The sequence below is a fragment of the Micropterus salmoides genome, unplaced genomic scaffold, assembly GCF_014851395.1.
Source record: "Micropterus salmoides isolate LMB-PRFRI ecotype aquatic unplaced genomic scaffold, ASM1485139v1 Ms_hic_scaffold_3, whole genome shotgun sequence".
In the NCBI taxonomy this organism is placed as follows: Eukaryota; Metazoa; Chordata; class Actinopteri; order Centrarchiformes; family Centrarchidae; genus Micropterus; species Micropterus salmoides.
In genome coordinates this window covers 29,901,342-30,145,134 of record NW_024042261.1, presented here as the reverse complement: position 1 = coordinate 30,145,134, position 243,793 = coordinate 29,901,342, and the positions used below count along the sequence as shown (strand labels likewise).

Genomic DNA, 243,793 nt, shown 5'->3' with positions numbered 1-243,793 from the left:
ATAAGATGAGTACTGTATTCACTCTCTTATGTAACCTCATTGAAGCCTCCTTACGCCTAATTGGTTGCAAATTGAATATAATCCCTTCACTGTTGGTTTTAGCTTCCCTCTATGGTTCCAAATGCCTTTACTGAATGACATGGGATGGTGATATTGTGAGTAATGGAGAACATTAATGGAATTGGCATTAGGTGATACATTATTTGAATAGCTACTGTACAGAACAGAAATAGCTGTTAAGCCTCTTAGACAAGGATATTGATAGTTCCCTCCTTGACGGTGTTGTTGAACTACATTGTGTCCTTTCGGGTGAAGCCAGCTCAGATGATTTCAAATTAGAATGCAATAGATGCAGTGACATTGAGCTTTAGTATGATGCTTTTTAATTATAGCTATAATAAATGTGTCAATAAAATACATTTATTACTTTTACGAGTTCTCCAAAATTGTTAGTGTTATATGTGTACTTTATACATTTGGTTAATAATAAGTTAAATCATTAGAACTTGAAGATGTTTTTCTAAATGTTAAGGATGATAAGGCCGCTATTTTTTCCACATGAAAAGACAAAAATGCCTATAGCCAAAGCCAGATATAGCTTAAACACCACCATTGCTCCATCAATTAGCCACACTGTAATGTGCAGCATGTTCTTTTATTACCATGACCACAGGTGACACTGAAGTTTATTTTGAGTCAATCCCACGTTCAATGTGTGGGGCCAGATGTACACAATGCATATATACGACAACCATGAATACGCTGTTTCCCCCACATAGTTTATTTTTTTGGTGTCCTTTTCAAAATGAGTAGCAATATTATATTAATTATAATATTATTTTAATGATGATCAACAATAGTGATGGGCCCCAATAGTAATAGTTGCACATGAAAGCTTCTGTTGTAGAGCCTTGCCGATGCGACACAATCTGCAAATTGCACTACTAACTTGTCATTCTTTAAATTAACTGGTCTAAAGCTTGGCAGAGCAGGCAGCAGTATTGACATACAAACTGGACGTGGACACCTTAATTAGGATATACATTTATATCCATTTATGGTATGGCTAACTGGGCATCCCAGTTTCCCTATTATTGATATATGACAAACAGCTAAGTATTTTAAAAATGTGTATCCATATGAGAGACTTTTAATCAACCCAAAGACCTTTGTGCTGTAAATACTAGCCATCGCTAGTATATATTGTTCTATTTACTGCTCTTTACTGCTCTGGATATTAAAACAAAACTTTATTTTTGTGACCTGTTTTTAACGATTTATGTCTTTAGTAGGAATGAATTGGCTTAGGGCTGAGTGTCTTCCTGAGACCCCCTGAGAGTCTCTGTGTTAGCTACAGGGCAGAATGTCCTCAGGATAAACGAACAATTGTGGGAAGAATTGACACTTGCTTAATCAAAAATACTGCACACAGCACTGAGGATTCCCTCATATTGTATTTGTTGTTGTAGCAGCAAAGGAAAATGTTGAATAACACCTGCCTTATCCTTTACAAAGAATATTAATAAATGACCAAAGAAACATGTATAGTTTGAACCTTTTTATTCATCTTTTTTTAGTTCTTTTTACTTTTTTGCTTTACGAAACAAATGTTTGCAGATGTCCTATGAATAAACAACAGCACCCTTTCTCCTTAAAAACCGGGGTCCATCACCCCTGTCTTATTAAGAAAAGAGACTCTTCTTGTCCAATTACAACCTCTCCAGATTCCCAAAGTGACTCTTATTTCCTGTATTTGACATTCGTTTAAGTGCATTAGTAGACAACATAACCATTTCGATTAGTGTGCAATAGCTGAGTTTATGGTCAATGCGAAAAGATATTTACATTGCAGCTATGACTCACATTAACTGTCTTTTCTATCACTTGAGCAAGCGTCAGAACTGGAGAGGGAGACAATCACAACGCAAGGAGTCTCCTTTCAAGCACAGCCTTCGTAAACAGCAACCTTTACCTACATTATCGTCATCATCATCATCAGGATTAACTAGACTCTTGTCATTCCTGTTTTCCTCCAGTAAGACAAAAAGGTTAATAGATAGAATGGTTTAAAATAAAGTTTAGTGATTGTGCTTTTAAAACCAAAGTAAAACAAATACAAACATTGACAACAACACGAAACATAACAGTGCATTACAAAAAAAACCAAAAAAAAACTGAAAAAAATCCCGAAGTGGCACTTTCTTGGGGCAGCTAAATAATATAGCAATTTACAACATGGATGGAAGTGATAAAATAATAATTATATTTACTGGCATAATAAAATTAAAATTCGCAAAATAAAACAAGGAAGACAAATTTGAGGTACCACAATGGGTAAAACAAGAGGACATCATGTATACAAGTATATTTACAGACAGTCCACCCCTCTCTGCTTGCAGCTATTTTATTACAGTAACATGTGACTGACGGCTCACAAAGTTCTTGTCGAGGCAAGCCAAGTCATGTCAATGTCTGGAGTAGGATTTCACTCCATATTGCATTGGAATTAAACATAAATATACTACTGCGTAATTTGTTTTGAATGCACCATTCTTTTATCTTCAGACACTCTTTCCTTTTTTTTTTTTTAATGGACATAGAAAATGATAGTTAGAAAAAAAACATTGGTCTGTTTTCCAGATGTAAAGAAACACTACTGATGTAGAGTATGATGGCAGCCAACATGATGGTGAAATACTGAGATATTTAAAATTGTAAGAGAAACAATGGTGCTCCACTCTTGGAAAAATCAGGACAGTTCCTTGTTTTCCTCCTCTGTTCTTCAGCTTTCTACCATCTGGGTAATAAAACAAAAACAAACATTTTAGTCAGCATCCATCTTTAAAACTAATAACTAACTTGTATACAATGATAACTTGGCTGATCTTAGCTTATTGCAGGTATCTCAGTACATTTCACCCAATTAGTACCATTGAATAACAGTACAGAAATACTAAACAAGGTGTGAGGTAATTTAGAAACAATGGGCCTCACAACAAACACAAATGTGCTTAAACCGTGCATATGAATGTTTTACACACAAATCTGTGATTCAACAATTTCTACCTACCTACCTCAGATGCACAAATGAACTGTCTTAGAAATTGTAAAAAGTATATTAAAACCTCATTCATTAAAAAGGCTTCAATAGACAACAATATTTAAAACTGTTATTTTACTAATAAACTGAACAAATGCATTAAATAAACATGAAATTGACACATTTTCTTCATCAATTATTATCGTAATCAAAATTTTCAACTTTAAAAACTGAGTGTCCCAATCATAGCTTATAACGCAGTGTATGATATTAATCACATTCTGTACCTCTAGCTCTTCATCTCCTGGTTGGAAGGCGCCCGTGGTGTTGAGGCCCATGTCTGCAGGGTTCCTGCGGCCTCCTTCTCCTCTCCGTCGGCCCCCTGAGCCCCTGGAGGACATGGAGCTGGAGGAGCTTGGGTCTCGGGGGCTGTTGACTGTGGGGAATTGTGGTCGGCTATAGGGCAGAATGTCCTCTGAACCTAAGGACAAAGAACAATTGAAGGAGATTTGCATAATCAAATACTGCACACGGCATTAAGGGATCCCTTCACATTGTTTTTGTTATAGTACCTGCGTGTTGGCGTGCCTTGTTGGCGGTGCTACCCTCGTGTTTGTTCCCTTTACCACCATGAGCAGTCTTTTGTCTCTCCTGAGCGTCTTTGCGTTCAGACGAGCTGGTTCTGGGGTCCGAGCCCTCTCTTGGCCGATAGCTCCCCGTTCCTCCTCTCTTGTCTCGACCCTCACCTGCTTTGGGGGAAATCACTCCTCTCCCTTCCAGGACTGTCTTGGAAGGGTGTGTAGGCGACTTAAGCACAGCGGGAGGTGGGATGGGTGGAGGTGGGAGATCTGAAGGATAAACACAGGAAGTAAGAGAACATTAACGACCAACATCAATAGCTAGGGTTTAGGTAATAATACACAAGACTGAGGAACAAGAATCTGTGTACTCTTGAAACTTTACTGTGTATCATCTGTCACTCAGTTGTCTCACACCTGCAAGGTGATACAGAAACACAGCTGCAGTTTGTGTACATAACACTCAGAACTGTACACATGGCTATGCTGAGTGGAAACTCCTCTGTACAGACAGTAAACAGAGCAGATGACATTAGAGAGGCGGAATCTGGCTAGAGAGTTATGAGATTTGAGCGAGAGGATGAAAAGACGTGACGGTCAGCAGCTGGCTCTCTGACCTGCTCGACTTCCCCTGTCGATGAATCAATGCAGCTTGTCCTTGAGCCATTATTCATATGCGACCAGCCAGTAGGCCGCCTAGCCTCTCACACATCACACAGCCATCTAAACAAAACCCAGAGTGAAAAGCCTTGTCTGCCTGCGATCGATGGCTTTTCATCTTCTAATCAGCTTCCAACCTGAACGATGGTTTTGTCGGTGGCAAGACCCATAATCCACATAGGATTAGTGAGTTAATAAACGTAGCAAGTGCCAACGCTTACACCATTCTTGCATCCCGAAGGCTACCTTACACTCTTAAGTTGGTGGAACACTAAACTTTGTGGAGAATCAAAGATTTTATTTCCTTTTTTACACACAAAAGGGTAATGGGGCAGGTGATGTCTTTGCTGTGTCTTGTTGGCGGAATCAGGCAGCTTCACTACACTCTTCTGATTATCCTCCACCTCCATCCACTCCTCCTGAATACAAAAGGGGGCCAGTCAATATCATACAGCATAGAGGCGTCTGCAGTTTTTTAATATCTCTTGCCTCCTGAGTCCTGCCTAAGTCAGAGTGCGATCAATGCCACCCGTCTGTGAGATATAGCTCACTATACAGGAGGAGCAGAGGGCCTGTTAGATTTATGAGGAAATATCGCAGAAGACAGAGCTCAAGTCTGAAAAGTGTCTCTGGGCTTGCTGAGGAAGGTCTATTGGAGCAGCCTGGTGGTTAATTAGGCAGACAAGGTTAAGAAAGATGGACACAGAAAGGGTTAAGTTCAAGATGGAGGCATTCAAGTCAAATGCAGTATGAATCCACCTCCACTGTGCAAACAAGAGTGAAATGAGCAGGTCAAAGGAGGGTATGGGAGGCTGCTGGGATGCAGGGGGTTGCTTCCCTTTCTGGTTCACTTGTTTTTCTGCCCTTTTTTTTTTTTTTACTGCTGCCAAAAAGGAAGGACACAAACTATATGTATTGTATGTGTGTAGCAAGCATTGTGGATGTTCTCTGTCCTTTTCAAATTTCATAAAATCAATTTCCCTCACCTCAGCACCAGTCTTCCAGACCACAGACAGGGTATGTAGGATGGGGGTTGAAGGGGAGACGGGGAGACTGAGAGGGGAGGGGGGGCGGGGCAGGGGAGGCAATAACCTCCAAATGAAAAACAATCCATTCAGATCAAATGCAATCAGCAGGAGGGCTGATGGACAGACAGAGCTGCAGATCTGTCAGTCCGCCCCCTTGCTGCTCAAACAAAGACGGAGGAGAGTGGAACATGGGAGAAGAGGAGAGAGTGGAGAGGGATGGAGAGATCATTCTAAAGGGAGGGGCAGCGGATGGGGAAGAAGCCAGGATATAAGGATGATGCAGGAGGCAGAGGTTTGGGGTGTGGAGGGGGTGGATTTTCTGCAGCGATATAGCTGGTCTGGCTCCCAGTGAGCTGGATATTAAATCTCCCTGCCAAGTGCTTCCAACACTCAAGGACACCTGACACTAAGAGGAGAGCCAGCTTTGGGACAGCACATACTGTACACAGCAGAGTGAGCATGTGCACACACTCACATACATTTAGAAAAAATATCTTTCCACAACATCAAAGCATAGAGGAAACAGCCAGAAAAAAAATTGGCTTTTCACTCGATGGCAATGTTTTGTAAAGAATGATACTGTAAAATGTCATTTCCTCTTTTACTTAACAAGGTTAAAGCTTTTCCTTCTGTGTACAGCTGCTCCTGTATTTAGCCCCCACTTGGTTTATGTTTGGCCCCTGCCGAGTGGAAGGTGGCACTTCAGTATGAGCCAGAGCACCTGGATCAATTTCATTAGTGGCTAGAGTGGAGAGACATCCCAGTGTCAGCACAGCCAAGCTGGGCAGAGCTCCCCCGAGACAACCCCCCTCTCTCCCTTTCCACCATGGCCCTGGCCTCCAGCCCACCACTCGCCCGATCTGTTCAGTACCATCACAGATTAGGAGTGATGCCATGTATGCATGTGCATAAACACATGAGAGAAGATGATTAAAACTCTGGCTCATGGCACACCCATGCTCAGTCATTTATGGACGACATCACAGTAAACTGCACTTTTCCCTTCCATATCTGTAGAGGGAGAGCAATTGATACAAACTGGCCATCTGTGTACTTGTGGGATTCAGCTAACACACTACTGCTGCTACTTGTCTATCTCTCTATCAGTCAGTTGGCTGTATTAAGTCATTAATACCTTTTTACATACAATCATGTACATAGCTGGCAATTTAGTTTCTAAAATAATTTCTAATTTTTTTTAGTAAAATATTTAATTTTGATGTTCAGACCAATATTGTTATTGAGATGGTAAGTGTGACTATTGTTTTTAAATGAAACGCCAGGCATAAATTTAAGGTCTACAGTACATAGTAAAGGCTTGTTTGTACCAAACATAATCACTTACTTACATACTTTCTACATTAAACAAAAATTATACAGTTGTTCTTTGTTGTCAACATTATCTAGTATCGCACTTTTTATACTACTGAAATGTAATCATATGTGTACCTTCATTATAGGCTTCACGTCGCTGGTTCCCTGCATGGCCTGTAAGATGCTGTTTCTGCTTCTTAGGAGGCCTCCTGTGTACAGCTGCCATACTCATGTTACTGTCTGTAGACACCGGGCTGCCAGGACGGTGGCCTGATGGGTTTATTTGGTATTTTCGTGCTGAGAAAAGAAACAGAGGAACAGTTTGCATTTACCATTCCACAAAATGGTTACAATAACATTGTTTGTGGTTGTGGCTGATGATGGAAAACCTACCTGAAGCTCCTCCGATGTCGTGGCCCTGTGTGTTGGGATATTTGGCCACCCTGAGGCCTGAATATTCTGCAGCTGCGGCAACTGCTTGAGCAAAGTCAGCATCGGTGAAGAAGGATCCATCTGATGAGCTGACAGCGCTGGACCTCCCTGAAGAGACATTATCCTCTTCAGAAGCTGACCCCCATCCGTTTATCATGGAGCCGGTCACAGAGCTCTCCAGGTCGCCCATGCTGGACGCAGGTGTCTGTTCAAGCCCTCGAAGCAGCAACCTTCGTGGATGCATCTGGGGATGGTGAGGGTGGGGGTGGGTGTGGTGATAGTGCATCTTGGCCACCTCTGCATCTGTCTCATCACCCTCCTCCTCCTCTTCCTCCAGTATATCCTCCTCCTCCATACCATCAGTGTCCATGGCCAACGGGCTAGAGATGTACCCATATGTGTGTGAAGGCGAGAGGGGCCTTGGAGGCGTTGGGGGGCTCACCGCATGGCGCCTGCAAGGTGAGAAACACTCATCAGAATGCCATCAATTCTTCCAGTCTGCTAATTATCATGGGCAATTAACTGATCTAGCATATTTTTAGTCAAGTAACTATGAATCACATGTACTTTACATTAATGCTGATGATTTTCTGAGGTACACCTAAGGTCATTAAAGTTTGGGTTTATGGCTAAGTCCAAAATTTGGACCCAGGAAATAAGAAAGCATAAATGCCAACTCTAATGTGAATTTGACAGTTTCTTATTTTGGCTTCTGTCATTTCTTGGTACACTAACAAGGAAGTCTTTTTCAAAATTATCCCTGCTCATAGCTGGATTACTTTACCACAAAAAGTAAAATGGATACAATTTAGACTGTGATGTATTACTTATTGCTGCAAGTAGATTTTTATGCTGTACTGAAATTAACTGAAACAAATGGCTCCCTAGAAGGTAAGAAATCAATCTAAAAGCTAAGATATGCTTTTGAAAAATGGCCAACAGTGCTCTACAATATACAGCATTTGGAGTTAATGGGCTCAAACATGGAAACACTTCTGAATTTCAAATACTTGGGAGATTTCTCTATGAGGGTTTACAGAATAGATATATTCCTCAACATCAGGCTGGCCACTGTTTTGCCACTTGTTACACTTCTACCCTAGAAGAAGTTTCACATCATGCAGGTTGTACCTGCGTTCATGGATGTCATGTGCGTCCTGTAGCATCGGCTGCATCTCCTCCTGGGGTGAGGGGGTGAGAGTGGCTGTGGACTGGTGACTGTAAGATACAGCAGCAGGGGAAGAGGCTGCCCCTCGGATAGGAGGAGTGGGTCCCCTCTCCATCTCCTCTTCCTCCTCCAGCTCATCAGGCTGCAGGTACATGTGAGAGGGCGGCATGGGGCACTGTATGTCTGGGTCACAGCTGCCAACAGAGAGAAAGCAAGCCTCATTACCTTCATATCACTCACAAAAACATCAATGTTTTCATATACTGAAGCCAGGAAAACATGCACTAAATATTCATGCTATCCTTCTACATGAGCCTAGCACTAATAGATAGAAACCCCTGGGGCACATGCTTGCAATGAATGCAAGAAAAAGGAGAAAAGGCAGGAAGAATGTACTAGTATTTAAATACAGTGTGTGTGTGCCTGTCAGATTGTCTGTCCCACCTTTCTTCCATCAGAGAGTACTCCTCTGTGCTCCGACATGGGGGTGGGTTTGCAGGGGGAGGAGGCAGAAGGTCAGCCCAATTCATTGTGCTCTGTTTGGGTAGTTTGGGGGTACGTACTCCCTTCTTTTGACCCTGACTCCCTGCTCAAAAATGGGGGAGAAAAAGCACTCCATCAGTCACAAGACACCTACAGACACATAGACTTAAATTTGCTCTGTCTCTGAAAAACACAGCGATTACTGATGTTGAAGAAATCGCAAGGTAATGAGTAAGGAATTGACAGCAGATAAAATGCATTAACAAGGCTGGCTGAAAAAGAAAAGATAATTTTACACGTGAGAGTGCAAAGGCTAATGCAACCCACCATTTTATGCAAGTGTGCACACATACCCCTCAGCTATTAAATGATGGGAAATACTATAAAACAGTCATTTCGCTACAGTAGTATTAGCCAGTACCAAGAGAAAAGGTAAGAAGAAAATGGTCCAATTAATACCAAACTATTAGAATGTGAACCAATGAGCTGTGAGGTGCAGTGAGCATTCAAGGATTGTCCTTAATGGCTTGAACTTCAAATGCAATATCAGAATGGATATATGGCATTAAGGTGGTAGTGTTGCATGCCGTCTGCAATGTCTTATCATCTGTCCTTGTCCGCAGACAGACATTGAGGCCCTGATGAAATTAGGCAACTCCGTACTGGAATAAAAGTAAGGCAATTAATGGAAGCAATGCAGACTATGCAAGGACAAACAGAGAAATGAAATAGAAAGCAGGAAAAAACAACAACAAAAAAAGAACGTATCTAATTTGCTTTAACCATCCCTTGAATGACATTGCACCCAGAAAACAAAAGGCATGGTGCTCATGCCTTTTGTTTGTAGGCATTGTTGTCAAGTTTCTTCTTTTTTTTTTAAATTTTCCACTTTTTGAAAGCATCTCCCTTTCAATTTCTCTTCAAGATAGGCTGACATGGAAATTAATCAAATTACCATTTTAAAGAATGTATTATTAGTTTCTCAAAGTGATTTATTGCTTTAGAGTAAAACTCAGATTTTCCAGTAGAGCGGGGGTGTATGGGATTATATGGTTCACAACAATAATGTGCTTGTAAAATACTTTGGCAGTTAAATTAAAAAGAAAACAACTTTGAGACATAAAGAGTTTTAAGAACTGCTTTCTACTACCTTCCCCAACCCTCTTACCGGAGGTACTACTGCTGCCTCGGTCGGAGCTGTTGTAGGAGCCTCCAGTGTGGCTGTCATGGGTCTGGTTGTAGGGGATGGTGGCTGGCATAGGGCTGTCACCTCCTCTATAACGGTCTGATGGTGGAGAGAATGGAGTGTATGGTTAGTGTGGCCCCAGAGAGACATCTTGCCAACTCAAAGACTTTCAAACAAATCAACCACATCGTAATGAACAAGGAAATGAAGGACAGCAATGTATCAGTAGTACAAAACCACTGCACAATGGAAAGTATGTATACATTGAGCACAGTGTTACACATGGCAAGAGGCATGCAGTCCGTGTTTTATAATTTTCAGGTGAATATATGAGCACATGCGGCATCTGCACAAAAATCTCAAAACTATCACACCAGATGTGGTTCCTTTCTGCAGGTACAACAAGGTGATGATAGCTTTGTTCAAAGCATCTAAAGATCCAATAGTTATCTTTGTCTTTTCTTTTGAAATCTGACACCAAAGATAAACCCTCACACCTGCCTTCATCACAAAAAGACAACCCAGATACTGTTCAATGACAGCAATTCAGGCCCTGGCCCACATTTAGCGGCAAAGATTGTACATGATTGCATGGAGGGTGATGAGGGGTTACATGGATGACATACAGACAGGCAGAAAGTGTGATGACGCCTATGTTGACTGAAAAGGAGCGAGACAGAACCAAGGAGAATATGAGCATGAAACTCTTCTACAGGCTTCCACAGTGAGGCTGAAAGAGTCGGAGAGTAGAGAACAGAGGGGGAAAATCAAGGGGATGAAGATCATGGCTCGGAGATGACCCCTTTAACCAAGGCTGCTGGGTATTCCGCACACTCACCCTTGTTCAGCTTGTTTTGCTCCATGATGTTGTACTGCAGCTGGGAGCCCATTTCCTGTTTCTGCTGCTGGATAGAGGTGGGCTTCCAGCAGTGTTTTTCATTCACCTCCCCTCCAACCCCGAGTCCTCCTCCACTCCCTCCAGTTCCTCTGTCTGAGTTCATGTTGTTGCCCATGATGGAGGACTGGATGAGCTGGGTGGTGGCGTACGGTGTCGGCTGGCCCCCTGGACCCACAAAGCGGCCTTCTTTCAAGTTTGGGCTGTTGAAGGTCTTCATCTCATTGATCTTGTTGGACAAGTCTACATCTCCATAGACTCCTGACTCTGGCACAATGAGGTTGGTCTGCTTGTTTTCCATCTGGTTGTTATAATTGGCGATGCAGTCGGCTGGAGAACATGAGGAGGGTATTTAATCAATCTTGTCTACTGCTGATCAGCTTAGCTGTAGTATGCCAGTTCGGCGAAAGCTTTTAAACAATAGGGCATCATTTGATCTACTGCAGAGCTGAAAGAATTTATTTGAGAAAAGCGAAAGACATTTACAGATTATTTTCAAGCTTTTGAAAGATCAGTATGCCCACCAGGGAGACATTTCTATTTCCATTTAAAGTCTCAGTTTTGTTTGCCAAATGATGATCTACTTTAGGTGAGTGACACTGGTGGTATTACACCTTTCTCACTCAGCCTCTTCTCAGTCACACCCATGACTCAATGTGGGTGTCATCTCTGTTCTGTTCCATCTGACGGTTGGAGCGTCTTTGCTCATTGAGAGGGACAGAGAGACACGTCTGTATCAAAGACCAGGAATGAGGCATGCAGTAAAAGCACAGCTCTACTGACAGATCCAATTTTCCCTGGCTCATAAAATATTCAAATCCTCCAGCAGATCTGAGAGCCAGCCTTGCGGTAAATACCAAGGACGGCCATAGGTGCATGCTGCTCGTGCCATGCGTCTCACATTTCAACAGCACGGAACAGCTCGACACTTCAAAGGTTGATCTGTGAAAGCGCCCCTATGGCTGAGATAAAGGGACATTAACTCCTGTTTCTTTGCTCTGACACCTAGTCAGTGATCCTCTTAATGTTCACAGAGTTTAGGTTTGGCACACACACAAAGCATGCGTCTGGCAAGCTCCTTAGTGTCATACAACTGGGTGTCATGCGAAGAGTGAGGTCTGCCTTTAGCCTGTTATTGCCTGTTAAACATCTCACACCACTGTTACGGTAGAGTTAAATGCTTCAACCTCAGAACGGTGATTAGCACAAAGAAAAAACTAAACTTGATGACTATAAAGACTACAAAATGAATTATTAATCCTCACTGGGAAAGGTTTGAAGTAAGTGAAACTACTGCATGGCTGGATGGATATTAGGCCAAACATCTGCAAAGGAATTACGGGCTGCTCTTAAAGGCATCGTCCCAAGGTGGATAATTTAGAACATAAACATTTCATTGCAGTTCAAGTTTCTGAGGATACGGCTGTTTAAGACCACGGTCACAACTCAAGATTAATAACATGAAGTCTTGTGTCATCCAGGCTAAAGCTTTTGGCCACAAGTTTTACTTTGCTCTCGTGTGTGTGTTTATGGTATTAGTATATAAGATTTTGAGGCCAAAATTGCTCCCTTTTGTTGACAACTGTACTAGTGCTGAATAAACTAAAAGGCCACCTGGTGGTGTTCTGTAAATCCCTTTCCCTTTTTTCTTCTCCATCTAACCTACTTTACGTTATCTCATTCATGCTCTCTACCTCCGCTCATACATTTCAGTGTATGTTTTAGCATTTACGTATTCTTCATCACTCCTTTCTCCCCCCTTCCACCTGGTGTTCCAGGTGCACCTTTCCCCCTCTATCACTCTCCCTTCCTTTGCTTCTAGCCATCGTCTGCAGTCCAGCCTTGACCTCTTTGCCCGCTGCACATTTCTTAAATAACTGAGCACTTAGGGGAAATTACATTACCGGCTATAACAACAGTATGGAAATCAGCAGAGCAATTCGATTAGCAACAGAGTAGGGCCATAAGCCCTTCTCAGTATGCTCCTTTTATTTCCTTCGTAAAACAGCTCTACTTTAACCTCAGATAAATAAAACACACAGCCTCTCTTAATCCTAATATTTCTTCAGGTTTTACTTGTGGAGACCTACAGAAAGGAGAGAGATACACAGAACAACTCTCCAGGGAGCTAACCCAGATATATGATAGTACTTCCTTTTGCACTGCAGATTCCCCCAGCTCCTACATTTCTTATCTCTACAGTTATTTTGTCAAGGACTACATCATTGCGTTTGAGAGGAGTGTTTATTTTGGTGGTTGCCTTGGTATGGAAGTGTTGACACTACGTACCTGGGCGGCTGTATGTTGCCAAGTTGCTGTCGCTGTTGCCATTGCCTGCAGTGCAGCAGTTGATGCTGCAGTCATTGTGGTTGGAGCAGGAGTTGGGCCATGTGTCAGCCAGCCAAGGCTGAGTGGCAGATTCCCCAATGTTCAGCAAACCAGGCCTGTTATAAAAAAATAAAAAAAGGTGGGGGGAATGAACCAAATGGTTAACAATAGTAAGAATCTAAGCCAACATTCATTCATTTAGCGCCAATTCATAACAGAAGTTATCACCAAGTTATCACTGCACTTGTACAAGATCACTTGTTCAACAGGATTCTACAGTACAACCTGACCTCACACCAACAACTGAGTGTTAAAAAAGCTGAGAATACATAGCCTCCTCTTGCTCATGAAATGAATCAATCTAGCATACAAAGAGAATGCAGGCTACTTTACCAGAGCATACATTGTTTCAGTATTCAAATCTGCACAGAACAACTCCCAGTTTGCATATCCCAACACTGAATTAGCATTGAATTGCGTTTCCTCATGCCCTCTCAAATGGCTCATTTCTTGGATTCATTTTGGGTAATGAACACATTTGTCTTGTACAGCCAAATACAATCTCACAATAGCTCCTCAATCACCCTGGCAGTTGTGTGTTGATATTGAATGGCCATTGTCTTTGTGCAGAACTAACACAGCCATGCTCCATATGTGATTCAATCATAGAACTGGATAATGTAATGAATATGGATTCACTGCTGATTGCTCCAAGCTAACTATTCATTAACACATGAACAGCACACAAATGTACACTTACAGTCAGTATTGTGTACATTCTGTACTCTAAGTAAAGAGAGGGCAACAACTGAATACATATTATGCTTTTTTTGTTGTTGTCTGCGTACTACATTTTTATCATTTCCCAGCTGTATGAAGACATGCCCAATGGCATCCAGTGGATATACAAATGAGTGTTAGCAAGTTGATGGAGTGTTTACCAAGCTTAATTCTGTACAGTTTCACTGTTTGGGCACAATGCACCATTCCATAACATCAAGAGGTGTGTCGTTACTGTTTTATGTGTGCGAGTATTTCCATTAATATTTTGGGGTGAAGCTATGGCACAGCCTTGTGGTTGGATGTGGCTCTCCACCATATAGAATGAGGATGGGCTTCTGGCAGACTACATGGGGCTTTGTTCCTGTTATCATAACATAGTTAGTGCACCTCCTTACCCCTCCTCGGTCGCTCGCTGCTGCTTAAGAAAGTCACAGCACTCCCCCTAGTGTTAGTTGTAGAAAAGTACACTTGCCCAACACTACTCATCTATTCGGGGGGTTGAACATCCATGCAATAGGATGCTAAACCCATGTTATTTAAATCTAATAATTTTTCAATTTTCCCCAAATGTGTTTAATATTTAAAATATCATACAAACTTTCTAAAAACAATAAACCAACCCTTACCTTCCAGCGCTGCTTACACCTTCTCCGCCTCTCTGATATGCCACTGAAAAGAGAGAAAATAATGAGTTTCCTACATGATTTCACCACTGTTACTACTGTCTTCTGGGGTGGTGATGGTGCAGTGGATAAGACACACGCCTTTGGTGTCAGAGACCCAGGTTCAGTTCTCACTGTGACCCATCCACCATTGTGTCCCCGAGCAAGACACTTAACCCATCGTTGTTCCAGAGGTGTGCAAACTCCAACATGTATAGCAATTGTAAGTTGCTTTAGATAAAAGCATCAGCTAAATGAATAAATCTAAATGTAATGTCTTCACATCATCATCTTTACAATTGTCATACAAAGTCAACACAAAATTATTTATTTCACAGTTTTGCGAGCCATGATGACAGTGTGTCTGTGCTTGTATCAGTTCAAGTGAACATGTGAATGAATGTGTGTGGCATAATTTTGGCTGAGTCACGCACACAGCAACAGGAGCAGGAGGAGGATATGTAAGAGGCTTATAGAGAACAGAGATGCAGAGCTCTTTGGTTTTCTGGCTCGGGTTCAGTGTGTTTGAAGCTCCGCATGCTGCAAGTTGGGCTCTTTCAAGGAGTTCTAAGCTGCTGGTGTGTGAAGGAGAGATAAACTTCCAACTTTAATTACAATCTCTACCCTGAGAGGAGAGACGGTGGAAGAAGGGTAGGTAGGGCCTTAGACATGTCAACTCCGTGTCTCTTTTTCAAAACAGGAAGTGTGGTTTTGGCCACTGCATGTAGCCAGAGGGGCTCTTAGAGTAGCTCTCTCTAATCCAAACGAAAGTATCACAATCTGGTTCTAGATTTAAATCAGCATAATGCACTGTAACACGTTGGTTTTACACTGGGTACCACGGCAAGAATGGTCTTCTTAAAGAGACAGAAACCTAACCACACAGGCAAGGAGTGTGTTTCACCTGAAGGATTTCTAGCAGATCATGAAACAAGCTTGCAATTGCAAAATGATTCTACCTGATTGCAAGCCTCAAGGCAGACAGAAACAACACTGCTACTGTTTAGATATGACATCTGCACAGACAGGAGCAGCCAGTGTAACCACAAACACATACTTTATAGTACTGCCTCTCCTCACTCTCCTCTCATTTTTACTTCCTCTCACCCATTCATTGCAAAATGGCCATTGTACTAAGCACTGCCATCACCCCTTATACACCTCTAGGGAACAAAGAATGTAAGACGGATGAAAGTCCACAAATGAAAGAAAATGGGGAGAGTACTGTAAATACAAACTCACAGGGAGAGCTTTTCTTTTATCTATTTTGCGCTGTGTCACTTAAATTCACAGATAACCTCCTTAGCTCCTCTGCCGCTTGCCTATCTAATTGGTGTGTTGGAGTGCTGGTGGTGTGTCATTCTCTTAAATCCCAGCTGAGTTTGCCAGCAGCCCTTTGATCAAGTTACCACTAGTTTTCACAGATCCCCAGTATTGTGGCCTGCTTCTCTTGAAGCATAATGTTCTGACACGACCCAAACATGTAGTGGAACATGTATTTCTTCATGGATCTTTAAACTGTGCCAGTGATTGGCGCCTTCTATTGGTACACAGTGAGTTTCCCTCGCTGACTTCTCTACAGTCAATTGCTGTCATCTCTTAGGATTGTGGCTTTTCTGGCTATAAAAGAAAGTGTTTCACAAATATAGTGGCAAGTGGTGCTCATGTACTGTACGGTGGAGGAGTGAAAATTAAAAGAAAAAATCTGAGTACTTACCTGTTGGTGTGAAAGTAAAGGATGGCACTGTTGAGACAGAACAAAAAAAAATATTGCATTAATGTTCATAATTATTGTGGAATATTTTCTATCCTTCATCACCACATAATTTCTGTTAAAGTACACAAATCCACATAAAGTATCTTAGCCTGTATTCACACCCTACTCTCTATCCCCTAGTCTTTGATGCCTGCAGACATCCCTGGACCCCAACTGGGGGAAAGTGAGTGTTGAGCCAGCTGTTGGTTCAAATCCTGGCCCAGACTGTCAAGCCTGCTGGGTGGGGGTCACACACTAGGGAGATATCTATTGCTATCTCTAATACTCATATCATCACCCACACAGCTCAATTACTCACACTTGGCGTGGAAGGGGCCCTTGTGCAAAACATCAACCTACTGTACCAGACAGATTTAGATTCTGTAATGGCTGGTGTTGTCTGTGGGTATCTTCTATAAAATGTTATTTGTTGTTGCTGTATTTGAAGAATTGAAGTTGATGCAATGTTGCTCCATGCTGGTTTCCATCCAGTGCACTGACTTAAATACATGGATTCTAGACATGCTGTCTGCCTTCAACCTACAGTTTAAGCATATGAGAGGGACATCAAAGAAGATAGATATTTGTGTTGTCATATTTTCATTTCCTCAAACAATTAATCCATACAGTACCTGTGCAAACAAATATCCTCTAAATGCCACAATCACCTTATCATGTTTGAATCTCTTGATTCTCAAGATATGAGCGGTTGGAGGCTTTTATCTGTTTGATGAATTCCTTTGAAGAGGAGACAGGGTAACATTCGGTAGGCAAAACAGTCAAAACAAATGTAAATGTGATGATGAAATGCATAAATCAGGTTTCTATTCTGACACAAGAACTGTCCCAGACATTTCAGTCCCAGGATAGATGAAGCTGCAACTGAGCTATGACTCTTTAAGAAATTATTTGGTTGCTGCAATCTCAGTGTTCTTTTGCTGATTTGTTTGAATTATTTCAGTTACAATTTTTTTTGGAGGATTTCTGCAGCATGGCAGAATACAATTTGTACTGCACATTTTTTGAGTTTACAAATTCAAATATGTTATCTATTAGAGGCAACACTAGCATACACTGTAGCACACAGATGCACACATACACAAGTCTCAATTCAACCTATTTCACTCTGAGTGCAGATTGTTGCTTCATGTGGTTGCAATTATTCTCTATTCAAAACATTCTTGGTTACCGGTTCCTACAAAGACTGTGGGCTGTTGTGGTCTGGGTGTATGAGGAGGTGAAGGAAGAGCATGTCTGCCAACTGAAGAGTCGTAGATCATTACTGCACTCAAAGTCTACAAAGTTATTATTCTGTATGAACATAAAATATAAAAACCTTGGTTTATAAGTTGCTATGATTAAAAAACTTAGAATTATTTAATTTTGTGGAAGAGGCTGTTTACTTGGACAGTCACACTTCTAATCATTATAGAACACATAGGTAAGTGTGAAAGACAACAGAGCTTTAGGAAAAGCCTAGCTGATGTGTGTCTCACTTTCACATGACTCACAGTTCCCACTATTGGCACGACTGCAGTGGATTCAGAACATAGATAGCCTGTGTTTTCTATCTGACAGCCACAGATTAGCAACAGGCAGTCAGTCTATTGTCTGTGTGTGTCTCTAGGTTGAAGGGTGGATCTCCTCTAACCCTTGCAATCAGCTCTAAACCTGAGCCCAGTGGTGGCGACGGCGCAGGTAGAGCTCACAGGCAGCAGCTGCACAGCCCAAGGCCACGCATTAAGCCAGCCCACACATAAATGAGACTCAGAAAGAAAGGCTAATAGCTGTCTTTATACTCTAACTATTGTGGGCAGAGGCTGGGCATGTCATGAACCCTGTCACTTTGACTCAAGTCAGGTAATAACCAATTGGGTTATGCTGTGGCTACTCCAAAGATTGAAATGTAGCCCAAACACAGGCAGGTATTCAACAATTCTCACCTCCCTCATATCTAAATGCCCCTCTCTAAAAGAAAAGCAAGAGTACTTTAGGCATGTGAAAATGTCAGTATGTCCTTGATAAAGGGGGATTATGGCATGACATTCTCTCTTTCCCAGCAAAGTCAGAAGGGAGTTGCTAAAAGGGGAGTTGTTGGACCTCAACTTGTACTTTACAGAAAACACTCTTCACACACCCTTGCAGAATCAGTGTGACAGAAGTATGAAAGAGAAATAAAGACATCTTCATGCAGCACTCTCAGTGGGGGCTCACTACACATCTACTCTCCAGTAGAGTACTTTCAGTTAGATGTCACCTAGAGCACTCTACAAAGACATCTTTCAGAGATGTGAGGTAGGTTGGCAGCATTTGGAACGAAGAAGGTGGAGGGGACTGTCTTGAAACAGAAATAAACACTGGTTCACACTAATAAATAGTGCACTGCATTTTCTCACTGAGTTTTGTAAGTGAGAAAACCTTCAGACTTCAAACCAGCACTTCAAATAACAAATTCAAGTTGATATTCCAGGTAGTGTTAAAAAAATGTGTACTGATGCACTCATGTACTGACCCTTCCGTATGCCTGCATAGCTGGTGGAGAGGCCATTCCTCTTCTTTCGGTGTCTGTACAACCAGATGCTGAAGACCATGAGGATGATCCAGCAAGCAGCTCCTATGCCTGCTATAAAGGCCGGCTGCTTCACCACATCTGAGATCTGCTGGGACAGGGGGTTCTCCTGGCTCTCAGTCTCTGTCATGCGCCCAGATGCATCTGAGGATGGGGATTTTAGGGAATGATTAGAGATGAAGATAAGATAGCAGGATTAGAAAGGATAAAGGTACATTTGTGGTGCAAATTTGGATAGCAGGCATCTAATAAAGGCAGTGAGAAACACGAAAACAAGAGAAGAGGAAAAGAAATATTTAAAGTCTAAAACTTGAATCAAGGGGAAATAGGGAAAATACATTTAAAATAAATGGAGTCAGCACAGTACATAAATATGAACATTCCTCTTCCGCCCGGTGCACAAAAAGATTCTTCATCTCAGCAGGTGTGTATGAGGAAATGGAGTCGTTTCTCTGTATTATTCAAAAGGCTTTCATCACAAATCCCAGTCAACAATGGCAGGTGAGCAGACAAAAGCAACGAAAGATATTCAAACTGAGTCTGTGCACCACACAAGCCTGATGGAACCGGATAGGAAAACACAGAGAGGCATCATTTACACTGAGCAGGGGCGGTTTTATAATCATATAAATAAATCCAATGAGATCATGCCCAAATACAGACACCACGGTAATTAGCAAACTGAGGCACATCTGTGAAAAGCTGAGGTGTGAATGCCTTGAAGCTGTTTCTACTGTGAAATGCACTGTAAAGGCACCGTCTGTATGACTGCTTACAACAACCAGCTCTCAGCCTGTTTTTCTCATCTGTCTATTCTCTCTGTGCTTCTCCCTCATGCGTGATACATGAAAGACTTCTCCGAGTTGTCCCACCCCCCTGCCATTCTGAAATTTCTTCATGTTCGGGTTACTTTGTCTTCATCTCTTTTTCTCAAGTCTTTCATGTTGTAGCCACTCTCTCATTCTCTACCAACTTTCTAAGCCAGAGGCAAAAAACACTTCCCCAGTGAAACTAGCTCCCTGCCATTACCCCTCCATATCCTTCTATCTGTCTAAGTCTCAGTCACTGAGTCTATGTCTCCTTCCGATGGTTGTCTTCTCACTTCTCTGTCTTCTCAATTTGTGGATCTGTCTGGCCGAGCGAACAGAGCATGCCAATGTGACTAAGCAGCCCACAAGGGACTGTACAGGTATCTATGCTGGGATGACGCATACAAGCTCAGAGTGTGACAAATGCATTTGGGTGAAGCGCTGGTCCCCAAGGCACATTGTTCCACTCTAGTGTTGGAACATGGCAACAATCACCACAGGAACTCTTCAAGGGAGAGAAATTGTATCAGTCACAGCCGATGCTTCTTCATGCCCATCCCAGCCCACTCAATCACACATTTAAAACCAGATGGAGTTCTCTCTCTTACGCTGCCTCATCCTGCTATTCATGTGTTTTCCATCCCTCTCCTGAGTAGGCCAGCTCAGAGCTTTGGGGAATAAAAAACTGACAAAACATCTCAAAATATCAGTCCATCTAGACTAAAAAGGACAAAAAACAAGAAATAAATTATAACAACTAGCCCCAATACATTCAGCACTGTTTCTTAGCATTAATAACATGTCATGCCTGAGCCCAGAGTGCAGGATTCATTATTGTCTAGAACACATTGCATCCTTGACTGAAGAGCGGAGCAGGGTGGGGCAGCCAGCTCGACAGCTCTGCCACACAGGAATTTAATGTGCCAGTGTTGAGCACACTGCCAGCTAGTGTAGCTAAAAGACATTTCAGAGTGCACAGAAACTGTAAAAGTCCCTGTCATTCAAATTCATCATACTCTTCCGTGGACAGTGTGATAATGTTTGTATAACAGTAATCACTTCAGTTACAGTTTTTAAGGATCACTTTTGATGATGAAAGGAAAAACAGGGAGAAGCTTGAACATGTCCGTCACTCCAAAGATAGGAATTACATAATTGTCTGTTTACTTGGCAGAAATTCATATTACTGAAAAGCTCTTGATTTGAGATGTCTGAATTAATGCCATAATTATTTGTCAGATGATTGGGTTTCATTCTGTGTGCAAGGATTGCCAGAGGACAAACACATTGAAATTGAGAAAATGTATCGGTTAGGAGAAAAACAAAATAACTATATGACCTCCTCTTAGAGAGAACTAAAGGTTGTTTCTACCCACCAAGCTGGAAGAAGGCGATATCGCTCTTGACCCCGGGACCCGCCCCGGTGCTGGCTGCTACCTCCACGCTGTAGCGGATCCCTGGGGCCAGACTGGGAATCAGCACGGATAAGGTTGAGCCGTCAACTGTACGGTTGATGTGGTACCTACTCTCATTCCCCAAGCACCAAATCTGCCATAACAGAAACAAAGTAGAGATTGAGGCAATGTTATGATGGCTTTGTGACAACATTCAGTTTGGTAGCTGCCACCAATCTGTGTTGTTATAATTGGTTGGTGCTGCTATTGCAACATTTTTGCTCACCGTGGGTATTGTGTTACATCTCTGAGGTAGGGAAACATTTTACAGCATGGCTTTATGTTTTACAAGCTGTACTCAACACACGGTCAGTATTAGCTGAGGTAGCCATAACACGTCTCAGTGTAGCCTTAAGCCCATGAAAACCAAATGGGGATCAGCAATAACCCCCATAACCCAATTTCAGCAGAAGCTAAGTGCTGTCATTCCCAGGAAGGAGAGCAGTCTTGAAGGCTGACTCAAACCAGGGTCACAAAGAGGAGTACACATTCACCTCAGCATGAGGCTTGGAGACCTCCACATCCTGAACCCCAGACATTCTCATTTATTTACTCCCACACCAGTTAACCAGGTTAACATACACACATCACTGGGTGTGTACTATACATGTGTGTGTGTTTGCACTCCTGTGATGGAACTACAAAGTCCTGAAATTTTCTGTGTATCTTAAAAATTGCTGTGAGTTGAAGTGCCACTAGGGACTGGGCTCGGTAATGAGCAGGGAACGCTCTCAAGCTGGACTTAAAAACCATGAAATTACTCTAAAGCCTATCACCAGAAAACATTTACCTGGAAAATTAACAGTGGCTTAACTTTTTACTTGCTCTCCCTCATCTCCACTTCCGCCACTAACCTATTTTCCCTGTGACACAAAAAGGCTTTCCAATTAAAATACAGGACTTCCACAGCATAATGCATGAGAGGACAGCGCTGTCTAAAATGAGGCCATTACAAAAAGAGCATACATTATCATGTAAGGAGGAGGAAAGGGGGACTTGGAGAGAGGTGCTATAGGTTGAGGGATGCATTAGCACAGCCCCACAACAAAGACATGACTGGAATTATACTGTATACTCATTACCTGCCTTTACATGGATATCATGGAGTATAGTTAAGTTTTGTGTAGATTGTGCTCTTTAAATGTTATTAATGTTGTTTATTAGTTATTTAAATTTGTATTTGTCATGGAAAATGCCATGGAAGGCCAAATAATAATATCTACACTAAACACACAATGATCTGTGATCACCAGTTAAGGCCTAGCTACTATTACAGGGAAAAAGAAACCTACCAATAAGTATGACATAAATTGCTCATCACTACTATTCACCTTTGGATCACAATATGTGTGAGTCTACCATCTCCACCAGATGGCACTGTTTCACAACAGTTTCCACCATCAGTTTTGACTCCTTTCCTCTCCTGAGCTCTGACGAGTGTACAAAGGTGTGCCTCAACCAGGAATTCATTACCTTTCTATGTCTGTGCATAGTCTCTTTCTCTGTTATCTGCTCTGTCTGCATCCTTATTTGTGTCACCTTTGTGTGTCTATGCAATACTAGTCCCACTTGCCCAGACCAGAGGTAGCTGCTAGTTTTTTTTTTTTTTTTTTTTTGTTACCTTGTACTCCTGGACCACCCCGTTCTGCTCCTCTTCTGGAGGGGGTTGCCAGGAGACCACGATGGCGGTCCCATTGTCCCCACTCTCCGCCACTGTAACCTCACGAGGAGGGGCACTGGGGGCTGAGGAGGGTAGACAAAAGAGAGAGAAAAAAAAATACACCTTCATACATGAGGCAGATTTTTTTTCATAACTGCATGTACTCTCTCCCTGTCTCCCCTCATCCCATTTAGCTGTCAGAATTTGTCCTTTATCTCTGCGTGAGACTAAAGCTGAGATAAGAACAAAGGACTAATAATCAAAATTCCAATGCTTTTATCTGAAAAGGGAGTTTGTTTAATGCAAGTGCTTTTGTGGGTAAATAAAAGCAAATAACTGTTTACTCAAAACAGACAGGGAGTTATGATGGTGTGGTGTATGGCGTGTGTCAACGCCAACCTGTGGTCCAACGGTAATTAAACTAAAATAATTATGAATGTAACATAAAAGACGTAATCACAGCGGGAGTGAATTTTATAAAAACAGCCATTACTCTGCTTACGGGAGAACAAACATTATGTTTAGAGCTCAGAAAACAATTATCAACAAAATTGGGAACAAAGGAGAATCCAGCAGAAAAAGATCAAAACACTCCCACACATACAACACACACACACACACACACACACACTCTCTAGTAAACACTCACTCAGCACTCACATTTCTCTCAACTGTTTTCTACAGATTACAATTTGCAGTTGGGTCTCAACCAAACCTCATAAGACTGCCACAACCACACCCTATGAGAAGTATTAGTACAACACTTGCGCTGGAGTTTTGTATATGGGTTTCCATAGGGCCTTTTAAAGAGCTGAACATCCACCCTAGCATGCTTGAATACACCGCATTTGAACATAACATAATCCTACCCTCACTGCCTGCTGTGAACAGCTGTTGTATGCTCTCACACATGCAAGCTGTGCATATAAAATTGTGTAAACATGAAAACATGCGTGCACACATGCGAGTAGACCTGCACACATTCACATCCCCCCACCTTCCTCCAGCGTCTTGCCAATTTTGACATCACTGTCTGTTCCCTGGAATTCATTGAAGAAGGGGCGGACTTTGAATTCATATGTCACTCCCTTCCGAAGCTGCGGCACAACAGCGCTGTCCTCTCCAGGGGTGCGCACCTCGAACACAGCCCATTCGGTCCTCTGTGGTCCCTCCGGTGAAGGCCTGTACATCACCTTGTAGCCCTGGATGTACTGTGACTGCTGCTCCACCTAGTGAATGGCACAGGATCACAGACAAAGACATCAGCTTGACTTGATTAGCTGCTTCACAGTGGAAAATGATACAGCAATGTAATAGATTGTAGCGTCACTGGACAGCGACAGATTCGTGAAACTGATACACCAGGCGCTGCATAAAATGAGGTGCTAACTCTTCACATCACCCCTCAGTTTATCCCTCGACATCTACGTCTCTCTTTTTGACTGTCTATGCGCCATTTGGAACAGCATTGATTTGTGCAAACCGCAGTATGAGGTCATTGGCAAGAGGTTCCTCTAAGTCTGGAGCTGGTTAAATAGGACCAGGCTCCCAGAACAGCCTGTCTCATCCTGTCCTGCTCTCCAGTGTACTGACTAGCTGCTAAAGTCAAGAGGTGAATAGTGGAACTTTATACGGAGTACCAGAAGGTAAACTGCATCTGATGTAGCTAAATAAAGACAATAAATGTAATTGAGGGGAGTTGTCTGTTAGTTTAATCTAAGGACAACTGATGTTGCTTTGTGATCGAGCATGGTTGGAGAAAATAATAACCGCCAACCACTATGCTAATACCCCTACGAGTCCCTGTGGAAGGCAAGCAGCACTGGCTTGTAAAGATTTTAGTGATTTCTTTATCCCTCCTCTGTAAAAAATGCTGCCGGCTCAGGTGGTCTTCATTAGCCTGAAAACTGTGCAACCATTTACCACAACACAAAGGAAAATGTAAAACCAAGAAACTCCACATTGGGAATAGATTTAACCCCCAGAAAACAAGGAAACTGTGGCACTTAACTGTAATGTCAGTCTCCTTCATGTCATATGTTTTTCTGGAACATTCCAAGTAGACAGGGTAACTGGGCAGTAATGTTTTAAATCAGTCTTGACATGTCAGTATCCTTTTCACGTTTCCTCAGTCCCATTCATCACTCACTATGGCACTTCATAATACCTGGGAATGTAGCGGTGGCCTTATGTCAAAAGGCAAAACAGGGACTGTTCTTCCCCTTCATTGAGTCATCCCACAGCGTAATATCTACTGTATAAGCTGGCCAGCCATAATGTTTAGTTGCATTGTCTCATAATCTAAAAAAAAAATACACTGACTTGATCAATTGCAGGTGAAAATAAGTACTTCATATTCAGCTTGTACCAGCAAAGAAACACCAACATAAGCTCCCACAACTACTTCTACTTCTTCCTCTGCTACCTATCCGTTTTAACATCTGTAAGCCATTTCCACTTAAGAGCATGAGTTGGCCGCCTCGTCCTTCTCACTTGTATTATTTTAACAGCCGTCAAGTGTTTTCAATCTGAGAGGGCACAGACTGGCACGCCACACATTGCTATAAGGAACTACATGGCCAGCAGAAGGCTGGGCCCTGTAGTTTGTCTTCTGGGCGGTTGAGTGGTCCACTCTGGGCAAAGCTGCAGAATTTTGGTCTCCGGCCAGTTGCCCAGTTCAGGCTCATTCCAGATGGACACTAAGAACACTTGGACAGTGTTCCAGGCTACACTCTGCAGTGTCCTTCCTCTGCAGGGTGCTAGGACGTTAGCACATTAGCTCGGCTGAGTGGCCTGACAAATTGACCGCAGCCATATCACTAAACTAACCGTGGAGCTTTGGTGACCAGCTATACCAATGATCCATATGACAATCTGTAGCTGGCTGCAGCTGTCTTAAGAAAAAGAAGTGACAATAGTGCATTCATGGAGAAAATTATACTCACTGTCCACTGCACCCTGACAGATGAGGAGGAGAGAATGGTGGGGTTGTGCAGGTGGATAACCACTTCTCCCAACTCCCTTTGGATCTGACGATGGTCCACACCCTGACTAGTGGGAGGGATATCTAGTACGCAGAAGCACAGACATAAAAAATGAATTATTCTGTAAATTTCAGAAAAATCTAAACACTGCTGTACTGTATATCAAATCAGTAAGAAGGCAGTTCTCACCTTGTGTTTTCACAGCATCAGTGATAGGACTGGGATCACTTAACCCATAGGCATTGGCTGCCCGTACTAAGAAGAGGTAGACTGCGCTGGGCTTCAAGCCCTTCAGTACAAATGACTCAGTTTTCACATGCTCTGCCAAGGTCTGCCAGCTGCTCCCTGATGCATGACTGTGGACACACAACAGAGAGAATAAAGGTTTAAATAGCTTTATTAAAGCCATGCAATTATTTTGTTTACTGATCGACAAGCTGATTAGTTTTACCTGAATGCCTCTATTATATAGGATGTGGGTGTGGCTCCAGCATTAAGGTTAGGTTTCCATGAAAGGGTGACAGAGGTGCGGGTAACGTCAGTGACCTCAGGTTTGGAAGGGGCACTGGGGATCAGGTTTGGGTCAGTAGGTCTGTTTGGCTGAACTGGGACTCCAAACTCTTAATGTAGAAAAGACAGAAGGAAAGAAAATGGCTAGAATGTAGTATTGCCATTTCCCAGTAAGCAAATATATGCTAAACAACAATATTACCTCTCCTTTAACTTGTTCCTTCACAAAGCAGAATAAGAATATTAAAATATATAAAGATATTAAAAAATACACTAAACCTCACTATTGGTTTGGCTTACCATGGACTTCTAAGTAGGCTTTCCATGAGGCCTCTCCGCTGGGTGTGGAGGCGATGCAGGTGTAGGTGCCAGTGTCACCAAGCTGGAGAAGAAGAGGTGTAGATATTTTGTTATATGGAAATTATTTAAATGTTTGCCACAGTTTCCTGAACTAGTAGTAGTTTCTTTCCCTCTCTCCCTCTTCCTATCTCTCCCCCACAATCACTGCTCTGCTTATTGATATTCTGGTGAAGGCTGTAGCAGGCAGCTGTCATTGCCTGATAATCTCAGTATCGTCTCTTTCATAGCAGAAACTGGGGGAAAGCAGCTGGAAAGGCCAAGTGGCAGACCATTTCTAGTCAAATGGAAAAGATTTTCACAGGATCATTGACTAATTGGAGACCATTTTCTCTCTCCGCCCCCCTCCTCCAGAGAACCAAACATGGAAGCGACTGCTCTATGCAACAGATGTAGTGACAATCTTAACTGAGGATATATGGTTAAACCCTAGTTCTATGCTTTTTGATATAAATTTGTTGAAGAAAGTGGGGTTATTTGACATTTTAGAGTCCATTATGCATTAGTGAACTATGGTGTAGTGTTTGTAGTTTTGTTATATTTTAGTTCAGGAACTAAAACTACCAAGGTTTGTTTGTTTGTTATTTCAATGGCAAATGTAATCTGCATTGCATGTGCCAGATTTTCATACAACATGCAGTAGTTCATGAGAAAACAGAGCTGAAAAAAAAACACTCTGGATACAAAATTCAGGTCCATATCCAATACTTTTGTGAGAGAACACAAAATTATTGGACCTGCACCTGGATTTTGTATCCAGATCTAAAATAAATCATAAGGTTTTTTTTGGCTCATGGTCAAAATTTCTTCCAAATTAAATCTATTTAGTTTTTTTTCATATTCTGCTAGCTAACAGGCAAATAAACAAAACACAAAACATAACCCTGTTGACAAAGGTATGTGCCATATTTTTACACCAATGCATTTTTAAAGATGTCTACTCTGTCAACCCCAGTCAAAGGTAGGTAAGACAAATAATTCTGTTGTGGTTTGTTGGTGATGCATAGTACGCTAAAGGCTACTGTGTTGGTGTGTAAGCAAAATAAAGAGCGAAAAAGAGAAAGAGATGAATTGCTTGAATAACTGAGTGTGAACATATCCTGCCAAGGCCCCCGAGGTGTGTATTTTTTTGTCTGGCAGATAAGAAAATGTAGAAAAACTCAATAACACTCATGCAACCACATTTATAAACTAAATTACCTCACGCATCAAAAACATCTTCATTAAAATATTGTCAGGGAGAAATGACAAGTTCATTAATGTAAAGTGCCTGCGGAGTTTACTCAGCTACAGCAGGAGAGGGGTTCAGACACATCCCCTCCTGCCTGCCTTGCACTGGCGGCCCAATCACACCGCAATCTTGTCACCACAAGACATGCCAGCATTCATCAGAACACCGCAAACTGACGTGAACTCTGACTCCGTGACGCCTCCATCTGGAAGACACGTCAGCACCCTCTCCTTGTCTCTCCCTAAGAGTGTGTTCAGCATCACACGGCTTGCCATCACACACACACACACACATACGCGCACACGCAAAATTACACACAAAACCCACTGTGCATGCTGATGGACAGGAACTACAGACTGTTCGACTTCACAGACTCCATTTCAAACCCGCGACAACTGACTGACAGCCCACTGAGGTTTGGCTGCTGGCAGGGAACACATGCTTTATTTACCAACCAGCAGGGTGTTGCCCAGCACATTATGGATGTGATATGGACAACTTTGAAGTGTATTTGAATGGATTTAGACATTAAAGGCAGACTAATAGAAAATCATGATTAAAAACAAAATTTTGCATCTGTATAAACATAGAAATGCAAGGTAAGCTTATCCATTCTTAGAGAAATTACAAACTCCAAATGCCACAGAATACTGCAGTTGTGTTTTACATTTTTCCTTGCTTTATGTAAAAAAGGGATCTGAGCATTTTTATACATGTGCGCAGGTGTTACCTTTGCATAGCGTATCTGCAATGCGCCCGTGTCCAGCTGTTTGACCCTGGAGTCATGTGTGGACACCAAGACGCCATCCTTCCTCCACAAGATGGTGGGGATGGGGTTCCCTGATGCCACACAGTTGAGTACCACTGTACCGTCCACAGCTACTGTCTGATTGGTTGGGCCCTGTCGGATAACTGGTGGTGGGCGGTCTGACACAACTGTGGAAGGAGCAGAATGAGCAATTATGTGGAGAGATGGAAGAAGAAAAACTGTGAAGATGTGCAGGGACAGAAGGAACAGCTGATTCTGACAATTATATCCATCATGTATTAGAAAACACACAAAAAGCAGGGAATGGTGAGCATCTGACAAACAGCATGCAGTCATGTAAGCATGTGAAAACTGCAAGGATGGTGGGAAGGGATTTAGATCCACTTTTAAGAACTGGAAACAATTTTCTAATCATTCAGCAGCAGGAGTCGAACTTAGCCAAATAAAAGCAGCGTAATTAAAATGAAACAGCCTAAGATACTTCAGTCTTTTTGCTGCAGCTCTACCAGACGCCTGGCACAACCAATATGAACACTCGCGGCCAACAATCTCCTAGCCCATCCCCCAGCCATAAAACACAAAACAAGGGAGAAAAAGCTTAAAAAACATCTAGCCAGTACAGACTCTGTTACTAGCACAAGGACATTTAAACTCCTCCTCCCTCCTTTCCAGCCTGTGAACCCTGGATGTACAACCAGTAGACACAGACAACAAAGACAGAGAGAGAAAGCATGTATTTGACAGAAAAAGGATTAGAAGAAAGAGAAAGAGAAAGAGAAAGGTTATAATGTAGAGAAAATAGGGGAAGAGGAGGTAAAGGGAGAAGATGTAACAGAGACTTTAATTACGTGAACCCGAAAATCCTTTAATTTTATTTTGTGGTTCATCATGGTCCTGCTGCCTGCCTCCCTCTGATTATTATTATCATTCATAGCCCTATTGATGACCATTGCTGTCAGCCCCGCTGATTTACTAGTGCGTTACATTCAGTGAGGGGCAATCAAATTAATACCTAACACAGTGTAAAGGCAACACATAATGATGAATATATGTGTGCACAGATCCTCAGAACCATGCTGCGGTGTAATCTCTGGTCCGCTTTGTCTTTGCTTTTGTGCCAGAGATGGTGCAATTACTAAAACATTGTCAGCATGACCTGTAATTACCAGATCTGCCTGCGGAGAAGTGGTGGCCTCCGAGTGGCCTGCTCACTTTAATAACTGTTATTATTATCCAGAGAGCATGACAGAATAGGAGAAAGAAGAGGAGAGAGAGATGGAGCATACCATTGTAGGCCTAAAATGAAGAAGGGCATTTGGTAAATGAAGGGATGAATCTAGGTGTGTCGTGGACAAAAATAATAGCTGCCCAGATCTCTGTGGGAATGGTGAAAATGAAGCCAAGGTTAGTCCACCAGGCTGACAGGGGATTGGCTAGCAGAGTAATTAAAGGACCCAATCCAGACCTCACCACACAGCCACAGTCTTCCAATGGTAGACAGCAGCAAGCCAGCCATGGAATACCATAGGAGACATTAGCCAGTGTGAAGCCAGCAAAGCCAAATACTGAGCCATGGTCTGGGTGCACAGGCACCAGTGAGTCTCTATCTCTGACAGGAACACATTCAACAGGCCAGACCAAACCTCGCAAACCTCAATTTGGATATTAATATGCTCTACAGCATGACCACAGCATTTCAGATGGACAGCATTATCCTCATGAGCCAAAGATCATCTGAAATCCCAATATTTATCCACTCAAGTTTTCTTTCAGTGTTTCTCTAATTCCCTCTGAGGCTTAGCTGTATGCAGAAACTATGTTTAAAGGACGGTTGCTTACCATCAGTAACCTCTAGTAGTGCCTTGGTGATGACACTGCCAGCAATGTTGAGGGCCTGGCAGCTGTAGTATCCCATGTCTGCGCGTTCAGCATCAGTGATGGTTAAGTCCCCAGTCTGAGATACAGAAAATCGGCTGGAGGGTTGGGGAGGTTGATAGGAGAAGAGCAGGTTCTGTGGGGAATGAAAACAGATCTCATACAGTCAGACTTTTATTAACAGCTATTTGGCTATAAGTTAGTAGAATATTTCACTCTGAAATTGCACAGGCATGCAAGCATCTTTCTTAAGATATTTGCTATCAAGTGAGCTATGTCAATAAAAACTGATCTTTGGATGAGTATGCTAGTATGGTCACTAAATGGATAAAGAGTGTTTTGAAATGAAACTCTTTATTGTAGTTTATTTTGTTTACCTGACTGCCTTCCCGCTGCCAGAAAATGGCTGGCTGTGGGTTTCCAGTGGCCTCACACTGGAAGGTGACAGTTCTGCCAACCCCAACCACCTGGTTCCTTGGTTTCACCACAAATGCCGGGGGCACTGGAGGACAGCCATGACAATGGTTAGCCATTGAATAGACAAACACGCCATAGTATATTTTTATAGTATAATATATAAATATTAAAGTTACATGTGTTCTAGGTTATTTGAACGAAAGACAGAAGAATTTTGAATATTGCTATAGGGCCTGCATTCAAATCTGTTCTTAAGGATCCAGGCTCTCTTTCAAAACTTTGCACGGTATGTGCACACCAGATTAAACAGTACGCTGATCAAATTCAAAATGCAGGCATATTATAGATGTAATGAATAGAAAAAAACAAGGGTTACTCCCATGCCACCTCATTTGCATGGGCAAGGGCATGGACCATTAAAATTTACATGGAAATGGGGAATAAATTTGAGCCATCTGTCCCTGCTGACACCCTCCAATAGCGCAGGCCTCAACCAGGATGCAGTATCCATGCATCTTAATGACAAATTCCATCTCAGACTAAGTGTGGTGTCATAGCCCAATGTCATCCACCCAGCTCTACAGTGACACTAGACCTTGCTGGTCTAATAGGCCATCTATGTGAGGAGACACACTCTGAACGTAGCGAGAGAGCTGCTAGTTTACACCTTCACTTCAAAAGGACTTCAGATATGTCCTCAAATATCTGCTAACATTTTAATTATTTTTATACAGATGTTGTGTTATACATAAAGTAAAGCAATCTGGAAGCTGTCGTTTGAAATAAAGACATAATCTATCCATGAATAAGATGGGGTGCTTGGTAATGCATAAAAGGCAAAAATAATAGAATGAAATGATGCGGCTTTACCTTGGGAGGCCCAAGCTGAGCATATTTTTACCCATTAATATCCTTTTGTCACTGTTGCCCATGGCAACAGAAACATGAGTGCTGATTGGAGGGTGGAGAAGTGATGGGAGGAGGATGGAGGGGGGATGTGACAGCTTCCTGTCTCTGTCAGGACGGTGAATAGGTGACGGGTGACATTTCAACTTACCAGACACGACTAAAAAGGAAACAAAAACACAACAACAAAAATCCAAAGATGAATAAATAAATAATAAACAGCATGATCTAAAGAGGACAGATAAGGGAAATAACAATGTGATGTCCATGGGTACAAATAATCATGTTATTATTATTCAATGAACAAAAGACATGTCATCTTTGATTCAAACCCTAGGGACCACATGATACACACAGAAAAGAAAAATTACCATGAGATGTCAGGAAAGCATTTAAATGCACACACATATTGTAACGTGTACCTTTTTGAAACACAAGACAGATATTTTATGCTTAGGAACATACTGCTAAGTTTATTTTTCCTCTCATTATAGGTGTTGTGTGAAGGTGATCGTCCCTGTACCCTTAATGAGGTTTAGAGCACCCCGAGGAGCAGCCAGATCACAGTCCTTCAAACACAGCCTTGCAAATGTCGGCCCGGTTCATAAAACCACAAGGTGAATGTTAACTGTCACTGTTTGGCCATAAATCTCCCCCAGCCAATCACTCACCTTATCTAATCTGTCTGCTTCAACGGCTCCCACGGAAACATAAACGCTGTCCGTCAGAGTAATGACTAACCCCTCCCTCCTCCCCCTGCTGGCCTTTAAAATGCAGATAAGACTTACATCAAACACTCCCAGAAGAAGACGCTCATCACTATCCATGTGTGAGAGGCTCTAGATACACAATCATGAGAACATACACGCCCACAAATACACAATCCCCCCTAAAACACCTACACACATCCATTCATGTGTGTCTAAGCCCTTAATTAGGTAACTCTACCTCTCCCATGCTGCTGTGATCACAGTTGTGGACCTGGAGGGAGAGGTGAGCCTTAAATCTGACCGGGTAACTTTGTCCTGGGCTTTCCGCTAGCTTACAGCACAGAGGGGAATCTCTATCAATAAGCTGATCAGAGTGGCTGAAAAAACACACTGAGCTTTGTGGCCTCCAGCCCAATAGGAGGCAGGCTATTTACCAAAGACCACAGCAGAGATATTAATGGGGATTTGAGCAGTGCTGCTGTTCAGTGGGCCTGACATCAACAAAAGAGCAGGACTACATGCAGAGGATTTAGCATGATTAATCGTAGCTCCCTAATAGCAATAGGAGGTCTGCAGCATGCTTTAAATGTTTTTTCCCTCTCTGAGAGTTTGTATACTGTATGTCAACATTGTGAGAAAGTAAGAAAAACCCAATGATGGTCTTTTTGACATTTGATGTCAAATGGCAGCCAACCAGGTTTTGGTATTTATCATCACTGTAATAGCACACATCCTGCTGACAAGGAAGTTCCTCTCATTCACTCTCTTGGCACCAGTTGCAGTCTCCTTCCAGACCCTTTACATGGGTTATTGGCAACGCTGCTCTGGGGACAACCATTCCATTCAAGACCTTTCTATACATAAATTACTGCTAACGGCAAACTTAACAAGTCGAGAACTAATAACACACTGATTTTCTGAATTCAGTCCAATACAGTCTGAAACAATGTATTTACATTCCTATGGTCTAGTCTACTGGTGAGGTTTAATTTACAACATGCAGAATAAACATTATCTAACCACAGCACACCCAGATCAAAATGACTTTGTGTGATTCGTAAATCTTTAAAAACACACACTGACATATGTATGCACCTAATAGCTGAACAGCCCATCTCACTACTACATTCTCATGTGGCTTAGATTAATGATTTTACGATGAAACTATATGGCTGGTGACTTGGCCAATTATGCGTTTCTTTCATCAATCAATGAAATATTTTACTTGACATATTTATAAGTGAGAAGGAGGTGTAGTAGACTGACAAACGCATGTAAGACAATAATTTACTTATTAAGTTCGTTAACGAGAGTAGAGCACATTGAAAGAAAAATAGCCCAAGGCACCACTTCCATAATGTCAACATTGTTCACTGACAATCTGACCATGGAAAGTGTGAAAATCCCCCTCTGTCCACACAGAGCTAGATTCTTTTCATAAACTGCCCAGCTCTTAAAAGTGAACTGCTTTGTAGAACACAGTCTTCAATAATGTGTGTTGCTATATTTTTTAAAATCATCTGCAAATGCCATATTGGAATGATAGGCAAACTCAATGAGAATGCAGAGAATGACTTTGATATTTTTAAAAAAATCTAAATTTAATTCAATTGGTTTTATCATTCATTTACACATCACAGATTTAGCAGAAAATTTGGTTCATATTACATATATATATATATTTACATTAAATCCACTTCTGCCTTAAATATCGGATTACCCATTTTGTGGTGTAGTTCCCTCTGCCAGTAGCTCACTACCACTGAAATTGTATTATTCAGCTGCTCAGTTATTGTTATTCAGTGGTTCAGAAATTGTGCCATACTTTGACTCTTGATGTAGGGCAACAGCATTGCCCACTAAACCCACAGATTAAACTCCTGCCCCCCACATTACTGTTGTCTTCACTACTACAGCGACAGCTTACTACCTATACATCGTTTCTGCTACTTTGGCCTGTTTAGACCTAAAATTACCCGGCTTTTCTTTCCTTTCCTATGCCCACATCTGTAATTACAAGCATGTCATTTCCGGGCGTGGGACTGTGGCATGCTTGTCTTTAATTAGCTGGACTACTCAGTGCCCACAGCCTCCCTGGCCTCCTCATGTGAAGGTCTGGATGAAGCTCAGGGATCTGAAGAGTAGATGGAAATGGTTCTAGTAACTTTGAAAGCTTGGAGGTTCAGGCATCAGTCCAATCTAATCATGAGAGTAGAACAAGGATGTTTTGCCTTTCACTTGATCTTGCACTCTAAGAAAGCATCAACATTGGTCCTCTAAATCTATGGCAGAGGTTATTCTTTGCTGAAGTGTAATCAATTTAAGTGCTTTAACTTCAGTTTTCATGCCTTTCTAACTTATAACTGGGGGTGAAAGGTATAATTTAAGTACTGCCTTGCTTCTGCATGCAGAATGGATGCAACATGGATTTGGTCTGAGTTTAACACATTTAATTTTTACTGAAAACAAGGGCGGTTTTAGCATTTCAAATATGATTCTAAGCCAGAAGAACAGCTTATTGAACCAGAGCATCAATGCCGTTTCCTTTCATTAAAGTAAGATTTCATTAGGGAGAGGGAAAGGCAAGAAAAGGCAATAAGAGAAGTAGATATATTGACGGGTATATTGTCAGGTGTGCCTAATCTTGCTCTTCAAACTAATCTAAACAACGGTTGCTGTCTTGTGGAGAAAATTAAGAAATAATTGCAAAGGGTAGCCATGTGAAGATGAAGTATCTGTGTTTGCGGGTGGGGGTTGGCAGAGGAATATAATTGCCTTGTCTCTTTATATCTCTGCTGTTGTCTGCTGAGAGTGACATTAATATGACTGACCTCACCACAGAAACCTCTCTATCCTCTCCTCTATCCTCTTTACCACATTCGCCCCCAGCCCCGATTCCCAACCCGTTCTGCGTCAGTAGTGAGCTGCCACTAAGACCAACATACTCACTGTCCTTCCATCCAATCCCCATCTACCTGGCACTGAGCCTCCTTTTCCTTCCCTTCCTTCTTCTCTCACCCGACTTCCAACATTCCCATTAGTTTGGCGTTAAATGGCCCCTGTGTTCCTCTGATTCTCAGGAGGGTTTGGGGGTGATCCCAGCCCCCAGTTCTTCTGAATGGTTTCTTTCTGAATGTTCACACTCTGTAACTCGCTGCTTTTAGATTCCAACTGTGTTAATAAGACGTCCAATGGAGAGGGCCACAGGAGACACACAGATATTCTATAGGTTCACAAATAATATTGTATGTCTTAAAACATGAAGGAAGACAGGCCTCAGGAGAAATGCCACTTGTATAAGGCAAATGCAATCGATTGCTGTTGAGCTCCCATGCGCACAACTCTACAGCTGTTATAGATTTTTTATTTCTTTTTATTAGAAATCAATCAGCTAATTGAGAGAGAATAGTTGAAAGTGATGACCATGTAGTACTAAAGCTAGAGGCTATTATTGCAATGTGGCTGGGCTAAATTGCATTTGAATCAAGCTGCACAGTAACCCAAAATGGAAATGAATTTTGAATAGCTGTCCAAGGGGCTATAAATGAAAAGCTGGCTAACTGAACAGTGTGAAACAGACTTGTAACAGTAATCGCTCTTACCGTGGACGGTGAGTGTGGCCGATGCCTCTGCTTTGCCCACCATGTTCTCTGCCACGCAGGTGTAGGAGCCCACATCAGCAGAGGTCAGACGACGGATCTTCAGGGTGTGGTCCTCACGAATCTCATATCTGGATTAAAACAGGTGTTCATGCATCAAATGCTGTCAAACACTTGACTCACTAAACGCAACATGTGTCAGCTAACGACACAGACAGAGGCAAGCAGTGGATCAAACAACAAGTGGGTGAGGGAGGAAGGTACTGTGTGATGAAAGTGGACCAGTTGATGAGTCATACCTTCCTTTGGGCAGGTCACCATCATCTTTCCTCCAGCGCACAGTGGGAACTGGGTCGCCACGGGCCTCACACCTGAACTCTACACTTTGGTCCACTAACACCACCTGGCTGCCAGGGCGACGAACAAAGCTGGGACGCTCTGCATCGATGTAAACAAATTAAAAATCACAGAGCACAGAACATTAGTGGAACAGTGTTTTAATTAAGTAAAAGTTGCTTTAATTCCCTCAAAAAAATCTTGGTTTTGTGCTTTACAGTCAGAATTTATTTTAAATTGAATAAAACCAAGTGAAAAAAAGCCATGTTAGAGAAGCTTAGTTCAATCAATCATTTACTTTTAAGTCCTATGAGGTGTCTTGGAATGAAATTAATGAAATAATGTGGAACAATCTAATTGAGTTTGTACAGAGACACAATATGACAAGGTAATTGTTTATGGTTAACACATTAAATAAGACAATCAAGTTGAAACTAGACAGTAGATACAGTCAAAGACAAAACTAAGTACAGGAAACAGTTACTACTTTGTGGTATATGGCAAGACTAAATTAATTAAAGACATTAAATAAGACTTGACACAGAAAATCTAACCCCTCCTGTCATCCTGTTAACCCCATCACCCCCAAAGTCAAGATCTGATTTGCTCTGGGTACCAAATTCCAACAGGTCACCACAGCACTTTCTATGTTTATTTTCTATATTCTCTAGCGTTAAAAAAAATGCTTCCAGTGGCTCTGAATACTTTCCATCAGACTTGGTCCCAAAAACTAACCAGGGTGGTTTACAATTAACCAGTTTCTGGGTTATGATACTCACTCCAATGGACAAAACACAAAAGCCAGGAGCTGGCCTCGTCAAACAGTATTATTTAAGTGTATTTATTTACAAAGCCATCTTTCTTGTTGTTCCTTCTGACAGATAAGAGGTCTCTGAGGAGATGAGGTGGAGGAGGTAAAAAAGCTGGCGATAAAATCAGGAGTCTGGACATGCTCTCTGCTTTGGACACAGGAGAGTATCAGGGTCAGAGGTCACTCAAGGTTAAATAGGGTGCAGCTGGTCATAGGAGAGAAGCTGCTGGGGCCAGCATGGGATTCATAGTTAAGTGTGAGATTGGAGGTCATCTCACACTCTATCTGATAAAGGTCAGCGACACCATTTAGTTCCCTGGGAGATAGACAATCAGAGCTTAATATGTGGATTCTGTTTCTCACTGCAGACAAACAGAAAAAAAAAATGTGTCTAAAATGTGTCAATGTGTGTGTGTGTGTGCATGTTTGTATGTGGACAGATAGTAAAACTGAAAACAGATTGACATACTCTAATGGAGAAAAAGGATTAATTACCAAGCACTGTAAGTTCAGCTATTTCACTTTCACGTTCTCCAACCATGTTTGTGCCGACGCAAACATACTTCCCAGCATCACTCTTCCTGGCATTTGTGATCATCAGCTTCCCTCCGCGTATCTGAGGGAATAGAAGAGGAATGAGAGGCTAAACATGGGCAGGAAACAGCAATATTGGAGTCATGAGAGACATTTGGGGCCTGTGGTTGACACAGTAAAAAAAGAGAAAACAGCATAGCTCAAACATTACTAAACGTTTCTTGATTGTATTACAAATGCCTGTGAGCATTTACTTACCAAAATGCAATTACAACACAATGATGCAATGTACTCACAAAAACATAATGGTTTGGTACTTTACTGGGTTTTTGCTCTCAGCTTATAGAGAGAGAGACCAACTGGGCTACTCTAGCCACTTTTTGCTGTTCCCACTCAGTTTCCACTTGAAGTCTAAATCACTATCAGTCTGCCTTTTCCTCCTCAGGGTAAGCTGAGCCAAAGAACACTTTCCCAATCCAACACAACCGCAGGTCCCTGTGGGAACACCTGAGGCACTGCAGGACTGCGAGCACTTTTCCAGTCGCCTCAAAGAGCTTCAGGACAATTTTGTCTTATTATTGTGGGGAATGTTTTAAAGAATAGGTTTCTTGGATTTTTTTTTTGTGTGCATACAACTACAAGTGAGAGCAAGTGAACACACATTCAAGCAAACACACACACACCCAGCAGTGAATGTGTGTTTGTCCAGGTGAATGTCATGTCTGTTATTTCCCAGGGCTTTGATTACAGGCCAGAGGAGGTGCTTTGTTCTCAGGCAGTCAGAAAGGCAGCCCTGGCCTCAGCACAGTCTCCTCAGCTCACAACCATGCCAGTCAGCGCAGAGACAGACAATAGTATAGTGCACCAATGATCTCTGTGCCTTGATGGGGCTTAAGGTTTTAAATGCACACATCAGCCTACAAGCCCAGGACCACCACCTGCAAGCATGTCATTGATACCCTCATTAGAGAACCACTGACAGAGAACATGACACGCAATATTGCAAAAATCGGCTTCCCTTGTGACTACCACGTAAATCTCAAGCACACACAATGTGTATATCAATTTTAGTTTTTATAAAGTAGCGGCAAGTCTTAGATTCTAGAGGGACAACTTTGCAACTACACACATTTTTCTGGTTCTGAAGCATTCCTCGACCCTTCACCCCTGTTTAGTATTCATGGTAAAGCAGAAAGGCAGGAGGAAGAGGGACTTGAAGAGGCTATGGAAAGCTGGCTTATTTAGGGCACCCCGTGGTGCTTGAGGGGTTTGAAGTATCATTATGTTACTGTTTGTTTGAGAAAAGGCTTAACAGCTAAAACACTGTGACACTCACAAAAGGCCCAAGGTCAGGGCAGACCATACAGCATAGAAAGAGGTGGGTGTACTGTTGGGTCCACAAGGCTTTGACATGAGGATCCACTTAAGGCCCCATCCACTATATCCATATTCTTACCTCTGTGTGTCTGTGGCAGTTTCCCATTCTCCATAGGCATATTTGGAGTGCCAGAGCAGCAGGGACTAAAGTAAATGAATGCAGCAGCAGCCCTCTTTTTCTCTACATGCATATCCGCTCCACACAACACAGCAAAGCACACAGGCTGCTGAAACCCCCAACAATCTGACCATTATCCCTGCATTACAGGGAAATGGCTCTATCCTGTTGCCTTTTGTCTCATGTCATTTGGCAATGCTGATAATGAAAAAGCTCCCATTCAGCATGTAGTCTGTTGGTATTCACACAGCAGTTCATTTTGCAGACTGATAATTGGCCTATTGCACAAAAGGAGGGAGACAATGTGCTGCATTTTGGCCATTGACAATGTTGCCGACACTCTTGCTCTGAGCAGACAATAGTCTAGGCTTAAATACTGGCATGCTTCCTGTTTTTGTTTATTTACGTTTTACTCATTGTTCCTGAAAGACTGGTATGACAGAGTCTAGAGGAATTCAGCCAGCTGCTTTTTTTGTGGCACAGCAGCATTACAGGGTAATAGACCTACCTCATTTTTTTTTGGCTCAGTGGGAAACTTTTCAAAAGAGCCCCACATGAGGTCATGAATATATGAGAGATGGCACACAGATGCCATTGGTGTTTACACACAGCTGACTAAAATAGATAGAAAACAGAAGGGTTCCTTGTGATGTGTCTGCCTCTCTGAAGTTCACTCCCTCCTCTTTATGTTACAGCCACCAAAGCCAAGCCAACCTATCCCAGTAAAGTGCAGTACAGAGAGAAAATCCGCACTGCAGATGGTTTGGGACCTTGCTCTGATCACCAGTGATCACCAAGGAGACTGCACGTCCCAGCATGTTGCATGGTGGGAGGAATGGACTGAACCAAACACAACAATGCAGGCTGGATGAGGGGGCCCTTTGACGAGCTCAGCTGTTCATCACATTATAAAGATTCCATCCATGCTTCCTTCTCTACAGTCCTATATTCACTCACACCAAATTTACTATACCATAAACAAACTCTGGACATCTCTCCTTTTCTAATACAACTGTTAACATGGCCGTCTACAGGACACCGTCCAGACTCCCATCTTTCACCACACATACTTAACGCTACTTTAAAAGTGGTCATTTGGGAACACTCTGTCTGTGAGGTTTTGTGCTTGACAGGAAGTTTACGGTGAGCAACACCAGCTGCTCCATGCAGCACTGTTAAATCTACCAGCCGCTTTTCCAGTTCCACAGAAGGCCCAACATTGCTGCAGGCTACAAAGACTCAACTCTGAATCATTTAGCTTGTGTTACAGCAGCCATGTTCACAACATTTACTCTACTGATTTCAGCCATCAGTGCACAAAATCACAGCAAGAATAAGTCCTCATTTCCACCTTACAGAGGATAGGTGGGATGGATGTTATTGCACAAATGAGTTATAAACAACTGAAATGAGTGCGTGCGTGCGTGTTGTATTTAGTGGGGCTAAAATATAATTATGAGAAAGGCTCTGTGCATGAGAGCCATGCACAATACTGAGTTCAAATAGGGCTGCTTTGTCCTCAAAGTACCTCGCCATTAGGTGATGAACAAAACTGAAAAGATAAATGATGACCCTCTACAGTGCAACAGTGGGCACAAATAGGTAGTGAAGTGTGCATAGGGTAAATACATGATACGTGCATAATCCAAATGTGTAGACAGACAGTAAATTCAAAGGCCACAACAACATCATGTGGTGTAGAGTTTGCGTACTTATCTCTAACTACTGACTTAACTCCGGCACAGATGTGATTTGATTCTTATTAAACTAGATTATGTGCTTGTTTCTTTCAATTATGCTGCTCTTGTGCTGCCAGACATCAACTCTTAATCTTCTGCTTGTGAAGCTTTGAAAAAAAACAGAGAGAAAGAATACTCATACTGTTTAGGAGTTTGAATCCTCAAGCTCAATTGTCCCTCACTGAGCAAAACTGTGCTTAGTCATGTACAGTCCTCCACTGAAGACAGCCAACAGTGATAAATCACAGCTTACCCAGTAATGAAAATATATTGAGCACAATTAGCCCATGCTGGATTTCAGCACTATGCTACATGCATACAGAGTGGAGCATCTTTATTAGTACTTTATATTTATTATCTGGGTAAGATTATCTTTTCCATGACTGTACTGTGAACTTAGCCATCGTCAGCACACCAGGGGCCAAACTATTGCTGCTCAACAACTGCATTGTGTGCAGCAAGAACCTTAAAACCCCACCAGTCAGACTGTGAAAATGGGATCCAGAACCACTTACTACCTCCTCATTGCTTGCGTTAGCTGAGTGCTGAGTCAGCTGAGTTACTTCCCTAAAGCACACATCCAATCAGTATAATCAAACAACTAAAAATCCCTTCCTTCTTAAGGAAAACGACTATGGACACAAAGTCTTGTTTGATGGAAACAGTTTGAGTTAGGATTATTGAAGACAGGCCTTTGGTAAGCAAGCATGTATAGCTGATTGGCACTGCAACGCTGGCTGCACTGTTATTTAATTAAAGCTGAATAATTGGTGGTTTGGTTGTAAATCAAATGTAGAGGGTTGTTGGAATTCTGCAGGTGCTGCGACTGCTGAGTAAAACTTTCTCCTGTTTGACTCCGGTCAGCTCATTTCTCTCTCCTGATCTACGCTTCTTCTAGTTGATTTCATCAGCAGGCCATTCCTAATCAATGCACTGCTGCTGACTGATGGAGCAAGACAGATCCTATCTACCTTGGTGGTTGTAGCCACCAAAATTGGCTGCTTTGGGTTGGGTAATTGCTATATGTGAATAATGAGCCAAACAAATCAATCATCAAATCAACAAACACTGAAGTGGTGGTAATGACTTGACCTGCATCACTGGGTCTCACACATTTAAAAACATCATCCTTATATTTGAAGCAGTCTTTAGGCAACAATAGATTAGTCTGTGTGTCAGCAATAACAATGTTAAAGTCACTGCAGCATATAGGAACAAAAAAGGCTCACAGTGATTCTCTCATCTCGGTCGTCAATGTTTATTCCATCTTTTTTCCATGATATGGTGGGTTCAGGATGTCCACGTGGAGGCTGACACTCCAGGACCGCCGGCTCTCCTGCTGCTACGATCACATCTGCTGGGTTTTGTCTGAAGTCATCACGTAAAACTGCAAGAAAACAGAAAGAGGAAGAAAAGGAAAAGATGAACAAAATATGACTATATCCTCCATGAGAAAAAAAACACATTAAATGAACAGTTAAAGAAGCAGATAATTAAAAATTTATATTTATGAAGCTGAAAGGCAGCTAGTATAACAGCAGTCGAGGTGTTAAACACATAATTACTTCTGCACAGATGACAATATGTAAGGCACACATCACTATTGATTTACTGCACATAGCACATGCAAACTGTAACAATTTCACCAACAGTTCTTCACAGCATACAGTAATGACTAAATAGAAAACAGGTATGTATGGTGTAGGCTACATATACTTGATACTTTTAATGGCCTACATTCTCCCATATAACCTTACTGCTTCACAACAGCGATGATGAACGCATATCTGAGCCCATCAACATCTCCAATAGCAATGACATTCCTTTTTGTTGATCGAACCACACAGACCTCCATCATCGCTTCTTCATCTCTCCTTAACAGTGCATATTTACATCCCCTGTGCCCATACACCTATCTTAATATAGATGAAAATCTACATTAGAACCAATCCACAATTGCTGCCTTGCTAAAGATGGTGGTAGGATATGATTCTTTTTTGCATTGATTTTCCCTTAGAGGTACTGCAAAAAGATGACAGAGCCATTGATTTTCATTATTCGGGCATAAAGGCCCACACCTTCTCATTCCCAGTTCAAATTTGATACTGAATAGATAAAATGGTTTAAATGAACTGAACAATTGCGATTTGGGACTAAAATGATCTATTATCTATTTTATGAGGGGTAGAGAAACAACATATCTCTGGACACTGTTATTAAACTGGAGGTTTATTGAGAGGGGAAAAAATCATGAAAAAGCAACAAGTTCCCTTCTGCATACAGTGTGCCAGTAATCATTTTCCCAGCTTCTCTGCATATATGTAAAAAAAACATATGAAAACAGTGCTTGTAAATTTCAGGCTGAAATTTAGGCCACACACAAAGTATGCAAGGTCAACGCAGTCTATGCATGTGTATTGCTATCCCTTTGTATGTATGGTAAAGTAATGTGACTGTATGCTTTTATGTGTTTTGGGGATAAAACCAGGCTTTTGCTGTCCATTGTCTCACGCTCCTCAGCTTGCTCTAAAGTCACCTCAGTCACAGATCAAAGTCAGGCTCACCCCAGGAACCCTCACCTACTGACAGCCAACAAATTCCTGACTAAACCCTTTTAGCACTTAATTGGTCATTGCCGAGCACAAATACTGCTCTCTGCTTCTTGTAATGTGGAATGGGAACCCAATCCAACAATAGGAACCCGATTTTGTAAAATGGGTGATAATAGCTTCCTTAGTCCTTTGCTGCATAATCACACCCACACCTCCTTGTATACAACTGTAACATTACCTAGCCTCAATTCTTACACATAGGAACAGTATCTATTAAACGTATTTTGTGATTCATGCTGTTGCCCCCCTATGAGAGCGAGACATTTTTCCACAGATATATGCACAGGGTGCTGTATACAGGTGAATAATGATTATGTGTGTGACCCCCTAAATTTTCTACGCTAATTCTGATCTAACTCAGACTCAGCAGTGCAGCTGCATTGTGAGTGAGCTCATTTGGTGTGGTTAAAAGTAGATACAGTCATCCAGGAATGCAAACGTAAACACTAAACATCCGATCCATTAGAGTACAAGGTCCATCTGAAGAAACACGTCCTCTATTTGCATCAGCAGAGCTAGCCTGTTCTGAAGAGCATTATTGTAAAATTCAGTCTTGAGTATCCAGGTGAGTCAAACATCGAAGATACTGTGGCCAGACTTGGCTCAAATAAAATACAAAGGTTTTTAATTTTTTGTTTTTTAATTTTTATGATATTATGCTATTTCCTGTTTTTGTTAAGTGAGTTAAAAAGTGTAAACATATTTCATCAGCTGATGACAATGACTGAGCTATATCCTGTTGATCAAATGTATGTTAAGAAATTCAAAATAAAGAGAAAATTCATGTTTTTCCTGCATGGCTATTTCCGAGCATGTAAGAAATGCTTGGTTGAGTAAGTCAGTAACTTTAACTGTGACATAAAGTTCACATCGTCTCCTCTCAGTGGGTCTCTACCTCCCCTGCTGGCCTCACAGTAACTCTTTCAGCTAACATGCAGATGTATCTGTCCCTCTGGAAAAGGATGTGTGGGGAGGAAAAAAGGAAAAAAAGGTATGCTGTACTGACTAGTTGGAGGCCAGAGGGAGAGCTGGCATCATCCAGTGTTTATACCAACAGTGCAGTGACCTCCACCCCTCCTTAACAGCACTCACTCCCCCACCTTGTTGCCGTCTCTCCTCCTACAAACCAACACCTCTTTGTTATATACACAGCTGAGTGCTGCACAGCAGACAGCCCCGAACATCTGCGTAGTGAAAAACAAAATCCTCTGGGATGTAGGCAGAGTGAGCCAGACAGTCTGTCAGACAGATAGACAGACAGACCCAGATCTGGATGGGGTACAAAGCCCCAACTCTTCCGCCAGAAGCCCTGTCCGATCCAGAGCTGTGGTGGAATTGGTTGCCTCTGGCCCCCCTGGTTTAAATAAGACATTCAGCGTCCCTGCTTCCTGCATACATACTGCATAAGGCCTTGCACGTCTGCATCCCTGGCTATTCCTTTTGTAGGATCCAGAAGTGGTTAAAAAAAATGGGATAGAGAGGCTCTCACGCTGTGTGCTGTCCTGAAAGTGTGTATGTGTGCGGTGGAGTCCGTGTCTGTGTTTGGGATAATGAGCCTACTCTACCATTCTGTCTCTCTAGTGAGCCTGCAGCTGTCCCCTAGCAGATAATATTTCCTGTGCTATTAACAGGGAGGGCAAACTCACTGTGTGTGTGTGTGTGTGTGTGTGTGTGTGTGTGTGTGTGTGTGTGTGTGTACAGAGAGATTTTCAGTTTGTGGCTTAATATGTGGAAATGGGCCAAAGTCAGGGGTCCCAGCATGAAGACGTCTTTGTCCATCCTGGATTTTTCAAATATGCTGATGACGGGATGAAACAGAGAGAATATCCGGACCTGGACAGATACCAATTTGATTTGTCAAGGTAAAGGGATCTATTCTGCATTGTATTTCCTCTTTTCAGTGGGCTAAGAACAAAACACGTCTTATCTCATCTGGCTGACATGCCTTGCTGCAATACAAACAGCTGACTGTGCATAAAACAACCGTATCTATCAAAGCAAAGGTTTAGTCTGCCGTGGCAAACATCTGCTGGGCCCTGTCAAGCCCAGTCTAACCACACACTACTGTACTGTATGATAAATCGCTCTCCGGGTCCACAGTAGCAAATTGGAGCTGTGCTGAGGCTAATGCAATTAGCTGCCATCATTTCTTACATCCAAACCCTCCTTTAAAAGGTCAGCTGAGATGGCTGCTCTCATCTCTGAAAACTCCCAGGTTCACCACCCCACCAAACTATCCCCTGTCCACCCACACACTTGCACATAGGCGCACACACGTGCACATGCGCGCACACGCTCACACGCTCACACACACACACACACACACACACACACACACACACTGTCTTTTCCTCAGGAAATTGAAAACAGATGTTTAAATGTCAAATTAAAATGAGATTCCTGTGCTGCCCCTCCAACATTAATGAAAATGAAGACTTAATGCCACACACAAGTCTGGGTGGGAAGATCAGATGAGCTTTGTTCTGAGGAAATTAAACCAAGTACAACAAGCTTCCCCACAAATCTTTGGAAAGATACAAAAACAGACCCACCAGGGAATTAAAGATTTATCAGATGGCACCCAGAGTCAATCCTGCAGATATACAGAGCACAGCATGGGTCTTGCCTTTGGCTTTGACTTTTCCTTGAAACAGAATGGGCATGGCTAGTCTCTCAAGGGAAGCAAAATTAATGATTACAGCAAGGACAGGGAACTAAAGAGAGGAGAAACTGTAGAATCAAAAGAAAAAGAAAGATCTTGCTCCATATAATGAAAGCTAAACTATCTCTCCTCCTTGTGGTCTCTCCTCCTGGTTTCCTGAAGGTAGTTCTGCTTCTTTTAAACTGAACAAATGTACTCTATTTGCTTCAGAATCTGCCACAGTGTCAAGCTATCAGGGCTCAAACACCATCAAATATTACCTGAGGACATAACAAACACTAAGAAAATATCAAATGGCTAAGCAGCCCCATATGTTCATGGTTATATGTGACAGCTTAAAGCCTCAGCTGCAGCAGAATTGCTCTTTCTTTCCCACTGATTTACTGTCAAGTCTCTCTATGATGCAGTAACGAGAAAGTCAATGTCTAAATAACAGTGATATATAAATGTACATATAAGAAAAAGGCCAACGCATGAATGCCACAATAAAAATGTTCACATGTAAAGTGTTAAAAAGTAGCTACAGAACATTCAAATCTGCCCCATTCATTCAACAAATGTGTGTATTAAAACAGGGCTTACATTGACTGAGCGCCTCTCCAATCCAGTTCTACTAACTGTACAACATAATTCCTCTGCCCCTTCAACTTTGTTTATGCCATGAGCAAAAATCTGCCTTATTCACAGTACAGCTACGTTGCGTACTAAGCCCTTCCACATTGATGCTTTTCACCTCGCCTCCAGCTCTGTCCTGTGGGACAAACACCTCTCATTCTCTCCCTCCATGTATCTCCCACTTTGTCTCTAAATTTCTCTCTCCCCTCTCAGCATTTGACCCCCTTATCTTACCTCTCTCTCAGCGCACACACACACCAAGCAGCTTACATCAAAGACAGCCTCATACCAATGGTGTGTTAACCCATGGCACTCTATTGCAAAGGCTGTTGCAGGTAGGTAATTTGCCAGCGGCGTGTGTGTGTGTGTGTGTGTGTGTGTGTGTGTGCACTGCAGAAATCTGTATTTTTGCTGGTGGGTGTGAAGATATAACAGGACTCCTACTGTACTCGGGAGAATCACTGCCTCCTTCCTCTCCCTCCTCCTACTCCTTCCCTTGTTCCCCCCTGATCCGACCACGAGGGAGATGAGATTGGAAATGGCAGAATCCCCTCTCTTCTCAATCTGGCTCTCGTTCCTCTGTTCTGAGCTCATGCCTACCCTGTAAACACCATCAGCACGCAAGCTGCAGGATGCCCGTATTACTGTCTGGGATGGATGATTATAGATATAAACTTCACAGCTATGTACACATACACAAATAAAGAGATAAAACTGACATGAAGGGAAGTTGTAAATAATAGTGAAAATCACAATAAAGCAATACACTTTACTCTCCTAAATGTTTTGTTCTTTCAGAATTGAATTTATGGATTTCACATTTATTTCCAAATGCCCTATAGACAAATAATTTAGAAAACAATAGCACCTTACTAGACAACCATGACATTCAAAATGAGGTCACATCTGCAGAGTCACATTGGTTAAAAAATGCTTGACAGCCTAAGTGCCTGGTTGAATGCAAGACACCTTGTGGACACCCGTAAATATGTCAACAAGAGCATACAGACTGTTACCCAACTGGCCTTTAGGGTTTGCACCTGCACAACCCCGAATGCCATGAGGTCATCCTCCAGACTCAGCTCAGCTGTGATGTCATGTCACTGAACAGAGACAGGATGACCCTATTAGCTCTTAAAAAACAGAGAGTCTGAACAATAAACTATTTTAAACTATATCTCTAACTATACACAAAGCAGGCATACATGTGCTGGTCTTACTTGCTTTGTATAAAAATAGGACCAAATGGAAAAACATTATGTTTGAAAATCATTTGAGACATCTCTCGCCCATTGCAGATCAGATGAGACTGTGACACTGCGTTTTGATCAGCATCCATAAAATGAACAGCACATGTGCTACTGACTGAAGACATAAACAGATACAAATGTAAACCACGCCATGTAGGGAAATGAATCAGGCTGGCCCTGCTGGTGTGTGGATTGAAGCAGGGGTAAGGCGAGGGAGGTAAAGGCATTTACAATGTGCTGCGCCAGGTGATTATGGTCTATACCTGGCACTAGCAGCAAGGGCAGATGGCTTTGCAGACCTTTCAGTGGCACAGCAGAGTGCATGTCTGCACTCGCTGTGGTCTAGTGAGGCTGTAGAGTGTAGAGGGTTAAATCTCAGCGTTTCTCCCTCTAGGCATACATTACGTTACACACTTTAAGAAACACATGTAGACCCCATGTGCATTAAGATCCAACAGCAATTATGTCTGTACATAAAGAAACACAAACATCTGCACACACATGGGCGCACACGCATACACCACATAAAGGAAACCTTACCCCATAGCTGCACAGACACAGAGGCCATTGAGTGCCTGTGTTTGCTTAAATGGTTATAAGTCTTCTCGTCAGGCTTGGAGAGAGAAATGGCGTTTGGCGAACATGGCGAAAGGCACAGAGGGCAGCGGGGAGGCAGGTTTATGTGAGTGACTGAGTGAGTGAGTGACTTGGCACCTCATAGTTCAATAAACAGTGCCTGTTTGATTGGAGTGCTGGGTGAGCAGGAGTTGGACTAAAATAAAGAGTGTTTCGAGTGCTGGGACTGCCTAGGCAGGAATGTCGGAGAAAAAAAAAAAACACAGCTCGAGAACTACTCTCTATCTGTCCAAAAATGTTATAAAAAGGAAAAAATACAAATCCTATAAAATCCCGATAGGAACACCCACAGCCACACTGCCAACTGTGTAATAAACATGTGTATGGGATTATCACATTTAAATTTAATGATTAAAAAACATAGACAAGCCATTAGTGGATTTGTCAGCTTCTAACAGAACAGACTGCACACCGCATATGAAAGTCATATCATGGTTACTAAATGCACTGAGACATGTACAGTATAGTCTTCTCACTGGGGTAGGCCACGCTAACTAAAACATTCCGTTTACGCAGCATAGAACTGATGCCAATGGTATTCATTCTCGAATACTTTTTTATGAGTTTCACAACGCAGTAAAATAATAATGTGGCAGTAAAGGTGAGATTCAGGTTAATCAACATTTTTTAAAGTAAAGAATTACCTTCATTTGCTCCACCCTTACAACATAAGACAACTGTGAGCCAGAGCAACACTGTGGCAGTCAACTGCCAGTACTTAAAGAAGCATGTTTATGATACGTCCTCATTCATAGGTGGAACTCAACTGCTTATTCCCCGAGGACGAAGAGGAATTGAGAACCCCAGTAACCATAGCTCTCATCACTCACTCTGCTGTCTTGAGCCTGAAGCTCCCTACATAGAGATACAATGGAGCAGATGTAACACTATAGTACACACACACGTACACCTGTACTACAGTATGCTCTCTCATTATCTGTCTCTTTCTCCCTCTCCCTCTCACACACACACACACACACACACACACGACTGAGGCAATGGGGCTCTGATCTGCCCCCGTGAAATGTATCATGGGAATAAACTCCTTCCTGCATACACGTATGTATACAATGTGCGCACAATGAAATGTGGGTGTTGCATCCAAGCAAATACTGAAGGCAGGCAAAGAATCTTTTCATCAATGTAATTTGCAGCTAGTATCTGATAAATATCCACATTCTAAACAATTTTCATATGAGCCACAATATAAATGTTTTAAACAGCATGTCTGTGTGTCTGTTATTATAACTATGTGATTGACGCACCTCAGAGTAAGTCTATCTTTTTAAAGACCTTGCTGTAAATGTTTCCATTGCAGCTACTTTCTACTGAAGGACCAGTTCCTATGAAAACTGTTGACAGTGTGTTCTGTGGATTATCCAGAGTAATGGGGACATTGATTCTGGAAAGAGCTGTTGCTATAAAATCTTTTAAAATGTAATTCTTCAATGCTGTGAGCAAAATAAACAAAATGTACATCTCAGAGAGGATTACCTCAAAACTTGGCCAAATAAAACCAGCTATCTGCATGGGTAGATACTACTTGGAAAAACATGTTTGTTACAATTTGGGTCAACCGACACTTTATGAACTCTTTCCTCTTGCCTCTAAATGTTTCACTGTTTTCTCACTGCTATTCTCTCTTCTCTGCCCGTGTTTAGCTTTACTAGACTGTGGTAGTCTGTCTGAGTCTTCACAGTGTAATAGGATTTTACACAACACAGAACTGGTGAGTATATGCAGATCGCACATTTGTCACCATAGACTGCTCATTACAGTAAATCCCTTTACCTCCAGAAAAGCAGGCGTAAACCCGCCAAGAGCCATGGAATATCTTTATCCACTTGTGCCTAAATCCCACTATGTGTTTTACACAGCTCAGTTCCCATTGTCAGTTATGTTTGCTGACAATATCCCACTGTGAGCTGCCCTCCCATCTGTGTGGCCTCACCAGCTAACCCTCTCCCAGCATCTGCAAAGATGAGGGCCTTATTAAAACAATCTTCCCAATTAACATTCCTTGCCCCTGGAGCCCTACCAGCACTCCCCGTGGACCTCCTATACTGCTTCTCCAAATTTGACCCCTCAATACAATGACAAGGAAGCTGTGTAGGACCCAGATAAACCACGGGACCCTTGAATATGAATGGACTGAGCGGGGGATGTGAGGCAACTTGTTTTTCTTTTTTGTGTGTTTGTGTGTTCATCTGTGTACCGTGTGTGTGAGAGGGGAAAAGAGAATGAGGGAAAAAGATGCATGATGCAGGATCGGATAAATGATTTAGCACCAGTCAGGGCAGCACAGTCATCACAAATGCTCCTAATTTGATGTGACATGCATTGACATGGGCTCATTTCCACAGGGTGGATAGCTCATGATCCCAGACAGGAAGGAGTACTGTAAGATGAGCCTGTCAGCTAGTTAACTCACACCATCAGAAAAATTACATCCATAAACACAGCCTGCTTTCCTGCAGAGTGCCATTTGACCTGCTGCTTACCCTCATCTGAGCATTTTGAAACATCTGCTGCAGATCCTTTCACCTCTCTATTAGCCTGAGATCTCAAGCCCAGATTACAGGATGCTCTCCAGTCTCTTGCTCATCTTCCCAAAACAAAGATATATTATCGACAAACAGTGAAGACTGATACAGTGTTATTCTATAGTGCTGCTGTGAAAACAGGACCAGGCAGGGGGATGAGATCCTGGTGTGGAGCTAGAGATGAGACCTCTTACAATGACTGCGGGTCTGGCTTTGCTTCATATCAGAGATAATGTAAATCACAAACATTATACAGCCCCTTGCCTCAACTCAGCTGGACCTTCCAGTGGTTCATGTACAACAATGTCCACTGCTACAGCATAGTACGGCAGAGTTTAGTATGCTTGTGGGAGCAGGCAGGTGTGTTTGCTTGTGTTTTAGTTCTCCCTACTGACTATGCTGCCAGTCTGTTTGGGCTAGACTTTATTAATGTGCGCTTAATGAGAGCTAGCGGCCATGCGGTGTGCGGATGTTCTCTCTGTAGTATATGTCAAACAGACTAATTCAAAGCAGAAAAAGTTAGAAATCTCCCTTTCATCTTAAATAAGTGTAATGGAAATTTTAGCCTAATACACTTAGTTTCTGGTGAAAGTCTAATTTAATAGAGGTTTAGGAAACAGTAGGAGTGAGCGATTGTTGTGGAGAACAGAGTGTCTTGGTCGGGACAAGACCATAAACTAGGATTACATCAGCGGCTGTTACGGAGGTGACTGGGGAAGAGTAATATGATAGCGGTTGTGTGGAGGGAAACAGGCAGGCACAGAGGAAAATGGTGAAGGAAAAAACACAAGGGGATCCAATGTAATGTTACAGCAGATCCCTCAGCCTTTCGTCATGGCCACTTTCATTTCCACCATGCTGATCCCTCTCCAATCACTTTACCAGGCACAGGGGAGACAGGGAGAGAAGGAAAGAAGGAGGAAGAGCGACACAGAGAGGAAAAGGTTGTAGAGGTTAAGTAAAAGTGTGGAGGTGGGGGGCCTCCAGAGATAGAAGGCACAGGAATGTTAAAGAGGGTGAGACAAAGCAAATAAGGGTACTGGGATCCAAACATGTGCTGCAGCTCCAGAGGGGCACATCTTTCTCTGATCAGCTGCCGTCCCCTTTTCAATGGTTTCCACATGGACCCTAAACTCTCACAGATGGACCCCGGGAAGATGAAAAGATGTCCGTATCCCTATCTAAGAGGGGATCTGTTACAGTGGGAAGAGATACCAAAAGGAACGGAGCGAGGGAATGCTGTCAGAGATAGTGTGCCAGAAAGAAATAAGAGAGTTGAAATTTCATCTTTTGCACTTGCCTACCACGTGAGTGTGTATGCCTATGTGATCTTTGCCAAACACTTTGGTGCTATAGCTTTTCACTACATTTGTCAAGTTGTCCAACATTCAATATCATCATAGCTGATGCCAAGGAGAAAGTTTTGTAAGTGTGCCAGAAATTACCCTGATCCCTGTGAAATTGACGCTATGTAAGGTTTCAAGAGTGATGTTAAGCCCTGGATTTTCCATCTTTACATTTTCATTAGACGAAGCACAGACAAAAGAAAAGTGCCTTCTTGGGTTTTTCTCCTTTGCTTTATTGTATATTTTGCTACTGTTAACATGGCTAAAACATCCTGGTGAGCTGATTTACAATCCCTCTCCCTGTGGTACAGAGCCAAGCCCAGCAGCAGGGGAAATTTAAGGCTACTGCACCAACTCTACTGAGAGATGACTCTAAAATATCTGCCAGATTTATTGAAGTGGGAGAGAAATCTTTTCCTCCTCTGAGGTACTGCGTTCCTCTTGCTACTAATTCAAACATGGCAGCCAGAGATTGGCCAGATGAAGAGGGAGGAGTGTCAAGGTGTGTTCTGTCTAAATATATTGTTGTGTGTGGTGATTTTTGACTTGGCCTGCCCTTTCAAAGTCTTCCCCATTTTTTATAGTTACCAATGCTTTCACAAAGCTCAGCTTTCAAAAACCGCAACAGGAAATTTCCCCCATTATGTTTTTTTTTTCTCATACCGCTGTCCATTAAAGTTACATTCACATTAGTACTGTAATGTTAAGATTTCTGTATAATGTAGAACAACATACTATTGAAAAAAAATGCTAAAAGATGACAGACAACAGCTGGCTTTGCTGGGTGACATTAAAAGAGAATATTCAATACTGGTGTCATATCTTTTCAATCCCATCCCCAGCTGGCTCTCTTTGTAATACAGTTAGCGATGGGTCTTCAAAAGATTGACATCTGAAATATTTAAATACACACCTAATCACAATGAAGAGGCTTCCTCAAGGCAATTAGTCCTCTTGGTAAGAAGACCAACCCTGGTATGGTATAAAACCTCATCAAATATACAATATAATGAACTTATTAAAGATCAGCCGTTTGGCATCTTTCAATTTTCTTTTAATAAAAGCAACCCATCCTCCTGGTTCTACTTTGTATTTTATTTTCTCTTTTTTATTTCTCTGTTGCACAGCCTGTTGTGGCTTTAAGTAGGAAGGCAACTTTTCACAGGTTCTTTATTGAAAATTGTCATGCAAAGATCTACAATGAACAAGCTTTAAACCCTGACCCTGAAGTCTTATCTCTTCCCCTCTCCTCCTCCTCTACACTGTTTTGCTGAACAGGTGTCTGCAGGGACAACCACCGGAAGCAGCAACCTCTAGTTCACCCCTTCATAAAAAACTCCTACTCAGCACGGATGCCATTCCCAACATCCAAGGGCATGTGGTCTGCCCAAAGCCCCCGTGCACTGTAGAGAGATTACTCTGAGAGGAACAGAGGAGCCCATCTGGAAAGAACTGGTTAGATGATATTGAGGATGAGGGAATGCAGGACAGATATTTTTTTTGGGGGGGGGGGCTGGACTGCCAGAGCACCAAATTGTGTGCTGTATAAATCAGGCTACGAGAGAGGCAAGACTAGATGAAATAAGAGCTCATGTTAAGGCCAATTTAAACCTCGTCAGTCTAGATTATTTAAGAGAAAAAAACCCACTGAATTACAAGTGAAATATAATCTAATAAGAGCTTCATTATGACGCCACATATGCAGAACTTGGCTACTGGATGCCTGGCTGATAGCTGTGTGTGTTAGCCTCAAGGTTCCACATAAGGGTTTAAAGGCGTGACAGGTTCACTGTGTTTGAGGTCAGTGGCTATGTGTACACACAGCAGTGTGTTAAGAGCTGCTGGGTTGGGTGGTCAGTCTCATTAGCACCTGCTGACCCAACCGGTTCACCGTGCTGACAGAGCAGCAGAGCTGGGGCGTATAGCAAGCAAGCGTGGAAGCAAACATTAAACACTCCTCTATGGCAGCAAACAAACTGTCCCCTGGCAGGAAGAGAGAGAAGGAGTATGAGGTCAACAAGCAGGGGAAGAAGCCCCCACAACAATCATCCTCTCCCTCAGTATCTCTTCAACAAACTGAACGTCATCAGCACAGAGAGGTCAGGACTCAGCGAACAGATAAACTCTCCCTGCTCTCCTGAGATAAGACATGCCTAACGTGCCTCACATGGGGAGACAATTTACTACAAAATGCTACCACCGGGTCCCCTCTGAGCGAATCATCAAATAAATCCATGTTTAGTTTCTGCCAGGCTCAAATATGCCAACAAAGCCATGATAAGAGTGCGTGCAGCTAAAAAGCTACATTGTGCTCAACAAAGGGGATAAAGCAAATCAGGGAGAGGATGTGATGGGGCTTGTTGCCCTCTGGAGCAGCAGATGAGGGTGTTCAGTTTGTTGTGGAGAAGAGCAAAATAAAACAGAGCAATTCACGTTATGCGGGTGAGACCTGCCTGGGAGCACAGGCCATATGGGTGACATCAATAACATGTTCCTCCACTATCAATTGAGCATAGTGTTATATTCGGTGGATTGCAAAGTAAGTCTTCTCTGCTGATTAATGCAAGAATAGAGTAGGTATGCTATCTACTGCAAAATATTACACAGATAGCCACTCACTAGGCTATTTTAGACTCCATTCCACCTGATTTGCATCTTTTTGGAATGTGGGATGAAACTGGCACACCTGGGTCACATTATGTTGGACGGAAAACTAAACATATTTCGACTTCCCCTGCAACCAATTCAATCTGCCCGCAAAGCTGAGCACTGATTACTAACATCCCCCCCCTGCAGTACCAGAGTACATATGCCATCTATTGTATGAGTCCCCACCATGTTGTCTGTATCTGGGAGAGATAACATCTCAGCAAGCCCTCTCTCTGTGGACCTCTGTGGCTTTCTGAGACGTTAAGAGCCTGTGGGAGGCAGCACACCTGCACAACAGACAATAGAAATGAGTCCTATAGATTCTGCTGTTCTTTGAAGTGGCGATGGATGTGAGCTCAATACCCCAAGCTCTGTGGTTTCAGCACACAGCCTTTGTGATGAGATATGGCTTTAAGATGAGTCGACCAGAGCTTTTAAGGACATTTAAGTGTTTGGTTGACCAACCATTCCACATCAGACAAGGTGTTCACATGAGACGTACACAAAGCAAAAATTACAAGGATATCTGAAGGAGGTACATACTACGGTACTCGTCCACTGCTGTCTGATCTATCCAAATTTTCATAGCACAGTTAATTGGCATGGGGTAAAGTATCAAAACAGAGACAGTGAAAATATACATGTGGGGGAGAGACAAATCATAAACGATGACCGGAGAGCTACAGTATGTTTGGGTTGGGGAGCGAAAACATCACACAGACAGAACTTTAAATTCCACACCAGGAGTATCATAGCCACATCTAATATCTCTTCCTTCAGTCTGTGGTGTACCCTATTGTCTAACGGGCCTCTTAAGCATAAACTAGCTGTGAAATATGACATCATAAAAAGCAGTGGGTTTTTCGATTATGAAGAATCTATGAATTATTCAGAGGCAACTAATGGCAATATTCTTCTCTCAATCTTGCTGCTTCCATCCCTGTCTCATAGGTCTGTTTTTTCTCTCTTACGGCCTTTCTCTTTAGCTTTTTCTCCATATATCTTTTTTTTTTTTATCTCATCTCTTCATCCCTGTCCCTCTCTCATTTCCATCCTGTGGGAGGTGTCGCACTATTGTTGAGGGAAGATCTGAGAGAAGAAAAATAGGACCGGCGTCTAGAAAACAAGGGAATTTAACACTGTGACTGACTGGTGCTAAAGTGGACACCTCACCTCTTAAAAGGGCTACAGCAAAGTCAAGGGAGTGGAAAAATTGACTACTAAACAGAAACATCCCAAGCATGCCAGACACTGTTTCAGTGTCAACTCTGTCATCGTGTGGCTAAAAACCCGGTGTCTGACCCTCTATCTGTCACTATCCATTTTACCATCCCTTCTTAACTACACACATTCAGCACACCTTTATTACATTTACTCATTTGGCAGACGCTTTTATCCAAAGCGACTTACATTTGAGGAACAACATACAAGCATCAACGGAGCATTAAATACAGATCTACAACTGACAATACATACTAGGAAGAGCAGCAATAAATACTAGTAAGAGCTCATAGTACATATCACATCAATGGGGTAAATACCTAGGGAAGGAAGTAAGAGTTAACAAAAAGTGCAATCAAAACAAAAAAGTGCAATCAAGATACAAGATAATTGTAGGGGATAGAAGAAGAAGAGCACATGAAGTGCATGTTAGAGGTTAGGCGTTAGATGTGTTATAAGAGGAAGTGTTCTCCGAAGAGATGAGTTTTCAAGAGCTTCTTGAAGTTAGAGAATGACGCCCCTGCTCTGATGGTGTGTGGTAGCTCGTTCCACCATCGTGGTGTCACAGATGAGAACAGCCGAGACTGGGATTGCTTTGTGTGAAGGGATGGCAGAGCCAGGTGGCATTCGTTGGAGGAGCGTAGCGGGTGAGAAGGAGAGTAAGTCTGTATTATGGAGTTTAGGTAGATGGGTGCGGACCCAGTAGTCACTCTGTATGCAAGCATTAGTGACAGTGGAGGTCACTGAGTAATGGAGTGACAGGGGTCCTTTTGGGCTGATCAAAAACCAGACGCGCTGCTGCGTTCTGAACCATTTACCTTATGTAGCCTTATATAGAATAATAACTCTTTTACAGTACACCACAGTGGTTAACTTTGCTTGCTTAAGCGTGGTACTGTAGGAGCCACTAGGGGAATGAACCAGTCACAGAAATGCATCTTCCCTCAGTGGTGACAGACAAGGCCATATAGTATGTCCCTGCATAGTGATGAGTAATGATCTCTCTGGGGTTCTTTGTCTTGCCACATCTCATGTACGTCCTGCTTTCTAGCCATACAATTCTCCACAAAGAAACAAAAGCAGACAGTACCTGTTAATGATCCCTCTACATGACCTACTGTTTGTGTAAGTACTCAAAACCATACAATGTCTACAGTACCACAAAATGTTTCAGTTAAGGGATGCTTAGGGTAAGGGTCATGTTTTAGACTGACTCTTGCCCAAATTTAGACATTAGGGCTACATTATCTGTTCCCAGTGACTCGTGCTGGTTATCAGTGGTGCACTGTTTACATTTCAAGCAAAATGGCTGGGAAAAATTGTGTAAGATGTGTATTGAATCTCTCAATACACATCTTACATGCTTGAATACTGTTGAATATGTACAACAGGATAATGTTTGGCTTCAAACTTCTCAAAGGGAAGTTAAGTGCACAAACTTTTCTTCATTTTAAGCCAGTGTTCAATCTGACAAAGCCTACGCAGCAGCTTCAGCTTCAGACAGAAATGAGTAAACATTTACTCGGCCCACTTCCAGCTACACACTGTGGGCTGTAATTTAGATCGGCAAGGTAATGTGCATTATATGTTTAGCAATCATTTGTGTTTCCAAGTTTTCCCTGTGTACTCCCTAATATGCATATTAGGGAGTACATAGGGAAAACTTGGCCCTGGCCCTGGCCAGATGCTGGTTATCACTAGTTAGCTAGTTACAAGTTATGAAGCACACACAAGGATATGATTCTGTGCAAGTCATTTGACCTGAGTTGTCCTCTACTTTAACTTTACTTTATGTGTTTTTTCTGATTCACAAAAACATGATTGTGGTGTGCCAGTCCAATACACACAGACACAGGGCCAGCCACAGAGGAGGATACAATCCATGAAAACTTAATTTCCTGATCCAAAGCACATTTTTTTCTTTTTTTCTATAATCCAGTAATGAGAAAGAAAATGAAATAACGTCTTGGAATATGTGAAGCATGACATCCATTCATCAACTTGGCCACATGCTCCGATTCTCCCCCTGTTTCATTCAGGTCTTAACATCCACATGTAAGCATACAAGTGTCACACAGGTGTAAGCAGGACACTGGGTGCACTGCTGCATAAATACTATTGCGCCTGTCACTAATGTACTCCAAATTATGTGCTTCAAATGAGTCACTACCACTAACAAAAAGCCATTGTTTAGAATGGCTGAAGTAAGGACTGGCAGTGATCAACCTGAATTGTGTAGTAAGAGCAATCCATGGCCACTCCACATGAGATACAAGAGCAATGCCCAGGCTGATGAGGCCCTCCACCTTCTCATCTGTCCAATAAAAGCCCTCTGTCACTGCTTCATGCATGCATCCTCATCCACCCACGCCCTGTATCAGCCCATAATGAGCCCTGGGCTAATGCATAGAACAACATTATTAAAGCCAAAATGGACAACTCCCCACTCCAGTCAAGGCATCAGCATGCAAGAGAGCACTCACTGGGCTGATGTTAGTGTGTCCTACGATATGAGCTTGACCACTTGTGCAAGTCTATTGTGTGTGTCTGTGTGTTTTCTCTAAGGAACAGAAGAGAGTTGACGGCTCTAGCCAGTAGGCCTTTGACCTGTAGCCTAAGGGACTAGCATAAGACGGCAGTGCTGGTTTGCAGTAAGTTCCTCCCTCTGGCACAGAATCCTTGGCACAGAATCCTTGGCAGGTCACCATGAAACACAAAGGCCACAGACACATGGACCTGGTCCAGGATGCCACGCTTGGTTTGAACTCTTTTTCTTGACAAAGAAGAAAAAATAATTTCCCTCTAGAAAATTATGGAAGAAAGGGAACTGAGAAACAGTTCAGCAGTGCGCTGCACTGTAGTCAAAGAAATCTAAATCAGATTTCTGTTCCAACAGGCCAACCTCATCTCACAATAATAGTTTCACAGAAGCAATATTTGCTTCCAACTATTCTGTATGTGACTTAAATCGGATCCACAATGGCTCATTTGTTATGGCCCTGATATATTTGTCTTCTGTCTCTTTTTCTTTGGGCCAAGAAGAAAATCATTCTTGGTTTCTATGATGCCTTGCCTTTCCCCAGTTCTGTCACAGCTATTATTTCATGAAATCTGACTCCTGGTATTGTTCCTTTTCAATTTCCTTTTCAGCAAAGCCCAAGCGTTCCCTCCTCCCATGTTAACCACCTCTTAGTGCACAGCACAGTGAGCCAAAAATATCTCTGTACCAAGAAACAACCTTAAAACTACAGTAAAACATTCAATTAAATTTGCCATTCCATTTCAAAATAGAAGGAACAAGCTTTGCTTTTTCACAAAAATACTAAAACCAGTCATCCTCGGATTTCAGTCTGCCTTTGTTCTATATCCCTGTCAGTCTGTTTATTTACTTATCTGAGTGTTGGAGCACTTGTTTTGGACATACGGCATGAGTCCTTGGCAACCCTCCCATGATTTCCTTTCCCAAAAGATAATATACAATCTAATGTAGATGAAGAAAGATGCTAATTGACCTGAAATCAAAGCTAATTGGCTTCTATTTAGCCTCTTCCTGTCCTAGAGCAGTATAGATACTGGGAATATATTCCCGGGCCCAATTCACAGAATACCACCAACAAATAAGCAGTAATCAGTAGTGGGAAGTGCGATACTGGATTGTATCTATCTGCAGGGAGTGGTGAGCCTCTGGCTGACCTACTGGTACAGACAACCTGACCTGTGTTTGCCTGCACACTGCTGGCTTGGCTGATAGATGGCTCCCTCTCTGGCAGTTCCCACCATAAGTCTCCTTCAAACTGCCATACTGTGACCTGCCCCCAGCTCCCAATGGATCATTTTCTACATTTCTTTCCGGCATGATGTTGTAACACTTCCTCTGTCTGTGTGTATGTGTGTGTTTGTGACTGTGTACGTGTGACTGAGGGCGAGTGCTCAATAATTTTAGAAATAATAGCTAATTACAATTACTTTGACGGATAATGCGATATGATTTGAATATTAGAGGGAAGGGTAATTTGTACATAATTCTCATTTTGATTGGGTTAGGGTACATGATTATGGTGTGATTTTTACAGGGATCTGTACAAAAAAATGTTTTCAGTAGAATATGACGTGTAAGCCAGTTTCAGTAGAATATGATGTGTAGGCCAGGACATCTCTGCAGCACAACAATTTTTAAAAAGGTCTTTTGACACACATTTGGCACATTTGTGCGTCCTGCGATTTGAAAATTGCAGAAGGCCATATTGTGATTCTGACTGATTGTTCAGGGGATAATCATAATTTACACTGGTGGAAAGAGGAATATCCCCACTCACTTTTAAAAATACTATTTTTGTCCTTGAACTTTGGCTGTTTCAATTCGACTTACTCACTTCACTAGCAAGGACCACAATCAACAGATACCATTAAATGATTTATTCATAAACAAACAGAAGATTTATGATGATTGCAGTAGCTGAATAGACATTCAAAAGCGTTGTGGTGAAGCTACGATAGGGAAATCCGACATAGCGCCCGGGCACGACGGACCCTCATATAACCCTAAGTAGAGGAAGGAGATGAGGAGAGAGACCGGACAGAGAAAGGGGTGGGCGGGAGTGAAGAAGAGGAAGTGCGTTGTGTGGGTATTTATGGAAAGCCGGTAGTGACGTCATTGATGTGTGGTCCCGCTCCTGAAACTCTGCTGGTAGCCCCACTTCACTAGCAAGGACCACAATCAACAGATACGATTAAATGATTTATTGATAAACAAGCAGAAGATGTATGATGCTTGCTCTAGCTGAATAGAGATTTGAAAGTGTTGTGGGGAAGTTACGATAGAGAAATCCGCCGTAGTGCCCGGGCATGACGGACCCCCAAAAGCTTCCAGTTATTTGAGAGAACATTGGGTCATCTGGGATCTTGAGACCTGAAGTGTAGTGACGGTACGCTTGGTAAGACCAGCAGCGCATGATCTGTATCGGCGTTTGAGGAATGACTGAATTGCAGGCATGAAGCTGAAGGTCAAGCAAAGAGGAGATCCAGTGAAATGAAACTGAAGAGAGCGAGTGTGGACGTAGCATCTAAGGTTCAAATCTGAGGGATGCTATAACCAGCGCAGATGGTGTGGATGCAGATGGATGGCGAGTGTGCTGTAAGAGGAAGGCTGCAGGGGTCTTGAAAGGTCTCTGGACTTTGAAGACCTCTAAGAAGTTGGGTTATCTGAGAATACTTTTGGAAGTTTGGAAGAGAAGCTAAGATGGACTTCCGTGGAGTGTGTTTTGTAGCCACTGTGGGCGTGCTGATGAAATAAGACATGGTGAAGAGATCGAATGACGGGGAGGGCATGTTGTGCTAGTTGTGACAGTGGCTGAGTTTTTCGAAGCTGGCCTGTAACCTGTGAGAGGCTATGCTGTTGGTAGTAGGGTTTCGGGGACCATTCTGCTGCGATTAGTCTTCTTTGTAGAACCCCCAAAAACCTGCAGAAAATGTGGCAGCGGTGTATGATTGGTATCTTGGGGTGTCACAGTTGTTCGTCATAGAAAAAGTTGAACCCAGTCCCATTGATGCAGATTGAGCCAAAGCAGAGGAATTGGGAAATGAGTTTTCAATCCAGATTGCAGTGTGAAACGGATTGTTTTGAGAGTGAATCCTAGAATCTATGGTCATGAGAAGACTTGTTTCTCTGCAGACCTTGGAATCCGGAGGTTGGGGAAAACCGGAGAGCTTGGCACAGCAGCAATGGAGCCGGAAAGCAGGATGAGACCGGGTACCACTTGGGGGGCATATTAGGGTTGCGTGGTCGAGTGGGCCCTGATTACACCAGTGATGCAAGCTGTGGCTTGTAAGCAGTGTGGAAGTGGATTTTTGGTCAAACCAAAGTGTCCAGCTGGGGCGCTGGAGTCCCGGTGCCGAAGGCCCCTAATGAATGAAAGTTTGCTGTATTGTCTGTTCTCTAAATCGGAATTATTACATTTTTAACCGTTTTCTGAAGAGTGGCTATAGTTCGTGTCTTGATTGTTTGTGAAGACCCGGGTCCTTGCTGGCCTGTGGAAACGCTGTGAGCGGATGTTTGATGAGAGGCGGAGGATTCTTTGGGTGCAATGTTTCTGATTGTTGAGGAGAGTGTACCGTGGAAGGCGCATGGCATTAAGGCTGGACTCACCTGCTCCCTGGCTGACTTTAGGATTGTAGAAAGCAGGGCCTCAAGCATGGATACGGAGGAGAGAATTCCGCTTCTTGTGCTGGGTCTGCTGACGTGAATGTAGAAGATGTTGCGAGTCCGTCCGAATAATTCAGCGTCCGATGGGGATAGTGATGTGCTGACCCTTCTCATGAGGTAAGTGGGTGGAAGTAGCTTGTAATAATTTGCATTAATGGATGTTAGTGTAGCGAGCTCGACACGCTATCTCATGGTCTCAGTTCGTCTGCGGAATTCGAGAGTGAAGAGGAAGTGCGTTGTGTGGGTATTTATGGAAAGCCGGGAGTGACGTCAATGACGTGTGGTACCGCTCCTGAAACTCTGCTGGTAGCCCCACTAAAATCTCTCTCTCCATAAAAATGTTGAGATGTTCTTCTAGTTGCTTTCAGTTATCACTGCAACAGGAATACTGTTTTGTTCATAACAGTAAGTTGACTTTATACTTATTTTGATGCCCTGGGTTTTGCCTCTCAGGCTTTATAAAGGCTGCCCTAACTATAAACTACTGCAGCATCTTTGTTTGAATTATAGATTTAAAATTTAAGGCAGTAAAGGGGACTGAACTTTTTATTTAATGACTCAAATATAACATTATAATTGAATATCGTGAATTAATTAATAAGCCTGCATGTGATTTTAGAGGATTGGTATTTCTAATATATTTGTTTGCCTATCATTATTGCACCATTATTGTGGACCAATTCTATTCTGTCATATCTTAGATTTATAGATGTTATATTATATAGTTTCAGTCTTTGGTTTAATGCTTTTCTTTTTCTTATCTTTCTTTCGTTTTGTTAACAAATCCATTAGTTAATTTGCCGCCCCCACTTCTAAAAGCAATCTTATGCTCTATTTGTGTGACTGTTTAGTGAATAATGTGTGTACAGCCTAGAGAGAGAAGTTGATTTGATTTTATCTAAGCTCCGTGGGTGCAGTGAAATATAAGGAAAAGTGGAGCAAGATACTCAATTTGATCTATGAGATGCAAAGGCAGAAAATTCACATAGTACACAAAGATGGGTAATAAAACAAATGAAGCAAAACTCAAATGCTGCTTGCACCACTGTGGCTACATGACCTACATCTGTAGAGTGGAGGAATGCTGATCCTTATTTAATGTAGGATATGGCCTGAGGACAAGACAAGTCATCTTGGCACACAAACCTCTGTTATTCACTGTAATCTTCTCTTTCAGTGTTTTCAGCTACAATAGGGATCTTCAGAGTTGGTGAGTGTGCCGCTATAATTGATACAGCAACAGAGTTTGATTCATGTTACATTCTACTAGGAGAGCCATGAAGTATCCGATGAGAGCCCAGGCGGAGTAACATTAAAGGCATTCCCGTGAACCCTCAGCACTCCACAGCACAGGATCCTCGTCTCCGTTTCTCCCTTCCAGACAGATGCCAAAGTCATTGTTTTTCCAAGCCTGCTTTTCAGAGAGAAAACCTGATACTACTGGCTGCCAGTGTCACCAGTGGCCCCCCGTCCTCCCTTGTCATTCAATCCCATCTCTCCTCCTTTCAGGAATGCACTTCAGTCACTCTTTCTCATTCTCCCTCCCTCTTTTCTCTGGACCATGGTGCCCTAGGCAGTCTAGGGGCAGTGTGTGTTTGGTTGTCCCAGATCTATTCATCCTCTCCGGTGAAACCGGATACAGTGACCTCCTCTGTGTCCGGTGGTCTCCATCCCAGGCTCCTGTCTGGTAAGTGTCAGAGATCGAGAACCTGTGAGGGGGACGGGAAGGTAACTCAATGGCTGGTCAGGAGACAAGCCAAGAACACAATCCTGCTGGGCTCTACAGTGAGACGATACTAGATCTGAGTGAAGGGACCAGCAGGAATGTTTTGCATTGGGTTAACGTTAAATGAACCACAACACTTTTCATCTTTTAAAGTGTGCTGTCATTGTTTTACTCCCTCAAACAGGACTCCCTCAAACAATGCAAGTGGATGTGGCAGAGTATATTCAGGATGTAAACCATAACTAATAAACAATGAAGATTGGTGAAACATGTCATACTGTATCTCAGCAGGTGATATGCACATAATTATGTCCATGTCTATGCTTTTTAACACATTGTGTGCTGCTCCAAGCAAACCTCTCACTTCCCATTAGTGTAAAAAAACTAGGGGCAATTACAGAAAGGGTTCCTCCATTTTAAAAGCTGAATATATGACACCCTCTACCTCATGAGACATCCTCTCTGCACCTAACATTAGCATAATGTACATTTACAACGTGAGCTGAAATTTGTCTGGAAAATCGTTCCCCCCACAGGTTTATTATTAAGAGTGTGTCCATTAAAAACAACTGAATTACCATCTCAATGGCCTCACCATAAGGTACAGTGTTGGCAGTCTTTGAAAGAGTAATTGGATCCATTAAGGCAGGAAAAAAATGAGAGACTGTAAGATGCATGTTCTTTTGTTCATGCATGGTTTGTGTGTACGTGTGTGTCAGTAGATGTCTGTTTCTCCCTCAAACGAGACGACCAGACAATTTCTGCTGTAGTAGCAGAAAAACAGTAAATTGGGACCAATTAAGATGCAGTTTCATAATTTAATTTAGTTTTTTTACAGCACAAAGGCAGCAAGTCATATAAATGACAATTATTGACTAGACAGTGGTAGCACTGAACAGACATTTGAATTTGGCTCTGTCAGTCACATGAATGTTCCTAGTGTGAAGTGCCAGACAGATGAATTTCTGTGATTTGTATGCAAAATTACAACATAATAAAATGTCAGAACAATCATACATGCTACTGAAATTTTTTGTTATCTGCTAGTTTCCAGAGAAAACAGGAGCTGGCTAAAATGAACCATTGGTATCCATGGACTGGTCACCTGTGTATAGCAGCTTAGTGATGTGTATCCATTTACAGTTTAGCCTTAATAAAAGTCCCTTTAACTTTCAGCTTGGACACCCCATCTAGCTAATGTTAACAAGACAAACAGTAGTTTGATGTGATAAATCGATGTGATAAATCTGACCACAGTCAGAAAAAAGCTCCTCCAAAAAGCCCTTCCCTTATGATGAATGAACAAGCCTGAGAGTCCTTGAAACATGGGGGTTACTAGGCAATGCCACAAACCTATCTGTCTCAATTGTGTTCAATGGCCTATGATTTCTATGGGTCCATGCAGGAATGTGTGTCCCTGTGTGTATATCCTAAAAATAATGAATGCTGTAAAGCCATTACCTGTCTGAAATGGTGGCCCAATTATGACAGTCTCCTTCAGCGTGCAGGCTTGCAAAACCAAACTCCATGAAATTGATTACCCGCACACCTGGACCTCATTTGTGTCTCTATTTTTTTATTCTAGCCCTCCCCTAACACTGACTCTCTGCTGGGCCCTGTTCATTTCCTACCTACAGAAAATAAATGCTTTAAAGATGCATGCATATAAAGTATTGGAATATTAAATCCCAGACACCAAGGCAACAAGTGTGTTGGGAGACAAAAATGCGAGGAGAGAATACATTTTTGCTGAGATGTGACAAAAATCCAACAATGGCTTTTTCAGATCTATTTGAGACAAAGAGAGAGAATGAGAGGGTAAGGAAGAGAGATTGAGAAAACCATACAAGAAAGAAGGAAAGGCTGAGATGAATTTCTAGATAATGAATAATCACCTGGCTCCCAGGGCCGTCCTCCTTCCCGCTATCATTAGCAATCCTGAGTCTTTTATTCCCTCATTCTATTTTGTATTTCTCCTTTAAAAGACTCCCCCCTGTGCTTCAGATTGACCTCCTTCATTAGACTCAAGGTTACTGGGGCGGGCACAAGGACATTCCTTTGAGAGAAACAGCAACGCTTGGCTGCCACTAAATACATAGAGATGTTTTATGGGGGCTGGTGACAGTAAAACTGTATGAGATGACAAATCTGCCAGTTGGGTTATCCTGAATACACACAGGGGAAAAATATTTTATTGCTGAAACATGGATGAACACTGAAAGGTTTTACAATAGTTAATCATCAAAATATACCATTGTATCTTGATTTGTATTCATTTAGAGATAGGGAATGGTTGAAACATCAGCCTAACAGTTACAAGACATACATTTACCATTAAAGACATAAAGAATATGATGAAAGTGATGTCCCAGCTTTTCCCTGTCTAGAACCTCTACTGTTCTTCTCTGTGGCGTGTTATAATGAGCTCTCAGTTCTTAGTGACTGATCAGGCAGGGAGGTGGGGGTTCGAGGGATGGAGAAGGGACCATCCTCTTACTCCCTCACATCTCCCGGAAAAAAAAATCCTATTTCTGTTCTGCTGCTGACCTCCGTCTCTCAGTGGGAAAGTCTCTGGGGACTCCCTTCTGCCTGTCCATTCCTCCCTTCATCGCTGACTCCCCGGTAGATATGCATATCTGCTGATAATGTTACAAGGCCTTTGCCTCACCGGGATACCTTACAGGGAGGCGGGATGACAACACAGTCAAGTCAAATTGCATACAGATGGCTTTTATCATTGGCTGTTTTCTAGTAAGCACAAATGCGGAGTTATTTTTCTCTGGGTCCAAGTTCTTGGTCTGATCTCAGTTTTTTTCTTAAATGTCCTCCAGGGACTGTCTGAACTCCTACTCACTGAGCTCAAATGCAAAATGCCCATTGTGCAATGGGTATGTTACACTTTAGGAAATAAAGCACTGTTAGTAACAGAACAAAAACTCAAGTATTGCAGCCAGTAGAGTAGGCATATACTATAATGGGGGGCAAATAACTACAATACAAAACTTAGGTAGGGAATATGTAAGATGTCTATGGCTATGTGTGTGTGTGAGGTAAGACAAGTAGTCACACGGTGGTGGGTCCCACATAGCAGTAGCTGGTGAGTAAGGCTGGTGTATGGCTGACTGCGAGGCGACCTCTCCTGTCTCTCCTGACTGTTGTTTTGCATTCTTCATAATTAGAAGCGCCCAAGCATGCCAGGCATTCCTAATAGAGGTGTTTTACACTAGCGGCTAACACCATCACTCAATCTGAAGCCAATGGTCCTTTCCCAAAGGTCAACAGCTCAGCCTTGTCCTTCTTCGAGGTGCCTCCTTCCCAGAGATGGGGGGGGACCACTCGTCAATGTGACACATCCACACACCTCCTTCTTTTGTTTCCTCCCTCCTGCCCTACCTCTGTAAACCCCGACAACCAACACTAGGACTGGGTACTAGGTAAACCAAGGTTCCCTATAGTGACGGATGACTCCTCTGCTCCCTATACCAATAAAGACAGATGCTAAGTATGAATTATTAAGGGCCAGAGCAGAGCAGAATATTTTGATATTGAACCCCTTATGAATAATTCCAGCAGGGCTACCCCAAAACGAATTACCTTGTTCTTCATGTACTGCAGAAGGCGATGTGGCCTGTGGAAGAGGGAGAAGTTGGATGCAATATACTGGACATAAGAATTTATCTCATACTGGTATTTGGTATTGTGAGCAAGGCGAGAACAGCCTGAGCCATGATGTGTCTGGACAGTGCACGATTGTATATTCCCTTTGATCCAGTGGTCAAAGTCGGGTCCATTGAGAGACTCACACTGGGATAAGAAGTGTGTGGAATACAGAGGAGGCTGGAGAGAGCCAATGATTGGGATGCGAGGGTTGGGGTAGCATGTCCAATTATCTAACAGGCAAGGAAAGAGGGGAGCTGGCCAATTAGAGGAAAACGGGTGAGACCTCTATAGACCTAGTATACTCCCCCAGAGAGAGACAGACAGGCAACCAGACAGAAACATAGCCTATAGAGACACAAGCAGAATGAGAAACTGAAACAAAAAGGTAAAAATCAAGAAAGATATATATTTCTCTAATACTTTCTTGAGAGGTGAAAGGGAGTAGTGTTCCTTCTTGTACATGATCTCAGTGGTAACTTTATAATGTTTTACATATAGATTTATGACTAATTCTGCTAAAAAATATCTTTATATTTGAATGATTTGGCTGAAGCTGGGTAAAATGAAACATTTCACCCGTTTGTCATTACCTGGCAACATTTCATGACTTTGCTGTGTGGGTTCATTTTTTTATTATTTATATATTTTTTATTCTATATAGGGAACATTGGAATATGTCTGTATCTCTGTTAAGAGTCATCTCAATATTTTTTTTATTATAACCTTAGAGAAACTGCAGCCAGCCAAATCCTTGACTGAATAACACTTAATAGAGTTATTACTTAATATAAAATGTCATCATCCACCTCTACAAAAGCTCTTTGTGCTGCTGCCAGTGTTCATGAAATTTACTATAATTTACAGTGAGGTTGACTGTAATTACCCTCTCTCTTAAAGAAACGTGTCAAAGTGACTGGGGATTAAATCCAGGGGTAAACAAAGTCTGCTTTTTACTAATACAATGCCATCCTGTCTTTCTCTAGATATTTAATTCTCTGTCAAGTGGAAAGATGTTGTTGCAACGCGAGCTCTATAGCACATCTGGAACAAAGATAAATGGAACAATTAAGAATCATCCATTATCTTGTTAATTAATTTTAATTAAGGGGGGCAATGACTTACTGACTTTCAGAACATAACCAATTGCTCAGGTTAACAGTACTTAAACTATTTGAAGGTCTTCTAATTTAAGATCATTTGATTTGTTTCTTGTAAGGAGATTCAGTGGTTGGAGATTTTGTTTCAAAGCCCATACTGAGTGGGATGACATATGTTTTTAAAGATATGCACAGACAAAGCCATGGGAAGTGGAATCAAGTATTTGCTCAACTAACTTAGTCATTCACCCACAACAATCATGACTGAAATCACCTAAAAACCCCAACAGTTATAATACCCTCAGTTCTAGGAAAACTTCAAATTCCAGTAAACACTATCAATATTTGTGGTAACCTATAAACCTGTGGTCTACCTTCACCATCCCTCAGTTATTTGATTACGCTCCTCTATCATTTCTATGCCCTGACAATACAGAGTGATTGCTCACTCGCTTCAGGAATGTCTGGTGACTTCTCAATGTCTCATTTAAGTCTAAGCAAATTGAGGGGTTTTGAGCTAAACAGTACTGCACTCTGTGGCCAAGTCAAGTCCAAACAGAGGATTTTGTCGTTTCAGACCAACTGTGTAATTTCTGACACCACAGGAATGGAGCCACACTCTAAACTGAGACAATGCTCACTCGCTTTGAAAGAAGACTAACGCTGTCCTGAAGTCTGACTGCCATCCTACTATCATACGTTATGATAACGGGAAATGGTCTTCACCACAATCAAGTGTGTGGCATTCTCTCTCTAGGCACGTGCAGTGCAGATTATCATCTGCTTTCAAGACTGGAGGACAAGCCCAACCATCATCAAAGCTGTAGCCGCCATTTCTGTCCGCCAGAAATGCTCCTCTTGGATACAGAGAAACATTTAGGGGTTACAAACCGGATATTAAAGACCATAGTCCTCTTGTCTTACAGCTGGCTCCCAGTACAAAGGCTCTCGCAAGCCAATAATTAGCCACAGGTCTACTTCACACGCTTGCCTTGACCCCTGACCTTTTTTACTCACCACTACTTCCTGTGAGCGTATTTATGGTCCTGTTGTAAATGGCCCTTTGATGACGGGGCAGCACAGATGTTTAATACATGCAAAGCCATTAGTAGTCCTTTGTGCCTTAATACATCATAATTTGGAGTTAAGCAGACAAAGGTCAAGAGGGCACTCTGGCCTGATCTGGGAAGGCCCTTGGCGCTTGATCAGAGGTTAGTCTTTCACAAGCTTCTTCAAGGAGAGCTAGCGTGCCGGCTAAGAGAGGGGTGGCACGGGGATGCTTGGCGATGTGCGAAGCAATACAATTTACTTCACATCAAAAAAAAAGATTAATAGTAAATGGGTAAACGACAGGGTCATCAGTCTTTTAGCCCTTAAGCCCACTCCCCCTTCTTGCATAGCCACCTCCACGGCTGCTTGTGTATAATTGTGAATATTTTCAGAAAATGAGCAGAAATGAAGCATGTTGTGTGAAAGAAGAAAATGTCCAGGGGTGGTGGGAAATGAGTGTTGAGGAAATGTGAATTTGTTCTGAATACTTTTGGGGAGACTTTCTGGAATGTGCTCTACTTATCAACTGTAACCACAGCCAAAATGTTTAATCTTTTTGTTCTTGTCTCAATTCTACTCACATTTTGTCAGTCTACTTCCTCTACTCTATTTCTTGGCCTTCTGCCTCACTCTCTATCTATCTCTAATTCTATGTTGTGGCTCTTAGAACCAAATTAATGTTATTTTACACACTAAATCCTATAGTATGGGATATTTCTTTATTATAAAGGGAATATTGTAATAAAAAGGGCACATAATGGGCCCTTTTCATTTCAGGTCACACAAATAAAGAGTTGAATTATTGCAGGCACACAGATGGGTGTAATTCATCCAGTGTAAATCATCAGAGGAGCAGCAGTTTGTTCAATGTGCTGATGTGGATATCAAATGAAGACATCAATAAAAATGAGTACAAAGTATGAAAGCACATTATGAACTATGCTTTAAATAAATCAATCTATTGCTATGCTGTGGCATTACAAAACTGCATGGAGCATTCACGCAGAGTCATTCATCATCAAATGCTATGATTTATGCAGAACCAAATAGCTCTAATAATTCCAGCCCCTTCCCTGGCACTCGAAGGACACTATAAAAACTTGACACAGATTAAACAAGATGTATTAGCACAGTACATGGAATGGGAAAGGAAGATTGGGAAGATTGCAGGGTGGCATCTGGACAGATTAAGATTCAGCAATTTTACAGCCCAGCATCTGTCTTTTGTGTCCTCAAGCTTAAAGAAGACCTCGGACTGTGTATCTTTCTGATTGTAATCTGCAGATGACCGCAATCAATGAAGGCCTGTGTTTGCCAGATCAATGGAGGACAACAGTAGGTGATATGAATTTATCATGCTGGAGTGGTTTTAGATGAGTGGGTGTGAATGTGTGTGTGTGTGTTACATAATCACAATGCATCCTTACATACTATAACAGCAAAACAACAGCCCCACCATCGCTGCCCAGAAAAAAATTAAGGATGATTGGCAATCGTCCCTCTTACTAATCATACCCCAAGAGCTACATATATAGGCAAGAATGAACATTCATACACAGAAAAGCTCAATTAAAAAAAAACCAAAACAAACAAACACACAGTTTAGAATGTAACTGTATGATTTAAAATGTGATATGCTGATCTGGTGTATTTATGTATTTTGTGTTTTAAGAAAAATCATGCATCAATACATTTGTATGTGCAGGCATTTACTAAAATCAATTTCAACCCTCAAATACCCGGAGTTACAAGTATTTTAAGTTATTGTACAGAAGAATACCCAAAATGATTGGAGGGTAGGAGCAATGAAGGGAGCCGTGTCCATCCATAAAAGGCTGGCCCTGAAGAGATGAGGGGAGAGAATGTAGGTTACTAATCCTCCCAAATTAAAGGCATAAAAGAGATTATGTCTACCAAAGCTCTCACTTCTAGGCCAGTGCACTGCTATCTTCTCTACTCTGGTTACTTACTTTTCATTTACTCAAACAATTTTTCCATCCCACTTAAGTTTTAGCAAGCAGACGTGTGTCATGGAAACAGTAATGAAAGACAAAGAAGTCATAGTTCATAGGAATATAAACACATAACTATATACAAACACATGTGCACACACTGACACATATGCACCAACATGTGTGTACAAACATTATGCACACTCACCTAACACCAAAATTAGCATAATAAACTGTGCGGAACGTGCCGTAGGAAAGACACTGTTGATGATTTACCAAGGGAATATAGACCATGGAACATGATTAGTTCACTGGAAGATGTGTATAAACACTGCTTAGAAGCACTTACATCCCTTCTAACACCTGTCTACACACAGCAAAATATTCAAATGGCTGTTCTTGCTCAAGCGTAATGTCTCTGACCTTGCTTTCATCCTTGGGAGAATTTTAAAATAGAAAACCTCATCCAGCTTGTGCATATGTTTAGTACATATGCATATTGACCTAGCTTCAAAGGCAAGCATGTTTCAGAACCAGCTATTAAGAGGAGCTTTAGTGTCAAAGTGTGGAAAAGAACACCCCACACTGACCTGACTATTTTAAGTCATGAACTCTCACCTCAACGACAAGGACATGTCAAACTTTGAACAAACCAAAAACTAACTCGCCAAGCCTCTTTTAACAGCAAACTTCAAAAGTAGGACACGTTATCCAACTTGCAATTACATTAAAAATGTAATTAAATGCACATTACATTTGACTGATCAGTAAGTTAGCTAAGCATTGCTTTATACTATGTATACACGATTTAAGTGAGCAAGAGAATGCCCTTCCAGTCTGCAGAGCATTGGCTGCTCCTTTTCACGTAATGAGGCTATGCAATTCAAAAGCTCATAGTGAACAGCACACCGATGAGTGTAAATACCATTCACTTCCAGAGCTGTGTCTGTTCGCCTCACTGAAGGAGCAGTGGAGAGAAAAGAGAACGCTAACAAAAACCAGAGAGCAGATAACCTAAAGTACTGCTCTTCTAGCATGACGTTTATTTGCATGTGGGGCAAATAGAAAAGGAAGGAAGGGAAACTACAGAGTGCAAAACACACCATAAACCCACCTCCATCCCAGGTAATGATAGAGCAGAGCTTCAAAATGAGTAGGTGCGGAGAAACATGTGGAAAGACAAGTGAGTTAAATAGGGAGAGAGAGAAGGAAGGAAAAACTCACAGACGTATGTAGTTGTGAATTGCTTTTCTGACTTTGTATCTCAAGAGGAAAAGTTACCCAAAGTTCCCCATGAAAGAAAATGTTCAAAAGAAGGAGGGTACCGTCATATGTCTGGTGCTCTTTTATTGGAAACCTAATTATCAGTAACATATCTGTCAGAGAATGAAGTCTCAAAGAAGTGTTTTGTCAGGGAAAATATATAAAAGATGCAAAGAACGGGGACAAGAAGAAATATTCACTTTGAAGATAACACATTTATGCTAGTTGTGGACGTCTCTCCCCGTGTTATATTTTCATTGCCCTCCCTCATGTTTGGTAAGATTTTAAGGTCTTCTGGAATCTCCCAAATCTCTGTCGGCAGGAGTGCTGCTTTGAGAGCAACCACATCCCAAAGGAAACATATGATGGGAATGCTTTCATCCTTCAGAAAATTATCTCTCTCTCTGTGTGAAGTTTATCATAACACCGTTGCCTTGTATACACAAAGAGATTCTGGCCCTTAAGAGTTCCATTGTATATAAAAGAGGTTCTGACCCTGAAGAGTTGTCAGAATTCAGACGCATCACAACAAATGGATCAGTTGGTTTCCACGAGGTGACCGTTTACAGGTACAGCAGCTGTGCTGTGAAGTCATAGATAAAAGCCTTTTTTTCTGTTAAAGTCATTACTTCTGATGATAGCACAGGGCTCATTAACAGCAACACTATCATCTTGTGTGATCATCTCTGCCCGTCTCATCCCTCACCCTCTCCTCCCAGGTTTTCTGAAAGGTTAAGAGGGAGGTGATCTGTTATAAAGAGAGGATTAATCCAGCTGTCTAACTACCACTTGGCTGCGGGACTGTACTGATAACAGGTGCCTTTGCGCACAGGGTTGACATTGACAAATTAACAGTATCTACATCCATTTATCTGATAGAAAGGTTGGAGAAAAGCAATGCCACACACATTTATCTCATTTGAGTCTGCTTATTTGTTAAAATCTAAAATGAAGATTCACGTTCCAAAGAAAACAGACATGTAACTACATACATGTATAAACATGGTCTGTCACATGTGAACAGTCAACCACAAACACCAAACATGTGTTCATGCAATACACAGACATAGCCAACTACACCACTGATATACCTGTCCTGCCACATAACGCTACTCACAGCTCACAAACTATGACATGGAATCCCTTCATATGATAATTCACCACGTTTCACATGCTGGAACCTAGATAAGCCAAGTCAGGCTGAGAAGATAAATGTGACAGGGTCTGCAGGGGACCGCTGCTAACATATATGGAGTTTATTTGGGGACAGTCTGGCGTGAAAGTGAGGATATGGCTCAGTGATCTTTCCTTGTTCCAGGTGAGTGCTTTGGCTATTACATTTAGTTTCATTACAGCAGCAGCTGACATCCATGCACAGGGAGCTACAGCAAATATCAGAAGCATCGTCACACAAGTGATGGGGAGTGAACAGCACTTGAGTCTTTGATTTGATGTATTAGAATAATTTCACAACCCAAGAACCTTTGTTTATCTAGTGAAAGTTGACTGGGCACACATGATCATGTTGAGGAACACAATGCTTCACATTCACACCTGGGACCTGCCAACAGTCTGTGACTATTGGCCACTAACCAGCTCCACTAGTGTAGCTGGAAGTTAATCACACCACAACAGCGGCTGTTGATAAAATGTAGAGCATGAAGGAGACAATGTAGTGGAAACAAAATCAAAACTGGCATGCTTACAAAAGCAATGCAAAATGCTGCACGTTCCTTTTGAAAACGGAAAGATTTAGGAGAATAACCTTGGTAAAGGGAACCGGTGACACATTCTTTTTCTGATGATGATGGGTCAGCAATTGTCACTTATCCTCTGGTAGCGAATCCTGCCAATGTAATATATGTAACTGAAACTATACAGCAGATCACCTACTGTAGCAAGTGAATTATAACTCATTATGGATACCTGATCCTCATATACCGCAATAGTAAAGATAGCTCAGGTCACAAGGCCAACCATGGTGTGTATTTTTTCTTGCCCAGGGAGACTTTGTGACTTTACTGAAGGTAAGACATTATACTCAGTAATAATAGCACGAGTACAGGCAGGCAGGGAAGCTCAAGGATGTTCTGCTGATAGATGAAGATACTGTCAAGTGCTGTGGAACATTGCTGATATGCAGCTAACTGCAACCAAGGGGGACCAATTAGTTATTAGGAACTACAATCAGTCAAACTTACCTGAAGATAGTGATGAAGTATCTTTCAGCACTCCCAGTTTTATCTAGGAGTGTGTGTGTGGTGGAGGGGAGTGCATGAGTGAGAGATATAGAGGGAGGGGGAGAGGTTGCACACACATCCCATCAGACTTTGATGTATGGTGATGAAGTGTGGTAAACAGACCTTATTAACACAGAGTAAAGCTTTGAGGCCCTGCTCGCCCCATCTCCACCTAAACACAACAAAACAAACAGGGTGACCCTGCCTTAACCCCGGCTCTGTCCATCCATCACCCAGCAGCACACACACACACACACAAACAGCACTGAAGCCCATATCTCTCTGCATTGTGGACATTATACCTACCCTGTGGAGAGATTCATGCTGCTTCACTCCATTAACAGTTCCAACTCACACACAGTTCACACCATGAGCAATCTAACAATGTGCTCCCATATCTGAAGAGGTTCATATGATTTCTATCATTTCAGAGTAAATAAATGTTTGTAAATTGACAGCAAACCGGTCAAATTAGAGAATAGTTTTTAAGGCATTTCACCTGCTTGTTAACAGAGTTGGAATGGTAAACACGTGCCGAGCTTAAAAAGTTCCACAAGAAATTTTCCTTATTTTCTGGAACATGATGGGTGACATGAGTTCCAAAATTTGACTGTGAAAATGCTCTTTTCAACATTTACTGGGTCGTTCTCCTAAAGAGGAGGTGAGAAAGCTATAAAAGGCCTATCTTTTGAAACCAGTGTTACTGCCAATATTCTCTTTGCCCTCTTTGACTTTGTTTCTCAGTCTCTGTTTATTATATTTCTAAACTATGGGTATCAAGTAGGGTAGTTAGATGGTACTTACATTCCTCAAGACATGAGGCAGACAGATAAAAGATAAGGGCTTAGACAGTCAGACGTGGTCAGTAAGGCAGAGGAAATCCCTATCATTTGTCTAAGGCCCTGTAGACGTATGTTCAAGCTCAAGTCTCAACCCCCCATCTCTCTCTTCGCTTGTCTCTCACTAAGTTAAGGTTCATGTGGAGGTGAGGGATCCTACCTCCCCTCCGTTTCAAGTGACCCCTTGCTCCCTATATGTCTCAGTAGAACAGACCCCTCGGGGATTGACCTCTTTCCCCTACAAACTAAAAACACACACACATACACACGTGCTGCTTTTATGTGCTCTGCAGGTGTTGCAACACACTGTCAAGCAAACAAATGCCCAGCTCATGCACACAAACACACTGAGAACACCAACAAACGGCCACAGACCAGGATGATGGTACGGGCATTGTTGTTTTTTTTTCAAGAACCGGGATAGGAGCTCTCATTTCTCTTGCTGTGCATGTTTTTCAAGCTGTTAAGACCTCATTTGAATACCTACTGAGCATGGTTGAAAAATACCCCTTCTTCCCCATACCTATTAATTTCAATAGCAGGTACTGTATTGTTCACAAGTGGATTTAGAGGATTTACACACTGCCGATGTGCCAAAAACTTTCAGAGGATGTAATTATTGTAATTTGATCTTGAATGGTGCAACAACAGAAGAAGAACATGTATTGTTGCTTGGTGGGAGGGTTTTTCATGGCAAGGGGCAGACAGACCTGGGATGACCCTGTGATGCATAGAGAGAACTATCAGTCAAAATGCCAGAGTGACTTTAAATCACCAAACACTTCACCGCTGCGCCTGTCTCCTAACATATGTGATGAAGGCTATTTCACAGTGTGAGTTGCTGTCCAGGTCATGTGTGTATTCCCACTTACCTCTCACCCATCTCCCCTGCACATATATCCTGGTTTTCTGGACTTTTGGACCGTTTCAACCAAATAGTCCCAGTAAATAAAGTGCTCTGGAAAAACAAACTCAGCAATGTTTTGCATCGTGGAGGGAACCGACCGTCACTACCACTGATGGCCTAATAAATGTGTGTATCAAACAGCTGGTCATGACCAACCAGTCCCGCAATATAATTCACTATGTTACGCCACAGCTGCACAGGAATGAACAGGTACTTGCATGCAAACAGAGAAGCTCAATCAATTGTCATCATCCATGATCAATAACAGACAGCATTAAGTTTGCTGAAGGGTGATGTGTGCTTTTTAACCATATACTTGGGTGTCATAGCAAGCAGAAAAAGGATTGTGCCCTGACCCAGCTGCTTCACCTCTCAAGTGCCCTGGTTGTACCCCTGGGCCTGTAGTGGTAATGAGAGGGCAAGGGGAAACGCAGCCTTGCTTCACCCATGGAGCAGGGGGAGAGGGGGCAGGCAAGAGAGGCCAAAAGGATATGCAGACCTGTGTTGCATACTAAAAAGACATCAATTACAAATTCCATTGCCAGCATTCTTTGTCAGTCCCATCACAGCTAATAAAATTGCCCTTTGATCCAAAAACCCTGCTGAGTTCAGAAAATCTAGAGGAAGACTTCTGCATATCTTAATACCTCCGTCAAAGGCAGCACATCTCAACATTAAGCGTTCTTGTCACCTTTATTGGGGAAAGGTTGATAGGAGGAAATTTCTTTCCATCACGGACAAGTGGCAAAGGAGAGATGAGCAGAAAACATACCCCTCATTTAAATATTTTAACATATAACAATGAATTAAAAACTATATTTATATTTAACCTTAACATACGGATGTTTGAGATGGCAAGAAACAGAGTGTGTGCTGTGTCCTTTACTCCTGCAACTGCAATTCATTTCCCCACAGTACTGTGGGTTAAGTGACAGCTTGGGCCCATCACTAAGATGAATGGTTCTGTCTTACACAAGGCCTTTTAATTAGCTCCACAAGCTGCCTTTTATAAAGAGCACACACATAGAAACACACCCGCACACACATGGTATTGTGCACATGTGTTCATAAACATGTGCCCACAAGCAAATGCAAAGAAAAATATATCAAAATACAGATTTTAAGGTTTCGGGGAAGTTTGAATGGATAAACATTTTTGTGAAAAACTACATTTGTCAAAGTGTATTTCAAACATGTATACACAACAACAACAAACAACAAATACATTTGATAAACCCCAGCCCCCATCTAAGTATAACCAAAATATGTGGGCGTTAAAAAGTCATTTCCGCTGGATGAGATCAATCCATCATCATTTTAGTGGTAGAAAAGGGGGATGGGTAGCAGTGGTGGACTGGGGGAGGCACTGGAGGGGTGAGCAGCCTGGAAACCAGACGGGTACCATCAAGACCGGGACAGGAAGCAAGAGATCACACTCCTCCTCCTCCTCTGGCTCCTTTTCATTCCCTCCCTTTTCCCTTCTTCTCCTCCTCCAAGAATCTTCCTCCACACATGGTTGGGAATGGACAGCCCCATCCACCATTAGAGAGTGGGTGGGGTTATAACAGGGCCTGGGAAGGCTACAACAAACCACCAGGGCCGTTCCAATTACAGAGTGACTGATACCAGATGATGAAGCTTGCGGCATCTCACATTAACATCCACCATATCCGCAGCATCTGCCCAGATGAAGGGCTATGGAGGGACGCTGAGCTGCACACACATACAGTACCATCCAATTAGTGGGGCTGCCAGCTATCCAGCATCATGTTGGTGGGTGGAAAAAAGGAAGACTGCCTGAGCGGGCCTGTGTCAAACCTGAGCCACCGAGCAAAGAAGCTGTAATTGTGCTACACGCTCTCATTAGCAAAAGGTCGTTTGTTGGGCTGCAGCATACTGGTGTGTGTGTGTAGGTGTGTGTGTTTAGGTGTAGGTGTGTGTGTGCAGGGTGTGTGTGTGTTCAATTATGTGAGATAGAAAGGTATAGTGAGAGTCGTAAAGAAAAAGAGAGACATTTTTTTTTGATTTGATAAAGCCAAAGACGGTCAGTGAAGTGAACATAATGGCTTGATCTGCCAAGCTCTTCCTCTGGAATGTTCCCCCTGTCTTCCTCCTTAGCATACTTGTTCAACCACTCAGACACACATGCGCGCACACTCTCATACACACACACACAAAATACACAGACAATAAAAGCAGCAATGGGGCTTACAGTACATCTGTCACACTGCTGGAGCAAACACTGTAGCCTCACAAGACACTACCAGCTGTTATGGAGCCTGAGTCGAGGTTTGTTTATAGTCCATTGTTTTCTCTGCCCTGTCTTTCGCTCCTCAATTTCAATTTACTCAGATACACGCTAACACAAAGGAGGGCAGTGTGTCAACGCCCACAGGCCTTTGAAGTGCAGGCTGAATGTTAGTTTAGACATCTGAGAGCAGGTTTTGTAGTGAACATGCTCTCCCCTCTGTCTGCTTCTGCACCCATTTTGCACCCATTTGGCAAGATATAGGACACTCAGAGTACGACGAAGGGATGGAAAAAACTCCACAGCTTGCTTCCCACTATCAGACGACCCTGGCAGTATCATTCCTGCAGATACAAAGGTACAACAAAAACTGTCTGATGGGGAGAAAAAAAAAGTCCAAATAAATGAAGCACTAAAATATGATATATATGTAACACCTTAGACTGGTGTGTGTTTCTACCAGTCATTTCCTAACATGCTCCCCATGGAAATAAAGTGGTTCTCTATCAGATCTACTTTAAATACTGACAGTCCTACAAATCTGTCAGGTGCATTGTGAGTAATGCATTCCATTCACTCAATCCTGACATTCTCTGTCTGCATGGAAAATGGTCATAGCTGCCGGGCAAGTCAAACAGATTTGATTTCACTCATATCTAGTAACAGTACATTTTTCTTTCTCCTGCGCTGGCTGCAACAGAATATGCCTTGTTTCCCTTGGCCTCGGGAGAAATCTTCTGCCTAGCAGAGCTAGAGATGGTCGGAGAGAACCCTGACTGAGTGTGGCTGGGTCTGTGGGGAGCGGGCTCATCAGCAGTCTATTGGAGAAGGAAAGAGGGATAGATGGATAGAGGGGAGGGGGAAGGGAGGTAGGGTAGGGGTAAATCAATAAACTGGCCAAGGGTATCCTTTTTCTGCTATGAGCTGGTCCAGATTTCTCTTTTCTCCCCTTTGCAAAAAGGAATGGTCCACAGCACTCCAATCACAGAAACCTGTCTGGATCTATATCTAGAGACCGATATTACTGAAAATCTTGGGGAGGACAAATAATGCAATCATACCACTACCCAGACAACTTTCTCAGTTTTACAGCAAACATCTTGTCCTAACTTATTATTGTGAGAGGTTTTAGTGCCAGATATATCTAGAGCTGCAAAAATATATCAAAACCAATGTTATTGAAAGAGCCAGAGGTGTGCTTCGAACACATCCATATACAGTATTCTCCTAAGGGGAATTTATTCATTTCAATAAATGTACAGATTTTCTCTATGTTCTTTTGTTTCTTCACATTGGCATTTCTTGCCAGGGTGAGTCAGTAAGCATCTAATCCCTCTGTCTCTGAGTTCTCCATATGCGGAAAACATAAAGTCCTGATTATGTAGAAACATGGACTCCTGGGGGATGATGGTAAAAGACAGGCTCCACTGTCAGTGCCCTGACACCTCTTTGGAGACAACTCAGGAAATCAGATACAAGAAAGAAACTCCTTTTCCATCTGAAGAAGTTATTATACCTTTTAAGCTGGAGGCAAAATATATCAAGCAGCAGTACACCCATGTCTGACAAATTCTGGAGTGTAATCCCACTTGTTAGTCATGTGTTCAAAGGGCATCTCTGTTACCACCGTCATTAAGCGAGAATGCATTAGTCAAGCATTAGGACACTTAACCTCTACCCACGGAGTCAGCAAACGGCTTAATCGATTCCTTCAGATCAGTAAAGAATGGCAAACAATGGCCAACAATCACTGTGAGCCTGGTGCTGAGGGCAAGGCCGAAAGCCTCTCCCACAAGGTCAATATTGGAGCCATTCTACCCTGATAAGGAACCAATGGGTGATAAAGAGAGGGCAGAGGCAGTGAAGAGTTGACACTGGGGTCTTTCCAGTCACCCTGATTAATAAAGCAGATGACCTCATAACCTGTTTATTATTGTCCATTTAGCTGGGTTTAGTCCTGGGATAGGGAATTTGATAGATTGTTCGACTCAGGCTGATAGAACTTTGATTTCTATTTGATACAACATTGAGGGGATCTTGCCTAATACAACCTATATCTTCAAAGTAGCAGCTAAAATCATTCATCCTGACTCTTGTCAACAAAGCCATGTCACTGTTATTCAGGCCTCATCTATCTGAAAGGGCCATGTTTGATGAAAGGACAGCTGTCATAGTGGGGGACCGGTATAAGTAGTATGATGACTGAGAGAAAAGGAGGTCATGTAGCTGAGAGGCACTTAGAAGCCTGACCAAGGAGGCCAGGATATTGTTCGTCAACACGACTGACCCCACGGGGCTCACACAAAACCGACTGGCTCTCATTTAGCCTGTCCTTGTCTCTCCAATTGGAACTACAGTACAACAAACATACCAGCACCAGATTTACTGATATGCTGTAGGTTTTTCATTCCTTATATAATCATTAGGTCAAGAACATCTTGATTGCAACTGAATGATTCACACATTATGTTCAGAATATATAACTTACACATCAATAACAAGATGAAACTGGTCTCCATTCAGATATTAGCTAATATGTGTGTGTTTATACTGAAATTGGATTTGTTTTGGAGTACCAATTGCTTAAATAGCAACACCTGCTTAAAGACAACACATTGTGTGAGTCTAATAGAACTATTCTGTAATAACAGAAGAGTTCGCCATTCCAGCTAAGACCCTGTAAATACAGTCTGTTTATCACAGTAAAACATTATCTGCTTATGAAAAGTGAGTAACAGAAACACAAACAGTTTTTTTAAAAATCAGAAGCCTCGAGTAGTCCATCCAAAAAGAGCTACACTCACCAGATACAGTAATCCACCAGACTGGCTGAGCTGTTAAACATAAGCATGCTATCTACAGTTCACTGACATTTTCCTGGCAATATTTCTAGGAAGATATGTTTCAATTTTCCAGTTTTTACTCACTGCTATTTGAAGCCACCAATGTGTGTGTTTGTGCGCATTACCAAAACTCAAACAGCGGCAGAGATAAAATGACAATAAAAAAGGTTGATCACAAAATAAATGAACAGATAAATGAATAAATCCACTGGCCTTGGGTGCAATTAGCCCTTAATTACTGCACACTATGTACCCTGAGAGATAGATTCATTAAAAGAGGATAACTGAACGCAACAAAGGAGGCTTTGTGCGAAGAAAAAAAAAAAAAAAAAGGAAAGGAAATGTTGAACAAGCCAAGACATTAAAATTAAACCTAGACAGTAGCAGAAGAAAATGCAGCAAACACTAGCATGTGTCTTGTTGGTGTAGAGTAACATGCAATCAACTTGTTTTCTCCTATTCATCTTTTTTTTCCTGACATGGGCCTGCAAACAAAACCGCCTCGTTCAAACAATAGAGCCATGATTGTTGTGGGCATAAAGTGAAATTTATCTGTCATGTACCCTTCTTACAGTATGCAGCACTGAAGCCTTGAGAAAGAAAAGAAAAGCCAAAAAACGTCCCTCTGGTACAATGGCTGCCTTTGTCAAACTGCAGGCTGATACATAGCAAACAAAATGTTAAATGTCTGAGCAATGAAACCGAATCCATGTTCATTGCTCAAAGCAAGGCCTAACCTGCTCCGTTTTTTGGCAGGCTCTTTATGTGTCTTGGGAGAGGAGAGGAAAGAAAAGGAAAGTAGTGGAACATACAAAAAGCATTTTCACAGCTTTTCAAAATATCTAGCTATTATGAATATAAACCCTTTCTCCCTCTTTAGATGGAGGAATTGCCTGTAGCATGCATTGTTGTTTTGTTTTTTTACTGCTAACCAGTTGAACTTACAGCATTTCCACATTTGGTCCTCTGGTGACAAACCTTTGTTTGACTTTTTGGTTAAGGTCATGTGCTCTATTTGGATTTGGGCCTCTGATCTCAGACTGCCAACATGTACAGTTCAAATTCATAAGTCATTCAGCTGGCCACTGTAGGACCCAATCCACGGTGTGAGTGAGAAAATACTGAGATGATAGAGGCATTGCCCAGGGTAGTGATGGAGCAGTGGATAAGACACATGCCATTGGTGTGATGGACCCGGGTTTGATTCCACACAGTGACATCCACCACTATGTCCATGTGCAAGACACTTAGTTGCTCCAGAGGCGTGCAACCTCTGACATATATAGCAATTGTAAGTCACTTTGGATAAAAGCGTCAGCTAAATGAATAAATGTAATATAATGCATAGCACCGATAATGACTACTTTTTCTTTGGTTGTAGAATTTGTCTAAAGGTCTTTCAGATTTAGTTGCCTTCCGACATGAATGGACTTTGATATTTACATGAGGAAAGCCAGGCCATTCCTCCAATCTCAGGGGACAATGATTTGGTACCAGTCTTTGACATACTTGACCAGATTCAGAGCCGTGGCCGTGTTCACTCATGCACTGACAATATCCAGATTTATCCTTTCACAAAATCTCAGGCAAGGATACAAATTACATGTGACATCACATTGTAAAGACATTGACCAGAACTGCAGCATGGAAGGAGGCATGGACAGGAGGAAGGAAAAGATGAAAGGAGGCACCAGGATGTCACAGTGAGTCTATTGTAGATTTTTTCAAGACTCAACGTGCCCTATTGTAAAGGGAAATCAACCGTGCCTTCCTGTGCATGTCTGGTAATGAGGGTGTCCAACCAAGCTAACAACTACCACCCAAACAGACCAACACACACACACACACAGCCAAACACATGCAAAGAAACATTGTCAAGACATTTTCACTACTGATAGCAGCTTTGCTTAGTCTACCTATTCACATTGTATAGCCATAAATAGATATGGCCAAATGGTACAACATAAACTTAAGACGGAGTTGTGTCCCTCAGCAGCATCTGCCACAGAGTAAATCTGCCCACAGCCTGCAGCTGTCAACAGGAAGCCCAGAATGACCTCCACACACACACAGTCAAACACACAGACACACACACCAGTCTATCATCTGTCCATGATTGGCCCAAATCCAGTGCTATATATCTTTTCCAGTCTCTTGTAACAAAAGTTAATATTTTGTTTTTTTCAGCACCACTCTGGGTTATTATTACGGGAAAATGGAATTAGTGAAATAAATGTAGTGAACTGTTGGAAATGAGTAAATACAAAAGTGCTATTGGATGTTTTAAAACATATACTATATTTAACTGCAGTCCGCATAAACGGTAGAGTACGGACAAATGCACGTTCTCGTAGGAGCGAAGGGATTCTGGTTTTTGTCAGTGCAATAGCTTCTAGCACCTTAAGTGCTATGTCTAGATTGTCAGTTTGCTCATATTTTCCCCCCGCCTGTTGGCGGAAAATTTACACAAACCTTTTTAACAGTTTGTTAGTTCATGGGCTGGCAATGTCAGTTTTGCTGAGAGCGTAGTAAATGTCTTTTAGGACCTCTGATAATAAGGGGGGCAACATGCACTTCAGAAAGTGGAGTACATGAACGTAGCAGTTTCCATTAATTTATCGTGGAGAGACAGAGAGAAAGTAGTAAAGTAATTGGTGTGTGAACATGTGTATAACAGGCCCCTCTTCAGATTATCACAAAGCATCATGTCATGTTTCATAATTTTTGTGTCAGTATTTACTGTACAGGTGGATTTTAGAAAAATTGTTGTAAGTGGCAGCTGAAGCAATTGCCCTGTACGAATCGCATCTCTCATCAGTCTTCATTAAATACACAACTGAACAGAGTCAACACCCCTGATGAGACAACAGGACCAGAAAACATTTACACATACACACACGCACACACTCATGTGCACTCAACACAAACGAGTGTAGTCAAGACAGACCAATACTGATCCATTAACAGTAATGAGCATACTAGTCAGGGCATCTCAGTCTGACAGTGGTAGAAAGACAGGGGGGAGGGAGGCGCACCCTGTTTCAGTGCCAACCTGCCATCTGCGCCCAGCACTGGCTGAGTTAATGAGGGGATTAGGCCCCCATGCACAGCCCTGGGACAAGGCCCCTACTCTGCCACCAGCAGCAGCCCACCACACACCATCACTTTAATATGAAAAACATGACAGAGGCAAGGTGGGCTACTGCACACATGCTGAGCAGAAACCCCACTGACTGTCAATGTGCAAGGGCATGTGAGTTGTCTGTCTGGCCATTCCTTTACGGATGAGATTGTGTGTTTCTGTGTGTACCTGTGTGTGCGAGATGCATGTGTGCATTTGTGTGAGGATGTACTAATAAAGGACTAAAATTCTGAACATGACGCAAGTTACAATGAAACACTCGGCACAGGAAACCGGGGGAATCACAGGGACTCTCTCATCTGGCACAGGCAAAAGAGCTGCTTGATTGAAGCAACAAAAATCTGTCCACCTAGAAAAGATTAATGTGAGGATAAAGGGACAATCTAAGCAGGAATATGTTAGCAGCTCTGTTAGGCAGTGACCCCAGCCAGCACTGGAACCACACACACATATTATGTTTACACCCAATACACCATAAGCACACACAAACTACCTCTAGAGACTGCATGTCCAGCTCCTTTACATCAGCCCACAACAAACACAAGGCCCCCCAGGCCTTCCCGGCTAGTAGCTATGCCTGTATGTGTCATTGGCTTCCTCTTAGCAGCAATCACCTACTCCGCTCAATATACAAGGCTAAGGTAGTATTCGGTTGCAGAGGAGGTGAGGAGAGGATGGCTACAGCCAAGGACTCTACTGCCAAACAGCGGCAGAGATAAAATGACAATAAAAAAGGTTGATCACAAAATAAATGAACAGATAAATGAATAAATCCACTGGCCTTGGGTGCAATTAGCCCTTAATTACTGCACACTATGTACCCTGAGAGATAGATTCATTAAAAGAGGATAACGGAAAGCAACAACGGAGGCTTTGTGCGAAAATACCTGCCAGCAAAGAAGATCCACCACAAGCATCCAACATGAAGATATTTGTGTGAAGAATGCTGTGTATCTATATTGTATGTCAGTATGGAGTTGATGCGCTAGGAAAAGATATAAACATAAAACATGAGAAAAAAAGAGTAGGTGGCACTGTAAACCAACGCTCAAACCTCATGAAGCTCACAATTTATTATTATGGGTTTGGGAAGTAATGAAATGTGAAATCACAAAAAATACTAATATGCCACTGAAAATGCATACCATTATAGGTATTATCCGCAAACATCTACCAGCACTCATGCTGGACATTTTAATTCAAACCTTTCATGCCCAATATTGCCTCCTGACCACAGCGAGGAAACTTTAACAACTAGTCAAATTGTATCTTGGCAAAAATGTTATTTTGCCCTGTTCCCCTTTTACTCTGTCTGTGTCTGAGCTTGTTTCTATTCACAAACTGCTGCTGGTTCTGCTCCCACAACAAAGATGGACGTTCTTTCCTCCTTCTTTTCTTGACGGCTGTGGAAACCATCATTATCCTGCCCACCACCCACGCTACAGCACTCCTCTGAGGTTGAGAGCAGAGACAAAATCCAGTCCGTATTTGACCACAGTCTTTCTTCTTCCCTTTATGCCGTGTGAAGCTACTGCAGTCTTAAGGATTAAGTGCCAGCCTTCCCATGAAACCAAAGAACAATTATGTATATATCTTGACCATCCCTTTCTCCTCCCCCTGGCCCCTTTGGTCTGCCTGTCTCTCCACACTGGCTGATCAAGGCCCTGGGAGCCCTGTAATAAGAGTCTGTTTAGACACTCATCACTGATTGTCAATTAGAGCTTCTGTCTCTGTGACCCCCAACACAGAGACTTTAAGGAGCCGTTGACAGGCTCAGTTGTCCCTACCTGGTTAGTCTCTGTACTATTTACGTCACCTCAAAACATCCCCAAACTGCTGAGTGTCGCCAGAGCTGCTGAGACAAATGGCCACACAAGCAATGTTATTAGGCAACCAATAGACAGTAATGTACAAAGCCAAAGCCTAATGGCTAAATACAGTATGTATAAAATAATAAAATCAAATCACTGGCACTCTCCAATATGGAATGAGTCATCACAAAACCTAATAAAGAAAAACAGAACCCAGAATGCACTGAAATGGAATGAATGGCATGGCCTTTCTGTGCCTTATATACAACCTATCAGACCACTGGCAGAGCTGACGGAACATTGTCCAGCAGTTGTGTTTTATTGGAGGCTTGTATTTGTTAATGTGTCTAGGCTACTGCGCTGTTGAGAGAGAAAGCCTAACAGAGAGGCTGTTGTGCATGGGTCTGGCTGAGCTCCACTGTCCCCTCCAGCCAAACGACCATATTCACAGTTTTTTATTTAAGTCTTATGAACTGGGGGCACTTAGTGTGGGTGAATAGTCACTCTACCTCTTCACACACACAGTACTTTTTTTAGGGTTCACAGTGTCCGCTGGGCTGAGAGCAATTGTTCCAATGAGAGTGCTTTTGCTTTATTTCTATCACTTTTTCTTGTCCAACCTTCCTCTGTGTCTTTCCGGGCTGCTGAATAGCTGCCTACAACCTCTCTTTCATGGTGCCCTCACTGTTGCTGGAACAGTGACGCCTAGGGTGGACCTGGGTCTTAAATAAGGGCTTGAGGCCTGACACATGTGGCCTGTGAACTGACAGCAGCTTTGTGAGGCGAGGGTGGTGGGAGTTGGAGGCCAGGGGCCAGGGACACTCAGGGAGTACAGACAAGCTGAAGGAGCCCCTTGAGAAACAGCCTGGGCCAACAACCACAACAACACCTCAACAAGGGCTCCAGTCATCCAGCGGAGTTGAGCTGGAAGGAAAGGAAGAAATGGTACCACTGCTAGATGCCAACAGGAATCAAGACACCCTACGTCAGAGAGAGAAGAGGAACACTAGGGCAGAGGAAACCCTAAAAGGGGATTAGACAGATGATGGACATAGGGTTTGATAAAGGGAGAAAGAAGGTGAGGGGAGAATAAAAGAAGGGACTGTATTGGTGAGCTAATAGCTCTAAAGAAACTCCCTGGAGTTTCAGCTGGAATAAATTCTCAGGAAAACAACCTGGGTAAAGTCTGAGTAAAAGGGAGGTGGTGAAGAAATATGAACAGACAGGTGAGAGAGGAGAAAAGAGCAGCTTGAAAGTGTGTTGTGTGTCAAAACACATTGCTGCATAATACACTCTGGTATATGTGAAAAGGCCAGCAGGTAGATAAACAACTCCAGAAGACACAATAAAAAAGCAGCCAGAAATAGTTCAATGTGACAGCAGGGAGATAACAAAGATAACAACAAATTAAAGTGAAACTGCATAGGAGAGTCAAGTTTTTAGAATTAGATAGGGATCAGCAAAATGTCTGAGCAACAAAAAAGTATTAAAGATGTATTATCAGTAATTACCTATAGGATTTCAGCAAAAGCTGAAAGAGCTTCAGTGGGAGGGAAAAAGAAAAGGCAAGGAGGAGGAGTGGGTGGTTTTCCAGGACAGCAGACAAAGAGAAAGACAATTACAGAGGCTCTAAAAATCTATTCAGTGCATTTTGCTGAGAACCGTTCCTCCTCCATCTCTCTCTCGCCTTGTCTCCCTGAGTCACTGTGCACTCCTCTGGCCCAATCCCAGCCTAATCCTCCACTTTACCTCCATCTCAGATGATTTCACAGTTGTCACTGAACGCTGAATTTCCTCTTTCTTCCCACAAATGTTAACTGGGGGACATGCCAAGATGGCGCCTGAGATAGTAAACTGGCTAGAGGCAGGAAATGTGTTTCTCAAACTGGCAAATGTTTCCCTCATGGTTGTTAGCATTCTTCACAAAAGCAAGTTAAAACACTTGGCTAACAATGTCATTTGAAAACATCCAGGCTGGAGCTGCTGTCCTTCAGAGAGACTGAAGAGCGGTAACACCAGCTAATGTCCTTCACTTAACATTAGAACCGTCAACATTTCACTAGCGAGACAAGAAACCCTCTATGAAGCCACAGATCCAAGTCAAATGACTCCTCAGAAAGGCGCACACACACCCACACACACTCATTCACACAAGAGGTCATGATGACATCCCCACCTGTCTCCAACCGATCAACTAATGTCCACACATTATGATAGAGGTCATGTCTGTGGCTAATCTTGAAGGGACTGTGCTGGAGCAGTCTCTCTGTCTAATTACAGTAAGAGAGGTCACTGTCCTTGCTGCAGATAATGTGGATTTACTGACACTAAATCCAGCCTTAACAAGCCATGGAATTTATCTGACAGAAAAAAACAACAACACACAGCTGTGCAACATGGATAGTTTGGGTAACAAGACAAGAGACGGTAGCTAATGGTTTAAAATGCTGCTGAACATTAAATCCCCTCTGTCATGTCCACAATTGTGCCCATTGATATCCTCCTACAGCTGCAACACTGTTTTGTTTCCTATACTTCAGATCTCTTGAGCTTTATGCCATGAAGCTATGCCACTGGCATGTGACAGTGGAGTGAATTAGGTTTGAAATGGGGTCAGAATAACTACGCTGGGGCAATGTTCTCTTGGCATTGACAGCACCATGTGTTACCCGGCTGGTTACCACTACACACAGAGGAGTGAGGTGTGGTAACAGTAAACAGCCCAGACACAGGAATGCACAGGGCAGTAAAATGCTATACAGCACCATTCATCACAGCACCCAGAGCTCAGCAGGGGCACGAATATCAACGTTTCCCCCACACCCTATTCCACAAACAGATTTCAGCTTACTTTTAGTCTCCCACTGACTATAATTCTCCTCCATGTGCCTTACTGTCTATAACTGACTGTCTGGCCTTCTTGCTGTCTGTCACTGATGAGCTTGTCAGTGAAGTTTTTATTAATAGCTCTGTGAGTAAATAATTTGAGGTTTAGTGTAATGCCACATAGGCCGTGACGGTGGATGCCAGAGAGGTCACCCTGGGCGGTAGAACAGCTGAGGATTGAAAGTCTAATACACGAGGATGGAAAACAAAACAAGGGCAAGAACAGGACAAAATCACATCACTTTAAATGACACTGCAATAAATGGTACTGCATTGATCGGCAATGATGATAATTTATGAGTCAACATTTGTATAGACTCACCTGTTAGATTCAATAAAAAGCAAGTGTCTGTGACCAATGAGCAGAGGTACAGTCCATATACACCGCTATGGATCATTTAGTCCACCATCAACAGAGTAGGGCAGCAGAGCTAAAGCATGTGTAACATTCAGGGACTGGAGGTGTCTCTGCGTGTGTGTGTTACGTGTGCGTGCATACCCGAGAGTGCAAGCTTCTCCAAAGCCTTTGGTGATAAATCCAAACATTTCTGGCCGACTTAAACACAACATAAATCTGTCCTCAGAGCCAGTCAGCAACAAACAGCCTCAGGGACAGATGTGTAGAGAAAGAAAGCAAAGAGTGACAGCCAGCAATCTATTTTCTGCTCAATGTGTCTCTCCTTAAGGCGACTGTTCACTGTTTATCTCACTAAAGGTTTTAAACTTTAAGTCCCCACTTTCCCTGATTTCCTAGATGTCACAGTATGGCAAAAAACAAAACAAAACAAAAAACATGTGTGAGATCCAGACACTCATAATATGTAGCCACGTGTACTGTGCTGTTTCTATTCTTTCAGAGATTCCCAAGGATATTGGATAGGCAAATGATTTAACAAAGAGCTGGGATTAGAACAGCGTGGAACAAGGTGCTTGAAGCAAAACAAAAAAGGAAACAATGAGCTATAAGGAAGACTGCGCGGGGAAGATAATTAATGAATAGCAACGTCAAATAATACAAGCTGTAACAGTGGGACCTCTTGTCCTACTTCTGCTGCATATTACACACACACACACACGCACACACGCACACACAGGGGAGGAGGAAGAATTAAGAAGTGGTTCCAAAAGGAATTTGATAGTGATTTACCAACAGACTTTCCCATAAAATGTCTTAAGGAAATAAAATATGAAACAGCAGGGTCATTGAGAAATACAATGAAAACAGAGAAAAGCTGGCAGACAGGGACATTCTTACATTACTGATGGGGGGCCACACTGCATTTAAAAAAAAATATTGGTTAAGTAAAACACAAATCTTAAGGTGATGTGGGGTCATGGGGGTTCAGGGATTTTGTCCTGCAGAGGGGTTTTGGAATTCACTTGTATTTGTTAAAAAACAGAGGAGACAGAGCCAAACGGTCTGAATGGTCTTTTTTACATGGAAATCCTGACACTGTGTTTGCACTGAGTCAGACTAAGAAACCGGTTTCCAGAGGTGCATATTTACTATAAGATGTGATTTGTAAATTAATATTCAAATACATTCAGTTCATGGGTCCTGCCTTGAATTATGATAGGTAGTTTTTCCATTGTCGAGAAAGTGCCTTATTTCTGTGGCAGGTAATTGAGAGCAGTGATGTGAATAGTGTGTCGGATATGGTGAAGGCCTGACTCTCCCCTCAGCGTCAATGTCTCTCTGAGGCCCAGGAAAGAACCATTGTTCCATCAAGGGACACAAAAAAGGGATTAATTTGAATTTGGTTTACAATGCCATGCCTTTCAAGTTAATCCATCTGGCCTGTGCCCCGGAGTTGCCGGCTACTCCCTCCATTCCCCATTCACTCTGCCAGCTCTCTTTGTCTACACAAGGGGTAAATGTCAACTCTACCACTGCTTGGACAGAGAAAGTCCTGAGAGATACTGAGAAAGAAAGAGAAAATGAAGACAGAAAGAAAATAGCCCGTATTTACATAAAAATAATGCTGTTTTTTAATTCTTTAAAAACTAATAATTTACTAATAAATATAAGTTTCACTCCCATTTTGTGCTTCATATTTATGAATATTCTATACCCACTAAAATAATAATATAATAAAATGAACATCTCTCTGAATGCAGAGGAATTAAGCACAGCACTGCTGCAATTTGGATTTAAAAGATACAGAGCGGGCATTCAGATTTTGTAAAAAAAAAAAAAAACAGGCTGTGTAACAAAAAAAAAAAGAGTCATGTCCTTCCTTCCTGCGTAGTTACTAAGTGGCCCGCATTATCTGGCACCCCTGCTGAGAGTGTTGATGATGAGTCCCACAGTACATCCATCATGTCTCTTTTCTCCCCTTCCCCCCCAAAATCCAGATTCTACCAAGTTACTGTAATGGGTCGCTGAGGGACATTCAGTTGTGTTTGTCTGTTTCTTTACTTTCATTATTATTTTTTTTTAAATATATATTTTCTGTCATTTAAACTCTCTCTGTACTGTGGCATTAAATATTTAAAACATGGATGTGGTAAATTGTGCCTCTAAAGAACAGGGCTACAATACTTCATGCTGTCATTTCTAAAGTCTTTGCTCACACATTGTGGTGCGTTCAAGAGAAGAATCCAGAAGTATTTATATTTCCCTGGTATACAGTTTTCAGGAAGCTGCAATGACACGAAATCAAAAAGTCTTATTTTAATGCAGAGAGAACGGAGTGAGAGGGTGACTGTTAGGCAGCAATGGGAGAAGCATCTACAGGGAAAAAGTATGGAGGTACAGCGCACAAAATGAAAGACCATTTCCGTACCATCACTGATTAAGACAATAGCACTGCCTCTCCTTCACTCTCTCCCTTATCCTATGGCTGCTGCCAAAGGGACGGTCAGACTACTGGCCTGTGTTTTTGCTGCACAACTCCCAATACACGCCTGAAGGACACACATCAACAGATCAACGGAGGACAAAACTGAACAGTTGCAGCCGACATCTGCACGGCAAATGTGATGTGGAGAAACAACTGAGGGATACAGATGGGGTTTTTGAAGTCCCCTGGCTGTTACCTAGTTAACATGCCTTTCAATTAGCAAGCATGGCAATCTTCAGCAACAAATATCACTAAACACAGAAAAATGGTTCATTTGGAGCTGAACTTAATTAATGCAATTTATCTTGCTCCCAAGAGAGCTAAGTAAAATACGCATAATATGTACAAAGAACAATGGAGAGGAAACACAGATTTTAATTAGAGATGTTTTATCAAACAACTCTACCATCTCAGCTGATGTCCTCCTGGCGCCACTTTAATAATCCTCTACATTAATCAGGCAGCTCACTGTAGAGAAGATTATGCATAGAAGATGTCAGTATAACTCTCCACAGATTCTAAAATATGGCACCAATTCTCTCCTTTTTCTTGACTTAACTTCAGCTCCAATAACTTCTTACTTTGGCTTTATTACCGGGAAGTTTTTTTTTAAAAGTAGCTGGCCAAACCAATAAGAAATAAAGATGAACAATGTCTGTTCTGATATTTTATTTATTCTGTGCATAGGGATTTTCAAATGCTAGGACCTATTGATGCCAATGATCTCTGAACATTTTTAGATTTATCCAACTAAAAACTCAAAACAATGCAATTCAAAAAATAAAAATCATCTTCAAAAGGCATTTAAAACCCAAGCACAGCTATGTGGTTGTTCCCTGAGAAAGACCTCAGATGAAGAAAAAGAAGAAAAAAGTTTGATAACCTAATTAAATTAATATAAATACAATAGTAGCAGGCCAACTGTAATGCCTAAGGGGAACACTGTACTCCAATTACAGATTTGGGTTTTTTTTTTAGGTCAAATCTCAGTAGTATGGCGAGGATTTAACTAATATTCAATTACACAGTGGCTTAGTTCTAATATAAGCCAGCAGATTTATCTGTCAGTCAGAGTTTGACAGCATGCAGCATGTAAAAGAATAAATGGACACAGTGTTGTGGCCATGACAGATGTGTTTAACCTACAAAGATCCTGCATCCTGCTTGTGCTTCCTGATACACAAGCATGCTGTCAACATTGTTTACCAGAGATCTTTTTTACAGCCCTAAATCGTCCGTTTTCTGGCCAGTGTCAAAAGTGAGATTCATACTGCATGCTGCACAAACTGCCCTGTGATTTCCAGAATGGTGCTATTCTTCGGTGCTAAACCCAAAACTGTATTTAGCCAGAAGTACAAAACATTGTGAGGCTGAGAATTGGAGAAATGCAGTGTGCGCAGCCCCCCTCACAGTATAGAGGTGTATTGAGGTAGACAGCTCACACCACCCCCCTCATACACCATTAGTCCTGGCTATGTGTTGCACATTCCAGCCCCTCTGACTGTGTCGGGAAATGGGGCCCCTCCACTGTGGATCCATCTATAGAGTACTAATCCACTGCTAGGCAATGCAAAACAGGGGACGACCAAACATAAATAAATACGAATGAGTTGAATCTCTGTCTACTTTTCCCATTTCATTAAAGTGCTGGGATGGAAACCAGACGGCACGGTCACATTCAGGGGTCAGTCCAGGCTCAATTAGAAAGCCCCTCACTGAAAACAGCGTTAAGCCCTTAAAGTGTCTCTCCCTGCTGGCTGAGAAGTAGGGAAGTGGGGCTCAAGAAGATAAAAAAAGTCCCCCCCCCCCCCCCCCCCCCCCCCCCCCCCAAACCACCTTTCTCCCAGCTGTCAAAATGTATAAAGTTTATAAACAGAGACAGACAGGATTAAAGGTGCAAGGAGGGAGGTCAAAGAGAAGGGAAAGGGTGATTGAGGACCCCCAACTCTCTCACTGACAGATACCAGTCACCAGCAAGCGCCAAGCTGAGGCTGATTACTAAGACCAAACTGCAGCGAGAATACATACTCAGGACTGCACGACCAGTAATGTCTGGAAACTAAAACCCACTTTATTTATTCTTATCACTTGTTTAAGCATTCAGTTATGTGCCAGTATGTGCAGTATAATGATAGGCACCACACTGAGGAAAAAGAGTGGAATACACGGTAGTGTTAGTGGTTTATATAGCCAGGAAGCATTATCATGTAAATGGTAGTTACTGTACAGTAAAAACCCTCCTTTAAAAATGACAGCAACTGGGCCTCAGAGAGGGGGGATGTATCCTGAACATAAGTGCTCTTCAGGGACACTATCCCTGCTTTTTGTCTACTACATCAAAGAGATGGAGCTCAAGAGGTTCCATTTCCATTGGTGAACACTATGTACTTTGTCTATGAAACTTCCATATCACTTTCTCCCTGACAGTATCCATGTGGCATGTATGACAGGTGCACAGGTTTGTGAAAATGAATGATCATATACCTGGTCATGTCATGTTTCCTATCAAGTCCTTCTCAGCACGTATTTGGTTCCATAAATGACTGAAGAGTCTTGTAAAGCAGTGCTCTATTTGTGTACCGGGGATCACTCTGAGTATTTCATTAAAACTCTGCTTGATAGCACAGCTCATTTGATTACCTTGATGACATCCAGCTAGTTTTATGATCTACAGCTGTATACTATTAGAACACTAACTCTATCTACTTTCACTCATCACCCAATGTGTAATTCCACCCTGAGCAATATGCATGGGCACAACAAAATTTCATTATCTCAATGCCAATCCCTGTAATTGGGGCAAATAAGGTGATGACAATTCTTTGGATAAGGAACAAAGTAATAAAATGAGTAAGAAAAGGACAGCTGGGGGCAATTGTATGTATCAAATGTAGTTCAGCGATGCACCATGCATGGTGGACGAATGTGGTCCAAGAGTATTTTTCTTTTTTTTCCAAGTTAACCACTGCTCACCGTCTATGTCTCAATGTGTTCCTTGACCAAACAACTCATACTGTGGCACTGGCCTTATAGTAACTAGTAGTAACTAGTAACTAAGTAAAATCTTGTATTGGACCAGGCCAGAGACATTTAACTGTCAGCCAATTACAGGCCAATGCTGTCAGCAGGACAGAGTGATGTTGAAAGCTCCCTGATGAATACAGGCATGTCGAGGATATAAATCGGTTTCATCTGGTGTCCGACCATACATCCACATACAAGCGCACATACAAGTACGCCCATATGCACACTTCCAAACTTCCACATCCACACAAACACACATCCCTGCTAAAAGATTTTCCCATGGGTCTCATCTGTCTCACTTTGCTCCATAAACTCACTTGTGATCATTTGCAGAAAAAACCTTAGTGAGCATCTGTTTAACTTCTACAGGAGTGCACCCAAACAGTCTTTTAACTTGACATCAAAGCTGACTGATGAATATAGTCCCTACAGTACTCAGCAACTATGAGGACTCGCTATAGATCAAATGGAGATATGGTACTAAGGGGAACTATGATTTCTGTGTGGAAAAACCAATACGGAAAATAAGGCACTGCATTGTGCACCTTGTGACCAGGTTCCCACCATGGCTTGGATTTAAAATTCCATGACTTTTCATAACTAGGATGAAGAAGTGGTATCAACCACAACAGTACTCTGTCCTGTTTTGAAATGGTTGAGCTCAGAAAAGCTCTAAAGTGATTAACAGTCTCATTCTGCAACATCGGGGCTTGCTGAGGAAAAAAACATCTTCAAACTATTATCTTACTTGTGTGAAAAAGTTGAAAAAACTGAAATATTCAATTATAATTATACATTGGAAAAAACTGATAATCCTTGACTTGTCCAGGAAGTTTATCAAATCCCTTGACATTCCCGGTCTCCTTAAAGATATTCCTTAAAACCCCATGACCAATGGGAAACCTGTTAAGATAAAAATATTTTCCAATTACTTCTCTGGATTCCTCAGAAAGACCAAATAGCCAAGGTGAGAAAGGTGCCTATAAAATATCTAGTCAACCATTTCCATCCAGCAAACCTTTTGTCTACAAGGCAGATAGATGCTCATTCTCAATCTGTAGCTGAGAGGATTAACGGACGGGCTAAGGGAGAGTCTTATCTCACCTTGCAGAGATAAATCAGACAGGGATACGGCGCTGCTCGCACACTGCTCTGGAGAGCAGCAGAGAGGAAGACAGAGGCATCTGAACAGAAAAGCCACACACAGCCTCCTCACCAGACTGTTTGTTTAAAACCTGCTTTAAGGGTTTATGTTCTGCTCTGCCCACCCTCAGGAATTGGGAATGAGTGGCCAATGGCCATGGGCCCCAGGGTTGTTTGGAAGGGCAAAATGGTCACCTTGATCTCTTCTCCTGTGACAGTTTCCAGACAACAAGAGACAAAAAGGCTGTCTGCCGAGAACTTGGCCTAGTTTCTTTTCTACCTTTGACCAGACTCTCTGATTTTTCACCTCTCTTGGGAGTATCCTGACACCCTCTCATGTATTCTTGTTTTGTGGTATAAATACAATCAAAAGTCCCACTGTTTTCACCAAGGTGGAAAACAACAATCTGACCTGTGAGCCCTAAGAATCAAATTCTCACATAAATGAAAGAAAATACTGAATTTACAAAGTAATTTGTGGCAGGCAACCAAAAGTCCAACAAAACTGTGACATCTAACTAACATCCACACTGTTACTCAATACTACATTACATGTGAATCTGGACCTTTCCCTTGTGTCCTACATCATAAGCTTCTAAGAGTGGTCAAGATGAATAACAGTTGATGTTCCAATTTAATATATTTATAGTTATATAAGGACAGCTATAATAATGTCTATGTGTTTGGAGGACAACACTGGCTTTCTGTGGCTTTGCCCAAGGGGAAATAGTTGGAATTTTGTGCGGGATGAAAGAAAACCATATTTAAAAGATACAATTCAAGCTTAAAAGCAGTGCAGCAGAAATTATTTTTGTAGCAATGTTTATCTCAAAAGAGCTTAAGTAGCATGTGATCTAGTCATTGTGAAGGATTTGTTCTTGCAGCATTTCTTGTTCTTGCCCACAGTCATTGTTGAGACTTATCATTTATGCTATTTTTCAGAAAATAACTTTTAGGAAGGACATATACTGAACATATGCCTCAATAACAGGAGGAGACACTAAATATAATCTTAGAGCTAACTGTTGAAAAATTAAACTATACAAGCATAACAAACCCATAAAGAAACCTTCCTTTTTATACACAATTTCCATTAAGGGGTGGGGGGTGTGAACCACCCCAAGCAATTAGAAATTATTGATCTGCAGAATTGTCTCAACAATTGCTAATTACATAGAGCTTCAGTCTAAATGATTACCCGATGACATGCACATTTCAGAGAGAATAAGCCAACAGGAATCTTGATAGAGTCCATGTGATTAAATGATGAAATATGTGCGGCTGATGGGCTGAAGGTAAGTGCAATTATAGTCTTGGAGGGATATTCAGTGTCATTATGGGATTACTTTAACAGCTGATTAGATCAAGAATACACTCCCATTATCGTGATTCATATGTAGTGGAAGCTATAGCTTATAATCAAGAATAATATGTATAGAGAAAGGTGTAGAGTGAACACAGATGGTGGTGGTGAAGAGAGCTCTTTCATCTTAAAACACTGTCATTTATTTTTGCATATGAAGAAGCCCCCCCTCTCCCAATCATAGTCAAGGTGACCTCTGGCGCATGAAACATCAATGGATCAGGTGCAGACCAACTGTTCCATTGAAGGTGGGAAGCTGAAAGGAATCATAGCACTTCAAAGAAACCATTGGCAAAACACAGAGAAAAAAGAGAGTTCTTATAACAGTTGACATCAATCAATAAATGTCCAGGAAATGGATTCCCATTCTGTTGACCAAAAGCAGTACTGGAGCGGAATCTTTATTCTAAGCCTCCAGTAGAGCGCAATGGCTGTGAAAAGTTTAAGAGCATGAATTACATTTAAGAGCAACTTGCATTGTGAACAAACTCTGCAGCGCCTGGGGATAAAAGCCAGCTGTCAGGCCACAGTGGCAACTGAGTGCTTCACCACTGAGGACAGAGTATGTTTGCCAACAGCAAATAACCGCCTCTGGCCCATTTAGTACCATCTCTTTTTCTTTTCTGCAAACAAAAGCAGTCTGCCACACAGATGACACGAGCTCTTCTCAGTGGCTACCACTACACCGCCCGATCAAACACAGAGCCGTATGTGGAACGAGCCCAAAGCCAACACAGTAAAGAACTCTGAACTAACCATAGTACATGAACACTACATACTGCCAGGCCAACATGGAGGAATTTTAAGTCCCTTCTGTTTTGGCTCATTTGTTATCCCGTCATCTGCTTTGCATGTGCAAGTGTTCATTGGTCATGAATTGAATTTGAACTTAATACAAATTAATACCTATATGATTTTTTTAGACTAGGAAATGTACAGTATTCATTTATTACCAGTTTTAAAGTGATACAATATTCAATACAATATGTAGACCTGCAGTCACGACTGGTTTTAACATCAGTCAACAGAGGCCAAAGTCCAAAGTCAAATAAAAAGGCAGGGAGGTAGGTGAGTAGCTATAGAAAATAAAAATCAGACTGAGTAACATGAACAGACCACACCTTAAGTCTATAGTGGGTTAGAACAGGAATCAGCCTGCTTGGTTATCACACATTATTGCTACGGCCCTAACACAGAGGAAGAAAAATATTATAGTGGAACAGACTGGTATAAAATGGCCCGATGCCATGGGCTGCAAGCGAGTAGAAAAAAGAACAAGGAAACTATTAAAAAAGTCTAGGTATGAGAGTTGAGACTGACTTTAGGGAGATATCTCAGCTGGCAAGCACTCAAACAACCACCAAAAGCGACCACATGTAACTATAAACACACATGCACTCACAAACAAATGTCACACAAACATGAATATCACACTCTCAGAGACATGCACACATACATTCTATGGCAGCATGCTCATAGCAAGAGAGTTGCCAGCTGTCAGAGATCTTTGAGAGAACAGAACACCACCTGTCCCCTTATCTTCCCCTCATGAGCCAAGAGAGACTCTCTGTCCAAATGGAGCCACCTCCATCTACTCTCTCATCCAATGCTTAATGGCAGCTTGTCTGCTATTTTCTCTTCGACAATTTATCCTCGTCTTTGTTGTTCCTTCCCATCTCTCCTTCTGCGCATTTGATCTCAAAGCACCGGATTCCATGCAGTTATTTTAATAACTGACGAGAGAGTAAATGTTGTACCTGGAGTCCTGGTGGTGATGAGACCTGATGACGTTTAGATTGAAGTTAAGGTGGACAGTTTTGCCAGATGTTGCTCCTGTTGTTGCCAGATAGGAATTTGGCCATCAGGTCAGTGATAGTGCATGTATGTGTGTGTGTATGATGGGGTGCAAGGTCAGCATGTCTCTGTCTCTGTGTTTACATTATCTCACTCATCCACCTCTTTCCTATGTGTGCCATTGTTTTGCTTTTAGTTAGCCAAGTGTTTGGTTGCAGACAGATTGATAAAAGCCAGGCTGAAACATGGGCAAACTCCAACCACAGCTAAACCCATTTTTCTCTGCTTTCTGTGTAAACATAAGCCAATATGATACCCTTACAGACCCTTGAGAGTGAGCATTGTGGGCGGCAGGTTTTGGTCCTAAATAATAACACAACCAGTCCTGACACACACACACACACACACACACACACACACACACACACACACACACACACACACACACACACACACACCCCTTCCTGCTCATACTGTACGCACATGTACACACTCAACAGGAGCACTTTAGCTTGGGAAAGACTAGTAGAAGAAATGAGTGATGGCCCAACCAGCTGTCTAGGAGTTATGGTCTGAATTGTAGAGGCCAGGCTGATGTTTTTCAGACAACCCGAGTAGCGCTATAGCAGATGGAGGTCACCACAGTGTAGCATAGCTAAAATTAACCCAACAGCTTTGCATGAATTAAGCCGGGCCCCTGGGCAGGGAGCCTGCATCCCACAGGACTGAGGCGGGTACCGAGCAGGGTGAACCAAGCCGGCAGGGACCAGACCGCAGCTGAGGAAAGGTTTCACAAAATCAGCAGGGTCCCCCTCTGTCTCAGATCAGTCACTCCAACTCCTCTGAGGTTGAAAGTGAATTTACATGGCAGTGGTGAACCTTGGGTAATGTGATTAAATCCTGGCAACACACTGAGCGATGATTAACTTATTCTCTACCCTCTCTGTGCCCTTCCATGCTGCATCTTGCATCTTTGTCAAGCAATCAATAAGCCATTATAGCTCCAAACAGTGGGGCAAATTAACTTACGGGCTCCACCTGCAGAGTCGGCACTCACCACTAATCCTATTGGCAGGGAAAAATGAGACTGGAAGCAAAAGCTAGGTTCCGAGATCATCTGCTACCACACCATGATGATGCTCACACAAAGCAAAACAGGTTCTGAGGTCCAAGCATGGTACTAGCAGTAACATTTTAAGGATGTAAGGAAGTAGGGGGGGTTATACGGTGCCTCTTATCAGTGAATGCATTAAATGCACTACAAGTACAAGAAAGGTATAATAGTTAAATATGTGTTGAAAACTGGCATGGTGTCAAATTCTAAGCTATTTTTAGTGAAGTGACGGGAAAAGCTTCATGCCGCCCAGTCACTGAAGGGCTTTCTATCCCATCCATCAGATGGGAGCCAATCAGCTAAATAGAGCTGAGGCACCACTGACAGATTAGAATCTGATACTAGTGGAAGAGAGACAGAGAGAGAGAGAGAGAGAGGGGTCTGGAAGGAAGAATAGAAATGTCACCCCCGAGCCTTACAGCAGCACTATGGTCATACAATACCGGGCCTCACTGAGTCAGATGTCAGCTATTTCAAACTTACCCACAGCAACTGACTACTGTTTGAATTTTGAATGGATCCTCTCTACTTTTCTCCTTTTACACATGACGTCCCCCTGTCTGTCTTTTATCCGACTCTTTGCAGTGTATGGTTACATGGAGATCCTTTTGTGTCCTTGCCACACCCAGTGTAGAAAGGTCAGGCAGGAACAAAGAAGAGGTGAGAGTGTATCTGTTCTATTCATCGCTCAGTCAAGCCAGCCTTCTACTTATGGTCCTAATTAGACTATTGTCTATGTTTACATACACTCCATTGAAGATGATTATGTTCACCGCACATTTAGTTAAGCCTAAGGTGGGTAAACAACATTCTTTAAGTTAATACAATGACATAGATCTTTAAACAAGTCAAACAAAATCTTTCAGACATGACCTGCATGCTTTCAGTTACATTCAGTGTTCATCCATTTCTTTTCACGTCGTTTGTCATTAGTGCATCATTCCTATGGCAATGGAGTCAATACCTTAATGTGTAAGGTGAGACCTAGTGTGCTGAATATTTGGGGCTTAGAAATGAACTGCTAGCATTACAGAAAGGTCAGGATAACAGAAAGCTTGCATAAGAACTACACCGTGATAATGAGCCACAACTCTCATTCATACCGGTCCTATTTTAGGACACACTCTTGTATTCATGACACGACAAGGATAAACAAATTTTCTCGCAATTGTTACTTTAATGATCAGATTAGCTACCACAGCAACCAAGGACAATTAGATGACAACTGAATGCCATCATGTATCCCCTGTTTGCGTTTGTCATTGACTGATGGCAGGGCTGTGACGATCTGTAGTCAGCAGCAAGTAGACTGCATTTCATTTGTAGCCAGATAGCACAAGGCAGATCATTATCAGTGTTTTGGTCTACTGCTTAGCTCACCAGCTCTTCCTGCCTGCATTGCTCCAGGCTCAGCTACATGCTACAAAATATGCCCCCCGCCTTTCCCGTCCCTTCAAAAGGGTCTTGGGAGTAAACCCCACCTCCTTGCCTCAATCTTTTTTCTCTCTCTCAGTTCACAGGAGACAGAGTGAGGCAAAGCAACACAGTGGGGAAAAGGTAGAGGGAGAAATAGAATAAGAGAGGAGAGGAAAAGAGGAGATTCCGTGTTGGAAAGGGAAGACATATCAGATCAAGGCTGATATAGCACAAGTCTGGAACAGACACTGTTCCCTGTGTTATCAGTCCACTGAACCGCAGAATCAGCCTGTCTTCCTATGGCTACTGAAACTCACCTGTATTTTTGAGAAAGCTTGTCAAGTGTGTGCCCGACATTTCCCTGGTCTTCCTTTGTACCCTTGCTGTACTTAACCAAGGGTTCACAGCTAGATGTCTGCACTGTGCTGGGAGTTGGTTAAGAGTTAGAGGATAGCTGAAAAACTATGGATAGGTGACAAATTGGTGGTTTGTCTCCTAGGAGTAAACAGTAAAGACAAGGGGAAAAAAACATGCCAGCTCAAGGGCCACGCAGGATCACCTTGTGTGTGCAGAGTGTGCCCCATGAGCAAATTTTTCTAACTTTGCCAAAATGTTGGCTGAAAATCCCTGAAGTTCCAGTCTCCAAACCCCTTAATCCTCCCTAACTCCATCGTCTCGGATCGAGGAGCATGATAGAAGGTTTCAAGTGAGGGCTTAACCCAGGTTTAATAACCAGAGCGTGTCCGCAGAGCACAACACCTCGTCATATGACCAGACACCAGAATGCAAGAATGTAGGCATGCACAAACCTCACACACACATAAACACACATATGCACAGCCTCTCTGGCCACAGGAGAGGCTCAAATCAAGAGGAGATTACACCTCACAACAAGAGTAATACCCAGTCTTCTTCAGAAGAAGTGGAGATTAGAGTCAGCGGCATGCATTCATCTGGTTCTCACAACCACTGACACACAGCTTACCACCAAAAGCATTTATCACATGTGGAGCAGAGCCAAAGACATACCTCAAACAAATATGGAAACATGTTGATAAAAGATGCACACTGAAACATGCACACACATTAACAACATAGATGGAGAGGAAGTAAATGTACTCTGCTATCAGTGGTCCTCCTGAGTGATAGTACAAGACCAATGGACTCAAGAGCTCACATACTGTATCTTATCTGCTCGAGACTAGCACTTCATGATGTTAATATCATACTTGACTATCCTGGGACCCTGCACCCATCCCACTCAGTACTGTACTATTGCCTGAGGCAAGGATTACATAGATAAATAAGCAGTCACTGTGGAGACAAAGGAGAAAAGCTCCGACACACAAGAGTTTAGAGGCATCCAGACAGAAGGCTGTATAGTAACTCTACATCCTGAGATGTGTGGGCAATGTAATCGTGTGTAAACTGATGGACTGCAAAAAGCTCCTCAAAAACAGAGGAAAGTGGACTCCATAAGTCAGCGTTCCCTTCCTTGTTAACAGAAACAAACCAATTTCCTACATGAATGCACACTAATGGCGCTTTTCCATTAACAGTAGCAGCTCAACTCGCCTCGCCCATGATCCGTTTTCCATTGCAGATAGCACCCAGAGATAGTATCCCTCTATGTAGCTGGTCGTCATTGCGACGCAACATACAACTCAGCAAGGTTCAATGCGACATGTGCGACACACACACCAGCGATCCACACAGCTTTCTCTTTATTTAGGTTAAAACGTTTCATTACTCAGAATTTAAAGATAGATAAGCGGTATGAAAACCTTACAGCTGTGTTTTCCTCTGTCGTTGTTGCTGCAGCGGTATCTGTGACGGTGGGAGCAGAGGGCTCTGTGAGCGGGCGGCTGGCCTTGTGGAGCTCCTCAACTCCCAAAACTTTCAAGAATATTTTTTTACCGCCGTAACTTTTCGTAAAACTGTTAATATTCGAAATCTACATAGTTGATTTCTCACCTCACCTCAGAAGTGGATTTAGTGATGAAATTACATACGAAAACTGTAAAATATAAAATTTCCGTTGCTGGCCTCTGTCTGGCACGCGCAATGATGATGCAGTGAATAGTGACGATTCTCTCTGACCAATCAGTAGTCTGCTGTGTTTTCACGTGACATTTTAGTATCGCCCGTATCGCCTCAGCTCGCTTGGAACCTCGATGGAGGTAATACGAAAAAAAGTACCTGGAAGCAGGTAACGTTAGTGTTCACACAAAGGCGTTTTAAGCGAATAAACACAGCCCGCGGATACTACAGCTATATCAGGATCAGAATTACTTTTGATCCCCGAGGGGAAATTGTTTTGTCACAATTGCACACTTGACAAGGTAGATAGATAAAGACTATATAAATATGAGTATAAATATAAAATATAAAGACAAATATAAAGGAGTGTGGGTATGTACAATATTTACATTATTAAGAATTATTATGGTGAACCATAAAGTACTAGTGAATAAATAGCAGCAGAGAATATTGCACATTAATTATTAAACAGGTAATACCGCACAGAAAATACATAATAAATATATGAACCCAAAGTAAACCCATTGCTCCGATTTAATTTTAAAAAGCAATAAACGGATCAAACTGATGCCGAAATAACTACAATATGATGCCGTTTTGTTAGACATATGAATTCATACTCTGTCAGTTCTGTCGGCAAGTCAGCAGGACGACAACTTTAAAAATACGTGTTTTCTGAATGGAGTTCCGATCGATCAGGGCATATGCTATGCTAACCTGTTCACAGTAAAGTACAACGATAGCTGGAATAAAGTTACAGACACACATTTTCTAAACTCACCAGGTAGTTCAACTTCCTCGCTTTCTTTTCTCCAAGTAATGTCCAGCTTTGTCCGGTTTTTATATAAAAATGAAGTAGCAGTCCAGCAGAACTCTGGTGCCATCCGACGCGAACAACAACAGTCGAACCGGATGTGCACGGAAGCTAGCTGCCGAGAAGCGCAAGTGAAGATAAATCAAGTTGTAATTCCAAAAACTAAAGTAAAAAGCTAATTTAATAAAACCAGTTAACTCTGACCTCCTCCCGTGAGCAAACGGCGTAGCTGTCAGAGCAGAATCCATACAGACTATAGGTGTTTATTTCTCCGAAAGCTGCAGCACTGCTCCCTGTACACTTCACCTTCTTTAGCAGCTCCCCGTCGGCCTGCGGATTGTCATTACACCGCTCGGCAGGTCCTCTGGAAACAACACTCCAAAGTCGCCCAAGTTGAAAAATTTGAACTCGCGCGAACCAGCGAATGTCGCGACAAACGCCCGGAGCGAATTCGCGTCTTTGCATTGACTTTGTATGTAATAAAGCTGCCCAAAACGCTGGATTCGCTTTCGGTGTGAACGCACCTTTACAGGTACAACTTTTCCACAATGGAAAAACAAAGGCGAGCAGAGTCGAGCTGGTACTATGCAGTGGGGAAAAGGGGCTTAAGAGGAGACCCGGAATGCAAAAACAAAGGGGATGTCAGAGTAAAACAGCTGTGTTTAGCACATCTAATGCGTTTATTTCTCTCTCTTTATATAGAGAGAGATCAAACAGGCAAATATCTATCACACCAAAGTACCTCATTCACCAAGCCTCTGTATTTATTGGTTTATTGACAATCAGTGACAATCTGATAATTGAGATGATAAGAGGGAAATCACAGGGAACCACATGAAATAACTTCTTCCTCGTTAATTTGGAATTTCCTTTTTTTAAAGTTTCAAACTGTTCCTAGCTTTTTCTTTCTTCTTTGTTTTCTATAGGAAGAAAAGACACAGAAGGATGGATGAAGGGGGTTCTGGTGTACTTTCGGAGGCCCTCCCCTGTCTTCCTTGGCCCAGTAGGCTGTCAGAGACGGATAGAGCATGGATTGATTGATGGGACTTTGGCCAGGCTCCTTTACCCATGTCTGTACACCTGCCCCTTTAGCTCATGTACAGACTCCTTCATACAACACTCTGCTAGACATTGTTCACTAGACCAGTTTAGACACACTGACAGATTGATGGAATCAAACACAGACATACACACGAATTCCCCAAACACAGCAAGTCTTGCGTCACCCAATCTTGTTTTATCGAAAGCTTCATTCTTATATAAACCAATCCATTCATACTATGCTCACACTGCAGGATGTGTGTTCTCTTTAGGTTTGGTGCCAGTGTTAGCTGTGAAATGACATAAAGCACCTAAAACTTCCCTGTTCTAGCTATAATTCGCTGCTACACTGCTCTCTTTCCGATGGTGAGCATTTTTAGTGCTTGGCCTGGCAACTAGCTAGCAGTATTTGTGTTGGTGGGGGAGGGTTATCCTTGTGTGTTCGTGAAAACCATGATCTAAAAATCCCCAAATCAGTGTGGCATTTGATATCTTTTTACATTTCTGAAAGAGACATGAGCCTCATGTTTCTCTTTACTTCAGGCTGCGGTCAGCACAGGGAGTGACTTCTGCATTTTGGGTCAGTTTTGTCAAGCCAATATCTGCCAGGATGTGTCAACGAGGTCACGGTTTTAAGGTACATATCCAGGTCACTGACAAGCACAGTATGCTATCAGAGACAGCACACATTCTTGTAATGCTGGCCTCGTTGTGTATTGCAGATATTCACAACTCAAAATGGCATTTAGGTATCTACCAAACACAGCAAATAGATACTGCAGGTTTAATTACATGGATTGCATTGATTTATGCAAACACCCTGAAGAGCTAAATATGCAAGGGTCAACAGACCACATGCAACATGCATGATAATAATCACACTCTGCATATATGGATTAATAGAAGACTAATTTGAATGCACATGTGGAAGATATATTCCTTGCAGAGGTTTCACAAAGACTGACCTGACAGTTATTTGGTGGTGTCCACTGTCCATTGCTTCAGCACCTCTTTCACACACTCAACTTTTGGTGATTGTGTGGTAGCCAGTTGTTTACAATCAAGATTAAAAGCATAGGACTGAAATAGCCTCAGATAAGAGCACACATCCAGCATCCAGTATTCAAAGTAAGATCAACTTAAATTCCCATAACACAAATTTTCAGGTTCATACTTGTATTTAGGGTTGCTACAAGAAAATGTTTACATGCTTAAATGTTCAAAAAGCACAATATTTGTCTCATACTGTCCATTGCTTCAGCACTCCTTTCACACACTTATCTTTTGGTGATTTACTAAAGTTACCATTTACTTTAGCCGCTAACTACTGCCAACAGCAGCTGCTGCTAGCTACTCAGTTAGCCGTGCAGCCTGTCGTCCTATTGCTGATTCTCCCTGGACTGGAAGCTTGCGCCCCGGGAGTGTGTTGGTATTTACACCTCTAACAACAGTACAGAAGCTTTGGACCACTGGTTCAGATCCAGCTGATAACACCAGCTCTAGCTCTATGGAATGGCCGCTTCTCTGGAACATGGGCTGGTGCATGTAAATTTTGGGCGTGTAAATATTAATGAGCCAAGATGTTACATCACATATAGTGCTCTTTGGCATTCGCCCATTTTTCTGGGGTCTTTTGAATGTGCGAAATTTACATATGATGGAGGAAACAGTGTTGATTGAAGCTCACGTTATGTCAGTTCCATGTACTGAACTCTTCTTATTCAACTAAGCCAAGGTAAATACAGTATTCCACTCTACGGCACTTTTAAAACATAATACATTAAATGAATAAACATGGATTTATTTTGAAGCCAACAGCATGCATACAAAACTTTTTTACACTGGCATGAAACAGTGAATTTTCTTAGAGAGGCAGAGTACAGCTTCAACAGCCACACACACACACACACACACACACAGATTGTGTAAGGGGTCTGCATTCAAACATAAAACAGATTGGAGTGGAGGCCAAGGAGAGTCTGTGGTGGAGCCCACGCCTCAGCTGCATGTTGACTCATGAAGCAGACCCTGGCTGTGCCGTTTGCACCAATTTGCTCTGAACCTCCCTGAGACAAATAACTGCCACAGAGCTGTAACACACTCTGCCTCCAGTCTCCTGGCAGATTGCCAGCACACTCACTACTGCTTCTACTGGGGTTAGCTGTCCTGCTTTTTTCTCCTTTTGCTCTTGCTCTCTCATTATTTGTGTTTCTTTATCTCTACCTAGCTCACTTTTTCTCCCTCTTTACCTCATAGACTAATTTTATGTTTGGAACTTAATATTTGCTGAGCAGGATAGATTAAAAAGGAGTCCAGAGGATACCCCATAATAACAAAAACAGAGAGAGTGATGTGAGCAAGTCAATGGAATTCAAAAACAGAGAGCTGCTGCACTATACTGCCACTCTTGTAATAAGTTAATGAAAGGCAAAAACCATGACAAATAAATAATTACTGTACCACCAGATAGTGAAAGAAGCTGTTTCAGTCATAGGGCTTCGTCCATTTCATTGGGTAGCAGTACAGAAATAATGAGGAGTAACTAGGAGATATGGGTGAGAGCAGGGGAGAAGTAAATGTGCGATTAGAGTAAATTCAGATGTTATGTGTCAAGAGGAGGGGGAAGGAGTTGTGCTGAATGGGACAGCATAAAGAGCAAAGGGTCTTTGAGAGCCAAAAGATGTACAACAAGGGATTTCCTGCAAGAGTTAGATGCGAGTCCTCAGATCAGTGAGAGGTGGCAATGCTAGCTTCAGACTGGCGCATGCCAGCCAACTGTCCTCCACTCTGCAGATGACCCTTGTCAGGATGAAATCTGCCTCTAACACATCTGAAGCTCCGACCTTCCCCAACTAATCAGAGTGTCCGCGCAAAGCCAGCTGGCTGCACATGGTGACAAGAGTTTTCACAGAAGCATCAAGATCAATGAGATTCTGAGATAAACTTGGCTGAATAGAGTTATATGCAATGGACCAAATTCAAGTAAACATCCCTTCGCTTCTGTTGTTAGTGGCTGTAAAAAGTAAACCCTGCCTCTGGAGAGAAGAGTTTGTGTGTGGATATAAGGCCTACAGCCAACCCTGTGCGGTCAGCACTACGCAGTCAGCCAGGCCACTAGACAGCAAGCCCTGAGGTTATCGCCTGCTCAAGTGGAGCAGTGTGCCGTCCATTACCTCACTTTACTATCTTCTCATCCAGGAAAAGGGAAACAAGCTATTCATAGAGCCTCTCAGGGCTTCACGGATAGCGCTGGGTAAAGGAAATTACTGTGACATATCACATACACTATACTGCACACATATTGTAGTGTGTCTGTCAGTAATTGCTAAATAAGATGTGATGAAATCGTCGATTAAATCGTCTTGCTGATTTGTAGCATTTTGCTTGGTCAGTGTAAATGTCAAAATGAATGGCATATAAAGATGCACAGGATATAGAAACTTAACTGCAATGTTTCAAATACTTTTTAGTAAAAATTAAGTCTGACCTTAATCTTAGTTCTTTATCACTTGGCAGCTGTTTAGCACAAAGGAAGTTCATTATTTGACGTCAACATCTCTAATACAAAGAAAACAATAATATAATAGGAAAAGAATCCTATCTTAAGCTTGTTTGAATACACGAGGCAAACAGGATTCATGGTAAATGCATTAGCTATGGCTTGGGGTTAAGAGGCTGAGATAGACAGATTGTGGGCTGTACTGTACATGTGGTTAATGATAAACCAAACAAACTGGGTTAGCTCTCCTAGCCTGACAAAACAGGACTTGTTGAAACTTGGATTATGTTAACAATCGCTGGTGAGTAAAGGGAAACTGTAAAAGCCAGGCTGTTAAAATAACATCTCCAAAAGGTTGAGTTTTTAGCTTTTAAAGTGAAAATGTTACAGGGGGGAGCTAGGCAACGTAAACAAAATTAAAACCACAACTTCCTTCTTTAGAGTTTCATTAGAAATGAAATGTTAAGCTCATAACAGTTATGAGTATGGTATGACAAACATCTTGACATAATGACAACATAAATTCCAAAATGCTCTAAACTGTTCTTATATGCCTTCATGAGTCAGATTTATGCCTTATCGTTTCTTCACTCTGGAGTTTAAATGAAGCCTTGTAAAGACATTTCAGTGTTCCTGGGCCTTTTCTTTTTCTACTGACTGTCTTTCCGCAGGTTTCCATCCCGGTTGCTCCGACAACATAATTATATGTAGTTAAGCATGGGCTGCAGAGAGGGGAGTGAGAGACACCAACTAAGCGAGAAGGAGAGAGAGGGCTGGAGCACCGTGGCTTGTCATTATGGGTCTGTTTGAACCTTATACAGAATAAGCAGACCAAACTTGAGACTGAGCCAATTGTACTCTGTACTCTGGTCCTTGCGAGTCCCGCCAAGCGTCTTGTTTTTCTACATGAAAAACCCACCCCTGAAATAAACACTATATATCATCTACTACTAGGTTAAATATTTTTAGCATTCTGTGGAAAATTGTAACATTTCCAAACGCATATTTTTCTTGTATTTGTATTTCATGTAATAATTTGTATCTAAAGTTGTTTGGATAATTGAATTTAAATTGCACAGAATTCAAATTTTCATGTTGACAAACTTGGCTGGTGTTAGATACTGCAACTGTCCAACTGGACAACCACTCCATACTGCATTTCTGGAGCTAATCTCCTCTCTGATCATTTGAAGGAAGACTGTTACTCTCAATTTCATAGCAGAGCTCAAGTAATACACTATAAAATGTATATGTGTATGATCAAGAAGCCTTTAAAAGGTCCCTGATGCTCATTATTTACTACATTTTACTTAAGCTGACAATGAAAATGGAAAATATAAAAAAATAGCATTAAAAGTAGAGCAGTGCATCTGTATACTCCAGAGATCCCACTAATGCATCTTAAATCCAAAAATACACAGCAAGCAGTCCCACTCTATCTAGTCGACACCTCATACCCACAACCATTACCCTCAAAAAGCCAAGAACCTATGCCCAGCCCCACAAACACCACCCCATACTTCACACACATGCAATTCTTTCTTTCCCCATCTTGATTAGATTACAGTGAGCGGGTTGGTGACAGCCTCTGGGCATGCTAGAAAAGTGGTTGATATCTGAGCTCTTCTCTTCAGGCTTCACTCTCAACCAGTCAAGAGAGAAAAGAGATAATGTGTTTGAGGAACTGACCTCACCAACGAAAGCGGCCTTTAAATAATCATGGGAACAAATTTGTCAACACAGGTCACCATACGCAAAAAGACTAAATGTTTTAGAAAGATTATTTTCTCTTCCTACATTGAATATCCACTGACCAAATATACTAATATGTCTCAGAGCCTGCTTGTTGACCCTAGAGATGCTTAAATCCACTTTACATCAAAGCTAGCATGTCTTTGAATGCGTGTAGCAGACAATAAAATCAAGCTCTGGTGCTTCCTTGAAATAAGCGGGAAATTGCTTCATTAAAAGATGACTAAACACAGATGCAACGATTGCATTCCTTTCTATATAAAACCTCATATCTATCTCTCTGACAAAGAGCAGAAGTAGGGCCAAAACAGAAAGGACTTTGTTCTCATTGTAGCTCCTGACCACCTACCAAGGGCCCTTTAGAGAAGCACTCACCCTGGAATGATCAGGCCACTTCTCCCCCAAGGTTCCGCAGGCCTAAGGAGACCGCTGGGCCAAACACATCCTGCCCATCTCCTAAGAGATTATCCAACTCAATGAACACATTGAGCACAGAAACACTGGAGGAAACTGGAACCTGCTATTCAGCTGTATCTAAACCCAAACTCTTCCATTCACACCCACACTAGAGGTGAAGAAGAAATAGGAAGACATGCTGCACTTACTGGCTACTTCCAGTGAGGCGTTGTGGCTCACTGCCTCTCCCAGGTAGTTGCGGGCAACACAGACATAGGAACCTTCATCCGGTTTGCTCCGTCGTCCATGGACGATGCGTAGAAAGAAGAGGGAACCACTGGGTAGCAGCATGCGCTGAGAACGAGGATTGTCCCTGTCTGTTTCCACCCGCTCTCCATCCTTGTACCACTCCACTGTCGGGGTTGGCCGCCCCTCTGCTTTACAGTTGAGAGTGGCGGGCTCCCCTTTGGAAACAATCAGGTCAGATGGGTGCTCCACAATCCGGGGTGGGGTGTCTTCTTGGCGCAGACGGGATCCTGAGAATTTACAAAAACGAAAGTTTACATCTGCAGGGATTTATACCCTTTGAATGGATTTTCAAGTCCTCATTTAACTCTGTTATAATAAAATATGGTACACCGGGCCTACAGGCCTGTTGCTGGCGACTTCACCTTGCTCTGAGATATACTGTATGTCATTAGCAACTGATAGTAGGCATCTTTGAAATACCTAGCAGAAATCGCCTTACCATACAGGGTTAGTTTTCCAGTTTTCTAGTTACAGTTTGTGCTTTATGATCAGTTCCAGGAAAACAATCCTGAACTTGTTAGGATGAATAAGGTACTATATAAATTTATGACTATTGATGTTCCACAAGTATGTGTATTCACTACTTCACAAAATATACTGATGTATATGATGATATCACATTTACACATAGACAATATAATGTGTAGTGGAACATATTTTTAAGGTGCAATAATCGCTAGTGCTGATGTAAGCCATAAAGACCAAATAAGCTACCAATCTGTGAGCAAAGTCACACTCTAATTACAGTAACAGCTCCTTTAGAAAATCTTAGCACTGTTCGAGCGATGTAACTCTGTCATGTCTCAGATCAAAGAGCAACAAAGAATAAAAAAAGGCAACAGTAAACAAGAATATGCCCCACCTTTAAGGTAAAAGGAAATTAAGAGATAAAAAATAAGATATAGATGCACTGCATAGCTTAGAAACAAAGAAGGAGCAGGAGCAGAGGTTACACTATTGAAGAAAGACAACCGTGCAGCCAACAGCAGTGCCAACAGCAGTGCCAAGGGGGTGAACTCCCCAGTGCTATCTCAGGCCATTACTATTGCTCTCTTGGACCAGTCAGCTGTGGCTATCAAACCTGCTTTGCATGCAAATTAGCTTCCTGTTGTTAATTCCTGAAGGGTGGGACTTGTTCATTGTGAATGCATTGTGTGCCTTCACACAATCGTACACGCATGTGTCTGTGTAAGGCGGAGAGAGAAAGAGAGATAGAGTTTTTCCCCACTCACCATATCTCCCAGCATAGGACCTTTGGAGCCCATTCTGCACCAATTAAAGAGAGTTGGTTTAATTGGAGGCACAGGCCTGCAATTAATTTACGCAGCATCCCATGAACTTGTCACACTGCCTCATTTTTGCGCCCTCTGCCCATCCCCCCCATTATCCTAGAAATCCGGTGCCGAGGATGGATCCTGTGCTCGCCATACATTTTAGGTAAAGTCAGCATAGTAAGTGACAGCTCTGTGGAAAGATTAATCACTTCAACGCAAACGTGGTCAATGAAATATAATTAATCCAGTACCTGAACGAAGGACATCATGATCATGAGTCCTTTCAAGTATTTGCTAAACGTTTGTGTTTCAGAACAACTGGTCACAACCTGCAGTGGTTGTGTATGGCTGCAATGATATTGGGAAAAAATTACTATAATAGCCAATGAGCTACTCTTAATAAGCAATATTAGGCAAGGCTATAGGTATATCTTCACACAAGCATTTATTTCTGGATAGACTATAGTTTAAAATAATCAAATGAGATCCTGCGCTTAAGGTGGTCTAAAAACAGATGCATTTATGGATGTTTTGCTACAGACCACTCAATCCAAAATTTGCCAATAGCAACTATTCTATATGGAGCAATTAGACTAAAGCAAATCCACTGATTTGATTGATTAATTATTCAGTGGCAACAAGACAAAGTCTCACATAGACATCCATGTAATTCTACAACAATTTTGGTCCTGTAAGTCATTCTATACTCTGGGTATGAAAAACATATCTGTAGAGATGAAAGCATTTCTGAGAGACAGACAGAAACAGATTTAGAGAGAGCGGAATATAAAGCCTTCAGCAAGAATGAATTAGTTTGCTATCTGACGCTGAATACAGTGTATAAAAAATTCATATCTGTTCTTTCTGGCTATTGGTGCTGCCAGAACCACTACTAGACTAATTAACCCCCATTTGCAACTACTCCTGTCACAAGCTTTTGAATCTACAGACCATATGCTAATGAGGCCCAGTCCTTTGGACACTCAGCATACTGGAGCACAGAGTGAGCTAACACTCCTCGCTTTGCTAGCATACACAGGCCCATTACCACCATAGCATATGCACCACCACCACCCCCTTCACCAGACAAGGCAGGCTAATATGTTTTATTAAAGAGAACTTTGAAGAGCTCCGCTGCTATCTGCTCTGCCCGTTCCCTTCCTGATTTAGATAGCTCCTCTCTAATTTGAAATGGTCTGAAGTTTGGGGTTTTATGGGGGAACCATTAACTATTTAGATGTTGCCCACTGTGAGAAGAGCTGTGCAGCAGGCTGTGCTGTGTTTGATCAGTAGCTGTTTACTGTAGATGAGTACACCAGATCTTCATGATTAAGATGCAGACTGAGAATAGGGTACAGTATGTTGTTACAGGGAAGCTGGTGAGAATAAGCTGTTAAATAAATATTCAGCCGTTCATACAGAGCTCTCATAAGTTTTTTGTGTGTGATTTCTGAAAGGGTGTGTGTTTTGAGCAGTGAGTAGGTGCAAGTATGTATCAGTTACACCGTGCTATTATGCTTTCCTTGTCCCTGATTGAATTAATTGTGTATGTGTGTGTGTGTTGTGTGTATATGCTTTGCTGATCCCCTCAGACACTTTGAGTGACCCCAGTTACTTCAGCTCCATTACCCCTCACCAGGGGAAAAAGACACAGGCTGCGTAAAGGATTATTCTGTCATGACACAAACACTCCCATGACCCCCTCTACAGGTGCATGCTTTTAGAGGATGGCCAACAAGCTAACTTCACTCCTTCCCTACAGCATACACTGAAGACCATGTCTTAGACAGAAACAAGAGAGGAGCCGAGCGCACACTTTACTACTGAACCAAGCTGTTCAGTGTCTCCTTCTCACTTCGCTTTGAGTAGTCTAAACCTCCCTATATCAAAGCACTGCCCTTTCTTCTCCTCTGCTGCTTTCAGCTGCCCTCTCTCCTATTTTCTAGCCCCCCCCTTCTGCTTCCAGACAGAAAATGTGAGATGAGCTAATGCAATACACAGCCTCACCAAAGGGAAGCTGGGACTTCTACTGCAAGGATCTGATTGATCCGTGCCTGAGGCAAGATTCTCCCCCTCCCTTAACCCTCACACTTGCTGGAGCGCTGTGTTTCTTATTTCTCATTTACACACACACACACACACACACACACACACACACAAAGTTAAACTATGCTTGAGGGAGACTTTGCTTGCTGTAGAGGTAATTAAAAAAACCTACAATTCTCTGTGACTTTTCTCTCACTGCTAAAAGCAGTCTCAGTAATGAACAACAAACCGCAAGAGCCCAATAGCAAGCACACTGAATTGAACAGCCTCAGACCCATCCATACAACCACCACAAGGGTCCAGACCCAGACACTGACCTATACTCACACAGTGTCTGTATACATCCTAGGATTCATGAAGACCTCCGGGGTATTTTCCTATTCTGTTATGTGGGCTCTTGCCCCCATCCAATCATTAATAGACATGGCATGATCATGAGATTTGTGATGGTTCTCAATAATCCAAGGTCATCCGGCTGTCCATTAGATCACTTGGCATAGATTGTATATTACATTATGACTACCAGCTTCATATTGATTCATCTGTGTCTTGGGGCTAAACTTGATTTTGGCCCTGTAAATGTGATGTACTGTGAATCTATATTCCACTAGATAAGCCTGCTCTTTCAATCTGATAAAAAAAAATACTGCTACCTATCATGCAAATATATCATAACATAATGTGACCTACTGAGCAGGGCACTCATACTGCACTAGACTTCATTGAGGTGATCAAGGATGATGGGAGTCAATCAGATTGGATCTGATATCATGTCATACTAAATACATTCATGTTTTTGTAGTTAATAGTTAATTAATTAGTTAATTAATAACAGTTTTTGAATTTTTTACAGATGGGAAAGAGCGCTATTTGTCTAAGCAGCGACAGGCAAGAACACAGAACTAATCCATGACAACTGCAAGACGCGAAAGAGGTAGTTAGACTGGAGTCTGGACTTGAGTGAGAGATGTAACCCATGGTCATGTTATGGTAGTTTACAAAAATGCAACTCAGTGAGAACACAGCCATTTTATACAGGAGACAAGTATAAAATGTGGATACTGCTCATTCAACCCATGCTGGACCGTTCATATGAGACAGTTGTCAGTTGTTTGTCCCTGTTAGCAAAGACACTAGTCTGTGGTGTACTTCACTGATGAATCTGATAATTATAGAGTAACAATAGCGCAATGATCAAAGAAATTTTCTGTTTCACATCTCCATTTCTTTCCATATGCACACTCCTTCTCTCGCTTGTCCATATGTGCACTCTTCTCTGTCTCACTCTCTCTTACTGCAAGTCTGAATTGCAAGAAATAGAATAATGGATTAATATATATTATCATATGGATAAAAAAATAAAGTAAATACTCCTCCCTGCCACAAATACTTACTACACATTTAGCCAAGGGGAAATGTTATATAAGTTTAAACTTTTCTATTAACTTAGCAATACTATTGGTATGTCAAGAGCTACACTATTCATTGTGTATAACTGCATAATCACTCCCACAGTTTGTAATGGAAGATTTTCACTGAGAGCATTTATTGTCAGAGTAAATTTTTTTTTTTATTTTAACTACAAGAAAATGCTGTAAAATTTTGTTTGTGGAGCCACAAAGCTTATGTGTTTAGGAAACAGCAATCGATCTAACTACTTTGACTGATGTTATAAGGGACAACCCTGGACAACAACTTAAGACTCTGAGCAGCCTCAGGACAAGAAAAAGCCAGACAGGGTCAGCTCTATCAGAGCCAGGGTCATTTCTTAAACACAGCACTTTCGCCCTTTGCAATTAAAAGTGTATGTGTATGTACATCATGTGTACTATATTTCTATTACTAATCATTCTTAGCATAATGGATGGAGAGAGGCAGAAAGGCAGGCATAAAATCAGACAAAACAATCACCTTGCACAAATTTCAAGTTCAGGTCCAGTGATTTCCCTAATTTACCAATTTAATGTGCCTCTGTCTCTCACAGCTCTTTTCCATGGCTCCTATCTTCGCAGAGTGTGAGGAGGAGGACAGGAGCCTAGCACCTGCCCTTTACCCCAGAGCACTCACAGTGAGGCAGTTTAGTTCTTTGTCACTGTGGTCCCCAGATGTAGGGAAACAAGATAACTTGTTGACTTTCTGGAATGATAAAACAACTTTCCAATGTTTTGTCATTCAGTACATTTCTCGCCATAGAACAATGTTCCCAGCCTAGGATTGCATGTGGTTATATGAGCAATATTGTGGTAAAGTTTAATTTCCCTCATAAAGATGCTCAAGGTCACAGAAACACATAAAGACAGATGGTAAAATTGAGAGGTGTTTGAGCCATATCATCACATCCCATATCAGATGTCCAGCTGAGCAATGGCAGAGATATGGAATATGGGTCTGTGATAAGAAAGGCCAAGCACAGTAGGGCACTCCCTATCTACAGTCCCATTAATCTGTGATTAGGGGATTTAAGAGGGATTAATGGCAGAGATAAGAGCAGAGGGCGTCCCTTGGGGTAGCCAGGCAGGGAATGGAGCCACGCCTGCTGGGGACGGTGCCGGCCAATAAAGGACTGAAAGCACAAGAAAAGGCACCCTTTTCTGTTGAATTAGCGAAGATAGCAGAGAGAGAGAGGGCAGTGATAAGAGGGAGAGACGGAATCAGAGAGAAAAGGCAAGGTACCATACTCCTGCTGATCATATGACATTAGCAGGAAAGTGAAACTGAATCTTTTACCATTTCCACATCAGGAACCCACCCTATAATGCACTGCATGAATGACTTTGCCAGTTGCATCCGATCAGACCTGTTTTTAATGCTACACAAGGCTATCACTTACACTCCTAAGAGGCAGGATTAGAGCCCTGTGTGTGAGTGCCTATGGGGACCCAGAGGTGGGGAGATGGAGGGGGATGATGGATATCTTTATGGCCTCTTTCTTTCCTCATCTCTTTGTCTCCATTTTCCAAACAGAACGGGGTACGGTTACCTCGCTGATACTACGGCAGCACTTGAGAACAGATAGAAGTTTCCAAAAAACATTAACATTGTCCAAATGTGTGCTTTTTTAATCAGAGCAAACCTGAAACACACTACCTGAGAGTTTATACATAATACTGCAACCCAACACTACACTGTTTTACTGTTTATCTGTATTTGCTGTTATAGAAAGGTCTACACACTCACAGATGATTACAATGCTCCTATTAATATTTGAGTGTAATTCAAACATGATATAAAGCTCCTTTGTTACCATTAAGGCCAAGGCATTGAACAAGGTTATGGAAGTAATCAGAAAAATGTCTATAGGCTGTGGTAACTCTACAAGGTTTCAAAAACAATGTATTTATTTAATTTCAAACATTAATACGGTATGATACACAGGAAATGTATTTGGTAAGTAAGACCAATGACTCGTAAGCCACAAAATCTGATGCAGTTTTCCATAGTTTTGATAACGAGGACTAATAACAGTCTAACAATAAACTGGATAAGACTGTCAGCATCACATTGATCATCCTTATACTCACTTGTCATACAATAAACTGGTGACGAATTTGCTGACGATACCATCAGCAAGCAGCACTCACTCCTTTGCTTAGGGCTACGGGTTACCAACATAAGCTCTAGGGCTCTGGCATAATCACTGTTGCTCATCAGCATGGGATCCAACAAAGGCCTTCTAGGCCTGGAGCACCAGCCCCAGCTCCTGTCTGTGTCAGCTGGGAAACACATCCCTGGCTCTCTCCTGGCAATGCAGGCCAGGCCAGGAGTGAGACAGCCCCAGCAAAGTGCTCCTTTGGGAGGCTGGGGTCCATCCTGCACTGGGGCCCCCCATCTGGAGTTATGACAATAGCAGCAGTATTTCTATTTGTGCTCCAGGCTTTTCCCAAACATGCCTGACACATTTGGGAAACACCAGTCATGATCGCAAGTATGATAAAGGAGTGTTGATGCTCATAAAACACCTCTTAAGTCAACTGAAGACAACAGTGAATTCTTTGTTTTGTCTTTTGTCTTCATGGTGCATTCATTAATAACACAAATAAAGCTTGCCTCCCTCATTATCCATAGTAAACCCACATTGACTGTCAGCAACATAACATGAGACAAAAACTGTGAAAAGACACAATAAGGGAGGAAAATATACTACACAACAATGAATTTCCAATAGAAACCCAAGGGACACAATTGCCAAGCTCTTCCAGTGAGCATCATTAGACACAAATAAAAGTTGTCAAGACTCTGCAGAAGGCCATGAGGGCAGAACTTAGTCCTGCAGGATAAATGCATTTCCTATGCTTTATTATGTCCATTCACTGAGACAAGGAGGAAATCTGTAGTGGAATGCTTGTTAGGAAGCTGCCTGTCAAATTTTCTCTGGAGACCATGCAGGCTGATGGGCAGAGTAGGGCATATGTATGAATGTATGTCAGTCTGTCTAGTATCTATCTATCAATCTATTCACAATGTGCATGTGCTTGAATTTGAGCAGACTCGTAGACTCCTCAAGTTGACCACTGCATATTCACAGAGATGACCTAAGAAGAAAACCCGGTCCGGACTTCTCACGAAAGAACTCCGAACACCGGTGTCAAGGATGCTATTCCTTCAGCAGAGCAGAGACACCAAGAAAAGAGCTGCAATTAATATGTGCCAGGCTTTAATCCTTTATTAGGAAGCTTCTGTATGCAGCACAGTCAAGGTTTGGAGCATGGGGATTACAGAAAAAAGAAGCACAAGAGAGCACGAATGGGCAATTACTTCTTGTTTTTGTTTTTCCAGCATTGCTAGTTTTTAATGAGGTTTGACCAGTGCGTTCTCAGTGATACATGAAAGCAGCCTGCAACAGCAGGATAGGAGAAGCAGGGGTAATTGAATATGCTGGTACATTGATTTCCCAACATGGGACAGCGAGTATCTCATTGCTAACGTCTTCTTCCATGAGACTTGAAATCCTCAAGACATTAATAAATGTATTTGAACAAATCAATCTGTTTAGTATTTTGAAAAACAAATATATAGTTAAAAGCAGGGATTATAAACATGCTTTTAACATGAGTAAATGGGTACGGCTCAATTTCACACTATATTATGCAATGATTGCAGAGGAATGGAAACAGAACAGCAGGGTTAATGTAAACAAAACAGTATGCTTAATTTAATTTAAAATCTGCTGTCTGCTCAGGTTTGTGTGTCCATAACAATATGAAGCAGTGATGATGCATTCCAAGGTCACTCTCTGGACTTCTGTTCCTGTGACCAGCCATGATGGACCTGGGGTAGGTGGCAGGGAGTTGAGGAAAGTCAGGGGAGGGGCTGGTGAGCAGTGAGGAGGAAGAAGGACCAGCACACTCAGCTGGCACAGCCCAGCCACAGTGAGTATGGCATTTAGGCTCGGTGCCAAGAAAAAGAACAGCTCTGAAGCGATGCCAAAGTGAAACGGGGCAGGCATGGCCAAAAAGCACCTAATGCTTTTTAAATGTTATTTAGCTGATGGCAGTGGCTGATACAGGCGTACTGGACTCGTGTTATGTTACAGTCCCTGAGAGCAGAACCGATGACCTTATGTAGGCTATTCTAAATGTTCAGCCAAACACATTCTAAAGCAAATCTCAGACAGCTGGGTGTTGAAAGGGAATTCCAGCTAAAGCATTCAGACGAGGGTACAACGGTAATGTCTGAGTGCAGAATCTTGGCACATTTGTTTCTGGTACCCTTTAGGTTGAAAGGGTAAGCGCAGAGCACATTGCATTGGACTGTCAATGTGTGAAAGCTTTTGCATGTGTATGCATATATGTGACAGTGGTACATACACAGTAGCTGTGCATATGCGGTATTATTAAAGTGGAACGTGGCTCCCAGAGGCACAGCGTAGGTTAAGACTCAGCGGAGCCAGTTTCTCATGTGGCAAGATCTCAGAGACACCAGCATGGGCCTGCTGAGTGGGGCATGGCCTAGGTCCAGCCAAATGGAACACAAATCGCCCCAAACTGTTCAAAACCTGGCCTGGAAAAACGAGAGCATGCCATTCGATGCACAGTAAATATTTGGTCAAAATTAATGAAGGGGTGAAATCTGCCAAGAAGCCTTTTTCTAGACATCCACAGAGGGGAGACTGTGCCCAGTCTGGCATTAAAATTAAATTTCCTTCTGCAGACAACTGCTCACTGGCCTGTCTGCTTTCCAGCACCCACTTAACCACGTCCTCTCCTCAAAACACACACCAACCTTCCAGGTACACAGTGTATCTAACCAAATACTGTTTTCTTTTTATGCTATAACCAAGTTTGGAGTTGGGCTCATCATAAATGTATACCATTTCCCATCTGTCAATTTTCTACACCTGACAGTAGAAATACTGACAGTAGAAATACTGTCAGACATCTGAATAAAATTAAAAAACTGTTTTCCTCCAGAGCTGGAACAGAGGGGGAATCAGATCTGCAGAAGACAGCTGTGATGACAAATGCAAGAGATGAAATATCCCTATCACCAACAGCCTTTCAAACTGTTTTGTAAGTGGAAATAACCATCCTGAGGATATGTCTTTTTTCCACTGACACTGAATTGATGTTCCCAACTTCTCCCTTAAAAAGTGATCATTGAGTCCCCCAAATCCATCATTTGCGCTTAAATAATACTAAAAACAAATAGAACAAGAGTGCAAATAAAATATACAGCCCATGTATGCGATGGGTGTCTGAATAAAAAGCAAATGTGAAGAAAGGAGGCTTAAGCTCAGCTCAAGTCAAAAGGTAAAGAAAATGCTTGGAATAATTTTGGCTTTGGATACCCAAAAAGAGGAAGTTAAATGCACTTCCAGAGGGTGAAAGGTGGAGACAAAAGTGAATAGTATGCTCTGAGTGAAGGATAAACACCAGCTGTCAAGACTGAATGCCAGAAAGAATCCCAACAGTCAAGTAGGACAGATATTATTACAGAGCACCTTCACACATTTTGCAACAATGTGTTCTGAGCCAAAAACTGTGAGATACTGAAGCCAAGTGCATGTTGGGAAGGTGGAGGTGAGACTTTATAATAGCAATAATTTCAACAATGAAGCTTCCGATTAAGACTTGGTGACAGACATGCAGCCAAATACAAAAGCAATCTTGTACTGAAGAACCTATCTCTCACCCAGTGACTACAATTGTTATTCAATTAGAGCTTTCATTGTACAAAGCGAGGCGAAGGGACATGGGAGGGAGAGAGAGTGACTGCAGAAGTGGGAGGATTGTACAGTGGAAGGGGACTGAAATGGTGAATGGGAGGACTGATAAACAGCCCTGGAAGTCTTTCAAAATTGAAAAGTATAGTTTAAAAGCTTTTTGAAAAGGTGAAAACCCCAAGGCTTCAGTATGTCAAGTCAAAAGGGTCACTCCTGTTAAAAGGGTTCAATAATGTTTGCAACTTTTTACACACAGAAAGTGGCACCATACACATATCTACAGTAAAAAAAAATCATTTGGATTATTGTGTTCATTTCAATGGTCACATCAGATTTAAGAAAAAATGTCACCAATTTGCAGAAAGTAGGTAAGCCTGATAATAGATCAGGATTAGAGTTAATCTCCCAACTCAAAGCGACTGTGCATTTACATGTTGGAAATTCACCCAGTTATTTGAATCCTCCTCACCATGGTTACAACTGAATGGTGGGAGCGACTCCAAAAGCAGTCCTATAATAGGGAATTTCAAGGTCACCTTCTCATTAATTATGTTTTCCAGGACTTCCTCTTAAATAGAGCGCACCCCTCCTACTTTTATCACTGTCTTTATGTGACAGAATTAGGCCCCAGGAACTCAAACATAATGTTACTGATGTAGCTCTGGATAAGAGTGGCTTATAAACATGAATCTTCCGATGCATCAACTGCACTGTGTGGATTAAAGAAATAAGTTTAAAAATTTTAAATAAACAGGAAATAATGTTTGATAGGGAGGGAGAGCCGTGCCACCACAAGGAATTTTATAGCTAAGAGGAGGAGGAAACAAAGACATTAATCAACTAATTAGCAGTCTCTCTTTTTACTGCTAATTTAATCTATTCCTCTCAGCCTCTTTAATGGTATTTTCCCCTGTCAGTTATAACGAAAGAGAGGTTTAGCATTTCAAAAGTGTATCCAAGCCTTGCCATGACAGGGTAATAGAATGGTCACACAGGCTGGGAGGAGGCCTGAGCTCAGGGAGTGAGAAAGAAAAGAAGGATCCTGGGGAAAGGCTGTCCTTAATGCCAGTCTCCACAGAAAATGAAAGGGAGAGAGCTCTGAGCCTTTTTAAAATGCACAAGGCAGAGCACCCCATGATAGCATGGATTCTCCACCGCAGCAAATGCCAGGGCCAGGGCAAGCCTTCTGGGAGTACCTTAGCATGCAGAATTTAGACACATGGGGGATGTTGTCCGTACTAAACCAAACCAAACCCTCAGTGACACACTGCTTTGTACCTGCATTATTTATTAACTCAGCACTTAAAAAAAAAAAAAAAATAATCAACCTCACCTCTCCCCACATGTCCTTGCCTCACTATTTTCCACCACTATCATCCTAATCAGCACATTCTCTGCCATGAGGGACTAGTAAGAATATGCAATGTGAGCACAGTGAGCCAGATCAAGAGTATTCCCAGTGCTAGTGTATCATGGCATGTTTGACTGCTCCGTCCTCCCCTTCGTCCTCCGTTCTTCCGCCTCCATCCCCCTTCTACACCCTGGGGTAGCCTTTGTGTAGCCACACTCCCCCCACTGCACTCCCCCCGCTACTCCCAACACACTCCTCACACACCCTCAGTCCCTCATGAACCATTCTCTTCCCCTCCTCCATCCCTTACAATCACCCTGTTAAGGGGGCACAATGCGGCCTCCCCATCCCCACAGGCTTTTTATGCGTGTCGGACCTGCTTTATTTAAGAAAGGCTCTGCAATGACCAGCCACAAAAAAGGCAAGTCTTAAAAAATTGGGCCAAAACAAAAAATGCGGGGGATGGGTAAGAGGATGAAGAGATTCCTTAAGCTCCCTTTCGCCACCCCACACATACACAAACACACTCCCCACCTCTCTGCCTTTCCTTCTCACTCACATCTGTATTAGTGGAGTAATTGGGAAACTTTTCCAAGGTGAAGCTAGTTCAAGTGAACATGCGTATACACAATGCATTACTCTGTCTGCAATGTAAACTTCTTGCATTTTTCATAACTTTAATAAATAATTCTTAGTGCCATTTGTGAATTGAGACAGAAACCAGACAACACCTTTCATCCTATAAGGACACACCATTTATAATTTCCGCATAGACTGGCAACAGGGAATGTTTGCCCTCCACATCAACTGTCAGAACAAGATGCATTTCCTGTACTGACAGACCCATGAGTCTAATATCCTGGACACGCCTGTTGCTTTCTAGTATCAGCCAGCTCCAGACTAAAATGCTTAATATGAAGTTATGTTTTGAGCATTCTTAGTGTAGACAGCTTAACTTTGTCTGGCTGTACGTTTTTAGAGCTTAGACTGACAGACAACTTGACAGACAGAAGTGACACTTGCTAAATAAGTCATAACAACATTATTACCAAGCCATGAGCATAACTTTCCTCAGTCTGAACCGTCTAAACTGAAGCCCGGTGAGAGATAGCAGTTAATTCCTGAGGGATTTGAAATACCAAGAGGTTGACACACAGAGCATTGGGATGTATCCTCAGACTTATAAAGTTATCTGAATCCTTGGATTCTCCGTGCAGACATGCGTATCATTCAAGCTGCAGCCAAGGCAAATTACAAACTATTGACGTCAGATGGATTTGTTAATTAATCCAATTAAGCAGCGCCTTTAGGTCATTAAGGGAAGAGCAGTTGGAGGAAAGCAGATCATTAGGAGTCACCGCCTAATTATCTACCCTCAAACAAACTGCTTTGAAATGTTTATATAGTCAGTCATTAATGACTTGGCCACAATTCTCATGAACAGGAAGACGACACGGGTTGCCCTCCCACATTCCTCTATGTGGTTTCACTAAGCCAAAGTCTGCCTAATCCTGGTTCTTAGGGTGTTAAACTCTCTGCTTGATTTGGATTAGGATCAGATTAATATGAATTAGTGGAAGTTATAGAGATATAGCTTTATGGACACTGTCACCTCACACAGGTGTTAGATTTTTCAACTCAGGGAAAGAGGTGACACAGAACACCTAAGACTTTTTCACACTACGTTTCTCAAGACACTTACTGCTCTCACACAACATCTGTTCAGAGGGTTAAAATATAAAAACAACAGCATGATTGTAGGGCTATTTGGAATAAAAGGCAACTATTAAAAAAAAACTGATTTAAAAAGTGGGCTGTGAGAGATGGTGAAGGGAAGAGGCTAGCTTTAATGAGAATGTTTTCAGGCAAGACGACAGAGATGGGTGTCACCTGTGGTCTCTGGTCATTAATTGGCTCAGGTGCCTGCTGTGTCTTGTCATATCATCATGATGTAGGAGGTGGAAGCACTCTGCAATTTATCAGCACTTACAAGTCAATTTGTCAAGATCTCAGCGGCTAGGTGCTGCCGAGGCTGGGTCTGATTACCAGGACACCACTCCCACAGCCCATATTTTTCAGCACTAGTACATACTCACACTTATGCACATTATGCATACAGTCACCCAAAGAGATTCCAACATGTAAATATTTAAAAAGAAGATATTTGCTTTAAAATGATATCCTGCCTGTTAATATGTATTGTTCTATCAGCCCTTACTTCCTCAAAGTAATCCGCAGTGTCATTTTGAGTGTGAGAAGTATAGCAAACTCTTGTCCTCATCTGAATGGTACCTCTGAGGTGAGTATAATTTCTGACGAGCACTTGGAGGAGAGATAACAACCATTTAGTGTATAGCAGGAAGACAGATCGCCTGATAACAGGGTGAGACATGAAAGATGGAGGCATCAATTTACAACCTTCAGACAGGGCAAGGCGGCAATAAGTAAGTCACCATGAGTTTGACAAGGGCAAAGGTCATCACATCTGTCTCCCTCTATTTCACACATACAAGAAGTATGAAAATACTTTCTTACAACCGGGCTAGCAATGTGAAAATCATCTTGATATTATCTGCAGAGATATTTAAACAACATTAAGAATACCTTCCCTACACTAAAATGAAGTTGTTAACCCTCCAATTAGCAGCAAATATGAAGTCTTTTCCTGGCAAGTGGCGTGTAATCCAATTTTCCTGACACTAGTGTCTAATCCAAGACCAATCCTTTGAGTATCTGCTGTCCAGTCCATCTCTATTAGGCAGGCCCTATTCTCACGCCTCTCCCCAGAAAACATCCTCAGACATCCCCACAGCTAGGAGTAATTGGAAACCTTGGTGTCTGATGGTCTTTCTCACAGGTCAGAACCATTAGTGGCTCAGCCCAGGCTCAGGATCTGGCTGAGGGTGGAGCAGATGGAGCCACCACCTACCTCTAAACTCTCACCTCTCACCCTACTTCCTGTTTAGGTGATACAGTGTTTCCTCAAAGGCCTGTATAACATACTTTCCCAAAGTAAACAAAGACCCAATTCAAGAAACCAATCAGGAAGCACAAATAACATTTGAATATGGATGAAGAAATTCTGATGAAAGACACTGATTCAAAAAGTGGACGAACATGTCCGCCAGACAGAATTTATACCTTTCCGTTTGAGCTGAGATCACTAACATTTATACTCATGTAGAAATACTTCACTTTTAGGGACATCTGGAAACTTGAACTATTACTTAGATTATTATATACACGTTGGAGCCATAAGAAACAGCAGTAAAAGGGCCCAGATGTCACTTTACTCTGGTACAGTAGGTTTATATGTAAGAGTATAACATAAATAAATAAACTTTATTCCTTATAAATGTTTTTTTGTCTTACACGGTTTTATTTTATTTATTTATTTTTTGTTATTACAGATTTTGTAGTTCTTTGAATAAAATGCCCCTCTAGCTCCCATTCAGGATGCACTTTTCCTAATGTCTTATAATGGGGTGGCAGGCATTTCCTTCTCCTCATAACTCAGAAGCAACTGACCTGGAAAACCCCAGCTATCATGGTCCAGGAGTTCTATGAAGACATCCATGTGATGTGTGAATAATGTGTAACATAATTAGGAACAATACGAATGCAATAAAAAGCGGCATCAGAGGACAAAGATGGCTAAAACCAAGCTGTTGTAGCTCCACATAAGCTGTACAAAGACAAACAGTGAGTGAAAAGAAGACAACTGAAAATGAAGAATGTATGTAGCCTAATTTGAGATGCCATGGGTTTTCATTTAAAAAAAACAAAACATAAACAAAATGTTGCACTCAGCAGTCATCCATGAGCAGCATTGCTACATACATGGAAACATGGTCTCCATAGGGGCTCATGCTGTCTACATGAAGGATGAAAGCTGCTCTCTCCACTGATCCCACATGGCTTCAGCACTTTATGTGTTCTCAGCTCTTAAAAAAGTTTGACAACCCCTTACACAGTATAACAGAAAAACACAGTCAATGTTTGACAAAAGTCCAATGTTCAAAAAAGTATTTTCTTATGGTTGGGGAAGTTTGTGCTTACATTTGCCCTGCAGCAACCATTATTTACTGAGAAAGCATATATTTTAGTGATACATTTTCAACTGTTTTGTTCTGCATGTACTGTATAAGGCCTGTAGCATCACAAAAAATAAAGAGATAAATTGAGTTTTGTTGTCCTCCTGCTGCTCTTTTTCAAACCCAACTTGTAAAACCCAAATAAAAGACTATATCTACTAGATTACTTGAAAATAATTACCACTGACTTACCTGAGCACACATGGAGAATTCCTAAGAGAAATACAAATCCAATAGAAGTTGGAGACATCATTCAACGTCTCTCTTATGAGAAATGTTCTTGTGTAATCCAAATTATTCAAAAAACAATTTAGACAACAACTCCTTCATGTCAAACTGCAAAACAAAATCTTAGAATCCAGAGTTTGAAAATGTAAACGCGCAGATTTTGGTTTTTGAGTCACCTCGAACAAATATATAACAGTTCCAAGAGCAGTTTATTAAGAGCTTGCTTTGGCTGCTTGCTATGGATGGGATAAGGGTTAAAAAGATAGGGGGGAAATAATACAAAAACAGCGCAACGCCGAAATGTCACCACATGTTCTGTTTCAGTAGGCTAGTTCAATTGAACAGAATGACGGCATGTGTTAAAAGTATATCTGAACAGATAAGTAGAAGAGCTCTAGCCTTTCTTTGAATTCATGCCGTTACTGCCGTGCGCTCAAAGCAGTGAAGCGATCTCATTCAAATCATTTATTTCCTTTGTGCAAAAAAGGACAAAATAATAAATCCACTGTAACTGAAAGTTCCGTCAAAAGTGAGTATAATAACGCGAGCGCTCGCTGTAGTCCACGCTATAAGGCTCCTTGATGTCACATTATTTCAGTCCAGTTTTGAATATGTCACTTGAGTTCGGAAACTTTGCGAGTTAGTCCTGTCCTCCCTCATCCACCAGATCCAGACACAAGATCAGTGCAACTTTTCCATCACTTTTCCCCCGTTTCTCCTCTGCTGCAACTCCGATTGATAACCGTGTGCGTCGCAGACACCGAACCTCAGGCTTGACAGGAGACGTAAGGATTCATATTCACAGCATTTCATTCAAGGAAAGCAGAGTGCCTCGTCAATTGGTATGCGCCTTTCAACCCCCTCCATAGACCCGACAATGTTTCCCAGAGAAGAAATTTAACCTCTTCCCGCCTGGATCAAACTGAGCAGCGCAGTTACCCAGCCCAAATTGGCAGGCTACTGGATTTTAACTATGTCCAACAACATGAGAAACCATATAAAACTATCTGGACATCATTCTTTCTGTGGTTCATAACTAAAAACAAATTTAACAGCCTATTCAAATGATATTCCTAAAGGGACTTTAGTGTGTTTTTAGAACTCAATAGTTATTATAGAATGGTTAGAAAAATACTTTTTATTTTCATTTTTCATCCTGTGGTTTCATAGTGCAATAAAATATCGATATATATGACTATTACAAACTATATTAGCTATAATATGCTATGAAATTTATTTCAGATACAAATATCTGTCATCAAAATGTTAAACATGATATTTTGTATGATGTGTTGTGTAGATAAATTTAACATTTTCCCCAAAGTGACGCAAACTTGGGGCTTACCCACATAAAAATGTGTTTCTGTGTTTCTTTATTTTTCCATTTCAGACATTAATGAATCAGGGTTTCTCTACAATGGTGGGATCAGTTTAGCCTTTGCCTGCTATTTCTTTGACCCTCTGACTCTAACCAACTTTAGACACAGAGTAGCTCTTTTATATCTGCCAAATATAATTTATAACTGTGCAAGTTATCTTGCATTAAAATATCTCAAATGTGGGGATATCGTCAATGAATAAAATGAACAGCTGAAAGACTTTCATATTTCCACAGCTCAGCGCATCTATGTCGGCTCCACTGAACATTTGCTACCAAACAGCGCCCTCTAGTGAAGGTTGCTTGAACTAATCTAAGATTTCCACCAGGGAAAAACACATATGGTAGGCTGAACATATTCATACTCTCATAACACTAACACTTCCCTTTATGAAACAACTGATTAGGCTGTTCTGAATGAAGGTGCAATAATCAAAGCACTATATATTGTGAAGGACAAGTCAATGAACAGCTTAATGCGTTATTTTTTAACTTGAGCACATGGATTTATTTATGATTAGGTGCAAGACTACTGTTTCAGTGCAATGTGCATCTTCATCAAAGCATAGTAGCTCTTATAGGCATATCTTTTTCAACATGACCATAACACACAGTTTAACACATTGTACAGTAAAATACAAATACAAGCACTTTAAACACAATCACTAGAAATTAAGGAACAACATACAAATCTAAAATGAACATCAATGATGATAAAATGAATCTGTTCATCGAAACATTATGCTGCTTATCAACAGTTATGGTAGATACAGCACTCTGGTGTTTGCACTAAAAAATGTACTTGGATCTATTTGAACCAATCGGAATTAGCCCATGGATCCCCTTCAGCAACCTTTACATATCTCTATACACCACAATATACTCCATCGGGAGTTTACATGTGAATGAATGTTGCCATAATGAAAAACGTTTGTCTTTCAACTCCGAACGTGTTTTTATTTCTCATTCATCCATGTGTGCATTACATTACAGTTTTACATACTCCATTCCCACTTGGTCCTCATGTGCCCTGTTTTCCTGAAAGCTTTTACAGCACTGGATCTGTAAAGTGGCTGTTCAGCTGAATACCACCAATTGAATAGTAAAATTTCTAGCCAGCAGCAGGGAACTGTAACACTGAAGCAATTATCAGTATAGTCCTCACTTAGGCCCACCGGAAAGGGAGGGTGCCTGGGAGGGCTGATTGCTACAAGAGGACGCGAGCATTTCAAATGTTTGATGTTATACAGCAAAGAAAAAAAAAAAGCAAAATCAATGTCACACTAAACACAGATCACTGACAGTGCTCTCATCTCTATTTTTCTCCTCACGAATGTGCAAATGTGAAGAACGCTAGGAAATGAATATGCAAAATGTAGAAAAAGAGACTTTACTGGTATTATTGTAATGTTAGATTTCAAAGAACATCCTCTATAAAAAGTATGCATATGGTTAAGTTATTCTTTGATCTCTGCCCATGGCCCCACCTCTATCATCACATTTTCATAGTCTGATGTTGCAACAAAACCTTTTGTATTCGGGTGTGATTTCACCCTTCTAAAGGTTGAAACAAATCCCACAGTATGCGCAAGATATGACGACTGAGCTCTGTGAACAGGGAGGCTCTCTGTCCTCTCTCTTTCCCCTCCCTTGTAACCTTGATCAGACCAGCAGAGGCAGGAAAAATGACATCTTGTCAGGGCTGCGATGGCTTCAGAGACAGCGGAGAGCTTTTAACACCACAGCCAAATTGCTTTCACACATAACAACTTCCAAGAATGTACAAGGTAAAAAAACTTCCCCATCCTGGACTGCAAAACGCTCCAAGGCTTTAATGCTTTAACAGTCACTAAAGTGAACCAAAACAACTATGGATGTTATCAAAGATTTGATGAGTCATTATTTTCTGGATATGTAGTATAGCACTTTTTTGTACTTACTGTGAAAGAGTTGGTTACATTTATGTGGTTTGTTGTAGGAGTGCCTCGAAGTTTGATGGTTTTGGTGAAGTCCAAAATTATTAGGCAGCCGTTTGCACCAATGAGACTTCTGTGGACCCTTATGGTCTTTAGGAACTCCCAGCATGACCAGCATGGCAAACAGCACCACCAGCAAACATGAAATCTGCATGGTGATGTGTGTAGACAGCACAGGGCCAGTAGATGTGCATATAACTATCACAGAAACATGCCTTTCTTGCTGGTTCAGTGGCTACAGACTGTTATTCCTTGAAAAGTGGCAAATAATAAAAAATCCAAAGATCCTCTTGAAAATTCTCAAAAACAGCAGCAAAACGCAAACATTGCTGCACTTCCCACCGAGAGTCCTTCATGCTACTACCGTTGAGATCTGCCAAATACATAAACCCCTGCAGTCTTGGCCAGTCTCCTAAATCCAGTGACAATGTCCCCCCACCCAGAGTACGATGGGATCTTAATGAGGGCAACTCTATACACAATGTGCATGGTGAAGTTCACTGCACTCTCCATCTTACCATCTAGTCCCTCAATGGAGAGACTGTCTGTCATCTTCCTAGCCTTTTTATCTCTGATAAATCTCCTTTTAATATTCAAAAGGAGTTTGTGGACGTTCCATCTTTTCTTATGATGTTTCTATGCATGCAGCAGGACGGGAGATCCTGTAGGCTACATGCTGAGCCCCTTTTCAGATGTGTTGGACTCCTCACAAAACCTAAGCCCCCTCAACATAGAGGTGATGGGGTGACAAACAGGCGGGGTAAGGCGAGGAAGCCCACATTCCCTTTTGCCTAACTAAGACTATTTAATGGCTTTCATTCCCATCTCAGCAGCACACCAAAACAAGATGGCATAAAACAAAACCTTTCCCCCTCGAAAAGATACTCCCCGTAGAGAGGCAAACAAAACACTCTCTCCCAATAGACAAAAAAGTAAGAATACTTTTCCATCTTCAGAAAAAGTGATGCATTTTGGGATTTCACACTCCACAGGCTGAAGTTTTACCTCCTGAATATGTTAGGAAGTAAACAGAAACTTGTCAAAGTTGCAGCTAGAGTCACCTTGGACAGAATGTGGCAGTCACAGGTACAGTATATTTGAGCTCCCTTCACAGGCACTTTAGTTGGATGGTTACCATACTTCACTTGCCTCACATTCACTACAGCCTTTTATCATTCATGTGCTGTCCTTGAGGAGGCAACCTTTTATTTATTCATTGTGCTATTTTTCTTTTTATAAGACAGCACTTCAAATTTGTAGTCTTTGTGGGTTAGCAATGGGCAGCATGTCTCCAAGGTGTTTTGAATAGATAAAAACAAATAACATGAGGTGAAAAAGGTTTTATTGAGTAAATAGCTGCAGGGGGCTGTGATCTGTTTTACATTTACACAAGTAGCCCATCATAAGCAATATCTAGGATGACTGACTGAACCAGTCAGGAGTGCAATGTCCTCTGACAAGAAAGGGCAAGACTCTCAGGGCTGTTTTATACTCACAAACAGACTTGAAGCTGCGTGGAAAAGGTGAGGAAACTGGATAAAACACCGGCTGACAGATGGCCTCAATCCCATCATTTTAAAGCTCTGTCGTTTTCTTCCCAACAACCTCCATGGAGGAGTAAAATTTAGGAGTGTAAACATATGGAATCACATTTACTGAACGGAGACAATTTTTATCCAATCCCTTGCAACATACGTAAATCTCTTATTTTTAAAACGTCCTGTAAGAAGTAACTGTTTTATGATTTTATGATGTGTGGTTTCTTGAATCTGTGGCATATATCATGTTCAATGAAGACTTCTTTGTCATGCACAGGGCTTACAAGAAGGAGAGCTCTCCCTGCTCTGTCATGGCCCGCTTGAGAATAAGATGATTTTCAGGTGGCGTGAAGATTGTTAACGTGGGACCAACAAGACTGTATGGATGGATGGGAGACAAGAAGTGATGTGACGGAGGAGAGGTGAAATGACCTGAAGTCCTGAGCAAGTAAGGTCATATTGGTGTTATGGTGTCACTGCTAAAAGAAGGAACAAATCATTTCTGATTGGTTGCTCAGGGAGTGGTGAAGCTCCAGGAGCACAAACCGTGCCACAACTAACTGCACAATTCCCTGCCATGATAAGAATTCTACTATGTTTGACATGAATGACTTAGTAATGTTTCTGCAGACCAGCCAAACAGTTTGTGATTAAAAGTCAAGACTGTCAAAATGTATGAATAACATAGTAACTAAAATGTTTAAAGCACACATCATTAGAGTATGGACATTTGTCTTAAACATAGCTAGGGGCCAAATGAGCTAGGGGTTTAAATTTAAATTACAGCTGGCCTGTCGGACTAAAACCAACCATATTTAGACCTTGACATATATCAACAGAGACTGAAAATGAAGCAATAAGTGCAGTCTTGTCATATTTCTGGAACTTCTACGACAGAAATCTTTGATTGTCAGGCCATTTCCTTCTGCCTGTCCAGCATGGACAATAATCTGGCTCTTCAGCTGTACAAAAGAGCCCAAGAATGTATTATACTGGGCTCCATCCCAGAATAAATACAGTTAACCCACTGAGATGAACCTCAAATACAAGCCAAAACTTATTTTAAAAACTGGACAAGACTAAAAATGTCTCTTGTTAGTGTTATATTGAGAGTTTGCCAGAGAGTGGCTGAAGGGACAAAAGATACAAAGCAAGTAAGATGCAAAGCAGAGTGTAACAAAACATAAACAGAAGAGTGAGAACATTCTTTTTCTCACTATAGACTCTCTGTTCAGCTTTCAGACATGATAAAAAGGACAGGGGTCCGGTGAAAGAAAATGACAGAGAACTAAACAAATCTGTTTCTGTTCAAGGAATGTCCCCATGCATGACGCTGCTGCAAGAAATGTGAGGCGGGGAGAGGGGGGGCAAGAAAGAGGGGGAGCTTCACAGGATGCCGCGACGAGGTTCGGAGCACAAAGCAGGATGAGGCGATAAACAGGCTGTTGCTTTTCCGCTTGCCTGCGCACACTGAATCCCTCTTTCCCTGTGTCTTTTAATGGGCCTCACATTAGCATCTGTTTAGCGTCAGCCTCGACATGGCCTGTGGAGGCTGATTAAAATAACCCAGCTATCACATAACATCCTGGCAGCAACATCAAAATACAGTCAAAGTTGGAATATTTGCTGCAACAGACGTTCAGGAAGTTAATGTGAATATTCTGTACTTCTGTTGTCAGAAAAGTGTTTATTAGTTGCTTGTATTCAAACTCCTACAAGATTATGTTCCATATAGAAAGATGTTGTTTATTATGCTGGTAACAAGCATTCAACACTAAGATTACTATGCAGCACTTCAGCACTGCCGTATCCAATTTGTACATTTCAATGCACTAGCAAAACAGGAAGATGAGATCTGAACACAATAAGATAATACTTCAGTACAGACTGTCCTTGGATTGCTCCTCTTCTCATCAAACTCAGCTTGCTGAATGACCTGCGCCTCACTCCCTAACTCATAGAAACGCATTGTATTTCATGCTTAATTGGCTTAATTGGTTTAGAGACAGGAGAGCTTTAACGACTGACAGTGGGACTCGGGGAAACGGAACCAAGAGATTCCTTTGTTCTTATCACTGCTGGACCTCAGCCAATCTCATGGCAGTAAGATACAAAACAAGATCCTGACCAAGAGTGGAGCTCAATCAGTGCTACACTCTGACCACTATTAAAGTAAAAACATAAACAGCAATTTCCTGGTCAAATCTCTTATTTTGTAGGTGATGCATTGCAACTGCCTTTATGTGAACACATTTAGGACATTTTCACCAGCGTGAAACTCTAATGGAAAACTGGTAAAAATGTCCAGTTCTCAGACTCCAGACAGTAGTTTTCTCTCCTGTGTTTATGACTTAACAGGTAAGTAAAAAGTTTTGCCATTACAATCTTTCTAAGTAAATTTGTTTTCATCTGTGAATCCCCAACTTCTAAATAGGACTAAAAGCAGTCATGTTTTCTTCTAGGTGAGTTTATACTTTTCCATGAACTAAACATTGTAATTTCACCTACTAAAACTTCCCAAAGTTCCCAAACCTGATTCACAGATCAAAAAAATTACTTAGAAAAAGTATACCTGCAAAACCTTTAATTTCACCTGTTCTTAAGTCATTAACATAGAAGAGAAAACTATTTAGATCAGACTTGAATGAATGAAGAATGTACGACAATCTATTCAATAGTTGTTGCAACGGTTCACTCAAAATCATAAAGTCAACCTCATGTTGGCATTAGATGAAAAGTCAGGAGATCACCAAAGTAACTTGGAATCATCCTCTGGGGTCTATGAATAACTGTACAAAATGTCATGATAATCCATCCAATAGTTGTTGAGATATTTCAGTCCAAATTGGTGGACCGACTAACCAACAGACAGACGGACATTGCCATCCCGAGAGCCACACTGCTACTGTGGCTAAAAAGTCAGTCAGTGTCCAGATCAAACTTGTTTTTACAGGCTAGATAAACATTCCTAATTTCAATACTTTGGTTTTATACATGTTTTCTTTCATATTTTTGCAAGCAGTAAAAACACAAATTGCTCTTTCAGTATTCTAGACTAACCTCAACTGCAAACCCAAACTGCCATAGAGCTGAGAATTAATGAGACATCAATATTTTTTTTCTCAAAGTTATTTCTCTCAGAAACTTTCCAGAACTGTACTTAGAATATCATTCTGCAGTAGTTGTGGTTTCAGTGGGGCCTTAGAGCCAACATCAGTGACTGATCTCTCTCTGAAGACCCTGAGAAGAGGAAAATGCAAAGACACTGCTCATGCCCAAAGAATTCCCCGTCCCTCAAATAAAAAGCCTATTCTTTCTTTCTCTTTCCCTGGTGCGATCAGCTGCCAAAACAAACTGGCGCTGTGATGAATGTAATAAATATGATCGATGGGATATCTGGCGCTGCTGACCTCACACCACGCGCCAGAGTCCAGGGAGCAGGTGCTGCCCAGATTTACAGCCCCCCCAATTCCACGATATTCTCCTCTCTCACACACAGACGCTGAGCCCTGCTGAGACACAGCCACAGTGCTGAACCTCCACAGCCCCCTACAGCTCACACGGAGTCTCAGAGAAACAGGCTTAATATTGGCTCTGGCTGAACTTCATGTGCAACATGACTATGCATGAATCACATCACCTCTAATAAAACCAGCAATGACTTTTCAGATCATCAAGCCGTCAGTCATGGCTGACAGTTATTAGAGTAATTTCTGCTAGGAGGAGTAAACAGTGCTGTCCGTGAAGTGGGGAAGCACTCCTCTTGTGTTTGCTCATAAAGATGGCTAATTGATCTGAAGGTGAAGGCAGCTCTGGAAATGAACATATAATCTACTGTGTTTTTTTCAGAAATAATAGCAGTGGTGCTGCTGTTGCTGGGTCATTTGAAAAAAAATAACAAGGGACCCACAGCAGCTCTAACACCACCATTTATTACTTTTAGTAGTGCTGTATCTTCAGTAAATTCCAGTAAATTCAAAGTGAATTATAATCAACACATTGATTATAACATACAGTAGTTAATAATCTCATGGATGTGTGTTTAAATATACTATAAAACAAACAGCATCCAACAACATATAAATCATCAGGACTAGTACAAACCTTTTTTTAAATAAGTGAAATGAAATTTAAGATGGATCAACCTCTCACAGTGGTAGAGTGCAGCCCAGTTTCTACTTTAAACAGAGGATCATGAAACAAAATTTAAAGCACTTCACACTTATTTAAAAAAATACACTTAGCACTCCGGACTCCTTTGCTTTTTGGCTGACAAAAGTAAGAAGTTGTGACACTTCAATAGTAGTTTGGATTTTATAAAGCACGCCTCATGTAAGCTCTCCAACATATCCAAACAGCAGTGCAGAGACAGCAGCTATACAGCTAACATTTAGAAAATGTTTACTGTTTACTGGGTCTGCTGACTTCCTGGCTCCATGCAAACATGAACAACTTAAAATAATTTACTGATACTGCTCTTCCAGAATTTTTAAATATTATTGAATCTATTCAATACAATTTTGCCATTTTGTTTGTGACAAATGTATTCCTGGTGTCACAGCCATCTCTTTTGCAAAGAATGTGCATTAGAAAAAGTATTTTGGGATAGTGTGCGTCAACACAGAGTGTGGATCCTCCACCTTAATTGCCTTATAGCATCACACTGTTCATTGGGGCTTGGTATTGACACTGTATAGAAACATTTGCTGTATGGAAATGTAGTTACTCTTGAGCACTTCATGATAGGTAGAACAAAGTGCTTTGAAATCTGAGCAGATTATCAGAACCTATTTTTGAATGCAATAAGACATACTGTAGGTGCCTCACTCTAGTGATTAACCTCTCTTATCTTTTCTTTCCCTAGTTTAGACTGGTAAATGTCAATGATATAGCAGCTTTATGAACCACCAATGTAAGAGGAGCAAAAGAATTTCCTCCTCTCCTCTTTGAGATGTTGAAGAATGTGACCCATTTACATCCTAGGAAAACACTTATTATCCTTTCACTGAGAAATTAAGTGTGTTTGACGGGCCATGAGCAGCTGATTATTAGCACTTAACAAAGCTCTATCCAATCTTCTTCCCAATTATCAGGAGAACACTAGAAACATGAATCTGAATATTCAAATTTAATTCTCACCTCATAGTCTTTGTGCTTTCGACCCGTGTGCACTTGTGCTAACTCCCATCTCAAATCTTACCCCCACTCCAGTGCCTCTTGACCACATTACTCCTCTGTCTATCCTGAGAAGAATGGCTAATAGACCCATTTCCTGGGACATTGTTAAGCTAAGCTGTGTGGATGAGGGAGATGAAAAGAGATTGAACAGGGAACGAAAAAACCTTTACTGGCCTCAGCAGCACAGATACTGCGGAGAAACTACGTGTAGGACATTAGTGCATGGTTATAACTAATTATATCTCAAGTGAATCGCTCCTCCAGGCGTGGCCAAGGATCATTCTCTATTGTTGCACTGCTAGGAACTGAGTGCTGCTGCTGCACTGGGGATTATATGTGAGAGCGCAGCTAGCCGAGTGTGTAGCGCTCCCTTTGCTTCCTGTATGATGATAACCATGGCACTAAGACTGATGATCATAAGTTAATGTCATGGAGACGTAACACGCTGTTGCTGTGGTGACTCTTAGATAATATATGTGTGGGTGACACTTTCAAGGAAATTGGTTTTAAGGGAGGGGACTCAAGGCCAGCGCAACAGCCCAGAAATGAGTGCAAAGGACAAATAGAGAGTAGAGCTCCCCATCTCTCTCATGGTAAAGTTCTCAGTGCCATGTATCCAGACACAGACCACTCCACCTCTGCATCAATAAGGGGAAAACAGGCACCTGGTCTCCACCCATTAAGCCTAATCTCGAAGAAACATTTCTGTTTTGAAGCTGCACTTTGCTTTCACAAGAGTTAAATGCTCAAGTTGTTCCTCAATTTAATGTTGAATATCCTCCAGTTTATACCCTATATACAGTTATGAAAGTAAGCATCTTGTTCTGCTCCAATAAGTTAGCGTCACCTGAATGAAATCAAAGTATCTTGGCTGTGCACTTACTATATGGGAATAAGAAAGCGGTATTTGATATGCAGTAATTAAACTTATTTATTTTTATTTGTCTTGAAAATAATTAAAGTGTTGTGAATGTGAGCAACAACTTGTAGTAACATGTTCTGCTGATTTTAGTTCCCATTAAATTAGCTTGGCTGTGCTCATTTGCATGTTAACAAGTGTTGGCAAAGTGTTATTTGATTGCAATGAGTAACTGTACAAAGCTCTCTGAGCATTTCATTCCTCTTAAAAATACACATCTTGTGTACACAGTTCATGACAAAGTGTTGGCAAACAGACATTTGGCATTCAACTCTATCTGTACATGTATGCTTTTCTCCATTAAGAATGCCAGATTCAGTCACAGCTGTGACCTTACAAAGAACAATAGGCTGCGTATATTGAGTTTTGTGGCATGTTGGATGAAACACTTACTATCGTATAAAAAAGGCTTAGGGTTAATGTATACTTCAGTGAAAATGTGGCATATGACAAAGTGTCAGCTGACAGAATTGTGTGACACACCACTCTGCATTCATAGTTCAGTGATGGTATTTGTTCTTACTATTGCAACCAGAGGTCAAGCTCAACTAGGGCTTATTTATATTCTTCGAGAGAAAGCCAACGTGCCTAACTGTTGGATATTTTGAAAACAAAGAAAATGTTACAGTATGTTTTACCTTGTTTACAGTAAGGAGAAGGATTCCTATCTTTAATAGGGAGATGGTGGGACATACCCCAAGGAGCATGTTAAGTGTTTTGGTGGTCGAGTCCATCTCATTAGGCTGTATATCAATCACCATGGTACTTGGACCAGTCTGGTGGATGCTTTTGGTACTTTCTGTTACCCTCTGTTCTCTCTGCAGGTTTTCTCAGTGAATAATCTACATTCTACCTACCATTCTACATCCTACCATTCAATGATGTACAGTACAGCATTTCAGAGTCTGTGATATTACGAAATAAAGTGAACAACATTAAAACTGCCTTTGAGATAAAGTGTTGCACCTTTTATGTCATATGACATCTCAGCCAGTACTTGTACCTCTCTATAAACTAGGCTCATGTGTTCTTAGTTGTGTGTGTGTGTTTGTGTGTGTGTATACAGACACAAAAGAGGAGAGCCTTCAGTTAATAGCATCAGTAAGCAAGCCCAGTGTGAACAGGTTATTAAAGTCATACATACACTTACTTTATCTTCATGGCTGTGGCTTAGCACCTTTCATATTTTCACTATAGAAATGTGGAATGAGAGCCTGCATTGTCATGTATCTGTTGATTGATATTTTTTATGCCATCTTTTAATCTTTATGATTGTTCCGCAAAATCAACCTCTTTGACTTAACAGGAATTAGACTTGACTTTATTATCACACGATCTGTCTGTACATTCATCAGTACAGTGAATGTTATTTTTTGCTGGAGAAGTTCAGGGGCGACTGCTTTAAAAGAATAATATAATATGGTATTACAGTAGCCTGGACACCTCTATTCTGCAGCCAATCAGTGGTGACAGTGTGGCAACCTTCAGTTCGCTTACTTCCTTCTCATCTTTATTTCCATAACCTGACAAATAGAGCAGCTCTCTGAAGATGCTGTCTTTTGTGATCTGTGACAAATGCAATGGTAGCTGTCAGCAGAGAGGGTGGATATGAGTGCTGATGTGCTCTCTGAAGTCACGCTTAGCTTTTCATGTCAAGGCAGACTAACCAAAGACCTGTCTTCTCCGTGTGTGTCAGGCTGCCAAGCAGCGGCCAGCAAAGTGTAAATGCGAGAGTTTTAGCATGCCTCTCTAATCCACTGCCTTCACACAGGTCAGTCTCATTTATTATGAACGTGAAGTTCTGTGCAAAGCTCTTTGATATCAGGAAACAATTAAGAGCTGGCTGAGAGTCAATGTCTTAGGGGACCAATAAAAAACATTTTTAATGTATTGTGAACTTCAGGTCAGCATGTGGTTCCTTGTAAAATTCACAGTAGACTGTATTAGTCCCAGGTGACTACCATATAAGACATTACCGCGTCATTGCCTAGTATTTTGCCAGCGGTTTTTAGTTTTATATGAAATAAAAATGGGTCAGGTTACAGCACTTGTCACATTGAAGTTCTTCACCCAGACTGACACATCTCAGAATTTAATAAACACCAGTTGTGTGGAAGGGTGACAAGGACATACCAGCCTTCTTCTTCATTGTCATGTGTAGGAGTGAGATCAGCTAAACAGTGAAAGATACTCATAATCAATTAATGTCGTTCTCTGTAAAGGTCACTAAGATCACATGCCAAAGACACAATTAAACACAACCAAGAACCTATAGGATTCTTCTCTGTAATGCTTGAAGGAGCACTCCATTTTCACCTGAGCTAAAACTGGCAGCTGTCAAGATTATCCTCACGTTCTATCCAGTAAGTCACGCTCCCTGAAAATGGAGTCTTTGGCAGCCAACCACTTTGTTCCATCAGCGGCAGACTGAGGTATTAGGGCACATTAGTCTCATTTCCAATTCACTGACTGGGCCAGATCAATTTCCTTCATTTCCATGCACAGATGGGATTAAATGGCCAGATTAAAGATGAACTCCTGGCACTGTCCACTAGACAGATTTATCATACTAAAGATGAACCCAAATGCAATGAAGCAGACATGATTTTCCTACTTAAGCCCTCACTGAAAGAATGCCAAGTCTGTTGAAAACTGGGGACTTTGATGATATGCTAACTTTAAATTGAAAGATTCCTGTACTAATAGTTGTTTGGCTCAAACTTTTGAAATGTGTTGGCATCACTGATAAAAACGCAGCTTGATACTGATGATAATTGTATGGTTTTGTTGGTTATTGTCAGAATTTCAAGCAAAATAAAATCTAGAGCTGCCAGGCTACTGCACACAGTGATGAACCTCATAACAGTTAATTGGGACTTCCTTTTTGTTTTCACAAGATTTCCTGAAGCTGTGTGAAGTCCAGTGAATCACTTAGGGAGGTAGGTCTCCTCACTGGGACAACACACTGAGAACACTTTTTACCATCCCTCTGGGGAAGAGCCCAAAATAACCCAACCAAAATACATGCGTCATCACTAATTTTCTCCAGACTTGAATCCTTTGTGTGTGCTCGTGTGTGAGTCAGTCCCTCAGGTGAGGACCCCATTTACAACTCTTCATTTCCCTACAGAGCTCTGTGGTCTCAGGAGAGGTTTGAGGTTTGAGGTTTGAGTGGCACTATGTGCCCCCTTTTCTCCTCCTCTTTCAGCACTCAAACCTAAGAACCTCTTAGCAGCGATCATACTATGAAGATAATGTTTGAATATATATTTGCCATAGAAACGGCAGTAAAGCTTATTTATTCTGTCACAACTGTGAGGGAAATTCTGTTAGAAAAATGTAAACAATTGGCTGCCCCAAGCGCATTTTGTAATCCCTATTCTGAATAAAGGGCTAATATATAACAGGCTTGTGTAATAGACAACACATGATCTCTTATTACATGTGAAATAAAGTTTCTCACGAGTTAAAAAAGTGTAAAAAACTGTTTATTTTAAGAAGTTTGATGTAATAAATAACCAAGTGTAATTTCTTTATCTGGGATTAACTTGACATTTCCCAGAGCTTATGTATGTATGCAAGGACACATTAAGAATCATGGGTAAGCAGCAGCAGTACCTGTGTAGCCCAAAGAGTTGTCATCCTCATGTTCAGTGGTGGGAGCTGCGGTTGCCCCTTCGCTGGCCCCATCCTGAGCGACTCCCGTCTCTGTCAACAATAACACCAAAGGGACTGAGAACCCAGATGCATTATGCTCACTTTCCCCACCCACGGTCCAGACTTCCAGCCCTCTGCACCCATGACACAAGCAGAGAGCGAACACACAAAGAAGTGCCAGGATCCATTCTTGTAAACTCTGTCTCTGGCTGCAGACTCCAAACACCCTCATTGCAGTAAACAACCAAACCTAACCCTAACCCACAATCCCAAGAGTTGAGTATAGTCCAAATGTGTCTGGGGGAAACTAAATTTCACACATGCATCAATCAGTCGTTGGGTATAGATCCATCAGAATGATGTGTCGATGCAGTCCTCAGCTTTTCTCTCTGGGCTCAGCAGGAGGTTGTTCTGTTGTCCAGAGTTGGGCTTGAGTTTAAGTGTGTGGGTGTGAAACAGAGTCATCTCTCCCGTATGAATAGCCATAAGTGGCTGTACCCCTAAGGGAGCACATGGGCAGGACAGAGGAGGGAGGGCCAGGGCACACTCTGCATGATTGACAACGCCACTCTGCATGCACACACACCATGCACACAGTCCTGATGCAAATACAATGATGCACCATTAATTGCTAATCAGCTCCTTTTGATTCGGGCCTGGCTTTGTGCCTGTGTCTTCTTCGGAGTGACAGGTTGAGTGTTTGTGACAGGAGGTGTGAGGGCGGGACAGTGGGGGGATGTGAGAAAAAGAGAGGCAAAGATGGTTGGGGTGTAGATGGCTTATGGGGGAGATGGGAGGCCAACTGTGCCCTTATGATGGCTCTGTGTGAAATAAATCAGACTCAGCCATGCCCATTCTCTTTGTGGCTTTCTGACAGGGGGTTAATTTAGGCCGGGTGGTTGGGGGGAAAGAGGAATCTTAATCAAAGAGCATCCAACCCTTTTAGCTAACTGAGTGGCAGTCTGTCGGAAGTATCTGTTTCTTCAGTGAGATCTGGCATCACTTCTGTTAAATAACAGACGGGCAGACAGAATTGCTCATTGGAGAGTACTTTAGCTCACCGGAGTGTGAAGAAGAGGGTGACCCGTCATTTCACCTGCCCCTCCCACCATTAGACAACTGTAAAATTCTACACTGACTTTTTTAAACACAGTAATGACCCCAAATCCAACAGTTTTGGACTCATTAATAAGAGTAAACACAAAAAAGACTTTCAAATACAGTGATCACGTCCCCCCTGCTGCTGCTGTAGTGTTGCAATTAATGTGACAGTTAAAGGGCCTCACGCTGGGCCGAACCCATTATCTAGCATTTCTCTGCCTGTCTGTTTATCCAAACAGCAGAGTCTGACTGACTAACACTGCAGGAGAGCAGAGCCTCTGAGTCACGCAGAAAAAATCACATAGGTTACTCAGTCATGCACATGAATGAAGTGCAATAATACACATAACACATGAGATGAGAACGTGCTTGACATGAAGAAACACAGACATCAAGCAGAGTCTGATGCACTGTCTGACACTTAGAGCATGACACCATTCATATATATGTAGTGTTTTCAATCTGTTCAAAACAAGACAAATTAAACACAAATGCAACATTTGCGTCTGACAAAAAAAAAATGTAATTACAGGCTGCAGCAAATTTTAAAATACAAATATGTTCAAAAACAAGGAGCTTTCTATATTTCTTCTTGCAAAAAGTCCGTATATCACATATCACACTAAGAACCATGTACAAAGCAAAGGTCACCTTTTGTATTGAATTTGATCAAATTTTGTCTTCCAGTGCAAAAAAATTGTTGGACACACTGATTGACTGAACATAATGGTCAAATCGAAACACTGAATAAATATAAAGCATAGAAATGGAGAATAGAAGTTAATTCTTGAACATGATGTGATAATTATCCATTTGTCACTGTAAAAACCATGTATATCCAAAATGTCAATGTTGATTGAGGTAATAAAAACAGCCTTGTTTTCAGCTTTGTGACAATGCATTGCTTAAATTATCCAGTTTACCTGGGGGGAAAAAGACAAATTCAGAGATGGTTTTCAATGGATAGTAATGGCTTATTCAGGAGCTTTCAACATCTTACCACATCTTGGAGTTTTATGAGCAGATAGAGTTTGCTCAACTTTCATGGAGATGGTCTTCTTGTCTATATAAAGTGATGAAGACAGTGAGATGTGGTTGGAATGTATGTTCTCAAAGACACTTAATAAATGGTTGAGCCCTCATCAAAACTAATAATATAATGTAATTAATATAAATATTACTATTCGGATACAATGTTTGACAAAGTGTACTTCCCTGGGTGGACCACAGTCAGAGGTCATTAACAGGTGGTGTAACCAGCTGCCCCTGGGGCATCAGGATAAAAAGTCAGGACATCAGTGTTGTCTCACTACCCCCTTTTAGCCCCAACACTGCACCCAGCCCCAGCTCCCCTGTTGGCTAATTAAGGGGGCACATGTGCAGATAACTGACTGCTTACCAAAAGATACAAAGGAAGACCTCCTGGGCCCCCAAGCCCTCCTCAAACAGGAGAGCATGTCCTCTTTTCTGGGTCACAGGCCTTTCTTCATGGATCAATCCATAGGGTGCCATACAGGCTTTTGGCTCTGTTTCTATATTGTGGTCATACAGTATGACATCTACTCTAACTAGATTTAACTTGAGTGCTTGTTTGCAACACTGGAGCTATGTGGACCCTATCAGCCACTATACAACCTGACATGACAATAAACCTGATGTCTAACTTATTGACCCTTTAGTCAAGGTTGTTTAGTTTGACAGACGCCGGGCACTCTTAATAGACGTGAACGAAGAAGCTAGAGAGGCTAACTGTTGTCTCATTGTTATCTTGTCATGTATTGGCAGAAGCTCTCTGGCCCTGGCAGCCCAAAGAAGTGATGGATGGGCTTAAAATGATGAGTGTGGGAAGTCTGGCTCTGGGGCTTGTTAACAGGACTGACTGATTGTTTGCTGTAGTACAAGTTTCTTCACACAGCCTGATCAGAGAACCAACATATTTCTGTAACATGACCTCAAGCAAGTTCAATGATTAAATTGGTTTCTTGGAAAATGTTCTCCCACATCTGTTTACTTTTTGTCTGATGAGACAAAATTAGAGAAAATATGAACAGCCAACAAGAAATGCTAATGTAGGGCAAAACCAATGAGATTTCACTTTAATTTTTAGCTTTGATTCTGCAAGTTGAACATGTAAATGGAGATTATATATGGAATACATAACCATTTTAAGAGTTTCTTCACCATTATGGACTTGGTTTCAATAGATTTCACCATTAAAGAATACAAACAGTGCATACGTAAATGTCTTTTTAAAACAGTTGTTTTTTCAGCAGAAGCTAGTCTGTCTGCTTCACGTGTTTCTACAGCACCATTATACTCATTTCCATTTTGATTACACTTTCTTTGTTTTCTGCATGACTAATGGAGTTTTAATCAGTCCTTGAGATAATACATACACGCAGTAAGTGCACACTGCTGCAGAGTAAAAGAAAAGGACAAAGTCAAAGTGGAGAAGCAGTTTTTGTCTAAATCTATAATAACTCTAATAAAAATCTTTAGAGGCAACAGCCACATTTAACCACAAAGCCGTTGAGATTCAAATCTAGAGATGAATAACATACTTTTGTGAATAAAGGCATGGTTTAAAAATTGTGTGTTTGTGTGTGGGGGGTGCAATAAACATAAAATTTCTCAAGAGCAATTTTTGAAGGGAACACAAAAAAAACAGCCCAAATTGTACTTGTATAGGATACATGTACACAGAGAGAGAAGTCTTACTACTATTCTTTTGGCCAAAACCACAAAGCAATAGTTGTAATATGACTTAAGTTCATAGGTTCATAGGTTCACCATGCGGTCATATTATCCTAATTAACTTGCGTCTTCTACATATTAATTTAGGTTTCCCCTGGGACAGAGGATGTCTCTTACTTAGATATTTAACTGCAGCAGGCCAACTGATCTGCCACTTAATATCATTATGCGCAAAACCCAACACAACAGTAGATCTACGGTATTAGCCTAATACTGATTCTAATTTTGGCTGATTATGATTTTCTTTGTTTCTAAGAACTAAAACTGACAGCATACACAAACATTTTTGTAACTTTTTATTGGATAAATCTATTTTTATTAGCATCCTCATCAGCACCAGTATAAATGTTGGCTATTCTCACTGGGGTTCATTCAATTGTATGGTCATAATGAAACATTACAAACAGATAACTGTTATAAAAGACAACTCGAGTTTGTCATTTTTTCACCCGCGATTCCGTTTTCACAGCAGCAGATGAGCCTCGTGTGGAGGAGGCTTGTTGTTAATTACCGATCAAGACCACCGTGGTATGAGTGACATCGTCAGGAACAGCTGTGTTCACTGCTGCTTAACCTGGTCCGTGCTTTACAATATCCACCATGTCTCTTTCTGTGTTTATGTGTTTCTCTGCAGATGTAAATAGTGAGCGTTGTGTCTTCTTCACTCTAGTGAAGAACTTCCACATACCTAAGAAATGTCTTTGCATGTGTGTGTGGCTGTGACATGAGGTTACTGTTTGTGCACACATAAAACACAGCGCAGTGCAGCGTGTTTGTAATGTTCAATGTGACCGGCAGAAAATTGGACATTTGACACTGCTCGGCCCTGGTCACTGGTCAGGGCTGAGTAAGCAAAAACAACGCCTATTTCAGTCCCCAGCTGATGAATCGCCGCATCTCTAGCTGCAGGTGACTTACAATCCAATAAGCTATTAAACAAGCTACCAAACAAGCTAGGTAATGTTATAATAACATAGTGGCTTCATGGAAAAATAATTGGTTATCATAACTTTTTGTCATGATTAATTTATTAATGACTCAACATCATCTGTTTTAAAGACAAAAGATAAGCCCTGCCAGCCTGCTTAACATTGCTGGAGTTCCACAACTACTGAAGGATTCGTACTTGTTTTCTCCCACATTACTCCTGTGAGGTAAAGAGGGAAAGCAGTCAGTTGACCAAACCACTGTGAGGCAAGGGAGGGGGGACTCAAAATTTTTCTAAACTTAAAACACACTTTTATTGCCCTGTTTGTATTGTTTTACTACTTACACAAATATTCTAAGTATATATCATTATTATTATTTTACAGTTTTTAAGGGGGTGACAACCCTCTGACCCCCCCAAACCCCCCCGCGATTTCCACCTATGCTCATGTCTGTACGTTAAATATGTAGCTGGAGTCACCTTAGCTTAGCACAAAGGCTAAGGTATGGTATATTTTATTGTCACATACACATCCATGTAGCGAAATTTATTCTCTGCATTCAACCCATCCGTCAAAGTAGCAGTGTAGGACCAACTCCAGATCTGACACATACACAAAGACACATCAAAACGGCTCCCCAACATTTCTGATGCCAAATATCTGGAAGAGTCGACCGACTCGATATCCACATCCAGCCAATGAGAGCAGGCTTTTTACTTCCCTCCAGCTCTCTCTGTAGCTCAGACAATTCCTGCTACCTGCGTGTGCTAATCCATTCTTTCACTCATATTCTTTGTCTATATAATTACTATCTTTATAATAACAAACTGGTTTGCGTCATGTCCCGTTTCACATTTCACGTGTGTTTTCTTGACAAAACGTGGTTTGGAGACAAACGTCGGGTGACACAGCCGTTGTCAGCTCATGTAGTGTGTGACCCCCTGTCACCGATCAGTCATGTAGTGTGAATGCCACAACGACTTCAAGACTCCCGTCACAAGACGGCAAGTTGTGTAGTATCGGCTGATGTTGAAAGTCGTGTAGTCTGCACGAGCCTTAACATGTTTTTGATGGTGGGGGAAACCGGAGCACCCAGAGGAAACCATGCAGGCACAGGGAGAACATGCAAACTCCACACAGAAAGGCCGGGACAACCGGGGTTTGACCTTCTTGCTGGGAGGCCACAGTGGTATCCACTGGCCCACAGTGCAGACTAACAACATATAGCTTAATATTTACTGTTTAAACATGAGAGTGGTATCTGTCTTCTTAACTAACTCTTGGCAACAAAGTGAATAAGCATGTTTCTCAAAATGTCAAGCCATTCATTAAAGTCAGAAAAAAACTGTGATTTGCTGTATTATTTTTTTATTATTTGCTGTCGTGAGAAAGTGGAGCAAATGACACAGTCTCACACTCACGCACACTTGGCATCAGCTCTGTCGACTGATTAGCTCTTAACTTTAATCACGTATAAAAAGCTGCCTCCACAACCACTGTAAAGTATATTAATAGCTAATTGATGACACATTTAACTCCAGGCATGAAATAATTATGATGCCATAGTTGTGTACCATATTATAAATCACTTAAGAGGGAAAATGTATATACCATGATATTGATGATTAATGTACATATTTCAGGTCACACTGCACGCTATACACATACCCTGGCAATAAGAAGTAATTTTTGTGTCTGCATTATAATTGCCTATAACTTGATCTGAAAATTATTAATATACAATTTATTAACCAATTAAAACATAAAGACTGATTATTAGCATCCCATAAGAGTGAGTATGGCTTACATAGTGGAAAATTATAGACATTTTTTGTGTAGTTTGAAAGTTTGTGCATATGTTACTGAAAGTCTGAGTGGAAGAAAGAGCAAGAGAGAGAAAAAGAGAGATTTGATTATGTCCCAGCCTCATTTCAACTTCACAAACTGCTATTATGTTTTCAGCAGCTATTTAAGATTCTAGCCATGACAGTGACAGTAACAAACTGCAATAATCAGGACTATATTAGTTCCCATGGGTGACCTGCAGTGAAAAGCAAATTATAGCAAATGTTAACATCAACTGATTTTGCAGACATTTTCCACAAAAGAACTTTTAATGTCCTTAACAGCCACAGTTTCATTGCTCATTGGCCCAGCTGGAGGAAACATCAGTGCAATGACAAACAGATAGCCACTGTAACTTGCCAGTTTGTGATTGAATGGAGGCACACAGGATTTGATTTCGTTGTTGACAGCTACACTGCAGTTGTGTGTATTGTATCTCTTCCCAAACACGGTTTCGTTGGTTACAAAACCCACATTAAAAACATGCACCTCAATGCTCCAAGTTGGAATGTGACTCTTCTCTGTATGCATGATTGGTTGATTGTGATTAAATAAAAGTGCAAATGTCAAGGAAGAATTATGTGCCAATTCACTTACTGATGGATTTGCTTGGAGGGCATCAGCAACCAACTATGACAAGGAAAACAGAGAGACAGTTCCAGGACAAATAGTGCTAATTGGCTTGAAGGGTGCTAAATATTGCATGGCCACTTGACTAAACTTCTGTGCAATTGTTTAGGGCCAAGCAGTGAGTAAGCAGCTCACAATGTAACCATCACAGCTGCTCCCTGGTGAGCATGTTAAATTGAAAGAAGGGATTTTGTGAAACACTTTACACAGATATCGTGTTCCCACACCTTTCTATTACGTAACACGTATTATTATGCCTACTTGAAAACTTGCTTCCCAGCTTAGTTTAACAATACTGATGTCAAATAAGTTCAAAGCTTGCGAGGAGTCTGAACTTGCTCTGACATCCCGGTGGAGCTGAGGCAAGCATCCTCCAAGCTGCCAAAAGCCCATATGTCCATCTCTATAACACCAGGATACTTCTTCTGCCCAGAGTAAGACAGATTGAAGGAAGGGGAATGGAAAGAGAGAGAGAGAGAGAGAGAGAGAGAGAGAGAGAGAGTGAGAGAGAGACTTAGGTGAGAAAAATGAGGTCTTTCAAGGATTCAAAGTGTTGTAGCCAAGGTGAACAGCTTCTGAGTGTTTGTTATGTATCAGTCTGATCTGGCATCTCCAGCTCATGGTCATGACTCATAAACAACTAATCCACACCCCCACAGCTGACAGACAAATGGCCTATGACTTCTCACTTTAAAACCTGCTTCTTAAATGTACTGTACTCTGCACTCCACTCAAACACAATGAGATTTGTTTGCATTTGGGGGCTCTTTGACTGGGTAATGACAGTTACTACTTACTTGTAATACTTAATACTTAACTGATAAACAGGGTAAAAAGTCATATATAAGAAAAACTGGAGGCTTATGATTATTACAGATTAGTTTACAGGGCAGTGGAGCAGATAATTCAGACCTCATTTTAAGGCTGTGTCACATTAATGACAAACTACAATGGTGCTACATTTTCCTGCTCTTTGATTCATTTAATCGATCACATGTGCTCTAAACACAAATACACACACAAACACACACACACACACACACACACACACACACACACACACACACACAGACACACACGCAAATTCAAAGGGAAAGGAAATAGCCCTCAAACTGAATTCACATATGTTTTTTGTATAATCTTTGAAAATTTCATCAGTATGTTAATGTGAAAATTTTTTTCCCAAACCTAGACACCAAAAACCAAGCCTCTAATCTGTCATCCCTCCCAGCAACATTTTCTGGAGCTGATCCATTGACGAAGTCTGTCTTTCCAGGCACAAGGAAAATTTAACTTGAGTTTTTATACTTAAATGAGATGTATTCCAAAGTAGTGGTAACTGTTTTCAACCAGAAAATGTCTCCATAACTGCTCGACTTGTGACTCCAAGCCTAGTTTATGTATTTAAAATGTAACTGTTCTGGTTAGGTTGGAGTAATTTTGCTGAACAGATGGAAATACTTGATAGTTGTTTATCGTCCTCAGTTCACCTGTACCCAGTGCCTGGTAAATGCCTCAAGGCTGTTTGTGCCATTAACGTGAGCCAAGGGGAATTCTGTGCGTTTTTAATTAGAGATCCAGAGAGAGGAAAATATCCACCAGTGATGTATAACCTTCACAGTCTTTGATGTGATGACAACTGGCTTTCAGTTCACACCAGGCACACCTTTTAATATCTTTCTTCTCTCAAGCTGTGTTATGGTCAAAACAAACGAGCAAACACTAAATGCACCTTTGTTTGGCAATGTTTGCTGAATAGCTCCACTAACAATTATTGCTTCATACTATAGCTTTTTCCTGACCTCTTCAAAAAAAAAAAAAACACTCAATAGACAAAAGAACTACTGTTGAAGAATATGCCCATACATATGTGTATTGGCATATTTTTTTTTATTTCAAGACTCTCTCTGTATATTTTAAGAGACAAGCCAACTCTCTATATATGTGTTTCAAATATTTAAACACACTGGAGCACAGTGAAGTTTACTTTAAATCATGTATGCTCAACTCTAAATTCAATGCACATTAGTTACAACTGTCACAAAATCAACCTTTAAACATGTGTCAAACTGACATTCAACAAATACAAAAAGTCTAAAGTATGCTACCAGCTCTGTGAGGCTGTGCTTACATGTTTACATAATCAGGCTAACATGCTCACAATGACAATTCTAACATCCTGATATGTAGCAGGTATAATATTTCCCTTGTTCAGCGTGTTAGTTAGTTAGTTACTAATTAGCACTACAGAAAGTACAGCTGAGGCTGATGGGACTGTCATTAGTTTTGCAGGTATAAACCAAAGAATTGGACAAAATAACATTTTGAATTGATGATGGCGTCATGGGATCACCAAAGTTGTTACAATTGATCCTGAGGGGAACATTAATGTGTGCATCAAATTTCATGACAGTGCATCCAATAGTTGTTAAGATATTTCAGACCGGATCAAAGTCAAAAAGCTAAACACATAGAGCCAACAAATAACAGGTTTCTTGTCAGGTTCATATATAGCAGTGTTTCTGTGGAATTCCACTTAAAGCCACTTTCGAAAGTAGTACTCCAATTAAAAAAAACGAATACATCATTGCTCCATAGATCTGCTCTGGTTGTTCAGAATCATGCAGACAAGGTACGTTGCACACAGTAGTTTAGTAATGAGTTCAAGGTAATGATAATGTTCATTTTTCTGTGATTGCCTGTGTTACAGTTCAGTCACCATCTGATCTGAAGTCAAGCAAACTGAACAAACAGCAGGCGCTATCTCCCTTTCCCAGCCTGTCTCACCCTCTGTCTACGCACACACTCTCATTCCACCACGGATTGGTGCTTGTCAGGGAGGAACATGTGTATGCTAATTTACTGGAGCACACACACCAACTATTCACAGTCCAATGAGAGAGTGCAGATAAACCAACTTATGCTCTCAATATGTCTAGTTCTGATTAGAGGAGATGGAAATGAGGCCCTGAGAAGATGTGTGGTTAGAACATTGCAGGCATGCAGCCTGTTTCTCAGCACTCCTGAAAGAAAGCTAACAACAATCTCAGAAGACAGACAGATCAATACCTGCAGCTTAGGTTGCAGCGTCTGTGCCAGGATCTCAGTGCTGTTTGCTACATGTCCACAGATGTGCAAAATAGTTGGTGAGACCCTAGTGAGACAAAGGGGCCATACAGAGAGTCCAAATCTGCAGGCTAACATGACAAGTATCGATCTTCTTTTTTTGTTCTAAGTTACAGTAGTTTACAGCTGGGAACGAAGATGAAATGTCAGCAAGCCTGTGGCATGGCTTTGATTTTGGTCTATGTGACACTGGATAGGGATACTCAGACACTTCTCAAGTGTGTCAAACAGTCATGCACAATTTGTGATATCAGTTTTAGTCCAGAAAACCTAGGGATCAGTGTTTCAAACGCCCACTAAGTCACTGGAAAGGAATGTAAGAGAAGTTGTTGGTTAGCCAGCTGCGATTAGACTCATTCATGGTCTCATCGGCTGTTAAAAGTATGCCTTTGGCATTGTCAGGATAGTTGTGTTGGGCTAAAAGAAAGATAAATTATGCGTTAACATATACAGAAAGGAAATTTATTAGGCTGTTAAGTGAAAACAGGATGCTTAGGATGAAGGGCATTTAGTCTGTATCACCTAAGGCAAGATTTGAGTTATGATTCTTAAGGATGAAGGCTGGATCAAGATTTACAATGTGAGAACTCATCGTCTGCTCTCTCTGACAGGTTAAGCCATACATTTCTCCCCATGGAATTCAGAGAAGCTGTTGTAAAGTGGTCAAGTGTATTTTTTGCGGTCAAGTGTAATTTTTGTAAAAATGTCCATAGGATTTTTAGAACCAACCAGCCCTCAAAGGTAAGAAAAGTACTATTTATGAACAATACTGTGTGTGCCAACATCATTCCATGCTAACTCACTAAATGTTCAGATGATGACATAATTATAGTTTACAAAACAATTCATAATATTTCATTGCACATTTGCTCATTTAGGTACAAAATCTTATCAGAGAGTTTTACACAATTAATTCTCATTGATACATATATCTTGCAACCATCTTCTTAAAATATCTTTCATTATGATAATCACCAATGAGAGATGAACTGGTCTGCATCTATGAAGATAGCATAAAATGTAGGCACAAAAATTCTGCAAATGGCACACAAGTCATATGCAAGTGTGTTTATAGAAATGGTTGGATACAAGGGATATCCACACTCATAATTCATATGGAAATGACATAAAAAGTGGTCTGTTTGTTATCTTGGCTAACCCTAAATTGCATTCTGTCCACTGTCACAATTATCCAAAGGGTAGGCGTGTCAACTGTTGTTGTCGCTAATTCTCTTATTATGTTACAGTGCTGTCCCGATCATCTTCATGGGGAAGTAAAACTTTGATTCCTTTGATGTTTACACTCAAATCAGAAACTCATGAAAAATAGATATAACTGCTGATATTAACCCCCCAAAAGAATATAATAATCTCCCCAAGAACTGCTAGTGTCAAAAACACCCAGCAACAGGCTTCCCAGACATGATGTTCTTTGTTCGCTACAAAGCAGTGGTGTTACATGACACATGCCGAGGCCAAACGCTGTGAGAAGCACATTGTAAATCCTGAAAAAAGGCAAGAAACGCAACAAAAGACAAAGTGCAACTCTCCACACCTCCTGTCAAGGCATCATACTTGTGTCACCCCTTCACCACACAAAATCAGCCAGATTTATTAGTGGCAGGTGACTTTCTGGATTGTAGCTAGGTTATGGACTCATGTGCTACAGTGCAGGGTATTACATTACCATCTGTTTGTGTTAAGCTAGGACCATAAAAAAAAATCAAGTGCATTTTTATTCGAAAGAAACTAGTCATGCTGTTCTTGAAAGTTGAGAATGTAAAAAGCGGTCACACACAATATGATGCCGAATGCAACTGTTCATGCTTTATTGCAGCTCCACACTGTAAATCATACAAGACACCAACAACATTTTTGTTACATTCATGCGTTCAAGAGGGCTACAGAGGGAGAAACAAATGCCACAGTGTCAGACATCTGGTGGTAATATGTCCAATAGTGCCTTCATGTGGTGTAGGAGTATTTCATTTCTGTACTGTTTCACTTTTAGCCTGCAACAGTGTTATATTTTCAATGCTGAACAGGTCTGTTTCCAGCATAATAGAAAGGAGTGCAAATTTAAGTAAGCACATACAACAATGTGATGACATAATTTAAAACTTGAATCAGAAATTCAGCACTCAAGATGATCAAATGAATGCCACTTTAGCTAATCACCGTCATTTTATTTGAACCTACAGTTTCTTCAAAATGAAGAAACAAAGAAACTATTGAGTATGATAAGACCAGCCTTGTCTCATTCCAGATTTCCAATTAGCAAATTAATTAGAAGGGTTCATATTAGGTTTTATGCTGTGAGGCTCCACTGCCAGTCTTTATTAGTGCTGATTAGCGCCAGTGCCATGGCTGAGTTGAACAATGTTAAAGCCAGACAATACCATTTCCTTTTGCCAGTTTTTCCAGCAAATTAAAAAATGTTGAAACAGAAGCAAAACCAAGACTTTCACATTGACCCGATGGAGAATGAATACCTTGAAGTGTAACTTTTTCACAGTTACATGAGACTGCCACATATGGTGAGAATGAAGCTCAATTTAGCATTGCAAGTGTAATCTATACTCAGCCTTGGATTCTTCTTTCTGTCTATGTTGTAGAAACAGATGGCTTTGATATCTCCACACCAATGCAAAACACAAGCTCACGGTTAACCAGTATTTTGTGAGGAATGTATTTCCATCGTGACCATGCTGATGCTGGTAGATAGAGCTGGTGACTGTTGTGAGGAAATGATCTGTGCAAATGCTGTGTCAGCGACGGAGGGATGCTGATGCATAGACCGTCTCAGTTCCCACCATGGAAGACCAGTCACTGACACAGCTGGATTGTGCTTACACTGATGTGGATCTGCCGCTATGGCAGCCATGCAGACAGGCAGAATTGGAATAGTTATTAAGCTGATTTTCCAAAAACATTCTGTGGGAGAAAATCTGATTTTGTTTATTCAGTGTTGCTTGAAACTGATCTATAAGCCCATGGATTGAAAAAAATATATAAAAAAGGAATAATACAATCCTTCAAATAAAATGAAAGTAAGTTACTACTTGAAAGTTTTTTTCTTTCACAGTTGGATGACGTACTCCATTAAAATTGTATAGAATTGCCATCTGTGATCACATTAAATTGGCCCAAGTGCAACAGTCATACAGCAATAATCTCCCTGCTCCAATTTGACCAGCAGCAGCAATGACTACTTCTGCTTGTGTAGCTCATAAACCTCCACATGCGCCACTCTCAGTCATAATGCCACTGGTTAATGAAGTGACCAAAATGTGTCTGAAACATGGCATAACAACAGAGTGCCTTGAGCGTAAAGATGTTCTGCTCTCTGGAAGTATGAGGCTACTCCTGTAATTAGCTCTTCATCAGTGAACTAAACGGAAAACAGAGGTCTCTGAATATTCTTTTTCTGGGATGGTAAACAGCTTGCCCCATCTTTGCTATGGTTGGATGGTAGACTTTGCTGCTGTCAGGCCGACAGACTGCCTGCCATATATGCTTGCATTTATGTCTGAGTGTCCTACAGTATGTATTTCAGGCTGTCTCATCAGCGCAAATGGTAATGAAAGAGCTGACAAATTGTACTTTGAATTGAACTCATTCTGTCAAAGAGGAATATTTTAATGTGTATGCAGAAATGCATACGCATTATGCAGTATTTCTTTTCAACAATAACAGGAAGCAAAAAGCTAAATAAACCTTTACTTACTGTTTACTATATTACTGTTTTATATTACCAGAAGTGCAAACAAAAGATGTGTGTTCTCACTTGGCTAATATATATATATATATATATATATATATATATATATATATATATTTAAATTCCCACCACATTTTTGCTTTTCCCCTGAGATTGGCCAATTTTCTTGTATGGCACTTCTTGCCACTGCTCACTACATTGTTGGCCAGGTGAAGTTGCAGACAACCAGTTTCTCTTCTGACACACATGGTATTGGCAGTCTTTCATCACTTTCCAATTAGAAGCTTCACCAGGTAGGCATAACATGCCAAAAGGTTCACGTAAGCTCAAATAACATTTATGTTAAGTTTATAATATGTTTCACATCTCAATAACACCTTATGTACACACATTTAAACATATCTTATTACCTTAGTTATAATAAATGGCATTATGCATTGTTCTTTACATCCAACACATTTCTGAGTCATTATTTAGACTGTTAACAGTTCGTGTCAAACTGCTGTTCGGTCTGCCACATTGTTGGAGTAGCTGCTAATCTGGACAAATAAATGAATAAACAAAATGTCAGCAGCATCATATCCACTATCCATAGTTTTAATTGTAAATGTGGCACCCTGCTGTTTTACAAATGCAATTGCAAATGTGATACCATTTCTCAGCATGGAAGCTGACAGAAATGCCCAGTATGAAGGTGAATGGCAACAAAGTAATGGGCATCAGGACTAAAACAGAATACAAATGAGAAGTAAAAGCATGTGTTTTTTCTCCCCATTTTATTTGTCTCTTTATATCTGATCCAGATGTGTTAACCACGGCATTTGTATGTGCAAACATTTGCCTTTAAAAATGTTGAACTGAAAGGGGTGTTAAAGGGAGAAATATAACATCAAGGAGTGGTGGTACCATTTGATTTTTTACCTAAAGACATGCCGTAGCTCTTAATGACCCATGATCCTACATATCCCCAGAATTCCGGATCCCTGTGCTTTCACTCTGGCCCACGCCTGTCAGAGCCCCAGATTTATTGACCATGTCTGATCACAGTGTCCACCTGTTATTTCACTTCTCTCTGCTAAAAAGTTTCAATTCTTCTCAGAATTAACAGCATAGAATGATGTTATCCTTTATGTCAATGCAACAAACACCCCAGTACGGTGTCTTTTAGCACTGAACCCACACAAAGAAGAGACTTTCTGTGTATTATTGTAAAGTAAGCCAAACAGTCGCTAGACACTGCCTTCTGTGAAAGTGAAGCACAAAAAGCTTTTATTTCACATACTGAGAGGTGCCTTACATTTTATGCACAGGGGTGATATGAATATTCAGATTCTGACCGCAACGCTTGCCCTGATTACATCTCAACCTTCTCCCCTTTCTCAGCCCAGCACACCTGACTAACTAACACCTAACTGACCTTCCACAGCCTTGTCCCTGACTTTTGTGTGACATATCTGTGATTGAGATTCTCAGCTCATTATTACCTAATTTAAAAATGCCTGAACCTTCTGGAGCCTTGGCCAGAGAGAATTGGGAAAGGTGTGATGAAGAGTAGAGCTTAGAGGAAAGAAGGTACAGAATGACTAAAGCAAGCAAACAAACAAACAAACAAAAAAAGCTAGGAAAAGTAAACATCTGGTTCCTGGTGCTCATTAACACCTCTAATAGTGAATTAGAGAGGGAATATGAATAATTAAAATTTTAAAATAAGATAAGATTAGAAATTTTCATATATTAGTTTGTTTAGAGTAAGTGATGGGCATCTTAGAGTAGGAAGAAAAATTTGGACCTGATACTCATGGGATCCTGCCTAGATATCATACATTCATTTTACAGGCATCTAGAATAATTGCCTTACATGTCTGCAAAGGTATACTGGTTTGGGCATTGTTTCTGATGACAGTGTGTCTATGGTTACGACTGTCTGGACTGGATTTGGCCCCTGACCCAAACCACAGGATGCCATCCACAGCTCATTAGCACTCATTTATTACCTCCAACTCCACCAGGCTGTGTGTCACTGTTGCCATCTATTGGATACATGAGTTCATATCCCGGCATATGCCCATGGAAAATAAATAATGCTAACTACAGTTAAAACTGATATTTACAATGGTAGTGTTGATACACGTATCCAGGCTGAAACCTACTACATGTAGACAAAGAATAATTTTATACTACACAGTACTGGATAATTTGTCATGTCTTCCAGGCCCTACTATTTTTGTCCCAGAAACAACAATGTAATAAAATAATATATGGAAATACATCTATATCTCTCTACATCTTTATTTACTTTTCTTACAGTAATAAGCAGCAAAGATGTCCAGATATTAAAATGTATCCATGGAAAATAGTCCAAAGTATATCTGAAATAAATAAGTGTCTTTTACTTTGATTGAATTTTAAGAGGCAGCCAGTTATATTTCTGTGGCTTCTATTAGCATGCAGAGCAAGGTAAATCAGCCATGAATGCTATAATCTTCCTCATCCATCAAAAGAATGAGGCTATGTCAGAGAGGGGAACCAAAACCTCAGCAAACAGCACGGGACTGGTGGTCTGCTCTGTGGACTTGATGGTACAAGTTGGACCAAAGCCCGTATTATGCATGAATACTGTAAATGCCCTGTATTAATTATGAATGATCATGTCATTTTGAAAGAGGTTCAGTCCATCTGCTTGCAGCAACACAATTAACCCACTCCTGAGTACTCTTTAAACTTGTCCACCACATTGCTGTTAGAACTCCAAAAGAGAAGATGTGAAAAGCAGGGAGCACAGTTTCAGATATTAAGGAAAGGATTGCACAGAGGGACATATCTAAGCTATGTGGACTCAAGGAGACAACTTGTCGCTAAAAATAGAACATGTGATATTTTATTTATCATATATGCACACTCACACATGCACACACTCAGGAATCCCAATTCACATGTATATTAGTCCTACTGTGGGTTCATGTACTAGCCAGTGTGTATGTGGGTGTGTGCATATGTATGTGAGACTTGACTTTCAGGCAGGGAGATAGAGAATGTGTGCCTACATAAAGTATAAAAGTGCACATCTTGCTCTGTCAGAGAGAGAGAGGAGCTCTGCCTTGCACAGTCTTAATAGAGATTTAGTGCCAGGTAGCAAATAATAGCTGGTGACATTATCACTTATATCAGCAGACTGCCCTCATGCATATCACTGTATTCTTTGTGGGCTGCCAAATGGAACTTTTGTGTACAGACTGCAGCATGCCACACAGTCTCCAATAGATGAGTGAGATAAACCTATACACAGTTTTATAGGTAAGATTTTAGTGGTACAGATAAAGCATATTTACTGTATGCTGGATAAGTTGATAAGTTTAGAAAACACAACTCCTTGCTGCTCCAGTTAACAGTTGAAATACAACACTGGATGAGGTGAGAGGCATTCTCACGTCATTAAAATGTATGTTAATATGTTTTTCTTTATTGCATCCCAGCCCAGGATGATACAATCAACACAACCTTTCTCTTGTGTTGATTAACCATGTCAGAATGCCTCGATCCAGCCTTGTATTTCAATTTTAGCTGGGGCAGCATCTTCCAAAATAAATATTTCCCTATTAAAATGTATGTTGGGTTCAAGCTCACAGTGGTGACACACAGACTTTCTCATGCATCAAACATTGCAGGAACACTTAAATCTGCACTAACTGATTTGTCTGCCTTTTAATTTGATACAACAAACTTGTTACAGTAGCAAACAGCTGTGTATTTACACATCTATCAGATCAAGAGCCTCATTAGCATTTATTTCCAGTTAAGTTTCTGGCCACATGGCAAATGCAAGTCCAATATTCACACACATTTATCTGGCTAAATGTTCTGCTATTTTTACCGCAGGAAACAGCTGCATGCTGCATCTGGAAACAACACTGATGAGAGTGGTGAGAGACCATAAAACCAACACCCCTTCATATATACACATAGTCGTTTGATCCATTGTAAATATAAAAATATTGATTATAGCAGCATTAAATAACAACGTTGAGAACACCTAGTAGCTAAAGTTGCATTGATAAGTACTCACAAAACTGTTCTATGTTTGAAATGTGTTACTGGATTCAGAGCAATAATCCAAAGCAGCACTGCACACCTGTGTTTCCAGTGGATGTTAACGAAGTGAAACTTCTAACTGCGTATTAATGTTAATGAGTCTCTGTGCTTCAGGTTCACAGAGAGGTGTTGGTTTTGGTAAAGGATAGCGCAGATTCCTAACCACACCATGGATTTATTACTCTGCTTGTGTAAAAACGCACATGTTATTAGTAAAGTTGATTGACAGAGAGAATGTACACCAGGTTTTGTCTATGTAGTCTATGAGCAATGTCACTGGTGCAAGAGAGCAGAGGTTAGGGTCAGAATATTGAATGACTCTGATATACGTGGTACATTTAGCAATAGTCTTTCCTATATTTTATAAGTTTTCCTTTGTATACTATGTTCTAATGAGCGCACAAAGAGTTTGCTTGTAGAAGTGCAAAGTGTAGAAGTATATAGCTATTACATATATAATATCACATATTACTTCCAAACACAACTCAAAACTCAAGCTCCAGATAGAATATTTTCAAAAATGGAATTAGATACTGTAGAGGCCAGTATTTTTGTTTTAACAGCAAATAGTGCATCAATATCGTCTAATCTTCCTCCCAGTTCATTGAAACTCATCTTTGAGCTGTGCTGAGTTAAATGTTATTAACTGCTGATAAGAAACTGGATTTTGAGACCACTATTGTACTTTACAGTATTAGCAAGTGTGTCTTAGTGTAAGTAGCTAAAAATAACACCAAAGTCAAGATTTCCAGTGTCATTGCCATCTAAGCCTGTAAAAGATATCGCATTTCATGCCACCCTGAGACCAGCTCATGTCTCCTTGGGAAGGCAAGTGACCTGCTTTACGTTGACTTAGTGCCTCTTCCATCCCATTCCAGTCATTTAATCTTGGAACAGTATCAAGATAGCGATCTCCCTTTAACCTCCACAGAGGGGACGCACACAAAGGGACACACTGCCCACTTCATCACTCAGCGTCAAGCAGTGGTGGCATGCCAAACAATCCCATTAGCCAGCAGCCAAAAGCCTGGGGGAAGCTGCTATGTCCTGAATCAACTGCAGCTCTCTGCTCATTTGAACATCCTCTCTCCTTCCAACATCCATGCACTCATGTGTCAGCATGTATAATGAACACACTCAGAGCTACACCCAGCTTTTACTCTGAGGAAATAGGCAGTCCCATCACTCTGAGTAGCTTTTTACAGCTCAACACTGATCGGTTAATGACTGCGAATGAGACCTTGAGAGATATTCATACAGGAATATTAGAGTGATGCTGAGAGAAAGAGGAGCTCTGGGAGATGGATAATAAACAATAAATTACAACTCACAGCAAATCCAACAGCAGAGAGTCACTTTGTCAGTCGCATTCATATTGATACCTCTTAAAGCTGGCAACACAGGCCAAGGTTGCTGGCCTCATATATACGATTTATTTCACTCTCATATCCAGGTGCCATAGAAAAATGAGCTGAGACTGAAACAGCAACCAGAGTAATCAAAGTGCCACACAATGTTTAGTGCTTCCCAGATCTCACTTCACAAGTAATGAAAAAGAATAGTAAAGTACAAGGAAAACGATGTTTGACCCTGTTGGTCTTATCATAAGCTGAAAAATGTGAGAAAGAGAAGGAAGGCGAAAGTGAATTAAGTTTAGCAGAGGTAAGAGGAGTTACTCACGGCTCCTGTCACCTTTCCACCTCCAGCTTCCCTTGTACCTCCCAGAGCCGTCCCCTAGTACACAGACTCCACTCAGCACCTCCGCCAGCACCACCAGCAACAGCAGGGGCATCCGCCCGCCAGCCATGCCTGCCTCTTAAGCTTGCGCTTGGGGCTACAGCAGAGAGTGGAGGGCCATGGGGAGTGCTGTCCTACACTCGGTCATATCTCACACAGCTGTATAGAGAGATCCAAAATAACAGCATGTCCTCCTCCTGCTCGGCTTCCCTTGGAGCGTTAGCCCTGGGCCACGACACTAAAGCCCCAGAGGGGTGACACAGTCACCGCAGACACCCCTCCTCCTCCTAACGGACTGGAATTATCCTTCTGAGGGCAATAGCTTCACAGACTGACTGCATTTCCAGCATTGGTAGACAGGCAAAGTAAGCCTGGATTTCTGGAGATTCACTCTGAAATATTGATCTGGTCTTTTCTCTCTCTCTGTACTCTTCCTCTTCCTCTTTTTCAGTGCCTCTTGGAGTTAGGGAGGTATTTTGTTGTCCTGGTCAAAGCCTCAAACTGAGCTCAGTAATAACATCTCCCATGAGAAAAGATAGCACCGGAAGAAGTAAATTGTTTCCCTTCTTGCAGAGGAGAAGTTGTTCAGGTCACAGTGTGGACCGGTGACACTGATGGTGACACATTACTGATCCAGCAGCAGCCAACTCTTGTCACCCTCACCAGGCAGTGACTGAATGAGTGAGTGTGTCCAGGAGCGTGTGTAAATTCATGTGTGTCCTCCCCCTCTCTCTTCGTCCACCTACCACTCGTCTCAGATTGCGAGGCAGTGTTGATATGAAAATAAGAAATAAATCACAGAGATTGTTCACTACAGAGCAGTCTTGACTTTGTCAACAGAGCGTCTGAGAGAGAGAGAGAGAGAGAGAGAGAGAGAGAGAGTGAGAGAGGAAGACAGAGAGAGTACATCTAGCAAAGGAGGGAGGGAGCAAGGGAGATTTGGAGGAGAGAGACTGAGAAAGACAAGCGTGGGGGGTGTGAATAGCAATTTCTCAAGTGCAATGGCTCTTGTGCTTTTGCATGTCCATGATGCTTGTTCATGAGTATATTTTCATCGTGGGTACCCACACAGTCTGACTGAGCTCAACGGTTGTAACCTGTGCAGGAATGTGTACATGAAAATGTAAGTGTGGGTGTGTGTTACTGAAGCAGGATTACTGTAATCTAATGCTGTCCCGTATTTAAAAAAAAAAGCTGTTGTACCTGCATGCCCAACCAACCAACATGCACCTGTATTGAAAAGTACGCAGACCAGTTTGACTGGGTGTTTATGTGCGTTTGAAGGTGAATCTGCTGCAAATTAATACCTGCATTAGAGTTTAAAAAGGATGTCTGAACTATATCCCTTTTACAAAACAATTGAACGGTTATACGGTGACACAATATGAATAAGCAACAACAGTTGCCTTAAAATTTAGAGGTGTCACTTGTTCATCAAGGTGAACAATTTCCAATCATGAAATTAAAATTTCATTGTTTATATTTTTTAGGCTTGTAATTAGGTTTGTAATTACCCTGCACTTGCCATGGCATCCTTTTTATGGCAGCATGCCACTAAGTAGGACGATAAGTGAGGTTTTAACAACTTTAGGCTGATTAAGGTACACTTAAAGTGATGGGAATGTTAAAGCACTAACAAACTCAAAGGAAATTGCACTGTGTTTTTATTTATATGAAATACATCAATCACATATTAGATGCATAATCAGTTGTTTGCACCTGCAAGAATAAATGATCCTAAATTCTCCCACAAAGTTACCACATCTTTCTTTTGTTAAAGTATATTCCAATTGCATTCTCTATGTTGTGTTAAAATGTATCCTATGCACATACAGTGTATACAATATGCACACACATTCACAAAAGCATGCATGTATACACACAGCACAAACCCTATTTTTGTAAAACAAAAAACAACAACAAAAAAAACCCCAACCCAAGTCTGGGTTTAGAGTTACACCGCTGGTTTCCTTAGCCTTGCTGGGCTGTCAGGAGGCAGGTGAGTGCAGGTTAACATGGGAAACTGGAGGTGTCAGCAGCACCTCACCCCTCTGCCCTCCCCCACGTCTCTCTCATATGCCCTTCATTACTGTTGTGTTATATGCCATTACGAAGCAGCTCCTAAATGAACAGAATGTAACAAAAATAAATTTACAGTGTGTGAGGCCTGTTTGACAAAGAAGAAAACATAAATCTGTATTCTGACTTGTTTGCTGAATGCTTTGTCAAAAGCCACTACAAAATACAGTATGTGAATCTCCCCGTACATACTGTATGCTGTTCTCAGATTAAGTCTGATCACCTGATGTTCTTATTTAGTTCAATAATGTGGACAACGCCCTACAAAAGTGCCCCTATTTGTCAGTCATGTTATCCTGACGTAGTGCCCCTTAAGGACCATGCTCCTGGAGATGTAATTAATTGCATTACATTAGCCACTGATGGAAGTCTGATTAAAACTGCTTTCTAATGATTAGACCTCTGGAATAATTACCACTGCGGTGAGGAGGGGCACTACAACCCCTCAGGATGCCAATCTAACACTTCTACTACCTGCAAAATGTCACTGCTAATGCCAACAGCTTAGAGACTTGGACAATGCAATGCAAATTCCATGAAGGGAGAATAAATGGTGTGGCAACAGAGGCAGCATTTACAAACTGTCTAAAGGCAGCCTAATGTGTATGTTCTTTAAGGTGAAGTGCACCTTTGTTAATATGCAGCCTGAGAAAGAGATTAGCATCGTGTTTACTCAGAGTCAAAGGGTGGATAACATGCTCAGCAAGGTTACAGAGAATAGATACATTGATAAAAGATGATTACGCAAGCTCTCAGCACAGTTATTATAGACTTAAGTTGGGTTCTTTTGTTTTGTGCACTACCAAAGAGAGGCAAGCATCAACATGTAATGCTGATGACAAAGAAGTCATATTTTATTGGTCCCGGCTCACTACACATGTGAAATATTTGTGGAAATGCATTTTCCATTTCTTGCTGCTTTACAATTTAGATTTCCAGTAATTTCTCAGCAAATGCTGTTGCTAACATGCTACATATCTACTTTCTTAGTCATCTATTTAGATAGGCCGTTGTATTTTAATCAAAGTCTTATATGTAATTCTAATGTGTATAAAAAATGTTACATTTCAAAAGTAATTTATTGGTCTGACATGGCTGCTGTATTCTCTCTGTGTAAAATATACATCCCAATATAATTTGCAAAAAAGCACCACAGCTGTGTGGGTGTTTCCCTGAAAAATTAAAACAGTGCACAAATAAATCATATACATACTGTATAACAAATTATTTAAACTCATTTACATCATCACACATGGTGACTGGCTCTGGCAATTTTTCTAATTAACATTAAAATTATGGGCAATCTCACAGCTGGTTACCATAAATGACAATGACAAGCTACATGTAGTTTTCACTTGTATTTTCTAAACTCAACTTGAGGTCATTTTAACTAAAAGTTCAATGGGCAAATACATACATGTGAGAAACATTTTGTCAGTGTTGGGCAAGCTACTTGGAAAATGTAGTGAGCTAAGCTACTAGCTACTCTACATTAAATGAAGCTTCACGACACAGAAGCTACCCCCCAGTGAAATGTAGCAAGCTAAGCTACAGCAATGTGGCAAAAGTAGCTTAATTACATCTAAGCTACTTTTAATATTTTATAGTTAGGTCATACACACACACACACACACACAGAGAGAGAATAGGCCTAGTTTATATTTAACTAACTTCATTCCACAGTAGCATAGAAGAAAGACTAAAAACCTGCTCCAAACAGTGTGTGTGCCAAAGAGAGCTAAATGAGACACACAGAAACTCTCCTACAGCTAAATGTATTTCCTCATGCAACAAACGGAGAACCATTGTTGTTTGTATAAAGTTACTTTATTATCACATTATTACTTAATTATATATTTTTTATTGTTTATATGTGAATTTGTGCTCTGGCAACTTTGCAACCTAAACAACCTAACATTCATGGCAATGGGTGAGATAGAGAGAGAGAGAGAAAGAGAGAGACAGACAGAGAGAGAGAGATCTCATCTCATGGAAACAAGTTTCTGCCACTACATATCAAAGTTTCCTCCTCACTAGAGGAAGAGCTGTCCAGGCTGGACCCTGATCCTTCTCATAAGAGATGTCACGTCACATGGAAGCGCTTCTACAGGTGTCCGAATTCTAACCTTTGAGAACTACTTCAAAATTCTACCTCAGATGTAGAGGAGCCAGTCCCCGAGGCTAAACAACTTTGACACACTCTTCACTAGGATCCTTGGCACAAGTCTCCAGAAGCTCCAGTAGATTCAGAACAACACTGCAAAGTTATGAGTGTGAAAACACCATAAAACCACACCCTTTGTGTACCAGTTACAGCTGACTCCCCGTCCCCTTCAACTGACTATTCAGTGCAGCTACATACTTGCAGCAGCCTGAAACAACTGCTCACCCTTGCAATCCTCCAAACCCTCAGATTAAATGATTACCCCCAGGACTAAGTATGATAAAATGCTTATGCTTAGAAAAGTATCAAAATGCTTAGTGTTAGTAATATGCACTCATGTTTAAGTGGAGCAACAGTATTCTACGTGTTCTCACAGGAAATTGCTGCCTAATGGTGTTGAATAGCTTCAGGAGTTGAAGAAAGAAACACCCACATACCGCTTCTACCAGCCAAGAGATATTCTCAATGACCTTGTGCATGAAAATGATTTAACTGATGCCCTACTGTATGATAAACCCTGTTCAAGGTGGTAGAATAATGTTTTTTTCCCCTTTGCCTATCTTACTAATTTTCTCTGTAAACTTCATATTTAACAATATCACTGTTGAGTTTAATATGTATTTTTTGTCAAGCAGAAAGGTGACACAGAGAAAATGTAATTATTGCAGGGCAGTGTTTCAGATCACGCATCTCTCACAGCTCAGCCACCATATAGTCTTGAAAATTAGTTCTGCCAACATGATGTGACAGCAGGGGATGATGAGTGGTACAAAGACACCCAGAATGGATGAACAGGCGGAGGACTGGACATTAGTACACAGCTTGGAGCACAGCAAGAGATATGGGGGGGACTGGCACCCACTTTCTGACACTCATATGCAGTCACACATTCACTGAAAAAAAGAAGAAAAGCTGGGCAATAGGAAGAAGAACTACAATAGAGTAAGAAATTTCATTTAGAAAACTTGAAGATGTGACTTTCTGTTGTTGGGCATGCCACAAAGAGAGAATTGGTCCTTTGATCTGAACATCAAGCAGTGATACTCAAGTCAGTAGCAACCACAGCAGATCACATCTTATACTATAACATAAACAAATCTTTTGCATCTGCTCAATATTTTATTGAAAGTGGTATTTAGCTTTAATTATGTGTGATTTTTGCAGCTCCCTTACAGTTTTTTTCTAATGTTGGACTTGACAGCATTATCACATCACCAAGAGAGTATGGTCCTACTGTGGTATACTTCTACTTTGAAAATTCAACATTTTGGGAAACACGCTAATTGGCTTTTTTGCTCAGATTTAGATGAGCATGGTGATACCACTCTCATAGGTCTACAATACATATGAAGCTACAGCCAGCAGTCAGTTATCTTTGCACAAACATTTGAAACAGGGAGAAAGTAATTTCCTTAACGTGCAATTTAAACAAATGAGATATAATCTGTTAATTAGTGAGCGTTGGAGGTGCTGGTAGGGGATTTTGTTACATTTAGACAGAGCCAGGCACTAAGCAATTTTATTTGCTCTCTGCAAGAAAGCAAATAAACGCATTTCCCAAAATTGTCTAACTATGTCTAAGTCAGCAGTCCTCCATCATACATTCCGGCATATGTGCTCAGAGTTTTATGAGGAGTGGTATTAAGCTTATAGGGGCTGCTAAACTTAACATTTATAATTGATTTAAAATGCATTAAATAACATAGGGTAAATCTGAATATGTGCTTTTGTAAATTTATAGCACAGTAACTTACAGAATGTCTTTTTCAGTGCATTTGAATTTTAATTATAGTGCTTTGGAGGAAGGCAGATGGAGCATAAATTAGCCATCAGGATTCTGGTTGAACAGTGACACTGTGTGATGACAGATTTGTTTTCAACCTACATACCAGAGTTCCAAGCGATTCATATTTCATTACTGTCTCAACATCAAGAATGCAGAGAGAAATCAGGATCCATCCCCATTGAGATGGGGTGTCGACCCGAGCTGAGAATTACTGCCTGACACATAGCCTGTGACATCTAATCTACAGGTTGTAAATACAGTTCAGCACAGGATCTTTGAGTGTGTGCATGCTCTTTGAAGGAGTGCAGAAATACTGTACTGTAGTTGGAAACACATATTAATGCATCTGCTGCAGAGTCCTTGCTGTTTCTGAGTGAGTTATGGTCAGCATGTATGGAGGATGATAAACAGGACCACACCCAGCATTCCTTGCATGGCCAGGTTACGATGGCCCACTCAATCAACACCACTATCCCACCCACACCTCTGGCCCTTTATCTGTCTTCTCCAATACACACACATAGCCTCTTCCTCTAATGTTCCTCTCCAATCAATGAGAAGTCACAGGAGGAACCTGGCTGAAGGTTAATGTGTGCAGGGAAAAACGCATGTGACCACTTGCAAAGACACTGAGACAATTTTACAGTAGCTACAAATGTTAAGTCTAAACAAGAAAATGGCTTTAACCTGATATTTGTTTGTGTTCACTCACATACTTCCAGTGTACCATCAGAAATAATGTAGTAAATGTGCATTTGAGGGGGTTCTCTGGTTGTGTTACTCTCTATCTAATTTGAGGGTTCATGGGGATTGTCTGAAATTGCAACATTCAGTAAAACAGTATGATTTTGAAACAGCTTTGGGAAAAGAAAATTGAATGGAAATTGCAAGTCAAAGAGCAAACTGAAACTGACTACTCTGATAAAATACTGATCTTTCATGAAATCTGTGGTCTGCCGTTTGTGAAACATTATAATTTATCCTAACATTGACATTCAAGAGAAATGTAGAATGACCAAATACAACAGACTGTTGTTTATATTGTAAGATTGTAACTGCTGTACTAATACTATCATATGCTCTTTTATAGAGACAAACAGGGCAAATGTCATTTGCCTCCCCACCCACCACCCCAAAGTCCTGGTTTCATTCCCTGTAATGGCTGTTGTCAGCACTCTCACCTTGCAGCGAGATTCCAGCCTGCAGCACTATCGTCCAGATCGCACAACACACTGTGATTTACAGCTGCTGTTGCTGCAGGGCCATCTGGACCATAACCACTCCTGAACACTCAGCATTAGCCTCTCCTTCTTTCTCCTTCTCTCTCTCGTACTCTCTCTCTATACATGCTTGATGTTTGCTGTATGTCTCTTCTTTTGCATAAACACACAAACACAAAATGAACATTCTACATGATACATTCTCTGAAAGTCATTTAATCAGGTTTCATTAAATGTGGCAAAAATTTTGACTCTTCTTTTTACCTTTTTGTGCTGTAAGTACTGTATATGCTTCACTATGGAATAGAAAGTAACTGACGGGGCAGAATACATAACTGAGTTTGCATAATGCCTTGGACAGTAATTTAATCTCTCTCTCTTTCTGGCTGTCTCTTGTAAACACACTCACACAGAAGAAAAGTGAGTTCACACTCGTAGCAAGGGTAAATGTGCTCATCACATTTCAAAATTGTGCTTTTGCTCACACAAAAAGATCTGCCAGGAGCATTTAAGTTGTTAAGTCGTTAATTCTGTTTGATACGGGTGTAAAAAAGTTCACACCGTTATCATTGCAAAGGTCCCTTCAGTGAGGTTGCACTAACGACACCTGCACATTCCACTGTGTAGAGTATTTTGCAGAGTCCACACAAAATCGATGGGAACACACCATCTGAACCCAGACACACTGGCACTGGCTTTCTCCCAAGTACAAGGTGATAATCACAAAAAAATTTTTTAAATGTGCCTCATTCATGATTATAGCAGTGTCATAACTGTGGATCTGCATCTTTTAATGCTCAGCGCCTCAATTCAATGTGTCTCTAAAGAGTGTCCTGCTGCAGTTTGTGTTCACTGGAGTGTGTGATGAGAACCGGGTGAAACATCTGGTGTCATATAAAAGGTGTTAGCGCATTAAGAGCAAAGTGGCACAAGCTTCAAAAGAGTTGCCAAATATACAGCAGATGTAAGCTGGGTGCTGTTGAGGACAGCTGCTGTAATAATATAATAATATCAGCCAGCAGGAGGCAGTATTGAAGTCAGTCTAAATTAGGGTCTACCACCTCAGCCACTGACTCCACCCCAGGGAGGTCAGGGACACTCAAGGCAGATCAGGGTTTAGGTTTTGAAGTGACACCTGGCAGATCCTTGTAGATTAGATCTGTAAATCTTAGATCACTTACACCACAGATTGATTGTAATAAATTATTTACAGATCATATACATGTACACGGGCGGCGCGGTGGTGCACTGTCGCCTCACAGCAAGAATGTCGTGTGTTCAAACCTCGGTTGCCCCGGCCTTTCTGTGTGGATTTTGCATGTTCTCCCCGTGCCCACGTGGGTTCTCTCTGGGTGCTCCGGCTTCTTCCCACCATCCAAAGACATGCAGGCTAGGTTAATTGGTGTCTCTGAAATTGTCCTTAGGTGTGAGTGGTTGTCTGTCTATGTGTGGCCCTGCGACGCCCCAATGTGACCTGGGATTGGCTCCAGGCCCCCGCGACCCTGTACGCAGGATAAGCAGTTATGTAAACAGCCCCCTATCCTCTTAGAGCTTCAAGGACGAGCATTTTCTTGAGTCGGTCAGGTAGAGAAGAGGAATCACAGTGAATATAATTGGGTCAATGACAGGGCAGTGATCTCATTAGTTGTAGTTAACCCATGGACAGTCACACTCAGGATACAGAGCACAAAAGTGTTTAACACAAACATATTAAGTGCTGAGAATAGATTTTTTATGAGACCAGGAGAGACTCTTTCATAGTTATGATTACCTTTATTTCTTTCCATCCTTAAATTGACTTCTCAACTTTGAAAACCTCAGCATGTCCTAATGTGTATGCATGTATAAATGCACATAGAGCACATGTACAGATACATATACACTGTCTCATGAGTGTGTGTGTGTGTGTGTGTGTGTGTGTTTGTGTGTGCATGAGTCTTTCCTATTAAATTTTCTTTTGCACAGAGGGACACTTCAAACAAAACTACATCTTGCTATCTTTTGTGCTGCAACCACAATATTGCATTCGCTAGAAAAAAAATCTCTAAAGGGCTGCAAAAGTTGTACCCATCATAAAATTATATGGGAATTCAGTCACATAAAATAAAAATATTGAAGCTACATTTTTTGTAAATCAAATTTTAGTGCCTGCTGTTGTGTGAGGCAGATAATGGGAAGGATATGTAATACACCCTCTGGCCAGAAGGTGGCACTCTATAACAGCAAACGGACACCACACTGATTGGTTCTATTCATGTATTCATGTCTTGAATACCTCATACAGTCCCTATCATTGATCTAAGTTAAAACTAAAATTTCTTCAAACCATTAAGTTTATAACAGAGTCCAGAAGAAAGAGATCGGGTGCCCACTTGATTGACAGCAAAGCTGAAAAGAACACAGTTCAAAGAAAAAGAAAAAGAACCAAAGTTACCGTTGGATTAATTCCTTTTTTAAATGGTTATATGGATGATGTATGGCGTAATGTTTATATTAATGTATGTATCTTTAACTTATAATATTGATGTCAGGCTACAGGACACATATTGTTTGTGTGTGCTTTTGTGTTTGAAACTTCTCATTTGCTTTGTCTCCATCAAAAATCTGGAGCACTTCAGTTCCAGCTATAGCCAATCTTCTAATTGTTAGAAGTTATATTCCTTCTAGTTCCAAAAGAGGGCAGTAGAGTCTCGTGCTGGGGGACTATCAGGGCCACAGCTCCCCACACAACTCTGACTGCTCATGCGATTCTCCTCATGCTCTTTCATTGGGACTAATTACAGTGTCCTTCACCAATAGAAAAATGTTAATGATTGATCTGGTTTGTTCCCAAATTGATAATAAAATAGCTGCATTGGGTAACAGTTCACAAATTGGTTAAAAGAAACACACACGCATACCTGACATAATACTGACATAATACTGACATAATCCTAATATAAAATAGTATTTCTTCTCTTACCTCCTCTCCATTCCAAACCCCTATCTGTTTTATTTTCCCACTCTTTTACACTGTTTCCTCTTTCTCTCACTGAATTGACAGAGCCTTTAATCCTTTTAATACAAACTTCCAACAGAATAGCTTTTTAATTGCATAAAATAAACAGTGAATTCGTTACCAGATCTCCTCTCAGGATAGATTTAGCTCGTCTACAGACAGCGGCTTAAGTTGAAAAGTAAGCCTGCAAGTTATTTTGAGCAAAAAAGGATGAAAGAGCGGCAAATAGCACAGGATGTCACAATAATTCCTGTGCAGCTAGGAGTTAGCCAACACATGAGCAGAATAATCATATGGAGATGATGGTGGTGGCTCTGTGATTAATGGGCCCATTTTCTTTGCACAGCTTGGATAGTAGGCCTACTTGGCCCCATTAGGAAAAAAGCCTAAAGCCACTCGGTTTGTCTGTATGCCATTCATCAGACTTGAGCAACAGAAAAGGTTTATTCTCAACATCCATGAAATATGCACCACGAAGTATATAGAAACACATCCCTGTATCCCTTTTATACTGCTTTTTGATACGACCAATGCATTTCAATACTTGTATCAAAGGGTATCATGTGTCTGGTATTCAGAGTAAGATGGGAAGAGGAGACTTGGCCAAGCTCCTATCTCTCATAATTGGTTCTACCTGCTGTGCAGAGTTGGAGGCAGGAACATGCTTGTGTATTTCCTTCCTTATTTAATGGACTATAGGGAGCGAGAGCGGCGAACACTGGCCAGACAGCCAACGAAACATGCCAGTGCTCCTTTTAGAGCAGTATGCAAATCCACTGTTAAATTTCATTTTTCTAATCCCTTTAATCAGAAACAGGGGAATAAAGCCAGCTGGTAGGAACCCATGTTAAGATGTAATTAAGCATCTGATTGAATTTCAGTGCATACCAGAGTGTGTGTGCCAGGGCGAAAGAAGGAGTAGGAGGAGGGGATAGAAGATAGATTGGGGGTGGGGGGATAGGGGGGCACCCGTACACCAGATTGAGCATTGGGGTTGGTGGGGGACACATTGCCCAGCAACGGGGGACCTGGAGCTTGCGGCGGGCTTGGTATTTTCCTGCATGCTCCACTGCATGAGTGAACCGTGATCAGAGGCACATTTTTATACATTACTAGGAAGGCTCCAATGTCAATCATCTCCCTGCTGGCATTGGAATGGTTTTTTCCTGCTTGAATCTCAATATAAGGTCACAGTAAATAGACACAAACGCTATCACTATAAGTCGCCTCTATTAGCAAAGTGTATTTGAAGTATAGCGGTGCAGAGGTTGTTATGGTAAATTTTTTGCCTGTTATATGAATTCTGCCTTTTCTTCAACTGTCTCATTCAACACACACTACTCTTTTTGGGTCAGTGTTGACAAATATACTGCAGCTAACCTGGGGACTGGCTGAACATGTAACCTAATCCATGTTTAGTTGGCAGAAGTGCACACATATACATGCACACAAAAGGGTCTGTAATGAAATTCATTCACTCAAAACGTATTCCCTCCCAGACAGAGACAATATAAAGCCTGGTCTGGGGAGAGGGAAAAGCTGTCACATCTGTTTAGTTGGGCTTGGATATAGAAAAGATCCATTACTGAGGCCTTCCATCACGAAACATTGCGTGCTACCTGTGGGGCTCTGAAGCTGAGTACGAGGAGGGGAGGTGGGTGGGTCATGGAGAAAAGAAAGGCACACAAAGACGGGTGACAGAACTCGACAGGTCAGCATGCGTATGCCCTCCCACCGTCCTTTCCCAGTCATCCTTCACCCATGCTCGGTCAGCGTCCAAGGCCCATCTGGTGAACAAGCTGCCTGTTGATGAACAGGGTTAAACGAAACACACACTATATCACCCATGACCTCAACTGGACCAAATACAATTTTACTCACAATTACTCAAAAATATAAGGGAAATTACTGCATCACCTGCCTGTACCTAACAATTTCTAACCTTACACTTCAGCAGGAATATCTATAACTTGTCCAAAATGTCCACTCTAAGATGGTAAAATGTCTAAAACTGCAGTGGTGCTCCAGTCTTCAGCGTGACAATACTGCCTCCATCTTGCATGGACTCCATTAAATCAATCAGTGTTAATTTCATTAACTTTTTTTCCATGTCTAAAATGAGATGTTGACAAGCTAAAAATAGGTCTTTGATAAAAACTATGATGTATGTTTTGTTTTCATCTGACATTCAAAAAATGCATGATTTTTTTCCTACAATTGTCTGTCAAAATATTAACAAGGTTTCCGTGTCATTGATAAACATGTTCAGATTGATGTGACATGTACAATTCTAGTCTTTTCAAAGCGCTTTTACACTACATCTGCATTCACCAGTCACACACATTCATACACTGAGCCTAAGTGCTCAAACGGAAACTAACATTCACAAATAGCCGCCAGGGGCAATTCAGGGTTCAGTATCTTGCCCAAGGACACTTCGACACGCAACCAGGGGGAGCCAGGGATTGAACCGCCGACCTTCCGATCCCGCTCTACCTCCTGAGCCACAGCCGCCCCAGAATACCAGCCGATTCTGTCGTAAAGTGAAAACAACACGGTGGCTTCAACGCAAAAATGCAGGTTTGATCAGCAAAAAGAACAGATCTATGGACACACTTCACATATAATTTATCAGAAAGGAAAACACAATGCACTGCAGTAATGGGAGATGGACAGACACCCTGTGGCTACAAATTGGGTGGGAAAAATAAAACCAACCAACCAACCTACCAACCAACCAATCAAGAGACACTTGAAGGCGCAACAACCTATGTGCAGTTGTCGATAACTAAAAATACAATGAAACTATGAAGGATAAAAATGACTAAAATGTGACTAAAACTAATATACTAATATCTGCCAAAATATACACTGAAATTAACAAATGTCAGTATGCAGTTATATTTTATCAATATTTTCCACGGCAGTTCGACCACCTTTCAAGGTTTATTTAATTTACTTCTGGTCATTACTTCGAGCAACTTGCATTGTTGTGGTCGAGAGTCACATCGAAAGCTGACAAGAAAAAATTATTCTTCTCTATTTCTGTCATCTGGCAGATTTAATGCCATGTTTTCACAACCATTTGCTCTGTGTATAACTATTGATAGCTCTTTGTCCACAAACCACAAAGAGAAATGGAACTATTATGTATTTGTTTACAATTCATTGTTAGTGATCCACAGCCTCTTTCAGGGAGACAAAAGGACACAGGTAAGCAGTAGTTCAGAGAAAGGTGATGTATGATCAAACGTGAAAGCAGTATTGATTTTTTTCAATTGTGTTTGCTCCGTTTGCCACTATTAGATATGGATTCTGTGCAACTGCCATCTTGACTTTGTCTTGAAATTGACACTCTCTCTATAAAGGGCTATAGCTTTTTCAATAAAGCCCTGTGTCAAGAGAGAGACCAGCCCAACAAAGGCAGAGTCCACATTTGATTTGCTTCAGAGGCAGCACATCAATGACATAGCAGCACTTAGGTTAAACCACGTCATGACCAGCAGCAAGAAGAGAGCAGAGATGACAAAAAAACAGAGAGTAGGATGTGGGGAATGTTGTCATAAAAAGGACAATGTTTGCACACTTTTATTGCAATTATGAACACCGTCTGCCCATATGTGTGCACACAGGCACATGTTGTTTAATAACAAAAAGGTTAGGAAGATAATGGCCATGGTATGTGCTCCCCCTCCAAAGACATGCTCCAAAAATAAACACACAAGGCCCAGTAAGTGGAGGAGATTAATCTTTGTTAAGTTGTGCTATGGTGCTGCCCCAATCCCCCAGTGATGGTGACACTGTGTCTCTGTTAGTGTACCTCTGAAGAACAACTGGCCCTCAGCATTATCAGAAAAAATGGGTTAACTACTGAGGAAGGAGAGCAGGAACAGTTGGATTATTAAGTGGGAAAATGCAATTTTAGATTACATAAAGAGTATAAATCACACTTTATGGACATAAATGAAATGGGCCCTTAAACGAAAAAACAGTATGTCAAAACATTGTACTCTGTATTACAACAAAAGACATAAAGCAGCAGAGTGAGCATTATGGTAGCACTTTAATTTAAAAACTATATCCTGGGGTTAAAGCATCTTTGACTGATTCCTCTAAAGGAGGAGCATTTCTGTGAATTGTGGTAGTGACCACACAACAAATGTTCTCTGAAGCATCCATAATTGCCAAACATCCTGTTCACCGCTGTTCCAGCCTTTCTCTGGAGGTGAATAAATCCAAGCTGATCGCCATCTAATGTACTGTTTAAAGGCGTTGCCTGTGACAAATTGCCATGTCCTTATGAAGCTGTTCCTGCATTGTAGCATCTATTAGATATATTTGATTAATTGAAGAGTTTTAACACCCATTACAAGAACAGGTGCTGCTCAGTAGAAGACTGTTGACAAATAAGCAGTTAAAAACTGATTAGAGAAATGTGTGTATAAATTTGGGTATGATAGTTCCTAAAAGTGGCAAGCCGATAAATGTAAGAATAGTTCTCTATATCTCTATATCTCTCTATCTCTCTCGATAATACCTACCTACTAAAAGTTTGAGTGTTGCCAAGTTAGCAATGAAAAATACTTAATATTAGAAATCACATTTTTAGGGGCTTTAAGGGCATTCTTAATAATGCAGCAAGCAATGAATCACAAATCTCACAAATACTAACAATAAGCACTCTTAAAGTGTTTACATCTGCTGTATTTGTAAAACTGAGTATGTACATATTTTTTCAATTATTATCAACTGAGAAACACAAATTGCTGATATGAATAATAACTGTTAGTAGATGTAACAGTAGCCTTTATCTAGTGTAAGCAATGTGTTAGGGGGCAACATGCGAGATGCACATTAAAGACCACACATTTTGACCTTCAAATTAGTATACATAGACTCACAGATGTATCCATAATGAAATATGCAGACACACAAAGAGACGCACACTGGCAAGTATATGCCCACACAGGTATGTTCTCCCCATAAAGCCAGTCTCATTATTCTGTGTCCCCTGACATTTTAGCACCGCGGACAGCTCCCATATTAATCTTGAACTGTGTGTCTCCTGTTCCCTGCACATTCCTGCCCCTAATGACAGTTTTATCATAAAGTATTATTGCTGCCCCGAACCTGAGCTGAAATTATGTAAATGCAACATGTTTGGTGTGGAAAACATCTTCATGTTTTGCTCAATGGTTGCTCAAGCGGGAATCTAATTCTGCTCACAGACAGCCTAAATGAATCGGCTTGTTACGGTTTGAATAATGGTCTAAGCAGCGGGGTCGGCTTGCTGAAGGTTGAGAGGGAGAGACCCACTTAGTTAGGTGCCACCTTATCGGATTGTACCCCCGCCTCATTCATTACCTCCCATAACTTCCCTCATTTGCAATAAGCAATATCATTACAGGATGATTTGCCTCAAACGTGGGGTTGAAGTAACATCTCGAGGCAGAAATAACTGCTCCAATATTTGTAATTTGGGCTGCAATATAGGCTGGTAATAAAGCTTCAAATTCACTCTCACCCACATACCCACTCTTCCCTCTTTGTTTTGCCTCTTTGTCACTCTCTCACACACACATCAAGAGAGGCAATAATGTGGAGAATAACACAGTACCTCAGCTTTAATAGGATTTTCTTGAAGGCACTACATCTTAATTGCCATAAAAGCATTACAGGTGTCCAAAGTCTCTGCTTCTAAGTCTCTCTGACTCTCAATTTGTCAGTCTCCAACACTTTTTCTTTCTGTTGCTCATTCTCTCCATTTGTCTCTCTGTTTCTCTCCCCCTCCTAAGAGGCCTATTTGCAGTCAGTGACACCAGTCTCTGGCCATCCTATTTATTTAGGTAGTTAACTGAGCAGCCTCACAAGCAGCAGGCCTGATTTCCTATTACGCTGAATGTTTCTGCCTATGAGAACATCTCTGGCCTTGAGAAGCCAGTACTGCTGCTGCAGCCCCTGTTTTGATGTGTGAGAGCCTACAACCCTTGAAGGCTACGCCAAGATTACATGTTTAATATGAGTGATCTCCGTGTTTGAATGTATACATTTCTCCCGCCCTGTTATCCTTTCATTTATTCTATACTTGACAGAAAGTAGGTTGCGTTGAAAGCCAAGCAAGCAGGGGTTCTGAGTACAGTTAATTCAGCCTCATTTTGACAACTTGGACTGGCTATATGAATCCTTCAACCAGCCACGAAGTGGTAAACCGTCTGTGGGCACGTCTAACGTCTTAGTGATATCCCACGTGATGGAGTCCAATCCTCTCTAATTAAATAAGTGTCCTCTAACCACGTTTCAGTGCATGCTAGGATGGTTAAGTGTGTATGCCCCAATAAATTAATAGCTTGTGATGAAATTAACATGATCACAGACCTATTTTGAAAACCAAGCCTCCCTATCGTCCATCACTCACATAGCATGAATTAAGTTCACCCAGGGAGCAAAATAAAGAGTCAAGAATGCAAAGTATAACTTGTGATATGCCTTTCTGGTTGACATTTAGCACCTCACATCTTCTGTCTGAAAATGTCATCCGAAGAAATAAGAAGTTTCTAAATCCCTGCCCTTTGCAGTAATGTTGGTACTAAAACATAGGTGTTTTGGAGATAAGGTTGGTCAGGTGAGACCAAGAAGAAACAACATGATCCTAATCAGTGGTTAACAATTATATAAGTAATGGGTAATGCTCATGATTAACCCATACAGTTATAATAACAATCACTACTGCAAACGTAACAGATCTCTCTCACTGCTTCCTTGTCTACAACAAGGTGTATGTGTGATGGGGGATGGGGGTTTGTTGGTGCAGTTTGTGGGCTGTTTGGGCAAGAGACAAAGGACGGAGGAATATAAACAGAAAGCCTGCTACACAGTAAAAGCCCCACACCTGCAGACTTGTCAGAGTCGGAGGTGGATAGAAGTTGGAGAAGCTTTTACTCTTCTACTCGTCTACATGGTCATTGATTGTGAAACAGCTGAGGATCGGCACAATAGCCTGCAGGCAGGTATAGATGGGCCGGTGCCACTGGGGCACACCGGCAATAGCAGCTGTCCGCTGTAGGGGCCAGTCGATCCCAGATGGGTGGGAGGACAGGGGAAATTGAATTATGACTGATGCAAAACCACTGGGTAAGCATGCTGGAGCATTTGTCATTATTTGTGTAGGTATATTGAATATAGCATAGCGGATGGCAGCACACTAAAAAAGGGTATGAAAAATATACAAATAAATATATATCCAGCGTGACTCCAAGTTTGATTTCCTCTCATGTTCATGGAGATCAGAATGGAATGACGAAGCATGTCCACTGTGAGAGTAGTTCAAGTTGTGTTAAAGCTTTTTCAAATTTCAGGTGTGCTTGTTACATTTGAGTCTTTTCCTTGTTTTCCAGTTCTGTCTCCGACATGCCCTGTTCTCTAAAAATAAACAAAGAATGGCCTCTCACCTCTCTTGGCACACACATAACCGTGCTAGCACACACATACATACACAGCCTCCTCTATTTCTCCTGAACTGGAGGCAACTTCTTATTCTGTCACATCTGTATATTTAGGTGAGTGGAGCCGGAGTGCTTCTCCTTGGCTCTAGGTCAGGGGTTTTGTCCGCTAGGGACTCAGACTTCTACAGGCTTCTCAGTGCTTTAATGGGGCACAGAGGGAGAAGAGGGTTCAGCCGGGACTATCTACCTCCTGTGGCAAGCTTAATTGGGTATAAAGAGATGTAGCCCTCCCTATGCCCTCCGCCTTAGGGTAAACCGTATGATATGTTTAAGTAAAGGCTCTAGACGTGGTGTGCAGGTTAAAACTTGCTTTGCCTGGAAGTGAAGGACAGCGCCTGAGCCTTTGTATTCTTGAAGTGTGCTGGACATTACTCTCAGATGAACCGCTTTCAATTTTTCCTGATGACCACAGTGGTGCACTTAGGGGTCCATCGGAATTACCCCTGTTTCAAGAAGAAACTGGTCTTTATATTGATGAATGGACTGGAATGTCACTGCTCTCATGCTTTCTTCCATTCCATCTTTAAACAAATAAATCAAGTCAGAGGCCATCGAATGTGTAGCAGCACTGGGGCATTTCCATGGGTACTACTGAACATAAACCCCCTCACCAATACACAGAAAAACAATCCCAATAAAAAGGTCGATGAATCACTCTGAATCTGCAGGTCAATAGTATTGAACAATAAATGTCTTTTTTACCGTTCCTTCATCAGTGGACAGAAAAAGGCTGGCAGGTGCGATTTGGTGGGGGTTGGCTCAGCATGGAGGGAAGTGTTAATGTGTGTTAATACACTAAAAGCCATGGGGCCTTTTCTAGGTGATGGATTGTCACTACTAAATTAGTGTGTGTGACAGCTCTAGTGCTGCACTATAGGTCAGGGAAGCCTGGATTAACTCTTTTAAGAGATTTGAGAAACATGAATTTGCTACCTGGCATACAGTACTGTGACATGTAAACATAAAACTGTTCCTGATCATTGTTTCACGTGGACAGATGCTTCCTCATTTTATGTGGCTTTAGTAGTTAGTCAGGAAAACAAAAGAAATTATGATAAACAATTTAACTGTGATCTACAAACTGAATAAATGTTCAAGTTTGACAGCAGCAAGATGGAGAATAAATTTTATTGTTGCTCCCAACTTCAATTACTTCTGATCATCTGAAGAGGATAAATCAAGCAAAGCAGTTAAAGCTCTGGAAAATTAACTTAGTGCTAAACACACAGTACAACTGATGCTAATGTGAATGTCATTAGTTTTGCAGGTATTTGGACATAAACCAAATTATTGGGCACATTTAAACCTGATGATGGCACTCAATGAAAGGCTAAGAGATCACCATAGTTATTGCTATTCATCATGAGTGGGACATGCATATGTGTAAAAATTTCATGGCAATCTGTCCAATGGTTTTTGAGGTATTTCAGTCTAGACCGAAGTGGACTGACCGACGGGGCGACATTGCATTCCCTTGAGAAACACTACTTGCGTGGTTAAAAACACAATGAGGGGAGAGTAGATCAGATATATAAAGCAAAGAAAGACACACATCAGGAGGGTACTTTCCATTTCCTCATTATCTATCCATTATCTATCCATTCTGTTTCCAGACATGGGGAGTATTCCTCAGTGCTGGACCAAGCATAATCACATGACTGATGGTAAATCAATACTAAGCAGCCCGGTTCTCATTGAACATATGGCAGGAGAGCAGAAACATCTGGAAATGTCAAGACTTGTGAAAGCTTTGGTATTGGTCGGCACCACCATATTCACCGGCCTATTGACAGGTACAAATGCAGTGCATATAACAAAAGTGGGTGTATAATTGATTGTAAAAAGCTGACCTGGCAGACATGTCACAATCACAACAAAGAAAGTAATGAAATGGAATGAAACCAATGTAAATCTTTACTGCAGATGTATCCAGTACTGATGTAGTACAGAAGTGAGGGGTTGGTGTTTGACGGCACATGTCAGATGTACTGAGGACATGTCACGCAGGAGTGATGTGAGCCCTGTCAGCTCCTCACTCACACCCTGTCCCAGAGCGCTGTGTCAGCTACCTCACTATTGATTGTCAGGCTTCTTTGGGGAATTTGGTTTGATTTGCAGGAGCAGCAAACCCAATTGAATAGAGAAATTAAATGTATAAACAAGCAATGTTCTGCATGATGGCGCCCAGGAATGACACAACGACATAGTCACCTTGACATAACCCCGCAGATTACTCCCAGAGCAATCAACGATGACCAGTGAGGTAAAGCCCCTACATACTGACTATCTATGTGCTTTCAAACAGATAGAGTGGCAGTGATTTCACTGGGTTCAGTTGGAAGCTTTTTTCAAAGTGGCACGGAAATTTCTCCATCGATTTATATTGCTACTATAAAATTATAAGACAAGTGTTAAATCTGTCATTAAAGGGCTCATTGCAGTCTGTAATTGCTGCTGGATACATTTGGCGTAGTTAAAAAGAAAGCCTCCTGCCATTCATTACTGTTACTGTCACAGGGCATCTGAGTGTAGCACTGTGACATCTACTGAGGGAACCTTCTTTAAATAAACCCTGTTTGATCTCAGAGAAGCAGCATGGGGAGGGACAAAAATCTGGTCATATGCTTTAGCTGCATCAGTTCAAGTTTCCTCAGAAATGTAATTGAAAGTGACAAAAGAAGATGGATGAAAGATTGAAATATCTCATTCATTTATTCATCCCACAGGTGGCAATATGCACTTTAAGGAGATTCAAGTAGCTTAAGCATACAGGGCAAGATAACCATCTCATTTTTGTTAATTTCACTCTGTAGGCAAATCACACTTCATCGCAGCTCATAAATAACTTTCTCTTTCAATTCTATAATTCATCTATCTGGTATGATAAGCACAAGACTCTTTCCTCTGAGCTGACAGGTTGACAAAAACACATGAATGAAAGATTAAAGGACAATGTCTAAAATGAGAATTTCTGTGCATCGCAGTTTGACTGCAACTTTCTCACTGTGGAGTGGTCCTATTCTCATCACTATGCTTTGCTTACTGCTGTTGCTGCTTGCTGGGTCAGTAAACGTGAGCTCAGCACCTTGGCCTCTCCCTCAGACATTCACAGAATGGCCATGTCAGCACACTCCGAGCACAGTCTCTACCACGGTCCACATGTTCAGCATGCAGAAACGTTTACCATGCTTCACTGTGGCAGTACAAAAATTGAACATCATTTCCCAGTATATGTTGCAATGTACACAGAGACAACAAGACAAGAAGTCCTCTGAGCAACATGTTACAGTAGAAATGAAGTTAATTTGTTAATTGAGGTTCGGGAGTGGGGCCACGCCTCAACCACACCTCCAATAACCTGTCAAGGCTACATATACCGCTCCGCTCAGCCTGCCCCGCTCGTTTCAGATTGTTCGACGCAAGTCAGACAACGATCTACGCTCAACAGCACACACTTAACAGCACGCTTGTTTCAGATCGCTCGACCCACCCTCTTCCCTTCATCCATTCATCCCTACACACATCCACTCATCCTGTCTTCCCTTATGCCTTCATCCCTTCTTCCCTGCATCCTGCTTCCCTCATCCCTTCATTCCATCATCCCCATCCCTGCTCCCTTCATCCCCTCATCCCTTCCCATTCAGTCAGGGCACAGCTCTCTCATGTCTCATCTAGGTACCGTCTGGGGGGGCTTGCAATAAGCTCGGGCGAAAACACTTCCGAGACGGAACCCCCACACTGAGTCTCTCTGCCCGGTCTTCTGTACACCCTCTCAGACCAGCCAGACGACATCCTTCTTCCACCATCACCCTTCCCCTCTACATGCATTAATCCATCCTCCATAATCCATGCATTCCATATTTGCATGTACCTCTAAATCACACATTGTTGTGGCGTGGTCCTTGCTAGTGAAAAGCTTCTCTCAAAGTTCTACTTCCAATCAGTAACAGGTAAAGATGAGCCACCCCGTGGGTCTCTCAGGCCCACTCATCATCAAACACAACTCTGATCAAGTGATTAGATGAGTGGTGTATTTGTGGAAACTTCAGAGTGTCCAGCCACCCTTTCCTCCTCACAACCCCAGGCGGTCAGGATGAAGAGAGAGAAGGGTGAGGACAAGGCAAAATATACTTCGAATGACAGTTCACTGACAGCAAGATTAATGGCCCAACACACAAAGATCTGGAGCAGCACAGCCTTTTGATAAGACACCCTGTACCCCTTACCCACCTGGCCGCAATCTATATAAATCGAAGTCCTAGTAGATTCCAGTGGCCAATTAATGAGCGGCCCTGGCAAACGACACTGTCCCTCACACCCTGTCCCTGCCAGCCCTTCATCTAGATAATCTGATGTATCACAGACAGAAGGAAACAAAAAAGACCTGTCAGAGATTGTGAAAGGGCAGTTATGGTAATGCACTGGTTTTAGGATGGGTGAGTGGAGTAGAATGTGTGAGTAACTGAATGTGTGTGCACATACAATGGCGTCATGCAATTTATGAGCAGAGTAGAGGTAAGTGGGCAGGTTGAAGGCCTCTTGAGCACTGTTGTTCATATGGAAATTAGAAGTAATGAAGTCAACACTGTCAAATTCACATCTCTCTGCATTGTCACATTGATAAAGGCCACTAGAGGTAATTAATTTCTGTCAAAAATATTGAACACAGAACGGCAGGGAAATGATGTCACAGACTGAAGAGGCAGTATTGTGCTGTTGTCAAGTTTTATATCCCCACAAATCTGTCACAGTGCTCCAATATTTCACAACAAAAGTTGTTAACCATTAATAACTGTCCATTTTCACATTAATTGATGCAAATGAAATAGAAAAATGTGGGTATCACAGCTTTGCAAAATCTCTGGGGCCAGATGCAAAAAATATAGTAAAAGTCTGTGCAGAAAGGTGGAGTATGCATAAACAGTCTTTGCACCAAATGTAATCCCTCACATGCATATTGTTATACATCTCATTAAAGTGTATATTTCACTCATCATGCAGCTCAGTCACTGTGAAATTATGCACATGTGAAAGAGCCCAATCCAACAGTTAGCCACAGACGGATGACGACACACCCACATTTAACCATGTTTGGACAAAAAACAGACTCATCTGGCACAGCAACATCATTTACAGATGCCAAAGCAGCCTTTGTGTCATTACACACAGCTATTATGCATCAGTACTGTATATTGTGAGCCACAACAGCCTATTGATTGATGACACATGACTAGGTCAAATTTATAATTTGATGTTTTATTATTTGATAAATTACTGTGATTTGACTGACAACAATGTTGGTCAACTAAAATAAAGCTTGAAGTAACAGGGATGAGGAATAAATCTATAAATTATGGCTGCATGATGTGGAGAAAAAGTTATATTGCGATTATTGTGGACAATATTTCGATTTTCATTGCGATTCGATTATAATGGAACAAATGGTACTATGAGTCTACTTGCTTAATTATATTATAGGAAAATGCACAAATACTGACGTTTTTAAAATGTGTATTCCTCAACTTGAACAAAGTTAAACGATAAACAATAACAATGACTAGTAAAACAGATGTACAACAGAACAAGGGGAGCATGTTACTCTATGGAGGAGGCGGCTAGAAGAACCACATGTTGGCACGCTGGCTCTGGCTAAATTTACTTTCCACTGCAGAGACACTATCCACCACCTGGAGGAGGAACTAGTATACATGAGTGTATTAGTATAATATTATAACATTAAATAAAGAGTATAATGTTCAGTTAATAGTTTACTGTTAGTATAACAATAATATATTAATTACTATATTCATTATAATTTCCTATAATAGTATGCTATTTTACCACTAGTTGAATATTAAATCCAGTTACAGCTCATTTCTGTGGGTTGTTTTTATTCACTAAATCCTTGTGCAAGCAAAACGCTCTACATTGGTCTCTAGTTTGTACTAATTTGACAAGTACTAACTTGTCAATAATCTTATTGTTCAACATTTGAAAGTTTAAGTAAGTACGTCAAACTATTTTTAATCTCCCGCCCCATCCAGGCTGTGGTGCGTCGGTTGACGAAAAGTAACACTGACAAGCAGGTCGGCTTTATGAAAAGTTGAACATGCTGAACAGCAAAAGGCACAGATACAGGTAGCGTTAGATGGCCAGCAAGCCAAACCCAAACCTTCCTTATCTTCTCCCTATTTTCTTGTGTCTTACAGCTTTAGCTGCCTATGACACCTCTCTGTCTCTGTCACAGAGCGACCGGACCACCTGCATTTCTCTTGATGCTCCGGTGACGAGTCAGATTATGTTTTGAACGATTAGCGGCGGGGTGGGGAGGGGGTTGCGGTAGGTTGTTGTCTTGAAAGTTACACGCACACTGCTCATAAATCATTTTTTCTGATTGCAAGTAGGCTTATCCGTTTGTAGAGGCTCACATGAGAAAACGGTGTGGGCGGAAATAATGAGCAGAGAAAAAAGAGCGTGTCACACACACCTTTTCTGTTTAATTAAATCGCACACTTTTTGCGGTAATGTATTCGCACATGATGACATCGCGATTGCGATTGCAATTAGATTAATCGTGCAGCCCCACTATAAATGTTATTATATGGAACTGAAGTCTAGATGCTGTTGAGATGCGCTAAAAAGACTCAAATTCCCTCCTTCATGTAATCCTCCTCTTTGCCACACTTGTACATTTCACACTCACTTCAATGGTTTATGCATGCATGTTGTAAAGCCTGTTTAGAGGAATACACTGATTGCTCCACTTATTCCACACAATACTCACATACCCATATGTGACATTTATGAGTTATCAGTGGTTGTAAATGTTAGTCTACTGGGTCTAAAAAGAACTTGTTATATGACATTTCCAATGTAAGTGATGGGGAACAAAGTCCTCTGTCTGTGCAAAAAATTGATTAGTCAAAATAAGTGTTCATATTCTAAAGTTATTGTCTTTTTAGTACAAAATTCCCTCTTTGTGTTACTATTTTGCCAGAGCTGCTCAACAAGTATATAGTCTGGTGAAACATAAAAATTTTGTACTGGAATTTTGTCCCAAAGAGATCATAAGGTGTGAAGACTTTATAACACGACATTAGATCTAGCTCTAAAATGTATTGAATTTTGATCTGATGGTAGCTCTTGATAAGGAAAATTTCATGAGTTTTACATGAGATCTCAGAACTTGCAAGAGGTCTGTAAACATATGTGGATGAGACACATATGAGGCTAATGGGGCTTTTATGTGTGTCTGCACAGGACCTATGATTGCCTAAATGCTGACTTTTAATAACCAGTAACTGGTAGACCTAATAAACAGGTCAGAAATTCTCAAACAGTCGCAATTAACTAACCATCAAATATATTCAGGCATGAAAAACTGTGACTAATACTAATGTTATACCAATAAAATGGGCGTGAAGGATATATCAATATATCATTTTTAATAGCTACTGCTCACGGGGCACTATAACCTTCAAGCTACGCCTCGTGCAGTCAACTTCACAGAGCTGATAAAAGTGAATGCTGGGTACACAGCCGCACTTGTGCACCAAAGCCTGAAGGTGTGACAGACACAGGCAATAAAACTCAGCAAAGAATGGTAAGATGGTTGAGGCAGCGCTGTTCTCTCTCACGCTTTCTGTCGGAGACATGACATTAATATGAGACAGAGAGAGTTGGGGAAGTGCACCATATGGAGTCAAGAGGAGAGAGAAAAGGAGCAGAAAAGCTGACATAAGCCCCCTGAATACAGTCAGGGTTCCACTAGCATCAGTGCAATCCTCATCAATCTGTCTATACAAACAAGTGAGTGAATGCAGGCACGCCCTGCATTCACTCACTAAGTGTAGGTGTGGGAGTGTATATGTGTGTATGCCTGCGTCTGACTGAGTGCATGACAGTTTTCCCTTTTCTTGAATGTTGTGGCCCAGCTGTGTGTTTAACCCCCCATACTTCGTCCGGCCATAGGTCTCCTCATCCAGGCAATCACAGGACAGAGGCCAACGTCCTCTCAGCATCCTTGAGCGCCTGTGATGGGCACACAGCCAATGACTGATCACTCGCTTGTTCGCTCTCGTCAGCACTTTCACTCATCCAGCTCGTCATCAATGCTCTGCGGTAATAAAACCAATGTCATCCTGCTCCTTGTGAAGTTCACATGGAGATAAAGAAAAAAAAGCCACTGGCTTTTTGTTCCAAATTAATTTCCCTCTGTCTTTGTGTAAACCATTTCCTGGGTGGCATTTAGTGCTGACAGTGAGCTAATCTCATGTTTCCTTGCCTGATTTCAACCTTCATTAGGACAATTTGTTGCTTTAAAGTCATTTTCCTTTTGACTTTTATAGTCAAGTGTGTGTATATGTGTGTTTCTAAATGGAAATAATTGATCAAGTGAGGTTGTTCTGGAGCAACAGGAGCACCTCTTTCGTTAATTAAAGCTGCATGAGGCAGCCATAAACATTAGGGAAATGGGGTTGTGTATCAGGTGTATTAGCAGGACATGATCATTAGTGTGGGGACTTTGTCCAGGGAAATCTCTTATAGCCCATCATACAGAGGTTTTGCTCTGGCCAAGAGCATGTATGTAAGCATGATGCTGTGGTGTCCATCTGAGAGTTTAGGGAGAGATAGCAGTCATAAAGAACAACAGACATTAAGTTTTGGTAGCGTCTGGCCATAACTCACGTTGGGGCAGAGATAGGCCTATATTCTTTTTTAATCTTTCTGCTTACTTACTATTATATCACAATAGGAAAATTCCATATCTCCGAACATTGTCTAACATTTCTTATCCAAATCATTACATGTGCAGTGGACAGCTATACATTGGAACTGGCTAAAAGTGCCTGTGGAGATTATGAGGGTGCAGATGGGACAACAACATTAAGAGGAGATAAGGGAAACTCATAAAATAGCAGCGTTTCATTTCCTAAAAACCCAATAGATGCCAGGGCTGCCTGACTGACTATCAGCTAGTCCGTAGAATCATAGCTTGGTTATCGTTTCTGTGAATTGAATGGTAGACCAGGACCACATAGGTGGCTGTGGCTGGAATGTTGATGCTAACATGCAGGCATACTTTTTGAGTAAGAATTTGAAGAGGATGACATACTGTAAACCATTGCCAAATTAATGAGTTATTTATTCCAATCAAGCTAAAATGTGGGAGAAGCACTGTACATGGAAGTAGAGTTACTACATCCTGTTCCTGACTTTAAAGCTTTTTATACACTTCATCCATATTCTCTCCATGCACCTGACCTTCTGCTTTAGAAGCACAACACACATTAATATTTAATATCACAAACACAGATACACCTACACCCCTCAGTGTTGGGAAGTCTCTACAGCACAGCATACAGCCTGGCTACCTCATCTGGTGTTTTACAGTGCATTCACACAAACGGACACGGTGACTATTAAAATCAAAACAAATGCAATTGGTTGTTACACACTTCGTTCAACTTTCCCAAATTGCACCTCAGGCAATCTTTCTTTAAATGTCTTTAAACAGTAGTGGACGGCATCAGCACGTTTTTTAAATGTTTAAATTTCGAAAGAGTGTCATCCTCTTGCATCTCTGTTGAAGTTTGTATGAGTAAACAGGGCATTAGACTAAGGGAGACTAGGCACTCTCAGTATAGTGAAACAAGGAATAACATGCATTTATGTTTCAGTGATAGCTGTTGTATTTGGTTGGATATGTATTTCTAACAAAGGATCTGTTTAATATAAATTTTTCAAAATCAGATCGGAGTGTGTGGATGCTTGTCCTATCATTATACATTGAATCTAAGCTACAGCACCTCCAACAAGCTTTTGTTTGGTGAGCAGCAATCTTTACGTACTGGACTATTTCTAACAACAGATGTATGATCACCCCAATTATTTCTACTTTACTTCACCACAGATGAACTTTGAAGAAGGCACCTGAAAGTGGATCCAACCCCCAGAGCTGAATGTTGCAGTTTTCACTTAGGGAGAAGCTTAAAAAATTACCAGACCCTTCCTTCCTCTTCTCTTCTTCCTCATCAATTGTCCGCATGTCTGTGCATCAGTGTCTCAGGGCAGCAGAAGCCAAAGCGATGGAGACAAAAGGCGGTTTGGGTATTAATTCAGAGCTCACGTCTTCTTTCAGGATCCTTTCACATGCAAAACACCAGGCTGAGCAATGGGCAGAGGGGAACGCTGACAATTACAGCTTCACATTGAGCCACTATTGGAGACTCACTCTTCAGACTGATTGACAAATGAAAGGGCTGAAATAGCTTCCATATAAAATGGCCACTTGCCAGAATAGGGGGATCATCTCCAATATCTTGTCTCAAATGGGAAACGGAAAAGATGAGCGTGAATGGAAAATTGAGCTCACAATTCAGTGCTTTACAAAGGCCATTTAGGCTACATGCACAGAATACCCAGTGGTATGGCAGAGTCTTTAAAGTTTAAATTCAATGGAACATCAAGATAGAGCAGCGACTATTTGGGGAGATTTGTATCCAACTGTCCTTTTCCTTCAATCTATAAACTTCTCATACTTCACTGCCTAATCCACTCTCCTGTTCATACACAGATGGACATAAATGATAGTTACACACAAACATGCACTGATTAGCCAAAATTGCATTGTTCATACAGCAAAAATCAACAAATATGTCTGAAATTCTGTGTAAATCATTTCTGGGGAAACAAAATGAGATGTTCATTGTCCTGCTAAGCACGTAGACAGATAGATTTCCAATCATGGATGTTGCTCAGTTTGCCTGCTAGTCCCTCAGTGTACCCAATCTACACAGCTGAGTACAGAATCCAAATCAGTTTGTGGAGATGAATGCCTGTTGAGTGCCTTATCAAATGTGAAACCAGAATGACATGGCTCCCGCCTGTGTGAGAACTGACAATGTTTTCTTGCTGAGACTGACTGTAACATTCAACTTTGCTTTTAAACTTCTATTTACAAATCCGATATGACTTAATAAAGGTATGCTGGGAAAAATGTATGCAGTGAGTTGTTTCTTACTTACATAAACATTTCTTGAAGGCAAAGATGTAGTGGAGGCAGAAGTAATTTTAACCTCAATTAGAGGAGTCAAAGAACTGCAAAAAATAACTAAATATGAATAACACAAAAGACAATGACTATGATTTTATTATGTTTAAAGGGTAAGTTTTTATTCCTGTTAGGGTTATCCCAGTGGAACTATACTACGACACAGTAGCCTGAAGAGCAGCCCCTGCAATTGGAATTGCCTCCACAGTGATTTGGCAAAATCAATTGTCTTGAGGGTAAAAACTAAGACTTATTATCAATTAACAAAACTACATGAAAAAAGTAAATGTGGCAAGAAAGAATCAGTCTTACTGTTGTGTGCATGAAATGCAGGTAGCCAGAGACACAACACAGGTATAAATAACAAGTACTTGTGTCTGAGAGCGCAAACAGCTGCAGGGGAGTGATGAGTGCTGCCGTAGGAGCACAAACAGGTTCTTTAATGGAGAGAGGGATGTGAGGAGAAATTCATTTGTGAGATGACACTCTCCTACAGCCCCACAGCACAAACCCCATGAGGGGGATGTTGTGGCTCAGAGGATGGGCTGTGGTGGTGGGGGGTGGATGTGAGTGTGAGGGGGTCGGTGCAGGGCAGATTGAGGAACGGGGTGAAAAGATGCAGAGGTGCCTGTGTCACGTCTCTATGGAAATCAATAAACTCTGCTGCATGCACAGCACACCATATCACACATGCACAAGTGTACGCATACACACACACAAGCACACACACAGCACAGGGATTGAAGAGGTATGAAGGAGTTGCATGCAGAAAAATGGGCAGCCGTACTGTTATTGTATTATCTGTTCCTATATTGCCTCGCATTTGTTTTAAAAGCAGTGATATAGGATGGGAGGCAATTACATTGTGCCTTTTCTTTGCCACATTCAAATATGTCCAAAATGTATTTTTATCAATGAAATCTTTATTAAAACTACTTGCCGTGTTACATCGCATGAATATTCAATAGAAAAAGTCATACTGCAGCTTGAAGGACGTTCTGAATTAGATTAAGAAATACCTCAAATGAGGATTTCTAACTTTTAGTTAAAATGCCTAAGAGGTTGTCGATGCATGTGTAGGTGGTAATGACTAAATTAGTCAGCATATTTTATGATGACATTACAGCTTCAGCCTTTTCTGTTGATCTTGCTTAAACTTTGGGCAATGACTTGCACACACTTCTGGGCTCAAAGCATCTGCTATTATAAATATTTCTTTCTAATTAGAGTTTACCTTTATTTCTTGTTTCTTTAGGAGTGGCATTTTGTCTTTTGGTCTCTTACAGGAAGTGGGACCTGTCCTAAATATTGCCTTCCCCTTGGACTAACTTAGCAGTGAGCTGAGGTTCAAGGTGAAGTCACACTGGATACATGTGAAGCTGTAGCCGAAGGTGTTGAATTAAAAAACAGGACACTCAAGCTCAGAACATCAAATCTCAAGCCTGAGAGCAAAATAAAAAAGCTGGACCCCTGACACACACAGACACACACAAACACACACTCCATGACAAAAAGAGAAAAGCCCAGAAATAAAAAGGGAGGAGAATAATAATAAAACAAATGTCCAAACCTCCCAGAGCAGATTTTTCATCATTAAATGATGGCCTGAGGGTGGAGGGAGTATGATGAGGAAACACTGGCTTGTGCCCTGCTCTGTAATTAAATGGTGGCAGGATGGAGAGAGAGGCAGGGAGATGATAAGAATTGGGCTTTGTGCCCCAGGACAGACGAATATTGTCAGATGCTTTAAACAATACGGTTATCTGTGGGCAAATTGCCTTTTTTTTGCAAACACAAAGATGGTAAACACATTGTTAGAGTATCCTAATAGAATCACTGGGTCCTCTCTCTAAAACAGAAATGCAAATGGAAAGGATGTATTTACATTAAAAAAGCACATAATAGAAAAACACAGAGAAAAAGAGAAAATAATACTATATGTGATTTGAAATATGCTCAATGAAACTAAATAATAATGCAAAATACATTTGGAATACAAGATAAACAGATTTAAGGCCTGTGTCCACCAAAGTGTTTTTTCCTGAGGCCAGCATCTTTTTTCAATTCATTGCAATGGGAATGCTTTTTACAACATGATTAAAATGCCAGCAGTGTGACGAGGCGCTGAGCGTCTTTTCTGCGCTAGGCACTGAGCGTTTTTTTCCCGGTCGCAGAGCTGAAAAATGTTCAACTTTGGGAAAAACGCTGCGCTCATCACTGTTACTTTTTACGCAGCCATCCAATCACAGTGCAGGCAGGGCAGGACAAACACCACAATGAGCCATCTTCGCTCTTGAACGAAACGATGTGCCTCCTTGGCGAGTTATTTCCTTGTCCGCAAAATCTCATGAACCCATGAATGGTGAGTCTGTTCCCTCGCTCTAAATGTTTAAGCCTTCTCTTCATGCAGAGCAAGGGCCAGAGCAAGTGGGCCTACGTACTTTGTGGTGACATTTTTACATTCAGTAAAATTAGGTAACTTGCTTGCAGCACATCACCTCCACGGAAATTATGTATCATAGCAACCACAGTGTCTCGAAAAAAACCCGCTTTGGTGGACACGGGCCCTAAGGTGGGTTACAAAAATAAAATACATGGTTAGAACTGCTTTAAAATATACAGTATGTCACCATTTATTTTGGTTGCTTTTTTACGTTACATGTGTTACATGTTAACAACGTGTCAATCACAAGGTAGCCACGCCCTAAAGAATGCCCTGCTTTATCGTCTATGGAGAGCACAAGTCCTTCCCCTTCCGGCAGACCACTATGGGACCTTACTTCGGAAAAAATATGTATGGTAGTCAATGGCAAGAGACAACTAATTTTTTGATTCCGTTTGAATTGTGCTCTGAATTACACACGATGATGGTCAATTTAAAATGTACATTTTAAAGTCAAGAAAGTTGCAGTTTTATGTAAAGCTGTTGATGTATAAGACTCTGAAAATACATTATTACAAAGACCACAAACCCAAAAGGGGCGTATGTGACATCTGAAGCTAACGTTACCAGAGCTATTGTCAAAGAACTTAAACGTGTAGATGATGTGATAAAAGAACAGAGAGTCATTGGATTAAACACATCAGGTGAGATATATTTCTGCGTGGAACAAGTTATCTAGCTAGCAGCAACCAAGCAATGAACGTTAGTTAGCACTACCGCGTTAACATGTTGGTGACGCATATTTTGCGAGACGAGAGATGTATTTCATTGAACGGTTTTCACATAAAACTAAATGTCACTTTACTGTTTTACGACATAAGGTTCCATGGGCTGGAAGTGGAAGCGAGTGACTTAGGCTCTCTATTTCCCTCTAAATGGAACCATAATACAAATAATAATACAAAACGAACATCCTGCTGTATTGAAGAAGACTTGAAACAAGACATTGAGTACCACTATCAGACTATCGCCGATTAAGATACAAGTGGTATTACAACACATTATGAGCTGGGGCTAGCTGGTTCGCATGCTAACTTCAGTAGATATCTCTGCAACACAATACATAGATGTCTTTGAAATGAAGTCAGAACATCTTCACATTCTGTTGCTAATGTCAGTGTTTTGGCTAGTTCAGATCCATACTGAGGCAACTTAATCCCTAAAATGTGATGACAATAATAATAATAATAATAATAATAATAAAAATAATAATGTATTTTTATATTTTCAAATTATAAATAATCACTAGTGTTTTAATTAAATACATTTATACATACCAGTATTTTGTATTTTATTTTTATACATTAGATGAGTAAGTATTTGTAATTTCTAATTACTATTTGTACCCTCTCTGAAGTATATTTACCATGTTCTCCATCTTACTTTGTTTGCTAACATTTCCTAGCAAAGTACAACTGAAGGAATGTCTGGGAATAGTTTTGCAGGTATTTGGTCATAAGCCAAAGCTTTTGGACAAATTTGACCAGCTGATGTCTCTATATGGGAATCCCAAGGGGAGTGCTCCTGCATCAACTCTTGAGTTTGAATATGAGTTTGCAGTGCAGACATAGTCCTTATTCAGTCACCAGCAAGCAGAAGAGATTTCCTGACATTTGATTCAAGCTTTGTCCGTACACGCCCCAATAATGAGTGTAGTTCCAGCGCAAACATTTGCATCAACACGACTTGTTTTGATTCCATTTAACACCACCGCAAAGATTTTGCTCCCCGAACACAAATACTACCATAAATCATACCTACTGGTGTTGAAAGAGATTAAACCACACACAACAAACAACACAGTCTTGATTGGACATCAGAAGAAACTATTATTGGAAAAAAAAAAAGTGAAAAGGAAAATAAACCATAGTGACAACTGGAATAAGGACATTTGCAATTTCAACTGACTAAGAGTGGTTTGCTTTGATAAATCAGTATGGACAGTGTTCAGAGAAAGGGCCTTGACAAAGCTTTTTAATATGTCTTAATGGAATCAATGGTGTCACTAAATTGTATCGTTCTCCAAAAAACAGTCTGTTACAAGAATTTCATTATATGAAATGCCAAGCCTTCAGTCCTTTTCCTTCTACAATAATGGCACAATCTCCCTTGAGAAAGAAGAGTAAAACACAGTGGTGAAATGACAATTTTTCACCCATATACAATTACAGGGCATTTTGCAAAGTGCTATATAAAGCAATCAGGAATCACTCTCGAAAGTTGGCAAGGAGAGAAGAATACTTTGTTTTTAATGTCTGGATATTTTATTTTGACATTTTCATTGGTAAAAAGCTTTTGTCTGCCCTTTGCCAAGCAAAATCTGTTGTATCCCTGCCAGTCAGGTTTTGAATTCTCTCGATGGGGACTGAAGATGAGTACAGCCATCCCTGAAAAATGGCTGTGACTCCATGGAGTCATGCTACTGATGCCAAAGTAGGCTGCTTCATTTTTCTGGCTTTAGCTTTAAATTAGATCAGACATCAGAAACGACCTTCAGATATCAGCAAAGCCAATATGCTGACTATGATGCATCCGTGAAAAAGGCCAGTGATCAAGATTTATGGAGTGAGGCTACACTGTGTGTCAAGAGTGATATGTGTCTCATCAACAGTGAAATGAAATGTCAAATTAGTTTGTGTGAGGCTGTGTGTGTGTTTTAGCTTGTCTGCAAGAATGCGCTAATGGCTGTTTATACACATGATTGAGAGACAAACAGACAAAGAATTTGAAATGAGACCCAAAGTGAGAGAATAAAAGGAAAGCTTGAGTGTCAAATAGGGTGCTTATAGTGCAGAACACTAATAAGGAGAGCGTCAGCAGGACAGGGGCAGCAGATCCATTCTGCTCCAGGCTCCATCTTGGCAGTACCTGTTATAAACTTTCTCTGCCGTCTTGCACAATTGGTTCTGTAATTTAAAAAGGTCAGCATGGCTCTCGTGTAATTCAATACTCTCATGGTGCTGTATTATCCACATATTTAATCACCCTCAGGGTGGTGTGCAAGCTGAATACTGAATGTAAAGGCAAGAGGTAGAACCCATTGTACAACACAGGACCCACCTCTCCCACCTGATGTATAGCTATATGACTCACAAAATGCAGGAGGAGGAACAGCTTATTCATGAGTATGGCTTTATGTTACCGTTTTAGTTGAAGAAACATCTGGAAAATGAATAATGTGAATAAGGTATTCATCTGTGAGCATGGCATAATATAAAATTGGATGGTTGCGGGATGTTGCGAAAACATTTTTATTTTAAGTTGCACAAAGAAGAAAAGATAATTTCTTTGTCTGAATTTCACTGAGTGCACAATATTTTCTGTTATGGAGTTGTCTAGAAAATCAAACTAAAGGACAGGTTTACCAATGAAAAAATATCAGTAATATAAAGCAAAGAAAAGTCTTTATCATGAGACATATAGCCATACATATTGCACGCAATCGTCCTGTAAAAGACAACATCATAGATGTCTATGGACACTGTTAGATAACAACAGCTGACAATTCAGGAAAAATAACAACTCAAGATCTTTGCAAAAGCAGAAAGTTTACATTAAACTGAAAAGAAAAGGCATTTCGTATGACTGTATCTACCCACCCCCAACTTGAAAAATCTGAGGAACCTGTTGCACTGAGGCTGGCACAGCATAATGGGAAATTAATGATATTTCACACAAGAAAACCAATCACCAGGTAAATTACAGTGAGCAGAGAGCCACTTTATTATCTTTATATAGTAAACCCATACATGGTTAAATATACTGCACATGTGGCATGCTTAGCTGAGCAGATGACACCAGTCGAGAATGCAGCATAAAGAGAAAGAAATAACTGAATATGCTTGCCTGCAGAAATAAACAGCAGCCACTTTGCCTACATGTCCCTCCTTCTAATATGCCAAACCACATACAGCAAAGCTCAAAGATAGGAACATACAACCGGATAAGCATGTACTGGATATAGGACAAAAAATCACAGTATACTGTAGTTGGAGGTTCAATCAGGTCTCTCTAACAGAGTTAGAGGATGGCATGCAACTCCCAAACTGTTACTGTATACCTTGGAAAGTTGTGACACGAAAAGGGTTGTATCTCCTGTAATTGTTAAGTTATTTATGGTAAAAAAAAACACAAAAAAACATCTTTATACACACAATGGTGTTACTCCCACCAGAATCTCACCAAACAAGAGCGTCAATATTGGATGGTTCTGCAAAACCAATGATTAAATTCAGTGACAATGTTTTAAAAATTCTTTGCTTTTCACAATATGCACATGGCAGCTATGGCATGGTTAAGGTTAGGAAATGTTTGTGGTTAGTGCAAATAAACTATGATTAAGACGTATAAGACGATCTCCTGCATAAAAGTCAGATGTACTACACAACTCTGACCTCCCCACATCCCTGTAAATAGGGCACACTACTTCTTGCACTGGCACTGAGTGTACATTATAAAGTGCATAAAAGTCCAACATGAATATAATTCCTAGCATAATGAGCTGATGTATTTCCATCATCTCAAATGTTTGCCAAAGTGAGACAATGTATACAGGATACTAGCCCATTACCCATTGACCTGAGAGGGCTAACAAAGTACCTTACAAAACCCAGAGGATGAAAATACCTAAGGGGGCAGGGAACTGCCAGTATTTACTTTAGGCAAGGAAGTTAAAAGAGCTGTCAGTCTGCAAGTACACAAGAAATAAAAATCAAAGTAATACCAAGACATTTCTCTCTCATTGAGAGTCTATGGAAGGAAGACACATGGTCCCAGCGGAATTCGACTTTCCCACATCTAGATATTTATAACAGTTTCTTTACTCTGCTGACACATTTGCAGAAAGTACAATTCATTGCTTAGATCTGACATCTCTCTCTGGTTTGGGTGAATTGTCACTGAAGCTCAACACCTTGCTTGAGGCATAAAGAAACAAGATATATTTTCAAATATTTGTCCCCTAATCCAGTAGACTTACAGATACGTCATTCTGCACTTAAACTTTTTGTGGGTATCACCTTGTATCTTTTCAGCTATAACTACAGCAGAATGTGAGTAGCGTGCAATAGATATAAGATGATTATTACACTCACTTATTACACGCCATCAGAGCAGAGTGTCCCTTCATCACAAACTGAATTCATTCCTAATATAGCTCTAGCGGCCAGTCAGAGATCCTGCTCCAACAGTGTGATTGAAAGCATTTTAGCCAAGGTAATGATCCCTCACCTGTACACACACATGCGTGCAGATACACACATACACCATTAAATCAGAGGACAGGGAGCCACACATTGCCCTCTGCTTGACAAGTAAATTCCTTCCTAGATCGTGTTGGTGAAGGAAATTACAGGGAGAAAGAAGCTGGTGGCATGAACATGGTTAAAGAAAATGAATGAGAAATGGAAGACAATAGAATGAATTTAAGGATTAGTAGATAACCGAGAGCAGCAAGTTTGAAATGCTCTGCTAAGCACGACTGCATGGAAAAGGAGAGAGATCTAAGTGTTGTGACTGAAATGACGATGTCAGTTGTGGTGACAATAAAAGCATATAGGTAAATCTCTTATCTCCGCCAGGGAGACATTTCAGTAGCATGACTCAGGCCTTACATCAGAGACAAAACTTCTTGAAACACATTTCTTCAAAGGTCTAACTGAGCCACATAAAAACAACACATCTAAATCTTTAAAAGAACTATTATACTACTATAACATTAATCAAGAAAAAATAACTTTATCGGGCAAAAGTAAAGTATATAAAAATATATATAATGTTTTAAATGCACACAATTTACCACACATTTCTACCTAGATAACAGAACACATGGACATATTCCTCTTGGGCAGTGCATAATCTAATATAATTCAAATCTACAACATTATGAAAACTAAAAGTCTTGTAAATCTTAGATGAAGCATAAGATGCATTACTATGATCAAGGATCAATATGGACTGTTCACTACAGGCTAAATTGCAAAAGTTGAGTACTTGAGGAACTACGTTTCTTTCATTGTATCTCTATCTCTAAAACAACTGTTCCCCGTTCCTTACTTTAAGGAAGATCTAAATTTCATTGTGAACTTGTGATATTTTGACACAAACAAGATCCCTCGGTCAAACCTGTTCCAAAACACTTGACCACCAGATACCATATATTTTCAAGTATAAAGTTGTAGCATTTCCTATCATTAAGCAGATTGGAAGTTCACTCAGAGTTTCATAGTGCCACTTGCCTTTTCCTAAATTCTTCTGATTCTCCTTCACATTTACATCTATGCTTCACATTCACAATCAAGATCAAGGAAAAGTGCTTAGGAAAGGAAAAAAGACATAATTTTTTGTGCATTTCTGCACATCTGGTGGAGTTCATAATAACCCAGCAGAGAGCTTCTAAACTGTCATGATTGCCGTCAGTGTGTTCAGGCCACAGAGGGCTCACAGTCGATTTTCACAATCTGAAAAAGTTTCATACTCATTTTTACTTAGTAACAAATGTCCCAAATGTACTCTACTCTTTCTCTACTATTTTTATCAGGATAGCCTGGAGCCTATCTCAGCATGCACTGGTTGAAAAGCAGGTACACCCTGGAGAGGGATCTGTTTTACCCATTGTATTGTATAACGGTGCAGCTAGACAACTGCTTAGATGTTTCCTGAGTGAATTGTCTAATATAAGATTTTATATAAAAAATAATGTTGCAAGTCTGGTGCCAAATGACTGCCTCAAACTATAAGGTATACAGTTATATGGCAATAATAAGTCATTAAAGCTTTAGGACAAAGGTGTCAAGCACATTATAGTCAGACAATCACACAGACTGACAGACACACTGACAAACCATGATGATGGAGCTAGAACATGAAGTTTTCATTACTGATGAGAAGACATGCCAGTGCAGAGAAATTTGATGTCTTACCTGAGACTAAAGGAACCTCTTGGCCCTGGGCCAGCCTGAGCAAAACCATTACAAAGAGGGGCGTGGCCCCCGACCACATGCCACGCATTATGATGCTCACTGTCCTGGCATCACTAGGCGTCAATCTGGAGAAATAGATAAAAATAAGATTTAAAAAGTTGCCGTGTTGCTGGGATAGCCCTCTCTTCACTTGGTTGCACAAAGAAAAAACAATAATGGATTATCAATTTATTGTACAAATTGCAATAAATTTCCAGAATGCAGGAGAAAACAACAATTACTGCAACAGTATGAACACAAAACATATTGATATTTTTTAAAGCATTAATGAATACAAAGCAACTTTCATGACAAAGGACCAACAGTTTTCTATTGAGATCCATTAACTTGTAATAGTACTTTCTCTGTTGCTAAACTCCGTATTTCCTTTTGTTCACACAAAAACACACACACACACAGACACATACCAAATGCCTCTGTGTCAAAGCGATTTCAGACAGGTGTAGACAAAAGCGTCAGAGTTTAGTGGTGTGTGCGAGACAATGCTGCTGTGCTGACATCACCTGTGCATAGTGACAGGGACCGTCTGTAGCTGGAAATAAATCTGAGGATTCTTCGGATCAGCCATCTGTGGAACAACCTGTTCACCCTTGTTTGATTACATCTAGCAGGCCAGGCAGCCTCGGCTGCTCCTTCTCCTGGTCTTTCTCTGTATCTCTCTCTCTTCCCTCTCTGCACTGCTATGCACTATGATTTTCTCTTCACAGCCCCTTTTCCCAGGCGTGACATACTCCTTGAATTGGATATGCTTCAGCTAAAATATGATGGACTTGCTTTATCATAAATTCCAAGGCACTACAGTAGTGACTGAGTCTCTTCAAGCCTTGCATCTTTTGAGACGATGAAGACCATTTAACATCGCCCCTCCACAGTAAAAAGGTTAATGTGTGGGATAATGAAAAGGAGGGTAAATGCTCACTTAGCAAAGCTACCAATGCTCTGTATATCACATGTTTCCTACAACAGTACTATTTTCTCCATCCAAGCATGTAGTAAATGTCCCTTTAATTCTTCCAAACATTTTATGTCCTCTTATTTCATGCATGGATCAACTATTTGCCACTTTTTTTTGGCAGCTCCTTCGTTGATTCCATCCTTTTCTTCCTGTCTGTCTTGCTGTCCTTTCTGTAAGAGGTTTGCAAGAGAAAGAAGGCACCAGCATACAAATTTGCTTTCACTCCAATCTTATCTTCAGGTACTCACTGGACACTCTTGCAGCCCTTTATATGCATTTCTTGTCCTCAGAATTAGAAGAGCCTCTTTAACGGCTGTCTGTCAGATCTCAACCATGAGGAGTTCATTGTTGCAGAGTGTGTTATCATCACCTTCCAGTCCTCCAGTGTCACAGCAGAGCCAAAGAATGATGTGTTCTATTTGCACAATTGTACAATTTGCATGTGATAATGAAAAGTATATTTTCCGGCTAAATGTCTGATAAAGAAGTCCCTGTGGTTAGATTGAAAGATTCCAGCGCTTTCCCTCTGTCTGGCCACCTAAACCAGTAGCTACCTGTATCCTGGAGGAGTAGCAGACTATATTCCTCCATTTTTCTTGATAATTGTGTCAGATAAACAGGCAATGTGATAAATACCCAATTACCAGTCTGGAGATGGGTGTGACAAGTGGCCGCCAGGTGTCTTTGGTTTGGGAATGTGGGATACATGGCATTGAGTCAGCCTAATCAACCCAGAAGCAAACAGCGATGGAGAGCAGGATTCGTAATTCAACTCATCACCCTGTTTGATTTGATTAATGAATAGATAGATTGGAGATAAAGGAAGATTTATTTGATCCATCCCCTCTAGAAACCACATGTAAAGATGCATCACAATTCAATCAATGACTATTTCTCTGTATTCATTATTAAGCCCACTTCCATCAAAGGGAATGAACATGTCTTACAAGACTTGTTTCAGTGGCTTCCTCTGCGTTCACCACCAATTCAGTCAGAGAGGAATGAAAGGCCCTTATTGTCTCTCTTTATCTGACTCACTGACTGCTGAATGGATGGAAGCCAATTAATCAGGCAGTGACAAGAAGCTTTGCTGCTGGCTCAGTGACCAACTCCCACAAAAGACTGGAACCATCAGCAGAACAGTCACTGCCCACAAATTGATTTTTGGATGCCTACTAAACCACGGCGATGTCATTCAAAACCTCAAAGCTTCTCAGTGTGACTCTTCCACATGACCCAAGCAGTTAAACTCAACAGAGATTAGACAATTGTGGATAACATATCATTGTTACCATGGATCAACAAACATAACTTTTTTATTCAACTTGCAATGCTAGAAGTTTCCTGACATACTAATGAGATGCAATGCTCATGTGCAGTATCCTTGAACCAGGACAAGACTCGAAATGTTTAAAAGGAGGATTTGGAGGTAACTTAAGGGGAAGCTAGCTGGAGGTCTCTGAGAATAAGAATGAACTTCATATTACATCTGACTGGGACCTCTACTCACTGCTCAATCTGTTTCTCTTTTATCTTCTGCTTTTGTGCTTCCGAGGCACACTGTGCATTCTTAGGTTGACAACCCAGAAGTAAGGCAGAGCACTGTAGGATGCAAAAATATGGGGATTGAGCAATAAGGACAGGAAAACAAATACAGTGAGCCCAAACATACTAAACAGTATTTATACAAAGTGGCCACTTTATTAAGTACACCTGCACAATCTAATTGAATCAATAAAACTGTTTTGCCATGAAGTCTATGTTTATGATGCCCACAATGTTCTGGTTTATTGACACTGTCTTAGAGGTGTTTATTAAATTATGTTTGAGCACTGATGTCATAGTTAGTATTGGTGTTGTACTGGACTGCATTATATTACAAGTGTACCTATAAAGAAGACCGCTGAGTATTTAATTTGCTGAGACATGTCCCTTGTTTCTGACAATCTAGTCGCATTAAAAAGGAATCGCTTCATGGACAGTGTGGAGACAATTACAGTGTCTAATATTCTCTCTCAACACATGTGAGTATTTTTTAGACATACTTGAAATAATCCAAACCTTTCCTTTAATTCAATCATTTAATCTGTGTTTTAACTGCTATTCTGCTTTTCTTCTCAACATAGCTGGGCACACCTGGAAGTGCCCCTGCCTGTATAACTATTCTAAAGAGAGGTTTATTTTTTAAGTTGTACTGTACCTTTCTTTGCTGAATAAGAAGAAAGTCACATCTTTTCAGGTTCTTTATAACCAATGTTACATATTTTCTGCACTGCTAGTATTCATCCACCCACAAGAAAGTCAAGAGTACTGTGCAATTTAAACCCAGTCTCAACAACAAAGTTTTAGACTTTCCAGAGTTCAGAGACTCATCAATGTATACCTCTATGTTTATATAAGAGTCTTGTAAAACACATGTATAGTAGCCGGTGCGGCAGTGGAGGAATCAGACAAAAAAGTGAAAGCATAGGGATTACACACTATTGGATGAATCGTTGGGTGCAGGTCATAGCAAATGTGTTCATCTCATGGCAAATATCCATTTAATAAACAATTCCAGGACAAGGACTGGGTTGTAGCTATTTGTAAAAACATTTCTTCAGTAGGTTTGTGAGTAGTCCTCCCAGTGTTCTTAGTGAGTAGTGTTGTTAACTGGCAAATTTTAAATTAGTGATTTACTAAATTGGGTTGCACTCTTAAAACTTCTCTAAATGTCTTATCTAGTAAAGACCTTAGTAACGTGTTTGCTATAATTGAAATCTTTGTAACTAGGTTAGTTTTAGGGGTCCAAACATTACATTTACCTGACAATCCTTTATAAATACATGTATGACTTTGTTTTATTGTGTGCATACTGTATAAGCGTGGTTACCAGTTTCAAGGTATCCAGCGGTATGTAAAATTCAAGGTTTCAAATCCACAAAAAATTTCCATTATACTGTTACTGCAGTTTCAGCTGTTTTTTTATGTCTCGTCAGTCCCGCATGTTGTGTATATTGTAGAGTGTAACATGGCCCCTCGCCCTCTGGTTGGTGCGAGCAGCAGTCACCTGTGTGTAGGACTGCCGAAAGAGTGGAACCCCTGAAAATTTCCCCAATTGAAAAATAAGACGGCAATACGACCCATCTACGGGAGCACCACCCGTCACTCTTCACTAAATCCAAGGTAACACAAATGAACATTTGCAACAAGCTAAGAGAGTTAGCGCTTTTAGCACTGGAGAGAGAGTGCTAGCAGAGACAGTTAGCAGGTGTAAATATTTACAACAACCAATCATTATGAAGAACTAGTGTGCGTCATGTAACAAATTTTTATTGAGTGATGCACTCATGTTATAACTATGCTGAGATTAAACCTATTAACTGGTATAAGTGACTGCAGTGGGCTGGTCCGTAGTCACACATGTGGATAGGAGAGCAGTAGAAATAATACTACAAAGAACTGAACTGAACAGAAAAAAGGGAGTTTGTCTTGATGCATATACACACATGCAAATCTCCTTAAGTGTGTGTTGTTTTGCTATGTCAGCGTCATGTTTCGATGGAAGGCTCCTGTGCCTCTCAAGCACTCTGTTCTCTATGTCACCATGGCTGCTCCTTCCTCATAAAAATGCCTACACTGGATTAAGCATCTCACATTCACAGTACATTATGCCCCCTCACTTCCTTACAATAAAAGGATTAACCTGCCTGGGATCTGTAAAGTGATCGGTTGGGAGGGTGGACGACATGTGGCTGAACTGCTTCCCCCTTAACGTACATCACATCTCTTGTGCTCCTCCAAGTTGAGATACTAATCATCTACTCTCCTGTGGGGGCCACGGTACAGGCTGTGGCAACACACAGGGACCAGAAACAAATCTGAAGCCATTAGGACTCCCTGCAGTTGACTTACATAATAGCATATGCTCCATCCATTCCACAGGTTAAGACCCTGTTTCAGTGTCCCACTTTTTGTTCATTGCCACTGTATGTCATGCAGTGTTGGCTGGTCACTAGAGATGTTTGTAATGGTAGGAACTATTTCAGAAACTGTTTAGTGTGGCCTAGAAGTTTTATATTCTGGGATATATGTTAAAATTGCAATAATTTAATAGAGGTAAAGGGTCTCTTCATCCCAAACTGGCAAAATGATAGAGATATGAGAAAAACCAAAATTAGAATAAATTAGAATAGCAGAAAGCACTCCAAAGTGACTGGGGAGATGGGCCTGGTCACACAGGGCCTCCCCACAGCGATCCGTCTTCTCATGAATGTGATCTGTGATAAATTAAAAGCTGATTATTTCCTGGAGGGAGAAGCCAAGCGCTTGGCCCCCAGCCCCCTCGCTGGCGGTGATGGATTAGTCCACAGTCTGCACTATGGACCTGTCCCCACTGACTGCACAGCTATGGACGCCACAGGCCTAAGTGCCTCCTACCAAGATGCCATCTCTGACAACTCTTAATTTATTTGAATAAATGCTCTGCCATCTCTTTAAAGGACTGGTCCATTTTTTCATGAGACAGATGGATGGTTCTTCAATTTTTCAATTTTTTTGAAGTAGTATTACCATACAAACATACAGCTTCTATTTGATATACTACATAGACATATTTAAACATACAAATAAGCTATCCCAATATACAATAACAGACATTTGTGTTCTATTGTCAAGAAAACAGGAATGTATTACATACCAACCAAACTGTCACTCCATTTGAGCGACCTGAGTTTATGAATGGTGGGCTTCATTATTGAAACCAGAATGCTTCTCATGTTTTGTGTTACATTTCTTAGCTGTAATGTATAATGTAATGGATATGCTCTAGGAGTAGCATGAAGGGCTCAATAGACAGAAATGCCTCCCTATGAAACAGTATTACTGCAGTTAGAGAGCACTACGCAGCTATAGGTTCAGTGTTTGAGCTCAGGCGCTGAGCTTCCACATAGCTGAGAATTTTACATTATGGTCCCATTCTCATGTGTCTGAACCATTTTCCCTGGGTCTGCATCATTTGGGCAGCCTACAGCGTAATTTGTCTGCTGTGTTTGGGTCTGCCTGAGTGGGAACAAAGGCGGTCAGCCTGGCTGTTGTCTTTTAGTGTCCCATATGTCAGAAGTCTGCAGAACAAACAATGCGGCAACTGCCAAGAGCACAGTCATTATCTGCTGTAGAATCGCTGTCATTATCCTGCTGCAATCATAACTCTAATTACAAAAGTTGCTTTGTAAGCAGGTAGATTATGCAATGTTAATTGTTGCCCGTGCACAATGCAGCCAGCACATGTTCAAATGCCACTCACTATTGTGCCCCCGAACAAAAGCAGAACACGTTGTACCCTCTGCCATATGCAAAGCAACGCCCGGTTCCTTGATGGCTGGTTTAAGTCCTCAAGGTACAATCACAGAACTCTTGTCATTAATAATATCTCATTATTAATAGTTGCAATGAATGAATCACCATTAACTAAATTATCTGACAAAAATCAATATGTCTGGGTGCGTAGCTCTAATTGATGAACATCGTCATCCTATAAACTCATTACTCAATCTCACCTACACTATCAGCTGGAGGAATATGAGCTTGTAGATATTTTCTCTCATAACTTACTGGGGTTTTAAAAATCGGTCACAGTCACCATATAGCAGGCACAGAAACATACTGTGGGGATATCATTTTGAAAAGAGATAGAACTGATCAAAAGTTGACTTAGGCAGGCTAACCATTGTACTTACCTCATATTTCGTTTCAAGACAAATTGAAATAGATTATAACCCAGGGTCAACGCTGACTTCTTCAACATACAAATGTAATAACTGTTTTTAAATTAGCATTTTGTCGCAATACACAGCTAAAGATGTGTGTTCATAAAAACTCATAGATTTTCCAAACAGAAGCTAGACACAGGATGATTTTCACCAAGCACAGCACAGCAGCCTTTTTGCATTAATCACCATGAGGCTGCACTTTACCAACCCACTCTGGCAAATTAAATCTTCAGAATAATATCTCCATCATTGCTGTATTTCTGTGCTCTGACATAAGCATCTATCTGGCTTTGGGAAGCAGCGCAGCAGAGTCTGCCAACTCGGGAGGACCTGAAACCATGGTGCAATAAAAAGTGACATCAGCAATGGGAAAGTTAATAGTGTGTTTCAGATGCACTTTCTGGAGGACAGGAGTAGCAGAGGTTTCATTCACTGTAAGTGACAGTGGCTGGCAATCTACTTCTGCCTCCCATATGCCCTTATGAATTTCAACCTACTCCCTGTAATAACTTATAAATAGGTAAGGCTTCCTCAGAGGCTTATCTGACAAAATATAACGTCTGGGCATCTGCTGCATTTACAGTCTGTGTACAGATCATAGTAACTGCTTGTTTTGCTTGTTCATCTATTCAATGTGATGTTTGATTGCAGCTGGCAGTTCCCCAGTCCTGTGTGTTGTGAGATGTGTCACACCGGTGGTTGTGTAAGGCTGTTTTTTTACTTCACAAGAGCCTATTTCTAACTTTGAGGAGCTCATTTCAGCACAGCTGTCAGAGAATGCCTCAAGCTGAATAAACAGAATGTAGAAACACACAGACACACAGAAGACAACATGACTGCAGGCTTCTATTTCAAATTGGGCCACAGGCACATTTTCCTCCTAATGTTTCTTCCACAGTACAGTCACTTGCTTGTGTAAGATCTGACATACCTCTTATTGCCTGCTTAGTGAATTATATTGTATCATTTGATGTAAGCAGTATGATGTAAGACAGCTAATTCTGCCAAAAGAAGTAAAATAAAATATAATTTGCTCAATTTTCAACTATACAACACAAGACAATCTATACTACTTTAATACATTCAATCATTGTAAAGCAATTTTTTTGCAATACTACTCTGGGCTCATATTTACATTAAGTATATTTATAATGAGTAGAACTTATTTTATAATAAGGAAAGTGCTAAGTGATTGGAAACTAAAGGCTGGATTCCACCACATTCCAGCTGTGACATGGCCGCTGAAGGTAATAGCAGCCATTGTAGACAATGCTTGTGATTCTACCAGATGCACTGCAGCGCGTTTCAGAAGCAGCGCTTTTGACGGAAACTGCATCAAGCTGCCCAGAGCATATCGATCCAGGCAAGTCAGACACAGAAACGGCATAGAGAATCTGGTCAACTTTCTAAATAAAACACCCGATCATATATCAACAATTAATACAATCAAAACTGATAAAAAAAAAAAAAATTAACTATGTAGCCCACTTAACCATAGTAGAAGCACAACAATCAAGGAAAATTACCAAATCAACTAAATCTGAGCAAGTCAACATAATCAGGCAGGCAAAACGCTCCGCTTCTGAAACACTCCCTGCGTGGTATGAAGCCACTGGGTCGCAGACACAATGTTATACATTCATGCCCAGTGAATTCCAGGCATAAATCAATGCTAGATTTATATTGGTTGTTGGCAGTTCTGATAAATGCAGAAATGTGGCCTATAACATCCCATCAAATGTGTGTTTAAGTTTAGGTTTGGTAGGTTAAAGCTACCATATTCTGAATTAAACATCTTACCAGGGTCATCTGGCTAGGGTTCAGAGACATTAACATTTTTAACAAACTAGGGGTGGGGAAGATCTAATGAAAGGAGACCTTCCCTCCAAGAAGAATGACAGCATGATACTTCAGCAAGTGCCACAAAACAATATGTGACAAAGCCCTCTAGTGGCCAAAGTAATTATGACTGCAGCTAAGGATGAAGTCAGGTGAACTTATTATAGAGCAACACAGTCCGTGTTTGGAGGAGGTCAAGGTGGATGGTTGGGTTAATAAAACATTGGCCACCAGAAACTACTGTTCCAAGTGAAAATGCTGATGGTTCTCCAACCTTAAGCACGTGCTTATTATCACAACCATGACAACAAAGGTCCCCTAACCTTAACAAAGTAGTAATTCTAACCCAAGCAATGATCTTTTCATAAACCTGACCAAACCATAGTGTTGTCACATCATAAAACTTTCTTTTTGTCCTAAGTGATTGACTGTTTTAGTCATTTAATTTGTAGGACAACACATTCTCACTCCCGACTTGTCACATATTGACGGTTGATCAAGGCCCTTTGGCGTTGCTTTTTAACGCCCTTTTTAACGTTGCGAAACATCGCCATTTTGAAACGGCACGTTATTAAAGTTGTGAAACGTTGCAAATTGGTTAGGTTTAGTCACAATAAGTACTTGGTTAGGTTTACGCAAAAAAACTACTTGGTTAGGAAAAGATCATGGTTTGGGTTAAAATAACTACGTACGTCAGTTAACACGTAAGTTAACTAATGTCACTTGCGTGACTTACGCAATTTCTGTAACTTGTGTATTTAATGTAAACTTTTTGTTTCACACGTGACACGAACACCAGTCTCCTGGTTTAAAGTCGGGGTTCTGACTCCCCATCCACCCCAACCACCTCCTTACTCCGTCTTTTGTATTATTTATCATATACCTACTTTTACCATCAAAAACTGACGCTACAGGGCTTCCCCCATTGACGGTATAGGGATCCCCAGTGTGTTATAAACTGACGCCAATGGGTCTTGACCCTGTGTCCATATGCGAGGAGTCTGGAGTGACAACGGGTTGTTATGGAAGGTGCAACAGAGTTGAGGGTAGGGTAGAAGCTTTTGAAGCAGTCAAACAGTCAAGATACAGTATCTCACCCTCTGCTACTTTGAATTTTCCCATAATGCCTTTGATCTGACTGCTGTGAGTACACCAACTTTATGCAAGTGCAATACTTAACCACTGGAATACCCCTTTCACCTACTTAAGAGACCTGAGGAGCTCTGTGATTGTCAAGTTTAAGTCATTGGAAACTTGATAAATATCTTGCCAGAAGGAGTAAAAGTGAAGGAATTTTACTTTTAATCTTACCCCTTAAGTCCAAAATGGCAGGAGATACTGTTTAAATTAATGCTGTGAAATTGGTGCAGTTCTTCCTTCCCTTTGCAACATTCAGACCACTGGCCCTGACAACTCATAGTGGTAGACTTTCATGCTCCAGCAAACAGCAGACAAAGATCAAATATGTGTTATGAGACATGAAGAATGTACTGAGATAAACAGTTGCAGCAAAGATCACCACACAGAGAAGGAAAGAAAGAAAAAAACTCATAGATAAGATAATGAGGACACACTGGGTTTGTACCGTCGCTGTGCTGACAGACAGGAGCAGCGGTCCTGAACATGTACGTGGTTCAACACGCCTCTGACATGGTGAGCCCTTCTCCTCGGGACTGTCAGCCTTCAGCAGAGCACATCATCTCTCCATGAGGATTTCATCACATTAAGCCTAAGCCGGGCGCACAGATAGGAGCAGCAGCTATAGTGTATCATCTACAGGCAGACACACAATCACCAATTAGAGCTATCACACACACTGTAATTAACAAGACTGACTGATTTGAGCTTGTGTAAAATGTATTCATATTATCCAGATTACAAATAAGCACATTCATCTAATTAGCTTGCATGGCTCACAAGCTTAATTAAAGTTAATACATTATGATACCCCAAAATCCAGAGATTACAATGCTTCAAGGTTCTACTTAATTAGAGTATTCACACATTGACAGGCAGGGATCACAGCCTCGCTTTCCCTCAGCCAATTAAAACTGAGGGTCAAAGTGAGCTAAAACTTCTTCTGTGTTCTTCTGGGATTCTGGGATCTTCATATGTGATTGTGCTCAAGGTAGCCTTCTTCATACTCCTGAACACTCTTGTTCTTTTGCCAAAATATATATTTCCCTCTTCCAATCCTTCCTGTCTTTGTGGCACGTATTGATATTACTGTACCAGCCAAGTTAAATTGGCAATTACAGAGCCTGTCATGCACACAGCTCCGCCTTGGTGTTTGTTTACAGAAAGCTTACAAAAAGGGCATTTTCAGATTGGTCCCCCTGTATTTATCTTGACTGTGGCAGGCAAACAGAGGGAATACTGAGCTGAATATTCATTGTATTGCAAAGGACTTTCACACTTCGTAGAATTGGAGCCCTCACATGCTCCAAGAAGCTGCATTTACATAAAGCTGGTCATTACAGTATTGCAGGCTACAGAGACAGCTTTGTTATTAATGGGCGGGGTGTATCTGAAATAAAAGCACCCACGTTAATTTGTTGTCAGGATCTGGGTATAAATCAGAAAGAGAAGAACACAGCCTCCTGAGATGTTGCCCTCGTGACCATGAGTCGCTTCGTCTCAAGAGCGGGTAGTCCACACACACATGCTGGCACACACACTGAAATCTGTTTTATAATTTGACAGCATATGAGGACAGAGGTATCAAAACAATACATGACAAAACACAATATACCCACCTCTAATGCTCACTAATTAAAACTTTATATTTCATCCATACAAAAACTGAAGTGTAAAAATTAGTTTTGGGGTTTTATGTGTCTATTTTTTTATCAGGAGCAGTGACTTCCTGGAGTCTCCGCTGGTTACTTGGCAACCTCGTGGTGACGACAAGACTTCAAGAAGTTACTGCTCCCAGGCAAGAAATAGCAGATTGCAGGACTCTGTTAACGTCGGATTCTGTCTCAAATCTTTATGCTCAGCTAAGCTAACTGTCTGCTTTATACAACTATAAAGTAAATATGAGGCCATACTATACTAAAACTATGCCTTTATGAGGTTCTGACCTCATCTTCAACATCAACATCAGGACACGTGCACATTTCTCTGGCCTTCCCTGACCCAGAACGTTACTCAGGCAGTAGGTGAGACACCAGTTTGAATGTTGAGCGTTGAATGAATGCTTTACAGAGTGTGTTTCAATACTTGATGTCACGGAAGGTCAAAAGATAAGGGTAAGGGTAACCCTATTTTCCCTCGTTTTTGTGTCTGTGTGATTAACTGGGACAACATTTTTGGAAATTGGTCCAGTATTGAGCGAGCATGTTGCGTATGGCAGCAGTGAAACAGGGCTGCAATGTAATCCTTTCTGGGAAATTGCACCCCATCAAAGTACGTCCACTAAAGATTTTTTCAAAAGAGATGTTTTTGCCACTGACTCAGATTGTTATTATAAATATGCACTGGGGAAAGGAGATCTACAGAGATAGACCTTTTATAAAGAGTAAGATCCTGAAACAGTCACCATATCGCTCTCATCAAAGCAACCAGACTCCATTGATAAAAACAGTAATTTTACTTTGCAGAACACGGGAGTCACTGTCTAGGTCGATTAGTTTGTTTGTGTTATAGTGTGACTTTGGAGTTTTAAAGGGTTAAAAACACACAATAACCAACTCCTTCTCATCCTGGGGTGACGCACAAGGTACCCTTTGTTGTCTGTATGAGATGCCTTAGGCTTTGTGTTGGTGTTTACACCTCTGACATTACTACAGAAGCTTTGGACCGCTGATTCAGAGCCAGCTGATAACAGGAACTACTGTTGGAAACAGCTAGCAGTTAGCAATCTGTAGAGTTTCTGTCCATCAGGAAACTTCATAAATCACAGAGTTAAGGTAGAGTAGCCAGAAGACATAAGAGGGTAAACCAGAAAATGGTTAACTTTCCTTCATAACTGTAAAAGCACAATTACACACTGCACAACCTACAGCTCTGGCTCTATGAGCTCGAATGACCATTAACTCTGGAACGTGGGCTGGTCTATGTAACTTTGGGGGTGCAAGGAAAATACATTATGATGTGTTAGCAAGTAAAGAAATAACTCTGCACAGCATGATTTATGCTAAACAGGGTTACAGAATGCAGATACTCATGATCAGAAGGTGCTAATAATCCAAAGGTTGTGTGAAATCAAGCACACCTCTTAAACAAAGTTGTGGCACAGTCACATAATGTGACATGGAACAATGGAAAAGAGTATGATTAACAACTAAGGTTTCTAATAATAAATATAATTATACAGATGTACAAGATGTACAGATGGGATGTAAAAGTAATAATATTTCCGTTAATGTCCTGTTGTGTGATATGTAGAATTGGTGTACATTAGTTAGCATTAAATTAGATATTTACCTTGAATAATGCACTGTAGCAGACATGAAGCATCTGTGTTTGCTTTTCAGACACTCTCACACTAATGCCAAGTTCACCATTTATTGTTTTCAAAATGGTATTTGTTTGTTTTTTATTTTACAGCACAGTCCTGCCCAGTTTCTTCAGATAATAACTCTACTGCTAAGGCTTCAATAGACATGGAAATCTCTTGTTTTAATTGACAGATTTTTGGTGTATGCATATAAATTAAAGTACCCCCAATAAACATTTATTCCAATAAATAGTAGTTCATAAAAACCAGTCCTACATTAAGTGTTCTATCATGTGGACTTCATTTTTTCACATTATTCTTTTTGGTGACTTCCACAAAAATAAAACAAATAAAACAAGAAAGAAAATGAATCCAACAAGATTTACATGTGTGCTCTTGTACACTCACTCACTTACACAGACATGAAGGAGCATGTTTATACACAGACACGCAAACTAGGAAACAGACTCAGAGGGTATTCCTGTCTCCAGCACCCTGATGTAGATGGATGCCCCTGGCTGCTGATCCTGAATCTACATTAGGTCATTACAATAAGCAGCGTGGACCAACGAAGCCAGCAAAGTGGAGGAAGCAGAGCAGCTTGGGAGGAGAACTACTCTCCCAGGCCTGTGGGGAAACAACCTTGACACAGTCATCTGTCTTAGTTACACAGGAGTTGGACCTACTGACACATAAACAAAGGAGCCGGGCCAGCCCATGCAATCTCTGCTATTTTGTTATGATACTGCATTAAAGAAACTAATAGGGTGCATCTAAAAATATTGAAAATATCATAGGAAGAGAGAGGCTTGGGGGCTGTTGTTTCTTGGTCAGCTGCTGGCATGAGTGCAGCAAGGTTAGAAATAACCTCACTTTAACAGGTGACTTCTGACCCTGGGCTCCAGGTGAAGGTAATGTGGGGAGTTTGAGGGTGGACCAGGTCACGGCAGAGAGATACACAGAGATGAGAAGTCTAAAGAGGTGGGGAGAATGGGGGACAAGGGCGTTACTGCAGCGAGCTCTCACTCAGTCACCCCGGGGCTGGCTGTGTTTACGAATCTGTCAGTCACATGGTGAGGCCTCTCCCAGGGGACACGAGCCACCAGGGCGATGAGAAAATAATAGCTCCTTCTGTCAGAGCTGCGAGGGACAGGGGTCTGATGGACACCACTGGGAATTGAGAGCCAGCCTCTGGGACACATCCCGTCCAACACTTAAATACTGGCTGGATAGACACTCATGCACACAGGACTAGGAGGAGGAAAAACACACCAGTCTCGCCAATGATATCAATACCCATGCTAAGAAACCTTAAAATTGTGATGTCCTTGTGTGTCTTGGTGATATTATTCTGATGTCTATGAAGTCCGTAAAGTTTTAAGTAGTTGTTGCAGTTGTTCTTTTTGTCAGTTTTACCTTGTTTTTGTGTCATAATTTAGCTGTGACAAAGGGCACTTTCTGAGCATTTTCAAAATGGAAACTTGACAAAGTGACTTGCTAAACGTCAACTTTTTAAATCCAAGAAATTACTAAATACTCATGAGCCAGCCCTCTCAGTAATTGGATATTATCTCATTGTTTGTCTTATGGATGTGATTTTAGGACAGTGTAGCTTGTCAATGAAATATCAGTCAAATCTCAAATTTGAAATATCCAGACATCTTTGAATGCATCAACAAAGAAAGTTTTCAAAGTGCTCACAATTTAACTTAACAATAAGTAATGCCACAACGGTGAAAGACTTTCATGTCAATTTTCATATTGCAGTGAAAGGAAGGGCTGCCTGGCAGGAAGGAGTTCATCTAAAAAGTTGTGCTATGTTTTAGAAGATATCTTGTGTGAAGTATATACAATTTGCAGTGAATGGGATGAAACTACTGGTTTGCTTCTAAAGCAAACAGTGCCAGACTTGACGTAAGGCAGTGAGGCAGACTTGCCCTCAACTCCACATTAGGATCACAGTGTAAGGAAATATAGTCACGCTGTATAATAGAGCTTCAGTATGACCCTTAGTGATGAGCAGGATTGGAAACCACTGCTTTATCCATAAAATCTGACTTTAAATCAGGCTGAACCACCATTAAAAGGGTTGAACGATAGCCTAGTGGAGCTCATCATTAGTACAAACACTCAGAAATCATGCGGTAGCATCTGTTTCCTGCACATCCTCCCACATCAATGCTAAGAGCAGTAGGCCTCAGGGAAGGGGGGCGTACAGAGGGCTATTCCCCTGTCTCTTACCATGAATAACAATCTCTACCTCCAGGTAATTAAAGGGGACAAACGATATTCACGGGGCCACGCCGGCCCATCATTAAGCAAAGCAACTACCGTACAGGGCATGTGTACACAGATGAGGAGAAATAGGCTCTTCACACATTAGTCCAGGAAACATAATGGTCATTGATTTTGAGGGAAAGAGGAGAGAGCACATTTCACTATTTCTATAACACAGATTAATCCATGTATCTTTTTATCTACTTGGCTTAATGCAACCCTGCACATTTTATGCACTGTTCTCAGCTGCCTCAAATGGGGCGTCTGCTGCCTTTGTCTCTCCCGGGAGCCTAGACAAGATGATGTGCTCCTTAATGATGACCTGGCCTCTGTTGTGGGTTACCATTGACCCCACAGACTGTCTACAGGATGCACTAAAAAGACTCACATTGACACACAAAAATAGACGCTTATGCATCATCACTGCTAATTATTCACATTCATGTATGCAAGTGGACTTTTACAAACACATCATACAAATGATTTTGCATGCACACATGTGAACAGTTTTGACATTGTTACAACCTGAGACACAGACAGACAATATACACCAGCCATCTGTGTGCTCTTCCTCATCCGATTTGGAATTGGGTATTGACATCAAACATTGAGCCACTGCTGAGCAGGCACATGTGGTGACCACTATGTTTAAAGATACTGCATGACAAACAAGAGCATAAATACAAATAGCAGCCCACAACCTGAATCCAAGTGAACATGGACCCAGTGCTTTAACGACCTTGCAGTGTGTTTTGTGTTTTTGATGGATTACTTATCCAGTCTTGTCATTGTGTTGCACCAAAAGGCACATTCTTTACAATATCAAGTATGTTACAGGCTACAAGGAGCACATGTAAAGACTGGACATAAGGAGACCTTCATCCCAAGCAAAATAGAGTAGTTAGCTTGTTATGAGTAATATCAAAAAAAGGGAGAAGGAACAGCTGGAGGAGAAGGAGGAGAAGGAGGGAGAGAGAAAAAAAGGCAGAAGGGGAAAAGGAATAAAAGAACAAAGGGGAGGACACTGTTTTGCTATGAAAAATTGCCTCCTCAGTTGCCCTTTGCTGCCTCATTCCCACATTTCAAACTGTGTTCAAGTACAGGACAGTCCCAAATCAAAAGACACTTTAAAAACCTCGAAAATGAAAAATCCAAGTACAGCTCAGTACCTCCCACTGGGGTCCAAGCTGTTTTATGACTATAAAGCCTGCTAAATAATGCAGCACCTTACAGCAAGACGCAACACAAAATAATAGACCACAGATCTCCCATCCAACACAAGGTAGTGTGGGTCCCTACCTACTTATCTAGAGGATGTCTAGACTGTAAAATAGTTATTATCACAGCAGGTTAGAGAAAAACATATTCAATATATGGGACAAAGCACGACATGTAATCTTGATAGTGGACCTATTGTTAAGGTTTACATGTAATAGGAAGTTTTAGTGACAATAAACACATTTAAGCTCATAGTCAGAAGAGGATAAAACCTTGTTAGGCATTTCCTGTGGCATCGGTTGACTGTCATTTGTGAGCCAGAATCCTGTATAGTCTACAAATGATACAGGAATTTTTTTTCCACTTTGAAGAAGAAGATTTATTAATCACTCTAGGGGAAATTTACTTCTTTTCATATTTTTTTTACTTATTTTAAATTTTACTTATTTTCTTTGGTAACAACACACAGTACTTTTAGCGATATAACATACAAATTTCAACATATGGTAGCAAGTCTTTGTTGTATTGCACAGAAAGTGGAAGCTGGGAAGCTAGGCTAACAAGCGAACCACTCTGAAAAAAGAAACAAATGGAAGCTAGCGATTTTAGCTTGCTAACGTTAGCACTGACTCCCACTAACTTTTTCTGCATGTTTTTTCAACACCTGCTCTTCCAGTGATGGCAAATAACCAGTGTCAAAACTCACAGCAAACAGTAGTCCTTTGACCCCAGCACTCCATATGGTCACTCTGACATTTGAATCAGGACACAGAGGAACCATTCAGATATTACGCCAATCAAATTAAGAACGCTAATGTAGGGGTACACACGTCACGGCAGAAAACTTCAATTTTATGGTTTTGGTAAATCAAATTTTTGAAGAATGCAATTACAAGTCAAAATTAACAAGGATATATGTACAGATTTCTGCGTACTTTTTGTCAAATTTAAGCTCGACTTTAACATGTGACATAATCTAAAACTAAAAATCTCTTATGTGCTGCCCAGCATCTTGAAGTTGACAGTAAACAATTCGCATCCACATAATGGTTTTCTGAGCATTTACATTTGTCTGTAAGCTTTTCAATGTAAGTAATCCTTGTTCATGCTGAGGTGGCTCACAGGCCAGGGGCTTATCGCCCAGTGCAGGCGAATGAAGCAGCTTACAGCAGGTGTACGACACAAGCCCCTGGATAGGACAGCAGTCTATCAAAAGGCTTACACCCAATATGTTTCCTTTAAATCTAAGTGGCAAGCAGCTAAGGATTGGCTCTTATATATATATATATATATATATATATATAATTATATATTTGTCACAGTGAAGCGTGAGACAGAGAGTCTTAGTGCCAACTACAACTGATCAAGATCATACTTTATATAGGTTATACATCTGTGAGTTGTGGAGCAGTAAATGCACAGTTATCCCGAGACAAATCAGTCACATTTTCTATCTCTTCCATTTCACACTTTATGGAGCTGTCCATCGGTATAACATTACAGATTTGGGGACAGAACAAATTCCTCTTCCGTGACAGTATGTTCATACAGTAAATACAAACCAAAATGGCCCAGCAAACATGAATATCTAACAGAAAATCAGTGATAGCCCTCATTATTAAAAAAACATAGTCATATCAGTATTTGTCTATTTAAGCCATGACCAGTAAGTGCTTGAAAATTAGTGATATGTGAGCTATCTGCTAACTATCCTGCACACACACACACATACATATACATCATCTTATGATGATTTTTTTGTAGAACAATCTTTCAGGTGCTTAACAGCATTAATCTCCATGTGGTGCTGCAGATTGTCTGTTTGAGTTACAGAAAACGGAATCTCCTTGAGAGGCAACTGAAGATATCTTAATCCACGCCTTTGATCACCATCTCCTCTGTCCCATTTCCCAGTCTCCTCTCCTCTCCAGCATTCATTCTCTTGTCCTTGTCCTGTTGTTGCTGTTGCTGATGATGAAGTTAGTTATTCTTAACTCAGAGCACATTATTCCGCTGAAGTGCTCGGGGCATTTACAGCACGACAAATCAACATAAAAAAAGGAAATCATTGATTCAAAGTGGAAACACTCCCCATAATCATTATATTAAAAATAATTAAATTATTTGCATGGGGAATAATTGCGGTGTATGTAAAGCATCTTATTATACTTGTGTCTTGTCTTATGGAAGGAAGTATATAAAAAGTAATTAGATATTGTAATCCGCTTCCAGCGTGTCCCCACCTGCAGATGATGACAAAACCCTACCAGCAAACATACACTAACTCCCTCTAGACATGACTAATTGACTTGCCACCATGGGTGACTGACATGCCATCCAGAGGGCACCATAATGGCCGTGTCATGAGGGAATGATGAGACCTGCTAGCAGCGCACGACCTTTTGCATGTGAGGTCGGTTGTCAGTGGGAACAGGATCTCCCTGTTGTTGGACCCACAGCCTCAGGGCTCTGTGGGGATGATCCGCAGACAACAGGGAACTGGAGCTTTTCAATCAAGCAACCTTGCAGGACAGTGATTTCATTCGGTATGGCATTGGAATGAAAAACAAAAACAATAAAACAGAAATCAATCGTCAGCAGCCTCGGGGCGTTCAAACATCTTGAGGGTGCAGGAAGATGAAGGAGAGTAATGGTAACTTCCTCTATCATTTTCAACTAACAAAGGGTTATTATTGTGTTTTTTCAGTTTCTATTACAAAAATGTTTTCTGTACACGAGATATTTCATATGTTGAGTGCAGGTTTTGTACCATTATTTTGATACCTTTCAGAATTCTCCACTAGTGAACATGAATAAGTGAGAATGGGAATTTTTACAACCCGAAAAAGTGATTGCAAATACAATCATAATTCTGCAATGTAGTTCTTATGAAAGAAAAGTATGTGTGCCTTTCAAAGAATCTTTATTCACACATTAGTTAGTGTTGTTGGTTTTGCTTATTGGGTATTAATGTCTTATTAATTTTCTGCCTCCTGTCTTATTACCAAATACCACTAATCCTGTTAGATGAAATCTATTAATGTTCTGCTTTGGCTGCCACACACAAAATTCCAAGTCTACCCATAAGCCCCAAATTTGCTATGAAGGCATATCTGGTCCGCCTCTCTGGATTAGAGAGATTTACGCAGGCAACCAGAGACGTGTGACAAGCAGTTCACAGTGGGTAAAGTCACCCATTCCACAAACAAAAGCAAGAATAAGCTGCAAATAAAGTCACTTACATTTCTACTATTATTCTCTATTATTATGCCCCTAATTTCTCATTTATTTCTTTCCTGTATCTGATCTCAGTTTTAGGACTTAATAAGCGCCATCTTGATCTACGCCATCTTGATCTATGCCATCTTGATCCACACCATCTTGATCAGGTGTGATATGTCATATTGAGGATGTGGTCATGATAAAGAAAGTGATAACATACTGACATGTAGACCAGATGTGCAGTGAAAAGGAAAAGATAAGACTGCACCAAAGAAGCTAAATGTTATTCTTCAAAATTATATTGTATTGTAATAAATAGAAAACAAACATAATATGTAGTCATTTAACATATTTACAATATATTAATTACAATATAGTAATAGTATAGTAATAGTATTTATGCTGATACAGCAAAAAGACAGTTTTAGCCTGATAAAATCACTTTAAAAATGAAATTCTTGCATTAGGAATATCGAATATTATTATTGTCAGTAATTTATGGTTTAACATAAATAGAAAAGTCTAAGTGAAGCTCCAAAAATGATTCCACATAATGGTTACTTGAAGCAAAGCAAAGTTTTCCCTGCAAAATAGGCAGAAATGGGGGCTGTGATAAAAGCGATGTGAAAGCAAAGCATTGATTGGAAAATCCAGCCACCCCCCCCCCCCCCACCACCACCACCATCTTTTCCATCACTACAACTGAAGGAGAGCAAAAAGATAAAAAGATAAGGCTCTTCGTTTCCATGGGAATGTGAATCAGTCTGGACAGTACCACAGTGGCAAACACTGCCAGGACCGCTAAGACTCACGCAATATCACACAGGGCTGGCTTCTTCACAGTCTGGAGCATGAGCAACAAGAGAAAATATGAAGCGATGCAACAGCAGCAGTGTGGACAGCCCTCCACCTGCCCACAGAAATCCTCACAGCAATGTTGTAAATCTCAGAGAAGTGCAGAGCATCGGATTAGTGACAGTAGCAATCACAGAGAGGAGACTCCTCACACTGGGTGACAGGGACAAACACACTGCACCCTTTACATCTTAGGTATGTTTGACAACACATATAAAAGACACCAGTCTTCTTATTTACATTGGGTGGCAAACGGAAAGTTACATGCAGAATGTTTCACTATTGTGTGCAAAATGTGTGTTAGAAGTTCATAATAACTGTAACACTACATCAAGGCAAAGTCCCTGAAAAAAAAAACTGGCTTCACCATCACACTGTTATAGGAACATAATGCATAATCCCACAATCACTACCGTTTCTAATGTCTTCCTGTGGACAGTAAATTAAAGAGGAACAGACTCTTGCTGGCTTTTCTCTGAAGGTACTCAGGATTTTTGATTTCCTTATGTGTTCATTCAAACTGTATCGATTCATTGTCCCTCACTGTCTGGTGCAATCCCCGCTCAGATCCTGCTTTCAGTTCGGCAGGACAATGCTGGCAGAGTTACATGAACGATGGATCATTCTAAGGATAAATAGCCTGGTTTAGCCTTTTAATTGTCTTTAGAAAATACGAAACATATCTGATTGTCTCTTATTCTTGTCTTTCCTTTCTCTGTGATACGACGAGGCATGAGGCCAGTTGGGAAACTTTCAGCACCACAGAGAGAGGACAGCTCCGCCAGAGCAGACGAGTGTCCTGTCAGTCAGTCAGTCAGTCAGTCAACAGGCTGCTTTGACAGGTAACAGACACACCTGTCAAATCACAACACAACAGGACACCAGCTGTGTTTCCTATGGCACACCGTGATATGATATGATATTTACTCAATCAGATATAGAATTTGCTATATATGTATTGTGTCTTGTCTTGTACACTATGAAGACAGAAGTCCGTCCACTCTGGATTTGCGTAAAACCACCAGGCTTTATGCATAGCCTAATGCGAGCTGGTTTATCTAAGTTATATCTATAGTCTGAAAAACTGCAGCCAATACTCTATGAATCATACAGACAACACTACACAGCTGGCCTCCACACCGGCAGAAAGAGCAACGCGCTCTATTTTTCACCAAAACTGCTGCGCTTGACGCAGCACTTGGAGCATTCTTTACACACACACAAGTGAAATTCAACTTACCTCTCCAAAACGATGCGAAGGCTACTGCACGCGTTTGTTCCTTAAAAGCAGAAGTGATCCATACCGGCGAGTACGTAAAACTTTTATTCGCTGCGCACGTTGCAGGGAAAGAAAACGGGGGAAACACACGGTAACAACTAGTGATCCAGCGATTTGAGTAAACGCTGGTTATCCTTCTTTCTACATATAAAGCACTGGAAACTCGAACCAAAGCAGTGTCGTTTGATAAAGCTTATCCTTCAGGGTGAAAAAGAAAATCCTAGATCGTTATGTATAGTGCAGTTAGTGCAGCGGTGGAGAGCCAGCGCATACAAATCTGTCCATGCTTCTCCTGCAGGGAGCAGCCGCGTCAGCCTCCCTGGGTCCTAAAGCTGCGCTAAACTAATGACACCGGCATCATTCTCGGTGCCTGTCAGCCTGTAACCGAGCAGCCTTTTAAAATTATTGGTTTTCAAATGACAACACTGAAAATGTTTTCATTGCTCTAATGTATGAATCCCAAACACTAGCGCAAAATGTAACACAACTCCCATTCATTCATAACCTCTTGAATATAGTGTTGTTACTCAAGATATAATCAGTCGTTTCTAGAGAATTCCTACCACGAAACACTGGAAAAAAGCTCATCTCTCTCCTACCTTGTCTAATGAAAATATAACTTATGAGTTGCTCAGATGAATCTTTTGCAGTGAATGTTTGAAATGACAGCTATGATTTTTCACAACCAACTCCTGAGTGAATAACTGATCCACCATAAGGTGCAGGAAAACAGCCTAAAATCAGCAAGCTCATCTTTCTTGTCAGATGAGATGCGTGTAAAACAAAAACACATCTAAACTTTATGAAACCCTTCATCAAATCAGCTGTCTAATCACATCCTTTAAACACAGCATTTTAAAAGCCATTACACTGGGGTGACTTCTAATTGTCTGCAAATTTTTATGCTTGAACTCTCCCTAGAATGGTAAAATATAACTAAGTTGATTGTAGTAGGTAACATCGACACGATCTGCGCAAAAGCGTAGAATAATAATAGGAGGGTGTGGCGATTAATTATTGTCTTCTCTGCTGCATTACTCATCTCATACATTTTAAATGGCTGTGGAAAAACACAGTGATGCATGACGAAAACGGTTTACCAAATTGACAGCTGAGTTTAGACCAGATTCTTCATTATTGTTGTCTGGAAGAAGGTAGATAGGCATTTTCATACATTTTGATTAGTTTAGATATATGACAATGCTAAACTTGTAGAAATGAATGCAGTAATCCATACACTGTGAATGCAAATGCATTTTAAAAAGAAATGGGTGGCTATTAACCAGTAGTGAGTCTGGTGATCAGAATGGTTCATTTCAAAGTGTTCTTTGATCTTTGGCTTAAAGTGTTTTGATCATTTAGAAAATGCAACCACTTTGGAATACAGTACATACAAGACATCAATGCTGTTCAATAACCTCCAGATTTAATGCATATAGTAATCTCTAACGATTAAAGACAATGCTTCTCTTTTTTCCCTTTTGTAAAAGGAAAATCTAAAAGGATAAAATATTCTATTTGGCCTCAAAATTGAATTTCTATATTGATGCATTTATGTATTCCATCATCCTCTGGAATCAGTCCATCAATTCATGCGTTATGCTTTCCATTTATTTTTCTCTCTGTTTGGCTATTCAATGCCAAGCCATTTTGCACTCCAGTATTTTTATTTTTTACTATCTCATATGGGTAAATACGGATGTAACCTCTCCCCCTGTCAATCATTGCTGAGGCTGCCTTTTTGAAATGGATTGACCAGACATTCAGGCTGCTTCTCTTCTCTCGCTGCAGCTTAACAGGCCTGTCTGGTGTGGCCAGAGAGGGAGAGAGGTCATGTAGAATGCCGATCAGTCCTAATTCTACCCACAAACTCCTAATCCCAAACACCTGTAGAGAACCGCATCATCTGCAAGCTGCATTATGGTGTCTGTTAGGTAGGAGTGCCAAAATGCTAGGTGTTTCACGTCTAAATTGATTTAAATGCATCGAAGGGATAAAAAGTGCTGTATGTTCAGTTGTTTAATAACAATTATGCTTCGTTTTATTATAGGGTAATTAGTTTCAAGGTCCTTGTATAGAGGTTAACATGACAAATGGCTGTCAGTATTGAACTGGACAACTGCATACTGCTAAAGTAAAGTGGTTTATTAACAACATCTCACCAATGACCAGCACAGGTGGAAACAGAGCCAAGAGGAACATTGATGTGGGTCTACAATGTGGATTAGAAACACAAATGTTAGAAATGAAAACAAAATGTCACTGAATTCTTGCATGTTGAAGGTATAAGGATAGGCTCGTGTCTAAAATGTCTTCAAATCTTAACCTCGGTCACTTGCCAACTAACCGAGAAACAATAGTGAAACACAAATGAATCCATTCAGCCATCCCTGGAAATTTGTTGCATTTGTTGATATTTTTTGGCCCCTTGGTTGCTGTAAAACAAGTTGAAAACACCACCTTACACAACATTATCACCTTATAAAGTCATTATAGAGCTACATAGCATTAATTTAGAGTCCTGTTTCTGGCCATCTGACGGATGCAAATCCAATATTGACTCTCCTTTAAGCTCTGTTTTTGGTTTCTGAGGTAAATATATGGCTCTTTAACTGCTGAATGCTCTATTATGTTCACCAGGTAGTTGCTAAGATTCTGTCTGCTATTTGGGGTTGGGCAGGTAGTATACAGTGGTTTTAGCAAAGCCTACTTCCTGCTGTATCTGGAAACATGTTGTCTGTAATAATTTTCTGTGGGTTTGTTGTTAAAATAGAAATAATGACTAGCACAGTTTAAAAATTATGGTATTTCAGTAATAAAGTCGGTGTGACAAAATATGTTTTATGAAACACCATTGACATTATAGGTTAGAATCATTCCGTCGTTGTGTACATTTTGTATCCATGTATCATAATTAATTTTTTCAGTGACATGCCATCATATGTCCTGCAAAATGTCCAAATGTGATGTTGAGAGGCAGTTGAAGTTCAAATCCATTTACATTCACTCCATGTGCCTTGATGGAGAAGAAAACTGTGGAGTCAGCAGCTGAAACCTTGCTTGATATGCAGGATAAGCGCCTACATCTGCAACTTGTTAATCATATAAAACCAAGAAAGCAATGACACACAATGAGGTCAAGCACAAATCCTGAATACGAAAATTATATTCCATTATCTTTTTTAAATTTTTTGTTCAGTCACACAGGTGCTGCTGCAGAGAAAAGCTATGTACAAGTTGGTATTTACCATGCATTGTGTAAATATAACAGCTTAAATACATTACTGTGTATTTCATATCTATTCACGAGATTAGGAAATGCTGCAATAGTTATTTATCATAGTGTGATAGCTTAAGTAAACAACTGTCTCTCACATTGTGTTGAGCTAATGGTGTGGCAGCTGGTAGGTGGGAGAGTGCAAGATTAAACTTTTCACTGATTCTAGCAGGACTTTTAGAAGAGATCTGATCGTGGCATCTATTCTTTTATGTTCTTTGAAGATGAGGTACCATTAACCATAACTGCCATCAGCATACTAAGGTCTAAATTTCACAGGTACCTGATGGAATAAAGAATGTTATGCTTTCCAACTCAGCTACCTTGCAGCAATACTTCTGAAGAAATTAGTGTGTGTATGTGTGCGTGGCAGTACAGAGAACAGATGGAGGGAAAATAGAAGCAGTTGCAGATGGGCATTGGTTAACTTGAACATTAACTTGTAGACAGACTGACACAGGTCAGCTTTCCAGGAAGACTGCCACATGTTCAGCTTAACCAGCCAGAAATATCATGCTGCTATTCCAATGCAAAAATAATTCAATCTACACACATACACACACACACACACACACACACACACACACGCACACACACAGCATTACATAGATGTACCACATGATTATACTGTACGCAACTCTGAATATCAGTATTTCAATATCTGCTTTTATAACCCGCATAGCGACTAATCGTACAATGCTGGTCAGTCAGTGTCTTTGCAAGTACACACATGCTGGGCAGTGAGAAAGAGGAGTGAGACAAGGCAGCCTTTGGAAATGGAAACAATCTCTAAATATGTGAAATGTAACCTCATGTAAAGAGTAGGGAGGCAAAGATGGTGCAGTCAGTTGAATAGCACCAATTAGATATAGTTGGACTCACATTTGTTCACCGCCTCAGCTTACAATAAGGGGTGGTCTTTCAATTTGTTAGGGCATGTCCAAGGTGTGAGATGTTTTGGACAAATTTGGCAGTACTCGTTTCTAGTTGTGGTGAGGAAAACTTGTATGTTCCAGAATATATTTTAAGAGAATCCTTTACAGTAGAGTACATCATATTTGTGTAACTTACGAAGAAATACCCACAGAAAGCAGTGTATTCACTGCATTATGAAGAGTTTTGTAGACAACTCAGACTTAACAGTAGGTACTAAAGTACATGCAGTCATTTCAAAGTCAAATGGCCATAAACTGGCAAGCACCTCTATTACAAGAAAGCAAAACAAGAAAGGAAATAAATACTTCTGCCTTAATAATGCATCAGAAAGTATTGTGATACCTGTGCCAAGAACTGATAACAGTACAATACCCAGCCTACATAGCGACAGTGGGTGGAGTGCTGTTGGACGAAACTTTATCTAATGACTGTGTTGTCCAAATGAGATATGCACACATAGGCACCAGCAGAGCTACTGCCCCTCTGAGAGCACATCAAATTTTGTACATTTAACAATGCCGGAAGATTATTGCTGATGTGGGAAGTGTGTTCAAAACATGTATATGCACATTTATACCTGTGTCACAGCAAACTGTAATTGATTGTTTGGTAGTTCTTGTGTTCTTTGTTGGATAATGTCAAAGTAAAGCTTAAGTTTGGCAACCATTAATACACTGTAGGTATAGTCAGTATAAAATATATCTGGAATGTTTCAGGACTGATCGTAGAATAGACTACAGAGTCCTAGGTAAAATCTGTAGTAAGAATATTTGGATATATTCCTGAGAATGCAGGGTTATAGAAAGAAAAGGACACTTCTAAAAATAAAATGCAATGCTTGTTGCATAACAAGTGAAGGCAAAGATACATTTTGTTTATGGAATTACTCATGATCCAAGTATTTTCTGAATATTCCTCTGCTAAGCTGCTAAGGACAGGCTCCACATGAGAAATGAGAATTTACATACCCATTGTGATTACATGCAATGCAATGCTTGTATTGGAAAGCAAACATAGTGTACTATTCTGGTAGCCAATGCTCATAAATACAATAGATAATACAAAGCATAACAACAGGGTTTATTAGCTATTAAACTCAGATTAAGTGGTTTAAACAAATACGTATTCTTACTGAGTATTCTTTTTAAAACTTTAACTAAACTTTAACGAAATTTTAGGCATGGCTGACTGGAACAAGACCTTAGTGCCAGTGTATGACATGCTGGAAGGATTACAGTTCAGTTCCCCACTGGCCTGAGATCCTTAAGTAAAAGGTTGATGGGCCTGCTTTGCATAGTAATAAGAAAGTAGAAGCTGATATTCATATCCACATTTGCAAACTATAATTATGTAACAAAACAATAGTTATCTTAGTGACATTCTGCTGCATTTGAAGGGCTGCGTGGATCCTTGTCAGTCTGTTTTAACATTAAAGTTAAGCTTTCACTCTCAGCCAATCATAGTCACATTTGTAGTTTGTAACACAATGGTATGGTGTTCAAGACTCTTGGTTTTCTCATTATTTCTATCTCACATATACTACAGGAAGAGTCATCAGTAGACCAAATTTCTCTCAGTACCCCACTGCACCTCTGAGCTGTAGAAAGGACACAGCACAGATAAAAGGGGAGCTCTTTGAATGCCTGTTGGGTTGGTGCTCAGTGGGATAAAGACATGAAATACAGTATGTGTCAGAGTTTTTCATCTACCATCCCCTCTTTTATGAGCAGGGTAGTAGGTGTGCTATGAATTCTGTCCTGGGGTGGTCTCCTCTCCTATCTCACTGGGGTGGACGGATAAGAGAAAAGTCATTCTCTGTCCGAGTCTTTAGGCTCACATGATATTCTGTCACAATGCGAAAGCTCTGAGCTGACTTCAGACTTCCTCGCTTCTTCTTGCAGTGCTAATTGCTTGGCCCACTTAAGACTGTGACGCTGTCATCTCACCTCACGACAGCCTCCAGCGAGCCAGCATCTGGCATAGCATGACAAAAACGTTTTTCCCTCTAAACCTCCTTACTGCAAATGAAAGACTCCTGCCTCCTATCTCAGTGCCATATTTACAAATGACAGAAGTAGATGTCACAAATTGATCACAGAGTTGACAGCATTGTGTTTATGTGTTATTTCCACTTCCTCCTGCCTGTGTAAGTCTGAAGTCCCACAGTAAAAGTGCCTTGTTTAGTCGATAATTATTGTGACATTACAAGATGAATGCTGTAGGCCACAGTTAACAGACATCCTATAGAATAAAGTAAAGAAATCCTTGTATTATCATACATCTAATAAGCAGGCGAAACAGGAGAGATAATGTAGTAAATAAGCTCCTTAGAATCAGCCATGCTAGCAGCCCTGTGAGGCTGTACTACACAGAAGTGCTTTGAGTTAAATGCAAACGTCAGCATGCTAATATCCTCATAATCTTAGTTAAGTGTGTTAGCACGATAATATTAGCTAATTAGCCCTAAACACAAAGTACAACTGAGCCTGATGGGAATGTCATTAGTTTTGCAGGTTTTGGTCATAAACCAAAGTATTGAACAAATTAACATTGTTTCCTGATGTTGGTGACAGATGAAGAGTCCAGGGATCATAATTAAATAGCACAATTCATTCTGAGAGGGTCTGTGCCAAATTTTATGACAATCCAATAGTTGTTGAGGTATGGATAATAAAAATTAAGGCAGCATGGTGGACTAGTGGATAGCACTGGGTCTTTCTGTGTGGAGTTTGCATGTTTTCCCCTTGTCTGCGTGGGTTTCCTCTGGGTTTTCTGGTTTCCCCCACCATCAAAAACATGTTAGGTTCTCCAGTCAGTGCCATTGACCAGTGCCACGGGCACTGACACTGATCTTCACCTACTTCCAAGGTAGCTGGAGAAGGGGCCAACTGACAATACAGGTACAAATATACACATATACAGAAACTCTTTGATTAACGTGTTGAGAAAATAAGGTAAAATAATATTAGAAGAATGCAGCAGAAATTTTGTCTCAGCAAACACAGGTGTAGCAAATAACATTAATAATGGCTGCATTCCATTTAGTTATGCCAGTGCCAGGGTCCATTGTCCATGCTGGCTCACTGACATGGCATACTGGGCCACCAAACTGGAAGTGAGCCATCATTAATGTTACACCTGTGCTTTTCCTGCTATGGCAAGTCAAACTGTCTACTGTGAAAAAAAATTATATTTAGTAGTATTTTTTTTATCTAAAAGAAGTTACAGCCAAGTGTCACCATGAAGCAGTCTGCAGTCGTCACACCATTACCAACAAATGCAGAAAATGTAGTAAAGCAAAACGCATGATGGGAGAGGGAATTGTACTCAATTCTATTGTGATAGATTCTCCTCAAAAGTCTAGATTGGACTTTTACTATGGCTTCCGCAGTGTACAAAATCCATAGGCATTGGGTATTTTATAGGCGAGCATCAAAGTTTTACCATTCACCTGGGATGGCCACAGCAGCACACAGGAATACCCTACCAATTGCCACCTCCCCAGAAAATAGCTTCTTGTATTGGAAGTTAATTCTCCGATGGAATTAAATTATAAACCATGTCCAAACAAATTAATGTCAAGCCACAAGCAGGTGCGTTTTCTTTTTTTGACAGGCTGAGGGCATTAGTAATCTAACGCATGAGCCCTCTCTCCTCTTAGCTCGGGGGCCCCAGCTTCCCCAGAAATAATACACCCGCTGCCCTTGCCCCTCCAATTCCCATTTCAAAAGCCATCGGTGTGGAGGCACACTGGGGTAGAGACGTACTGCAGAGGATAGATTTATGTGCCGTCTGAATGTGGATCTATAGAGAGCAGGTTTCATCCCTGTCCCAAAAGTCAAAGCAGAAAATATTATCAAACACATCTCACTGCGGGATTTACCTGTTAAAACATTTACACTTGCTTTCAATTACAATTTGGTTTCTCATCACTGTGAGAAGAAAATTACCATGTATGATATTGCCATGGGATATAGAGATAAATTGAGCCTGATATCCAGTTTGATATTGCTAAGCAAATAATCCTGATATCAGTAAAAATGTTCACTGGACGCTTTTTCCAATCCCACAGTATTGAGTTAAAACTTGAAGTGAGGAAGCTACCGAATGAATGTAGACTGATAGCAGGGCTTTACCCCATAGTTCAGTGTAAGACAGACAAGCCACTAGTCTCTGTGTCTGCTCCTCTGGGACAACACGCTCCCCAGACACAAACCATTGATCTAGCAGGCTAAAATCAGGGGGAATAAGTGTTTAACTGGTAGTCAGTGGAAGAAGATTCCTGCGGACTCGTATCCAAGTCACTTGATTGTGATGTTGTAATCACACACATGTTTACAAGCTGCTCATTTTGCACAATTAATAAAACATGCATGCACTGCTCACTTTGGCTGCTGACTGCTCCCTCATTATATTGATTATGTACCCAATATTTTGGCAAGAGTTGCCAAATGACCTAGATTTTTTAACTCAAATGTTCCGTTTGGAGGCCTTTCCTGCATTATTTTTAACAGCTCAAAAACATACTTAGGAATAAGGAAAAGACATTTAGCTCATAAATGTTATGAGATTTGCATGTACAGTAAGCATGGTTTTTAAGTTTTTGAACGGTTTGTTCATATGGGGTCTAACTGACCCTAAACATACGTTGCTTCACTATGTAGGATACTCTACATTTCTTTGTCTCCAAATTTTCTTTTGGTAAACAAAAGGAATATATATTTATTCATCGTCATCTTAATCAAATGTTTATGGCAAATGGCAAGGTTACAATTTTAATATGTTTCTACATACTGGGTATTTAAATAAGGCCTGGAAAAAGCAAAGCAAACAATGAGGAAGTAAAGCCAATGTCAACATAACACAAGGGTTAAATGAATCTTATTATTTCTCCTGCATGTGGTCGGGAGATCTAAAGTCTTGCATCATCTTGCTAATTGACCTTTTCTTTGCAGAAATATTCCAAAAATACTCCGGTTATGAGTCTTTTCATGAGAAAAAAACAACCTTGACTTCACTTGTCATGCAGCAACTCCAGGTTAGTCTAGTGAAGGTTAGTGGATTTTTTTTCATTCTATCTGTATTTTCCACAAAAAAGTAAAAGGCCAGGTGTGAAGAGCCACATCAATGCTGAGAGAGGCTCTTGTTGAAACAGTATTTTGAGGGGGTGGGGAAAGGTCAATGTTAGCTATTTAATTATAATGAACAAAGCACAGCTTGTTAAGTAAATAAAACAGGAGATTCCCACATGGCCTAATGTAGATTTGATCAGAATCCATCTCTGCTCTTGGAGAGTTTGAATACGTTTGACGGACTAATTAGTCTGGTTCGTAAAAGTCTTCAGATAAATTCATCAGCAGTCAGGAGGAGATGAAATTTAACATCTCTCTTGTTATTCTAAACGTGATTTTTTTTTGGTATTACTCACTCAGCCCCTCTCCTTCAAACAAAAGCAACATGTTTGCTCTGCCTCACTCTGATCCTCCATGTACATAATGTTGCCAGCTAAGCTCGAGCACATTTGCATTCTCACATCTCTCTAATATGCGGCCCACAACAAGCACAAGAACCCTGTGTAGACTTTGAACTTCATATAGATGCATACAGGAGAGAGACAGATGCAGGATGAGAAGACTGAAGCAGTGTACATAATAAACATAAACCCTGGGCCCTCCTCCTGGTTGAGTGGTAGGCCAGCGGACATAATGTACAGTCGGAGGAGGTTAGCAGTAATACTGGCAGACACTGAGGGGAGGTGAAAATTGAACTAGTCAAAGCTTGAACAGGTGGTTATCTGTGGCAGAATCACTTGTGAAAGGAGCTTTTGCCCTTTGATAGAGAGAAGATGAAGGGTGGGGATAAGAAATGGTTATTGATCGATGGTCGCTTTATCTGCCTCAACCCTGATGACCAGACAATGCAATCTAACTTGGTCCAGAAAGGTGCAAAGGTGCTGATGGGTTTTCAGAGTACTTCATTCTCATTTGTACAGTTTAAATCATCTCCATTTTGGTTATCTTGCTTCAGAGACATTCTACCTCATGTCTGTTCTTGCTTGTGGTTGGATTTAAAAATTAAACATTATTCAAAAAGAAAAAATACTGTAAAATAAAATCCTTACAATTATTAAAGCCGCACAACACTAACATTTTACCAACGTTTAAGCTGTTCAAGCAAAATTGTTAGCTACCAGTTGCCTATTTATACATCCAGCAGATACAGAGCAACATTATCATTCATTTAGAGTCATGTTTCTGGCATCCTGATGAATCTAAATCCACAACTCATTCTCATTTTAGCTTTGTTTTTGGTCTCCACTAACATCTGACAGAAATATCTGGGTCACCCATAAGTTTCTAAACAGTGTGGCCAACATGGCCACCCAGCGCCTAGCCACCTGAGACAGCACCCATCTGTCACTCAAAGCAGCCACGCCCTTCCTTATGTGTAAATTTCAGTCCCCGTACAGTTGGCATGAACAGGGAAAGTAGCTACAGAGGCCAAAAACAGTTTTTGGCTGTAAAACAACAGGCTGTAAACATGTTTATTTCTGCTGTAAAGTTGGGCATTTTAACATGGGGGTCATTGGGGAATGCATCGCTTTTGGATCCAGCCTCAAGTGGATATTGATGAACTGCAGCAAAAGAAGTGATACTGTATAATTGTTATTATAAAAATATTGATTCTAGCCACTTTAATATTTTGTATCTTGTGCAACTTTGTTCTTTTATTGCAGCACCCTGAACATCTTATGAAATCCAATGCATTCAAACATATTTTCTGTTTTCAGGAATTTACTTTAGTTTAGCTTCACTGATCAAAGCTGAATCAAAAATATCCATATTGCCTGGCTGCACTCAACTATAGCTTATTAAGTGTGATTGCTTGAACAAAATGCATGGGGCGGACTGAATTTGCATCCCCTAACACATTACCATTCAATAAACAGAAAGCATAGGCATCTTGGGAGATGTGTGGTTTTTAATGAGGAGCCACACTGCTGTTCTAAAATGTCTCATAGCTCAAAAAATGCACAAATCCAGATATATACAATCCAGCACACTCCACACGCACATGCACACGCACACACACACACACACACACACACACACACCATAAAGTCAATGAGTGCACTCCAATAAAAAGGCTCACTTCTCTCTACAAACAAAGATCATTTTGGGAACACTGACAGAATACAGTGAGCCCATGTGGCTCGAGGTGGATATCAATTAAGATGATGTATGGCCCCAGTGTTTTCTAATTGGGACATGGCAATGTATTTAATAACACACATTAGAACTCTAATTAGAAGTAAATTGAGCTGCATCCCATTGTCTACTAATCAACATAGGGGATTGTGTGGATAAATAACCTCAGTTGGAGGGTCTCTGTGCTTTAAAATGATTACATTTATAGAGACATCTATTTGTTTTCTCTTGATCAGTTTGCAGCTTGTGTTTCAGCATTGCTTTCTTAAGCTCTGGGTTGAGCAGTTTGTTAGTCACCACAAATAATAATGCATTCTGCATCCTGTGCTGCCAGTGATGCTAAAACTTTAATGGGATACTTTAAATCACCCTTATCTATTTAGAAACAAATAATTTATGTGATAGATGCTGAAATTAATTAATCATGATTAATCATAATTAATAATAATGATTCGACATGCTGGACTTCTTAGCAACTTCAAAATGATTTAGACCCAAGAAAGAAATGAAGAAAAGAAAAATAACTGCTCCTGATTATTATCACCCTTTATCCTGAAAACCATCTCCCTTTGAGTAACTAGGTGATTGCCAATTGTGACTTCATCTCAGAGTGAGAAACAAAGAAGTCAAATCAATCACATAATTAGTCCCAATAAAGCAACAAAACCTTTTCACTTGGCAGGAGGTGCCTTCCATCACATATAATTGGACTATGTATGAAAGGATGTAAAGTAAAAAGAACCACATAACCTTTTCAGTGAATTATTAGTACATGTGCTATTTCAACAGAGGCAGGATGATAGAAATAATGTGGAAAGCTGACAATGTATTTCTCACATATTGGGATAAACCTTCCTTGTGTTGAATTTTTCTCCACTACTGCTCAATGTGCCCATGAAAGATCATTTTGAGGAGGAAAATTCCCAATAAATGGTACCCATATTGTAGGTTTTTGAATAAAAAAAATGCCTTTGTGATGTTACAGTATGACTATTTTTCTGGGAGGTCAGGATACTGTAAATAGTAGTCATACATCCATGCTGACTACAGCATAAAAACCCCTCTGAGCACATTTTATGGATTGGAGAAACGTTTGACAAGCTCTCTGCAATCGGATGTGTCAGTATAAAGGATTATGTGTTTTATGGGGCCTGGTCGGAGCAGCAGATCTGCTCCTATAAACATGCACTACAATTTAGCCCAAGGTGTGCACTGGAAAGGTTATCCAATCACCCCTTTGAAAGTGCCTTTCAAAATGAGTAAATGCCCTGGCCAATGCAACACAGACATACTGTAGCAGTGTAAAACACACTCTTCGATCAGCTGCTTGAAAACTGACGGAACTTTTGCCTTCCTGATCATTCCTTATTTCTCTTACCTGTTTTCCCCTAAAGAAGCAAACAACTCTCTCTACATATTCTCACTTATTCAGAAATGGGAGGAAACACCCCTACGTATTGATCACAAACTCCCTTGTACTGTATTGGTTATCTATATGGTAATGCAACGCTGGATGTCTCAATTTATTATTTCATCTTTTTCCGTCACCCTCATTACAACAGTAGAGAGCTGTGAACACCTCCTGCATATCTAGATAAGGCTATTTGAATGGATAACACATTCTCCTCTACATAGAAAGGGTTATCTTTAAAAGAGCAAGCCCACCTGCTCTAACAAAGCCATTCATCACTGTAGCACAAGACTCCTTTGTCTTGGGTGGATAATTAGCATAACTTGGCCAAAGAATCGCTTATTTAGAGGCAGGAAGATAGATAAATGGATATTAGCTGTCGGACAAGTTAAAAAGTCAGAAACAGTACCATCGCCGGCTCTGTTAATAGAACCACTTAAATGCAGAACCACATAACATGGGCCTTCTTGATTTTGGCATAATATTCAATCCTATTTATACTGAAATCCAGAATGGGGGTTTTGCCATGTCATGTGATGACATATTGGACCAAAATCACAGCTTAAAAATTCACTGGATGCATTCTCCCATCTCTGATCACCTTCCAGCTCCTCCCATCTTTTTTTGACAAAATGAATAAATCTGCTGCACACCATAAACAGAGTCTGAAGGGAGTTGTAAGAGCCTCACCATAAAGTACAGAAATGAAAGGTGGCTGTGAAAAAACATTTGGAGTTTTCTTTTTTGACGGTAAACAGAGGCTGTGGTCAGTTATTGTTGGATTGGATTCCACAGTGAAATAAGCTGTCAAACTGTCCAAAGAAACTTCTCAAACATCTCCTGCAGCATTATCCACGTCTTCACTGTCCATCTGTGTGTTCAGCATGTTGCAAACTGTCATATTTTTGCAAATTTTTTTGGCTAAGTACCTTACTTCTGTCTCAATTCTCACATTCCCAGATCCAACCCTGTCTCCAAGATATTAAGTTTATATACTTCTAATTTGCAATATCAAATCAATTTTGAGAGTATCGTAATGCCACAAAATTTGTATATTAAAATTTTCACTGACATGACTGTAGTTAAACTGTTAACAGTGACTCGAAATGCAAGACGTGTTGATTTTATTTTTGCTGCTTAGCATCAAATCAAAACCACAATCTTTCAATAACCTTTACAAAAGTACTTTTGCAGGAAGACTGCCCTCCCAAGTGGAAAGACAGCATCTGTTGTTTAAGCAAGTACCACAAAACTACATATGTTTACTTTCAAAGTTGTGTTCACACAGATTATAAAACACTTCCATGTCATTCTAGCATGGACAAACAACCTATTTTGTCATTTAATTTGAGAACAGCACTGGCCCAGTTTAACCTATGCCTAAACCTAATCACTTGCAGGATTCAGGATGCAAACCCAGATCTTGTTTTATCCTAACTTACTCATTAGCTTGTCAAACCTCCAGCTTATTTGTTAGTCTGAAATCATACTGCAGTTTACTGATTGGCTCCTGGATTCGTCACTCTTATTTCCTAATGTAGGTTGGACACTAGAGAAGTGGATTTTGCTACCTTTTGCTACCTGTGACAAATCAAACTACAAACCTTCTACATTCACCTTTCAAGCTCAAAGGGTAGATTTTAAGTGGTGCATCACTCTGACTAATCATTTTCTATGACGCAGTATTGACAGTGGCAGCAAGCAATTCTAGTACTCTAAGACTGTTCAAAGAAGCCAGGAAATAATTCCATGAATAAAGACACAGAAGTGAACATCTGTCCCTCGGCACATCTCTGTATTTTGTGTTCAGGCAGGTGTAATTACTGAGTTGTGACACAGTCAGTCTTTCCGTGCTTCAGGCCTTGTGCTGGCAGTGGTAAATATAGCTAATTACATCCTCTGCTCCACAGCCTCTTTATCTAAACTCAGCAAGACAGAGACCTGCCCACCCAGCACACCATTACTGTGAACCAACCTAATAGGGACTTGATGTTTTCAACCACTCTCACAAATTGCTTTATAACAGCCAGTATTATGTAACAAAATGCAAAAGACTGATCTACCCTGTTTCAATCAGACTTATAAATGTCTCAGTAAGCTTATATACAAAGTACTATTGCGTGCTCCAACTATTTGTTGATTTTAGAGAAATGCGATGGAATCACACAGTCACAAAATCGGCGTGTATGGTACAATGAACACATGACATGGGAGAAGTGAGTCTGACAAAACAGGTGAACTGTGCAAGATCTATGCAATAACTGTCCAAGCAGGGTCAACTTTTTACCTATGTCAATTTTGACCTATATTTGTGTTTTGCTAAAATATTCCCTGGTTTGATACAAGAAATGTACAGCATTAAACATGGTTAGTCATGAATGTCCATTCTACATTCAGTCATTATTGGCTAGAGATAACTGATCAATTGGTTGGCAAGAACATGAATACTGAATGTCCAACACACAGACTCACAAAGTGAAAACATTACCAGCCACACTGTTGCAGACGGTAAATATTAAGTCAACCAAAGATTTATATGCACATTTTCTGATCTGCCACCTCTGTGGGTTAAAGGATTGGTTATGTATAAGTTATTAAAACTAGCTGGTAAAGTTATGGCTTCTGATAGAAGACAGTCTATACTGCATTCACACAGCTACTAGAGGTTGCTCGTCAACAGAATGTAAACAGGAGATGTAAATAAGTCAGCTGGTGGTATTGTTGCTTTGGTGAAGACTGTCTCTACAAAAATAATTTGCAAAGACATTTATGTACATTTGAAATGATAACTTGTAATTTTTACAATTCTAAAACAAGAATCAATTTGTTGAATTAGTAATATTAAACCACAATTTTAACATTTTAACAAACTAAAACAATGACTTGCAATGAAAAGCAAAGATTGTTTAGTCCAGATAGCTTGATTAAATGACCATTTGCGTTACCTCATGTAAATGAATGATATTAATCTAGGAAATTCAAACATTTAGTTTTGGTCATTGCTTTCTTACTTAAGTACTTTTCAAAAATTATGCCCTTCATCCACTCCACTTCGAGCTTTGCAAATTCAAATTGATGCAGTTTAAACACAGCCATTAATGCTGTTAGTGGTCAACCTGCTCTCCCCAACTGAACTCCACAGTGTCACAATGTGATTCTAATGAGTTGTTAAAATTCTGTCCAACATATTCCACTAACATTTATTTGCTTAATTCATTTTTTGGCTGACATCAGTGGACTCAAGAAACAAGAAAAAACGCTCGACTGGTTGACAGGAAATGAATGAAAGGGAAAAAGTCATGTCTGCCGTCAGCTCTTTTACCGCCTGTCCCAAGGTCAATAGTTCTGCACATGAGGGACAGCAAGAATGAGAGGGAGCAAGAGAGAAGGACCGCATTTCACACAGTTTCAACTTCTTCATTCTGGATCACATTATACTGTATGAAAGGAGGATCATCAGGATGACACGGAATTCATTCCCCATAATTCCTCTGCCATATCTATGATAGAGTACATCTCATTTACAGTGCCTATTTCACACACTTGAATTTTCACCTGAGCCCGAATATACACAGTTTGGCATTTAATGAAATGGCCATCCAGTACATATCATTGTGTAATGTATATTCAAATTAATCATAAAACCCTCACATACTTTATTTTCCATTACTCATGTTTAGAAATAAACCATTAATCACATTATTACAGCAATCTAATTACATGTGACAGAGGCAAGCAAAGTGTAAATTCAGCAGCTCGGAGGTGTTCTAAAGGTCAGATGTAAACCCAACGCCTGCAGGGACCAAAGGTTAGATTTTGCAACTAAATAGCAACTTTCACAGACAGAATGGGTAGAGCAGTACATGTCGTCTGGCCACTCAAACATGCACTCATGTCATCTTAACAGCAGAATGTTTGACAGGTCAGGCTGTAGAGACTGAGAAGCTCATTGATCGCACTGCAGACACATCTGCGCTGAGAAGTCCAGAGATGTGATGGCTGAGAAGGCATCAGTGAGGGAAACGGTCCACGCACAAGCAGAGCTCACTGAGCAAATGGAACACGTGGAGCAATAATGAATGGGCACATTTGTAGTCATTGTGTGAAATATCCTCATTTCTTACTCCCCATGTTATACTCATTCATATTCCAGCCACACACACACACATATACACATATATACGCTTGTGTCTCACACACTGCTGTATACCTGCTTTTGTCTTTCTCATTTTCCCCCTCAGTCCTGCCTGATTCCCCGTGGAAACTGGAGGTCACTGGTGTTAGGAGGGAGAGCTGCAAGTTTTAAGTAAGAGTTACAGGTTCTAACCTCTGAGAATCTCATATAGCCTCCGACCTTATAGCCTTCACATCAACATACAGCCTAGAGAGCTGCCTTAGACACATGTCAGCTGCAACCCTATGGCTGCAACATAAAATGGAAATGCCAATCAATGCATAATCAAACACTTAGCATTACCATTAGGTATCCATCCAACCCTGTCTCCGTATGGCAAAATACTAATTTGCTTTTTCAAATATGCAGGTGAAATGTAATTGCTGCCTGGATTATGTTTAGATTTAGACTTTTTTTTTAATCAAGGGAGTGTGTATGGCGGTCAAGAAAGCTCAAAAAAAACTAAAAAGACAAACCACCAGATTAGGTGCCGCCTCCTATCATATGCCTCACGGTAGTTTTGAGAAAAAAAAAAAATAGAAATATAAATGAAACCAAAATATTCTCCTCATTTCATACTCATAGACTGTGCAGTTGAGCACAATGAGTTTGCTTTCCGCTCAATCAAACATATGTTTCACTGTGCTTTTCCCTTCCTCTCTCTCTCTTCATCTCTCCATCAATCAGTTGCAGTGGTCCCTGCCTCATCTTCATTTGGATCTTCCTGTTTAGAAATAAATCACATTCATAGAACACCTGAGCTGCCGAAGGGAGCCGGGTGGGATCAGGGTCCCAGGTGGACCAATTCAAATAGCATTCAGTTCTTGTGCTGGGAACACACACACACAAAACACAAAGGTTATGGTCAATCAAACCCCATGTCCTCATGGGTCACACATACAAACTATAAACCCCTGCACACACATACATATCCTGTGTCTCTGTCTCACTGTTTCTTTGTTTTGTTGCTCTCTCTCTCTCTCACACACACACACACACGCAAACACACACACACTCTCTCACTTTCTGTCTGCCATTCATTAATTGACAGCTTGAGACTCTCCCTGGTGGAAATGTTGGGAGGCGGAGGATTTGCATTTGTATTTTTCCAATATCTCCTCTGGACGGAGGATCATGGGCTTACCATGTGAGAGAAAAGAAGCAGGCAGGACTGCAGCAGACTGACATTTGTTAAAGACATTCATCTCCTCTCATCTTGTTCTTTTTATAATTTGAGAGAGGGCTCCTCAACCTGTTATCAGTGGCTGTGGGGAAGGGCATTGTTGTTGAGGGGGTGTTGAGGTTTGCTCTACCAATTGCATTGCTGGGGAGGAAAAACATGCAGTTCAAACCTGAGGTCACACACGTGAATATAGCTGTCCTTGTTAGCTGGAGCTCACCAGAGACAAAGGGCTGCTTGCTGTCAGTGTGTTATTGACTAGAGTAAGATCTCATGGATGCTAGAATTTTGGAATAAGACACTTAAATGAGTGTGAATTTCTGTCTGCTGAGTCAAAGTCTGGAGAGCAAGTTGACCCCAAGCAAAACCAAACTTAAAAGATGGAAGTTACACAGGAAGCCAATATTTATTTTGATCCTCTCTTGCCAAGTTTCTGTAATGTTTTTCTCCTCAGTAAAAACCCCTGGACATTGATCAGAGTGGAACAGCATCTACTGCCTTCAGCTGGATATATATTAGTTATATAACCTCATGACTTTTAGTTGTCCATTTCTGTTACACTGGGTCTATCCTTCTTGAGAAAGTGTTTGACCTGGCTCACAGGAAGTAGGCTGTGTATAAGCTTGGCATTGGCTGTCTATTTCAGTCCCAATACAATTGTGATTGGTTTAAAAAAATACAAACTGGCTGTATAACAAAATCACATTTCTTCTTTCTTCACTCCCCACAGAAAAGGGTCACAATTACTATGGCTGTTAATTACTAACACTCACATAGACAACTTAACAAATTAGAATGATATGATATCCATTGCCAGTGTTGGGGAGTAACTAGTTACATGTAAATTAGTCACATAATTTAATTACAAAATAAGTGTAACTGCAATCCCTTACAGTTACTGGGAAAAAATGTGCAATTAAATTACAGTTACTTATAAAAATGTTCATGATGACATTGGGGGTTACATCTGAATAGTTTCTGTAAAAAGCTAGGCTGTATGTTGAATAATATTCATTTTGTGGCTTTGCATGTTCTTCATGTGCACGTCTTCCTTTGCCATTTCCAGCTACAGCCTTTTAGTAAAATTTTATGCCATTCTGATGCTTTTGATTGGTTCTAATGTTTGAATTTGCAGCGCCAACAGACTGCCAGTTAAATTGCATCTCAAGCTGTCTTTTGAAAATGGTTAAAAAACATTTTTTAGAAGTTTACAAAAGTAATTAAATGTAATAAGTTACATTACTTTGATGAAGTGATGAAATAGTTACACTACTATTACATTTTAAATTGCAATCGGTAACCTATTACATTTCCAAAGTAACCTTCCCAATGCTCTCCATTACATACAATATCACATTACAAATAAAATTGAATAAAACACATAAGACACAGACAAGAGCACAAATGCAATATAATGCACTATAATAAATTGTACTATTATAATTACAAAGACTAAAAGACTGAAATCTCTAGGCTGAAGGTGATTGTTCAATAATCTTTTATAACAAGACAAACTGTTCTCTAGAGTAACATGTTGTGGAAGTTAGTTGCTAGTAAAACAGTAGTAAATCTTTTGTATAAAACTGTATGGGGTCTTCACCATTATGACATTCATAATAAAAGAACAAATGCTACTATGCTTTTAACATCAAGGCAGGAGAGGCTTTCATGCATGTAAACATCTGATCTTAATCAACAGCAAATAACCATGCGAGGTGCATGCTCTGTAGTGAAACAATGTAAGAATGTACCAGTCATTTGCAACTGCAAGTTAGACAAGGTATTAT

The 243,793-nt window shown here is 41.0% G+C and overlaps 1 protein-coding gene across 3 annotated transcripts; it reads right to left on the bottom strand.

Annotated features, from left to right (window-relative positions):
• Positions 1-1,545: 1,545 nt before the first annotated feature.
• Positions 1,546-202,027, bottom strand: robo1 (roundabout, axon guidance receptor, homolog 1 (Drosophila)). Of its 3 annotated transcripts, none has more exons than XM_038692247.1 (30): positions 201,925-202,027; positions 143,789-143,878; positions 112,927-113,253; positions 42,308-42,465; positions 37,806-37,926; positions 36,463-36,601; positions 36,167-36,294; positions 32,006-32,014; positions 30,909-31,033; positions 30,496-30,667; positions 28,618-28,823; positions 26,600-26,681; positions 26,241-26,409; positions 25,979-26,145; positions 25,751-25,872; positions 23,803-24,034; positions 22,767-22,888; positions 21,068-21,239; positions 18,826-19,026; positions 16,275-16,301; positions 14,522-14,564; positions 13,074-13,228; positions 9,872-9,988; positions 8,665-8,806; positions 8,184-8,414; positions 7,014-7,504; positions 6,756-6,917; positions 3,613-3,888; positions 3,328-3,521; positions 1,546-2,797 (listed from the first exon to the last, which is right to left on the bottom strand). In XM_038692247.1, exons 1-30 carry the CDS (start codon positions 202,010-202,012, stop codon positions 2,783-2,785), a joined length of 4,683 nt encoding a protein of 1,560 aa, XP_038548175.1. In that variant the 5' UTR covers positions 202,013-202,027; the 3' UTR covers positions 1,546-2,782. The 3 variants fall into 3 exon arrangements, with proteins under 3 accessions (XP_038548175.1, XP_038548173.1, XP_038548174.1); XM_038692245.1 differs by lacking the exons at positions 143,789-143,878; positions 201,925-202,027 and adding exons at positions 10,728-11,114; positions 163,703-164,498; XM_038692246.1 differs by lacking the exons at positions 143,789-143,878; positions 201,925-202,027 and adding exons at positions 10,728-11,114; positions 129,146-130,056.
• Between the last annotated feature and the right edge of the window lie 41,766 nt (positions 202,028-243,793).

What these genes read in the sequence shown, in the direction of transcription:
- robo1 (XM_038692245.1), bottom strand. Translation starts at nt 163,829, where the DNA reads ATGGCTGGCGGGCGGATGCCCCTGCTGTTGCTGGTGGTGCTGGCGGAG. An exon ending in CGACATCGGAGGAGCTTCAG is followed by an intron (nt 6,918 to 7,013) that starts GTAGGTTTTCCA and finishes TTCTTTTCTCAG; the next exon opens with CACGAAAATACCAAATAAAC. An exon ending in ACGTGAAGCCTATAATGAAG is followed by an intron (nt 3,889 to 6,755) that starts GTACACATATGA and finishes TTTATCCTTCAG; the next exon opens with ATCTCCCACCTCCACCCATC.